Consider the following 218,655-nt stretch of genomic DNA (forward strand, 5'->3'; position numbering starts at 1 on the left):
GATGCTGTTTATACGATACCTTGTTTTCGATCTCTGTCAACCTATTTGAATTTTACATCTAATTTCTTATCAGAGGCTTCCCTTGTTTAAGAAGCAGCCCCTCCTTCAGCAGAGACAGGAATGGGATGGCTGTTTATAGGAAGGCTGCTAAACCCGTCAGCTTTGTGACTGACATGTTTAGGATTCACATTTATCTATTTTATTTTTTCTACTATTGTATTTATTTTCATTTATTTATTTTGGCCATGCCTGCAGCATGTGGAAGTTCCCAGGCCAGGGACTAAACCTAAGCCACAGCAGCAACCCGTCACTGGAGTGAAAATGCTGGATCTTAACCTTCTGTGCCACAAAGGAATACCTATTAATTAATTAATTAATTAATTACTCTATCTATCTATCTTTTTAGGGCCGTACCCCGTGGCATATGGAAGGTCCCAGGCTAAGGGTATAATCCGAGCTGCAGTTGTCAGCAGGATCCAAGCCATGTCTGCAACCTACACCACAGCTCACGGCAACGCCGGATCGTTAACCCACTGAGCAAGGGCAGGGACCGAACCTGCAACCTCATGGTTCCTAGTCGGATTCGTTAACCACTGTGCCACGACGGGAACTCCTTTTTTGTTTTTAAATCACTTGGTTTTGGATGTTTCTCTCCACTTCTGCAGGGGGAATGTCTATACTCACTAATGGATGAGGGGCACCCTGCCGGGCAGGGAGCTGAGTGGTGGAGGAGATGTGTTGACTTGACCCACAGCAGTGTGCGGAGGTCTCCTTTCACATCTCCTGCCCAGTTGTCATGGATGTTGTGTTGCTCAGCAGTTCTGGACTGATAACCCGCAAACGCATGAGTCTCCCAAGTAGCTTTGTAAACATGAAGTTAAATCAAGCTCAGAAAACATCAGTTAACAACTCAGGGGAGCCTCACATGAAGAGACAGAGAGAGGCTCTTACCACTGGGGAGTCAGCGGTGGTCCACAGTCAGGTTGGAAAGAAGAGAACCATCACCTGGTTCTTGACATTCACCTTAGTGAAAGCCCAAGAGGGAAGCAGCGCAGGGGAGAGAGGCGGATGGTTGTGGGTGGGGGGTGGGGACAGACAGACACACTGACCTGGAATCTAGCTTTGCCTGGAGCCAGATGCAACTCTTGGGCTTTTCCGTTTTGTAAGTCAGTAAATTCTCTTTTAAGTTAAGCTAGTTTGGAGTGGGTTTAACTTGCAGCTGAAGAAATCCCAACAAATCCAGGGCAGTGCCTCCAAAGTTCGTCTGGAACCTCACTGAGCATGAGCAAAGCTGCATCTGCAAGACTCCCTAGAAAGGAGAAGAATAACTTGGTAACGGCTGCAGCTTAACGCCTTTGGTGGCTTGACTGGATACCATCAGAGACCTATTTACTTCAGAAATTTTTACATATCTGCCTTTCCGTATACCTTTCATGTTGATGAGACAGAACTACTTTTTTTCAAACTACTGGAGCTAAATTGTTGCATAAATTTGGGTCAGAATTGCTTTCATCTGCAAGAGACCAACCAGTAACATTCTCACACACAGACTCCCTCTCTCTCTCTCTCTCTCTCTCTCTCCCTCTCATGCACACATGCATGTCTGGAGCTTGGTGATTCTAGGGGTCATTCAGTGCCTAGTGTAATCGAGGGGTCAGGCTCTTCCTTCTTCGCCTCCTGTTTCTCCCCCGTGGCAGCGAGATTGCTGCAGGAGAGCCAAGCATTGCACGCTCTCATCAGTCGATGAACAGGGAACAGGAGGGGGTTGGGACAAAAATCCCTTCCCCAAAGCCTCCCAGCAGCTTCCGCTGAATTCTTTAGCCAGAACCGGGTCACACATGCACTGTGACTGTGGGAGGGGCTGAGAAAGTGAGCATTCAGCAATAGAAATGAGATTACCAACAGGGATTTAAACCAATTAGGACTTTCCTCAGGAGCTGGTGGAAGGTCCTACCTTTCTTGAGATTAAAGTATCTCTTGTTGGAGTTCCCATCGTGGTGCAGTGGTTAACGAATCCGACTAGGAACCATGAGGTTGCGGGTTTGATCCCTGCCCTTGCTCAGTGGGTTAAGGATCTGTCGTTGCTGTGAGCTGTGGTGTAGGTTGTAGGCGTGGCTCGTATCCCATGTTGCTGTGGCTGTGGTGTAGGCCGGTGGCTACGGCTCCGATTGGACCCCTAGCCTGGGAACCTCCATATGCCACGGGAGTGGCCCTAGAAAAGGCAAAAAGCCTAAATAAATAAAGTATCTCTTGTCACCACCTGCAAAAAAATTGAATTCTGTTAGCAGGGAAGGGGAGTGGGTGGGAAAGGGCAGTGAGTGACAGGGGCCACTGTACAGGGCTCACAGGGCCATGTTTAGATGGGCCCTCTATCTGGGAGCCTTGGTTTTTCACCGAGTGGTTTACAGCACACTGCTGATCTGTCCAGTGAGTGTTTGTTGAGTGAATGAGGGCGGGGCTGCCGTGGTGACAACTTTGGGGCTGGCCTGGCTCTGCCACCACTTCCTGTGGGATTCCAAGCTGACCTCTCACAGCTTCTAGTTCTTTCACAATTGAGGAGGCTTGGCTAGGGGCCTTCCATTTGTTTCCCTTCCATTGCAAAAGGCTCCCGTTCAACCTGCATTTGACCTCTGTGACCTTCTATTGTTTACGGGTGGGTTAATCTCAGCAGGCAAACTTTCCAGCCAAACAAAGGGAGCGGTCAAAGCAGCAGCGCAGGACTCAGACAGACAGAGCACTACACGGCCAGGCTCTCCAGACGGACTTTTCTTCGGAGAAAAGGCCCAGAGTGCTTGGGCCACGCTGTGAGAAGGCGAAAAAGGGCCCTAGAGGGAGACTTGGTGGCTGCACAGGCCGTGGGAGCGCCCAGTTCTGCTGAGCCTCAGGCTGATTCAGTTTCCTCGCTGGCCTCAGGGACAGTGAGGGCTGAGGCTGGGTCCTGGGTCCTGGGTCCTGGGCCCCGATTCCTTGGAAGGCAGTCTGGGGGCTTTAGGAGGATGTGTCAGATGCTTTCAGGCTGGAACAGATGGGTTTCGAAGCTTAGTTAAGTCCAGCTCCCACCAGGCTCTCTTCTCTAAATCAAAAGAAACAGCCTTTAGCACCAGGAATGTGGCTGAGGAGGGAAAAGAGCAATTAAGCAAAAAGCCGGAGACGTGAGGGAGGAAGAAGCACAAGACCACAGGACACGTGGACATTAGCCCCGTGTTTAGTTGGAAGCAGGTGCAGAGCCGCGTAAGGCGGAGACCTGTCCCCACCTCCTTGGGGTGTCCTGTGAGGGATGAAGGGTGTTCGGGGTGGGGCTGGAGAGGAGCACCGCCTGTGTGTGCTGAGCAGCCGTGCAGAGGTAGCGGGCGATGAGCCTAAGCCCCCAGATCGCGAGCCCGAGGGGAGGTGGGTCCCCGCAGCACTGTAGTCAGTGGGGAGGGGTATCGGAGCTGAAGAACCTCGGATTCCTTTCTACCCCCAGGCCTTGGGATTCTAGAAATTCCATCAGTTTGGGTTTGGGAGAAACTCCAAGTATCTTCTTCACAAGAGACACAGAAAGAGGGGAACGAGGCGGAGGGGGAAAGAGCCCACACACACGTGTACTTTTATATAGAATTTGTACAATATATTTCTCTTCATCTGCATATTTTACCCACAGCTTAACATCCTTTTTACAAGCTGAACTCACTCAGCTGATATAATCAAAATTCTTTCTTTCAACCAAATAAGAAAAATTCAAAATCGAAAACCCGTAAGAAAACAAATTAAAAACGATGATGAAAATAAGTCACTCCTCATTAGGAACAGCGTCTGTCTGTACAATATACATGGTTTGGAACAGATTTCTTTAGAGATTAGGCACATGTTTCCACAACACCTTCATTCCTGCCAGTTTCATCTCATTCCAGGCAGTCCCACCTCCTGAGAAGGATCAGAGGGATGGTGGTCTTGACGGAATTCACTTGCAGAAGCTGCTGGCCCGGCTGAGGACCAGGGGAGCGGGGCCTGGTTCGGCAGCGCCACCCAGTGGCTGGAAGCAGAGGCAGGCGGGGTGCAGGGGTGCCGGGCTGGGTGGGGCCCTGCCGGGCGAGAGCTGCAGTTGTGCACGAAGGGAAAACCGAGGCTTGTTCTATGCAAACTGAATCCAGAGAGACCAGAAGAGCAAGGGCGGTGTACAGGCAGAAGCCACGAGGAATCCCGCGGTTACGTAGTTTATCCTCTGGTGGAAGAATGGGGAGCAACGCTGGTGGCCGCTGCCACGAGGGGTGTGACCCCTGTCCTGCCCGTGGGTCCCCGTTCTGCTGTCCGTCTGAGGTATGAGAGGCGAGGGGGAGCCGTCAGAGCCCCAGCTCCGTGCATCTACCTTCCGGCAGCCCAGCTCGAGCCTGTGGCCGAGGCGCGCACCTCTCCTCTCCTCCCAAGCGAGGCTCTTCTCTGGGACTTCCCTCCTCGATGGGAGACCCGCCTGGCGGCACGGAGCGCGGGGCCTTCTCTGGGATGTGGGCAGAGCCAAAGATGAGAGAGGGGTTTCTACCAAGCTGGCAGCGCCCGTCTCCTCACACCCCGACCCTCTGGGAGACGGGGCCGCCCGGGCCTTGCCGACATCCAGGCGACGGGCTTCAGTTGACCGAGTTTCAGGACCTGTCCCATTTGTTTCTGTCTCCTTTGAATTCTCCCTTCCACAACAGCTCCACAGGCAGGGTGGGGCCAGGCTCAGAATCCACTTCTAGGGCTGCAGAAGGGTGCTGCACCCTGGCCTCCCGACCCAGAAGAAAAAAGGGCTCTTGCAGGAGGAAGCTCCTGGGCCCCAAAGAGGGGGCCTCCAAGGCCGTGGCAGTGCTGGCCCGCTCAGCTTGGCCCCGGCTGTGATGCACTTGGGGTTGGCCCTCCGTGGGGGACGTGCTCAGGCCCAGACTCCCCCCTGCTTAAATGGCAGCTGCCTCAGGCAGTCTGCAAGTGACAAGTCCCACGGAGGCTTATCCACAGCCCACGGGCCAACCCAGCCTTGCACGCCACAGCGTGGCTTTGGCAAGAGAATAATCAGCACTTCAGGGTAAGACTACAACCGTAAAAAGCAACATGGAAAAGAGCATTCATTAGAACTAACGTAGTTATTGCTAAACAAGTGACAGCTAAAGAACCACGGAGAGTCCCAGAGGTGGACGTGATGGATGACCACGACCATGGAGCAGAAACAAAATCATCATGTGGTGGTTTTTGTTTTTGTTTTTGTTTTTTTGTTTTTTTTACTTCTAAAATAAGATCTCTTCTGATTACATGTCAAGTCTTTAGGTACCGAAGCTAAAGCATATTCAAGTTCTGCGACTGTCAAATGAGCCAGTTTGCCCCCCTGCACGGCTGACCGTCGGTCACCCCCCGAGGCCCTCTCAGGGGAGTCAAGGTGGTTCTTTCTAAAAACATGAGGTGGAAACTAAACAAGTTAAAACAACAACTAAAAAAATGGGCCTGTGCCGGGAGCAGTGCACAGATGGACGTGCACGGTGGCTGCTGGCTGTTCCCAAGGGCACTTTTCTCACCAAGGATTTCTCTGGGACGCTGTGGCTATGCAGGGGCTAGTGCGGCAGTGGGTCCCCGACTGAATGCTGGGGACCAGGTGGGAACCAGGAGGGGCTTCCACCCGTTAGGGTTTGGAGACCAGCCTCAAGAAGCAAAAGCAAAAGAGGAGCTCCCAGGGTGGGCCGCTGCTGCTGGAGGTTCTGCTGAGGAAGGCAGCTCTGGGCAGATCCCATCGCCCCTGAAGGGCAAGTGCAGGCAGGTCCAGCTCAACGGAGACAGCTCTTTCCCGTGCAGCTATGGCCAGGCCTTCCTGGGGCTTTGGCTTCTGCAGGGACAGACCCTGGAGGAGGCAGGTCTCTGAGCAACCTTCTCAAGGGCCTCCTGCCTGGCCTTTCTTGATGATTCTGCAGGGCTCTGCTTATTCTCACATGCTATGGTATGTGCGGGTGCCTCGCCTGTGACACGGGAAGTTCTCGGAGACATGGCTGCTTAGCATTCGAGTCGGAGGAAGAGGAGTGCACAAGGAGAGCCAGGCACCGACGCCACGGGAGTCTTCCCGAATGAGTTCAGGCATCTGCTCTAAGATCCTCGTGGACAGGTGATCTGTCTCCATGCACGCCACACCAAGGGCTAACACTCGACATTCCAGAGGCGAGTGGCCTTGTTTGGGTAGTTGATGGCCAGGCTGATGGCAGCGATGTTCTGCAGAGCCTGTGGAGGAGAAGGAGTCATCAGCAATGTCAAGAACCAGCCACGTGCTGGGTCATGAAGTGCTGACAGAACGAGGTCCTGCGCTGAGCACTTGAGGGGGGCAGGGGAGAAGCAGATGCGGGTCAGATGGGGCTCCCCTCACCCGGGGGACCACAGTCTAGAGTGAAAGACAAAGCAATTGAGACTACATGAAGAGCCCAGAGGTAAGGCAGGACCATCGCTGCTTCAAGAGAAAAGCAGGTGTGATGCTGGGGCCTCAGAGGACGCATCCGCGGGGCGGAGGTGGGGCCTGGGAACGCGCCCTAGGGAAAGGGAACAGCGGCACAGAGGTACAGAAGGGAGGAGACAGTCAGTGCGGGGACCCTGGAAGGAACGGTGGGAAGACGCTGGGAAGGCAGATGCCCCGGAGCCAGGCCAAGGGTGGTCTCCGAGCTGCGGCAGGAGGAGGAGGAGGCAGGGAGAAGAGGCGGAACGTGGGCCCAGCAGAGTGGACAGACCGTGGGGCCGGTCAGAGCGGGGGTGAGGAGACGAGACACAGGGACAGGCACGAGGGAAGAGCCTACAGGAATACGCTACTGGGGTCAAGATGGTCAAACGTCAAGACCCCAGGCCTGGTGGCAGCAGTGGCAGCAGTGCTGGCAGGCATCCGTTAGGAGGGGAGGGGGTTCTCCTCTGCCTGCAGGTCTCAGGAGAATCCACACAGACCCTTTGGCAGAGGATGAGGGGAGGAGGCAGAAGGACTGTAGGTTCACCGAGAAAACCTGCAGGAACAGAATTGGGGGGTCTGGCCAGGAGTCCCAACCGGAGCCAATCTCTCCCTTCTCTGAGCCTCGGCGCCCGATCCTGACACTGTGGACACAGCCCCCTGGCTCTGCCACATCCAAGGACTCTGTGAGCCTGGGGTTCACAAATGTACCTGGGGCCTGGGGGTTCCCCAGACCCTTTCAGGGGCTCTCTTTGCATCGTGACAACCACCTCCACAAAAACACCGAGACATTATTTTGCCTTTTTTACTTTCATCCTCTCACAAGTATACAGTGGAGTTTTCCAGAGGCTACTGTGTGGGATAATACAACAAGTGGATGCGGAAGCAGCTGTGTGAATTCAGCTGCTTCTATTAGCACAGTAATGACATTAATGAGATCTGAAAAAATGGGAAACAATGCCACCTTTTCAAACATTATTTTGTTTTGAAAAATATAGTTGTTTTTCACAACTGTAATGTTAAGATAGAATGGGTTTATTATTACTATTATTTGCTTTTTGCTTAGGGCCGCACCCGCAGCATATGGAGATGCCTAGGCTAGGGGTCAAATTGGAGCTGTAGTCGCCGGCCTACACCACAGCCACAGCAACACAGGATCCGAGCTGCGTTGAGACCTACACCACAGCTCACGGCAATGCCGGATCCCTAACACACTGAGCAAGGCCAGGGATCAAACCCACAACCTATGGTTCATAGATTTGTTTCCACTGTGCCACGATGGGAACTCCAGTTTGTTATTTTTAAAAATAAATTGAGAAATGCGTTTAACATTTTAATTTTTAATTTCTAAATTTAAAATCTAATTTAGGAGTTCTTGTCACGGCACAGCAGAAAGGAATCCGACTAGGAACCATGAGGTCGTGGATTCGATCCCTGGCCTTGCTCAGTGGGTTAAGGATCCAGCATTGCTGTGAGCTGTGCTGTAAGTCGCAGACCAGCTTGGGTCTGATGTTGCTGTGGCTGTGGTGTAGTCTGGCAGCAACAGCTCCAATTAGACCCCTAGCCTGGGAACCTCCATATGCCACGGGTGTGGCCCTAAAAAAGACAAAATAAATAAGTAAATAAAATCTAATGTAATTTTTAGTGGTATGTATCAATATATATAATGTACATAAACAAAAGCTTTTGGAGACCTTTGATAATTTCAAAGCATAAAGGGCCCCTGAGACCCAGCAGCTGTCAGGGAGGAGTTCTCCTACCAGGGAAAAAAGTTACATCCAAAAATATCTGAAATCCAACTCCATGGAAACTTCAGGGATCAGCCAAACTGTAAATTTAAGGCCCTGGTTGTTTGGTTTAAAGGACACGTATTCCTGCTAGTGTCTACTGACCCGCAGTTTAATATGAATGACACTGATAAATGGGGCTCGGCTGCTCTCTTGGACCTCAGCAGGAAGTGGCTGACTCAAAACAGAGCTCCGTGCAAACCCGGGCTGCTCGGGGTGGGGGCGGGACAGCCGCAGGGAGGGGTACCTGTGCCGCGCAGCGGAGAAGGTGGTCGTCGGTGGTCAAGGCCAGCAGGTAATCCTGCAGCAGGCCGAGCTCCTGCGGAGAGAGCAGGGTGCAGCTGTAAGGGGCCGGCTCCGAGGGGACACCCACCCACGACCCACGACCCCAGAAGCCTCAGGTGGGATCATCGCTGCTTGCTCTGCTGGACACCTCACTGCCCACCTCCCTGCCTCCGGGAGAAGGGAGCCCGTCTTCTCACTATAAAACGAGAGGATGGGCTAGAGAACTTGGAAAGGCCCTTTTACCTCCCACGTCAATGCGTCTATTGTGCTGCGGGAGGGAAAAGACGAGGGAGGAGAAAGAACCCATCAGTTTATCTGCCCAAACTCACTGCTGTCAAGGGCTGATCCAGGGCAGTTTTCCCTTTGGCGTCAGGCCTGAATAAACAAGCAACCTCGGGGCAGACCCAGCAGCTCCCCAGGGCAGGGAGAGGGGCCCACAGACTCCAGGCCACGCCTGCCTGTCCCCCGAACCCCACCCGTCCATGACACCCCAGCGTTCAAAGAAGGCCGTGATCCGAGGCCCGGCCTGGCCCTGGAACCTGAGAGGAGGCAGGGAGGCCCTCACCTGGGCGCGGTTCTCAGTGACGAAGAAGAGCTCGGTGAGGGCCCGGTGCAAGGGCAGCAGGATGCCAGGCTGGGTCACGTCCTCAAACAGGCTGTACTCCATTTGGGTGAAGAGCTGCCACAGGGGCTTCAGCAGCGTGAGGTCACAGAGGTCGCTGTTGGAGGAAGGATGCGGTTTGCTGGGACCACGCTGGTCAGACAGACAGAGGGGAGCAGCTGGGAGCTGACGCTCCCCCGACCCATCTAGTGAAGTCAGTGCACCACGGTCCCACTCACCTTCCCCTAAAACAGCCCCGCAACAGTCAAAGGAGAAAAGGGCCAGAACCTTGCCACCAAACCAGGGCTCCAGGGCAAAGGAGATCCTGAAGCACCTTCATGTAAATCAACTGCGCATCTTCAAAACCGGTTAAGAAGCACTTTCAATGACAGCGGAAAAAATCTCAAGATAAACGTTCAGTGGAAAAGGGCAAGATATGCAACATAAAATGTGAAACTTAAAAAAGCTGCATATATAGTAGATCTAATGATTTTTTTGGCTTTGAATATGAAAAGCAAAAATAAACAAGTGGAACGATATCAAACTAAAAAGCTTCCCTACAAGGGAAACAGAGTGAAAAGGCCTCCTATGGACCACGAGGAGGAATTTGCAAACCACCTATCTGATAAGGAGTTAATATTCAAAATATACAAGGGACTCACACAACTCAATAGCAAATAATCAACTCCATTAAAAAGAGCAGCAAAGGACCTAAAGAGACATCCTTTCAAAGAAGGCACATGTATGGTCCGCAGGTACACAAAAAAGTGCTCAACGTCACTCATCACTGGGCGGGGGGGGACACAAATCAAAACCACAATGAGATATCACCTCAGCTGTGCTAGGAGGGCTCCTGTCAAAAGAGAAGAGATAGCAAATGCTGGCAAGGATGTGGAGAAAAGAGAGAGCCTTTGTACACTGTTGGGTGGGAATATAAGCTGGTACAGCCACTATGCAAAACAGAACGGAGGTTCCTCAAAAAATTAAAGTCAGAACCACCAAGTGGCCCAGCAATCCTACCTCTGGGTGTATCCAAAAGAAATGAAGTCATGACCTCAAAGAGATTATCAGTGCTCCTGTGTTCACTGCAGCATTATTCCCAACAGCCAAGGTATGGAAACGACAGAAGTGTCTACCGATGGATGAATTAAGAAAGAAAATGTGGTGCACACAATGCAGTATTATGCAGCTATGACAGAGAAGGAGATCCTGCTACTTCCAACAACACAGATGAACACGGAGGCATCATGTTACGTGAAATAGGCTAGATCAACAGACACAAATACTGCATGGTATCACTTATGTGCAGAATCCAAACAAAGTCAAACCTATAGACGCAGAGTTAGAATGGTGGCTGCCGGGAGCTGGGAAGGAGGGAAAGGGTTTGGTGACTAGATGAACAGGCCGGAGGACCTACTACACAACACAGTGGCTACAGTTGACAACCGTGTACAATGCCACGACATTTAACAGAGAGTGACATTTAAGTGTTGTCACATACCCAAAAATGGTAAACACATGAGGTGACAGGTGTGTTAGCTAACTCGCTTCTGGGGATCCTTTCACAGTGTGTAATGTTTATCGTATCATTACATTCTACACTTTAAATACATGACAACCTTGTCAATTATACTTCAATAAGCCTGGGGGAAAAAATAAACTAAGTCTAAAATTTATCTGGGGGGAGTTCCCGTCGTGGCGCAGTGGTTAACGAATCCGACTAGGAACCATGAGGTTGCGGGTTCGATCCCTGGCCTTGCCCAGTGGGTTAAGGATCTGGCATTGCCGTGAGCTGTGGTGTGGGTTGCAGACGCGGCTGTGGCGTAGGCCGGCAGCTACAGCTCCAATTGGACCCCTAGCCTGGGAACCTCCATATGCCGCAGGAGCAGCCCAGGAAACGGCAAAAAGACAAAAAAATAAAATAAAAAATAATAAAAAAATAAAAGAAAATGTATCTGGGGAATTCCCATTGTGGCGCAGCAGAAACAAACCCAACTAGTAGCCATAAGGATGTGGGTTCGACCCCTGGCCTCTGTCAGTGGGTTAAGGATCCGGTGATACTATGAGCTGTGGTGTAGGTCATAGACGTGGCTTGCATCTGGCGTGGCTGGGGCTGTGGCGTAGGCCAGCAGCTACAGCTCCAATGAGACCCCTAGCCTGGGAACCTCCACATGCCGCAAGTGTGGCCCTAAGAAGCAATCAATCAATCAATCAATCAATCAAATGTATCTGGACATGTAGAGTCAAAATAGCCAAGACAACCCTGAAGGTGAAGAACCAGGCTGAAGGATTTATACCGTTAGATACATAAATGTGTTATAAAGCTACAACATACAAGACAGTGTGATCCTGGCACAAAGATAACCAGGAAGACCCACGGCACAAGAGCAACTAGAAGTGGAGCCAGGTGTGTATGGACACCTTCTCTGTGACAAAGAGGGGCACCGGAGTGTGGTGAGGGGAGCGGTGGGCTTTAGAGCCAGCTGGAGATCCATGTGAGAAAGAAACAAATCTTCAAACCACGCTCTAAAATTCTTTCTGTGTGGACTGTAGACCTCAACGTGAAAGGAAAAACAATCACGTGTCATCTTCATGACCCCGAGGTCAAGTAAGGAAACACATCCTGGACAGGACAATGAAAGCACTACCCTGAAGGAAATGAACTACGAGACATTCAAATAGAAACTTCTTTTCGGAGTTCCCGTCGTGGCGCAGTGGTTAACGAATGTGACTAGGAACCATGAGGTTGCGGGTTCGGTCCCTGCCCTTGCTCAGTGGGTTAACGATCCGGCGTTGCTGTGAGCTGTGGTGTAGGTTGCAGACGCGGCTCGGATCCCGCGTTGCTGTGGCTGTGGCGTAGGCCAGTGGCTACGGCTCTGATTCGACCCCTAGCCTGGGAACCTCCATATGCTTCGGGAGCGGCCCAAGAAATAGCAAAAAGACAAAAAAAAAAAAAAGAAACTTCTTTTCATCAATGGTTCCACTAACAGAGAGAAATGGCAAAGTGCATGGAGCCATATTCACAACATAACGCCCAGCAAAGGACCCTATCTGGAAGGCGGCTGACCTGTGGCTGCAGCATCGCACAATCCTCAGAAGTAGGTGGATGGCTTTTAACCGCTGATGACCAGTCTGGCGACAGGCCACTCCCACCAGCCATTCCCAAATCTTGGCCAACGGGAGGTGTGGCACAACTCTTTCTTCCGACAGCATCTGCTTCAGAATCTCGAATCCTGGCAACCCCCACAAAACACAGACATTTAAAAAACATAAACGACTCAAGTTCTAATAAACAGGACAAAACCATGGTGATCATTTAGATTTTGTTTGAAATTATGCCTTTTGTAAAAGCAACATAGGTTCACTTTCACTTCCTCCTTTTTGCAAAATTTCCCTGGCACTTCTAAGAGAAGGAGCATCTCTTCTAGCTCTTGACAGGTGGCTCTTCTATCTCACCATGCACGTCACAGCGAGCCAAGCCCAGCACATTCAAGAGTGCCATGCGTAGGGCTTGTGAGGCAAATTCATGGACGTCTCAGAGAAAAGCACCTGCTCTGATTTTAACAAAGACCAGTGACGTGACGGCACCTACATGCACAGAGTGTCCTGGGCAGGGAGAGCACACCAAGGGAAAGCCCGGAGCACATACCTGTCTGGAATCGCCCCAGGTGTCCAGCCGTCACAGTGAATTTGTAGCCCCACTCGGTGTTGCTCATGTCGGAGGTGAAGCGGTAATACAGAGTGTCTCCTGGCACACAAGAATCAGAAGGTCAGGCCACTGCAGCAACAGGGAAAGGGCAAGTGAGGGGGCGCCACTGAAACAGGGTAAAGCCACTGTGAAATCCTCCGACTGCTTCCCTTTTCAGTACTTAAGGTTAAGAGTCTAGAAAACTAAGTATTTACTACCTGGAAGCTCAAAATCTTTCCACTTCTGTTGAGACCCGCTGAAATTGTGTCGATCCTGCTGAAAGTCACTGCTGCTGGACATGGCCAGTTCGTCACAGCCTTCCTCCGTATTGCACTGAGGATCGAATTTGATTGAGAGGTAGATGGCACCAGGAATGTGAACTTTATCCTAGGAGGGGAAACAAGGACACTCCTGTCACTGCTGGTCCCTGGACAGTCACTGAGGGCTTCCTCCTGCCGAGTCCTGCGGGTGAAACTGGGCACATAAGAATGGTGGGCCTCAGCCCCTGCCCTCCAGGAACTCTCAGCCCACCTGGGCCGGGGAGCACGCATACCGGCTGCAAACACAGCAGGAAAGACACTAGCGCAGACTGCAGACAGGGCATGGCTTTGGGGGCGGGGACAGGAAAGAGTCCCAGGGCAGGGCTGCTCAGGTTGCTGCAAAGAGAGAGGAGGCGGAGGAAGAGGGGCCTGTCGGGGGAGGAGGCAGGTGAGAGGGGGACGTGAGCGCGTGTGGCAGCGCTTCAGGCGGAGGAAAGAGCACTGGCAGGTCCGATACGTCCAGGGAACAGGAAGGAGCTTGCTGAGTCTGAGGCAGGGTGAGCTTTACGTGCACATAGGCTTGGGAGGTGGGGACAGGGATGAGGTGACCATGGAGAGACCGGCAGGGCACATCGTGAAGGCCCTGTGTGTCGAAGGGAGGCGTGTAGACTTCGTCTGGACAGCAGGGGGAGCCCAGGGGAGGGTGTCACCAGGAGACCGCCTGGACTGGGTGCCTGCTGTGCTGAGATCACTGGGGCAGCTGGTGTGCAGCAAGGGGGGAGACCAGCTGTGGGGCGTCAGCGAGGAGCTCCTAGAGGCACCCAGAGAAGGAGAGGAGTCAGGGCAGCAGAGGAGGTGAGGGGATGCCTGGGAGGCAGAACTCTGTAGCTCACTAGATGTGTCTCCGTGGGGCCAGCGGCCGGGAACCGGGGAGAGAAGAGGCTTAGAAGGAAGAGAGAGGAGGCTTGTACTCCACCAAAAAGAATCTCAGCTGGGCGACAACCACATTCTAGATTAGTTTCTCTGTCACCCACCACTGCTGCTCTAGTGTGTCATTCACACAGAAGCTTGTGCCTTGCCAGCTCCAACGTTTTGAAAAGAGCTAAAGAAATGCAAGTGGCACCAAGTCACTGAGAATAACTGCGGCTGCCCCACTCCTGCCTCGTCCAAACGCCTACCTCTCTCTGTCCAGGTACAAAGTCAAGGATGGAAAAGATGAGGCTTTTCAGTTCAGGGTAATTAGACAAAGGGATGGGAGTCGCCATGGTGTGGCCAGGTCATTAGGAGATGGAGAGTGAGGGCTGAACCCAGATCCACACTCAGCGTCTCTGCCAGAGATGCCAAGGCCTCACTCCACGGAACTTGCTGCAGGAAAGGCAAACTCTCCTCCAGGGCCAGGTGGCCCAGTGTTTTCCATTCAAACAAAGTCAGGAGAAGAAAGGGCTTGTTTGTACAGACTCCCTGGACTGGCTTCAGGGAGGCTGACTGCTGCTTAGACAGGAAGCACTTTCTTGGCAGGGTCTGTCCGGGGCGGGGGGAAGAAGAGCTGCAGTGGGAGCTGATTACTCAGCACCCCTTGCGGGTCCTGCGAGCCGTGCCCTGAGGCTGGGGGAGTCTGGCCACCGCTGGCTCGTACCTCGAAGTTGGTGTTGTTGTTATATGGGTGTTTCGACTCCCTCACTTGCACCTCCATTCCTGGCTCCTCCATGAACTGGCAGGCAGCCAGGGCCATGGTCCCCAGCATGTTCTCTCGGCAGCCTTGGAGCACCTTCTGCAGGATCTGGTGGGACACAGGCAGGGAACATGGGAAGATGGTGACAAAACTTTCTAGGTCAGCTAGGAGCCGTGTCCAGGGCTCCCCTGAGTTCCGCTCGGTGGGTCCCCTGATTCTACCCAGCAGGAGGTGGAAGAGATGCTTCTGTCCCTGTGAAAGTTTGCTAACCTGGCACTACTTTCAAAGACCAGGTTCAAGTTTTGATTTAAAAACAAAAGACAGTCACCATTTGTCAAAATGACATCTAAAGTTAAAGCACGGGACTTAAGAGACTGTACAGACTGTGCTGTGAGATCCCACGTCTGCCACCCAGAAGCTGGGAGCCTTGATTTCTTCACCAATAAAACGCCCTCCAGTCACAACATAACACAGGTGTAAGTGCTGGCAGTGTCTGACCTGGGGTAGATATTCTAGAAAAGATGGTTTAAAACTGAAGACACAAACCCGCCTGGAAGGCTTCCTGTGCCACAGGAATAGGCTGTCAGAATCGTAATTAACGCTGTCCCTTGCATTTCACGCTATGTGACACTCTAGGGGACATGAGAAGAGATGGGCTCGCAAGGAGCATTAGACTCCTAAGTGCGAAAACAAAAAAGGAAAACGGCAAGGAAGCTTTCGTGGGGTCATTATTTCAAGGACTGCCTGAGCACCAAGCCTGCCTGGGCTGTGAGCTCAGCTCCAGGCAGTGCTTGGGCGAGCTCAACGGGGACCCACCCCTGCCTTCCTCGGGTTCACACCTGTCCGGGGTTGCGGGGAGAAGGGGGGGGGGGGGCGGGACAAACGGTCACAGAGAAACCTCACTCCAGAAAGGCACTCACTAGAGGAAGCCTGTTCAAACCCCGAGAGGGGCGAGGGGGCACACAGAGGAGGGTGAATGGGGTGAGCGCCCCGCTTGGCTGCCCAGTTACCTTCTCCCACTGGTGCTTCTCCTCCAGCTGCATGAACATATCCAGAATGTAGGTCATGTGGGCAGGGCCGCTCAGCTCCAGGATGTCCTCACTCACCGGCACGTGCCCGGGCCACTCGGCAAGCAAGGACGCGAGCACGTGGCGGGCGTACAGGACGGCGGTGGCCTCGTTCACGCGGAAGAGGTAGTCCCTGACGGCCCTCTTGCTCTTGCAGTTGAGCTCCTTGTGCAGGAGGGCGGCGCTCTTGCTGCGCCGCTGCTTGGCGTAGCTCTGCTGCAGTTCACTCTCGGTGCTGGAGATCAGCTTCTGGGTCACGGGGTTGGACTCGGCGGTGGCCTGCTCACAGCGTGCGGGCCGGGACTGCAAAGCCCAGAGACCACGGTCACGGAGGCCTGGGCTTCTCCTGACGGGCGGGGGGCGGCGGGGGCGGGGAGACCTACCAGGCACGGTAAGATAATCATGTCTGTGTCCACGGCTTTGGCGCTCTGCTCGTCCAGCCTCAGACTCCTGCTGGGCTGCCACCTCTGCGCCAGGGTCCGAATCCTTTCATCCGTGGTGAGCTCGTCTCCGTCAAACCTCAAGAGGAGGGGCACCAAGTTGGGTTCGTGAGATACAGAAAGGCAGCAGAGGGTGGCAGATGTGCGGATCAGCGTTATTTTCCTTTCTCCCGAAATTACATGCTCACTCTCCATATTTCTCAAACTAGAGTCACAGTGTCCATCTACTCAGGCAAGCAGACGGGCACATGTGAGCACAGCGACGCTGCAAAGGGTCCCTCAGGATCCAGTCTCCCTTTCCTTTAGAAACAAAGGTCTCCAGTTCTAGTCAGATACGCGATCTCGCAGCCCCGACTCCCTCGGAGCTCCTTCCTCCACATCCCCCTGCCCTGGGGCTGCAAGAGTGAGGTGGTGTGGGCAGGCTGGCTCTGACCACACGGATGACAACACCGCGGGGTGGGGCCACCTCACGAAGCAGATGCCCACCTCCCGGGCTGCCGCCTACTGCTGACTGTTCCATGAGAGAAAAACAAATTCTAACCTTCCTGACCACGGTACTTCTGCCCTAACTGATGCAATTCTGCTTCATCTCACAAAGGATTTTTTTTTTTTTGTCTTTTTGCTATTTCTTTGGGCCACTCCTGCGGCATATGGAGATTCCCAGGCTAGGGGTCGAATCGGAGCTGTAGCCGCCGGCCTACGCCAGAGCCACAGCAATGCGGGATCCAAACCACGTCTGCAACCTACACCACAGCTCACAGCAACGCCGGATCGTTAACCCACTGAGCAGGGGCAGGGATCGAACCCACAACCTCATGCATGATTCCTAGTCGGATTCGTTAACCGCTGTGCCACGACGGGAACTCCTCACAAAGGATTTGAGGCAAGAGGTAAGAAATAATATGTGGGAAAACAGAAATATGAAATAACCAAAGAAAAGAACAAATTCAATTGGAACTGGATACAAGTTAGGATAGGAAGTCAAAACTGAGACATGGGCAGTGGAGGAGGAGATCAGTTACAAATGTACGAAGTTTGACACAAATGTGAGAGCTGGGCCCAAGAACTAGTCAAGAGGAAGGTAATGTTGTTAATTTTATAGGAATCTTTGAAAAAAACATGAAAACGGAAGTGAAAAAACAAAACCAAAGACCACTTTTGACCAGAACAGAGGTGAAGGTCCTGCTCGGCACTGCTTGCTCCCTGGACTGACACGGGAGACAGCCTTTGGTGTGGGTGGCAATGTCTGCATCCCTAAGGAGTTTAGGCTAAGAGGCAGACTGCAAGTTCAAAGCTCTTCCCATAGCAGCACACAGTACAACACAAAGATGAGCCATGCAGGAGCACCCTGGTGGCTCAGCAGGTTAAGGACCTGCCATTGTCACTGCTGTGGTTAAGGTTGGATCCCTGGCCCGGGAACTTCCAAATGCCATGGGAGCAGCCCCCCAAAAAAGGGGTGGGGGGAGGGATGAGCTATGCAGTGTAGCACAGTCAGCTTTCAAGTCGCTTTATGAAGAGCTGAAAACCAGTCCCCCAGCGGCTCGCTGGCCTCTCGGAGTTTTTACCCAGCTCCCCTGGGCAGGAGGTGAAGAGAGTCCTGCCCTCGCTTGTTCCCTCGCTATGCCTTGGCTGCACTGAACTGTCCCTTACCTCTTCTGAACCTCCAGGAAGAAGGAGTCGGTCCTCTTCATCTGCAGCTCATAGATGGCCCGGAGAATGTGCAGAGGGGCATTGAGGGCGTCGTGAGCCATCTGGAGGCCCCGGGAGGAAGCAGACGAGAGACAACTGAGAGGGCGTCACCACATTACGATACCCACCAGGCCACGTTCGCTGCTGGCTTCTCTGTAGTGCTGCCTTGTACTCAAGTCTGACATTGGCACATATATCTAAGTCCTAGACTCTCCTCTGATGTTTTCAAAAACCGCACTTGCTGTTCTTACATCCACCCCATGCTCTTCGTTTGCTCTTCACAGAGACTCTTGGAAGTCCAAGCCCCTGCCCATTTTCACGTCATTCCGAGGAAGGGGGCATTATCCACGGAAAGTAAGAGCCCAGTAACTCTGAGCACAGACTGGCATTTGGGGGTTTACGGACAGGCCTGAAATCACGTGCAGAATTTTACATGAGTTTTTGCACATGTATTTTATGGGAAAAACAATCTAAAGCTTTTGGGTCTGTGACCACAAAACATTAAGAGCTACTGTTGTAAGGGAAAATTTCTACACAACTCAGGCTGAGTCTTCAGGAAGTAATTCTCAGGACATCAGCCTGAAGATTTCCATGTGGCTAAAGAGAATCCATTCCTCAGAGCCACTTTCTCAGTCCACACCATGACCCAGAACGTACCAAGAAACAGATTCTGGTGGGCTCATCCAGGCTTTCAAGAGGGTCCAGCTTTTTCTGCTCTGGCTCCCCAGGGCTGCCGACCGACCGTTCCACATCCTCCTCCTGGTCCCCGCGCTCATCCGGCTCCAGCTCCCCGTGCTCGGCCAGAGTGTTGATCTCCTTTTTTGAGGAGTACAGCATGATGGACAAAACCTACATGGAAAGAAAACCAGGCAGGGCAGGAATGTGAGTGTTTGGTGGCTGAGAAGGGCTTTAACCCTCAAAGGATAAAAAATATTTGACCTAGCTTTCTTTTTTTGGGCAGCGCCCAATGCATGTTGAAGTTCCCAGGCCAGGAGTTCCCACTGTGGCTCAGTGCCTTACCAATTGGACTAGAATCCATGAAGATGTGGGTTTGATCCCTGGCCTCGCTCAGGGGGTTAAGGATCCGGCATTGCCATGAACTGTGGTGTAGGTCGCAGATGTGGCTTGGATCCCATGTGACTGTGGCTGTGGCGCAGGTCGGCAGCTGCAGCTCCAATTCAACCTCTAGACTGGACCCTTCCATATGCCACAGGTTCAGTCTGAAAATGCACAAAGAAAAAAAGTTCCCAGGCCAGGGATTGGACCCACACCACAGCAGCAACTGGAGCCACCGTGTTCCTGTCCTACTTTCTAAAAGACATCAGAGCTCACGAAAGGAATGGAAAGTTAGTAAAGAAACAGGAAAACACGTTCGCTAGTACTGACAATCACGGAAATGCCAACTAAAACGGTTTATTAACTGTGCCACTGACAGGGTAAGCTGATATCACCTTTTTAGAAGCATTTTGGTGAAACGCACAGAGCGGTACAAACGTTCATAACCTTTGACTCCATAACTCATCTTTTAGGAGGAATGTCAAATAAAAAGGTTACAGTCTTTACGTGGTTAATGAAGCATTTCATAACGGCAAAAACTGAAATCCAGCTTTAACGGATCATGTGCGGCCTTTAAAAATGATGGTTATGAAAACTAGAAGCTTAAAAAAAATGGCCATCACATGACCTCTGTTTATTTCAATAGTGTGCTCATTGTATGATTTAAATTTCTGTATGTAATATTGACACAGGAGGAAAAAATGAGAAAAAGGAAATATACAAAATACTAATGGTAGCTGTGTCTGAGGGGGGAAATTTGGAGATTTTTTTTCTTTTCTATTTTTCAAATTCTCTGAATATAAAGAAATGCAAATTTTGAATATAAAAAAAATTTAATTTAAAAACATTTCCTAAAGAATGAGAGCTCAAATGCTCACCAGGTTATCCATTACTATGTTTTAGCATATTTTTCGAAAACCTAACCAAACCCTCTTGTGGCAACTGAGAGCTGTTTCTTGGAGTTCGGGCCTCTGAGACTAAGAACGGGGGACCGCCTCCCATACGGCAGCAACCTTTCCGGACCTGAAGCTGGCACTGGGCACAGGAACTCCACCAGGAACCACAACAATTCCAATTAAAAAAAAAACAAAAAAAAAACCCTAAGGCCTATGGGAAAGAGTAATAAAACGAAAATGATCAACTAAAATCCTACATAAAATAAACATAAGTGAGGACAAATTTAGCTCAAAGGAACTTGAAAGGGAAATAATAATTCAAGGGCACACTTTATTACCAGGATATAATGGTCAATTGTATGTTTCCATAAAATACTTCTCTTTCAATATCCTTTGAACAAACACTGAGTTCATTTTCCCTGACAGGGGAAGACAGTGTCACAATCTCTATTTCCACAGCGAGGACAAACAACAGCCCAGGAGAGCGTGCAGTGCACAGGGCCGCGCTGGCCCTGACTGGCCGGTGGTTCTACTCCCAGGCCAGTGGCTCTGCAGCAGGAAGCACCCTCGTCCCTTACCTCCAGGTCCCGGAGGAGCCACGTTTTACTGAAGCCTGTCCCTTTGCTGCACTTTTTCACCAGCAGCTTCAGCAAATCAGTCTGAAGGAAGGTAGCCTGAGTCTCTTCAAAACCGTGAGCCTGCCAGTAGAAAAGGAATGATTTGCAACTGCCTCAGAGTGAAGACAGTGAGGGTCACTCGGGGAGAAGCAGGCGTCTGTCAGAGCCCAGTCTCAGCGAGCGGCCCAAGTTTACCTTCTGGTGAAAATTCCAGAGTCAGAGGAAGGATGAAAGTCTGAAGCTGAGCCATAACCTAAGTCTGTTCACTCACTGTCTACTTCATTCACTCAACAAATATTTCTGAAGCCTCGTACATTCTACGTGCAGAGTCCTACGCTAAGAACAGAGGTTTTATGTCCCACTCCTGCTCTCTACCTTCCAGAAGCTTCCCACTGTTCCGTAAACTACAATCAAAGTGCCCATCCTGGCTGACGAGGTCCTGCAGGCCCCCTGGCTGCCTCTGTGGTCGCATCTCCTTTTTGCCACTGTCCTGAAGCCCTAGGGTGTTCCTTCTGCTCCCTGACAACCAGGCCTGCTCCTGGGCCTGGAGTTGGCTCTCTCCCAGCATGTAATGCTCTGCCCAGACTCCTTATCTATCACCTCAAATTTCGCCCCCTCAGAAAGGCTCTTTCTGCCTCAGGGTGGTCTTCCTCGCAGGCTCTTTGCTGTCTCCCTTGCACTTTAGGCTGAAAGCTCCAAGACAGCAGGGATCTTCTTTCTAGTTCAATGCAACCTACTCAGTTCCATCTGGCATCTGGTGCTCAACAAATACTTAGGGAATGAAGGTTTCAAATACAGAAATGGTTTCTGCCTTCAGGGAGTTTATTTTCTCTTTCCTACTATAATGCAAACAACTAAAGCAATCGTAGGTTGTAATAAATGCCATGAAATCAACAACCAACACACGTGTGGTCTCAATCCTAAAACTGAAAACTTTCAGGGTGGGACCAGAGCTGAAGCGCCATCCCGTCCCATCTCCCTGTGGTCCTTCCATGACCTCCTGGCCAACAGTGCCAAAGTCAAGAATTCAAGAGCGTTCCAAAGGAAATTGGCTAGTTGTGTCGGGAAGATCGTCCTCAAAGGGATCCCTTCCTCCCCATCGATGTCCCTCAGGCAGTAGAAGCATCTTGTTCCCCACACGGCGAGGCTTCCCATAGGCTTCCCATCTCACGTCAGCCATCGCCCAGCTCTTTACCCCGTCTGCCTTCTCTCACCCCAACTGCCAAACCTATGGCTCAAAGATCCCATAGATATCAGCCCCCTTTATTCTTCCTATGGTGAACCGGAAGGAGCTGTGGTTCAGAGGGCAAGTGAGAAACTGCTCAGTCCATTTTCCTTCTCATCTTCCAAGGTTATGCACCCACAAGGCAGTAGGACCTGGTTCCACGAGGCAGTGCTGAAAAATCACAGAGAACCAACTACTGGGAAAACTCTGTTTCTTCCTTAAAGTTACCCGTGGGCAAGGCCCCAGCCATTTCTAAAAACAATCAAGATCCTAGGGTTAACCATCCATTGAAATCAGACAGTATTTCCTTCTAGTTAATACCCTGCAGGTGTCAGGTCCCAGGCAGACTCATTAGCAAGTGGAAGAGGCTCTGCCTTACCTTTAGGGTTTTGTATAACCCTTTGAGGGCCAGGGACAGGACCCATGTGGCTTCCACTGCCTCAGGGCAATGGCTGTCCACGCTGGTTTGCAGAAGGTGACTGGCAATAAAGGCAAAGTGCTGGGAGTACTGGCTCAGCTGGGCCTGGGCGTCACTGCCCTCCTGTCCTCCGCCTTTCTGAATCAGCTGGTAGTCCTTCACTGGAGGGTGACGTCAGGCAGGAAAACAAAGGCACAAAAAGCACAGTTAATGCTTCCCACAGCTAAGTTTCTTTCCCAGGAATGTGACTTACTAAAGTAAAAACTGCAGACGCCAAACCACAAATCTTCCTGGCTTCAAACTTAGCCATTATACATTTAAAGCCAGCTTGTAGCTGAGGACAAAAGTGGTCTGGGGCCACCTACCCATTAAAAACTATGAGAGGCAATGCATGCTCCTACAACTCACACAAACAGCTATCTGCAAAGGTGCCGAGGGGAGTTCTTAAGGTTAGGACACATGAGAGACGCCCACTGCTGAACAAGACTAAGAGGGGTCAGATTCACTCCCCTACCTTAAACAACCAGAACACTGGAAAAAATATACGAAAACAATGTTTTGCAGACACTGGGCAAGGTAGGAGAGGACTATGACCCCTGAGAGAAGAGACATAAATCAGGTGAGCCCACCAATAGCCCTGGCTATCTGGAGACAGTTTCCAAGCTGCCCAGCATCGCGTGGAAATCCAAGTAGAGTCCAGTTCCAACGAACTGAAGAGATGGAGGTCGCAGTTCAAGGAGGTCAAGGCAGTTGGAATTTATGGGGCAGAATACCACAGAGATGGGAGATGTACAGAGAGAAGGAGGTTATGAGAGATCTCTCTAGATATTCACAGAGGGTTCCCTATGAGTCTTTGGCTGAATACTGATCTGTACAAATGTGAGAGGAAACTACCCAGTTCTAGGAAAGAACTACCAGCAAGCAGTAGGCAGAACAATTCTTGGAGCTCACATACACCTCTGGAAATATTTTATCTTCCTACCAGTGAGAGTGGAAGTGTCCTACCTGGGGGCAAAAGACTATTTGAAGACATAATGGTCAAAAAAATTCCAAATTTGATGAAAACTATAAATCCATAAATCCAGGAGCTCAACAAACCACCAAGCAGAAGAAACAGAGAGAAAATCAAGGCGCTCCTGTTGGGGTGCAGTGGAAATGAATCTGACCAGGAACCATGAGGATGCGGGTTTCATCCCTGGCCTTGCTCAGTGGGTTAAGGACCTGGTGTTGCCGTGAGCTGTGGTGTGGATTGCAGACGCGGCTCAGATCTGGCATTGCTGTGGCTGTGGCATAGGCCAGCAACTGTAGCTCTGATTAGCCTGGGAATCTCCATATGCTGCAAAAAAAAAAAAAAGAAAGATCATGACAAGGCAAAGGCACATTATAATCAAAATGCAAAAAACCAGTGATTAAGCGAAAAATCTTAAAAGTAACAAGTAACCAGAGAAGAGAGACACATTTTGAACAGTAACAGAGAATGACAACTGACTTCATGGCCGAAATTATGCAAGCCAGAAGAAAATGGATTGTTGTCTTCAAAATATGCAAAGAGGGAGTTACCATTGTGGCACAGCAGAAACAAATCTGACTAGTAACCATGAGGATGTAGGTTCGATTCCTGGACCTGCTCAGTGGGCTAAGGATCCAGCCTTGCCATGAGCTGTGGTGTAGGTCGCAGATGAGGCTTGGATCTTGCGTTGCTGTGGCTATGGTGTAAGCTGGCAGGTGTAGCTCCAATTCAACCCCTGGCCTGGGAACTTCTATATGCCTTGGGTGCGGCACTGAAAAAAAAAAAAAAGTATGCAAAGAAAAACTGCTCAACCTACATTTTTTAGCTAGCAAAATTCTCTCTCAAAGATGAAGTCAAAAATAAATATTTGGGGAGTTCCCGTCGTGGCGCAGTGGTTAACGAATCCGACTAGAAACCATGAGGTTGCGGGTTCGGTCCCTGCCCTTGCTCAGTGGGTTAACGATCCGGCGTTGCCGTGAGCTGTGGTGTAGGTTGCAGATGCGGCTCAGATCCTGCGTTGCTGTGGATCTGGCGTAGGCCGGAGGCTACAGCTCCGATTCGACCCCTAGCCTGGGAACCTCCATATGCCGCGGGAGCGGCCCAAGAAATAGCAAAAAAGACAAAAATAAATAAATAAATAAATAAATAAATAAATAAATATTTGGTTTGGTATGACAGACCAAAATAAATATTTTGTAGTAACAGATGTGCACTACAAGAAGTGTTATGGAGAGTTCCTGTCATGGCGCAGCAGAAACGAATCCGACTAGGAACCATGAGGTTACGGGTTCGACCCCTGGCCTTGCTCAGTGGGTTAAGGACCCAGCATTGATGTGAGCTGTGCTGTGGGTTTCAGGTGTGGCTCAGATCTGGCGTTGCCGTGGCTCTGGTGTAGGCCGGCAGTTACAGCTCCAATTTGACCCCTATCCTGGGAATCTCCATATGCCCTGGGTGCAGCCCTAAAAACACAAAAGACAAAAAAAAAAAAAAAAAAGAAGAAGACGTATTAAGGGATGTTTTCAGGGGAAAAAAAGATACCATGTAGCAACTTGAACTTACACAAAGGAATGAAGAGCACCGGAAATTGTAACTATGTGGCTAAACGGAAAGGATATTGTTTTCTCATTTTAAAATCTCTTTAAAAATATATGACTTTTGGAGTTCCCATTGTGGTGCAATGGAAATGAATCTGACTAGGAACTATGAGGTTGCAGGTTCGATCCCTGGCATCGCTCAATGGGTTAAGGATCTGGTGTTGCTGTGAGCTGTGGTATAGGTTGCATATGCGGCTTGGATATGGTGTTGCTGTGGCTGTGGCCTAGGCCGGTAGCTGTACCTCCAATTGGACCCCTAACCTGGGAACCTCCATATGCCATAGGTGCGGCCCTCAAAAGCCAAAAAAAGGAAAAAATATGACTTTTTAAAGCAAAATAAATAATACATTGTGAGGTTTGCATTGTGTAAAAGTAAAACGTGTGACAGTAATAGCACAGAAGATGATAAAATAAAATATATAAAACCTATACCGTTTCCTTACTATATGTAAAGCGGTATAATATTATTTGAAGGCAGACTACAATGAGTTAAAGATGTATTATAGACCCTAGTGCACCACTAAAAAATTATTTCAGGGTATATTCCTGTAAACTTTAGAACAACCACTAAAAAAATAGAGATACAGTTTAAAAGTCAAAGGTAGAGATAACACGGAATCATTAAAAAACAAAAACAAACAAAAAACCAAGGGAGTTCCCTGGTGGCCTAGTGATTAGGACTTGGCACTTTCATGGCTGTGGCCAGGGTTCAACCTCTAAAGTGGAAACCGAGATCCCACATCCTGAGAAGAGGGAAAAAGGAACAAAGAACCGATGGACAAATAAAAAACAAGACAGAAGTCGTAGAAATGAACGCAATGATCTTGATAAGGACTGAATATAAATGGTGCCAACATCTCAATTAAAAGGCGGGTATTGTCGAATTGGATTAAAAAAGAAGACTCCTTTATGTGCTATCTGCAAGAAATCCACTTGAAGTGTAAAGCAAAAGAACTGAAAAAGAGGCATCTTGCAAGGGTTAGTCATTTTTTAAAAAGCTAGAGAAGCCACAGAAATTATTAGCTTTCAGAACAAGAATATTATTAGGGATAAACAGAAACATTTCACAATGAATGAGAACACACAATTCCTTTCTCAGTAATAGTTAGAACAGCCAAAAAATCAGTAAGAATATAGAAAACTTGAACACTATCAAGTGACTTGACCTAAATGACAATGAATGTCTATAGGACACTCCACCAACAATACAGCATGTGCATTTTCTTCAAGTGCACATGGAGCCTTATGTGAAACAGGCCAAATTTCAGACCATAAAACAAGTTGCAATATCTTAAAAGGACTTAAATCATTCATAGTATGTTCTCTGACAAAAAAGTAATTAAGGAGTTCCTGTCGTGGCGCAGTGGTTAATGAATCCGACTAGGAACCATGAGGTTGTGGGTTCAATCCCTGGCCTCGCTCAGTGGGTTAAGGATCTGGCATTGCTGTGAGCTGTGGTGTAGGTCGCAGACGCCGCTTGGATCTGGCACTGCTGTGGCCCTGGTGTAGGCTGACAGCTCCAGCTCCGATTAGGCCCCTAGCCTGGGAACCTCCATGTGCTGTGGGAACGGCCCTAGAAAAGGCAAAAAGACCAAAAAAAAAAAAAAGGTAAGTAACCTTAAAATCAATAACAGATATATATCCCAAATACTTGGAAATTAAACAACAAAGACTTAATCACAGAGGGAAAAAAATCACAAGTAGAAAATATTCTGACTTGTATGAAAAGGATAATACAACATATCAAAAATTATTAATGCAGTTAAAGCCACACCTAGAGGGAACATCATAGCATTAAAATGCTTCTATCAACAAAGAAAGGTCTCGAAGCAGTGATTTAGACTTCCACCAAAAGAATCCAGAAAAAAAAAAAAGGGCAAGTTAAATTCAAAGCAAAAAGAAATAAGGAAATTAATAATGTTAAAGATAGAAATCAATGAAACAGAAAACAGAGAAAAAACAGACAAAAGCTAGTCCTTGGAAAAGATCATACAAATGGATAAATCTCTGGCTAGACAACCTAGGTAACAAAAAAAGAAATGACACCAATTACCAAAATCAGGAATAAGAGAAGGCAGCTGATAGTCTATTGCCAGGTTCAGAGAAATTAAGACCTACATTTCCTAAGACTGACGTTTATTTCCTAAGTGAATGGAGAGGTCGACCATGCTCCTGGGTGAAAAGACTCAATATTGTTAAGACGTCAGTTCTCCCCAAACGGAGCTATAGATTCACCGCAACGCCAGCCAAAACCCCAGCAGGTTCTTTATAACAGCAACTGATAAGTTGAGATTCTAAAGTTTATAGAAAAAGACAAAGGAACTAGACTAGCGAAAACAATTCTGAAAAGGAACATGAAGTTGGAAGACCTGATTTCAATACTTAGTATACTAACATGGGGCCAACTAAAACACACAGAGCCATATGTACAAACGAGTGGAGAGGGCCTTCAAGTTGATTTCGGAGTCCACTGGTGGCTCAGTGGGCTAAGGGTCAGGCATTTTCACGGCTACGGCTCAGGTTCAATCCCTAGCCCCGAATTTCTGCAGGCCACAGGTACAGCCAAAAAAAAAAAAGAAAAAAGAAAAACTATCCCAATTCAATCACATCATTTCTTTCTTTCTTTTTTCTTTTTTTTTGGTCACACTACAACACGTGGAAATTCCTGGGTCAGGCACAAACTAGCTCCACAGCAGCGACCTGGGCTGCTGCAGTTACAATGCCAGATCCTTAACCTGAGGTGCCACAAGTGAACTCTGTCAACCACATCATTTCAGAAGTGAGGAAAAAGAAGTTCAGGGAGCTATAACCTGATTTTTAAAAATATATCTGCAGGGGCAAAAACCAAGTATCTTCACTGATTTTAGGGTATACAGGGACTGGACAACATTCTCGCATTCCTAGAAAAAATAATTATGCTTGGGACCTGTTTTCCTCTTGCGGGTTTTGACATCGACGATCACAGCCCTGTTCTTCTCAGTAAAGTGCTTCAAGATGATCACATTATGTGGTTCATTGGCATTATCCACATACACACAGCGGGTCCCCACACAGAGGACCTAAACGTGACAGAGACAGAAGAGGCAACTCAACAGCGCGTCCAGCATCGTCTCTTTGGCTTGTGCCACTGACTTGAACAAGCATTCAAGGCTAGGGTTCTTCCCATCTCAGCCCAGCGCCTGGCACAGAACTGGTTTAAGTGCTTGCGGGGTGAAGTCATGTTTTCACAGTTTTCTTTGCCCCAACCAGTTGAGAGACATGAAAATTAGAAATGAGGTCAAGATGAATGTCCATGTGAAATACAACTGTACTCTGAGGCTCTCTGTAATTTAGTATATTACAGCTACCTATTATTCAGAGCCAACTACTGGCTAATAAAATGAATCAAATAGCTAAGTTGTTAAAAATGCAGGGTGAACAAACCCATCATCTTGAAACTACACCAATACTGTAAAAGCAAATTATATAACTAAAGAAAAAAAAACCCTTCCAAACGTGTAGACTTGAATGTGCCTGATGACGGCTGGAAGAAGAGGCGAGACCGTCAGTGGTGTACCTGGGGGAAGCCGACCAGCACAAGCAGGGTGAAGATGTTGGTGTGCTTCAGCTGGAAAGGCAGCTGCTTGATGCAGTGGTCTGTGAAGGTGGCAATGACGTCACGCCACAGAGGGGCGCTGTTGAGGGACCGCAGGATCTCTGCCATGGAGCACGCCCAGTCCAAGCCCACCCGGCTGGAAGGCAAGAGCTCCATTAAATAAATGGCAGTGCACAGGCTTCAAATTCAACCCATCGGAGCGCGCTACATTCCAAGGTCGACCCAGAAGCATGCCAAAGAGCCATGCGCTAATAAGTTTTGAAACTAACAGAACCATGCTTTTCATATAACGGTGGGGGCGGGGGGAGAAGCAAGATTTTGTTACTTATATACTCAGTCTACAGCTATGCTTTAAAAAAAATCTCGGTAAAGGTCACTCCCACATGTGCACTTGTGCAAACTCTCAAGCACAGGAAAAAAGCCTGGAAGGAAATATATTAAAATAGCACCAGATGCACTGATATGGTACAGGGCAAGGTGATTTCTTTTTCTTGTTTTTGTTTCTTTTTCAAATTTTTGTTTTCCAAATTTGGTATCATGATTATGCTACTTTTATAACAAAAGCATATCTATTTTCTTCCACCTCAAAGCCTACATTTATTACTCTCAGGAAAAAAACAAACCAGAACATGTGTCACCAGAGAGCTGAATCAGCAGAGAGTGCCCAGACGGCACAGCTACTTTAATGCGGGTTTTAAGCACAGCTTTACTGTCAGCTGACAGCACTGCTAGTGAAACGGACCCTATTCTCACAGAAGATTCCTAGACAACAGCACTGAAGCACACTGAAATTAATCAACAGCCAGATCAGTGATCTAAAGAACTGAACACCAAGGGGGTACGGCAAGGAGTGGCTACCTGTCCAGACAGACGGCTCCCAGGCTAAAGAGCAGGTGGGTGGTCTTCCAGCCATCAGGCACGAGGGAACTGTCCCCTGCCGCAAACAGGTTGTGTTTGGCTGAGAGGACCTTGGTCACTGCGGCATCTACCTCCGCTGGCAAAAGCCGGATGATTAACTGGCCAAGCAGACCCAGCGTGAGGTGGTAGGTTTCGTTCAGGTGGCCTGCGTTGGAGATGACGACCTGAAACATGAGCGGCAGCACGTGCTCCAGGTCTATCAGGGGCCCTGTGGGATCCTGTCAGGAGGGAGAAAAATCTGTTCAATACAAAATCTATGTAACCACATCAACTAAACGCTCTATCGCCTTCATATTTTATTTATAACTGGACTGGGGCCAAAGGAATTATGCAGCATCTCTGAGAAATGGCTTAGCTACAATCTACTGTAAAATAAACATTCTCAGGCACCATTTTACAATCCCACTTCTAACTGATAATCCCACACCCTCAGGGATACAGTGACAACTGTAATTAACAGTTAATTTCAGTATACAGTTTTCCAAAATTTTTTCCTATACATAATACCACCCCTCTTTTTTTGAATCAAAAAAAAAAAAAAAAAAGCCATTTGTCTCTTACCGAGTTTAGGGGAGGTAACATGGCTGCTAGTAACCCCAAAATCCTCTTCTGGGAACACTCAGCAAACACCTGCTCAGGACTTGGAGTAACTGCTTTTTCCTCCATGGGTTTCTGAGATGATGCTTCTGAATTTTCAGCATCTGAGTTGTAAAACACCAAACACTCAGAGTTTGCAGCCTCTATATATGTATGAAGAGGGAAGCGAACCACATGCACTGCCCCTGTGTCACGACGGAATCAAGCTGCGACTTTACAAACCTACAGCTGAACACGTCTACCTCAGCGAGGCCTGCCCTGATCACCTGGTTTTGAAGTCAAGCCTGCTCCTCTCTCTCCCGACCCCTCTGCACTCCCCATCACCCTGCTCTTTCGTGCTCACAGCATTTAATTACCCTTTAACATATTGTATCATTTGATATTGTTTATCAAATCTTTCTAGTTTTTTTTTTTTTTCAGTGACAATGTTTCTGGAGCACAGCAGGTACTCAATAAATAGATGAATGAATAAACTGTATGTGAACCAGGATGCTGGTCCTCAGCTGGAATCAGACCGGAGTGGCTTCTGATGACCAGGATTGACATGGCGTGTCAGACTGTTTTCTGGAACTTAGAATGAGATGCTCTGCAGAGATGAGCACCAGCCCCTTCTGAGAGCTGGTCCCACAGACAGGGCAGAATGCCGGGTGCTCACCTCTGCCCCCTCACAGAGTGGGTGCGTGGGAAGGATCCTGCCTCCCTGGGCTGCCCGAAGGAGGAGGCTGACATTTGCTGCCAGTCTCCTGGCCCTTCAATCTTCCTAAAACATGGCTCTGACCTTGCTGCTGCCGTCCCCAGGCAGGCCTCTGAGGGCCTCCACGACAGAGCCCCAGCACCCGTCCAGGACCGCCTTCCAGGGCTCCATTCCCTCCCTACACACCTGCCCAAAGGACTTCTCCCTGGATTCATCTGGGGTTTCCCACTCGGGGGCCTATGCTCATGTTGTTCCTTCTGCTCTGAAAGCCCTCCCCCCGCAGCAGACCTCGGCCTACTCGCGATGCCCTGCAGGTGCCTTCACGAGGCTCCGTTTGGAGGCCGCCCGATCCAGTTAGAACCAATCACTGCTAACAGCCGCTCAGGCCCCTCTCCGGGATGGATCACATTCCACCTTACCTTTCCGTTACGAACACCTTTGTCTTAAACCCTCCCAGACTGTAAGCGCCGCGAGGGCACGAGGCACATGTCTGTCTGTCTGTCGATGCAAGAAATAACTCAGGGGTAGGCATGTGTGTCTTTCAAGACGAAACAGATCTCGATCCCTGGCCTGGGAATTTCCACACTGCGGGCGCAGCCAAAAAAAAAAAACCACGAAAGAGGAGTTCCCGTCGTGGCGCAGTGGTTAACGAATCCGACTAGGAACCATGAGGTTGCGGGTTCGGTCCCTGCCCTCGCTCAGTGGGTTAAGGATCCGGCGTTGCCGTGAGCTGTGGTGTAGGTTGCAGACACGGCTCGGATCCCGCGTTGCTGTGAGCTGTGGTGTAGGTTGCAGAACGCGGCTCGGATCCCGCGTTGCTGTGGCTCTGGCGTAGGCCGGTGGCTACAGCTCCGATTCGACCCCTAGCCTGGGAACCTCCATATGCCGCGGGAGCGGCCCAAGAAATAGCAACAACAACAACAACAACAACAACAAAGACAAAAAAAAAAAAAACAACCATGAAAGAGATCAAGGTAATTGTCAGAGTCTTTACCTGGAAGTCCTGTAGGTGTGCAGGCATCTGCAGCTGCGTCTGAAGTTTGAGTGTGGCAGGAAGGCTCCTTCATTAATGAGACACCTTCATCCGCCTTACTTCTCTGCTTGGGATCCAAAGGCCTGACTTCCTTGGGTACATCTCTCTTACCCTAAAAACACAATGAGGAGTGTAAAAGAATTAAGGTATCTGTCTTAGAAGTTTACTTGCTAATATAATACAATTTCTAAAATCACTGGCCAATTGGTCTTCACAAACTAAAATACTTTTGAATTAGAAGTAGGCCCCTCACTGCTGCTGATACTCTGTACCCTAATTAAGACAGTAGTCACTGCATCACATTCCCCCAAACGTCTTCCGCATGCCGCGCTCTCAGAGCCTGCAGTCACCTCGCCAGTGGCTCTGCTACAAACCTCTACGCATTCTATTTGTCTTTCAGAAGCGCCAAAGCGGAAAGAAAAAAAAACAAAGGTGTGGATTTCCTTCCAGCACATAAACTGTCTTGCCCTTGTCAGAGTTCCATTTTGTCAAGGAGACATGTGAAAGGGGCCCTCGCTGGCGCTGGGAGGGTTTTCTGGGCTCCGGAGTCTGGCAGTGAGCTGCCCAGACCGGCAGGGGATGGTCTGCAGCCTGAATCTCCTCCGGAGTCACTCGGAGTCACCCTCAAAACCACCTGCATGCCCCAGGCCCTCAGCTTTTCCTTGTTGTCACACAGGCTAATGTGTGGAAACCCAGGCCATGCGGGATGTCTTCTGTGCGCGGTGGAGGCACCCCAGCTCCAAGGAGCCAAAGGTGGCGTGTCGTACGACGCTGAACACCCCCCAGAGACCCTGACATCTCCCGGTGGCAGCTGACTTGTCCTGCCCTCTGCTGATACTCTCCAGATGCTGTCACGTCAACATCAATCCTACCCTCAACGTCTCCCAAAGAAAAACGTGACTGTCCCAAGAGAGGACCAGGACTGGGAGAGCTACCGGCTTTGCTCAAAACATTCCCTGTGAAAAGACCTCCAGCAGCACGTTCTCTGTGCTAAGTGGCGCTGTGTGCAAACACTGTCATTCCAAAGTTCTGGCTTAGAATGTGAGTCTTGATCTTTCCTCTTATCACAGGGCTCCAAAGAGCCACTGCAGCTGCATTGCAGGGCCCTTGAAGGGTCCTCACTGCTGGTCAGAGGCTGCTGTAGACAGAATCCGCTGGATGATGCCTCTGACGGAGGTTGGTTTCTCAGTGGTTTACAACAAAAAGCATCTCTAGGCATTAGAGGGGTGGAGGGAAGATGCCTTCAACAGGGCCTAGGATTGGCTAGAAACATGCAGGAATTCAAAAACAAGGGATTTGTACTCGGGGCACCAATGGGATATGGTCCTTCAGGCCATCGTATTGGGGATATTCAGGTTGCACCGTGGGGACAGTGCTGGCAACTGCCATTTGCTAGCTAGAGGGCTAACAGACAGAGCACCCTGGGTGCACCCAGCTGCTGATGGGAAGACGACCCAAAAGGAGTGACACTCATGCTCTGCGAGTGCCTTAGAAAAAGGCTGATTCCAGTCCCTCGCCAGGGAAAGCCTAAGATAAGCCTGAACCATCTCTGTGTATCGAAAATTAGGGAAGTGCTCAAAGAATAATGGAGACCTATCAAAACGACACAAAAGCCAGTCTGAAGGAGTTTCCACTGGCCAAACGTGGGACAATATGAGCATCAAAATAAATAAGTAAAAGATTTTAATCCATTAAAAAAAAAAAAACTTGTTGAGTCCATCATGATATAAATAAATGAATAAACAGATCCACGGGTGCTGGCGTGCTGATGGGTGGCATATTATAGGATGCTAGGAGCTCACAAGAAGATACAATTATTCCGAGGCTCAAAGGTGAAGACAAGACTGCTGACTTATCCTGTCTTTGCTGATAACATTCTCTCGGCCTGGTGTAACCTGTGGGTGAGTAAAATGCTGTCTGGAGGAGGGTTTTGTAGTCAAAAAAGGCTTGAAGGTTATTATGTTACCTGTCTTGTGCTGACTCTGGCTGAATGAAGCTAAGAGAATTTTTAGGTTTTTGCCAGCAGTCTTTGCTTCTGTCTTCCTCCAAATGACAACAGAATCTTAGTGAACTATAACTGCCAACTGGGGACAATCCAGGACAGAGACAGAGAACAGAAATAAGAGGCAGCTCCAGGGGCAAAGCCAAGGACATATAGCACCAACTCAAGCTTTGGAGGCAACATCACAGAAGCTCTGCTGTGCTTTTCCACAAAACAATCTCTTTTTTTTTGGTGGGGATGGCAGGGGGGTAAGCAGGCACACCCACGGCATGCGGAAATTCTGGGGCCAGGGACCAAATCTGCACCATGGCTGCAACCTAAGCTGCTGCAGTGACAATGCCGGGTTCTTAACCTGCTGAGCCACAAGGGAACTCCCAATAATGTCACTGTCACAGGTTCCATCTAGACCCAGATTTTTCTTCTACGTATGTTAAGTATATGCAAACTACTATAAACTATATATGTAAATGACTATAAACTACATATGTAAACTACTGTAAACTATCTATATAAGCTACTGTAAACTATGTAAGTAAACTACTATAAACTACAGAAGCAAACGACTATAAACTATAAACGACTATAAACTACACGTGTAAACCACTGTAATCTACGTAAATGACTATAAACTACAGAAGCAAACGACTGTAAACAACGTGAGTAAACGACACGTGGAAGTAGCATGCAGCTGGTGGCACCTATTCGTTGGCTGCATATATGGGAGCCTCACATATACGGTGTCCACCAAGGGCCAGGGACCAATTCCCTTGGGGCATAGTCTTGACAATCCTTATGCAAACCGCAGGAGGCAGGTAACCGGAGTAGTTAATGCTAATGAGGAACTTACTATCAACACTGTTTTAAGCACTTGATAGACAATAACTCAATGTGTGTACCTACCACCTATAAGTCCTCGCAACAATGCTAGGGGATAGGTATCAATTACCACTGTCGTTCCATTTTACTGATGAGAAAACTGAGGCAAAGAGACGGGTGACCCGCCCAAGGTCTGACAGAGCAGGGATCTGCACCAGGCGAGCTGGGTCACGAGCCTGCGCCCTTAACCTCTCTGCTCCGTCCCTCGCGTGAAGGCTCTGAGCTCGCCTGTGACTGCACAGGAGAGGACCGTCACTTACGCTGCAGTGCGCGAGAGGGCCTGCGTCAGCTGGCGCTGCAGCAGCCTGCGCGGCCGCCTTCTCCCGCTGCTCCTCTGCTGTTCGGGTGGGCACGGTGACTGGCGGGGCCTGATTTTCCGGAGGAGAGTCGCCATCAGGCAAAATACCAAGAAGAGCGAGCGCCTTAAGACCTACAGGAGAAGCAAATAAGAGAGTGGTTCCAAGGTTTAAACCGAGGGTCATTTCCCGCTACATGCCACAGATCACTCTGCTACTCTCTGCAGACAGATGGCTGAGGTTCCCACAAACGAGGCCAAAGAACTCTCGATCCCAAATTGAGCGGTCCCAATCCACTCAGCTCCTGGTTTCAGGCACCAGAAGTTTCAACAGTGGGGTGTGCTTTTACCTTATTAACCACAGAGGACAAAAGATACAACAGAATCCTCTGTTTAGAAAACCACAAACATTAAAATTTTATAGTCACCCCCACACAACCAGACTCCTACAGCTCCACTGGGGCAGAGAGATAAGAAAAGAGCAGTGAAGCACTGGCACTGCCCGCCTGGTCCTTCGCCCGTCTGACCTCCCTGCCGTCCACTACCGTGGCGGGGAGTCCAGCCCTCTGAACGGAACTTAAATGTCTCTCAAGTTCATGCACAGCGTTTTTCTCCTTGGTGCCCTCAGCAAAGTCAGAGTCATCTAGATATTTTATTGGACAAACGATTTCAGTTGTAAATAGCTCTCACCTGGAACACGGCTGTATGGAAGTAGATTTGCACTCGCTCCAGGTTTTAAAAAAAGGCTGAATTCCTTTGGCAACATTACAGCTGATGGGTTCAGATACTAAATACTCCATCCACAGACATCAAGAGTTTTAATTATTAATATTTTTATATCTTTACGTAAATATTTTGGAGACACTAGATGCTATTTTGATGCCAACACTTCTCTCCAATGCATCTGGGGATTTAAAATTAAGTTCCACGCCAGGGTGAGCACCTCTTGTGGAAAATGATTTTGGCGACTGACTCTACACCGAGCACCACGTATCCCTTCTGCTGGGCTGCTCCTCAAGCAGCTGAGGGGGCTCGGTTTCGTACCTTTACCCTGGTGCGCCTTCATCAGACAGTCCCCTACGAGCTGCATGCACCGGCTCCGCAGGGCGGCGGCACTCCTGCGGGCCTGGGGAGCCAGCTTTTCGCCGTCCACATCCTCTGCGCTGGCCACGTGGGCGCTGTAGAGAGCCAGGGCGGCAAAGAGCAGCCAGGAGTAGTTGTGGATGTAGGGCTGGATGAGCCGCTGGCGGTCGCTGATCCGGATGGTCACCATCGGATGGGCAGTGATGCTGTGCGTAGGCAAGTGGCTGCAAAGGCAAGGCATTTTTAAGGCCTACCAGCCCTTTTGTGTACCACATACCACTTCAGGATTTCACAGCCCCCAGAACACTGTCTATGGAAACCAGGCAAAGTTAGAATTCCCTATTATGAACTGTTGTAGGGGTGGTAACAGCATTTTGGTGATGTGAGAAAATGCCCAGGAGTTCCCACTGTGGCTCGGCAGAAATGAATCTGACTAGTGTCCATGAGGACACAGGTTTGATCCCTGGCCTCACTTAGCAGGTTAAGGATCCGGTGTTGCCGTGAGCTGTGGTGCAGGTCTCAGATGCAGCTTGAATCCTGAGTTGCTGTGGCTCTGGCGTAGGCCAGCAACTGCGGCTCCAATTCAACCCCTAGCCTGGGAACCGAGTACAACCCTAAAAAGACAAAAAAAAAAAAAAAAAAAAAGAAAAGAAAAGAAAGAAAGAAAACGCCCATTATTTTGAGAGATGGATACAATGTAGTAAGGAAATGATTTAAGGTCTGGAATTTGCTTTAAAATGCTTTAACAAAGGAAAAGAAAAAAAAGAATAAACTAAGCACATATAGCAAAATCTTCCTGGAGTTCCCGTTGTGACGCAGCGGAAACGAATCCGACTAATAACCATGAGGTTATAGGTTGGAGACCCCTGGCCTCGCTCAGTGGGTTAAGAATCCGGCATTGCCACGAGCTGTGGTGTAGGTCGAAGACGTGGCTTGGATCCTGCATTGCTGTGGCTGTGATGTAGGCTGGCAGCTGTAGCTCTGATTCAACCCCGAGCCTGGGAACCTCCATATGGCACAAGTGTGTCCCTAAAAAGCAAAAGAAAAAGGAAAATCTTCCTGATTGCTGAGTCTGGATAATGGGTACATGAAGATTCATTGTACCATTGTACTACTCTCTTCACTCTACTCACTTCACTGAGGGGATGTTTGAAAATTTTTATCATGAAAGGTTTTATGTATCTATTTTTTTTAAAAAGCAAACAAACACCTGGAGAAAAGGTTACTGGACTAGAGGCCACTTGAGACTTACCCATAGGAATATTTCTTGGCCGCATAGCATCCATAGCAAAGGTCAAAGTCATCACACACGTTGCAATTCATCCTCCGACCTATGATCAAACCCTGACAGTGGTCACACGTAAATTCCATGTTGACCATTTCGTGGTCATCTCCGTGGCCCTCAGGCTTCACACCACCTGAAGGAAAAAGAGCAGCATGAGGTAGACTGGGCCAAAGGGCTCTTAGAAGAACCAACCCCAGAAGGACTGTTCCCAAATGATGACTCAGGATGTCGGGGGCCACAGGCATCTCCTGGAGACCGAGGTGCTCTGCCCAGTGGCTCTGAGCACATGGACAATATCCTTGGCACGGAACTTCTTAGGAATGATGCCGTGGATGGACCCTCCTTTCCAGTGCAACACAGAATCCAATCAAACAGATCACTAATTTCCCCCGCAACCTCTGCCGGGCGGTACAAGTTCACCTGCCAAGTTGTGAGCATCTCCCATGACCCCTCCTCTGACAAATATTAAGCATCAATTGGTGTATTCTTGCGGACAACCACCAAGATGTTATCAGGTGTTTCGATCTTACTTTTTCATTCTCAAATCAGGGATGAAAAGAGACCCATAACCCCAGACCCACTGAGCGAGAAAGAAGGTTAGTCGCAAAAGGGACTGATGGCTCTGGCCACGTTCTTACTCTGAGTCCAGTGGGTCTCCAAGCCCCTCACGCACCCTGCTTCGTGCTCCTTACCTCTGACCCACTTCTGTCCCCAGCCCCAGAAACCTAGTCCAGGCACCAATCCCCTTGTCTCTACTGTGACTGATTTCCTAAAGGAGCCTCTTCAACGGACAGAACCTCCTTCCTCTAGCACAGCTTGGATCATGTTAACACCCTACTTGAAAAACCTTCCCCACTGTCTGTGGACTCATTCACGTTCCTCAGCCTGGCCTCTCTGGGTCCCACCATCTGAGGCCAACCTGTTTCGATCCAACACTCAGCTGCAGACACCGGGGTGTGTCTGCCTGAACAAAGGACAGACTATGGATGGTGACACATTCGCTGCTATTTCCTTCACATCATCCAGGTCTAACTTCCTCCAAAGACCAATTCACACTCCACCTCCTCCATAAGCTCTCCTGCAACGGTAGGCTTCCCTACTTCTGAAGTTTTCCAGAATAATCTGTACTGCTCGTCTGTAACTCAGCATGGACACTTGTACTGGAACACACATTCTGCGAGCAGGTCCAGTCTCCTGCTAAGGCTCTCTATGCTTCCGGGGCAGGGGCTGTGGCTTACACGACTGGGCACTCAACTGCTCACTGCTGTCGATCTGCTTTACCTCAGCACCTGCAATCCAAGAGGATTCAAGTATTTCTGAGGTTTGCTTGTGTGTACGTACAAACACTGCATGATTCAGAAGGCCAAATAACTTCCTGAAAACTCGACTAAATGTATATCCCTTGGTGCTGAGTGTTTATCGAGGGCCTGTACCCAGCAAGACAGGAGGTGGAAGCGCCTCGGATCACAGAGCCCTGGAGCACATCACTCAGAGAGTGCCACTCGGCAGCACTGGCGCTGCAGAGGGGAGTTTAAAACAATGACAAGATCAGGGGAAAGAGAAATGCTTATTCCTCTCGGGTACGGCAGCGTCGGGCGGTGTACCTAGGAAGCAAGTCTTGCAGAGGTCCATGTCGCTGCACTGCAGACACCGGTAGCGATGCCAGGGGGCGATCTCATCGCAGCCGTCGCAGGAGATGTCCACGTTTAACAGGTCACAGTAGCGAGCAATAAACATGTGCATCTACACGACAAAACAAGGCACGATGAACCCGCAGACGTTCAGATGTGGCCGCTCTTCCTTACTCAGCCCATCCTTGCAGAGGCACTTGAGCCATTCCACACACTGTGCTAGGTGCTAGGACGAGGACGTGAAGGGGCAAACAGAGGACGCCAGACAGCACGCTAAGGGCTTGGAGGGGCAGATGCAAGAGGCCCTGGAGGGCACAGGAAGTTGTTCAAAGGAGCTCATTCCTCAGGTGAGACCTGAGGGAGGGGCGGACAAGCATTAGCTGGGCCGGGGTAAGGGAGGTGGGCAAGCCAGGTAAAAGCAATGGTAAGTGCTCCTGGAGGCACCAAAGGGTCGAGACGAGGGCTCGTGACCTTGCTAGTAAGTCCACATGTAGGACACAGTGTGAGGGGGTGATTAAAGTTAGAAAGGCAGAGGTCCCGTCGTGGCTCAGTGGTTAACGAATCCGACTAGGAACCATGGGGTCGCAGGTTCGATCCCTGGCCTTGCTCAGTGAGTTAAGGATTCGGCGTTGCTGAGCTGCAGTGTAGGTCGCAGACAAAGGCTTGGATCCCATGTTGCTGTGGCTCTGGCGTAGGCCGGTGCCTACAACTCTCATTTGACCCTGAGCCTGGGAACCTCCATATGCCACGGGAGTGGCCCTAGAAAAGATAAAAAGACAAAAAAATAATAAAGTTAGAAAGGCGAAACCGCAAAGTTCCTTGGATGCTAGTCTCAGGAGTCATGGATGTTTTTAAATGGAAGAGCAGTGGGATCCCGTCTGAGCCTTCTGAAAGCTGCTCTGGTCACAGAGAGAGTGGATGAGAGGGGGCAAGACTGGAGTCAGGGAGACTGGCCCCGACAGCAGCTGTACAGTAACCCCCCGACCAGCGGTTAGGGCTGGAACGAGCGGTAGGTGAGATGGGGCAAGGTGGGCCGATTTGAGAGGTCCAAGGTGGTGGTGGCGAGGAACCCCAGGGACTGACTGGCCATGGGGGCCCCCCAAAAAAGGAGGGTCAGGAACAACGTCCAGATTCCTGGCTGAGGACTTGGCTGGACAAGGGTGGTAGTCACAGATACAAGAAACACTGCAAAAGAATTGTTTGCCGACACTTGAAAAACTTTCTGGGGAAAGAGTAAAGGCACCGTTTCATGAGCAAATAAAATGTTCTACTGGAGAATCCCTGGAGGTTATAGCACAGGTTATCTTTGTGGCGTGGAAATAAATCACCAAGTGGCCATAGAGTAATGGATCACGGCAAATGTGCCACGCCACCCTAGAGCTACAGAACGGCTCCCAAGAGAGAAAACCTGCACAGGCCAAGTGGTGTGCTCCCTCCAAGCAGGACCGAGATGTCACATGAGCAAAGTAACTGGCACAGAGTAGGCACATAAAACTAAGAAAATCAGCGCACCCGAGGCCAGCAGATGCCTGGCAATATGTGGTGGGGACAGAAAAACCCCTAATGTGGAGACGGACGTGGCGGGCTATCTGAATCCTCTAACTCTGACGCTGCGCACATCTGCCTGCTCAGCGGGCGACCTTCTGATTGAACCTCGGCTTCCCACGTGCTTGCCTACAGGAACGTATGTACCAAGGACGCCAGAGTCCAGGGCCTTCAGCAATTCTACTTCTTGCCGTAAATTAATTCACTGGCACTTAATCTCTTACTGCAGCCTCATGAGCCAATTTCCTGTGAATCTAATTCTACGGGAGGGAGCCACTGCCTGAGTGCGGTCAAGTCAGAATTGAGGGCCCCTCAGGTTAATGCCCAGGCTCGGTGACAGCCCACTCACTAAGGTACTGACTGCCACCTGGAGCCCTCTCGGGGACAGCCTGCTGGCACCCCCCGCCCCCCGACTCTCCTCACAGATCACTTCAGATGACTCTAGTTGAGAGGTCTTACTTTCCTCTGCTTCTCTGGATCTTCCTGGGCTATTTTTTCATACCAGGCCTCAAACATGCCATCCTGACACTCATCCATCCATTCTGAATTCTGCTTGGCATCAGCAAGCTCATCTTCTTCACTCCATTGGCTGAAAGAAGGACACAAAGAGAGAAAAGCATGCCTCTCCCATAATCAAGGAAAGTGCTTGTTAGCAGACTCTGGGTCCTATGGGTCCAACACATGGGGCACTTTTACTTCTAAGAGGAAGATGCCAATTTGGTTTTCAAAGCCCAGGGATTTGCAAGATGTTAGATAAATACATACCAATGAAAAGAGAGAAGCCCCTTCCAAAGCAGACTACAACGGGCGAGGAATTAGAGCTCGAAAGGTTATACCTACCGGGCATGATGCCATTCATCAGCCACTTTTGGTGAATCTACTATGTGCCAGGCTGGAGCCAAATAAAATGTTTGAAAAAAAAAAAAAAAAGGTCCAATTTGGACACACCATAGTAGTAGCAGCATGAGAAGGGAGTCAGGAGACCCTGGGGCTTTGGCTCTCCTGCCAGCTGCGGAAAGACCTGGACACAGCACTCAGCACTGGTCCTCGGTTTCCCCGTTTCTAACAGACAGTCTTGGGGTCTCTCCTTTTAGATGTAATGTTATAGATTTCCAAAATTACACATTGCAGTTTGTTTCGGCAACCAGAATTTTAATACAAAAGTCTCTACCCGACAGCAAATGCAAAATATCTACCAACCAACAAATACACATTTGTTCATTTGTGTGTTTCAACAAACTGACTTCAGGCCTGCTCTCACTTGGCTTTGGGCCAGTGCTAAGGGGACTGGTGGGAAAGGCCCAGTCCCTGTTCCCAAGGACGAGACCGTGTAGGTGCAAGTGAAGCTTGAAATAAGGAACTGACTGGCAGCTTACATTCTGCCTCCTTTTCCCAGAGTATCTCTTCAGTGAGAGTGAAAATTGATGTTGACTCAGTTTATTTCCTCCTAATTTTCTCCTCTTTTCTCTTCCTACATCCTCTCCTTTTTCTACAGACATGAATGGTTAATGGATAAGTGAACCTCAGCAGGGTAGAGACATTCATTAAAAGTGGAAAGAAGGAGTTCCCATCGTGGCACAGCAGAAACGAATCTGACTAGGAACCATGAGGTTGCAGGTTCAATCTCTGGCATCGCCCAGTGGGTTAAGGATCCGGCATTGCTGTGAGCTGTGGTGTAGGTCACAGACTCGGCTCGGATCTGGCGTTGCTGTGGCTGTGGTGTAGGCCAGCAGTTGTAGCTCCGATTCGACCCCTAGCCTGGGAACTTCCATATGCCGTGGGTATGGCCCTAAAAGGACAAAAGACAAAAAAAAAAGTGGAAAGAAAAGAAAAAACTCTGCATACTATTTTTTCTCATACCTTAAGTCCTCATAATATGCAAGAGTTTTTTTTGGTTTTCTTTTGTTTTGTGTGGCTTTTTACGGCCACAGCAACTCAGAATCTGAGCTGCACCTTCACCCTACACCACAGCTCACGGCAACGCCGGATACTCAACCACTGAGCAAGGCCAGGAATCGAACCTGCGTCCTCGTGTATACTAGTGAGGTTCCTTACTGCTGAGCCACCATGAGAACTTCATAATGTGCAAGAGGTTAATAAAGTGGCTAAAAGCACACACATGTATAACAAAAATATGGAAAAGGATTTTCCATTTCAACTGCCGTAGGAGGATCCAAAAGTGAGGAGGATGCTCGTGCTGAGTTCACACCACCACCACCGACAACTGCGACACACCACTGTGCCCCCGACGCCATGCTGAACACTAAGAAAGAGAATGCACTTATTCTGCACGGCAATCCTATGAGGCAGGTCCTGTGACAACCCACCGTTCTAAAGATGAGGAAACTGAGGCACAAAGGAGTTTAAAAAGTTGCCCAAGGTTATCCAGCCAGTATGTGGCAAAGGCAGGGTATTGCACAGAGGGTCTCGGCCCAGGGCCAGCTCTGGGCCCCTGGAGCGCGATCCCTGTTCTGCACGGTCTACTTCAGCAACTGCGGAGCACGGGGCTGTGTTCTTACCTGATCACACTGTCGTGGACACTTATGTTTTCTTGTGACATGTTCATGAGGAGATCTGGTAACTGAATGTCCACGAAGAAGGCAAGATCACTGGGCTCCCAGCCCATGTCCAAAAGATGAAGCAGGGCCGTCTGGACACAGGACAAGGCAGGCAACAAGGACCTGAAGAAGCCACGAAGTGAAAGTTACCAAAACTGCCCATCACCAACGGAGACGACAGAAACAGTCAGAGACCTGGTATGTCTGTCAGTGGAAAGAGGAAGGGAAGGCCAGGTTCTTGTTTGAGTTTCTTTTCTTTATTTTTGTTTTTTTTTGTTGTTTTTTTTTTTGTTTTTTTGCCATTTCTTGGGCCGCTCCCTCGGCATATGGAGGTTCCCAGGCTAGGGGTCGAATCGGAGCTGTAGCCGCCGGCCTACGCCAGAGCCACAGCAACGCGGGATCCGAGCCGCGTCTGCAACCTACACCACAGCTCACGGCAACGCTGGATCCTTAACCCACTGAGCAAGGGCAGGGACTGAACCCTCAACCTCATGGTTCCTAGTCGGATTCGTTAACCACTGCGCCAGGACGGGAACTCCTCGTTTGAGTTTCTTGTAATCACCTTTCAAATTTCTCAGACTCCATACAAACCCTCTTCCAAGGACAGCTGAAGCAAAAGAGTACTGAAAGCATAAAGAAGCATGCCCCCGTCTGGACTATCACAGGGGACATTTCATGGTAAAGTAAAAATCACCTCTGATACGTAACAAGGTCAAGGCCAGCCCCTATTAACCCAGGTTATGCCGCTTAGATATAGAAAAGAACCAGTTGTGTCCAAACCACTTACCATAGAGGAGAATGGGGAATGGCTTTACATTCAAGGTCTCTAATTTGTTTTTTAGGGCTGCATCCATGGCAAATGGAGGTTCCCAGGTTAGGGGCTGAATCAGAGCTGCAGCTGCCAGCCTACACCACAGCCACAGCAATGTAGGATCCGAGCCACATCTGTGACTTACGCCACAGCTCACGGCAATGCTGGATCCTTTAACCCACTGAATGAGGCCAGGGATCGAACCTGCATCTTCATAGGTACTAGTCGGGTTCATTACTGCTGGAGCCGCAACGGGAACTCATACATTCAAGTTTTTAAAACTGCACATAATACATCAAAAACTGAAAATAACAGGTTACGGATTCTTAGATGACCCAAGACCCATCCCTCCTTTAACTGTGTATACCATATAGAGAAAAGGCTGAAATAAAATCTATTAATAAGTTAACATCTAGCAATTAGCTCTGAATGGTAAGATTAGGGGGTTATTTTTATTTTACTCTTTGTGTCTTTCTGAATTTTCAACATTGGATGAGCATTTCTTTAAAAATCAGAAGAAAAAAGAAATAATTTTTCTCTAGAAATTGTAAAATTATCCCGTACCTGTCATTTAGGCTACTGAATCCTTTAACAGCTTTGACCAAAAACAGAACAAATTGATAGTAAGTGTCTCGAATTTCTTTGTGTAGATCTGCACCACAGCCCTCCAAGTGTCCAAAATAACTAGAAGCAGAAGAAATCATTGATCACTTAATTGCCAAAACATCATTTACTTAATAATCAATTTGCCTTACATGAAAAGAGCAGAGGAGAAGCAAGCTAATGAAGTGTCACTGAAACTAAAGTAAATAAAAATCAAGTAATTTCAGAAAGTAACGGCATGTGAGCCATGTCCCTGGATTAAGAGGGCTGCTTCCCAGGAGTACGGAGGTGATGATGATTCATCCTTCCTTGTTAACAGAAAAACTACCCTTCCCACCACTACCTGAGTGCCTGGCACCGTGAAGTATTCTTCACTCATCACCCCATTGAACACTCTCTACCCGGTCACGCCCGTCCCTCTAGCTCCCATCACTGATGACTTCAGCACCAAGCTCGGTACCCTTTCTACCTTGATCCTTGTTACCTTGGCAACCCCAACACCCACGGGAACGATGCCCCGTTCCCTGTCCCTGAATTCTCTGCCATCTTCGCCTCCAGTGGGCTTCTCCTCCATCTGCTTTGCCGTCCCAGTCTGATGGTCACTTCCCTGACCTTGTCACCATAGTAACTGTATTGCCTCTGAAATCCTGACTTCAGAGCATCCCATTCCGACCATGACCTCTCATCCTGCTCACCTGCTCTGGGACTCTCACAACAGCCTCCTCAATCCCGACAAGCCCCAACCCAGGACACGCCTCACGTTCACCATCTCCTACTCCCGCTGTGCTCTCTCTTCGCCCTGTACTCAGCTTTCATTGGACGGCCCATTACCACAATCACACCTTCCCAACTTTTGCTGCTTTCTCCCTCCACATGCTTGCCTGAGAAACAGAGTGCCTACATCAAAACCACGAAACGTGGCTGCAGCAAACACCACACAACCAAGCTGACTAGTATCACTTTAAATTCACAACCATCATTCCAAATAAGCACTCAAAATTGTCAGGCAATCAGACTGGCTGTCACAATAGTCAAACCTCCCTGCCTTTCCTTAAACTGCCACTGCTTCTACCTAAACTTTCACTTAGAGCTGCTAACTATCCTCAAATTCTATATTTTAAAAACAGAAATGATCCCACAGGAATACCTCTGTCTCTGCACCACCAAATCTACCAACCAACTTGCATGCTACTGAGTCTCCTGCTACCACGGTCGCCCTGACTCTGCCAAAGGCCGACTACTCCACGTAGGCCGTTGCTACCGCCTCCGGTCCCTCTCTTCCCGCATCGAGTCTTCCTCATTACCGACTCACTCCCACCCGCACGCGGTACACTCTACCTCTTCAAAGCCCTCAGTGGAGCCCACATCCCCTGCAATCACTACCCTAATTCCTCTGCTCCCCTTCGAGGCCAAATTTCCTGAAATAACTTCTAGTCTCCCTCTTCATTTCATTACCCCCATTCTCTTCTCAACTCAGTCCAAGGGGGCTTGCAGCCCATGGCCCCAGTAAGACTACCGTCAAATCCAGTGTGTTCTTATCTTGCTTCGCCTCTCACATCAGCATCTGACACAACTGACCATTCCTATGTTTTGAGATACGGTCTTCTCCTGGCGGCAATGGCAACTCCTGCCCGCTGGTTTTTGTTCTTGATGGCCACTCCCTGATCTCCTCAGCTGCCTGCTCTTCCTCTGCTTGACTTCAACTAAACAAAGAAGTGCCCCTAAGGGTCGGTCCTGGGCCCCCTCTTGTTCATCTCTCTGCACACTTTCCAGAAGGTCTCACCCTGGTCTCATGGCTTTTATATACCATCTATATGCTGACAACATCCAAAGTCTATCCCTAGTCCTGGTTTCTTTCAAGCACTTTAGGCTCTTCTGTCAATTTTCTTGATATATTTACTTAGGTATGAAAGAAGCAGTTCAAACGTGGCCAAAACAAAACTTCTGATTATTGCCCTCATCTGTTTCTTCCATACTCTTCCCTCAGTATCACCATCCACCCAGCTGCTCAAGCCAAATCCTAGGGGTTTCTTTCCCCAGGATTCCTTGTTTCACCCTCTGCATCGAATCCATCAGTAAGTCCTGACAATTCTACCTCCAAAATATATCCAGAATCTCACCATCTCCAGTGCTATTTTTCCTGGTTCAAACCACCACAAGCTCTTGCCTGGACTTCTGCTACAGCTTCCTAACTGCTTTCTTCCTTCTGGTCTTTTTCACATAGTAGCCAAAAGTATCTTTGATAAATATATGTCACAGTGTGTTCCTCTTGGGCTTCAATTCCTCCAAAGACTTCCCATCTACAGCTCGGTACGAAATCCAAACACCTTAAATTGCATCCTACGAAGCTTTACATGATATGGGCCTACTACAGGCCTCATCTCCTCCTATCTGGCTCACTCAGGCACACTGGCTTTCTTTCTGCTCCTTGGGCCAACCCCCCACCCTAGGGTCTGTGTGCTGCTCCTCCTGCCTTTAGGGCTCCCACCCCTGAAGTCAGCTGCTCAGTCATCTCTTGGTTCTGTGTCATCTCCTCGGCCTGCCTTCCCCAACCACACAAATTAGGTTACTCTGTATGAAATCACCACACATCAACATTGCCGCTATGTGTACACACACACATAATTTTTTTCTTGGTCTGTCTCTCCGAAACAGAATATAAGCTCCACTAGAACAAGGGTCTTGTCTGCCCGTCCCCTGGGAAAACCAGACCACCTAGAACAGCGGCTGCCACAGTCAACACTCAGAAAATATTTACTGAGTGGTTGTTGAAACAATCTTGTGAGGTACTTATTAGATGTATGTCATTACTGTAGATGAGCGTCAAATTGAGCTCGCAGCTTCCAGGAACCAAATGAGGGGTATGGGTACACGGGGAACATAATCCTCACTTGACAGTAAAAGAAAGCTGATAAACTCATCCAGAAGAATAAACATGTTCCATTATTTACTTACTACAAGTCTTTTTCTAAGGAGAAATGGTGTTAGAATAAATTGTCCCAAACCGTAAATCTGCATCCTACAAGGAAAGGGTCGAGTCCTTCATCCGAGAAGACAATTAGGATTTCTTTACAATGACCTCACATGTCTTCCTTGCAGACCTGTGCTTTGGACTTACTTGGTAAAGTCCTTCTGGCAGGTCAGAAGTTCCAGCAGGAAGAGTATGTACGGCGGGTGGAAGCAGTGAGGCTGCCCGAGGGACTCGGAGCAACACTGGGCGATCCTCAGGACCTCGAGGATGCTGCAGGCTTGGGCCTTCCTCAGGGAAAGAACCTTGACAACACTGGAGACAGAACTCAAGTCAGGAACACCCAGAAACCTCTCGAGCTGGGGCAGAGAGAAAACAGACCCCCGCCCAGGTTCTGGTGCCATATCAATAAAAATACCACTGCGAAGTATTCAGGAAGGATTTCGATACCTGTTTGCTGCTTTTAGTCACTACTCAGCAGCATTCCAAATCAGTCCACTGGCCACAAGCCTCTCAACTCACATGAAACAATTAATTAATGAAAAAGGAAGTTTGTCTCTGTGGTCAACCAGGGCCAATAGGACAGGGAAGCCAAGCAGGCGAAACGTCCAGGAATGTAGGCCCTTTGACAAGTCAGAAAATATCAACTCCTAAATTTCTCAAGGGATTAATATAAGACAAACTTATTTTGGTGGCTACCAAAAGAAATAGTTCTTTTCTAGGGAGTTCTCGTCGTGGCGCAGTGATTAACGAACCCGACTAGGAACCATGAGGTTGCGGGTTCGATCCCTGGCCTTGCTCAGTGAGTTAAGGATCCGGCGCTGCTGTGAGCTGTTGGTGTAGGTCACAGATGCGGCTCGGATCCTGCATTGCTGTGGCTCTGGGGTAGGCCGGGTGGCTACAGCTTTAATGATTAGACCCCTAGGCTGGGCACCTCCATATGCCGCAGGAGCGGCCCTAGAAAAGGCAAAGAGACAAAAAAAAAGAAATAGTTCTTTTTTAGCCAATCAGTACATGACAGAGATACAATTTCCGTATCATGTACAACCCTCAAGTGAAAGAAATACTTCTTTAAAAGGGGAAAAAAAAAAAATCAAAAACTGTCTCCTGACCATTCTAAGACAGACCTTGATCTGTCCCGCAAGCATTATTTGCTCATTTCTGAGATGAACGTCAAGGCTTTGACGAGGCGGGGCACCGGGCACCTGGCGCGCGGGCTCACCTCTCGGGCGAGAGCGCCTGGTCTTTGACGAAGTCCATGACGTCCCGCAGCACCGGGTACCGCTCCTTCACTGCGGGCGCCGGCCGGGCCTCCTCCATCGAGCGGAAGGAGAGCAGCCGCAGCCGCCCGCGGGTGAAGGGAGGCCGCCGGGTCGGGGTGGAAGGGGACGAGGGCTCTTCGGCTGCGGCAGAGGACACGTCCGCCGCAGGAGGGCCACTGCTGGGCGGCGGCGGCGGCTGGACCCCCAAGCCGGGACTCCTGTCTCCCGCGGCCGGGGGCCCTGCTTCGCTGGGGGAGGCCGAGGCTTGGAAATGCTCTCCGGCCACAGAGCCCGTCCTCTGGCGCCGGTCCCGTGGCTGCAGGTGATCCGTCTCATCTGCAGTCACCAGCGTGTCGCAGCTCTCCTTTGAACTTGCACCGATGGGCAAAAATTTTAGTAACAGAAGACTCTTCTGAATACACTCCTTCGCTAAAAGCAAAAGGCAAGAAACATAATGAAAAAAAGTCAAAATTCAACCTGTTCTCCTCTGAAGAGACAATAATCTACTTAAACTCTACAAGCTGGGACAAGAAATATCTCCATTAACACAGCGATATACACACCTACCGACAGAACAGAACCGAACCTTCCCTCACATCCATCAAAATCTCCCGGGCAGTATGAGCACACTTTTAAAATGTTTTATTGTAGACATTTTCAAACATACAGAGAGAGAACAGTATAAGGACCCCCCCAAGTACCCCTCACCCAGACTTAACAGCTGTCAACCCAAGGCCAGTCTTTTCTCACCCGCACCCGCTCCCCACTCCCCGGATTATTTCCATGTGGATCCCAGGCATTACATTATTTCATCTATAAAATCTTCAGTTTATTTCCCTAAAAAGTTTTAGATAATAACATAACCATGACATTTTAAGAAGTAACAGTAATTCCTTAATTTTATTGACTATTTAGTATGAGCATACTGAAAAACATAACAAGACAGAGCTCAAAAAACACTTAATGCCTCCTAAAAAAATACTCCATTTGGATCATGTTAATAAATAATTATTCCTCTCTGGCACTTCTCTATTTGTGACATGTCCTTAGAAAATACAGTTAGTGTCAACACACGCCTAGAAACTGGGTCACTGGTTTTCTGTGAAGTGAAAACAGACGAAGCGGGGCTGGCAGCCAGAGCCGGCACTCACCCAGGCTCTCGGGGTTCGCCTCAGCAGCTTCTGACCCACGTCGGTCTTCTGCCTCGTTCCCCAGGCTCATCAGGGACTTCTGCTTCATCTCTAACTGGGGGAGGATTGGGGCCACATAATTACATTGTCCAGGCAGGAGAGCAAGGGCAGCCACAGCAAACTACTTCAAAAGCACCCTGTGCTGAGATCATGGACTTTTATAGTCCTGTGTTGAGGATATTAGGACTGAGCTGTTTTTGTTTGTCCTGGAGGTAATCCAGGCATTGAAGCTTCCTAACGGTCTATCTGCAAAACGACCTTCTTTTTAACTATGCGTTATTTGGGAGAAATTTATAACCATGACCCTATTCTTTTTAAAAAAATTCTAGAACCCTGGAGTTGGAGGGGCCCTTACCTAAAGCTGACCTAGTACAAATAAAGCAAGGAGGTCTTAGAGAAGTGAAGGGTCTGGTGAGGGTCACATACCTGGTTTGCAGGCGATGCTGGACTAAAACTTGATCTCTATTCTACCCTAAAGGAGCAAGACTCCTCTAAGTGATGCTGAGACTGCCAGGCAGCGAATGGTGCTCCTAGTACGCCGGCAGGCCATGGTCACAGCATGCACCACGGTGCTGACGGCCCAGGCAGAAGACCGGGCGTGATGTATGGAGACCAAGGTCTTGGAGAAAAGACCTTGGCATCGTGTCCAAGTGTCAGCACTCTAGCCTGTGCTACACCAGAGGTATAAACTACAATGTGCTTTGTCGGCTGCCAAATCCTTTTTTCTTGAACTGTCTGTGGTCACTGACTTTATGAGACACTCTTTAGCTTAAATGCTACCACTAGCTTGGTTTCTCTGTCAACACGCTCCCACCATTCTGATGATGTTACCTTTGCGTTTCTTCTGAGACAGCCTGTTCATTTTGGTCTCCATCTGTCTATCCAGTTTATTCTGGGCCCCAACTATGCTCTAATCACTGTGCATTTGTACCTGGATAAACTCATATATTCTTTTTTTCCTTTTTTCTTTTTAGGGCTACAACTGCGGCATATGGAGGTTCCCAGGCTAGGGGTCAAATCGGAGCTGCAGATGCTGGCCTACACCAGAGCCACAGCCACGCCAGATCCAAACCGTGTCTGAGACCTATGCCGAAGCTGTGACCTATGCTGCAACTTGCAGCAACGCCAGATCCTTCACTGAGTGAAGCCAGGGATCGAGCCCACATCCCCGTGGATACTAGTTGGGTTCTTCACCTGCTGAGCCACAAGACGAATTCCTTTTTAAAAAAAACTATGGCCAAAGATGTGAAGTTGTCCTTATCTCTGCCTTGGCATGTAGATTCTTTCACACTCACTAAATTCTACAGCTGGATGTCTCATACAACCTAGATGTCCTCATACTCATCCTGTCCCCAGCTGAACTGACCACCCCACTTCCAGATCCAAGACCATTTTTCCCATTCTGGTCAACGCTTCTACCACCCACCAAGTCACCCAAACCAGGAACCCGGAAACAGTCTTCAACTCCACCTGCCTGTTCACACGTCCATCAGTGAGTCTAATTATTTTATCTCCTAAGTAGCAGAAGTCATCCCCACCTAATAACCACAACTAGTCTCCTGCCTTCAATTTTATTATCCATCCTCTACTCACTTAAGATCTTTTCTCAACTACTATACAACTTTTAAGGTGGTTGTAAATGTATATATATAAATAAAATAATAATATACAGGTACTCATCGCCACGCCTAAGTAATAAGAACAATTCTTCTGAACCTGGTGTTTATCATTTCCATGCATTTGGTTAATTTTACTAAATATCTGTGTACATACCATACACTTTATGTACGTAACATAGACATTCGGTCTGAGTGTCAGCTTTATAGAAGGAGCATCACATCACGTGCTTTTGCGCCTCATCACACTTGTGAGCACCATCCATGCTGACAGACGTGGCTCTACTTCACTCCTTCTCATCGTGATACAGAATCACAGTAACATAACATACAATCCTCTTGCTTGCTCTACCCACGGACGTTTCGCTCTTCCAGGTGACGGCTGTCACAAACAGTGCTGCAGCACCTCTCTTCTAAACCGCAGGAAGCCCTCTCCTCGGAGAGAGGCCTCACCTCTGCCGAAAACCATCCCTGGTCGCAGAGTATCTAAAGCACTGCTTTCCCTCCTAGTCTAAACGGTTAGCGTCAACGAAACCCTGCTTCCTCTGACATTCTCAACACTCACCAAATCATGACTTCAAGGGTTCTCAAGTATTCTTTTTTATCCATTCACATCACTAAACTTTAGTTCTTAAAAAAAATTCCTGGAGTTCCTCCTGTGGCGCAGCAGAAATGAACCCAACTAGGAACCACGAGGTTGAGGGTTGGATCCCTGGCCTTGCTCAGTGGGTTAAGGATCTAGCGCTGCTGTGAGCTGTGGTGTAAGCTGCACATGTGGCTTGGATCTGGCACTGCTGTGGCTGTGGTGTAGGTCAGCAGCTATAGCTCCCATTCAGCTCCTAGCCTGGGAACCTCCATATGCTGTGGGTGCGGCCCTAAGAAGCAAAAGAAAAAGAAAAAAAATTTTTGAGGTTTTATTTTTGAGGAGACAGCTACTTATCTTAATTCCATGATATCATAGTAAAAATTCAAAAACTATAAAAATAGCATGCAAAGGAAAATCTTACCATCCATATTCGAATCCCATCTGCCAAGGAATACACCTGTGCAAACTCCTCACTCAGGGCTGTCTTGCCCCCACTATTTACTGGGGAAAGGAGAGGTGACATTCAGTTAACACAATTCACTGCTGCAACACTAAGCATAAATTCACTTCTAAATCTCCGCACAGAAAGTCTTCCCCTGACACTCACACAGTGAGGGTGGCAGGAGAGGACCCGGAGAGGGGGTGGTGGGGGGGAAATGATCAATTAAACCACAAATAGCTGAAAGGGGTTCTCTGTGTTACTTCAAACTAACTTTTTTCACATGAATATCTAAAAATGGATATACTGTTAAAGTGAGTAAAACATTAAAAGTAAAATATTGAACATATTACAAGCAAAATAAAAATTATTAAAAGTGAGTTAAAAAATAATTATAAACATGGAAAAAAGTTCATGGTACATATATAAAGTAAAAAAGGTTAGTTATGAAACAGTATTTACAGGGTGGCTGAAACAGCTCAGTCTGGGTGGGGATTAGACTGAAGCAGTATATGCAAAATTATCAAAGAGTTTACATGGTACAGACATGGTTTTACACAGTAAAAACACATATAAACATACCCAAATAAAAGGCCAGGTAGACACAAAGAAAAATGTTAACAGAGGTATTCCTGAAGTGGTGAGATGATAGCTGATAATTACTGTAAGCTTTTCTGTACTTTGTAAGCTTCTACATGAATGGGTATTATTATTATTATCTTGTCTTTTTGTCTTTTTAGGGCTGCACCCACAGCATATGGAGGTCCCAGGCGAGGCGTCAAATCACAGCTATAGCCGCCAGGCTACACCACAGCCACCGCAACACCAGATCCAAACCTCGTCTGTGACCTACACCACAGCTCACAGCAACGCCAGATCTGAGCTATGTCTGCAACCTATACCACAGCTCACGGCAACGCCGAATCCTTAACCCATTGAGTGAGACCAGGAATCAAACCTGCGACCTCATGGATACTAGCCGGTTTTGTTAACCACTGAGCCACAATGGGAATTCCCGTATTATTTTTATAATTGGAAAAGTAACAAAAACATTTTGTTTTGTTTAAAGAAAGATCTATGAGGCCGGCCCCTTTTCTTCATCTAAAAACCAAAGGCTAATATACTGGAACAGAGTGATGCTCTCTGTTGAGCCAGTGCAAATGCAATGAATTTTCTTAATACCTAGAATGTGCCAGGCTCTACACCTGGCACTGAGAAAAACAAACAGGGTCCCTCCTCGAGCGGCTTAGTCTAGTTGAAAAACTCCTTCCATACGTTTCTAACCTAAAAGAGTGACAGTTTTAGACAAAGATTGGCAAATTAGCTACACAAGGCCAGCTCCCCAAGTAGTTCAGTTCTGAAGAACCCATCAACAGCCCCTTAGTGGCAGGGACGGAAAGAACTGTGACCAACTGTGCCTCCTTCAAAGCATCAGTGGTAGGTATTCTAGAAACAACCTGTATTTGGCAAAATATTTCTAGTCGTCACATCTGATCGTGCGTTTTGCAGAGACAAAGGGGTATGTGATATGCAAACGTGATTTGCAAACACAAGGGGGGAGCTTTCCCTGAGCCAGAAACCTTCTGTTTCTCAGCTTTTAACTCATAAGTCTTGGATCCCGATCCCTTGAAAGTTCCCACAGGTAACAAAGATTGTCCAGTTCTCTTACTACAATTTGATTATGAAAACATATCGTGAATTTTTTTTTTTCCGAAACCATACAGGGCAGCTTGCCCTTCATCAGAGATACACTCTTCCATGTGACAGCTGTTTCCTTCAATCACTCACGCTTCAGTGTCGTTTTACTTATCTGAGCAGCTTCTTAAAGGAACTATTAACAGCTGAGGGAGGAATTGAGATGTTTTACATCGGGAAATAAATTCTGCAATATGAGACACAAAGGACTCAGCAATAAAGGTGGCAGTGATCATAGCATCAATAATTACAACAACAGTAACAGTCGATTAACTAGTCTAAGGAAGGAAGCACGTCCTTCATCTGCGCCGTGGAAAGAACACACACCCTGCCAGAGGGCTGGGGACAGCCCACACCTCGTCTTTACACTGCGTTTGAAATGCTTTTCTTCACGAAATGATGAGTAGGGAGAGATCGTCCCTCTTTGTGGGCCCCGTTAGGCTGCAGGCTACATTTATAGTAAATCCACAGACGTGGTATCCCTGGGGCACGTGAGGAAAAGAAATGGCAAGGAGCAGGCTCTCAACAAAGGAAGCCAGCAGCTCAGGATACAAAGAGGCTGTAAGTCTAAAGAGAAGTTCACACCTACATTTTCTTCCTCGGTTATCCGCACATTCAATTACCTAAATGTCCCAGGTTTTAACTGGAATTTCTTAGCATGTTAGAGCGAATCAACGCTGAGCTTTGCAGATAAGCTCACGGAGGTGCAGAAAGGTTATCTGATTAACCTGAAGCTGCACGACTTCTAGTGTGCGAGCTGGGAATACAACCCAAGGGAAGGTTTCCTTCCATTAAATTTCTCGGGAGTTTTCCATGAGAATTCTAGATAGAGAAAAATCACCTGCTAATTAGGAAACTCAAGGCTACTTGCTATGTATTACACTCTGCTAACTATAAATTGGTGACGAATCTTTTGACTGGCAAAGGAGAAATGACAAGATGAAGTTTACAGTTGTGGAAATGTGTTTATGGTCCAAAATACTTAGCAGTGTTCGCTTAAGATAGGCTTTCTTAAAACTTAGCAATTGGCCTTCAGATCAAAAACATTCCCTGTAATATAAGTTACCATATTTTTGCAGCTTCTCATATAAGTCTGGAGTGCGATACACCAGAGCAGCAAAGGTGGCGTTCACAGCTTGATCAATAGTGGAACCAGCAACTATATCTGTCTTTGGGGCCTGTTTTCTACATGCCTGTATGAATCCTTTGAAAAGTTCTGAATATGGCCCACAGAAGTTCTGGGCAGGATCTGACTGTGCAAAGTCAAGAAGAAATTGGTGGCAGGGATCATCGGGGATGTTCTTAACCTGCGAACAACAACAACAACAACAAACATCAACATGTTTAACACATTCATTCAAAAAATAGAGTTGACTGAACGCCTACGAGGCCAAAGCAGAAGGCTACAGCACAGTGCATCCTCTCAGGACATCTAACACTACTGGCAGGAGATCAGACAGATACAGGGGTTAAAAAAAAAAAAAAAAAAAAGGAAAGATAAATAACACGTTAAAAGCATTCAAACTACCACTACCATAAAGCAAAAGATTATCAAGTGCCAAATGCCTAGAAGGGACACCCAGTGCTGAGAGTTCACAGGAGAGGGCTACTGGCCGGTTAACGTGATTAAGGAAAGCCTCCTGGAGGGGATGGGCTTCGGATGGGACCCTGAAGACGGGGCAGGTTTGGTCCTGAGGAACACAACCATTAGCAGAGAGTCAGTGGGGAGACTGACCTGGCCTGAAGTCTCAGCTGGGGAGTGGTGGGAACTAGAGTCAGAGAGGTAAGGTGAAAGGAGACTGCGAGGGCCTTGACTGTCACACTGAGGAGTTTAGACTTCACCCTGTGGGCAACGGGGAGCCATTAATGGTGCTTGGCAGTGGAATGACAAGATAATGCAGTGATTTAAAAAAAAAAAAAAAAAAACCTTGGTAGGTAGCAATGTAATAATGCAAGTGCAAGATGAGGGCCTGGATAAAGATGGAGGCAGAGGACATGGAAAGAGATGAACATCTCAGAGAGGAATCCACAGGGCTGGCAGCTCGTGGGACAGGAAAGGTGAGAAGAAGGTGGGAATAAAGGTGACACTCGGGAGTAGTGGCTCAATGTCTGGGAAAACAATAATGACAATAATAGGAGTGAGCAGTCCGGGGAGCCACCCTGGTTTTACACTTCTGAGTTAAAGGGAGTTAGAACGTGGAAATGCGAACACCTCACGGAAAGAGGCGGATACGTGACTGGAGCCTGGGAAAAGAACCAGGACTGGAAACTGATTATTTAGGAAGCACACACACAGAGGTGACAGCAGAAGAGGGGAGACAGGATACGGTCTTGGTGGTGGCAGGAAAGGGGGGAGAGCCTGAAAGAAGCCTACTCTTCAGAAAAGGAGGAAGAAGAACGACGGAGGCAGACGGAGTGGGTAGACAGAAGAGAAGCCAGCGGACTGCGGTGGAGTAAGAGAAGGGTGGGTCTGACGGAGCAGAGACGCTGAGGAAGAGGGCCTGGACCAGCAATCAGCCACTGAAGAGCACGGGGTGGCGGGAGGTGGGAGGAAGGGAGGAAGAGCAGGAGAGCAGAGAGAAGGACGAAGAGATGACGGAGAGACAGCGGGCAAACTCATTTGGCTTTTGAGTATCATGAGCCTAAGTATCGGGCTGCTGTCCCGCGGAGAACAAAAAGTACAGCACGAGTCTCCCTCTAGAGTGTGACTCAGCGGGCACTGGAAACGGACCTGATTTGTTTTTATGACTCCCCCAAGAGAGACTGACTGAGCTCCTGCGCTATTTCACTGCGGAGCCAGTCATTCAACATGGGTGAGCACTTGCCATGCTGGCGCTTATGGCCCAAACGAACAAGGGGTAGTAGCTTCCGCCCTCAAAGGACTAACAGCTTCACAGGGGTGATGAGATATAAACACAAATGTTTATAATCTAAAGTGATAAAATACTAGTAAACATTTCCCACTCCAAATACAAAGACAAGAGAAGAGTAAATACCTCCTTATTATCCTGGTGTGGGTGAGTGGGCCAGCTTGCTTCTAATCCCAACTCTGGACGTATTTGGTGCCTGAAGACAGGTTTCCACAAGGGGGAGTTGAGGACTAATGCCATTTTTGCCTGAGGTATTGCCATGTTACTTCCTAACTCTGGAAAGAGAAACAGGCTTACAAGAGTTCCGTTCTTTCCTTAACACACTCAGAGTCTTTGCACTGATGAAGAAAGGATTAAAAAAACTTGGGCATTAAGACAGAGAGGGAAGTCATACCCATTCAGCAGAACAAAACTGTTAAACACAGAACCTGATGGACCTAAACCATCAGGCAGTCCTGAAATGCTGCCATTCTGTATGACAGCTTCAGTTCCAGGTCCCTCTGAAATGACTAACTTGTGTAGTAAGTTGAAAACAGAATGGGAATCGCCTCCAAGGCAGTAACAGGAGACCATTTAGAAATGTTTAATTATGGAGACACGGTCACAATTTGTAAACTTCAGTTTGTAAAATATAAATAAATAACATACTACAAATGATAATACTAAAATACCTGCCACAGATGTGTTTATGAAAAGCCAAAGAAAAAACACAAGGTGGAAGTAGATTAAAATGTTAATAACGGTTCTCTCTGGGGATTAGGATTAATAATGGTTTTTCTTCTTGGCTTTTTTTTCCACTATGTAACTTTTCTATGATATTTTACTTTTAAAATGAGAAAAACTTAAAAAAAAAAAAAACTATATAGGAGTTGCCGTCGTGGCTCAGTGGAAACGAATCTGACTGGTATCCATGAGGTTTCGGGTTCCACTCCTGGCCTCACTCAGTGGGGTTACAGATCCGGCGTTGCCATGAGCTGTGGTGTAGGAGGCAGATGCAGCTTGGACCTCATATTGCTGTGGCTCTGGCGTAGACCGGTGGCTACAGCTCTGATTCAACCCCTAGCCTGGGTACCTCCATATGCCGCAGGTGTGACCCTAAAAAGCCAAAAAAAAAAAAAAAAAGAAAGAAAGAAAGAAAAAATCTCTTCAAGGCAAAATCCATGTTCACTTATTTTACACGTATTCACATAATTAAAGAGTATACAAATAATTTATTCTATATTTCTGCCTTCTGGTTAGAATATACCAAAATTCACTCACAAAAAAATGGTGACAATACTGCCAAAAGCCAGCTCCCTCCCCCACCTCCTTCATAGTGTCCTTCGAAATATGTCCCCATGACTGAGTCAAGAAACTTTATGAAAACAGCATCAAGTGTATATTTGATTCTGGTTTGGTTTAAAGGAAACTGAAAGCAAATGGGTTTCTTTTCTTTTAGGGCCAAACCCACAGCACGTGGAGGTCAGGGTCGAATTGGAGCTGCAGCCGCCGGCCTACACCACAGCCACAGTGACATGGGATTCAAGCGCATCTGCGACCTACACCACAGCTCACAGCAAGACCGGATCCTTCACCTACTGAGCGAGGCCAGGGATCGAACACGTATCCTTAGGGATACTAGTCAGATGTGTTTCCGCTGAGCCACGACGGGAACTCCCGAAAGGGCGTTGTATCAATTCCCTTGCACTGCAATTATGTGAAGCGGGTCGCCCCCTTGCTCTTCAGTGTGGCTGGAGCAAGACGGGGAGGGACAGCACGTGGACTTACGATGCACAGACTTGAGGGCCATGCACTGGGAAGCGAGGCGGCCCATCAGCCGGGAAACAAGGAGTTGCAAATCCAACCCCCAAGACACAGCAACATCAGGCAGGCCGTAGGCAGTGACTGTGAATTTGTAGCCCCACTCATTGTTACTGCTGTCGGAGTGAAAGAGAAACTGCAGCCGGGGACCAGCCTTGAAGGTCACTTTCTAGAGACAAACAAAGAGGTCAAGGGGTCGAACCGACTGGAGAAGGCAGCACTCCAGAAACAAGCATGTTCTTCACGACTCGAAAAACCTACATTTAAAATTGGCCTATAGTCTCACCATTATATCTTACACCCCCACCAAAACTACTAAAGAACTGGACAGTGGAGTGACTGAAACAGAAAATTCACAACTGCACCTTATGAAGAAGTAAACTTGCAAACTGCTGGTCAGTTTTCTAAACCTCAGATGCTGCCCTGCCCACTACCTACTCAGCCAGGGACTGCGCTGCTCCTTGGCTCCCAACGGTGACGCAGCGCTTACCTTCCCAGCCAGAGCTGCACAGCCCAAACTGTGAGGGGGACCCTGGCTCTCCCCGTCGTGGGCGAGGCCGCTTGGACCCATCAGTACTTCCGTGCTAAGGATGACGATTCCCTGTCTACTCTGGACAATGTGATACAAACCAGGGTGGCGAAGAACCAGACAGTAAATTATTAGACTTTCTGGGCCACACAGTTCTCTCCGGCAACGACTCAACCCTGCCTCTGCCGTGCCCACGAAGCTACAGGTGAAACAAACAATTGGGCACGGCTGTGTCCTCCTGAAACTTTATTTATGAAACAGGTGCTGAACTCTGATATAAACCCTTCCTTTTACAAAAGTGTGATATAAATCCTTCCTTCAAAGACCACATCTCTGTCCTCCTGAGGTTATAGCAAAAGGAGAACTGATGCAGAAGTAGGCATTGCCTGGGTCTCTGGGACAACCACTCACCTTGGGCCATTTATCAGTGCCAACTTTTGTGTCATAGCGTGTCTTCCCACCTCTGGCATCAGTGAATTCCAGATAGTCATACCTGTGAAAGCATAATCTCTATCACTTTCCTTCTCTCGTTTTTGATCCATCACTGCTTGGGGAAAAAAGAATGGTGAGTCATACCTTTTTTCAGTTTCACATCTCTCATCAAATTCCACCTCAAAATAGGTTGCCCCGGGGCTAACAAAGACAGACACCTCGTGGCAATTATTTTCATAGTTGTGGGCAGACTCCTTGGTCCATGTATGCAACACCACAGGACGTTCCTGTTGCCAAGTCTCAACATCCAGCTATGCAGAAAAGGGAGTCAAGAAAGGTTTTCATCACTCTCCGTGAAGCCACCTGCAGGAAACTGTCCTCTGTGTCAGCCCAGACGGCAGCCACTGACATCCCTACACAAGCTCATCGACATAGACTGATCGACATTTGTTTATTCAGGAGAGGAGACACGGGGTCCGCACTGCACTAGCTTTTTTTTTTTTTTTTTTTTTTAGGGCCACACTTGCGGCATACAGAGGTTCCCAGGCTAGGGGTCTAATTGCAGCTGTAGCCGCCAGCCTACGCCACAGCCACAGCAACATGGAATCCGAGCCGCATCTGCGACCTACACCACAGCTCACGGGAACACCGGATCCTTAACCCCCTGAGCAAGGCCAGGGATCGAACCCTTGTCCTCATGGATGCTAGTCGGGTTTGCTAACCACTGAACTATGATGGGAACTCCCTGAATTAGCTTTTATTTTCTCACCATGACAGAACCACTTCTTACAAAACCAGTACCTACATGAATGTCCAGTGGAGTATCAAGATCTTACACCCACATTTAGGACACTGGCAGATCTGAGCTCATCCTCTCTTCTCCCTCTCTTTTTTTTTTTTCAATCTTTGCTTTTTTGTCTTTAAAATAGGCTTTTTAATGTATGCCCTTTTTACTCCCACAGCGTTGTGAGAATTAAACAAGACAGTGAAAAAACTTCGTGTCCTATAAGGCTGAGTAATGGAGAAAATGCTTTTAAATACCAAACCCCCTAATTTGCCTTTCAACACACATTTTCTCTTCTGGGCTTCAATATGGTTATTCACTTACATGGTTCTTCATATAATTTCATGTGCTATATAAAGATGAAATTAAGAGTTCCCATTGTGGCTCAGTGGGTTAAGAACCCGACTAGTCTCCATGAGGATGCAGGTTCAATCCCTGGCCTCACTCAGTGGGTTAAGGATCAGGCACTGCCGCAAGCTGCAGCATAGGTCATAGAAGTGGCTTGGATCTGGTGGGCTGTGGATGTGGCATAGGCCAGGGGCTGCAACTCCGATTCAAACCCTAGCCGGGGATCTTCCATATGCTGCAGGCGCAGCCCAAAAAAAAAAAAAAAAAAAGAGATGAACTTAATCTTCATACAGCCTCCTCCGTGTCTCCTTTCTAATGCTGACCATAGCAAATCAACTCAGACTGGCATTTATCCGTTTGCAAAACCCACACTGACAAAGTACTGATAAGACAGAGGGTCTTGCAGAGGTGAATGATCTGCGGGGCCTGCACTGAGTGCTGCGTTTCGTACGTACGGTCACAGCGCTCCTAAGAAGGGATGGAAAGCAGGTTTGAGGCCAGCGCGAGGTACCTTGTTCAGTCCTCCGTCGGGGTCACTGCAGAGCTCCTTCAACAGCTCTGTCAGGGCGCTGAACTCTCTCAGGAGTGTGCAGTGTGAAATGTCTAATGTACAAAAATCCAGCAGGAAGATCACCTAAAGGAAGATGAATGAAGCACTCAGCGTCCACCTCCGACTCTGGGGGGGCGGGGTACAGGTCCCCTACCCCCTCCTGCCCCCTACAAATGGTTGCCACTTGGTCTTACCAGTTGACGAGCTGCCATTGAAAACACCGAATTACATAATTTTTCCACTATGGTTTTCCCACTGTACTGGGACAGGAGGGATTCCAAAATCACTCTCATGCTTGCCAGAAACTGTCCCACATCTACCAAAACATAAAGACAATAATTAGTATTTTATATGGTAGTAACCTCATTGCTGGGTCATCATCAAGGGCAAAGGTGGAGAGGGCCACAGACGCCGTGGGAGGAACGCCACATCAGAGAGGCCAGAGACCAGGAAGTGTCATACAAACGTCCTCCTCTGCGAGGGAAAAGCAATGCAAACCGCAGTAAAAGACTGCTTTTAACGTGAGTGATTTTGTGGTTTCTGTTGTCTTTGCTACTTTCCAATGGGGTGGAGGTACCATTTTTATAAGTGAAGGTACATGGCTGACCAGCCCAGCTGCCTGCCTGCCTTTCCCTTTGTTTACAAAGGGCCTGTCATCAGGTGTTCCGTCCAAGTGGCCAAACATTAAGAGCCAGGACTCGATACTGTAAGCATTTGTTGTCACAGCTGCTGAGATCAAGTTTAACGGAACTGAATTTTCCACATACAAATTCTCAGAACCTGTTGAGTTTCATATAATTTTCTGTGGGTTTACGGGACATGAATCTGAGTATTTTCAGCATTAGCAAAGATCACAGCAATGCTCACATGTACCTCAGATTATAAAAGTTCAAGACTTTTTCTTTTTTGGATAACTTGCTTAAAACAGGGAAGAGAGAGTTCCCTGGTGGCCCAGAGGTTAAGGATTTGGCCTTACCACTGCTGTGGCGAGAGTTTGATCCCTGGCCCAGGAACTTCTGTGTGCCAAGGGCATGGCCAAAAAAAACCCCAAAACAAAACAAAGCAAAAAAAAAAAAAACCAAACAACAACAAAAAAAACAGGGAAGACAGACGCCACTAAAGAGTATGGTATCATCTTATCATCCGAGTTCCTGTTGTAGCATAGTGGGTTAAGAATACAACTGCAGCAGCTCGGGTCATTAAGGAGGCACGGGTTTGATTCCCAGCCCAGCACAATGAGTTAAAGGATCCAGCATGGCCTCAGTTGCAGCTTGGGTCACAGCTGCAGCTCAGATTCTATCCCTGGCCTAGGAACTTCCATATGTCATGGGTGCAGTCACTAAAAAGAATAAAAATAAAGAGTATGCTATCACCTAGAGTCTGGGGGACTGCAGAGGCAGTATTTAGGCTATGAGATGACCTGATCCTGTAATAAAAATACTTAGGCACACTACCACATTCAGACAGGAAACCGAGCAAAAAGCACACTAGAGGATTCTATTTTAAGAAGAAAAAAACAACCCAAAGATGGGTCTGATTTGCAATAACCAAATGAAAACCACACTCTACTCCAGGCAGGCGGTACTAAGAGGAGAGCACACAGAGTCAAACCCAGTGCCTATTTGTTTTCATGGATTTCGTACTGAAACTCACATTTTTCAATAAGGTCGACGGCAAGATCTTTGGCTCCAGAGTACGTGCTCTTCAGCTGCAGGTAGCACCAGGAGAGCAGGCTGCCTTGGACGGACCAGAACAGGGAGAAGAGCACAGAGCCCACCTCCCCTTGGGCCCCATCGAGCATCAACAGCTCACACTGCAAGGGAGGAGACAAATGGGAAGGGCTCACAACAAAGCCATTCACAGAACACAGCCAGGGGCACTCGCTAAAAGAGCAGCTGTCACAGGCAGAAAGATTCTAGGGAAGTGGGGAACAGTTAGGAAAGAGCCTTCAACCCGTAAGTGACCAACAGAGACGGCATGAAAGTTCCTCTCTTGCCCTCCAGCTTTTCAGAAACTTTACCGATGGTTTCTACTCCTTGTGCCATTTCCTTCCACCTCCGAGGAATCCCCTCCCACCCGAGTTCTCCCTCTCTCTCTTCAAATTCCTTTTCCTCTGGCTCCTTCTCAGAGCCTTCAATCAAATCTCTCCCACCTTAAAAAACAATCCTTCATCCCGCTATCGTCCTCTAATGGACTCTAGGAATAAATTATCGCACACACAAACCACAGCTATGTTCATATTACAACTTCCATGTAATTGCCTCAAACTGGAAACAACCCAACCATCCCTCCAAAGTAAAATGAATAAGCAAATTGTAGCAGATTCATCAAGGGAATACTGTATACCAGTGGAAAATAAAACCAAAACTATAGCACATATATCAACACTGATGAACCCCCAAAATGCCGCTGGATGAAAAAAAACTTGTCCCAGAAGATGGTACCCCACATGATTCCATTAAAGGCCAAAACCAGGCAAAACAAACGTGCTATGCAGAGATGCCTAGAAAGAAAAACAAGAGAATGATGGGTATGAACTTCAGAGTGGTGGTCACCTCCGGCAAGGAAGAAGGGTAAGCTATGGAAGGGCAGGTGGGTGGGTGGGAAGATTTTAAAAATACTGGTGATGTCCTAGTTCTTAAGGGATCGTTGTTTCTTTAAATTGCCCATCAATACATATTCTTTTGCATGTGTATTCCACTTGAAAAAGCTCTTATCCCCGCTCTGTTTTTGCCTTTCCCCCCGCGGCTGCTCTACCACTTCCATTCCCATCACTCGCTGACACCATTCCTCAAAGGCACAGTTACCAGCCAGAGAGCAACGCCCCTCCACTTAACCTTAACCTTGGTGGCTCTGCGGACCACTGTCCTTCTAGAAACTCTTCTCTCTCTCAGCTTCTGTCTCCCCTGAATTTCTTCCTGCCACTCCTCCTCATTCTCCTGGCTGCCCTTTCTATGTAGGCGTGCCTCAGGATGCCTGTAGGTGATAAGAGGACACTGATACCCATGGCTTCCACTGTCACCTGTTGGTTAATGATTGCAAATCTCCATTTCCAACACTGACTCAGCTCCTGAGGGTCCAATCAGATATCGTCACCGGAACCATAAACCCAACATGTTCAAAGTCTAACCATTACCATTCTCCCCGTCAAATACCTGCTCCTCCCCATCGTGTCCTGTTCTATCACCAGAGAGAACAGCCTTTCCTCCCGGCTTGCTCAGATTCCACTCATGGGCTCAAAAGGAGCTCCAGCACCACCTCTTCCCAAAGCCTGCTTGAGAAAGCTCTGCGACCTTCCTCCATCAGACAGGGCTAGGTGTGCTCCTCCGGACCCACACAACCTTTGCTTTTAGGCCCTTACGGTACCGTTGTACCTGATTACATGCTTGCCTGCTCTTCAGGACTGTGCTCTTCTGGCACTGTACCGCACGTCTAGCACTGGTCCTGGCACACAGCGGGCGTTCAGTCCATCTTTATGGAATTAACAGACTTAGGAGAAATTATTTAGACTAGGGACGTGTCTGACTACCTTGAAAATTAAAAAAAAAAATCTAACTCTTCCTCTTTAAATGTTTCTTATTGAAAGATACTTGAAGGAACTATTTCAATGGCTGTGTGGTCCCTGGCCTGGGGATCAATGAAGTCTCTAACTTCCTCTGTATCACAGGCAAGTGACAGGGAAGAAAGGACAAACGTGACGCCCAGTGGTAAAGATCACGAGGAACTCTCCCGGACAGACGCTGTCTCATGTCTCTAAGGACACCTTCCAGTGCGGATGGCCTGGTGGAAGGGGACAAAACTAAGAGTCGAGTCGCCTGGGCTTTAGTCCTGACTCCAGTACATATCGACTCACGCAGGAGGCAGAGTTAACACCTATGAAAACGAGTAGTCTCCTGCCCAATGGCACTGGCGATGTGACTGCAGGACTTAAATAAGACGTCAGGGCTCTGGGAAACAGGCTGGATCTAGAGGAGCTCCAGGAGAAAGGGTAAGTGCGGGGAAGGGCAGAAACAAAGACAGTGAGGAGAATGAGACACGGCTGACCGGGGCAGAGCAATGCTGATGGGCAGGAAAGGGACAGGTCTGGAAAGGAGACAGAAAGAAGAAAGTAACCAAAGGGAACATTAATGTGACGGCAGCTCACAGAGCAGTGATTAAGAACAGTTAAGGCTTATAAAGTCGATATACTACCTGAAAGAACACAGGCATCACAGCGAAATCCAAACAACCCTGAATCAAAGGAGTACTAGGTCTCAACAGTGGTCAGTCGGCCTCACGTGACCAAGCACACTACGGAGGACAACCTGCCACTCTGCACGTTCTCTAAGGTCCCGAAGAGCAAACGGGGGTGGGGGTGGGGGGTGGGAGAACACTGCTGAGCAGCCCATGGCAGCAGGTGGCTGGCACTGAACAAAATCACTGTTCTAGCAGCAACCTGAAAACTAACTAAATGTAAGAGGTTACATTTACAGGAAGAGGTTTAAAGACACCGAGTTCAGCTACGTTATTAAGCACTTCAAGGCTTGCTTTGCCCTGTCTCCCCATAACATCTAATGCCCTGGGTCCCATGTTTTAGTCCAGAGGCGGTCCTAGGTCCCCTAGCACAGGGGCTGTCGCTTCAGAGTCTCTGGGGGTACTTGATATAATGCTGAGTTTTAAGCCCTATCCCCAGAGATTCTAAATCTGTGGCTTGGGGAGGGACCTAGAAATTCAAATGCCTGTCACAGTGCATCAGGCGATTCTGATCCAGTTGACAGACCACATTTTGAGAAACAATACCCCTAGTGTTAAGAAAAAAAGCAAAAAATTTTAAATACCATTAGCACAGAAAAATTAGACCATCTTCTCAGATTTGATTAGTCTGCAGATTTGCTAAGTAATCTTAAATTAAAACAAACAATTTAGGGCAGTTTCCACAGGCTTCACACCACAAACATGACTGTGCTCTGGGCTCATCTACTGACACAAGGGCACAAGGTGAAACCCATGCCGCTTTTTCAAAGGAAGCCTTAGTGAGCACTTCCGGGTACTCATGGCTGGCTGACTACCCAGGGGCGGGAAGCGCCCCTCGCTCATCTGCAGGAGCTGCTGACTGGCTGGGATCGGAGGCAGGTGGGGGAACCTCTCAGCTCCTACGTGACAGTCCTGGGCAAAGTTACAACCATGCTGTAAGTGAGGGCTACAGGGGAGGCACGGCTGCCCTGTCCTGCCTCCTAAAGGCAAGAGGCAGAGGCCACAGGGAGCAGCCATCAGTTACCTCCCGAGCGGCAACGGAGAGCAGAGTGCGCGTGACCGCCAGCACCTCGCTGAGGTCCGTGTCCGCCAGGTCGCCTTTCTCAGGTAACAGCAGGAGGCCGCCTGGATCCTTATCACTGAAAGGACACAAATCAGTCATTATACCTTGTTTCAGGAAGGGGATTTTCACTCAAACGGTTCCAAAAGAGAATGTAGCAAGATTTCTGTATCAATTCTATGGGATACGAGGAGGAGTTTGGGTCAGGAAAAAGCTGGGGTCCCACTCTCTGTCCACATGTCTTTATGTATGTAACCTGCACAGGCGCCCCCAAACCCTCAAGTCCTTAGAAGAGATTCTGGGGAATAAATCACCTTGGCCCCAATAGGAAATACACTAAATCTCACGACTGTGAATTTGACAAAACAGGCGAAACACTCCATCTTCAAAGGTTCCTCACGACAGCCCCCAGCCCCGTCACCATCCTGGCTACTTGATTCTGAAGACATTTCATAGAGCCCTCGGGGTCTGGCATCCACACCACGCAGAGTCGCCTGCAGAGAGTAACTCAGGCTTTGAGTTCCCTCCTTCAAGAGTCTGCGCTTCCACGAATGCCACCAACAGGCCCATGAGCGTGTCTGGCAGTCATAGCAGGTAGGCCTCCCCATCACCTCCCAGCCCACTTTTTGCTAAATTACCCCTCTGTGCCTCTGCAGTTGGGTTTTAACGTACTTGTGTTTAGACTTAAGGACTAGACTCCAAACTCCTTTGGCTTCAGTTTCTGTCTTCAAATATCACGTAGCAACTCAAGTCTTCAAAAAGGTTCCCAATGGTGCCAACTCTAAACTGGCTTATAGCGACTGGGGCTTTGAGTAAGCTCTTGAAAGGACTATTATTCTACCATCATTTTAGTCACTTCTGAGACTAGTGATACCTCACCCTAGAAACTTGGCTGAGTGAGGCAGGCACTTGGTTACACCAAATGCACATGAAAGGACAGGACAGCTCAAGAAAACAACTTTGCAAAGAGCTGAAATATTGGACAATTGAAAAGAATTATAAACTTACCTAAAATATGTGCACAGTGAGCGGAAAGTGAGCTGCAGGGATTGCTTGTGTTCCTGCTCAGTGACATTCTTCTAGAAAACAAGAAAATGCACATTCAGGAACTCTATTCTGTGACACTACAGAGACCCAGGGCAGCATGAAATGCCACAGCTCACTGGTCCCAAGCAGGGGGAAAGCGGGGGCGGGGGCGACTACATCACAGGGCCCGACTCAGATGCGGCCTAGTGCTAAGAGGAGCAGAACCACCTGTCTGAACAAAAGATGGCAGGTGTACTTGTGTTCACTGCAAAAGCTAACATCGTTAAGTTTTCCTGCAGGAAAATGTTTACGAATATGACCTCCAAAAGATGTCTATTTTCATCACTGGGCATGCCATCCCAAGAGGAAGGAGCAGAGACAAGACTACATTTCTTGTGAACTTTCTGTTTGTTTTTAAACAGGACCTAAGCTTTCTCTGTATTTTCTTCTGTATCTATCAATATGTTTTTTTCCTCTCTAATTTCATTGACTGATTTTTCTTCTTCTTTTTTTGTCTTTTAGGGCCACACCCTTGGCATATGGAGGTTCCCAGGTCAGGGGTTGAATCGGAGCTACAGCTGCCAGCCTATACCACAGCCACAGCAACACAGCATCCAGGCTGCATCTGCGACCTACACCACAGCTCATAGCAATGCTGGTTCCTCAACCCACTGAGCAAGGCCAGGAATCAAACCTGTATCCTCATGGATGCCAGTCAGGCTTGTTTCCACTGAGCCACAACAGGAACTCCTTATTGACTGATTTTCTTTTCTTATTTTTTTTTTTTTTGGCTTTTTGCTATTTCTTGGACTGCTCCCCTGGCATATGGAGGTTTCCAGACTAGGGGTCTAATCGGAGCTGTAGCCACCAGCCTACACCAGAGCCACAGCAACGTGGGATCCGAGCAGCATCTGCGACCTACACCACAGCTCACGGCAACGCCGGATCGTTAACCCACTGAGCAAGAGCAGGGACCGAACCCGCAACCTCATGGTTCCTAGTCGGATTCGTTAACCACTGCGCCACGACGGGAACTCCTTGACTGATTTTCTAATGTTAAATCACCCTGGCATTCCTAGGGCAAATGCAACTCACTCACAATTTTGTTTACATCTTGTTGAAGTGGTTTACTAGTATTTTCTTAGGATTTTTAAATAGGATTTATTAAATAAGATTATTAAATAATATAATTTTGCTTTCTTATACAGTCTTAGTTTATTTATATTTCCTTGTGTTTTACCATCACTGGAACCCTAGAGACCATGAACCCCTTTTTACTTAAATGCTTTTGGTATGACTTAGTAAGAAAATGTTTTGCTTTCTTTTACATTATCATTAGTGTCTCTTTTCATGTATCACGATACATTCATTTTCATACAGAAATACTTCCTCCAGAATGAAAAACCTAGATCTTTGTATAAGGATATTCCATTTGGTAACATAATGCTTGTAAAAACTTAAAGCATTTTTCACCCCTCAGTACTAATATCTGAGTAACAAGAAGAGGCCTGTGAGGGTAAGAAAATCCATCTGAGGATTATACAACTTGGTTGTGCTTTTTTTATAGATATAAACTGAAACACTGATGTATAAAGTATGTCAGAGAGTTATGCTGAAATAATAAGAGGGTGCAGCAGAGTGGGTGAGGAATATTATAGATGATACAAATGTAGCCTGAGTTGTTTTTTTTTTAAAGGCCGCACCTGCAGCATATTTAAGTTGCCAGGCTAGGGGTGGAATTGGAGCTACAGCTGCTGGCCTACACCACAGCCACAGCAACGTGGGATCTGAGCTTTGTCTGTGACCTACACTGCAACTCACGGCAATGCCAGAGCCTTAACCCACTGAGCGGGGCCAGGGATCAAATCCATAACCTCATGGATACTCGTCAGGTTCATTATCACTGAGCCACAATGGGAACTCCTAGCCTGAGTTTACAGTTACTGAATCTAGGTGATGAGCATGTATTTGGGAAGCTGGAGAGATTAATTCATTATAATGTATTATTTAGTCTAGTTCTGGATTTAGATTTTCTCATAATAAAGTTAAAGTGTTAAAAGAACACTTGGTTGTAGGCACGTCTTGAAGATGAAGGAGACTAAACTCTCCCTTTGCGATTCAACAGGTTCTGAAACGGAAGTCGGGACTACCTGTCACCCCCAGGTTGAGCACAGTGCTACATCTTTAGATATCCGTGTCCCACACAACGTTCACGTATGTAAGAATTAAATACACGTTTGGGAAACTGAACGTGAGAGGATATTCAGAGAAAACAGACTAGTAAGTTTCACTGCAACAGATTTCAGGAATGGAATCTGTAAATTTAACATAAATAATTACCATCATGGTGAAGAGATGGTTCCGCCGGGTCTGTCGATCAGGAAAGAAGATGGCAGCCCCATTGAGAAGGGTATTCCTGACTTCTTGTTTCAGTATTTCCATGGGCACAGAGTCTCCATCTACCCTATCGACCACTGATAAAAATGAACAACCGGCCTTTAATACACACACATACACACATCTGCTTTAACTAGCCTCTAAACTCACTAAAAGAGTGAAGAAATGCTCCTGTACAGGCTAGGCAGTGTAAGGAAATCATTGTTTAATTTATTGGTTCACATTTAACAAATCACATTTATATATCAGTTTTTATTTCATTATTACTCTGTCCTTTTGCAAAGACTTACAAATAACCTCAGATGATCATATGTGTTTTATTCTCGATTAATCACTACCATCGCTCCCCCGCAATCGATCCGCTTCAACCCTGTGTCTTAGCTCAAGACTGAGTAGTGTGACAGTAATTACTTTCCGTATAATACAACTGTGTATCGGGAACCAGGAGAAAGTCCTTGAGGCAGGCCTAAAACTCTCAACTTCAAATAGCGATTCAAAAGAGGATCGAGGAAGCTCATTCTCCAAAGAAATCCCTTTCCTAGGCTTGCCTGATCACAGGACCCCTGTGCTCGACAGCAAGAGACCCTGCCGGCGACCAGCACAGGGTCACAGGGAAGAAATGCCAATCCCTACCATCGCATAAGTGTGCGTAGAGCTCCTTGGCGGCCTCCACCTGCCCAGAGCTCTGGCGTGGGGCCTTGGCATCCTCGGAGGCGGCCGGTACATCTCCTTGCAGCACGGAGAAGCAGCTCTGGAGGAGCTGCAGAAGCAGGGTTTGTGCACAGACACACTCTTCCCTTGGGCTACAGAAAGACAAAGAACATCAGAGAGCAAAAAGGCAAGTTGCTTTGACTCTCCAAGCCTAACAACTGTCTACAAAGATTTCTCCACTAGGCGTCAGGCTCAGTGAAAAGAACGCCAGCTGAGAGAAAGGTGGAAAGGAATGAACAATGGGAGAGTCTGAAAACACAGATCCTCTCTGACTCTGCCCACTTTGGGGCACAAAAATGCATTCCTGATCCTATTTCTTCATTACTAAAAGGAAGATACTATAACACTTGACCTGCTTATCCTTATAAGGCTGTAACAATAAGCGACAAACATTATGTCTGCAAAAACGCTGCCCAAATAGAGCATTACATAGAAATGCAAGGTGTTATTTTCAATAATAACAAAATCTTTCAAATCAGAACCATACAAACTAGAAGGAAGTAAAAAACCTTGGAAGAAAAAACTTGTCCATTTATTTACTTATTTATTTATTTTTATGGCCGCACCCACGGCATGTGGAAATTCCTGGGCCAGGGACTGACCCTGAGCTGCAGCTGCGACCTGAGCCACCGCAGAGGGATCCTTAACCCACTCAGCCACACTGGGAACTCAACTTGTCCATTTATTTATTTTTTTTCAACTTGTCCATTTAGAACAGCAAACTTCAGTGTTTTCTGTTGTGTTTATATTATCATCTTGTAACAAATTCTGACTTACTTTTCCTTTAATTTACTGTAAAAATTCCAGAAGATCTGCAAATCAAGACCCGTGAAGTCCAGAAAAGATTTATATTTTAAGCCACTTCCCTTCTGCTGTACCTAGACAATTATAAAGACCAGAAAAAATAAAATTAAAAAATGCATTTAGAGGAAAATTGTAATAGTTCCTTTACTTCTCACTGCTAAGGGATACGGAGGCTCTGCATGTGTAAAGGTCCATCCAACAGAACTGATGCTTACTCGTAACCACTAAAGCGTCTGTGAACAACTCTTTCTGGTGTGAAACTTTCTAAAATGTGTGCGTGTGTGTGTTGTGCATATACACATGTGAATGTATACACACACATAACATCCCCAGGAGAGCTCCGTGACCTTACAGATACCACGCCGGGAACAGCAGTCATCTCTACTGGACGATGACCACCGTCCGGGACTCCACTGTGGTGTGTGCCGACCCTTGCCTACACGTAGCCTGAAAGAGTCACTCTGCCGCTGCTACTCCTAAGCATCCCCCTCTCATCTACCACTTTCTGCTGTGAGAGGAGAGCTCGAACAACAAAGACCAAACAGTCCATATACTAATTGAGTCATCAGTCTCTGACTGTGCCCTGATGCAGAATGAAGGTCAAAGTAGACACTGCTGCACACCACGCAGGCCAGGGCTCCACTGGATTCCTGACATGAGCCACGGTACCTATGGCGATGGCCGCAACAATCTTTCCCTGAGTGGGTGGTCCATGCTTTTATGAGTGACTGTAGAAGCCACTATCAAAAACACAACGTTCATGGCAGCATTACTTACAATAGCCAAGATCAACCTAAGTGTCCATCAATAGATGAACAGATAAAGAAGATGTGGTGTGTGTGGAATATTACTCAGCCATAAACAGAATGAAATTTTGCCATTTGTGACAACACAGATGGACCTAGAAGGTATTACACTTAGTGAAATAAGTCAAAGAAATACAAATACTAAGCTTTGACTTATATGTGGAGTCTAAAAAATGAAACAACCTAACAAATAAAACAGAAGTAGACTCAGATACAGAGAACAGTTACCACAAGGAAGAGCAGTGGTGTAGTTCTCGTTGTGGCGCAGTGGAAACAAATGCAACTAGTATCCATGAGGATGCAGGTTCGATTCCTGGCCTCACTCAGTGGGTTGGGGATCTGGCATTGCCCTGATGTGAGGTGTAGGTGGCAGATGCAGCTTGGATCTTGCGTTGCTATGGCTATGGCATAGGCAATTCCAATTTGTCTTATTTATTTATTTATTTATTTAGTCTTTTTAGGGCCACACCCATGGCATCTGGAGGTTCCCAGGCCAGGGATTGAATCGGAGCTATAGCTGCTGGCCTGCACCACAGCCACAGCAACACAGGATCCAAGCTGTATCTGCAACCTACACCACAATTCATGGTAACCCTGGATCCTTAATCCACTGAGCAAGGTCAGGGATTGAACCCGCATCCTCACGGATATTGGTTGGGTTCTTAACCTGCTGAGCCATGATGGGAACTCAGTATAAAATAAATTTTAAGTTATAAGGATGTAATGTACAGCACAGGGAATATAGTCAATATTTTATAATAACTTTGTAGAGTTTTTAAAAATATCAAATTACTGGAAGTCCCTGTCATGGCTCAGTGGTTAGCGAATCTGACTAGGAACCATGAGGTTGCAGGTTCGATCCCTGGCCTTGCTCAGTGGGTTAAGTATCCAGGGTTGCCATGAGCTGTGGTGTAGGTCGCAGACACACCTTGGATCTGGCATTGCTGTGGCTCTAGCGTAGGCTGGTGGCTACAGCTCCGATTAGACCCTTAGCCTGGGAACGTCCAGATGCTGCAGGAGCGGCCATAGAAAAGGCAAAAAGACAAAAAAAAAAAATCAAATTACTATGTTGTCTATCTGAAACTAATATAATGTTGCAAGTCAATTATTTTTCAATTTTTAAAAATCCTCTTATTATTTTGGTACTTAGTAAACAAAGCGAATTCACCTACACTTCAAGAATAATTTCAGGACTTAAAAGAGACATAAATTCCATAAACTTGCTTCATCTCCCCAGTCTACCCCTGGCAACCCAGCTGGGAATCTTTTTTTTTTTTTGGTCTTTTTGCCCTTTCTAGGGCCGCTTCCCAAGGCATATGGAGGTTCCCAGGCTAGGGGTCTCATCAGAGCCACAGCTGCTGGTCTACGCCAGAGCCACAGCAACACGGGATCTGAGCCGCGTCTGTGACCCACACCACAGCTTACTGCAATTCCGGATCCTCAACCCACTGAGCAAGGCCAGGGATTGAACCCGCAACCTCATGGTTCCTAGTTGGATTCGTTAACCACTGCACCACGATGGGAACTCCCCAGCTGGGACCCTTTAAGATCTGTGTGTTGTCTGTTCCAGGAAGCTTTACAATGATGGCCACACGCCACTGAGTCTTCCACCGACTGACGCCATCAATGCCCACCATCTCCCTCCCCTTGGCCCCCCAAAGTCATCATAGCAGCATGATGCCTGCTGTCCTCATTCATCCTGCACGGCTTCGGCAGGGCCAGGTTCTTCTCAACCAACACTGTCGTTTATTTTTCCCAAAGGAATAAGGTCTAACAACTGAGGAAACACTACCAGGTCATGGGCAAGCTGCTGGATGAACTGCAGGGTCCTGAGGAGCAGTGTGGCGCCACACACGCTCTCCTCCGCGTCCTTTCTGCAGTGGGCACAGACGATGCTCTGCTCTGCTTCTGCTCTTGCAGGCCGGAGGTAGCCACTGATGCTCAAGCCCTGGACCCCCAAGCGCTCTGCCGACTCCTGGCGGGTGCAGAGGAACTTCACCATCAGGTACTGGGAAGGACAAGAGAGAGGCAGGGAGGATTCAGAAGCCCCGGATACTGAGAAAAGGGGAATAAAGGTCTTTCTGGGAAGGCCATCCCATAGCTTTAATGATTTATGAGGCACCACTCTACCTAGTACTAGAGACATGAAGCCTAAGTCCAGCATCTACGACAAACAGGAAGGCGGTGATACAAATGCTCAACAAAGTCAGGTTTTGGGAGAGATCATGATCAGAGACATGGCATTACTGCCTCTTCAAGGCAAAAACAGGATTAAGACAGGATGAGTAAGAGAAGTATGTCCTCTCTGTGGCACAGTCATTTTGAAAGAGAAAACAGCTCTACGGTGAAAACAGTCAATACCCTAAGGGATCATCTCAAAACTCCCAGTTACATGCAACTCAGGTGCTGGGACCCCAGGACACAGCCTTGCCTGCTCAAAGCTAAGCCATTTTCAAAGCCCAACTTCAATGCACCTCTCTGCTTTTTACAATGAAAGCTCCTTTGTTGAGGGCCTTTCAGAATTCACTACTCAGTTGCACAAATATTCCCTGAGCACCTATTATGTAGAATACCTATAGTTCTTTTTTCGCTTTTTTTTTTTTCCCCTTTTTTGGCCACCCCATGGAATATGCAGTTCCTGGGTCAGTGATCAGATCCAAGCCACAGTTGTGACCTACACCACAGCTGCAGCAACACCGGATCCTTTCACCCACTGTGCTAGTCTGGGGATCAAGTCTGCGTCCTGGCACTGCAGAGACACCAACTGATCCCATTGCGCCACAGTGGGAACCCCTCTTATTTCTCTTATTTAAGCTTCTTCCAAAAATTTACAATGGAGGTTAAAAAAAAAAAATCAAATAGCCAAATAATCACTGCTTCTTTCATAGCTATGGAAAGACATCTGTCTGGCATTTACACCTGTGTATTTACTGTTCTCTCAGCCTGAGCTGCCCTTCTCTACACCTCCTAGGCTGGCTAAAGATGCTGGCTTAACCAGCCTCCAACACTTGGCATCACACCACCTTTCCTGGGAAGGCTTCCCTGGTGGATTCAGGCAAGGTTAGTCTTCCTCTGAGCTGCAGTGGATGTCTCTTTACCATGACCCACATCACAGGGTCTCAGACAACTGCACCTTCCACTAGACTCTGAATTTCCCATGGGTCATAATCATGTCACATTTACCTCCAGGATTCCGGGGCTGGCACACAATAAGCACTCGATAAACACAGGACACAAGGATGGGGGCGGGGGGCAGGTACACGAAGGCCGTGACTCACTGCTGCTTACTTTGGCAACTCTGCACTGTTGTAACTTGACATCGGCTTCATCCCACTCTTCTTCCAGCTCAAACCAGCCCACAGGATCATCCTCTCCAAGGTCATCTGGCGAGCAACCAACCCTGTAAACACAAAGGTAATCACAAAACACGTTCCTCTTTCTCAGCTTCTCAAGGGTCTAACAAACAAGGCACCATCTGAATGGCATTTAACTTGTGAACATGGCTTGTCACTTAACAATCAGGACGGGGTGTGGCATCTGATGCCTCTCTGAACATATGAGGGAGTTGGTGGTGACTTCCTCCCCACTTCTCGGCCTCTGCGTCTGTGAAATGGAAATTCTTATTAATCCCAAATAGAACCTGGGAACGAAGGAGAAAGTGTGCTTCTCTAGATAACTGGCTTATCTGAAGAATGAGACATGAAGTTAAGGCATCTTGGATGAGCTCCTCAGGAACAAGGCACAATGCAACAGCTGGTGTGTGCTTCTGGGAAGACCCCAGGGAGGGCAGGTTCAGCTTTACCTCCCTAGTCTGGCCAACGTACACACAACTGGTATGAGGTTCATACTTGTGACAACGGAAGGATCTTTCAAATCCTGGAGCTCCGAAACAGGAAAACCTCAGCCTTTACAAAAGGCCTCAGGATCTTTTTTTCCTATTCCTTAAGAAGTCCTTTCAGGAAAAGCATTTCAACCCAGAGGCTGAAGAAGCACAACTGTGTGCCATTTCTTTTTAAAAACTGGACACCTGAATGGTACTTCCTTTTTAGGAATTCAATAACCGAGAAGGAGAAAATGGCAGTCTTTCAAATAACATTCCTAAAACTTGAAACTATTTAGTCTGTGATACAACTGACAAGCTAGCCAACACAGGAGTGTTCTGTATGGAAAAGCGAAATAACACAGGGATGTGCAGCAAGAGGAAGGAAAAGACAGAGGACCCAGAGGCAGCTCCCTAACAGAAAGCAGAGATGTTCTCTCCTTCCCCTCAATCCTGCAGGACGTAGTTAACCCTAGAACTCTGTCGTAGCTCAAAACCGTGTCCACGACCTTCCTCCGTATCTGAGGAGGAAGAGAAGTTGTCCATTCACTCGGGGAGCCACTAAGGAAGTCGGAGACGTAGCGAGCGAGCGGGAGAGGGGGCTCCGCTCACGCCGCCGGCCAGCAGGCAGCGTGGAGCGAAGAGAGTTGACGGTCAGTCCTCTCAAGCACGCACAGCCACCAGACGGCTGGTCCCGAGGCCTGCTGACCAAGCTCTGCCCAGAGGACAGACCAGAAGAGGGCCTGCCAGAGGCATGCCTGTTAACACTGTGTTCTCCAAACTGGACAGGCACTGACAACATGTAGGACAGAAAAATCAGGAATTCGAGTAGTTCGGGCTGGAACCAGGAGCTAAAAAGCAGCAAGCAACCAGTGAATAAGCCTCTATTTAGGTTAATAAAAAAAAAAATCATCCTGTATAAAATGTGAAGGATCTTCTTTGACAGCAGGTTTAGCGAAAAAGACCTATTTTAATATGTCCCAGGAGTGGGACACAGCGACTTTAAAACAACTATAACCTCTAGTTATTTTTAAAGAAAAGCATCTTTTTAAAAAGCACATATACATGACAGAGGTTTGTTTCAGCTCCTTTAGAGGCTGGAATTAAGACCACTGCGTTGAGTCACAAATACAGATGGCAACTGGGCATATCCTAGGTATTGAAAGGCACTGCGTCCTCCCGCATTATGGATCTTCTAGAGGCTGAAGCGGCCACTTGTCAGGGAGGTCACCAGAGGAAGTCCGGCAGAGGGAGGAGGTTATTCTAGATCCTCGCCTGTGGCAGGGCAGCATCAGAGTCACCTGCAAGCTTGTGAGAAATGAAGGTCTCAGGCCCCACCCCGAACTACTCAATCAGAATCCACATTTTAACACAATTCTCTGTGGTTCGTGTGCACATGAAAGCCTCGTGGTACAGTACTGGGTGAGAGTGAAAACCCCACACCCGATGACCTGGAAAACACGAGGGCGAAAAGAGCAAGTCGGGCTCGGCTCCAAGAGTTTTCACCTGCTGCTGCTGATAAGGGTGGCAACCCTACCCACCGGCAGCACCAAGGACCTCTGTGGCTAAATCCAACAGGCCCACTTCTAGACTTTTCTCTACTGATTATTCCTGGGTAACTTCTGACACCTGCTACCTCTTTAAACATGATATTCCCTTGGCTTCATGATGACACATCCTTGGCTTTCCTGATGCTTCTCTGGCTGTTTCTCTCCGTCTGCTTTTTCCTCTGCTGCCCCTTCAAAGCTCGTGCCTCTCAGCAGGTTGACTTAAGGTGTCTACTCTTTCAAGGCCACACACCCTTCAAGAATGACCTCTTCTGGTTCATTTTAAACAATCACTGAACTGTCTCTCAGATCTGCGCCTTCAGAACAACGTCTCCTCCAGGTTCCCGATCTGTTCACCCAACTAGCTGTGGGATATCTCCCAGACCTCCTAGAACCTCAAATCCAAAAGGACCGAATCTGAGCTCATCAACTTCCCACAAACCTGCTTCTTCAAGGTAGTTGCTATCTCACAAAAAGGCACTACTGGGGGTTTGCTCTCGTTGTGGCTCAGTGGTTAACAAACCCAACTAGGATCTCTGAGAACGTGGTTTGATCCCTGGCCTCGCTCAGTGGTTAAGGATCATCTGGCATTGCTGAGAGCCGTGGTGTAGGTGGCAGATGCAGCGTGGATCCTGCGTTGCTGTGGCTGTGGTGTAGGCTGGCAATGGTAGTGATTTGACTCCTAGCCTGGGTGCCGAGGGTGTGGCCCTTAAAAAAAAAAAAAAAAAAGGCACTACCAGGGTCTCCCCTGCCCAGGCGAACCCAGGACTCACTGATGCCTAAGCTTTCTTCCCTCTCCTGTTCTACCTTCAGTCACTGACCAACCAGGTCCTGCTGCTTCTACCTCTAGTCATCTCTTCAATCGGTCCATATCTCTCCACTGCTGCTGCTGCTGCTCTAGCTGAGGTCACCCATGCTCTGGCTTCCTATGTGACAGTGACACCACCCCCCCGTCATTTCATCCTGCCACCTTGCTCGCTCCCCCCCCAACCCATGCCTCACTCAGCAAGCTCCAGAGCAGTGCTTCCACAGCACTCATGTGATCTCCTTGTTCTTGAAACTTCTTGACAACAGATTCCACCCAACTCCCTTCCCCTGCCCTCAAGGATTTCAGGATAATGTCTAAACCCCGAAGTAGAGGCAAAGAGGCCTTCAACCCGCTTCCTAGCCCCTGAGCTTCACCCCACAGCACACCACAGCAACACGGGACTTGTCAGTCCCTTGGTGTGCCCGACTCCAGCTCTGAGTTGTCAACTCTACTCTGCTCTTTGCTCAGGACACCTGCCTGCCACTTGTTCCTGAGGGCTTTTGGGGTTTTTTTCTTTTTTCCTTAGGGTCCACCTGAGGCATATGTAAGTTCCCAGGCTAGGGGTCGAATCAGAGCTGTCACCGCTGGCCTACACCACAGCCGGAGCAACGCCAGGTCCGAGCCACGTCTGTGACCTACACCACAGCTCAGGGCAAAACCAGATCCTTAACCCACTGCGCGAGGCCAGGGACTGAACCCGCCTCCTCATGGATACTAGTGGGGTTTGTTACCGCTGAGTCACAACGGGAACTCCACGTTACTTAACTTTAGCTCATCCATATTCAACACTCCCTCCAGGAAGCCCTTCCTGATGAGGTCAGGGTCTCAGTCCTGTGCTCCTGGAACACCTCATCCCTCCCACCTACCTAGCACCCACAGCACTGGGACACTGTAGGCTTTATCGCTCATCTTCTGAGCTAAACGGTAGGCTCTACAAAGCAGGTACTGTGTCAGTTGGGTCATTACGGTATCTTCAGTGCCAAGCATCAGGCCTGGTACATAAAAGATGCTTAACAAGTATTTTCAATAAAAGCACAAAAGTAAGAGAGAAGCTGGGGCCTAGGTAGATTTCCTAGTGGCGAGGTAAGACGAAAGACCTCAGGCTGCCCACCGTTCAGGCGTGTACTGTTACCCAGCCATTTTGAAGATTTACACCTGGTCACAGAAGGGAACCAGTAAGAGTCTATGAATAACTTAAAATAGATGTTATCACATACGCTGCGAGAAAGCAATGAATACTCATGGCCACTAAAGATGGGTTAGTGGAAATTTTCCTATAAAGACAGAAAATACATTTCACCAATAAGAAAGTGTACACAACCTTAATTTTATTCTGTTCTTACCTGCTTTTTACAAATTGCCTGAATTCCTGAAGCTTCCATTTGTCATATTTTTCAAACCTTTTGAAGTGTTCTTCTGCATGAAATTTATCAGAAGGTGAGTTATAGGCAAACACCAACCCACACTGGGCACCAATGCCACCACGTCGAACCTGGAAACAAAGATCTAAATAAAGTACCTCAAAGGGGCCCAAGTTCCACAGCTGTTTTGGTTCCAAATAATATGGTCAACTTCAAATAACTCAATGCAACATCAAACCAACAAAATGAGATCTCAGAGACACCGAGTCCTGGAAAAGCAGCTTCTCCAGAAACGATTTCTTTCTCTTCTCAATCCTCATCCTCACATCATTCCCAGACTTCACAATCTACTTATCTTTATGTCTTTGCCCTGCGCAACAGGCCTGACACAGAATAAATAATCACTAAACGTACAATGATTTTGGTGGTTTTTTTTGTCTTTTTGCCTTTTCTAGGACCACTCCCGCAGCATATGGAGGTTCCCAGGCGAGGGGTCTAATCGGAGCTGTAGCTGCTGGCCTACACCACAGCCACAGCAATGTGGGCAGAGCCGCATCTGCGACCTACACCACAGCTCTCGGGAACGCCAGATCCTTAACCCACTGAGCAAGGCCAGGGATCGAACCCGCAACCTCATGGTTCCTAGTCAGATTTGCTAACCACTGCGCCACGATGGGGAACTCCATTAAACGTACAATGAAAAACCAGTGACATGGACCTCTGAAATGCAATCCTATCTCTAAAAACAGTAGTCACATTTTTTAAAGAAGGCAGCATGAGAATTACCATAATTCTGATCTGAGTAACTTGGAAGGCAGATTCAGTTCCTGTAGAAAAAATAGTACTTGCTCTGGTTTTTCCAGTCTCTGTAAGAAAACCTGCAAAAAGGAAAAACTAGAGTTAGGATGACTGACGCATCTGTAATAGCCCTAAGAACCAAGAGCAACGAAACCAAACCACATCCTTTGAGGCAGAGGTCTTCTGGTCTATCTGGTATCTCATCAAAATCAGCAAAAGATTTCCTCTCCGGGCAGATGCAACCCCACTGACAGACCCCTAGACAACATCGTGGGCCACGTATAACTTTCTCAGAGCACAATCTTTTCAACGGTACAAGCAGCCCTGCTCTGAGGTAACAATAAAGAAAAAGTCGATAAGGATTGTGACTTTAGAGGAGTTCCTGTTGTGGCTCAGAGGTAACAAACCAAGTGGTATCCACGAGGATGCGGGTTCGATCCCAGGCCTCGCTCGGTGGGTTAAAGATCCAGCCATGAGCTGTGGTGCAAGTCACAGACACAGCTGAGATCCTGTGCTCCTGTGGCTGTGGTGCAGGCTGGCAGCTGCAGCTCCAACTGGACTCCCAGCCCGAGAACTTCCATACGCTGCAGGTGTGGCCCTAAAAAGACACACACACACACACAAAGTGCTTGGTGTTCTGTTGAGCACACTCGTTGAGCTACCTCCACCTTTTACTGCCTCTGGGCTGTTTTACAACTCTGTAGACTGTAGAATAATGACAGTAACACAAATGATTCTTGTGCACAGAAATAAAAATTGTGTCTATAGGAATATAGCTGATTATTCCTTATGAAGACCGACTGATATTTAGACTGACCAACTACCTGCAGATCTGTGTCAGTATTCATACTGATCTATGTATATTAATAAGTCCTCCTCTGAACTGCTTGTAACATCTTGCTAGTTCCCTCACTAATTAATGACACTGATAAAAAGACTGACATGTTCATTTTATATTTGCATGAGAGTTATAGTTTACCTTTTGTCGTTGTTGTCAATTATCCCTTAAAGATGTACAAAAAGGAGTTCCCCTTGTGGTGCAGCAGAAACGAATCCAACTAGGAACCATGAGGTTGCGGGTTCAACCCCTGGCCTCACTCAGTGGGTTAAGGATCCAGTGTTGCCATGAGCTATGGTGTAGGTCGCAGATGTGGCTCCGATCTGGCGTCGCTGTGGCTGTGGCATAGACCGGCAGCTGTAGCTCCTATTAGACCCCTAGCCTGGGAACCTCCATATGTCACTGGTGCGGCCCTGAACAGACAAAAAAGACCAAAAAAAAAAAAAAAAGTTCAAAAAGGTTGCCTTTCTCCTTCCAAGCTCTACAAGTGATACAACTTACTCATTTGCTCCCATCGGTCTGACCACCCATTCTTCCCGGGACCACGAACTGCTTTTGACCCTTCTGCCTCATCCAGATGAGAAGACTAAAACTAGCCTCATGCTGTAACAGAATGAAATTAGAACACTCCCTAACACCATACACAAAAATAAACTCCAAATGGATTAAAGACCTAGATAAACGACCAGACACTATAAAACTCTTGGAAGAAAACACACGCCAAACACTCTGACATATACGACAGCAACATCTTCTCAGATCCACCTCTTAGAGTAATGACAGTAAAAACAAAAATAAACAAATGGGACCTAATCAAACTTAAAAGTTTCTGCACAGCAAAGGAAACCCTAAACAAAACGAAAAGACAACCCACAGAATGGGAGAAAATCTTTGCAAATGCATCAACTGACAAAAGGATTAATCTCCAAAATTTATAAACACCTTCTGCAGCTCAATACAAAGAAAACAAACAACCCCATCAAAAAATGGGCAGAAGATCTAAACAGACTTTTCCAAAGAAGACATACAGATGGCCAAAAAACACATGAAAAGATGTTCAACATCACTCACTATCAGAGAAATGCAAATCAAAACCACGATGAGGTACCACCTTACACCAGCCAGAAGGGCCATCATCAAAAAGTCTACAAACAATAGGTGCTAGAGAGGGTGTGGAGAAAAAGGAACCCCACTACACTGTTGGTGGGATTGTAAATTGGTGCAACCACTGTGGAAAACAGTATGGAGATGCCTCAGAAAACTAAAAATAGAACTACCATGTGATCCAGCAATCCCACTCCTGGGCATCTATCCAGAGAAAAGCATAACTCAAAAAGATACATGCACCCCAGTGTTCACTGCAGCACCCATACAATAGCCAAGACATGGAAACATCCTAAATGTCCATCGACAGAGGAGTGGATCAAGAAGATGTGGTACATGTACACAATGGAATATTACTCAGCCATTAAAAAAATGAAATACCAGCATTTTTAGCAACATGGATGGACCTAGAAATTATCACGCTAAGTGAAGTCAGCCATACAATGAGACACCAACATCAAATGCTTTCACTGACATGTGGAATCTGAAAAAAGGACAGAGTGAACTTCTTTGCAGAACAGATACTGAGGAGTTCCTGTTGTGGCGCAGTGGTTAACGAATCCGACTATGAACCATGAGGTTACAAGTTCGATCACTGGCCTTGCTCAGTGGGTTAAGGATCCTGCATTGCTGTGGCTCTGGTGTAGGCTGGTGGCTACAGCTCCAATTAGACCCCTAGCCTGGGAACCTCCATATGCCATGGGAGCGCCCCAGAAAAGGCAAAAAGACCCAAAAAAAAAAAAAAAGAACAGATACTGACTCACAGACTCTGAAAAACTTATATTCTCCAAAGGAGACAGTTTGAGGGGGTCGGGGGATGCGCTGGGGTTGTGGGATGGAAATCCTATAAAATTGGAGTGTGATGATCATTGTACAACTACAAATGTAATAAATTCACTGAGTAATAAAAAAAAATAAAATAAAACAAGTCTCATGCTTTCCTGAGAGCTCTGGAAGATTCAGGTCTAGCCTGGTGACTGAAGGCCTACGGCCTGGACTTCTCCTCCTGGAGAAGTGCTGTTGGAATGGCTGGGACGCCCAGGGAGTGGCTCCTGCCACTTCTACAAGGGGCTGTGACAGGAAGGGAAGAGCTACACGCCTTCCACGTGGGCACTCTGACTCTGGCTGAACAAAGGATGGCCTCCATCTGGGGCTGGACAGAGCCCAAGAACTTCACATCTTTCCTGCATTAACTCATGTCAGGAGCTGTCACCTTACTGAGGGGGGAATACAGCCTAGAAATTTGAAGGCACTTATCAACTAGGTAGGCTTTACTTCTTTACTTGGTTTTATCAAAAGGATAACAATAAAATATTTAAAAGCAAAAAATAAAACAAAATCAGAGTTCCCACAGCAGTATAGTGGGTTAAGAATCCGACTGCAGCAGCTCAGGTCGCTGCAAGGATATGGGTTTGATTCCCAGCCTGTAAAATAAATAAAATAGAATAAAACCAATTTCATACTTCTTATTTCATTTCACTGAGTTCAATAAAAAAGTCTGTGAAGCTGAATCTCCATAAGACAATATGCATGATTTATCACTAAAACCAAGAAAATTAAATCCAAAGGAATCTTTACTAATTGACAGGAGGAAGTTGTTACTGATCTAGTGCTATTTGATAGCAATTCTACAGACAATTTTAAGAAGCCATACAGCCAGAACTTCACACAGTTCCACTCACAATACTGCTAAAAACTATCCCGGTTACTGAACTGCCACTTTTCCCCAGAGGTCTGGATGACTCTAGTCAAATCTGATGTGAAGGCTGAAACACCATCTAGAAGTTAACTGATGAGTCAGCGGTCTTCATTAATCTCAAAGTAGCTGAAGCAATAATTTAAGTCAAAAGAACCCGACCCTTTTAAAATAACACTGCCACCAAGTACACATTTTTAAGGCCAAAATAAATAAATACACTAAATAAATTAAGCTTAAAAAGAAAAATAAAAGCTTTGTGCTTCCTTTTCTTGGTTAAAAAAAAAAAAAAAACAGCACATGTGTCTTATTATGATATTTTAAAGCTACGTTCGTTTGGCCACCATGCCCCTCCCGCCCAATTCATTCTCTTGGAATGACAGGAAACAAACAATACCCAATCACAAATGGAAAGAATTTAGTAACGCTATGCCCTCAGTTTTGCTGGCAGCACCTGCATTCATTTACAATGCCAGCCCCACGGCAAGACTTGCGGGAGGTCAGCCCTCCGAATGCCCACGTTTGGGTTCCCCAGGCACCCTGTGCAGCAAGTGGCAATGGCCACGGTTTCCTGGCAGTTGGGATCTTAAAAGGTAGTAGGTGAAAAGAGCTTTGCCCCCGATAAGGAAAGAAACAAATCACCCCTCAAAACCACAGTTCTGGCTGTGAGGCCCTTCCTCTGTCCCAGCTGTCTTGTCAGGCTCATTTTTTGTAGTGGCCCAAATCCAAGCCTGGGTTACAAGAAACAGACAGTAAGGGAAGCGGAGGGAGCGGCCAGGGGAGCCTGAGTCTCCTCCTCATACCCACCCACATCCCACCTCGGTGCTCATCAGAAACACAACAAAAACATCAAACCCACACTACAACTAGTTTATACAATTCATCCACCAAGGTTAAGTGGAAGGCGGGCAGGAGAGGTGGACGGACCCCACACAGGGAGAATAACACGCCATTCAAAGGAGACAAAGCAGAAGAGCTGGCAAACGCTTCAACAGCGACAGAAAAGCCTGCGGTGCTTTCAGACTTATTTAGAATAGTGGTAAAAATCCGTATACTGATTTTTAAGACAATGCAAATACTGTGCATGATATCATAATGATGGATATAGGTCATTATACCTTTGTTCAAACCCACAGAATGTTAAGACTTCAAGAGTGAACCCTAAGGTAAACTATGGACTTTGGGTGATTATGACATGTCAATATAAGTTCACCTTTGGTAAAAACATACCATTCTGGTTATGTGGATAGTGGGGGAGGTGAGCCAGCTGTGGAGCAGGAGGTATATGAGAAATCTTTGCACCTTCTTCCAGTTTTGCTGTAAACCTAAAACTGCTCTTTAAAGGAAAAGTCTTTTTTTAAAAAAAGATGATCAGAGTTCCCACTGTGGCACAGTGGATTAAGGAATTGGCACTGCCTCTGCAGCAGCTTGGGTGGCTACAGAGGCGTGGGTTTGATTCCCAGCCCGGGGCAGTGGGTTAAGGATCTGGCGTTGCCCAAGTGGTGGTGTAGGTTGCAGGTGGGGCTCAGATTTGATCCCTGGCTTGGGAGTTTCCATATGCCGCAAGTGTGGGGAAAAAAAGATTATGGAGATACAATTTGAAAGTGATTATAAAAGTTTAAAAAACAAAGACAAAGAGTTCCTGTTGTGGCTCAGGGGGTTAAGAACCTGACTACTATCCATGAGGATTGGGGTTCGATCCCTGGCCTCACTCAGTGGGTCAAGGATCTCGCCAGATCCAGTAGGCCAGCAGCTGCAGCTCTGATTCGACCCCTAGCCTGGGAACTTCCATATACCGCAGGTGTGCCCCTAAAAAATAAACAACTAAGATAAAACAAAAAGAGGCCTTTCTGTAGGTGAGAGTTTGAAAAAAATCCATACACTGGTTTCAAGAAGATTCTGCCTTATATACTACAGAGATAAAACTGTTAATTTTTCAGAGAGTAAAGGAAAAACACAGAGGGCCTTTGGCAGAGTGGTCTTGCTTTTTCTGGGTGTGGTGAGGGGGAAATGCCGCCACCTCATCCCCACCTCACTTTAGATGGCAGGTGACTGGGCAGTCTGTGGTGACCTTCCGTGTGGCAGGAGGAGGCCGGGAAGAAATCTGTCTGCAGAGGCTGAGCCGCTCAGCGAAGACTGCAGGAAGCCTGTCTTGTGTGACAGTCCATCGCTTACGAAGGCCCCCAGGAGAGGGAGGTGTGACTGGGGAAGGAATGTTTTCCCAGAGGCCTTTCTTTCACTGGTGCTAAGAATGACCACGGGAAATAGGACAGAGAGGAGGCAACCACTGAAAATGCACGAGGTCTGTTCGGAGGTGAGGAGAACCGGGGGAAACTGAGTCCCAAAGCGCTAAGGCCAGTTACTTTCACTGGGAGGTAACTGCTGGAACACGCCACGTCCTTTACTGAACAGACAACATTCAGAGCAGCACAGTGAGGAGAAAGGGTACCTGTGCAGCAGAATAACCAGCAGGCCAGCAAGATGGATGCGGAAGAGACGCGCAACTGCACCCCCCACCCCCGCCCCCAAGGAGGGAAAAAGAGCCACAGCCCTGAAGAGCACACCGGCCATCACCAGCCACGCCAGGGAAGGCGCGAGGCTTCCTTCCAGACACATCAAACACCAGATCAGCCATATGGAAGCAGAAATATCTTTCTTCTTAAGCTATGTTTTTAGCAGTACAGTGCTGTGGATCCACTGAGTTTCTCCATACTTTGAGACAACACAATAGAAAGACAATCTGAACTTAAAAAATGGTAGCTTTTTATATTCCAAGGGCAGAAGTCCTTCCTTTTCCAAATGGAAGGCACTCAAGTACTTTTAGGTTGTTACAGGTGATTGACATCTAGCAGACGGCAACACTGTAGTAAAGAAACCACAGAAGGAGTTCCCCACGTGGCGCAGCAGAAACAAAACCCACTAGGAACCATGAGGTTGTGGGTTCGATCCCTGGCTTCGCTCAGTGAGTTAAGGATCCAGGGTTGCCGTGGGCTGTGGTGTAGTCACAGACGCAGCTTGGATCTGGCGTTGCTGGCTGTGGTATAGGCTGGGGCAACAGCTCCAGTTGGACTCCTAGCCTAGGAACCTCCATGTGCTGTGGGTGCAGCCCTAAAAGGACAAAAGACCAAAAAAAAAACCACACGAATGGTTCAGGAACCACTGAAGCCACCTGACGGACACCTGCAGTGGGGGCTGCACATCCTGAAAGTTTCAAAGGTCAGAGTGCGCTTTCACAGAGACGTGGCCCTTTCCATTTGCTAAAAGCTGACAGATGCACCACTCACCATCCCTTGTCCATGGCTCAACAAGGAGGTTTTCAGGTCCTGACTTCTCTTCCTTCCCCTTGACATCACAGGCCTGAAGAGTCAACTGGAGAGGTTTACCTGATCAAAGAAAAGACAGCGAGCCTGAAGGTGGTGCTACGAAGAAACGAAAACTAGGGTGCACATCAGCGGAAATGGAGAGCCTGTGGCCACCCAGACTGCCGCCTAAAAGTTTACCCATTTAAGAGCTAGAATAGAAAAGGAGGCGTTCCCGCTGTGATGCAGTGGGTTAAGAATCCAACTGCAGTGGCTCAGGTCACTGCGGGGATGCAGGTCGCTGCAGAGATGCGGGTTAGATCCCTGGCCCAGCTGAAGCAGGTTAAAGGATCCAACCTTGCCGCAGCTATGGCTCAGATTCAATCCCTGGCCTAGGAACTTCCACATATGTGGATGTAGCCATAAAATAAAAAATAAAATATTTTTTAAAAAAGAAAACAATATTAGACAAAAGTTGATACCACCTTTTTGTGCTTTCCTGAAACAAAGTACAGCTTATGTCCTAAGTGATTCCAACTAGAATCATTCTAGAATAACCACTATTAAGAAACAAAGTGGGAGTTCCCATTGTGGCTCAGCAGTAACAAACCCGACTAGTATCTGTGAGGACAGGGGTTTGATCCTTGGCCTTGCTCAGTGGGTTAAGGATCTGGCATTACCGCAAGCTGTGGTATAGGTGGCAGATGCAACTCAGATCCTGCGTTGGTGTGGCTATGGCATAGGCTGGCCACTGTAGCTCCAATTCGACCCCTAGCCTAGGAACTACCATATGCCATGGGTGAGGCCTTAAAAGAAAAAAAAAGTGCCTTATAAGACATAGATTAATAGCATACACTCAACGTATTTGTGTGGGGGGATTCTTAAGACACTGTTTTGGAGCCAATTAATCTTATTGTAATTGCATTTAAATAAATAAATAATGTCTTAGGGTTTGGGATTTTATTTCTTTAAAACATCTCCAGGCAAATCTTTAAAGTTTTCAAAATTATAAAAGTCAATTTTTGGAGTTCCCGTCGTGGCTCAGTGGTTAGCAAATCCAACTAGGAACCAAGAGGTTGCGGGTTTGATCCCTGGCCTCGCTCAGTGGGTTAGGGATCTTGAGTTGCCGTGAGCTGTGGTATAGGTCACAGATATGGCTTGGATCTGGTGTTGCTGTGGCTGTGGTGTAGGCCGGAGGCTACAGCTCCGATTAGACTCCTAGCCTGGGAACCTCCACATGAACCGAGTGTGGCCCTAGAAAAGGCAAAAAGCCAAAAAGCCAAAAAAAAAAAAAAAAGTCAATTTTTGCTACCATGATCTGAAAACTTTTTGTTTTGTTTTAATAATATAATGTGATCCCTGTAACCCAACCCAGAACTAGAACATTATCAGTACGAAGCAGTGCCCCTATACTTTCCTCCTCTATCCCATACTCCCTCCCTAAGTAACTGCTAAAGTGAACCAAAAATCTTTCTGGAGAATATTTTTCAGATGCTACTTATCCCTCCCATCCAGTCATCCCTGCTATGGTCCGCTACCCCTCCAAAGAAAATGACCTTCCCAAAATTGGGGGCAGGGGGATGGCTGGGTTTATAAGAATATCAATTGTCTGACTCAAAAAATTAAACATAGGAGTTCCCTGTCATGTCTCAGTGGTTAATGAATCCTGACTAGGAACCATGAGGTTGTGGGTTTGATCCCTGGCCTTGCTCAGTGGGTTTGGGATCTGGCGTTGTCGTGAGCTGTGGTGTAGTCCCGTGGCTACAGCTCCAATTAGACCCCTAGCTTGGGAACCTCCACATGCCACGTGTGGGGCCCTAGAAAAGGCAAAAAGACAAAATAATAATAATAATAATAATAAATAAATAAATAAATACACATAAAATAAATTATTAACAAATTATTAAGGCAAAGGTACAAATATCATGAGGACATATTCATGAAAAGGATGAGATCCAACACTTTGCTTTGTGGACAGATACTTCAGCACTCAAAGCCAGGACAGCACATGTCAACTGCAGTCATCTGGGAGTAGCTGCGTGGACTCCCGAGTGGAGGAGGATTCGGAGATCCCATCCTGGGGTAGTAAGGTGCTAGGATGGACGCTGTTGGGCCCAGGAGGGGAAAGTGGTGGCAGGCATGTATGTACAACCATATATATATGTATATATGTATATATATACATATATATATACATACATACATATATATATATATATATATATATATATATATATATATATACACGTTGTTGCAGCATGCTACCAGCTCTCATGAGGATGCAGAGGGATGCACTCCAAGACAAGGATCCTATGCACTCGGGGTAGTCCCCTCCCTCCTCTGAATGAGGGGTGATCCAACTTCCAACCCTCTCAGCCAACACCATAACTGCTATGCTTCACCAAAGACGGCTGTGTTCAAAAGGCCACCAAGCCTAAGTGATTCGGCCAGGAAACCCTGGGAGTACAACTCAATGGACTTGCAGGTTCTCTTCTGTTACTGCTTCCATGAGTGAACCGACACCTCCCTTCTCGCTACCCAGTCAAAGAAGATATGTTTTTCCAGAAATTGTGGTGTAACTACAACGATCCAGCCTGCAAACTACCCAAAAAGATAAGAAGATGCCACCAAGTCCCACACCAATGACGATGACGGTTTATGACCTGTGCATCACGCCGAAGTCATTTACCGTATTTAAGGAGCAAGTTCTGCCTGACCGAATGCCATGGAAGAGATGAGGGATGAGGCGTCGTAGTGCGTGTCCAGGTGATCAGACACAGTACACAGAGAGCTCAGCACTTTGGCAACACTTCCTCTTGCTAGTGCAAAAGCCAGAAGCGTCAACTCCACCTCTGGAGTGGAGCAGCAGCTATAAATAAAAAGCAAACATTGCGCTTCTTAAAAACATGGGAAAACCCAGGTAGCTCATCATCTGTGTAATCTGATGGCCATAAGCAAACTCAATCCACCATATGCTTTCTGTTTATCAAGAATACTTTTTCCAAAATCCTTAAGATAACCTAAAGAAAAACTAAATCGACCCAGGAAACCAGAAAATTAAATCTTCACTTCTGAACACTTAATTCATATGTATTAATGCTATCAATTTTAACAAACCAAACTTTATAAACCAAAATTAAATAGGCTGTTGCAATAAGGTTGTGCTATGAAGAGGTCCTGGGTTGAGGCTTGGCCAGAGAAGTTAAAGGTTTGTTCCTTCAAGCACCAATAACGTATTTTAGATCTACTCCACACCCCCGCACATCTGATTTTTTAGATACATCACACTGGACCTTTTAAAACTGTCTGAATGCGGAGTTCCCATTGTGGTGCAGCAGAAACGAATCAAACCAGGAACCATGAGGTTGCTGATTCGATCCCTAGCCTCGCTCCGTGGGGTCCAGGATCTGGCGTTGCTGTGAGCTGTGGTGTAGATCACAGACAAGGCTCGGATTCAGCATTGCTGTGGCTGTGGTGTAGGCCAACAGCTGTAGCTCTGATTTGACCCCTAGCCTGGGAACCTCCATATGCCACAGGTGCAGTCCTAAAAAAGCAAAGAAAAACACAAAAAACAAAATACTGTCTGAATGGCTCAGGGCCTGGTTTTACTCCAACACAGGAACATCCTCAGGGCTTGCTGGGACAGAGCTGTGCCCAGGGTGTCCATTCCCAGGTCTGTGGACAATCAGGCTGTTTCGACAGAGCATGGGGACAAGCAGGTGCTGGGCTGGGGATGTGATGAACTGAGAGGCTTTGTGCTGTGGCCTTTGAGACCTCTGCTCTAGATGAATCAGAGGACAACTCCGCCCTCACCCTCAATTCCTGAGGTCAGGTAATACTGCTAGATAATGCAGTTTAGATGGGGGAGCCAGTACTTCCCTTTCTCTTCAGTAGCTAAGGGTGAACCATTTTTAATGTACACAAAAGACTTATTAGCAAGGACATATACCTGCTATCCCCCACCAAGCCCCTCTTAGCAACCTTGATTTTACCTAGTTATCCTTATGAGGAAGCTGTCCACTTCTTCCAGAACGTTGGGAGACAGGAAAGTTGAGAAATCTGTAGATCCTGGTGAGAGGGAAAGTGGAGGCATGTGCTGCAATGCCTTCCTAGGGGCGTAAAATGCACAATCAGAACACGTGGCAAACTATTAGTGTAATAATAAAATGTTAGACAAAAACCAAATCATGGGAAGCATATTTTGATTAATCCCTTATCAAGAAACAGACAAGTGCTCCTACAGAGAACCTGCTACACAATATAAACCAGCCTTTTTTCCCCAAGAGTCCTGGGGCTAAACTGTTTAATGTGGTTTCTTTCTTTCTTTTCTTTTCTTTTTCCTTTTAAGAGTTTGAATTCCCTTTGTAAAAGCTTACTCAGCTCTCTAGAATCAAGTGTTCATTATAAGTAGTGTGAGACAAAAAATATACATACTCTAGAGAAAAGCCCTGAGTTCCTAGGAAAGACCCTAGTGGCAGGGCAGTTTGTGACACACAAAGAAATTCACCTTCAGATCCATGGTATCTAAAGCTGCAAAATAAATTTTATTTTCTCTAAACATATCAGCACCCATGACCTCCGCTATTCCTGCGTGTTTCTTTGCCTTTTCTACCATAATATCTGCTTTAATGTTTCTCTTTTCTCATCTCCTCTTATTGACACCTTTACCTCATCTGGACCAGCAGTTACCTAATAACTTTATGCAACAACAAAAAAATCACTGAGTCTTGCTCTGGGTCAACAACTGTGCTGAGCGGTGAGTGTACCATGAACAAACTGAAGCTATGCAAAAGTAACTCAAAATTCTATACTCGAAAGTCATTTCGTGATAATAGAAGTGGGATTCCCTGAAACTACTTTATTTCTATGCTTCAAAATAGAGACAAAACAGCAAGGTTAACGCTGTGTCAGCTTCCACTCTGCTCTCACTTCTGGCCCCCCTTGAGCTGCAGCAGTAAGGCCGATACACTAACCTGCACTCCATGAGGTCTAATGTAAGCAGAATGCAAGGATTTACTGGATTCACTTCTGTTTTCGTTTCATAGTATTTTTTTTCTTACTTTTCCTAATTGATTTTTCAAAAATAATTTTTAAATTTTAGAATAGTTTTAGATCACTAATATTTAAAAGTTAGGAGTGAAGACACCACTGCAGGTTAACTGCTACAACTCTTTGGCAATATAAACTTAAATAGATCCTTTCTTCAACAACTTGACACAGCTTCATGAAGATAAGGTAGAAACTCTTCCTCCTCCCCTTCCTGGAAATTCGATCCATAAAGTAGGGCTACGCAGGCAGGCATCTGTGTGAGCTTGGGTGGACGCATGGGTGGGTGGAGGCATTGGAGGCCCAGAGTAAGGAACTGGAGTGGGGCACCAGGAGGGTGAGAAGGTATCCACACAGCCTGGCCTGGATGGTCAGCACCAAAAGGGCAAGGAGGGTGTCCAGGCGAGGGACGGGGAGGTGGGAGACTGGTTATACGGAGTGGGATTGTTTAAATGAGTAAATACATAAGGAGTGATGGAAGCCAGGTTTCTCATGATCAGAGGAGGGAAGTGCGAGTTCAGAATGAACACCATAGTGCTGGATAAGAATTACAAGTATCAGTGTGAACTCCAGAGTTCTCAGTGTTACAGATCTAGAAATAAATACAGGTGTCAGGAGGTCCCCACTGTGGCACAACAGGATCTATGGTGTCTCAGGAACCCTGGAATGCAGGTTTGATTCCTGGCCCAGCACAGTGGGTTAAGGATCCAGCGTTGCTGCAGCTGTGGCTTTAGGTCGTGACAGTGGCTTGGATCTGATCCCTGGCCTGGGAACTCTATGTGCTGTGGGATGGTCAAAAAAGAAAAAAAGAAAAATATATATGTGAGTGTGTCAATGTGTCTAAGTATATAGACACGTGTGTGTCTATTATTTATAAACATGTATTTTCCAGCTGTGTCTACTGGGAGAAGCAACAGTCCAAGAGCAATGAGTTTTTAGTTTGTTTAGTTTCTAAACACAACTCTCCACTAAAAGCCACTGTGACTCTTGAGAAAAATAGCTGATTCTAGGACTACGGCAGGGAACATTCAAAATAAGTCTAGAATATCTTGTTATATTAGAAAGTAAGGAAGTATTCCAAGATGAGGCCTTGGCAAAAGGACACACGAATCAGGCCGAGGGGGTTCCCATCAGTCAAACCTGAGCCAATCAGAGCATCAACACTGTGACGGATTATAATCCAGGGAATAAAATAGGAATCATGAGTCAGTCAATACAAAGTTTGATGACAAATGGGGTATTTACATAGTCTAAAAGCACCTCCTCACTAAATACTTATTAACTACAAATGCAGGGAGCTCCTGTCATGGCTCAGCAGAAATGAATCTGACTAGTATCCATGAGGACACAGGTTCAATCCCTGGCCTCACTCAGTGGGTGAAGGATCTGGCATTGCTGTGAGCTGTGGTATAGGTCACAGAGTCGGCTTGAATCCCATGTGGCTGTGGCTGTGGCTATGGCTGTGGCTGGCAGCTACAGCTCTGATTCAATGCCTAGCCTAGGAATTTCCATATGCCACGGTGCAGCCCTAAAAAGACAAAAAAAAAAAAATTACAAAAGCAAAAAGAAGAATTCTTTTACAGTGGAAAAGTCTGGCAGCACCACTTTCATGAAGGGATCGAAGCTAACAGCACAGCACTAGTAACAGGACAGTCTGCAGCTGTGTGCTGCCCAATTGATACAATGAGAAGCCATCTTTGCTTCTCTGGCACTCTTGCTAGAGATACAAAGCCTAAGTTTAATCATGATGAAATTTCCGATAAGCCGAAAGTGAAGGACACTCTTCAAAATATCTGACCCATAATTTCCAGAAGTGCCAAAGTCTTAGAAATCAAGGAAAGACAGCGGAATTATTCATTATGGAAGAAACTACAGAAAAATGACACTGAAATACCAAGTATGATTCTGGACTGGATCCTTTTAAAAGCTAAAAGGACATTTTTGTTTTTGTTTTTGTTTTTGTTGTTGTTGTTGCTATTTCTTGGGCCGCTCCCGCAGCATATGGAGGTTCCCAGGCTAGGGGTTGAATCAGAGCTGTAGCCACTGGCCTACGCCAGAGCCACAGCAATGAGGGATCCGAGCCGCGTCTGCAACCTACAACACAGCTCACGGCAACGCCGGATCGTTAACCCACTGAGCAAGGGCAGGGACTGAACCCGCAACCTCATGGTTCCTAGTCGGATTCGTTAACCACTGCGCCACGACAGGAACTCCATAAAAGGACATTTTTATGCTATAAAAGACAACTACAAAAATGTGAATGGGATCTTAGAATTAGACGGTAGCAATGTATATCAATGCTAATTTCCTGATACTGATAGTTGTGGCAGAATGTTCTAGTCTGCAGGAAATACATACTAAATAAAGTACTCAACAGCAATGGGGCATCAGGTTGGCAAATTACTCTCCACTGGCTCAGGAAGGAGCTGATTTTTTTTTTTTTTGTACTTGCAATATTTCTCTAAGTTTGAAAATTTTTTTTAAAATTTAAAAGCAGGCAGGAAGAAAGGAGTCTAACCAAATACGACCCATCGTTTCTAGCACTGCCCACAGTATCTGCTGAAAATTTTTATTTAACAGCAATAACAAATCTTAAAAGACATCCAGAGAACAAAATGTGCACAATCTCTATTTTTCTGATATTATGATAGCCTCCACTAATACTGACTATTACCGGCTATTAAATTTACCTATCATGCTAATACTTCATTGCTACTGAAGCTGGTTGTTTTGCCTTGTATGTTACTGAGTTTTTTTGCCCCAAGAGTTTTTTTTTTTTTTTTTGGTCTTTTTGTCTTTTGGCCATTTCTTGGGCCGCTCCCGTGGCATATGGAGGTTCCCAGGCTAGGGGTCTAATCGGAGCTGTAGCCACCAGCCTACACCAGAGCCAGAGCAACACAGGATCCGAGCCGCGTCTGCAACCTACACCACAGCTCACGGCAACGCCGGATCCTTAACCCACTGAGCAAGGCCAGGGATCAAACCCGCAACCTCATGGTTCCTAGTGGGATTTGTAATCACTGCGCCACGACGGGAACTCCTGTCCCGAGAGTTTTTAATGAAAATTTTCAAAGATGCTCTACATTTAAAAATAAATTAACTTTGTGTCCTTGAAAAGATCTCACTCATTAGTGAAAAGAGCCCTCAACGAAGGCCCTAGGTCCAAAGACCTAGATTCAGACTGACCCATCCCTGCCCGGTCGTGTACCTCGGTCACAATATCCTTGTCTACAAAGTGTTACAGGTACATTTTACAACAGTGTAAATAAGACATGACACCTGAAGGTGTTGTACCCAATATAAAGTGCTAGATAAATGTGAGCAACTGATTCCCAGTGGCTAAAGAGAAGGAAAGGCATGTATGACCCCCTGAAAGACTGGAGCTGAAGGCACAAACAGGAAACGAGAGGGCACCTGGGGCCGAGCTGCCGCCTGAGTCTCGATGATCGTAGGCTGCTGAGGGACTCGCCCTAAAGGGTCAGAGAATGAGTGCGCCGGGGCCGGCCTGGAAAGCAGAGTGACTTACTGAGTGTTGCGCAGCACTGTCTGGGCAAAGGCGGGATTTGTCTCCATGGAGGCCGTCACCAGAGATGTCAGCAGAGACCAGTACCATATTGCAGAAGCATCTGAGACTGAGACCCCAGACTTCTTAACTCTCTGAAAGCCAACAGCCCTCAGACCATGAATTCTAGTGTCACATCCATCACTAAGACAACGCTTTATGTTAATCTGGACATCTGTCAAGCGCAAACAACAAATTCAGTATTGGATTAACTTCTTCAGTTCAGCAAATGCTGGCTTTCGACTAAAAGCAAAATAGTAATTCACATTTTGAAAAGAAAATTCTGAAGATATAGTTGGATGCCAGAAATAAATGATGTGTGCAATGGAACTAGTATATAATAAACTTGTCAAAAAATGCACTGACCAATCTAAGGGGTCATAAAAATCATGTGCAAAATTAAGGGTGGCTTAAATCTATATATCACAAAACTTCTTAGGAATTTATGTGTCCTGAAAATCAACAAAGTGTATTTTAAAAATCCTGACTAAATACATAGTAAGAATTTTTCCTAGAGTTCTGAAATTTGGCTTTAGTTATAAAACTGCAGCTGGTTCATAGGAGTTGTGAAAATTTCTTTTTAATAATCAAGTCCAAATAGATGACATAGACATGACTCACTTTTAAGAGCTGTCACAATTTCTTATGAGGGTTGGAGGGGAGGAGGTAAGAAGTTAAAAAGGACCTAACTTAGAGAAAAGACCAGCACAGTATAAGACAGGAAGCTTCTACTCCACAAGCTTAACTACTTCTTTGCCTAGGGGCGAGACACAAAGACGCTACCTCCCTAGGCCTCAGTTCCTTTGAGCAAAGAACACTTCTTTTGGCCCAGGAAAGCATTAGAAGAAATGAGACAAAACATGAAGCATTCCGGCTCCCTGAATGAAATAAGCCTGGAAAGAAATCACAGAATTGTGATTATTTCCAAAATGCTATGTGTGAAGCAAGATTATAATAGTATAAAAATGGAAACAAGCTAAATGTCCAAGAATAAAAGGCTGGTTAAAACTAAGGCATAGTCTTACAATACTAAATAAAGATGTGCATGAATATATGCTATGACAACACAAAGAATGTTACAAAAGAGCATGTACAAAATATCACCATTTTTGTAAAAAGATGTCTAGAGATATATAGAAATATATATACACAAATCTATTTTTATTTTAAAAAATGTGTGTGTGTCTATATACATATGTGTGTATAGATACACACACAGGGGTATGTTGTACGCATGCACATGCACACACAGGCATACACACACACACACACACGCATGTATGCACACATGCACGCAAGAAAAGGTGTGGAAGGATCTACACAAAGGATCCACAGTGAAAAATCCCCGGGTAGTAGAATTTTGAAAAATTTTTGTTTATCTATATATTTCTAATTTTCTAATAAGAAAACATTAAGTATTTTTAATTAAAAAAGACTTTACTGCTTTTCTATAACTTTTAAAAACACTGAATAGGCGAAATAATGACCATTTTCATGTACATCATGAGAAGCAAATCAGATCTCCAAAGAAAAAGAAAGAGCTTTTTACTTGAGAGGTCTTCTTGCAAAACATTACTTCCTCCCCTCCCAATCCGCTTAGTTAGAAGGCCAAGATGCATCTTGGTTGACTCACAGAGCTGACTGATGTTAGCATTTTCCAGCAGTGTCACATAGCCAGTGACATTGCTGGGAATGTGCACGTCGCGGACTTCCTGAAGCTCGCTGGCACTCCTCCCCACGGCTACTGTCACCTGCTGCGGCATGTAGCTCTGGTCAGTGGCAGCCACTGCAATGGACAGGTGCCTAAGCACAACATCTGGCTTCATTTTTAAACTGGAAAACATGGAGAGCAGAAACTACAAATGTTTATTCAGGCTGAGAACCAGTAGGGTCCCCAAGTCCCATCTCCAAGATCTTACATGTGATATACCCAAAGACTGAGTTTCCGAAAAACAACTAACTTGAAATGCTGGCTATTAGTTCCAAAGTCCTTATGACCTTCCCAAGTTTCTAAAATTTCTTTCAGTTCAAGATCAATCTTACATTTCCTTTTAAGCTACTAATACAGGTGGGAAAGTACAATATGAACATTCTGATGAAATCCCTTAACCTGGCAAGAAGCAAATTCTAAACGTCATCCAAAGAACTGAGGGAGCTCCTGTTGTGGCTCAGCGGTTAACGAATATGACTAGCATCCATGAAGATGTAGGTTCGATCCCTGGCCTTGCTCAGTGGGTTAAGGATCCAGCATCACCGTGAGCTGTGGTGTAGGTTGCTGCTGAGGCTTGGATCCCGCATGGCTGTGGCTGTGGCACTGGCCAGCAGCTACAGCTCTAATTCGACACCTAGCCTGGGAACCTCCACATGCCGTGCGTGCGGCCCTAAAGAGCAAAAAAATCAAAAACAAACAAACAAAAACCCTCAAAGAACTGAGTATACGCCCTCATCCATAAATTAGACGGCCAAAGAACATACTCAGCGTCTATAAGAAAAAATATTTCTCTTTCCACCAACTGAAACCAGTCTATTCTCTGAAGGGACAGGTGAAATTTGAGGTAGCAGCTTCAGAACTTAGAGACATATCACAGTTTACTGTCATCAATTCCACTCCAGGATTCTTGACCACTGCACTTCCTCGTTCTCTTCTAAACTGGCTAACTTACCTGTACACAGATTTTTTTAAATATACAGAAAAGATCTTGAAGTAAAATCACATCAGATATAAGAAAAGTACTGGTCCCTTGTGATACTAATTTTCCTGAGAAACTAGTGAAAAAGATCTGAAATAATTATCATAAAATATTAGTCAAATTCTAATTTTCTCCCTTAAAATAAGTAAATAAATTATCCATATTTACAATTATATGAACCAGGTTGCATAATTTTACATTACTTTTACTTGATTCTTAAAGCAACTTTACAGGTAGTCACAAGAAGAAAAAAACTAGGCAGTTAAGAAGAAAATATTCTAATTTTTTTTTTTTGGCCACAGCAAGCAGCAGTTTGATGTGGAATCTCAGTTCCCAGAGAAGGGACTGGACCTGGGCCAAAGCAGTGAACGCATCAAGTCCTGACCCCTTGACTACAGGTAATTTTCTTAGACTTTAACTCAAGAATTGGTATCACAGCACACACCGAATCCAGTGTGAGCAAGCACTGCCGTCTGATTGCCAGTAGGATGATGTTTCTCCATTTGTCATTTTGTCAATGTCTGCAGGGTTGGAGGATGTTTCTATATAAGCGTAGCACTTTGCTACCGACTTGAGTTTGTCCATCTCTGGGCTTCTAGTCAGGTCTCCAGGGCTCTCTGCAAGAAAAACCAGACTTTATCATATGACATCTCTTTCACAATGAAAAAAAAAAAGGTCATTTAAAATATCTCACAGAAATAGGGCTTGACATTTTGACCCTAGACAAACAAACGTTCCTTAAAAGTCTCTTTCAATGGGAGAACACATACAAAGCAGAAATTGGCCGAGGACTGCTCCGTGAGCTGATTATGGTATGATAATTAAACCACTGACATAATTGCAAAATCATGCCAAGAGAAGAAAATTGTGTCTTATAGTCTAAAATTACATTTCTTTAATTATGAGTAAGACTTTTTAAGCCACTTGTTTGGAAGTACTCGTGTTTCTGAGTATGGCCTCATCCCACCCTCATCTATTTTTTACTAGGTCATAAGTCTTCTTATCAATATACGTATTTATTATCTAATGTATATAAACACACATATAATAAGCTGATGTTTATCAACTGTTGACTGTGAACTAGGCACTTTTCTACAGATTTTCTATGTATTAAATGATTTCAGAAATGAGGAAACTAAGGCAATTAAGTAATTGGCCAAGGTCAGAGTTAGTGAAAAACTAAGTCTGTCATGATGTTACAAAACATACTTTTGTTCCCTAAAATGTCACACCTTTTGATTCTGCTTATGCTGTCTTCTGCCATACAGAACTTTAAATGTGCATGCAGTCTAACTTATATTTTCTTTTGTAGTTTTTGAGTTGACATCCTCTTAGAAAGGTTTTCATTTTTATTACGTGGGGCTACTTTCTTCTAGCACTCTCACAGCTTTCTTTTTAGTTGAACTTTTTTTTCTCCTTTTTGGCCTCCCTGCAGCACATGGAATTCCTGGGCCAGGAATCAGAGCCAAGCTGTAGTTGTGACCTACACCACCGATGCAGCAATGTTAGATCCTTAACCCACTGTGCAGAGCCAGGGATCGAATCTTCGTCCCAGTGCTCCAGAGACACCACCAATCCCACTGTGCCACAGTGGGGACTCCTTTAGTTGAACTTTTTAATCCAACCTGAAATTTATTGTATTGAATACAGTGGGTTAACAATCTGGTTTTATTTTTTTCTAATGCTAATACCTACATTTGATACTCTTTTCCCAGATGTACTTGGGTCTATTTTTTGAACTCTATTATGTTCCACAGATCTGCCAACTCAACATTACCAACTTATGTTATGGTCACTAAGTGAGTCCATAGTGGTTTCTCTCATTTATTCAACAACTATTCACAGAGTATATACTACATGGCAGGCGTAGTTGTGGGTGCCAAGACTGATGAAGTAACAAGACAGAAAAAATGCAAGCAAATAATAATGCTGCAACTTCAGATGAGTGTCACTGAGACCATTAAACCTGCAAAGGTGATAGTGACCAAAAGGTAGGGAAGGGTGGGTGTGGGGGCATCAATTAGATAAAAGTACTGAAGAAAGGCCTCCCTGAAGTCATACCGGCGCAGAGACCCACGTGATGAGAAATCAGTCGTGTTAAGAAGAGAAGAGGGAGGGGAGAGAGGGACGCGGGAGAGGGAGGGGAGAAGGAAGCAGGAGAGTAGATCTTATTTTTATGTTCCAAACTGGTCACTCTTATGTTTTCAGAAATAAACGCAGGGGAGAAGTGCTGGCTCATCCTACCAATAAATACTACATTTGGAAGAAATGATGACCAAGCATTTTCAGGAACACCCAGACCCCTGCACACATACCCTTTTCTTTTTGCTACCAGTTGATCCAGAGACTCCTTCAGAACAGAAGCCCTCATAGTGGACATGTTATTGCAGTGGTCCAACATGGGGTAGGGGACGACGGTGCTCGAGAGCCGATTGCGATGCAGGAAGCGCAGAATCATTGACGAGTGAACATCCAGCCCCTCCTTGGACTCTGAAAATATGTCTATGAAACCTGAGCAGACAAAATCATTTTTGGTGTTTTTTGGGAACCCACTACAACGGTTTCCACATCCCCTGCTGGCAGCCTATCTGGATTGGCTGAATTAAAAGCAGTCATTAGGAATCTTCATTGATAGTTTCAGCTTTAATCATTCAAAAATCTAGCGAAGCTTTTAAGAAATGAACCAGTGATAATCTCAACTTAAAAATCAGGGCGTTCCCATTGTGGATCAGCGGGTTAAGAATCTGACTAGTATCCATGAGGATGTGGGTTCGATCCCTGACCTCACTCAGTGGGTTAAGGATCCAGCATTGCCACAAGCTGAGGCATAGGTCGAAGATGTGGCTTGGATCCAGTGCTGCTATGGCTGTGGCATAGGCCAGCAGCTGCAGCTAGCTCCAACTGGACCCCCAGCCTGAGAACTTCCATATGCCGCAGGTGTCGCCATAGAAAGAAAAATAATAATTTTGTTTTAGTTTAATAGAATTTTTAGAAAACTCAGAATAATGATTTGTTTAAACCCAGCTTTAAAAATTTATAAGTTTAACTTATAAGCATAAATACTAACTAGAAGTTTTGCACATAGAATATGGTCTTACGGAGTTCCCGTCACGGCTCAGTGGCTAACGAACCCGATTAGTGTCCACGAGGTTGCGGGTTCGATCCCTGGCCTTGTTCAGTGGGTTAAGGATCTGGCATTGCCGTGAGCTGTGGTGTAGGTCGCAGATGTGGCTCAGATCCCACATTGCTATGGCTATGGCTGTGGCTGTGGCCGGCAGCTGCAGCTCTGACTTGACCCCTAGCCTGGGAACCTCCATATGCCATGGGTGCGGCCCTAAAAGACCAAAAAAAAAAAAAAAAAAAGGAATATGGTCTTAGGAATATAAGTTTATCGCATTAGAGAGAAAAGGCTTAACTGTTTTTATACTAAGCTACATCAGACACAATGATGAAAATACATCCACTGCCCCGATGACAATTTCCCATGGCATTTGACAGTTTCAAGGGGACCTCCACACATCCTCTCATTCAGTCCCCGTGACTAGGTGGTGGGGTGCGGCGGGGCTGGAGGTGGGGAAGGCACTGACAGCACTGGTATCTTCCTTTCACACCTCAGGAAAATGGGCTTATGTGAGATGCCAAGATGATAAAAAAAATGGGGGTACGAAAGGGGCTGTCTCTCTTTTAAGCATTCAGCCCTCATACAATGTGATACAAAAGGAATAATGGTCTGGGCAGACAGAGGGACCAGGAAACGGAGATCCCACCAGAGAGGTGAGTGCAGCTCATCAAGGTTCAGCCTAAGACTGAGATAAAACAACTCTTTTAAGTTGGCTGTGGATACAAAATTTGAGTAGAAAGTCCTAAGTCACGACCTGCTAGGTAAGCATCCTGGGATCCGGATCCAAGATTTTTCTAACCCAATTTCCCTGCTCTCAGTGTCGCCCAGAGCGACAGTGCCCCGAGTACTGGTGGATCCCCTAGTCTCCATTCGTTTCCTCTCCTCCTAACACATCTCTTTGAGGTGTTCAAATAAAGCTCCTGATGCTATATTCCCATGCTGGAAATGCAGAGGTGAGAGTAATATGTAAATGCCAAGACATAAGTTCACTAAGCTAATTCAAAGCATAACAAACTGCCGTGAGAAGAGAAGTTATTATGTACAGGCTACCTACAATGTCCATAAAAATGACACCATTAAAGACAGTCTGAAGAAGAGTGGAAACAGGAATTCTTCACTGAGATCCTTGCCCAGATCAATATATCCTTAGTGGGAAGCCAGAAAGGTCAAGGACAATCACAGTTACATTTACTTGTATCCAACAGGTCTACCTGCCTCCCTGCTGCCCAAGCTCAGGCTCTACACTAAGTGTGATGACTCCAAGGGCAAAGAAAAGTTCTTGGACAAGATAAACTGAACTGGAGTTCCTGTCATGGCACAGTGGAAACGAATCCGACGAGTACCCATGAGGATGCAGGTTCAATTCCTGAGCTCGCTCAGTGGGTCGGCATTGCCATGAGCTGTGGTGTAGGTCACAGACATGCCTCAGATCGTACATTGCTGTGGCTGTGGTATAGCAGCAGATATAGCTCTGATTCAACCCCTATCCTGGGAACTTCCATATGCCGCAAGTGCTGCCCTAAAAAGCAAAAAAAAAAAAAAAAAAAAAGATAAACCGAACCAAAAGGATGATATGCCAAGGTTTTTTTTCCCTTTCAAGCTCAATTGTTCTCTCAGTAGAAAAAAAAATAACATAGACAAAGTTTTTTCATAGGTACAATGTAGAAGTATTGCTTAGTTTTAAGCTATTTTTATTCTTAAATTTCAGGAGTTTCCATCATGGCGCAGTGGTTAACGAATCCAACTAGGAACCATGAGGTTGCGGGTTCGATCCCTGGCCTCGCTCAGTGGGTTAAGGATCCGGCGTTGCCGTGAGCTGTGGTGTAGGTCGCAGACGTGGCTCGGATCCTGCGTTGCTGCGGCCCTGGTGTAGGCTGGTGGCTACAGCTCCAATCCAACCCCTAGCCTGGGAACCAACATATGCCGTGGAAGCGGCCCTAGAAAAGGCAAAAAGACCAAAAAAAAAAAAAAAATTTTCAGAGTGATAGCTTTCTAAAAAAAAAAAAACACATCAGGGAGCTCCCATGGTGGCTCAGCAGAAATGAATCTGACTAGTATTCATGAGGACACAGATCTGTCTGATCCCTGGCCTTGCTCAGTGGGTTAAGAATCCGGTGTTGCCATGAACTGTGGTGTAGGTCACAGACACAGCTTGGATCTGGCATTGCTGTGGTTGTGGCACATGCCAGTGGCCACAGTTCCAATTAGACAGACCCCTAGCCTGGGAACTTCCATATGCCGCAAGTGCGGCCCCAAAAAGACAGAAAAAAAAAAAAATGGGGGCTGGAGTTGTCTGGTGGCCTACCAGTTAAGGACTTGGCATTACTGCTATCACTCGGGTTTGACCCCTAGACTGGGGCCTTCTGCATCCTGCAGGTGCAGCAAAAAAAAAAAAAAGAAAACAAACAAAAACAGAAAAACCCCAACAAACATCGAGTGCCTACAATGTGCCAAAAATTGTACTAAATGTGAGGACACAGTAGAAATAAAAGAGAAGGTCCCTACCCTTGTGGAGTTTACAATATAAGAGTGACATTTAGGAGTTCCTGTCATGGTTCAATGGTTAACAAATCTCACTAGGAACCATGAGGTTGCGGGTTCGAATCTGACTAGGAACCATGAGGTTGCGGGTTCGATCCCTTAACTCAGTGGGTTAAGGATCCGGCATTACTGTGAGCTGTGGTGTAGGTCACAGACGTGGCTCGGATCCCACGTTGCAGTGGCTGTGGCGTGGGCCAGTGGCTACAGCTCCGATTTGACCCCTAGCCTGGGAACCTCCATGTGCTGCAAGAGCAGCCCTAGAAAAGGCAAAAAAGACAAAAAAAAAAAAGAGTGACATTTATAAATAAGTAATAATTAATTAATTACAATGGTAATCTGCTGCCAAAAACCAAATGCGGGATGCTAAAAGAACACACAATTGGGGCCAGGGAAGGCTTCCTGAGAAAGGGAAATAAAGAGATCCACTGAGGAAGGTGTCTCATGACAAAGTTTCATAAAAATGGCAGAACCGCTCAACCCTCCCTGAACTGGGGAACAAGAGAGAGGACTACACTGAACACTAATTCCGATCACGAGCTCAACGAGGACTATCGGAGAAGCAAGTTTACTTCATGGGGCCCACAAGCCTGCCTAACTACACTCGTATCATAGAAGAGTTTCCCGAGGCTCTAGGAGAGCTGCTTTATCATTTAGCACAACGATGAGAGCCCACCTGGAACAAGGGAACAGGCTTGCAGTTGTCTGATGATGTGGCTCAGCTCCCCCTGAAGATTAGCTCCACTGGAATTCTTGAGGGCCTCCAGCATGTTCTCAGCATCCACGGTACCATCACCCTCGGCATCAAACTGGGCGAAGGCCTATAAAGACAAGAGATTCAAGAACATCAGGTCTGTTCCAAATCTTGAATAACTTTTTGACCTATCTCAAGAGTTGTGATTTTAGTGGTTATTGTTATTGTGGGAAGACTGGATATATATCATCTGAAGAACAAAGAAATTCAGGCTAGTAACTCACTATGCTCTGCAAAATGTGTGTATCTAAGTATTGCCTCAAGATACCACTTCAGAGTTCCCATCACAGCACAGCGGAAACGAATACAACTAGGAACAATGAGGTTGCGGGTTCGAACCCTGCCCTTGCTCAGTGGGTTGAGGATCCGGCGTTGCCATGAGCTGTGGTGTAGGCTGGCAGCTGTAGCCCTGATTCGACCCCTAGCCTGGGAACCTCCATATGCCATGAGTGTGGCCCTAAAAATATAAAAAGACAAAAAAAAAAACCCAAAACAAAGATACCATTTCATTCCATCTCTTTCAAGAGAGTTACCCCCCTTCCCCAAATAATTTCAGAAGAAACTACTGCAAAAATGTTCAACTGGTTACAAAGTACAAAATTCAAAGCATTGGCTTAGAGAAGCATCTCCGGTTTAGCTGGGCTTTTTCTTCTAACCACACTTTGGACAAGTAAACTAACTTGGTTTAGCTACTTCATAGTCCTATTTTCGCTAACCTTTAACCATGATTTAATTTGCTCCCGGCTCATGCTGGGCCATCTGGGGAAGCGGGTATAGCGTGGGATTTGGCTTGAATCCTGCCCTGTCACTAACTGAACGGGCTATGTGACTTTACACACATTTCCTTGCCTCCATAAGGCTTGGCTTCTTGATCTGAACGATGGAGCAAATATTAGCAAACTCACAGACTGCTGCCTGGATTAAGTAACACTGGAACAGAGCCCAATAGAGTGAAAGCCCAGAAGCAGTGCAAAGCGTTCCTCTTCTCCTTTCTGATCTGAATGTTACCTTCTCCTGAGTCTCTGATCCCTCTCACCTCCTGCAAGACTTCCCCCACCTGGCAACTCCCCGCTCTCCCCAGCTCTCAGGCCCTCCCCTTCATCAGGGGCTTCTTTCTTCCTGCTGATACGTTCACTCTCAGAGGAGTCTCCCACCCTCTCTTCTAAGTAATCCTCTCTCCTCCTTAAAACTCCTGCTCTCTGTTTCCCTTCTTCATGAAAAATGGAAACATCCCATTGACATTTCACCACTGACACAAATACCCCTACTTCCATCAGATACCTCTGAACAATGCAGTGGTTTAATAGGAATATATCCAAATTCTTATTTGGGTCCACACCATAGACTTAAATGCAGGATGGGGTACAGAGTTTAGAAGCAGAATATGAGAGAGAGATGACAGCATTCTTGCCTCTATTCCTTTTTAGAGATTATCCAAAAAGTTAACGGGCTCTACTAATCCAAAAAGTTATCAAAGGCTACACTCAGAAGGAGGGAAGATACCATCCCGTTCTTTTCTGACCCAATCAGGAAAGTTGAGTTTAGCTTGGAAGCCACACACCCAGAGAAAGTGAAATAGAAGAGACCAGGGGAACGAGATCACGATGAAGAGATTGCAGCAAATGCCCTGTGAGAAGAGCTAGAGGACCGAGGTCCCTCAGTGTGGAGAGGAGATGACTGGGACTAATAGGCTCCTTCTCTTCAAACATCTGACGGGTTGTTATGGGAAGGACAGTTAAAATTGAGGTCATTCGGAGTTCCCTGGTGGCTCGGTAGGTTAAGGATCTGGCATTGCCACTACAGTTGCTGCTGTGGCATAGGTTCAATCCCTGGCCTGGGAACTTTCACATGTCATGGGTGTGGCAAAAAAAAAAAAAAAAAAAGTAAGGTCATTAGAAGTTAGAGGGGAAAGCTTATCATAAAGATAGGCTTTTTTTTTTTTCTTTGATCCTTTTAGGGCTGCACGGAGACATACAAAGGTTCCCAGGCTAGGGGTCAAAACAGAGCTACAGCTGCAGGCCATAGCCACAGCCATAGCCACACAGGATCCGAGCCGAGTCTACGACCTGCAGCACAGCTCATAGCAACGCCGGATCCTTAACCCACTGAGCAAGGCCAGGGACTGAACACACAACTTCATGGTTACTAGTTAGATTTGTTTCCACTGCACCACAATGGGAACTCCCCCATTTTGCTTTTTTTTTTTTTTTTTGGTCTTTTTGCCTTTTCTTGAGCCGGTCCCACGGCTTATGGAAGTTCCCAGGCTAGGGATCAAATCGGAGCTGTAGCCACCGGCCTACGCCAGGGCCACAGCAACGCGGGATCCGGGCCAAGTCTACGACCTGCAGCACAGCTCACAGCAACGCCGGATCCTTAACCCACTGAGCAAGGCCAGGGACTGAACCCACAACCTCATGGTTCCTAGTTGGATTCGTCAACCACTGTGCCACGACGGGAACTCCTCATTTTGCTATTTTTAACAGACTCTGTTGATTTCTCAATAGTTAATGGATATGATAAAAAGAATTTTCAAATAAACAAAAAAACAAAAGCCTCTGGGATGAAGAAAAAAAAAAATCAGAGCAGTGTTGCTAAGAGCTTCGCCAAACAAATATGTAATTTCCTAACACTCAGAAATTGTCCTTAAGGAAAGCACAGGTTTTAAAATCTATCACTTAACATCCAGTTGCTTTCACAGAAGCCAATTTACTCAGCACTTATTCAATGCCATCTGACCCGTGCTTGGCTCTCTGCATACAGGGGTGAACAGAGCAGAGTCCTCGCCCTCCAAAACCCTCTCCGCCTAAAAGAGAGATCTGTAAACCAACAGCGGCAATGTGGCAGGTGTGATAATTACAATAACAGAAGTAGCAGCGTAAACAACCGCGACAACTAATACTTACTATTAAGACAGAGTGCTAAGCACCTCACCTGGACCAACTCGTGTGTATTTTCCACACGCCTAAGGTAGGTACTGTCACTTTACCAGCGAGGGGAAGAGAAGTCAAGTATTTTGTTCAAGGTCCCATGGGGAGCACTGGTAAATGATGGAGCTTGGATTTGAATCCTTCTATGATTTGGGACCCTGTACTGTCAACCATGACATGGGCATGTCGCCCATGACCCTACACAGTCAGCTATGCCGTGAGCTTACAGACCCTCCAGAGGCCAGAAGCCCAGGAGGGGTAGGGATGTTTGGGGGAAATGGCCCCCAGAAAAGTGACCCCTGAACTGAGCTTTAATGAATAACTAGGAATTCCCAGGCACATGGAGCTGAGGAGGCCATCCTGGGGGGAGGGAAGACGCAGAGTGCACGGCAGATTGTGGCAACTATAACCTAGCTGGTGTGGAAAGGAGGCAGGGGCGGGAGACGGAGAGATGGACAGAGGTCGGAATACAGAGAGCCTGGCAGCCAGGCTGAGGAGCTCAGGCCTTACAGTGAGGGTGCCATGAGGGGGGAGGGGGCTGATCATCCCCCATCTAGAAAGGTTCCCCTGCTGGAACAGCCCTACACCCCCCCTCAAATAGGCTCCTCTGTATGCTGACTCCCCTTCTCCAGTGTCTCTGTGACGTGTCACTGGGGACAGGACACTCACGTCTTCTGGCCACTTCTGACAGCAACAACTCTCCTCTCTATATAATAAATGGAAACTGCCTCCCTGATGTCACCGCCCCGTGAGGCCGTTCAGCTCCTTCCACCCCAACACAGCTTGCAGATCACTGGAAGCCGTGATCAGGTCCTCCGGGTTTCCTCACACTCCCCATCCCTCAACCATTTTTCTAACTGGTATGATTTTAAGTCTCATTCCCATCCTGGCTGGTCTCTCTGGGATGCCTCCAGGTTGGCAATAAACCTCAGAGCAGTGCCTCTCAACTTTCATTAGCTGATCCACTATAAGAAATACATTTTGGGAGTTCCCACTGTGGCAGAGTAGGTTAAGAATTAGACTGCAGCAGCTTGGGTTGCTGCAGAGTTGCTGGTTCAATCACCGGCCCAGGGCTGTGGGTTAAGGATTCGGTGTTGCCAAAGCTGTGGTGTAGGCTGCAGCTTCAGCTTAGATTTGATCCCTGGCCCAGGAACTTCCAAATGCCACAGGTGAGGCCATAAAACGAAAAAGAAAAAGGAATTCCCTTTGTGGCTCAGTGATAACAAATCTGACTAGTATCCGTGAGAATGCAGGTCTGATTCTTGGCCTCGCTCAGTGGGTTAAGTATCTGGGGCTGCTGGGGCTGTGGCCTAGGCCAGCAGCCACAGCTCTGATTCCACCCCAGCCTGGAAACTTCCATATGCCACAGGTGTTGCCCTAAAAAGCAAACAACAAAAAAAAAAAAAGATCTAGGTCTGCTCCTAGTTCTGCCAGTTATTGGTTGAAAGGGCCACCTATCCACCTAAGGCCTCAGTTTACTCATCAGTAAGACTGTCTCACATCCCTGTTGAAGTGGAACACTGAAGGGCTGTCACAGAAGATGCAGTCAACAATCTTAGCACAGAGTCAGAACAATAGAGAAGAGCGACCCCGCTCAAAGCTACATTTACTGAGCATCAGGCATGTGCCAGACATCATTCCAGGTGCTTTACATGAATTAACTCATTTAATCCTCACACCAACTACGTAAGATAGACACTATTATCATGCTCATTTTATAGGTGAGGCAACTGAGACCATATCAATCGAGGTCACACAGTTCGAGGACAGTGGGACTAGGATTTGTGCACAAGTAGCCTGAGTCCAGGGCCCAATTCTCAAGCTCAATCTGAAAAAGGTACACTAACAGAGCAGCAAACTTGCTGGTACCATGACAGGCTAACTGTCTGGGATGTTACAGAAGGGATCCCTTTGTGGGTAAGGGGAGGGGGCAGGTTGCCTGCACTGGCTACTAAGGTCGCGGCCAACTCAGGCTCTAGACCAGATACCAAAGAAATACCATTCCCCACACTGCGCGTTCCCCCACCTCAATGTATCTGCACATGCTGGGCCATTCGACTGGGATATCCCTTCCTTCCTTTGCCTAGAAATTCTTCGAGCCCCTCAAGCTTTGGTTTGGTCAAGCCTTTCCCAGACTCATGCTACTATTAAATGCTTTTACGTGCTCCTTGAAAGTGGAGACGGCTTAGGAGGGAGTAAAGCTCTAAGAAGCGGGGAAGGGAGCAAAGGACAAAACTCGCCCTGACATGGGAAACAGTGAATGGACCTGGCTGGCTAAAGAGCCCTGGGAGGTAAGACCCAAATATTAGACCAACGTTTGCTTCTGAAAGCAATGGAGAGCCACGGAAGTTTAAAGCAGGACGGTACATAATGAAGTGGTACTCTGGAAATCAGAATCAAAACAGAGCTGTGACCTTCCCTCCATAGTTCTCAGTGGTCGTGAAGTTCTCCAAAAGAAGCCAACAGTGTCGTTCCCCCAGAGCAAAGCACATGTGACCAGAAGAACCTCGAGTTCACCCAGGACCTTCCTCTTCTGCACTATGTCATCACCAGCAACAGCCACGCTTACTGAAGGCTTCCTGCGTGCTGTGGCAGTGCAGTGCAAAGAGGTGGCAGGGGACCTCAGAGCATCTTGAGACAGCAAGATCACACAGTGTGCTTTAAGAGCCAAATGACCTATACCAAACAGGAGACAAGAGCCTCAAGGGTAATAATGAAGGAGCTCCCTGGTGGTCTAGCGGTTAAGGACCCAGCGTAGTCACTGCTGCGGCATAGGTTTGATCCCTTCCGCAGGCTGTGGGCATGGACAAAAAACAAAACAAAAAAAATTTTTAAAGGGTAGGACTAAAAACATGATTATAAAGAAGCCACCGGAATCATGCCACAAGAAAGGTTTGGTGCTGTTCGGGTGATAGTGCCAAGGCAGGGAATCTTGAAGAACTCATAGAAGCAAGGTCCACACACAGGACAAGGCAGGTGTCCCACAGAGGACACAGGTAGATAGGGTCAGACAGGAAGAGAGGCCAGCCTGGGGACTCCAGCTCATTCAGAGGAATATGTACTTGAGCCCTCAGGCAGTGGGAAGCCCCTACAGGCTCCAAGGATCAAACCTGCACCCCGGCAGGGACTCAAGCCAAAGCTGTGACAACACTGGATCCTTTAACTGCTAGGCCACCAGGGAACTCCGAATCTACATAATTCTACCTGCATAGTTCTTGGGCTCAGAGCCATTCAAAATTAACTGATCAATACTTTTGACATGATAATGCCGAGATGGTATTTTTCTCCAAATTTCCTCCAAATTCAAAAGTGATTAAGGACCTTTTTAAGTTTTCACTAAAACTGTATTTAACTATTTCCTCCAAAGGCAAGAAATATCCTAATAAAAGGTTACAGATTGAGCATAAAATACGAGGTTGGAGAATGAGAACTGTACCATATTCAATCCATCAAATCAAACTGGGGGCTTCATGGGGAAAACACCTACCGAATGCTGGCTAGGAGCCGGGACAATAAATAAATGAGTAAAAATTGTCCTTCCCTCTGACCTTACAACCCAAACAATTTCACAAAGTAGGCACCAGAGCACTACATTCCCACCGGGAAGCCCTCTGCTATCATCCTGCGCTTGGTAGTTTTTTCTTGTCCTAGAGCCTACAGGATTTTCTGGAAGCACGTTCTATTAAGAGCACAACATCTAATCTTTAATCTCTGATGTCAAGTAAGAATTTAATTTTAACTCTATTCCTCTTCTACATAAGAGTCGATTAAATTCAATATTGTACCCTGTGAGCAAATCAGAGTCCTTCTCCGTGGACCACACCCACCAAGAGAAAAGGTGGTTGTACCATAAAATGATAACGTTTCAGACTTTGGTCCTTGGTACAACTCCAACAAGTCCTTTAGGACATCACCTCCAGCAACTAAGGTCACGGGAACGTGAAGGCAAGACGGCGGAGTGGACACGATGGCGACGGGAGCCCAGAGAACCAACGCGTCCAACTTGGACACTTGTACGAATTTATAAATTCATTCTACTAATGCATAATATATACTGATGATCATCTGCTCCACTGTCCTGGCTCTCATAAAATGAATGAAGGGAAAGGACTCATCATTTTTGTGGCTACTATAATAAAGACATTTATTACTACTTCACAAAACACTAAAGCTTGTATTAAAATATCATAATACATTTTCAGAAGTTTAGATGTAGAACTAAGATACAGAAATGCATACTTATCTAAGTCAAAGGGCAGACTTTTTTTTTTTTTTTTTTGGTCTTCTTAGGGCCACATCCGGGGCATATGGAAGTTCCCAGGCTAGGGGGTCACATCTGAGCTACAGCTGCTGGCCTACGTCATAGCCACAGCCACAGCCACGACAGATCCAAGCCAGGTCTGCTACCCACACCACAGCTCACAGCAATGCCAGATTCTCAACCCACTGAGTGGGGCCAGGGATTGAACCAGCATCCTCATGGATACTAGTCAGGTTCGTTACCACTGAGCCACAACAGGAACTCCACAACAGACTTATTTTTAAAGCACATCAAATGCATAGCTAATCTTTATATTCTTGACATTACAAATATAATTACCCCTCAGTAATAGAAAAGACAACCACTGTGAGATTATCCCAATTAGGTTTTTAAGCCTTAGCTAAGCCTTCACTTTGAGTCAGAACTGTTCTCTTCAACTAACCAGTGCTAACCAGTGGGGATCAGTAAATTTAGTACCAAACCAAGCTCCACCTCTCCCTGCCCCAAATCTAATAAAGATAAAGAGGGTTCAAGAAAAAGTCATGATGATTTTCCTCCAATTTGGATTACTCATGCTAGGCTTCCCTTAGCATGAAGGGAAAAATTAAAGAAGTAATAAGGTAGTCCAGAGACTAAAGAAGAATAACCACAGAGAACCAGTTCTACGAAGAAAACAGGGCACAGGATCTGGAGTCAGCAGGCCCACACTTGATTGTTGTGCCAAAACTTAACTTCCAATCTTACTTAGGTGAGTCCCTGAACCCTGCAGAGTCCTCAGCTTCCTCCTGGGTTTGGTAGCGGTTCTCCCCCACCCGGCTCATGGGGCCGGTCTAAGACATCGGACCCCATGTATCTGAACACGTTGCAGAGAGCGAGGTAAGATAATAGGAATGTGAAAGAAAACTTCCAAGCACACTTTTTGTGAATTCTGTGTATGGATCCTTAATACCCTGTGACAACTCCAGACTGTGCCAGGGATTTTTGGGGTTTTTTTTTAAGTAAAATAAGAACTCACAACATTCCACACATCCCCAGATCTTATGGCTCTGCTTATGATTCCTTAATGTTTATGTCAGCTTCGTATGTGACTACGATGATTTTGTGTTTCATAACAGGAGGATACAACCATTCACACATTTTTCTTCCCATCTGTTTCGGTTACAGTGGCTGAATGATCTTTGGAGTTCACTAGCCTAAACAGTCCATGGGCCACCTCTAAGGGATTTAGGCTCTCACAGAGCACAATCTTTGCACTCTTGATCACTGAAAGAAAAACAAAAACCAAAACACCCTCATGAGAATGAGAGGAAATAAACATGACTCTGTCTCAGGCAGTCTTCCCTCCTAAGCTCCAGGCTCATACACCCAACGGTCTAAGATATGCTTCCACGGAGCTGTCTCATGGACACATGAGACTCCACTTGGCCAACTGGAACGCACCTTCCCCTCCAGATCCTCCCTTCCCCAAAATGGCACTGTCATCTTTCCCACTGCTCAATGCCAGAAGCACCCTTGATTCCTTTCTTGTTTTAATCCTCCTCCCACCCCTAAATCTCAAGAACGGCTTATTCTACTTCCTAAATAGCTCTCAAAATTGTGCACATCATACTATCTTAGCTACCACTACCAGCCCAAGCCACCCAGTCTCTTACTTGGACTGTTGTAATAGCCCCCTAACGGGATCTGCCTGGATCCATCTGACCCTCTACCAACTGGTTCTCCACAAGGCAGCCACAACCATCACGGCACTTTGCTTAAAACTTCATTATTTCCAAACTCCTGTTTAACAGATGCTGCAAAGGACTCCCCCAACCTGGTCCCCACCTGCTTCCTAGTCTGGTTCTCCTGCTGCATCCCACCACCTAGCCATGTGAGTCAAAGACTGCTAAACTGTAATCCAATGTCTGTTCTCCTCTTCTTCCATAATTCAATCTTGACTTTTAGCTTAATAAATGGTCATGGAATAAGGATCTTTCCCAGCCTCCCTTGGAGTTAATGTGGTCATGTGACTGGGTTTGGGCCATTGGGATGAGCCATGCCCTTAGGAGAGGTGTTGGCTCCCTTCTTCCTTTTCCCTTTCCTGCCGGATAGACTGTGGAAAGTGAAAGCAAAGGAGTCATTTGGGTCTTTAAGTGGAGGGTGACAGCACAACAAGATGGACGGAGCCAGGCCCTTGATAACTGTGAAACTGCCAGAGCACTCCGGGACCGCCTACCTGAACTTTTACATCAAAATCTCCTTTATTGCTTCAAGCACTGATGCACTAGGTTTTCTGTCCCTTGAAGCAGTTCTGTAACCCTAACACATCGTACCATTTTTTCAGATGCTCCACCCTCTAGACTTGGGACTTGGGCATGCAACGCCCTCCGCCTGAAACACTGCTAATGCTTTCTGCTCCTTGTCTGCTTTCAGTCCTCAAATCTGAGCTGAAAAGTCTTCCTTGACACCCTAGATGAGGTTAAATACTCCTGTTACTTTTTGTCTTTACTCATCTCCTTGGATAACACTCGCCACACCTATTATTGCTGGGTGATGTGCATCTCTTTCAGTACTGGATACTCTTTGAGAGCAAGCATCTGCTTTGCCCACTGTCATCCAAGCGCTTGGCACTCAGCTCATGCCCAACAAATATTTGCTCAGTGAATGAATGGGTAATGTCATGGCCCTTGAGTGATTTCTGGACCACACCTCTAGGACTTCTTGGCCTTACATCACAGGACTCTTTTAGCTCTACTTCTGTCAGACACCCTCACCACGTAAACACTTTCTCTCCATTCTCTTTTGGACAACTGTGAAATGCGCCAACTCCTTCAAGATATCTGCACAGCTCTTCTGACACCACTTCATTTTCTCACAATACACCTAGGACTAGAATGGAAATTATTATGTGTGCTCCTGGAATTGAAAAAAAAAAAAAAGGAGAAGGAAAACGAAAACCTTCACTGTGTCACATGACCAACACCAACATTTTCAAGAGACAGGATGAGTTACAGGTATTTTAAAAGGAAAATAGAAGAAACAAACCACATTACCTGAAGTCTGGCAATGAGGAGGAAAACATTCTTAAAGTATTTTAAAAAACCTCTGTTTGAAAGTGTACATCACTTTTGAATGGCATCTTGAGAACCTGTCAGTTTACTGCTTTACATGTTCACCTTTCATTGACACTGAATATACTACATAGTTTACCCATTCTGATAAATTAAGCACCTTTTTGCTAGAACACTGTAGAAAGAGGGCCCAGGGGAGTTCCCGTCGTGGCGCGGTGGAAACAAATCCGACTAGGAACCATGAAGGTGTGGGTTCGATCTCTGGCTTCGCTCAGTGGGTTAAGGATCCAGCATTGCCATGAGCTGTGGTGTAAGTTGCAGACGTGCCTCGGATCTGTCCTTGCTGTGGCTATGGTGTAGGCTGGCAGCTGTAGCTCCGATTACCCCTAGGAAACCTCCATATGCTGTGGGTATGGCCATAAAAAAGACAAAAGACAAAAAAAAGAGAGAGAGAGAAAGAAAGAAATAGGGCCCAGGAAGGAGGTAGCAGGACATAAAACAAATAAACAAACCAAAAAACTCCCCAAGAAATCTGAGTGACAGTTTCAGTTTTGTCATCTGATTCACAGGGCAAGCCTGGATCAGTTCTCTTCTTAACTCTGAAATCAAGTGTTTGGGGGAGTTCCCATCGTGGCACAGCAGAAAAACCTGACTAGTATCCATGAGGATGCGGGTTTGATCCCTAGCCTCGCTCAGTGGGGTCCGAGACCTGGCGTTGCTGTGAGCTGTGGTGTAGACCACAGCCAAGGCTCGGATTCAACATTGCTCTGGCTGTGGTGTAGGCTGGCAACTGAAGCTTCGATTCCACCCCTAGCCTGGGAACTTCCACATGACGAAGATACGGCCCTAAAAAAATAAAATGAAGTGTTTGGTATAGATAATTGCCAAGATCTCTTCTAAGGAAAACATTTTCTTGCCGAATCAATTCACTGTTCATCACTTAGCAGAGATGACGTTGATGATTATGCCCCAAACTGTACAATTACAAGTAGTCACATGAAACCTGGTATTTGCCTATCAGTTTTAGGTTCGAGGGACATTTAAGTGAGTCTAAAATATGGTTCTTCAAAAACCTAAAAGCTAACATGTGCTTTGGAAAAGCCAGTTTTTGTGGTGAGAGTGCCTTTCAGAATGTGAATTTTTCCAGTAAATGTTACTCTCCTCCCACATTTGCTGGGCCCCCACACTGGATTTGGAAGGTGTGGGCCAAAAACCCACGAGCCTATGAAACAGAATGGTTCTCATGGCCACTCCCTTGATCCCTGCACCACATCTTAAACCATTCTGGATCACCATCACTAAGCTCCAGGGGGCAGCTTGAACCAGTGTCAGGGGACAGCGCAAAGGTCTGTACTACAGCAACATGCAGACACATCTAGGCTTGGACAGTACTTCTGAGTAAGAACGACCTAGCCTAGGCTTTCTACATGCCCAGTAAAGGTTAAAGAGATTCACAGTCGACCCGCTCGAGCAGGCTGGAAGCGCCAGTATAGGTCCCGGCACACCCTTGCTCCTAGTTTCAGAGCCTGCAGACCCTATGGATTCCCGCCTAGGCTCTCCAAAGCCACCGGCCACCTCTTCACGCCCTTGGGGACGACTGCCCCTGCCCCCGCCCCACAATCTCCAGTCAGCCCTGACCTCCTCGAACTGCTCGCCCGAGCAGCCGGCGCCACGAGCCTCCAGCACCTCCCGGAACTGCTCCAGGGTGACGGACTCCTCGCCGCGGCCCAGCCTCTCTTCCAGCCAGCGCAACAGCGCGCCGTGGTGCCTAGACACCAGAGACTCGCAGGGTGGAGTGGGCCGCAGAGCAGCCGCCGCCTCTCGCAGCCGAGCCGGCTCCAGCAGAGCCGCGGCAGGGGGCAGCGCCGGGGCCGCAGGGCCCGGGCCGGGGGTCGTGCCGGAGTCCGCGGCCCAGTCTTGGTGCGGGCTCCAGCCTTCGCCCCCGGCGGCTCCCGCCTCGTCTTCACTGCTGTGACTCGGAGCGTTCCCCATGGGGTTTCCGCCTCGGGCGCCCGGCTCGGCCGCCGCCGCCGCCTCCCCGCCACGACCTGTCAACCTCCGACGGCACCCGGCGGGCGGGGACGGGGAGGGGACGACGGCGGCGGCTGCGACTTCCGGCTTCCTCGCCCACAAGCGAGGACTACTGTCGCAACGACGCCGTCAGGCAGACTCCACCGGCTGTCGTGAAACAGCTAACCGAGGACAGCCGGATTTCCAGGAGGGTGCGTCTCCAGTTATGTCTACGTCATCCCCCAGCCTCCTTTTGCCACCATCTTTGTTGGGGGCGACAATTTGAGGGCCCAGAAAGCTTGTCGCTGCTCACTTTCTCGGTATCGTTCCACATTCACTACCTATGCTGGTAAAGTACGAGAAAGAGTTGGAGCCAAGTAGTGACGCTTTTGCCAAAGACTTCCCTTTCCGTAGTCCCCTTAACGACAGGAGGACACGGGAGAGCGCGCGTCGCGCGGATGACGTTGCGGCCGCTCCTCCACCATCTTGGTTGTGGACGGAGGTGGCAACTTCGGAGCAGCGGAGGGGTACAGCTGTCTAAATGCCGAGGCTCGGCGGGCGTGGGCTCTGGCTGGGCCTGGCCGCGGCGGCGGTGGCGGCGATGATCGCTCGGCTAACAGGCTGGTGGAGTCCCCGCGCTGACTTCCGCCTTTTCATACCCGAGGAGCTGGCCCGCTATCGCGGCCGCCCTGGGGACCCGGGCCTCTACTTGGCCTTGCTCGGCCGCGTCTACGATGTGTCCTCTGGCCGGAGGCACTACGAACCTGGGGCCCCGTATAGCGGCTTCGCAGGTATTAGCCGGGCGGCTCCCGCCCTTTCCTGCTACGACGCGGGCGGGTTGCCGACTGCGTTTCATTCATTCACTCATTCATTCGTTCCTTCGTTTATTCATCTGCTTTTTTCTCCCTACCCACATTTGTCAGACCAGTTTGGGGGCCGTCCTCAGATACATCATCGTTCTGGTCTGTTTTGACTCTGGCAGGACTGTGGGCACCTGTTACCTGCCTCTGTCCTGTCTCCCCACCGCTCTTCCTGACTTAGGTTGAACAAATACATCTCTTGCCTCTTGTTCACTCTTTACCCGCCAGTAGAATACCTACTTTGTGCCACATTGCCTAGCTCTCAAGGCAGAGATGAGTGAGGCCCTGGCCCTGCCCTCAGAGTTGCCCTGCTGATTAATCATTTCTATAGTGTGTTCCAACCCAAAGTGACTTTTCTTTCACCCCACTCCAAATTTTCCCTAAGAAGCTTGAATCGTTCTTGCTTCTAGTATAGATGTACTTGTCTGCCTTCCTTGAAAAAGTTTATCAGAGTTCCCTGGTGGCCTGGTGGTTGAAGATCCCACTTTGCTACTGCTGTGGCTGGGGTCACTGCTGTGGTGCAGGTTCATTCCCTGGCCCAGGAACGTCTCAATGCGGTGAGCATGGTCAATAAATAAGTAAAATCCATCCTTTTTAAGAGAGTACCATTCAGTGTGTTTTTGTTTTCATTTTGGCTGCCTGGTGGCATATGTAGTCCCCAGAGCAAGGATCAGCTCCAGCTGCGTCAATGGCCAAATACTTTAACCCACTGTGCCCAGAGGGGGATAGATCCTTTGTCCTGGTACTGCAGGAACACCGCTGATCCCACTGCACCACTGTGGGAGCTCCATCAGTGGTTTTTAACATAGAAAGTTGTGCAAACACCACCACTAACTAATTCCAGAGCATTTTTATCATCCCCCAAAGATACTCCTTATCTGTTAGGAGTCATTTCCCATTTCCTCCTACTATGCCCCTGGCAACAAATAATCTACTTTTTTTCTTTTTTAGGGCCACACCCACAGCATATGGAAGTTCCCAGGCTAGGGGTAGAATCAGCTGCAGCTGCCAGCCTTTGCCACAGCCATGTCGAATCTGAGCCACATTCGTGATCTATGCTGCAGCTTGTGGCAATACTGAATCCTTAACCCACTGATCAAGGTCAGGGATTGAACCTGCATCCTCATGGGTACTAGTCGGGTTCTTAACCTGCTGAGACATAACGGGATCTCCTGTTTGTTTTCGTTTTGATAATTGACAGGGGTGAGGCGATATCTCCTGATTTTGATTTTCATTCCCCTAATGATTAGTGATGCTGAGTATCCTTTGGGAAAAATGTCTCTTCATGTCCTCTGCCTTTTTCTTTTTCTTTTTGGCCACACCTAGAGCATGCAGAAGTTCCCAGGCCAGGGATCCACGGCAATAACTAGAGCCATGACAAAGCTTAACATGCAAGGTTTTTTTTTTTTTTGGGTGGGGGGGTTGATGTTGAGTTAGTTATATGAGTTCTTTGTATATTTTAGATACTAACCCTTTTTCAGATGTATTACTTGCAAATATCTTCTCCCATTCAGTAGGCTGCCTTTTCATCTTGTTGATAGTTTCCTTTGCTGTGCAAAAGTTTGATGTCGTTGCCTTTGTTTAGTTTTGCTTTTGTTTCCCTTGCCTGAGGGGACATATTCCCCAAAATAACGCTAAGACCAATGCCAAAGAGCATACTGCCTATGTTTTCTCATGGGAGTTTTATGGTTTTTGGCCTTCACTCTTGCAGTATCCTTTAATGCACAAAATATAAAATTTTTCACCAAATCCAGTTTATCTTACCTGCGATTGCTTGTGTTTTTGGTGTCCTACCTAAGAAACCATTGCCTCATCCAAGGTCACAAAGATTTACGCCTATGTTTTCTTGTAAGAGATAGTTTTAACTCATATTGATTTGAGACAGTTTTATATATGGTGTGTGGTAATTTCATTCTTTGGCATGTTGCTCTTCAGTTATCCAAGCCCCATTAGCTGTGAAGACTATTCTTTTCCTCATTGAATTGATACTCGTATTGAAAACCAAGTGATTCTAAATGAGCGGCTTTCGTTCAGTCAGTATTTTATTGAAAATTTACCAAAAATCAGGCACAATGGTGTTCCCTTCATGGCTCTGCAGTTAATGAACCCAGCTAGGACCCATGAGGACATGGGTTCGATCCCTGGCCTCGCTCAGTGGGTTAAGGATCTGACGTTGCTGTGAGCTGTGGTGTAGGTTGCAGACAAGGCTTGGATCTGGCGTGGCTGTGGCGTCGGCTGGCAGCTGTAGCTCTGATTTGACCTCTAGCCTGGGAACTTCCATGTGCCTCAGCTGTGGTCCTAAAAAAAACCTCGAAAACAACAACAGGCACTACCGCATACTGGGGAATTGATTGTAAAGGAGTTTGGTGTGTTCCTTTCCCTGCTAAAACATGCAGACTAGTGGAAAATACAGACACTAAATAGTTACATAAGCAACGAATGAATGATTTTTGTGACGAGTGTTAAAAGGAAAGCATCCTGGTGTTAGCAGAGGCCCGATCTAGTGGGGGAGGGGAGAAAGGGAGCGCGGTGGCAAGGCGAGGTGGGTGGCAGCTGGCGTAGGGCCCTGAGTGGCATGTTAAGGGACATGTATGTTGTCATAGGGCAAGAGGAAGCCAGGGAGGATCTTTAAGCAAGAGAATAACACAATCAGTTTGTTTAAAATATCAGTCTAGGAGTTCCCGTCGTGGCACAGCAGCGAAAACAAATCCAATAAGGAACCACGAGGGTGTGGTTTCGATCCCTAGCCTCGCTCAGTGGGTTAAGGATCCGGCGTTGCCGTGAGCTGTGGTGTAGGTTGCAGACGCGGCTCGGATCCCGCGTTGCTGTGGCTCTGGCGTAGGCCGGGGGCTACAGCTCCAATTAGACCCCTAGCCTGGGAACCTCCATATGCCGAGGGAGCGGCCCAAAAAATGGCAAAAAGACAAAAAAAAAAAAAGTCAATCTGCTGGAAGCATGTCTCCTACAGGCCGAGATGCATCCAGAGCGTTTGTGACCGGGGACTACTCTGAAACAGGCCTTGTGGATGATGTATCTGACCTGTCATTTTCTGAGATGCTGACGCTCCAAAACTGGCTTTCATTCTACGAGAAGAATTATGAATTCATTGGTGGGTATTCTCCAGGCCATTTCCATGGCATTCATTTATGTGTCCCGCAGTTTTTTTAAGGGGTGGAATTCTTTGGGGATTGGACTCCAGGTTAAAATCTGAAAAACACCCATGGCTTTTTCACCTTAAACTCTGGTTGTTAGTGTGGCGCTATGTCCCAGAAGGACGAGACCGGGGCACCTTGTTCCTTCACTCATGGCATCTTGGGAGAGGCTTGCCCAACCTGTGGCTTTGGCCTGTTGCCTCAGAACCTGTTGAACAAGCAGCCCGGGTGGGGGAAGCTTCCCTGTCTCACTGCGTTCCAAGCATGTGGCTTCAGCACACAGGCAGGAAGGCTCAAGGCCTCTTTGCGTGTGGTCTTGACAAACACCCACAACAGGAACTCCCAAGACCGTCTTTAGGACACTGTTAGGTAGCTTCTCATTTAAGAAGCAAGCGCAGTGCCCTACACAACTGACGTGAACAAATATTTGACTAGCATTACCTTCCATCTGGGAAACAATTCATGTAGGATGGACAGAGGCTAATATTTGCCTCCTTAGAGGACAAAATCAGAGGTTGCGGGTTTGATCCCTGGCCTTGCTCCGTGGCTTAAGGATCGATCCGGTGTTGCTGTGAGCTGTGGTGTAGGTCTCAGATGCGGCTCGGATCCTGTGTTGCTGTGGCTCTGGTGTAGGCCAGCGGCTACAGCTCTGATTCAACCCCTAGCCTGGGAACCTCCATATGCTCCGGGAAGTGGCCCTAGAAAAGGCAAAAAGACAAAAAAAAAAATCGAATCAGAAAAGTCAAGAGAGGGAGTTGGACTCGAGAGGATGATCTTATTCATCCTGGGTTCATGAACTCACCCTGGAATCTCAGTTCTCAGGGACTGAAGAGGTTGGGCAGACACAGCTGGGGCAGGTGTGACTGCTACCTCCTCCTTGGTCAACCCTTCAAGTGCTTTCTGCTGCTTCTCTTGCCCTGTGACAGGTGCTGCTTGAGAAGGCCACTTGCACTTCAGGACTTGGAGCTGAAAGTCCCTGCACCTAAGGAGAACTGCCTCCGGCTTGGCTCTGGCCTACAGGCTCACTGACCACTTGGCTGGCCACTGCCATAGCTCAGATCTTAGACATTCTCTCAGGGATGGAGATTTTAAACTCCATCCCTGGTGGCTCAGTGGGTTAAGGATCCAGCGTATCACTGCTGTGCTCAGGTTCCATCCCTGGCCCTAGAACTTCCGCATGCCGTGGGCACGACCCAAAAAGATCCCCCTAAAACTAAAACCTGTTTCCTCTCAGTGTGGCCGTTGAAGGACGGAGCCACAAAAGAATGGTGAGAGAAGAGAATGAGCCTGGGGCCAGAGCCACTGACCAGCTCGGAGACTTGCAGCTCTTCACCCTCCCAGTCTCTCCCGGGACCATGGGAGCACCCATTCCTCTCCAGAGGGGTCACGAGGATTACACAACATTGGTAAAATGCTAGCACAGCTCCTGACACTGAGCGAGCGCTCAATGAACGACTTATCATTTATGTTCTGTAAGACAAAATAATTCAGTGTGGGGAAGCACTGAGCCACAAAACCTTAGAAGGTAAGCCATTCATTCGTCAAACCCCTGAACACCTACTGTGAGCCTCCAGCACTGGGGAACATTGAAAAGTGAGTTCCAAGAGGTTCTGCCCTCGGGGAACTCAGAAGGGAGACAGGGTTCATAATTTCTGCACTGGAGGACTCTACGCCTAGCACAGGGAGGCGTCTGTCTGGAGTCGTGGGAGATGCGGAGAGGCACCAGGATGGGAGGCAGCACGAGTCCCTCCGGTCGGCTCGTCCTCAGTCAGCAGCCAGCGGGCTGCGGCAGAGCCTGAGGCACAGATGCTGGGACTCGGCCCTACTGGGACCGCTGCAGACGCCCAGGCTCCCTCCGCTGTACTGACGTCAGCTCTCCTGTTACCACAGGAAGGGTGAGCGGACGCTTCTATGGCCAGGATGGGCTGCCCACCCCAGAACTGACCCGGACAGAAGCCATGATCGCCCGAGGCGTGCAGGCAAATAAGCAGGACCTGGAAGAGAAGCAGAGGTTCCCCCCATGCAATGCCGAGTGGAGCTCCGCCCGGGGCAGCCGCCTCTGGTGTTCCCAGAAGAGGTACGTGGCTTCCTTCCGCTCCTCCTGCCCCGCGCCCGCATCCCACCACCTGGTCACCCTGTCTGCCTTGCTGAGTGAGGCCATGAGCTGGCTGTTCATCTAGGGGAACTTTGTCAAAATACCTGTGCTCTGGGATAGGGATTCCCAACTTCAGCTGCAGGCTAAGATCCCTAGGGACTTTGGGAGTTCCCATCGTGGCGCAGTGGTTAACAATCCGACTAAGAACCATGAGGTTGCGGGTTCGATCCCTGTCCTTGCTCAGTGGGTTAACGATCCGGCGTTGCCGTGAGCTGTGGTGTAGGTTGCAGACGCGGCTCGGATCCTGCGTTGCTGTGGCTCTGGCGTAGGCCGGTGGCTACAGCTCCGATTCAACCCCTAGCCTGGGAACCTCCATATGCCACGGGAGCGGCCCTGGAAAAGGCAAAAAGACAAGAATGGGGCCTCACTCTAGACAACTGGATGAGAATATGAGGGTTGAGACCTGGGCAACTGCTTTCTCTATTTTTTTTTTTTAATTCCCCAAAGGCCCTGCTGAAGAGCCCTTGGCCTGGGAACGAGAAGGCGTGGGTGCTGTTTCTTGCTGGCTGTGGCCTGTTCCTCCATCCAGGGGGCTTCGTCTCCTCTTTGTCAGCACAAATCCTTCCTGCCGACAGGAGACGGGGGGGGGGGGGGGGGGCAGTGATGCCCTGAGGAGCTGTCCTAAAAGCCCTGCAAATTCTACATAATTCCAGGAAGTACAGGCCAAATGGAGGCATCCGTTCCCGTAAGAAGAAAGTGGGTGAGCAGATTAGGATAGGTGCCTTGGGGATGATTCCAGGTTGGTTTGTGGAGGCTGGAGAAAACATGTTTTTCCTCCTTTACTCATGAGGCCAGCCTAGGCTCAAATGCAGTTCATGTCCCCACACCTCCTCTACCTCCTGGGGCGGGGGCAGGGGGTGGCGTGGGGGGGAAGATGTGGAAACTAGATGGCCGCCCTCCCCGGCCCAGGCTCCAGAGCCTCACAGTCAGAGCCCCGCTCTGTCAGGAGGGGCAGGGAGGCTGCAGGGTAAGGAGACGGCTCCCCTCCGTGCTCACCTGGGCAGAACCCCCCTCTTCTGCGGGAAGAGGCCATGGCTTTTGGCGCTCCTTGAGGTACTTGCTTGTGTGGACGAGGACAAGCAGCCAAAGCCACCAGCTTTCTCTAGGCCCAGTCACTGTACCCATCCATCACACACGTCCTCTGCCTTCACTCAGGGGAGCGGGAGTAAAGGTAGCAGGAAGGAAAAGAGGAAAAGCCCCTTCTCTCCTGGCCAGTCTTCAGGAAACCAGGCTTCTCCAGGGTTAGCATGTTTCCAGAAGGAGGGAGCAGGTAGGACCTGGCCTGCACACTTCAAGGGCAGGAGCTAGGGCCGAAGATGGTCCTTGCTGGGATGCAAGCCTGAAGCAGGAAGGCACCCAGAGGCCTGTGTGCATTTAGATGCTGTCCTTGCTCCCTCGAAGGGCCTGCTCCCTCCCCCTTCCCCAGAGCCCTCATCTCTGTCTCTGTAACCTCGTCCCGCTTTCTTGACTGAGTTGCTTAGGCTCTGCCTTCCCCACAAAGCTCTTCCAGACCCACCCCAAAGAGTCTGGCCCGTCCCAATCCCTCAGCCCAATGCACGGCTGTCTGCTCCCTTTAGACTGGGAGAAACGAGCCCCCAGAGCAGGGACTGGGGCGGGGGGTGGTGGGATGGATGGCCGCAAGGAGGGAAGAGGGACCGAGAAGGGAGACAGTTCTGCGCCCCAACGCTGAGGTGGGGTGTTTCTCAAACAGCGCGTGATCTGGTCCAGGCACTGGAACCTTTCCGGGTACTGGTTCCAAGAAGCTCATTTTCCATTTCCAAGGCTTGTGGGCCCACTGGAGACCGAACTCATTGCCCTAGGATGAGTTAGGGCCCTCTGCCCGTGATAGGAGGCTGCTCCGCTGTGCTGGGCCAGAGCTTGATCCTCCAGCTCTGAAGTCCGGGGACGTCAAGGACCAGGCCTGCGCAAGGGGCAGGAAAGCCTGCACGTGCGCCCGGGCCTCCCAGAGACGGCTGACCCATCGGGCCTTGGCTCTTCCACCCTCACCCAAGTGCCCCAGACGCTAAGGGCCAGACACGGCCCCACACTGGGATGTGGCGGGGAAGGGAGAAGAGAGTCAGAGCCAGACACTGCTTCGGAGAAGCTCCCAGGCCAGGGGCGGAAAGCCTTTCACAGGCGTTGCCAGCAATGCAGGGAAGCCGTGCTGCCTCCTAGGAAGGCATGGAGCACAGGCGAGGGCCACAGCGAAAGGACCGTGGCCCTGCCCTCAGAGCATGAAGGCCTGGTGACCACGGCAGACCGCCGCCCCAGGAAGCCCCCAAGATGGGAAGTGGGCTGGCTTCTGCCTTTCACAAGCCCTGCCTCACGGCGTCCTCTCCCCTTCCCAGAGAAACGCAGGAGTGCCTGCTTTTAAGAAGTTCTCTTTCATTCTCTCCCTAGTGGAGGTGTGAGCAGAGACTGGACTGGTGTCCCCAGGAAGCTGTTTAAGCCAGGTGCCAAGGAGCCCCACTGCGTGTGCGTGAAAACAACCGGCCCCCCTAGCGACCAGACGCCGGACAGCCCCACACACAGGAATCGTGGGGACTTGGACCACCCCAGCTTGGCCGAGTACCCAGGCTGCCCACCCCTGGCCATCACGTGCTCCCTCCCCCTCTAAAGCGGTTCCCTGTATGCTGCCCACCCACCGAGAGCCCTGCCTGGAAGCCTAGTGGCTCCTGACCTGAACCAAGAGGGCCTGGAAGGAGAGGAGCGTGGCTGTGCTCCGCAAACGTGACTGATGCCACCTCACCGTGACTCACCATTCTGGTGCCTGAGGCCACAGCTTGGCAACCTGCCGCGTACCGTCAGCCTGCTTCTGCCACTGCACCCTTCATCTCCTCGCCCACCCGCTTTGGAGTCCGCAGGTGTGAGTGAGCACACACAAGACCAACTCAAAACTAGCGGGCTGGACACACAAAGAGGCCGGGAGCCCCGGGAGCTTCCTCCCAAGACTTTGGGACCGCCTAGATCAGCTGTGCCCTGTCTCTAACTCCCAACCTGGTTGGGGGATCGGGGGCACTGGCAAGAGAGACCGCGTCTTTCCCTTACACCTCCGAAACAAGCAGACACGTCCAGAAAAGTCGTGTAAATTAACGGTGTCGCCTAAACAAGGTCCTACTCCCCATACAGCACGGGGAACGATCCTTCATCGGCATCTTGTGATGAACCACAGCGGAAAGAACGGGCAGAGGCGTGGCGAGCTACAGACAGCTGCATGACTGAGCCACTCTCTCGCACACTGCAAGTCGACTAAACTAAAATGGGGAGGAAAGGTGTTAACCCTGTTCCGGTCACTGCTGGGACCCCCGACTTTGACAGCCTTTCTGTATGTAAGCGCTCTCTCACCCGAAGGCTTTGGTTGAATTTACAACCGAAAGCCACACTGAGTGACTCTGAGCTAGACCAATACAGCAAGAGGTGAAAACAGGATAGGCTAATTCGAGAAATGGAAAAGCCTTTGCTTGTATGGATGCAGCAAATCCAGCTGCCTCGGAACAAAGCAACAATTTAAAAGCAAGGGTGTTGTTTCTCTTTTAAACATTTAAGAATAGGGGTGGTGTGGCTTTGTTTTTGGGGTTTTTTTGTCGTCTTTTTTTGTCTTTCTAGGGCCACACCTGCAGCATATGGAGGTTCCCAGGCTAGGGGTCCAATCGGAGCTGTAGCTGCCGGCCTACACCACAGCCACAGCAACACCAGATCCGAGCCGTGTCTGCGACCTACACCACGGCTCAGGGCAATGCTGGATCCTTAACCCACTGAGCAAGGCCAGGGATCAAACCTGCAACCTTATGGTTCCTAGTCGGATTCATTAACCACTGAGCCATGACGGGAACTTCCAGGGTGGTGTGTTTTCAAAAGAAGTCTGCATTCTAAGTAAAAGGTTTCACTGCTTCGACACAAACACTGGTTAGCACCACAAAATTTGGGCAAGGCTGCCAAGTGCAAAGCAAGCAGCCTCAACAGTCCAAGGTCACCTGTCATCTACACCGGACAGCGTTTATGCCCATCACCCCCTGGTTTCTAGTGAAGCAGCCGGGGGCAAGGAGTGTTCCTACCTTAGCGATAAGGAAACGGGTGCAATTTCAGGTGCACCGTCTCCTCATCTGCGCCGTCACCTCACTTCCCAGTCCCTGCGGCTGTTCATTGGAACTTTCTCTCCCCCTCCTTTTTCTTTTTTCCTCTCCTTTGTCATTAATCCCACTCGGTGGCACTCCAGCTTGGCTGACCAGACAGGGGAGGGGCCCCCCGCCCTCTGCCCACAGCCGTTGCTCAGGCCTGGACTCTGCTCGGCCCCTTGGCTGCCCGGCGCCTTCCTCACCTGCCCTTCCTGCACCTCCTACCTCTTCAGGCCCCGCTCCCCCTCTCAGGACACGTTCAACAGCTCCCCTCCTTCACTCCCTCAGGCCACATTTCTCAGAAGCACCTTGTCGACTTCCTGCCCCAGCTGAGCCTTTTGGAAACGCTGCCCGTGCTCAGGGTCTCTGCCCCTCAGCCCCCATTCACTGCGCAGCACGGTCGCCTGGTCTCTGCCCTTCCCTGCTTGACAGCGGCCTGAACTGGCCAACCCACAGCCACCTGCCCTGATCACCCGCCTGACCTGTCATATCTGAGGGTCCCCCGGCTTTTTCCTGACTTCCCTTATCTCCCCGGGTGTCCCCCTCAGCCTCCCTGAGACCCCTCTCCTCCACGAGTCCTTCCCGCCAGCTCTTACTCCACCTTCTGCAGCCACTCAGACTGCCGGACCTGGTATCTCGTCCAGGCGGCCCCCGGACGCCACGGTTTTGGCATTCGATCTGCACCTTCTCCCTCAGCACTCCACTCGTTCCGTGGCACAGTCGCACCATCACCACCTCTAAGTACCAGTCACACCAAGTGAGAAGCCTGGCAGTCATCCCCGAGCCGCTGCTCCCAGCGGGTCTCCAGGGCCTGGCAGCCCCACATCCGGAGTTCTCCCCTTCGCACCCCCTCATCTAGGCCCAGTTCTCCCCTCAAGGCAGTCCTTTCTCACCTGGATCCCTACAGGGGTCTAAACGCGCCCCTCCAGCCCATCGTCCCCACTGCCCAGTCATCCTGAAGGGTGGGCATTCTCCACAGAAACCTCTTCCCTGGCTGCCGTACCCGCAGGGATCAGGCGCTAGCTCTGCAGCAGAACACGAGGCCCTTCGATGGTCCTCTCCTCTCAGCACCTGGCCCACCACCCCTGGCCCCCATGCACCGCTGCCTCGGGCCTTCATCTCACTGCATCATGCCTGAGACTCCCTCACCCAGGCTGTCCTTCTGCCTAGAATGACACTTCTTTTTTTTTTTTTTTTGGTCTTTTTGCCTTTTCTAGGGCCACTCCCATGGCATATGGAGGTTCCCAGGTTAGGGGGTCTAACTGGAGCTGCAGCCACCAGCCTACACCACAGCCACAGCAATGCAGAATCCAAGCCTCATCTGCAGCCTACACCACAGTTCACAGTAACGCCGGATCCTTAACCCACCGAGTGAGGCCAGGGATCGAACCCGCAACCTCATGGTTCCTAGTCGGATTTGTTAACCACTGTGCCACAACGGGAACTCCCAAAGAACTTAATAAAGAAAGACACAAAGCAATGAAGCTGAGCCTAGAACTCAAGGTTCTTGTCCTGATTCAGTGCTGTCTTCATGCTTCCAGTTTGGTATGTCTCTGCCCACGCTGGAGCAGGAGCAAACAGCTGGTCCAAACTAGGGGTGAGCACAATGGAAGACAGGTAAAGGAAAGGAAAACAGTAGTTCAAGAAAGTGTGAGGGCCAGGCACGCTGCTAGATGTGTGCAATTTGCACGGAGGGCTTATGGATCAATAGATTTTAACTTGCGAAATTCTAAACTTCCTTAGTTTTCTCCGAAACTCACAGTGCTGGTCCTCCCTTCAGATCACAACCAGCAGAAACCTCACCAAGGGCGGATCCTCTGGAGTTGCTCCCAGATAATGGAGTCAGAGAGAGAATTTCCAGAGCCCCTCGAGAGAGCCGTGTGGGGTCGGTGACAGAGACTGGGTAGCTAGGATCAGACACGTCACCATCAGCCGAAGTCTGGGCCAAGAGCACAGTACATGCGGGCAGCTGGTCGTTATGCCTAAAATAGCTACTTGCTTTTCTTTTTCTGGCCACATCTGCGACATATGGAAGTTCCCAGGCTAGGGGTCAAATCGGAGCTGCAGCTGCAGCCTAAGCCATAGCCATAGTCTGCGCCACATCCCCAGCAATGCTGGATCCAAGCCGCATCTACAACCTACACCACAGCTTACAGCAAAGCTGGATCTGTAACCCACTGACCAAGGCCAGGGATTGAACCCCCATCCTCACAGAGACAACGTCGGGTCCTTAACCTGTTGAGCCTCAATGGAAACTCCTAAAATAGCTACTTTTTGACTGCTGTCAATGACGTGTTTCTGAAAAGCACTGGAAATCCAAATTTTCCAAGAGAGTAGTGGTTTAAAAAATGTATTCACATGTCAAGAGTTTAAAGTTTGTTTGTTTTTAATGCTTATTGGTACTTTTTGCATTAAAAAGAACTACAAATGTGTTATTAAGATTTCCAATTTAAATGCACAATTTTACCTCATTTTATTTATAAGGAATTGTTACAGAAAATGCAAATATCAGTATTTGAAAAATACATTCCATTACACAGACTCCAAAGAAACGATGCTGATACGCGCCATGGTCCTCTTAAGATGCCCTTGCCCCACACCGAGCGCCACCCGGATGGCTTGGAAGCCAAGGTGATCAACCCGAATGTGTGCCTGCTGTTTCTGCCCAGCCCCTCCCCTTGGTATAGCACACAGGTTGTCATGGTAACAGCCAGCTCCACACATCTGCCAAAAAGGACATTGAGCCATTAAGTCGAGCAGGCTGCCAACTCAAGACTCCTTAGCTACAAGAAAACCAACGTTGTCAGTTGTAACAGGTTATTTATGCCACACACAAAAAGTAACTGTACAGGCAATGATCTTCCAAAGAAAGTCTTTAAGGCATCTATGATAACTTCTGGAAACGTAACAAGTGTTTAGTTTATATCTTGTCAAATAATCAGCTCTTCTCTAAATTACTTGCACAAAAAAGGGGAATGTGGCTTCCAAACCCCTTTAGAAAGCTGTTTCCCCTCTGCTCCCTCCCCTCCACAGCACAGGCTGGGGAGCTCTGGTGCTTCAGATCTGCAAGGGCTGGGTTTGCCAGCCTCCGGCACGGTTCTCCCAGGGCTGGTCCTGAGGGAAGCAATCCTAGGTCCTGGAAGAAAGCTTGTTTCAGAAGCTCCATCACGGTCTCAACCTGCAAGCTCTAAGGGGGGCTGTCACCGAAGCCGTGCATTTACCTGCTCATGTCACCATCGCCTGGGGGGTGGGGCTTAGTCTGCCTCTCACACCTAAGCATTATATAGGTCAATAGAGTTTTTTCTCCAGATTAGAAAAAAACAAAACAAAACCAAAAAGCTGGATGGAGATCAAGGCTCTCCCCTGCCCCAAGGCTCTTCTTCCACTTCACGCCTGCGGACAAGATGAGCACACTGTTCCCTACAAGGTGGGAGACACAATGGGGAGGGATGGGGAACCCACATGCATGCCGAGTTCCACGCAGGGACCCCATTCAGGGAGAAGAGTGAGACGCTGAACAGGGCGGTCACAAACAACCCAGGGCTCTGAGGTAGAGGACTGACAGTCACGGGGACCCCACTCCTGGAGAGAATATGGCAGGTGAACTGAGCAATCTCGTCTGGCCTCGACGAAATTGTAACCGGGGTGGACAACGCACAGCAACAAGCTCCAAACAGAACACACACGCTAATACATCCTTCAGTGAGACACCACTAAAAAGACAGCTGCAAGTCAAGAAGTCCTAAGGGGAGGCACTTAAATTTGTGGAAAATTCCTGTGTTAGAGGGTCACTGCGAGATCGTTCTAGCCATTCCATTTATACATAGCACAGGGTCTGTACCCTCCTCTTGAAAAGAAAAGAAAGGGCTGTTAAGAACACACTGTAGCATAAATCTGGGGCTGAGCAAGAGGCAGTTAAAAGCTAAGTGAGGGTCACATGTTGACTGATGCGGCACGTCAGAGGTCCGCAGAGTTCATTCTTCCTGCTCTACTCATTTACAGTTGGCAACTTTCTGGATAAATAAAATTGAGATGTTGCTATTAGTAGTATTTAAGCTATGGGTTCAAACTTCACAAGAACAGCTAGGCAGTTGTAGGATCAAGTGTGACAGCCTGGAGAGCACAGAGAACATGCACAGGCCCCCCCCAGGCAGCCACCACTCGAGGACCCTGCAGCACGCAGCCCCGTGCACGTCGGCACCTCAGGGAGATCCGAAGACTCTGGAAAGGTGCTCTTTCTAGAGCTCCAAGAATGCACCCCCAAGCCAATGTGGATGGAACTCACGCCATGTTCCCCCCACCCCATGGCGGCTAAGTACCATTGCTATCCCTGGACTCCACGAAGAAAAAGGAAGTTTGACTCAACATATTTTAAACATGATTTGAAGTGCAATTAGAGGCAAGACTGTTACTGGAACTGGTAATGGTGGGGCAGGGGCAGGAGCAAGACGATCAGCCTCATCCCTGACTGAATTCCTGCCCTCCTCTCTCCACCACGAATGTTAAAAGAACAGCTATAAAAGTACCGACCACCTCCATGCCTATCTGAAGCATAATTATCTTTCCAGTTAAAGAACCAAGCCACCTAACTAAGGCCTACTTCCTCGGGCCCTGTTTAGGCAACAGAAAATGGAAACTGACCACATGTTTCATATGGTCAGGTGTTTGCCAAGACTAGTTGTTTTTCTATAAAAATTCTATATGAAATATGTCACAGACTTTAGGGGACAAGGAAACCCCTCTAATTAATTTTTTCCTTGAAACACTGTGCACAAGCTCATATTAACATAGAAAGCATATATATATCTTATAAATCACAGAAATATTAAAAAAAAAAGTAGCACTCTGGTTTATCAGCTCATTTTACACACATTTTTAGGCAACAGGATATATAAATCTCCAGCAACCCGGAGGACATCCCGCTATCCAAACAAAAAACCAGCCTGTTGCAAAAAAACATTTAGTCCCTGTTACACATGTATCCATACTTCATGAATGCAAAAAAAAAAAAAAATGTAGTGGTTATTAAATATCTGAAAAAAACAGTATGTATGGCTGAGACTGTTAATCTCTGAGTGTAACTACAACACGTATGGTTCATCTCAGAGTTTTGTTTTTATCTTTTTTTAAAGCAGTGGTAGAAGTTTCTCTTCAAATGTGCATATTTAAAGAACTGGCCAAACGTTCAAAAGAAATCAAGTGGGTTAATGGGTTAATGTACATACCAGCAGCCGCTAAGGCCTGATAAGCTCTGGGGCCTCACTCAGCACACGCTGGGCCAGGGCCTTCGGCTGCCGGCTCTCAGGGGCGGGACAAGCGACACAGAACTGGGACCTGGGACCGACAGCACGCACGGCACGACCGGGAAGCGTTCAGCAAGAAGCCCTCGGGCGAGGAGATGGGACCTGTCGGCCCGAGGTCAGAGAGTCCCCCTTCTCCTCGCTTGGCCCGTGAGACTCTCTTGCTCTACACAACACTCGGCAGGAGTTTTCCCTTTAAGACTCAGTGTGAGCTGAGGTCCGGTCAAGGCTGATCCTTGATATCGCCGGGGCACAGATGCAGGAGGGGTCTGTTGAATATGGATTTTTAAATTGGAATCGGCAATAACGCAGCTATATAAAAAGTGCAGTACACTCTGGGTGCATCTCCTCCAGCGGCGCCCAGCGGGAGATGAGAGGACTCCGGGGACAGGACACAGCGAGATGACAGGAGGAGACGGCTGCTCGGAGGTGGCGCGGCCAAAGCGCAATCCTGACACCCGAGCAACATGAATACTGGTAAAGCTTTCAGTTGTTAAGGCCACAAGTTTTTCAGCTCTCATCTTTGAACCCTGTTTAGAAAGATTTCACCTTTTTTTAAAGGGGTAGCTCACTAAAAATACGGCTTAGCTTTTTCCAAAAAAAAAAAAAGAGAGAGAGAGAGAGACTTCAGGGCAAGAGGATCCTATGATCTTTATGAAAACATTGTGCAGAAAAGTCCGCAGCCACTTACCCTGGAGTAAAGCCAGCTCTCGTCGAGCCGCTGGGCGCGCCAGCTGCCATACGGACGGTCAGGCTCTGCCTAAAAAGTCCGTCCAGGCAGGAAGACTTCACGAACGCTCTGAGACAGACACCGGGCTACTGGAAGGGAAATGGTTTCCGAAGTGGCCTTGGATGTTGCTAGCAAAATGGGGACTAATTCCTATCACACTGACCACCTAGGCTACATGGCCTGGTCCAATTAATGAGACAACTCGTGACCTCGATCACAGTCCGACACACAACAATCACACAGAATCATTTGAAGAGATCGATCACGCCATTTGGTCCTTAACTGTTCCAGTCTGTTGCCGCGGGAGGACGACTGCCAGCTCCTGCTTTGGGCGGGTCAGGCTGGTGGGCAGAGCAGCTGCTGGGGAGGCGACCGAGGACGTGGCCTGGACCTTCCTGAGGGCTCACTAAGAGACCCCGCCCAAAGTTAGCACATCAAAGCAGATGTTGCAAACTCGCACGGGCTTGTTCAGATCAAACTTTATAATAGGAATCTCCTTGGTCGAGCATTTATGGCACAGAAGGCGTCCGCAGTGACGACTGTGGAAGCAAAGAAAGGCCGTGAGAGCGGCTGCCCAGGAGCCGCCCACGGCCGCGGCCAGCCCCGCCCCTTCCAGCCTCGTCAGACCCACGAACGCACAGCCCGCAGTCCCTGAAAACAAAATTCCTGCCAATAACTAGGCAAAGTGATCCTGAGGAGCCTCTTTCTTTGCAGCCCAAGAGAGGCTCCGCGAGAGCCAAAGGAGAGCCTCACAGCAAGGGGAGTGGTGCCTCGGTTCTCGGCGGAGCGGCCCGAGCCCGGGCCGGAGGCACCCTTCCCACCAGGGAGCAGCCCAGCCCCGCTTCGCTGCGGGCAGGGAGCCTGGGGAGGCCTGACAGGCTGCGCGGACCGGGAACCCGGCCCTCAGCACACAGTCACCAGTGTGGGTGCCTGCTGGCCTCCCCACGTCACTGGCAGTGTGCGCAGTGCTGTCAGCTCGTCCCTCCATTTGGCCGAGTTTTGCCCAGGAGAGTGCAGGGCCCTGGTGAGGCCACGGTTTATCACAGAAAAAGGCAGAAGCAATGGTACCAGCAGAAACCCCCCGACTCCTCTGGCAGGTGACGTTGGAGGTGGGGTCTTACCAGTGATGTTTGCGAGTTGTGACTCCAAACTTGGCCGTGCACTCGTAGCAATTGGAGCCGTCGCACCACGGAGGCTCCTTGGACAGCATATCTGTGAACAGGCAGAAGGCTAGTTCTTGTCAGAGAGTGACTGTGCCCAGCAGGAGCCGAGCGTAGGGGGAGCAGGAAAACAGACCCATAAATAAAGCCCCGCACTGCAGAGGCACTTGAGGGGTACGAGAGCAACTTAGAGGCCCGTCTCCTCTGACTGCACTTCGCAGAGACCGTGTTTTGTACGAGTTGAGGTCTGGGGCAACCCTGCACTGAGCAAGTCTCTCGGGGCCATCTTCCCAACAGCATTTTCTTACTTTGTGTCTCTGCGTCACATTTTGGTACTTCTTCAAGTATTTCAAACTTTTTCATTATTACTATGTTTGTTATGGTGATCTGGGATCGGGAATCTTTGATGTCACTATTCTAATTGCTTCGGCATTTTTTAGCAATAAATTAATTTTTTAAAACTTTCTTGGCTGCCCCACAGTACATGGAGTTCCCAGACCAGGGATCAGATCTGACCTACGCCAGGGCTGGGCAACGATGGATCCTTTAACCCACTGCGCCAGGCTGAAGACTGAACCTGCTTCCCGGCACTGCAGAGACACCACTGATCCCACTGTGCCATGGCAGGCCACACTCGCGGCATATGGAGGTTCCCAGGCTAGGGGGTCTAATCGGAGCTGTGGCTGCCAGCCTACGCCACAGCCATAGCAACACCGGATCCGAGCGGCATCTGCGACCTACACCACAGCTCACAGCAGCACTGGCTCCTTAATCTGCTGACCAAAGCCAGGGATTGAACCTGCAACCTCATGGTTCCTAGTCGGATTCGTTTCTGCTGCACCACAACGAGAACTCACCAAAAAGTACCTTAAATTAAGGCGTGCACATTTCTCTCCTTAGCCATGATGCTACTGCATGCTCATATAATGAAAATGTAATTCTATAGGCACTGGGAAGCCAAAAAATTCATGTGATTCACTTTACTGCAACATTCGCTTTACTACGGTGGTGGGGACGGGACCGAGGTCTGCCTACACGCTAATGGGGGCTGGAAAATACGGGGGCTGAGCATTGGCGAGGCAGACCAGGGGCAAGGGAGACACAGGGAAGGCGGGGAAGCAGTCAGGCTCGGCGGAGTGTGAGCAGGGCAGGGAGGGGACAGGCCAGCAGCGGGCCCCAGGGGCAGGACCCAAACGCTGGGGGAGCAGGGAGGAGGGAGCAGCAGGAGAAATGAAGGAGGCAGAACTGTAAGATTTGCTGAGGGAACCGAAGTCAAGGCGAGAGGGAGGCGGGGGCAGGAAGGAGACCGAGGGGGTTCCCGGGTTGCTGGACAGGGTGGCCGAGGCTGAGGTGGGACCAGCAGCAGAGGAGAGACAGGAGAGGCAGCCCGGGCAGCAGAGGGGCTCGGTGTCAAGCCTGTGGCAGCCGTGGGGCATTCAGGCTGGGCGTTACTGGTGCTGGGGGACCACGTGCCGGCACCGTGGCAAGGCGAGCGCCGTGTGCACAGGAGACGGGGCTCACAGGGAGGGATCGGTTGTCACCCAGCACCACCCACACGCCAGCAGACAGGTTACTGCGGCCGGCCAGGCTCCTGTTCTGAGTTCCTACGAGGCTGACCAAGTGCTCGGCAAACAGCAGGCTAGAGACACAAGCACTGGGCGGGGGAGTTGGTTTGTTTTTGTTTCTTTTGGCTGCTTCCCCAGCACATGAAAAGTTCCTGGGCCAGGGATCAAACCTGTGCCACAGCAGTGACCCAAGCCGCTGCAGTGACAACACTGGATTCTTAACCTGATGCACCCCAGGGGAACTCCAGAAACGCCGCACCTCAGCGCTGGCTCTGCTACAAACCAACTCTGTGACCTTGTGCGAGCCACCTATGTCAAGCTCACGCAGCTACTACGGACGTCTGAGCTCGTCTCTCGGCGCATGCCCTGTTCCGTCTCACTGTGGCTGCTGACAGTACAGTGACCCGTGGGCAGGGAGGCACTCGGATTCTTTCTGCCACCGCCACGGGGATGAGATCATCAAGCACGAAGCTCTCCTCACCACAGAAGGCGCATGGGGAGGAAAGGTAAGTGGGGCTGAGCCGAAAGCCCACCCTGAAGGATGCCGGGACTCAGCATGGGCCGAAGGAAGAAGGGTGTGCAGTCACGCGGCCAGGAGCCCTGGGAGGGGGCCTGCCCGGAGCCGACGGATTTCGGCAGGATGATGGGAAATGGGGAACGGACAAGGGCCCCAAACGGAGCGCTCTGAAAGGCGACGGCTCACAATGACCCTGCCACCCTGCCCAAGGCCTCCATGGCATTCACAGAGTCCTACGCCGCATGGTGCCTGGAAAGCTACTGGCTCAGCCTGTAGAGCAGGTCCCTATGAGGTATCTGGAGCACCAGGACTTGCAGATAATCAACACCGCCAACCGTGCTCTCGCTGAAAGAGCGGGACGCGGCCACTCACCTAAGAGTCTAAAGAGCAGCTGCTTGGTGGCAACCTGGTAGTTGAAGATGTTGACTCCTTGGTTATTGGTGACCCCCAGGCGAGCCCCGGACCGGACAATGGCGCGGCACAAGTTGGCGTTCCCTTTCATGTACGCTAAGAGCAGCACTGGAAGACAAAACCACACACGGGGCTCGTTCCCGCCCGGCCCCGCCGGCCCAGCCTCAGACAGCCGAGGGCGGGACTGATGCTGGCCGGACATTTGCTAGCAAAGTCCCCACTGACACGGGGGCCTGTGGCTCTGGGGAGAACTCAGGAGGACCTGCAGTGTCGTGCCGTCGAGACCTGGCCCCGAACCAGGGCTCCAGAGCAGCGCCGGCTCTTGGCCACGCAGAGCTCTGGCCACAAGAGAGCTGGGGGGTGGGGGGCGGTGTCCGCACAGACGGGAAATACAGCAGGTCTCAGCTGCCTCCCGTCCTCTGCAACACGGGGCAGGGGGGACACAGCCCTTTTCACACAGTAGCTTATTCTAAAGACTTGTGAGAGGTGCACACATGGAGAAAAGAATACAGCAGCAGGCAGGACCTGCTCCAGAAAGCTCTCGAGTCCACGGAGCCGTCTTCTGTGCGGGTACAGGCGCAGCGGTTCGGAACAGCTCTGGCTAGGGCATCCTGCTGGCCCTCCCTACTGACAGCTACAGCTCATCAGCCCCTTTTCGCTTCCTTTTACAGGACACTGTAAATCCTTCCATTAATTCTCTAAACGATCCAGGAGGATCGGGGTGATTTCAAATGAGCAAACAGGCAGACAGGTTACGAAGCTTACCGAGTCACCCTGCTGGAACATGACTGAGCTCGGTATTGAAACCCCATCTGTGTAACTCAGAAGCCTGCCTGCCTATCTGCTCCTGGGCAGTGGTGCTCACTGGAGTGGGTGTTGGCTCCAGGCTCTCACTCCCAGGGCTGACGCCTCTGAAGCCAGGCTCATCACTGCTGGCTTAGAAAACATGTCCTTGCAGACCTGTGGTTGCCAAGGGGGAGGGAGAGGGAGTGGGGTGACCTGATTTTAGGCACAAGCGCATCTGAAGCACATCCATGTAGGGATCCAAAGCCAAAAGCCACGTCCAGATGGGCGCCCGCCTGTTTCTATGGCCCTCATCCACCTCCTGTCCCTTCAGGAGTTTGGGGTTAGCAGATGCAAAACTTTTCCACTTAGAACGGATGAGCCATGAGGTCCTACTGTACAGCACAGGGAACTATATCCAGTCTTACGGGACAGCCCATGATGGAAGATAATACGAGAAAAGGAACGTATACAGACAGGTATGACTGGGTCCCTTTGCTGTACAGCAGAAATTGGCACAACACTATAAATCAACTACACTTTTTCTGTGTGTGTCTTTTTATTTTTTAGGGTGGCACCCGCAGCGTACGGAGGTTCCCATGCTAGGGAATCCAATCAGATCTGTAGCCACTGGCCTATGCCACAGCCACAGCAACGTCAGATCCAAGCCCCATCTGCGACCTACACCACAGCTCACGGTGACGTTGGATCCTTAACCCACTGAGCCAGGCCAGGGATCAAACCTGCGCCCTCATGGATGCTAGTCAGATTGTTTCCACTGAGCCATGACAGGAACTCCAGTCAACTATACATGAGTAAAAAAGATAAATTTAAAAAAAGGAAAAATGGGAGCTCAGGAAAAACCAAAAAAAAATTTCATGAATCAAGACCAAGAATGGATAACAAAATATTTGGACCCAGGCTAAGGCTTGGGACACCCGTTGGTGAATGCAGTGCTGCCAAAGGCCACAGAGGCTCTGTCTGGCACGACGGGGAGTGAACAGCAACACAGCACAGCAGCAGCAGCAGAGCACGCAGAGCTCCTGGGCCGAGAAGAAGGAGACTTGGATTTCCTGTATGTACTGCTTACCTTGTACGGTTGTTGTCACCAAAAAAAGGAAAGCAAAGTACACCACAAAAACTATGAAAGCTACAGAAATTAACACAAGTGGGAAGCTAGGGCACCACCCCGAGAGAGGCCCGCTGATTAAGCCCCTCAGTTAGACGCCAGCCCGCACCTGTCCACAACGTGGCACTCTTTCAAAGCGCGTCAATACGCACTGAAGCGCATGTCCTCCTTCTGCAGCATCTGTGAGGTGGCTGTATTTTCTCTCTCTGGAGATTTGGAAGCTTGGAGAGGGACCGTGCTGAATGGACAGGAGGTGGATGAGGCACTAGAAACAGGTGGGCGGGCCGTTTGGACGTGGCTTTGGCTTTGGATCCCTAGATGGATGTGCTTCAGATGCGCTTGTGCCTAAAACCAGACCCTGCCAAACTGCACCTCAGGAACCTGCGAAAGATGCTCACGGAGCCCAGCTGAAATGCACTGGGCTGAATGTCCTTAAGTGATTGTGACACGTGTGCCTGGGCTCTTATTTTTCTAGGAAGCAAGGAATATCAGCGAGACAGGACAGACAAAAACCTCAGTACATACCGGTGTTCCCGTCTGCATCTGGTTTATCTAGAGGATACTCAGGCATGCACTCGAGGAAGAGCTCAAAGACGGCTGCCGCATTCTCCTTGCCATACTGTCCCAAAATGTGCAGTGGTGACTGGCCTCTGATAAGACAAGGTGGAAGAGGCAGGTGTGTAACTGCCACGGCCATCATGCACAAACGCAACGGGATTTTCTGACCTCTGTGATTTTGAATAAATCTCAAGGACACAAAGATCAGAAAAGTCCTTATTAGAAGTATTTTCAAAAAGCAGAATTCCCGGGCACCACAGGCTGGCCAAGCGCCCTAGTGGCCGGTTCTGCAGCTCGCACCCGGGCCTCCCAGAAGGTGCCGGTGACCGCCGCCCGGAGGGGCAGGTAGGGGACGTGGAGCCCCGGCCTCCGCTCAGAACCACACACTCACCTGAGATTAAAGGCTTCGGCGTCCACGGTGCACTCTGTCAAGAGGACGCGGATGTTGCTGAGCCGGCCGTGCATAACCGCGAGATGCAGAGCTGGGGAGGAAGCCCTCTTCAGTGCGAGCCCACAAGCAACGCAGAAGATCTCGGCGTTTCCTCACCTCACCAACCTCCCTCTCAGTGGGAGCAGCCGAGCCACCCCCATCCCCTCAGAGAGCAGCCTTTTCAGCCCACCCACCCCAAGAGGGCGTCATAAAGGCCACCTCCTAAAACTCTGCTTTCTGCCTCTGCAGTTACTCGAAGACGAGATTTAATGGTTTCACAAGAAGCCACTTCAGGCCTCTAGGGTTACCATTCACTTCGGGAGGCTGCCCAGGCCCTGGTCAGGAGCGGGCTGGATGCCCGGCTCAGAGCATTTCCTGTCCCAGCCCTGCTCCTGTGAGAGCCAAGCTCCGCAAAGGGGGACAGACAAAAGGGAGCAGCACCTGCACCCCTAGAAGGGAGGGGCTGCTTCAGGCACTGAGCACTGCACACAGGGAGGGACTGGCAATTACCATTGTTTCCATTCTCATCCACAGCAGCAAAGTCCACTCCATTCTCCAAGAGGACTGAGCAGATGGTGGGCAGGTCCTGCTGGGCAGCGAGATGGAGGGCAGTCTGGCGGTGCTTGGTTAATTCATTCACTTTGGCTCCTGCAAGAAGCTGGTGAGGTTGATTACATGAGCAGCCACTCTGCCACAACCAACCAAGGTCCCATGTAAGGGGGCCAAGCCTGCCTACCTTCTGGCATCCACGGATCTGCCACGCTGGCAAAGCCGGGAGCGCAGGGCCGCACACACACTCCCAGTGAGACACAGGCCAGCGAAACCCGTCCCAAGGGCAAACTGGCCATTATCAAGGTATCAAAAAAGCCAATCCTCAGGACACAGAAAATCTAAGACTGCAGTCTACACACCTACACGGAATCAGTACTAGTGTATAAAGCTACACAGGACTGCAGTGACTATATAAGGATGTCCAGTGCTTAAAACCAAATAGCAGAAAGTATTTAATTATGAAAATTATAATATATACAAATAGAATAATGACTAAGATGATAAAAATTTATGATTTAACATGAAAGGATGTCTATGATAGGGAGTTCCCGTTGTGGCTCAGTGGTTAATGAATCATGGAACCATGAGGTTGCAGGTTCGATCCGTGACCTTGCTCAGTGGGTTAAGGATCCGGCATTGCCGTGAGCTGTGGTGTAGGTTACAGACGTGGCTCGGATCCCGTGTTGCTGTGGCTCTGGTGTAGGCCGGCGGCTATGGCTCCGATTCGACCCCTAGCCTGGGAATCTCCGTATGCCGAGGGAGTGGCCCTAGAAAAGGCGAAAAGACACACACACACACACACACACAAAAGATGTCTATGATATAGTAAGTTTACAAACTCGATCCCTGGCCTCACTCGGTGGGTTAAGGATCCGGCGTCGCAAATGAATGTGTGTCCTAAGGACAGTGTTTTTGCTTTTTAGGGCCACACCCGTGGCATGTGGAGATTCCCAGGCTAGGGGTGGAACTGGAGCTACAGCTGCCAGCCTACGCCACACCCACAGCAACAAGGGATCCAAGCCACTTCTGTGACCTACACCACAGCTCACAGCAACACCGGATTCTTAACACTGAGTGAGGCCAGGGATCGAACCCGAGTCCTCATGGATACTAGTCGGGTTCGTTACCACTGAGCCATAACAGGAACTCCGAAAAAAGTTTTATAACGACATGAGGTGACAGATTTTAACTAGATTTATTGTGATTGTTTTGCAAAAATACAGACACTGAATCAATATGTTGTGTCCTGATGCTAATTTAATACTGTCTATCAATTAGACCTCAAAAAAATAAATTAAAAAGATGAATGCAAAAAAGTGAGAGACAGAGAGACAGCTCACTCAACAGCGCAGCTGAGGCCTGACAGAGCAGCAGAAGCACAGACGGGGATCTCTCGTCCAGTGATGCCTGCGCCCTGCCTCTGCCGCCCACATCCTGCCCTCCCTCAAAGCCTCATCCAGCATCCGCCTGCCCACGCCACCCCTGGGCGCTCAGGACACGCTGCCCACTGCACACCGGCTTTCCCCAGGATCCTGCCTCACTCCCCGGATCCCCGCTGGCCTCGCACAGTCCCCGATAAAACACCTGTGTGGGATGAGAGCGTCCATGCACGCGCTGCAACACGCGTAGTCCACACGTTACAGGCAGCAATGCTGCAGTGACACTTACCAAATTGCGGACAATAATCTCTGAGCCTGCTTGGACGGCAAGGTGCAAAGGGGTCAACTTGGACGCATCCTGGACTCTGGAATTCACGTTAGCCTGGACACTGATGAGGAACAGGACGCTTTCAATATCAGAGCTCTGAACTGCCACGTGAAGAAAATTCCGGCCCTTGTTATCCACCTAAGGCAACAAGGAGGAACCAAAGCATTAGTGGGCCCTCCTGCAAGAGTGCCTCTGGAGCACGGCGAGCTGCACCGACCACTGGAGAGGCCGTGGTGTCGCCCTCCCTCGGTTCCAGGAGCTCCCTCCCAAGCGCTAACACCAAATGCCTGCCCGTCCCTCCCCCAACGCCGCGGACCCACGCTGTGTATTTGTGCACGTGACCACACGGGCATGGTCCCGTCCACGTGGTCAGAAAAAGAGAGCGGATCCCAGCTGCCCTGGCATCCTCCCGCAGCAGGAGTGGACTTGGAACCTCAAGGACAGGGAACGGAAGGCACCAAAACGCGGGGATGCACAGAGGAGGCAACGAGGGACCCAGGCCACAGGCGTCGCAGCCAGCAGTCTAACGTCACAGCTGCAAAGCCAGCCTGAGCCCTGAGCAGTCAGAAACACCTTTAGAAATTTCCAGAAAGTCTTTTGTTTAGGCCACCAACAGTATATTCCAGATTTTGCTCCACTGACATAAAGCAGAAAAAAAGCTCCCTCAAATCAAACCACAGAGGACCTGCAGCTACCAGAGCTGTCACGTCAGCATGAGGGCTCCGTAGGAAGGGAGGGAGGCACACACACCCCATTCCCTCACGCACCGTATCCTCTCACACACACACACACACACACCCCAGCTTCATACTTGATGGGAGGAAACGTGAGCAATCTCCATTCATGAACATTAACCCCAGGTAGAAAACAAAAAAGAAAGACAACTGTCTTCACGCAGAGGAGACCTGTTTCGTCGCTGACACATGTTCAGTCTCCACCTAACAGGCTCCGCTGTGCCCGGGCACCGTGGAGAACGCCGGGCACCGGCCGCTCACCTGCTCGGCGGCCCCGGACTCCCGCTTCAGGATGGCCTCGGCCGCCTTGTTGTTCTTGTAGGTCATGGCGCAGGCAAAGGGGGTCAGGCCCTGCCTGTCTCGCACGTTCAGGTGGATGTCGGGGTGAGAGATCAGCAGCTGAATGATGACGCCGTGTTGGTTGCTGATGGCCACGTGGATGGGCGTTCTTCCTTCTGCATCCTATGGGGACAGCGCACAGATTTCAACGTCCGAATGAAGATAAAACCCAGGAAAATCTGAAGGGGAACAACTTTCACAACAAATTTGGTTCTGAGAATCAACACAGCTACTCTGTATTTGAAAGCAGCTTTCCAGGAGGCTCAACAGAGTAGACAGAGCCACCCCCTATTACTCCACCAGATGCACCAAGACGTCTGGCTTAGAACAGCTGCAACCAACCTCACCTCCAAGTTAAACCCTACTTATCTGGCTGCAGGGCAGCAGGTGCACATCTCCACTGAGCTACTGGAACATTCTCCTAAACACAGTACTCACTTGGGACTAGAACAAATTTGCAATGGAAATCTGTAACCAGTGGGGACAGGAAGCAAAGGAAAGCTAATGGAACGAATCTTCCTTTGTTGGAAGGACAAAGGCACAAAAAAGTCTTAACCTGAAATGACTAAAATTACTACGCAGGCTGTGTGACCCCGGGACGGTCACGTCATCTGTCCGTACCTCGGGCCCACGCACAGTAAAGCAGAGGCCTAGGACTGGAGAGTCTGCGAGGTCCCTGGCCGTGGAAGGAGAGCTCCCTGATCCTGGTGTCCCATCCATCTCCCTGGACAACAGACACTCTCCATACCTGTGCATTGACATTGGCACCGAACTCCAGAAGGCACTGTATCGTCTCCTCCAGGCCCCAGGAGGCTGCCAAATGCAAGGGGGTCTGCCCGTCTCTGGCCTCCTCCTCTCCTTCTCCATTAGCACCAGGCTGTCTGGGACTATTCACGTCGCAGCCACTGAAAGGAAGAGGAAGTACAAGGCTTCAGAAGCCACGCTCGCACCCGGCCTGTGGGCACGCCGACAGCGCAGAGCAGCAGCGCAGCCCACCCAGTGGAAGGCCCCCGCCGCCGCCACTGCCGCCACCGCCGGGGACTGCAGCCCTTGGTCCTCGGCCTCACCGGGGTCTGGGGCCCACTCCCCTAGATTCTTTGGCAACTGGTCATGGGGGCAACCTGGGACTCAGAACTCTTCTAGCTCCCCAGGCGATGTGCGTGTATTTAAAGTTTGAGAATCATTCTAAAGCTTTCCTCAGGGACCTCGCCTCCCACACATCCGGCCCTCTGAGGCCGAGGAGCCTGACGAGGCTCAGGCATCTTGGTGGAGTCCTGCAGAAGCCACTCGGTTTCCTCCACCCCAGCCTCTTGGTCTCACTGCGTAAACCAGGCTGATTTGACTACAAGAGCCTTTGAGGTTCCCAAAGCAGGAAGCTGGGAGCCTTTAGTTTCTTTGATCCCAAGCATGAGAGCCCCTCTCCTCAAAAGCAAGTCAAGGCCATGGCTGACGTGACAGAACAGTGACCCTCTGGGAGCCTCCATTATGAAGGTCAAACCAGCTACAGGTATGTCAAGGCTGCAGCTGGAGTAAATAAGAAAAGAGCCAGTTCGCAATAAGCTAAGAGTTGAGGGGATACTTAGGCTTCTTGCACCTTCGAATAAGAAAGCAGGCGATGGCCTCGTTGTTTTCGTCAATGGCTCTGTGCAGCAGTGTCTGAAGGCACCCGCTAGGTCCTGGACCCCAGCACGTGGCATCACAACCATGTCTGACCTGCAGGAAAACACAGGTCACTCACAAACACCGCCTAGCAAAGGTGACCGTGCTGGAGTTCCCGCTGTGGGGCAACAGGATCGGCGGCCTCTTGGGAGAGCTGGGTTGCAGGTTTGATCCCCAGTCTGGCACAGCGGGTTAAGGATCCATCATTATGTGCAGCTGTGGCTTAGGTCGTGACCGTGGCTTGGATCCGATTCCAGGCCCGGGAGCTCCACAGGCCATGCGGCAGCCAAAAAAGCAAGAAAGAGGCAGAGCTTCCATGCCTGCCCGCTTGCATCTCTCACAAGCATCCTATCTTAATAAATCTAGTTTTTGCCTATCAAAAAAAAGCAAAAAAGCAAAAAAAAGGCAACTGTATTTATTACCATCTCTGAGCCCTGTAGACTTTATTAGATCCATTTTTCAGGCAAGATACAGTTGATGATTAACTGACAATTATTTTAAACTGTATCAGTCATTAGCTTTATAAACACTGATTAAAATCTGCTCAGGGCCAGTTTTTTTTTTTTTTTTTTTTTACTAATAATAGCTTTATTTTGTTCAGAAAATGCAATGTATAAGTATACTTTAAGGTAAATTTTAACTGAATATATTTGTTCAGTATTTTTTGTTCAGTATTTTTTTTTATTTTAATTTTTTTTCTGCTGTATAGCATGGGAACTAAGTTACTCTTACATGTATACATTTTTTTCCCCATCCTTTGTTCTGTTGCAATATAAGTATCTAGACATAGTTCTCAATGCTACTCAGCAGGATCTCCCAAGTTTTTGCACTAGGTTCCATGGGACGGGTTTGAGAAATAAAACAAAGATCTGTTTGATAAGCGCCCTCTAGAGCCAGGTCCTGGAAGGGACAGAAAATGCACACGAGGCCCTGCACATACACACTCATAAGGCCTCAGGCACAAACACCTGTAATCACCAGAGACTCTCAAGAACAACTAGGTACCCCCCACCCCCGCCCCCGGTGCAAAACGCCTTAATGTCACAATTCAGACCCTTCAGAAAACTAAATGAGCTTCCAGGGTTAGCTCCACTTCTGGAGGCTGTCTTCTGAAAAAGGGGGGCAATCCTGAGATGTGAGAACTTATCTCTATGGAGATAGCAAGGGCAGCCCACATTCAGTTAAAGGCCTCGGCTCGCTCGCTTCTTGGTAGTTTTCTCCAAAAGACAACCTAAGAAAAGGTGTTGGCCAAGACTACGCTGAACTGCAAGCTTCCTTAACATGACTTTCAATGGCTCGTCCTTGACCCAACTTGTCACCCTGCAGACCTCTCCCTCCTTATGACTGCTACGGAGGCACCAAATCCACCTCTGACACAAAACATCCCCAGGTGTAAACGGTGCTGAGGCTGAGCTTGTCTCACCAGAGTGGACGCGATGTCCTCCAGATTATTTGCCAGGGCGAGCCACAGGGGAGGGTTCCCCTTCTCGTCTGGCACGGACATGTCGGCTCCTCGGGTGCAGATGGCATCCACCACGAGCGGAAGCTGATTCCTGATGGCCAGCTGAAGAGCCGTCTCCCCATCCTGAGTCCTGTGGGCAATGCGCACCAAAACCAGTGTTTGCGGCTGGAGCCAAATGACAGGGGGCACCCTTCCAGGCATCCAGAGGCCAGGGCTTGCTGTTTCCCTTAAACACGCTTCACTCAGAAACTGAACCTGTCGACAGCATCTGTCCCTCCTGCCTTTGTAAAAACTACAACTACGCTACCTTATACCCATAACATAACATCCCAGCATGCTCAACTCGCACAGCTGCTTTTAACAGTATCTGAATAAAATGCCGCCTTAGAGGTCCCGCCGTGGCTCAACAGTTAATGAACCCAACTAGCATCCATGAGGATTCGGGTTCGATCCCTAGCCTCATTCAATGGGTTAAGGATCCAGCATTGCCGTGAGCTGTGGTGCAGGTTGCAGACATAGCTTGGATCCCACATTGCTGTGGCCATGGCAAAGGCCAGCAGCTACAGCTCTGACTCCACCCCTAACCTGGGAACCTCCCTATGCCACAGGTGCAGCCCTAAAAAGACCAAAAAAAAAAAAAGAAAAAAAAAGAAAGAAAAATGCCACCTCAACTACCCACTTGAGAAAACACTTTTTTCACCCACTCAGTCATTCCAGGTCACTTGACATTAGAAACAAAAGACAAATTTCTTTGAAAAAACAAAAATAATAAAAACTTAAGGAGTTCCCATCATGGCTCAGTGTTAACAAACCCCACTAGCATCCATGAGGATGCAAGTTCAATTCCTGGCCTCTCTCAGTGGGTTAAGGATCCGGCGTTGCCATGAACTGAGGGGGAAGGCTGTGGATGTAGCTCTGATTTGACCCCGACCTGCGAACTTCCATATGCCACCAGTGAAGCCCTAAAATAAAAGACCAAAAAAAAAAAAAACATTTAACTGTGTATTTCCCCCCTCAAGACTTTTGATAGTTCATTTGTGAGGTACTTCATTACAGCTGAAGTTTATACTTAAAAAAAAATTGATTCTGGATTGTCCATTTTAATGAGATTTATACAATATTGTGCCCTATTTTTGCTGCGAGCTGCACGGGAAGTCCAATTGTGCCCTCTTCTTGAAAGGGTCGAACAAGTGCAATTCCCCTTCTGTGTCTATGATCACATTTAGTTTTAACATAACATTGGTACATTTGCATTGTTTCCCTCCTGTATTTAACAAGGAACAAGAAAAACTTCTGTCTTTTCTTTTTTGGCCACCCCTCAGCCTATGGAGCTCCCATGCCAGGGATTAGATCTGAGCCACACTTGCAACCTATGCTGCAGCAATGCTGGATCCTTAAACCCACTGTCCTGGGCCAAGGATCGAACCTGCAGCCTGGCACTGCAGGGGCACTGTCTCTCCCACTGTGTCACAGTGGGAACTCCCAAAAATATTTTCTACAAGCAAGGCTCCGCTCCTGAACCATCTCAATTAACCGTGAGCTGGCGTGTGGCGGAGTGCTGCCCCAGCCCACCTGATGTTTATGTCCGCCTGGTGCTCCAGGAGGAAGAGCGCGCTCTTGCTGTCCTGCCGCTGCATGGCCATGTGCAGCAAGGTCTGCCCGTCCGACATGGTGTCGTTGATGCAAGCCCCAGAGCCCAGCAGCTGGGCCGCGATTGTGTGCATGCCTGCGAAATAAACGAGCCCCGATGATCGCGCGCTCAGCCTCCCCCGCTCCCTCAACCTCTTACCACACACACACCGGCTCCACTTCCCAAGGCCAGCAGCTTCCCACTGGCTGTTACGGGCTTAACCCAAGCAGAAAGTAATTTTACAACCAATGACTGGCTCCAACCCTTCCACCTCCCTCCCACACCCGCCCTCTGTCTGCCGATGTCAACAAGCCTCACCAGTCCACAAGGCCAGGCCCAGCACAGTTTGGTCCCGGGAATCCTTGAGGCTGAAGTCCGGAATAATTTGCAAGTTGTTGGTGGCATGAAGAGCATTAGCTGAAATTTTTCAAAGGAGAGAGCACTGGATTTCACCATCCCACGATCGTGTTTTAAGTAGTCGGGAGAACAGGAGCTCTGTCTCAAGTTGACTGACCGTTTCTATACAAGGGGAACTGGTAAATCCTGTGGGGAGTGGGAGCCCAGACGTTTGAGGGTCTGGAGCAAAGCTTATGAGGAGATGAATGTTGGGAAAGGTCACAACACCGAATGTTCCCAAAAGGGAAACAGATTCTTCGATGGAAACACGGGAGAATCACCTGATCACCGAGGAGGGTGAGAACAAAGTGCCGGTGATGCTTTCCTAACACCGAGGTCCTCCCCGCTTACAGCCCCCGGGGGCTAAGAAGAGGCACATCCTACCCGACGCCCCACTTCCTGCCACAGGCACAATGCTAACGAATGCCGGCCTTTACAAGGACGCAGGCAAGAGCAAAACAAATTTCAGGGCAGAAGAGCGAAAAACTGGAAGATGGCTTTCTGAGGGCAATGGGCCTTCTGCGTGGCAGGGGCCTCCCGTGGCCCCTCTTTCCAGCTCCTGTCGGGGTCCACCCGCCCGGGGCGGGGGGCTCATGGGCAGATGAGAGGACTGACCGGCTGCAGGAAGACCAGCAGAGTTCTCAATCTCAAAGGCAGTGCTCAGGCCAAGGCAAAGCTCTGCCTGACCTGCACGGAAGTGGCCCGGGAAAGACACCCCCAAATAAGAGAGGAGTCAGAGGGTCTCACACCTTCACCCAACCAGGGAGACGGGCAGGCCCCATCCTGAAAATGTACGCACGGAAACCCAGGGGCCGGGGCGCAGCTTGTCTGGTTTGACCTCAAAGGATCTTGGGGGGTGAACTACTCGCGACCACTGTGCCAAGGTCACAGTGATGGCAGTAATTCCCAGCCACCTACCTTTCTGCTCCAGAATGATGGACACCACATCGGGGTGATTGTAGGCGATGGCCATGTGCAGCGGCGTCTGCTGGGAGACGCTGCTGTCCGCTGAGCCGGACAGGGAGGCAGCCTCCTTCGGCGAAGGCAGGGCCTCCTCCGTCTGCAGGTTTGGGTTGGCCCCCTGCTGCAGGAGCTCTGCGGTGAGGTTGGCCAGGCCGTGCCGACAGGCCGTGTGCAACGGCGTTTCTCCCTGAACAGAAACAGACGGCCCCGTCAGCGCGCTCTGAGGCTGGGCGCTCCCTTCACCAAGCGAGGAGGCCAGCCCACGTGCTGAGACGCGGGTCCCCGGCGCCAGGCACAGCCCTTGGCTCATCCCGTCCCAGCTGCATGACTTGTGTCCCCCTCCTCAGTGTCCTCTCCTCCCCCTCGTTCCTCCAACGTCCTCCCAGGCGCCCTCCAAACGCCCTGGCTCCTCATCTGCGTTTCCACTCTTCTCGTTGTTTTTATCATTATTTTGCTTATTATAAAATAATATAGGGGAGTTCCTGCTGTGGAGTGATGGGTTATGAATCTGGCTGCAGGGACAAGGGTTCCTGTGGAGGTGAAGGGTCACATCCTGGGCCAGACGAAGAGGGTTAAAGGACCTGGGAATTTTGGAGTTCCCATCGTGGCACATCAGAAACGAATCCGACTAGGAACCCTGAGGTTGCGGGTTCAATCCCTGGCCTTGCTCAGTCGGTTAAGGATGCAGTGTTGCCATGAGCTGTGGTGTAGGTCACAGATGCGGCTTGGAACTGGCGTTGCTGTGGCTGTGGTGTAGGCCGGCAGCTACAGCTCTGATTGGACCCCCAGCCTGGGAACCTCCATATGCCCCGGGTATGGCCCTAAGGAGACAAAAGACCAAAAAAAAAAAAAAAAAAAGAACCTGGAATTTTCACATGCTGTGGATGTGGCCGTGAAAAAGTAAAAAGCGAATAATTAAAAAAAAAATATATATATATATATGACTATAATTAAGCAACAACAGATGACCTCCAAGTATCACTAAGATAAACACTGTGGAAACCCAGAGGCCTCCCACTCACAGCCCCTGAGACAAGCAGTACTCTAAGTCACCCTCACCGGCACACCTCTGACCACCAGCATCAACCTCGTCCTGAACTCTGATCAAGGTCTCCTTCCCCTGGTTTTTAAAATTAAAAACCTTTTAAATTGGTGATATATTAGAGTTCCCATTGCGGCTCAGTGGAAACGAATCTGACCAGCAACCATGAGGATGCAGGTTAGATTCCTGGCCTTGCTCAGGGGGTTAAGGATCCGGTGCTGCCGTGAGCTGCGGTGTAGGTCTCAGATGAGGCTTGGATCCTGAGCTGCTGTGGCTGTGGTGTAGGCTGGAGCCCTAGCCTGGGAACCTCCATATGCCATAAAAAGCCAAAAAAAAAAAAAAAATTGGTGATATACGTACTTCACTCAATATTCAAAGGTACCAGAATATACAGTGAGAAGGCAGTTTCTCTCTTGCGTTGCCCCCACCCCCAGTTATCCTCTCCTGAAGGAACCATTATTACCAGTTTCATGTTTCTTTCCAGCGACAGAACATTCACAGAAAAACATATACATATATGTACATATGTGTTAATCCATTTTCTGTACACACACACACACACACACACACACACACACACACACACACAAAGGAATGCTTTCACCTAAACAACCTGAACCCGCGGCTTTGCGTCGGCTCCTACAGAAGCTACATATCCTCATTGTTTAAAGAGTCCAAGGACGCTACCCACAAGGCTTGCTGTGAAAAATAGCCAGATCCTACCTCCTTTTCCCCCAAAATTCTCCTCTCCCAGGGGAACCACTTTGAACTTGCTGAGCTGGGTTTTGTGATCTACACACGTCTAACTTGTTTTTAAGGCCGCCTCTTGATTCTCTGGGTCCAGGGGTCCCTGCAGCTTCACCGTGTGATAAGGATTTGGCTCTTTCACTCCCTTTCCCCCGTACCTCCCTCCCACCCCTCCGCTCCCCACCGAGGCGGGGGAGCCTGCTCCGGGGGGCTGCCTTCTGCTGCAGCCCTTCTCCCCCACAGCCTGCCTGGGTGTGCGCACCTACCCCCGTGACCTCTACCAGGATCTACAAGCAGGGGCTCTCAGATGCCCAGCCCTGCTTTGACATCCAACTTTCCCATTAACTCAGGAAATCCCTGCCTGAGGGTTTACAAAGGAGTTCAACAATGGAAATGGGATGCCCTCTCTGCCAGCAGTCCCCCGCCTCCCCGCCACCCCGCTGCACCCCCGGCCGGTTCTCTCCTCTTCTCAGTCTAACACACCCGTCTGAGCATCTCTCCTGCCCTTGCTTCCAAGAGAGCCACAGAGACATGTCCCACTGACTGTAATTCTTCAATTCTTCTGAAAAGCCAGCCCCCTGGGTCCAAATCCAGGATCAGAAGTCAGGACAAGTCATTGCCTGTCTACACAATCGCTACCTGGCTCCAGCCTATGCCGCAATGGCACAGCTACGTCGCCGGCTATTCCAGAAAGCTTTCACACCTCTGACATGATCACACTGCTTGTCTGTTTCTCTTGCCACAGGATAAAGTCCAAACACCTCAAAGCAGCAGGCCAGACCCCTCTCTAGTGTCATTCTCATCTGCTTTCGAGTCTCCTCTGCGCCTCCACACCGTTAGGTCTGCACCCAGTCTTGCTCTGAAGGGTATCAGAGCAGGAACAGCAGGTAACCCATGTGGGCTCTAGTGTGTCCCACCCATCCACCGCTGCCACTCCTTCCGAAGACCCAAACCACTTCGCCTGGCTGCCCGGTCACACTTACCCATTTGTTTCTGTGGTTAACGTGGGCACCACTGGTTGCCAGGAAAAGAGCTGCTGCCTCATTTCCTGCTTCAGCCGCCCGCTGGAGTAGGCAATTTCCTACGAGAAAGTGGGCATATTCACTCTGCCATTGGCACTGAAACGAGGTCAAATTTCACACTGTGCACACCCGGCTCCCCTTCCCCGCCGCCTTTCGTGCTGGCGAGCCCACACCAGAAGCGGGGAGGCAGGATCTGGGCCCACACAGGCACTCTGTGTGTGTGGACGTGGAGACGAGGCGAGGCCGAGCCGGGGCCTGGCAGTCAGGAGACATTCCCTCCTGCCTGGGGCTGCCACCAGCCACCGCCCAGGCCCAGAGGGAAGTCCTGTCTCCGCTCTGGGGTTGGTCAGAAAGCGACTTCTCAGCAGCAGGGCTACTGACATTCGGGGCCAGACAATTCTCTGCTGTAAGCTCCTTGTCCTGCACACGGTACCGTATTTGCCAGCATCCCTGGCTTCTGCCCACTAGACGCCAGCGGCACCGTCAGCCTTACGATGACAATCAAAAATGTCCACCGACGTGGCCAAATGTTGGGGGGTGAGGGCTGGACAGCCCACTCTGAGAATCTCTGGGCTAGATGACCATTTGGAAGACGTTATGAGCTAAAGTTCTACCAGAAAAATGCCCCTCATGTTTCAGTTTTACTCCTAGGGCTTTAAACATGTTTGTTCTTGGCTTAGAAATGTGCTTTGTTTAGCACTGTCGCTCTTTTAAAAATAAAAATCTTAGAAGGAGGAAAAAAAAAATTTTTTTTTCTCTTCTTGAAAGGGTGTTACCCCAGAGCAGTGTTTTCTATTTCTAATAAACACAAAATCCCATGTTCTACCGCTATGCCGTTTGAAAATTCAAATTAAATTAAATCACAGGACTAAAAAGCAAAGTAAAGCAATGGGACAAAGCACTGTTTGTTTCCACGCCGTTCTTTACCTTTTCCCTCAGAGAAAGCAATTCCATGCCGAGGTGAGAGTCATTCGAACTCAGAGACTCCTATTAAGAGTTCTATTTTGGGGGAGTTCCCATCGTGGCTCAATGGCAATGAACCTGACTAGTATCCATGAAGATGCGGGTCTGATTCCCTGACCTAGCAGGAGAACTCCCATATGCCATAAGCGTGGCCCTAAAAAGCCAAAAAAAAAAGGAGTTCTATTTTGGTGTAGTCATCCTGGTGTACGAAAGACCTAAGTCATGTACCTTCCCACAGAACAAAGAAAACCTCCAAGTGCTAAAACATTACTGCCATGTTGAAAACAGAGGACTAAGGTTATTTTACATGTTACTTGAAAACTGGTACAAGGAAAATAACCCTGAACTCGCGTTAAAACTCAATATATAGGAGTTCCTGTCATGGCTTGGTGGTTAACGAATCCGACTAGAAACCACGAGGTTGCGGGTTCGGTCCCTGCCCTTGCTCAGCAGGTTAACCATCCGGTGTTGCCGTGAGCTGCATGCAGTGTAGGTTGCAGAAGGGGCTCGGATCCCGCGTTGCTGCGGTTCTGGCGTAGGCCGATGGCCACAGCTCCGACTGGACCCCTAGCCTGGGAACCTCCATATGCCACGGGAGCAGCCCAAGAAATAGCAAAAAGACAAAAAAAAAAAAACCCTCAAAATATAGGAGTTCCCGTTGTGGCTCAGCAGAAATGAATCTGACTAGTATCCATGAGGATGCAGGTTCGATCCCTGGCTTCAATCTCTGGGTTAAGGATCCATCGCTGCCTTGAGCTGTGGTGTAGGTTGCAGACACAGCTTGGATCCCATGTTGGTGTGGCTGTGGTGTAGGCCGGCAACTACAGCTCTGATTCCACCCCTGGGCTGGGAACTTCCATGCACTGCAGGTGTGGCCCTAAAAAGACAAAAAACAAAACAAACAAAACACTCAAAATATAGGAGTTCCCTGATGGCCTAGAGGTTAAGGATCTGGCGTTGTTACCACTGTGGCTTGGGTCACTGTTGTGGCATTCAGTCCTTGGCCTGGAAACTTCTGTATGCTCCCAAGTGCAGCCAAAAAAAAAAAAAAAACTAAGTCAAAATACATAATGTAAAACTGACAAAACTGGTAAGAAAAATGGACAAACAAATCCATGATCGCCGTGAACCTTATCAATACACCTCCCAGAAACTGATATATTAAGGAATCCAAAGGTTAATGAATAAGATTTGAACAGCATAATGAACAGAGAATGCTACATGCATCCCACAGTTAAAGTACGGCCAAAAAACAACATACATTTATGAATTAAAAACAATTTAGTAACAACCTCATTTCCAGAGATCTTTAGTCTAAAACACAGTTTTCCCTACACTTCCTGTCTTGTAGCAGTGCTGCCTTTAGCTTTTATGTCACCCAAAAGGTGATTACATTTGACCTTTATTTAAAGTTAATTATTGAAAGTTCCCTGGGGGTATAGTGGTTAGGATTCGGCACTTGCACCGCAGCCACAGCAACGTGGGATCTGAGCCATGTCTGCGACCTATACCACAGCTCACAGCAAGGCCCCATCCTTAACCCACTGCACAAGGCCAGGGATCGAACCTGCGTCCACATGCATACTAGTCGGGCTCGTTACTATGACGGGAACTCCAGACAATGAATTTTAGTAACAGAACACAAAAAGTTCACTGAGGAGTTCCCGTCGTGGCGCGGTGGTTAACGAATCCGACTAGGAACCATGAGGTTGTGGGTTCGATCCCTGGCCTTGCTCAGTGGGTTCACGATCCGGCGTTGCCGTGAGCTGTGTTGTAGGTTGCAGACGCGGCTCGGATCCCGCGTTGCTGTGGCTCTGGCCTAGGCCGGTGGCTACAGCTCCGATTCGACCCCTAGCCTGGGAACCTCCATATGCCGTGGGAGTGGCCCAAAAAATGGCAAAAAGACAAAAAAAAAAAAGTTCATTGAAATACTTTCAGCTTCCACACTGCAACTAATCTTAAAGAAATTATCCCTTGATAAATTTTGCTAGTTATAGCATCAAAGAAACATAACCACAATTATGTGAAAAGGCTCTTAAAAGACGCCTCCTGGAGTGGAGGTCCAGTTGTCACTCAGCGGTAACGAACCTGACTAGTGTGGACGAGGATGTGGGTTCAACTGACCCCTGGCCTCGCTAAGTGGGTTAAGGATGCTGCATTGCCATGAGCTGTGGTGTAGGTCGCTCGGATCCTGCATTGTGGTTGTGATGCAGGCAGGCGCTGCAGTTCCAATTCGACCCCTAGCCTGGGAACTTCCATGTGCTGAACATGCAGCTCTAAAAAGCTAAAATGAAATGAAATGAAATGAAATACACCTCCCTCCTCCTCCCTTTTCCTTCCACGCATCTGTGTGAGGTGTGTTTTCTTTAACCAAAACAACACATCTCTAAAGACGGAATATAATGCATGTATCAGAAACCAGTCACTCTGCCAACTAAATTATGTTTTTTGGTTTTTTTTTTGGTCTTTTTTGCTATTTCTTGGGCTGCTCCTGCGGCATATGGAGCTTCCCAGGCTAGGGGTCGAATCGGAGCTGCAGCCCCCGGCCTGCGCCAGAGCCACAGCAACGCGGAATCCAAGCCGCGTCTGCAACCTACACCACAGCTCACGGCAACGCCGGAACGTTAACCCACTGAGCAAGGGCAGGGACCGAACCCGAGACCTCATGGTTCCTAGTCGGATTCGTTAACCACTGCGCCACGACGGGAACTCCCTAAATTATGTTTTCAAAATTAATCTTCATAAGGAGTTCCCATTGTGGCTAAGCGGTAATGAATCTGACTAGTAACCAAGAGGATGTGGGTTCAATCCCTGGCCTCACTCAGTGGATTAAGGACCGAGCTGCGTGAACTGTGGTGTAAATTGCAGACATGACTTGGATCTGGTGTTGCTGTGGCTGAGGTGTAGACCAGCAGCTACGGCCCCAATTTGACCCCTAGCCTGGGAACCTCCATGTGCTGTGGGTACAGCCCTAAAAAGACAAAAAGAAAAGAAAAGAAAAATGTTTTATGTGAACCTAAAGTGGTTTGTTGTCATTATACATCTTATTCTCAGTTTTAATTTCTAATATGATAAATATCAAAGATACTCACTGAAACAAAAGCTTGTTGACATATAGTTTTTAAGAGTGCAAAAGAGGTCTGAGTCCAACAAGACCAAAACTCACTGCATTAAATAAATAGAAGTATTTATACTTAAAGAACTTAACTTAGAGTCTGGCTAATTTTTTTTTTTTTTTTTTTTAAGGCTACACCCACAGCATCTGGAAATTCCCAGGTTAGGGGTCAATCAGAGCTGTAGCTGCTGGACTACACCAGAGCCACAGCAACACTGGATCCGAGCTGCATCTGCGACCCACGTCACAACTTGCCACAAGGCCAGACCCTTAACCCACTGAGTGAGGCCAGGGATCGAACCCACATCCTCATGGATACTATGGCAGGTTCTCAACCTGCTGAGCCACAACAGAAACTCCACTGGCTAAGTTTTTGAAGCACAAGAGCAGCCCTTTTACTATGGTTGCAATTAAGTTCATAGTAATTCTCATAATAGCATGCCATTCAGTTTCTAAATTTTTGGTAAAAACGCTGACACACTATTTCGCAGAGTCTCTGGACGTGAGCATTAGCTCTCAGGGGTCTGCGCTTTACCTGTTACCGTATCAGGCGCATTGGTGTTGCTGCCACGCTGAATGAGTCTGGCGGCAAAGCTGTTTTCATCAAATGAGGTCCCGTTGACCACAGGGAGGTCTTCGAAGGGGTTTACGGACTGGTCGGAAGACACCGTGATGTACTGCAGCGCGAGCCACAGAGCTGTGCTGCCCTCATGATCTTTCAGCTCCAAATCCAGTCTGAAATGAGGAAGCGATGAACCGCTACACCATCATCTCTAGACACTCTGTACCGTCAACGGCTCATTCTTTCGCTTTATACTTTTTGAATGTTACATTTTTGGGGGGCCGCCCCTGAGGCATATGGAGTTCCCAGGCCAGGGATCAGATCCAAGCCGCAATTGTGACTTATGCCGCAGCTGTGGCAACACTAGATCCTTAACCCACTGATCGAACCTGCGTCCCAGTGCTCCAGAGATGCTGCTACACCACAGTGGGAACTCCGAAAACAGTGTACTTTTACTTTTACTTCTTAAAATTGATAGTGCTAAAAGAAGGTTTAAGAGCATTATTTTTCACTCACAATCCCACCCTCACAACTGGCTTTCCATTTCTCCATGTCTCCCTACGTACTGTTTACACTGCAGCAACTGATTGAAGACATGTTCATTCCTGGCCATGATGGACAAGTGTAAGGGAGTCCTGCAGGACGAAGAAGAAGAGGTGTCAGCTCAGGGTGGGCCCAGCAGGAAGCGACTAGAATCCACAAGAAATTCTACATTTCTGCCACAAAGTCTTTCACCCCGGTAAACAGTTTTCCAACGCCATGACCAAGTTTCAAAGAATAAAACTGGATTTGACTTTTTTTTTTTTTTTTGGTCTTTTTAGGGCCACACCTGCAGCATATGGAGGTTCCCAGGCCAGGGGTCTAATGTGAGCTGTAGCCGCCGGCCTACACCCGCCACAGCAACGTGGGATCCAAGCTGCATCTGCGACCTACACCACAGCTCACGGCAATGGCGGCTCCTTAACGCACCGATGGAGGCCAGGAATCGGACCTGTGTCCTCACGGATGCTAGTCAGGTTCGTTAACTGCTGAGCTACAACGGAAACTCCTGGCTTTGATTGATTTTTATTTTTTCCATTAGGATTTGATTACATGTTACAATTTATTCAGCAGCCAAAAGAACAAAAATCATTAAAAGGAAGAGATCTAAAATACTCTCCAATGAAATACTGACCTTCACTCGTGTTTTTAAAACAGTAGTTTCTGCCGCAGGTATGCCTGTTTTTCGCTATCTAGCCTGCATAATTCTGAAAATACTTTTTTTCTTTCCATAATTCTGGTATATTCTGAGTGGCAACAGGTGCGAAGTGATCACAAAGCCATTTCGCGGCTCTGCAGCGCTCTCGCCTAGCCCTCACGTGCCCCGAGAAGACTGCCCCGCAGAGCACAGGGACTCCCAGGCTGGCAGCGGTCTCAGCAGTAGAGAACACTGGCGATGGTTACAGTTGGGGGAAAAAATTACCATCACCAGAAGAGAAAAGAGGATGCAGTTATTTTGAAAAATAAGGCAATTATCACATCACATTGAGATCACGGAGATCCGCCTTATTGAGGTCCTTCACCCGTCGTACAAATCTATGTTTCCATTCTTTCTTATTTCTCCTTCTTGTTTGGTTTCTTTGGCTGCACCCAGGGCATATGGAAGTTCCCTGGCCAGGGAATGAATCAGAGCCATGGCTGCAGCAATTCTTAACCCACTGCATGCCACGGCGGGAACTTCGAGAGGCATGTATTATTAAAGGTAGGAAATACTGAGTGGACATGACAAAAGTGGGTCCGGCCTGTGTTGATGATTCAGGTGGCTTAACTCCCTTCCATGCCTCCCATGCTGTTGTCCTAAAGAGAAGCAGCCCTTTCTTACATTCTAAACCACGAGGAATCCTCAACCAAATATTTCTAGGAAGGGGCAAAAGGAACACAACAACTGCAGTCAAATACACAAAGGGATGTGCTGTGGAATCTGCAAGCTGTGAGAGTTGGGTTTAATCCAGAGAATCTCCCAACAATGAGACCTCACTGCTCAGCGTGCAATAAAGCAAATCGCTCTGCGATGGCGTGCTCCTCTTCAACGTATCCACGTAACCCTAACAAGGATGCTGGAAGAAGGAACCCCTGGAGGAGCTGGACTTGATGACCACTCTGGAAATGACAGAAACTGCTTAAAACCAAGGACCTCAGTTACCCAGGATGCAAATGGTTGGAATGGTTCCCCCAAGGGCCTCTGGCCTTAGTCCTCTCTCTCATTTGCAAAATACATGTTTATAAAAACAAACAACCACCCACATGTTTGTGACTTCAATAAAATTCAGACTGAATAACCCCAAACTGACCAGTCCTCATCTACCGGCCATGTGCCACCATCAAACAACATTCTGGGACTAGGGCTCAGAGCAGCTGATCTGCTCCCCCGCTTACCTGCCCTTGCTGTCCTGCATGTTGGGGTTGGCGCCAGCCTGCAGGAGAGCCTCCGCAATCTGTGCCATCTCGGACATCACACCTGCAGAGTGTTTCTCTGAGCTGTACGAAGCTACAAGGTGCAACGGGGTCTCCTGGGCACCCAATGTAGCAGCATTGACAAGGGCCCCATTCTTAATGAGGAAAGTGGCAGCGAAGAGATCTCCTTGAAAAGAAACAGGAGAAGCAATGGTCACATCTGACAACGCCCAGGACAAGCTATTCTGGCCAATGCGTCAAAAAGGTACCAGTCTGGAGTGCCCGTTGTGGCTCAGCAGAAAGGCATCCAACTAGGATCCATGATGGGTCCTAACATATGGGTCCGATCCCTGACCTTGCTCAGTGAGTCGGGGATCCGGCATTGCTGCGGGCTGTGGTGTAGGTCGCAGACACGGCTCAGATCTGGCCTTGTGGCTGTGACAGAGGCCAGCAGCTGTAGCTCTGATTGGACCCCTAGCCTGGGAACTTCCATATGCAGTGGGTGTGGACTAAAAAAAAAAAAAGCAACCCCCACCCCCCAAAAGTGACTGCAGACAGAGTATATCTCATCATTGCAATCCTGCACTTAAATACTTGAATTCAATTTCTGATGACTTGCTGTCATCTGCCGTGACCCTCCACTTCTGCATCACCTCACAATTCTGAGTACACCAGGCTTCTACCCTTCAAAGGCCTCTTCCAGTCATCAGCTCTCAGAAAGGGTTCCAAGACTCCTCCCAACACAATTTACCTGCCTCTCTCACTCTGGACCACAGTCTGTACCTAAGACCTACTCCCAACCTGCTGTATTTGTCACCAGGTTCCTGTTCAGGGTAAGACCATATGGCGGATTTATTATTATCACAAAGATGCCTTTTACTTTCTCAGCCTCACTGCATACTAACATAACAAGAGGTTTTCAACTGACTCTTTTAACAAAGAATCTGCACGTTACTATTTACTTTGTTGTAAAAACAAAGCTTCTAAGTCCCTTCAATTGCCTTAACTCTTGCAGTATTACAAGTAGAAAAATCTACCTAGAATTATTTACAAATACTAAATTAAGACAATAACTGGAGCTCCTGCTGTAGCTCAGTGGCAACGAAACCGACTAGTATTCATGGGGAGTTGGGACTGATCCCTGGCCCAGCTCAGTGGGTTAAGGATTCAGCATTGCCATGAGCTGTGGTGCAGGTTGCAGAGGCAACTCGGATCCTGAGTTGGTTGCTGTGGCTGTGGTATACACTGGCAGCTGCAGCTCCAATTCTACTCTTAGCCTGGAAACCTCCATATGCCGCAGGTGAGGTTCTAAAAAGACAAAACACACACACACACACACACACACACAAAACCTGTGGAAAGCAGTTAGAATATGCTTGATCAAGTTAATTTGGAAGATGATAGGGACTAAGAAAATAAGTTTGTTGTAAGATTACTTAAAATTCAATTTTCCTTGGATTTAGTTCTATTTATTTTTTGTCCTTTGGCTTTGCCCACAGCATGTGGAAGTTCCTAGGCCAGGGACTGAAACCACACCACAGCAGCCAGCAAGCCACAGCAGGGACAAACACCAGATCCTTAACCAGCTGAGCCACCAGGGAACTCCAGGTTTGGTTCCATTTATAATTTAAAACATACGAAAACACTCACTTCACCTAAAATTTAATCTTGCCTAAGAAAATGAGGCAAGAGTAACAAGAACATCATAAGATAATGAGCTTAACAGAAAAACCATCACTTCTAAGTGCACACTGCATGCTTTGAGGCATTCCGCCTAACTGGGTGGAAGAAAGTGTTTCTCTCAGGGGCCTCCAGGTGCACCGATCAGCTCACAGATGGGCATCTCAAAGCAAACTGGATGGTCTGGCTTTGGTGGCTGTGCCAAAGTCCGTATGTTAAGTCATCCCAAGAGCTTTGCTGGGATTCAGAGGTACTTTCTGCAGACCTCTATTCCACCCAGGTCTACTGGATGAATTTTTTTGCAAATCACATCCTTCTTCAGCTAAAAGTTCCCTAAAACACAGAGCAACCTCCCAGGTTGATTTGCTGGTCCTACGACCATCAAGTCTTGGGGTGAATGCAAGGTTGCTGAAGGTCCTTGAACTTCTTCCCTGTGCTGATCATCAGCAATGGTGCTCCTGCCAGAGCTGTCCTGTCCTTTGCTTGGCATCAGGACACTACCATCGGTTCCTCATTTTTTTTTTTCTTTTTTTTTTTTTGTCTTTCCAGGGCCGCACCCTCGGCATATGGAGGTTCCCAGGCTAGAGGTCGAGTTATCTTACGATGCTCTTGTTAGTCTTGCCTCATTTTCTTAGGAAAGACTAAATTTTATGTGTAGCTGCCGGCCTACACCAAAAACCACAGCAACACCAGATCTGAGCTGTGTCTGCAACCCACACTGCAGCTCTTGGGAATGCCAGATCCTTAACCATTGAGTGAGGCCAGGGATCGAGCCTGCGTCCTCATGGACGCAAGTCAGATTCGTTTCCGCTGAGGCACCAGGGGAACTCCAGTTCCTCATTCTTTTAGTGCTGTGGACCCACACTCCTTTGAATCACAACTTCCAGATGAGATTTTCTGTTACACAGTCACTTATAAGTTGCTTTTATGCCTTGCAATATTATTTCATCTGCTTCAAACACCCTTCTGCTGTCTGAACATCCAGGATGGGACTTGGGATTTCAGGAGTGGCAAAGCTCTCACGTCTGTTGTCTGTATTCCTGGGCTCATTTTCATCTGAATAATATGAGTTTCATCTGATCTTCGGTGGAGATGGAATTTCAAAATATCTAGTTTTGACATCTCCCATCTGCTCTCTTCTTCCTTCCAAGGAACCATCTTGCTGGGGAATGTGAGCTTTGGCATTGAGGTGGCAAGGCCACTAAGCAGATTGGTCCATGTCTGATTTATGTTTGTATCCACACTGTCTTATACAAAACAAGCACCAAGGAAATGTTTGGGAAGAAAATGAATTGGCTAGTCCAGACTATTAGATTCTATTTTAAAAGACTGGCTCTAATTCCAATCAATTATGACTTTGGTAACTTAAGGCTTCTCTAACCAGCTCCTTCTGAAATGCTTTCATTCTTCTGTCCCTGTTTTTTTTTTCCTTGGGGGAGGGGGTTAAGGGAAGGCGCCGTCTTTACCAACATCATCGTAAAGGACCAAAGCTTAGATTTCTTTACAAAAGATGTTCGTAGAGGAGGTCCCATCATGGCTCAGCAGTAATGAACCTGACTAGTATCCATGAGGACGTGGGTTCGATCCCTGGCCTCGCTAAGTGGGTTAAGGATCCAGTGTTGCTGTGGCTGTAGTGTAGGCCAGCGGCTACAGCTCTGATTCAACCCCTAGCCTGGGAATTTCCATATGCTGCAAGTGCCGCCCTTAAAAAACAAAAACAAAAACAAAAACAAAAACAAAAAAAAACGTTGATACAGCTCTGAAAGCAACAGGTAACATGCATATCAGAGGGTTAGGCTGGGTCAGGCCTCTGCTCTCCATCCATACATAAACATATCCAGATTCTCAGTAGGGCCCTAAGATGTAACATGAACAAACCCCAGAGAGATTCAGTCTAAGAGAAAATATGTAAAAACAACACATTAGCAATAGAACAAACCATCCTAGAGAAGCTACTGGAAGTGGAAAGGAAATTTACAATTATCAGGACAGAGAGCCTTAAAATGACAAATCTGATATACAGCATACTGGGGGGAGAGATGGAATGTGGTTTTGTTAACTTGAAGCCTGGCATATATTCCAAACTAAGTAATAAACAGATCGTAAAGCTAAAATAAGATAGGCCAATGAAAACTTATCATATGGTGTATATACTGTACAAAGAAATAAGGGTACAGGGAAATCTATCAATAGCTAGATTCAGATGAATGGCATAATGAGAAAATTTTTTACATCTTCAGCCCTCTTAAAAATAATCATACATACATACAATATATGCATCCCACACAAATTAGGAATTATTGGAAACTGAATATTGATGATGTTTTACATTAAAAGAAGAAAGTCCATTACGTTAAAAGAAAGCCCATGGATATACAACCTAGTGGAAACAGACAACAGACATCAAAAAAGTAGAATGAGGGAACAGAAAATGCCAAAAGCATCACCTAGAAAGTTTCTGTAGGCATTCCCATCGTGGCTCAGTGGTTAACGAATCAGACTAGGAACCATGAGGTTTCGGGTTCGATCCCTGGCCTTGCTCAGTGGGTGTACGTGTGGTGTAGGTCGAAGACATGGCTTGGATCCCAAGTTGCTGTGGCTGTGGTGTAGGCCGGCATCTACATCTCCGATTAGACCCCTAGCCTGGGAACCTCCATATGCCACGGGAGCAGCCCTAGAAAAGACAAAAAAAAAAAAGAGTTTCTGTAAATAAGAAAAGCTCTAGTACTTTTTTTTTTTTTTTTTGGTCTTTTTGCCATTTCTAGGGCCGCTTCTGCGGCATATGGAGGTTCCCAGGCTAGGGGTCCAATCGGAGCTGTAGCCACCGGGCCAACGCAACACGTGGGATCCAAGCCACATCTGCAGCCTACACCACAGCTCATGGCAATGCCGGATCCTTAACCCACTGAGCAAGGCTAGGGATCGAACCCACAACCTCATGGTTCCTAGTCAGATTCGTTAACCACTGAGCCACAACAGGAACTCCTCTAGTACATTTTAGAAAGAGTTCCATCAAAAAACTATTTGGTGCTTATAGTTCCAGTTACTCCATCATCTCATTCACTGGTGCTGCATTACTATACTGACTTGTCCACATAAAAATATTTCTACTGAGACTTCCCATTGTGGCACAGAGGAAATGATCCAACCAGGATCCACAAGGATGTGGGTCTGACCCCTGGCCTTGCTCAGTGGGTCAGGGATCCAGCGTTGCCATGAGCTGTGGTACAGGGCACAGACGCAGCTTAGATCCCATGTTGTTGTGGCTGTGGCGTAGGCCGGTGGCTATAGCTCCAATTTGGTGCTATAGCTCAGATGCGGTGTCTACAGTTCTCAGCCTAGGAACTTCCATGTGCCATAGGTGTGGCCCTAAAGAACGCACACACACACACACACACACACACAAAATTCTAATAACTCAGCTAACGTTTTTTAAAAATTCACACACAACCTTTTTTTCAATGAAGCTTCCTGACAGATGTTTCATTCAAGGAATAGGCAGTGATTTCCATTACTCAATAAAAACTGTATCTCATGCCACTCCCGCCGGTGGCATCTGCAGGCTTACTACAAATAATTAGACAGGAGCATGCTGCTTGAGAAACCCACTGATTGAAGGAGTTCCCTGGTGGTCTGGTGTTAGGATTCAGTGCTGTCACTGCTGTGGCCAGGGCTCAACCTCCGGTCTGGGAACTGAGAACACACATCAACTGCTGTGTGCTGCGGCCAAAAAGAGACCCACTGAATGTTGCTGATCATCAAGAAAAACAAGCACAAGATGGACCAGAGGTGGACATTCACCAGCCAGGGATCACACTCCCGCCACAGCAGTGACAACGCCAGATCCTTAACCCACTGTGCCACCAGGAAACTCTAGAACTAGTTTTGTTTTGTTTTTTTAAAGCAAGGTTTCATCTTCCTGCCCAGACCTAGCTAGTAAGACAAGACAGCCTTGCTCGGGCCACATATACACGTCCTGTAGACTCAGTCACGGACACTGGCTGCCTTCTTTGTCTTTCATAGAAACTGATCGGTACACTCAGTTGTTAGGATGACCACTAACTATTCTGGTTATAGATTCCAAAGTGTGTTCAGAACCAGACCTAAATCTCGTAGATTAAAAACCTTCACACGGAAGGAACTTAAAGTGAGGTTAACAGCTCAATGTTAAGGATATTACTCAATTTAATCATTTGAGCAGGTCAATAGATTGACAGCTCAAGGTGAAGACGACAAAGTGAAAAATTCCTACAGAAATCAAAGATGGTCACAGAAATCCAATACAGGACAAGGTCAGAGCCGGAGGCTGCCCCTGCCACATGGCGGTCCCTGGGCTGGGTGCCAGCACTGTCCCTCATTCTCCCCACAACCAGCAGCGCAGAAATGATTCCCGCTTTACAGGTGAGAAAAATGAGACTCAAGAACGCTTCCGTCACTTGTCCAAGGCCACCGGATACAGGGATGAGCCAGGACTCAAACCCTGGTACAGCCAGGCTCCAACGCCAGTGCTCTGTCTTCCACCCCATGCCACACTCCCTCAAGTTAGCAGCAATCAAGTCTTTCATGCCCACCCCGCAACCCACACACTTTCAGCAGCTGAGAAATTTAGAGTGGAAGATTAAATCATCTGAAAATAAGCATCAAAAAGGCATCACCAATTCTTGACAATTCTCGTAACTAAGCAATCACCAAAATATTTAGCAACTCGTCAAAGATGTTTCTTCATCATACATGAGAATTTAAGTCCCTAAGAGGAAAGAGACACAATCCTGAGATTGTTTTTTTCAGTAACAAGTGTTCTTGTTTCCAAAATAAACATCTCAGACACTAAGCAGTATGGGAAAGAATAATTCCTGATGTGCTGGAAACTCTCCACCCTGAACGCACACCCAGGGCTCGGCACCCAGCGGCTTTGCACAGTGTGGCGAGGCACTTGGGAAAAATGCATCTGCTCTTGACACTGACGCACTCTAGATTTCCTTCCCAGTGATGAACAAAATTTTCCTCTCCAGCAGCCAGCACAAGCATAACACTTTAACACATGGCTTGCAGGGATATTTATATTAACAGCTTGACCCAAAAAGGGCAAAGCCACAGCTGCAGGAGGACCATATTTGAAGTAACTACATTCTACCAACTAGGAGCCACCTGCGAATGGTCAAAGTGTGGCAGAGATGATAACAGTATAATAAGACACAGCCAGACGATGATACATGATTAAGATGTGGGGAGGAGTTCCCGTCGTGACCCAGCGGACATGAATCTGACTAGGAACCATGAGGTTGCAGGTTTAATCCCTGGCCTCACTCAGTGGGTTAAGGATCCGGCGTGGCTGTGAGCTGTGGTATAGGTTGCAGATGAGGCTCGGATCTGGTCTTGCTGTGGCTGTGGTGTAGGCCAGAGGCTACAGATCCACTTTGACCCGTAGCTTGGGAACCTCCATATGCCGAGGGTGCGGCACTAAAAGGAGAAAAGACCAAAAAAAAAAAGATGTGGGAAAACCAGTATATTTTGGTTTTGATGTCCACATGTAAACAAAAAAATGGCCAAGGCAAGTATTTTAATCAAGTCATTACCTCTACATAGTGAAGGCTTTGAGACATTTGAAAGCTTTCATTCCAAACTGGAACTCTACCTTTACAGACGTCCATGGGAAAAACAAAAAAAAGACTAGTACTTTTTTTCCCTTGGAACATGAATTCATTAAGATGAAAATGCTTTGATTTTAATTCTATCACCTCCCTCTTCCCACTACTAATGACAATGTACTCAAAATATAGCTACAATGTCAAATCACTTTTCTAGAACAAAAACGAAACTTCATCACTTGCCATGACAGATAAGAAGTCTAGTCTTCTAAAAGTGAAAACTCTGAATCCAAGAATAGGGTTTTTTGTTTGTCTATTCTTTTTCTTTTCTTTTTTTTTAGGGCCACACCACAGCACATGGAGGTTCCCAGGCTAGGGGTGGAATTGGAGCTGTTGCCACCGGCCTACACCACAGCCACAGCAGCTCAGAATCCAAGCCTCATCTGCAACCTACACCACAGCGCAAGAGCACAAGGCAACACCGGATCCTTAGCCCACTGAGTGAGGCCAGGAACTGAACCTGTGTCCTCATGGACACTAGTCAGATTCGTTTCTGCTGAGCCATGACGGGTACTGCAAGAATATATCTAAATATTGTGGTGTTGAAACTTTCCCTCTCGTAAAGTCACAGATGTAAGTAAAGTCTTCCTAACACAATTCCTGGAGAAAGCGACACATCTGAATGAGCCAACACCCACTTCAACTGCTCACAAGTAAAAGCCGCTTCCTTTGAAAGCACCATCTTTCGAGCCTTCCTCAGAGGTCCTGGTGACCCGCTAAGGAGCCCACCTCTTCGAGGCGTAAGGCAGGAGTGCTTCGGCCTCTCCTCTGACTCCCTAAGCACAAATGTGCGATCATGGGGCCTGCGAGTGCAGACCCAAGAAGCCTTTGGCAATTTGTGGAACGGAGTCAGAGCGTCTTCAAAAGTTACTTGGATAAGTAAAACTGCCCCCAGAGAAAAACAGAAACTATGCTTCCTCCTACCTCTTTGGATTCCTTTATGTAACAAGCTCCAGCCGTTCTTGTCCACCATGTCCACATCAGCTTTGTGACTAACCAGCGTGCTGGCGATACTCTCCAGGCGTCGTGAAAGGGCTAGATCTAAAGCAAGATCTCCGTTCTGATCCAGTTCATTCAGTTTCCCGGGCAGCTGCACAGAGAAGTTTGCACATGAGCACCCGGCCAGGAGAGAATACAACTGAATCTCTCCAACCTCGACTCTTAGACACCATCTCATACAAATGTCAACTTTTAGTCCTGTAACACTGCTTCCTCCCCACGCTGGACTGAACTCACAAACTTCCCTCAGGCCTCCTCAGCATGCACGCCTTTCAGGGAGCCCAGAACTAAGAGGGGTCACAGAGCAGGTGCAAATACCATGCGGGGGAAATGCAGACAATGCCGCAGAACACGCGTGCCAGGGCAGAGGTTCAGGTGGGAAACAGCGGACAGCTGCGGCTTAACCACCCAACTCCTCCCCACAGTTGTAATGTCTCCCCTGCACCCTGCACACCCAGCATAAAAGCACATGACGCATCCATCTCTCGAGAGCAACCGCATGTCTTCAGAGGCAGCGTGGTGAGCAGAATGAGAGCCCCTGAAGATGTCCACATCCTAGTCCCCGGGATCGGTAAATACGTTGCCTCGCATGAAGAAAGGCACTCTGTAGCAGTGATTGAGGTTGCTGGTTCTCTAATCACAAGGAACTGAATTCTGCCAACAACCCAAATGTGCAGGCCTCCCTTGAGTCTCCAGAAAGGAACCCAGTGGGCCAACACCTCAATTTTTAGAAAGGTGACACCTCTACTGGACTTCCATTCTACAAAACCATAGGATAATAAATTTGCGTTGTCTACCACTACATTTGCGGTGGTTTCTTATAGTTTGAAAAGAAAAACTCAGAGAGATTTTTAGTACCTAAAAGTTGTATACTGCTGTAACAACTACCGACAAATGCGGAACTGTCCTTAGAAGCAGGCAATGTGCAGAGGCAGAAGAATTTGGAGAAGCAAGACAGGAAAAGCTCAGATTGCCTTGAACAAACTGCCAGCAGTCATCTGTGGACATTCACGACATTAAAGGTAGAATTCCCGTCCCAGCGGGAAAACAAATCCGACCAGGAACCGTGAGGTTGCGGGTTCGATCCCTGACCTCGCTCAGTAGGTTAAGGATCCAGCATTGCCGTGAGCTGTGGTGTAGGTCGCAGATGCAGCTCAGATCTGGTATTGCTGCGGCTGTGGGGTAGGCCGGCAGCTACAGCTCCGATTAGACCCCTAGCCTGGGAACCTCCACATGCCGCAGGTAGGGCCCTAAAAAGACCAAAAATAATGATAATAAAAATTTAAAGACATTAAAGGAAATGAGGAGCATTAGAGAGAAAAACAAATGAAATACAGATCGGGGAAAAGGTACAGTACCTGCGAATCCATTTCAATTAGATAAAGGAAGACCACGTCTTCCCGCTCCACCTTGATAGCTTTATGTAACGGGTACTCAGTCTTAGACTTGATCATTTTGTATAATAACTGAGCACCCATGCTGCTGAAGTCCTCCTTTCGTAAGTCATCCTAGGGATGAGAGCAATCGTGAAAGACACGACGATGCAGCATGTCAACAACAACAACTGACATTTATTTAGAAGCCCTTGGAACGTGGCAGGCCCTACTTCAAAAGGCTTATTAACATTTGCCAACTCAGGCGATTCTCACGAAAACCCCGTGAGGTGGGTACTATCATTATCCCCATTTGCGGATGAAGAAAGTAACGCATAAAGCGAACATCTGCCCAAGTCCACACGGTGAGCGAACGGCCCAGCCACGCGGCCCGCCTCCCGGGCATGGAGCCTTTGGTGAGGACGGTAAAGCACAACCAACACTGACACCCCACGGGGACGCAGTCCCGAGGGCCCCCCTCCCATGCGAGAACAGGGTCCGCCCCTCAGCCCTACAAAGAGGGCCATCACAGAATTCACTGGAACGTCCACAAACAAATCCCTCCACCGAGCCGGTCTCTGCCGCTGCAGCTCTCTAAACATCTACCCGTTTCAGCAGGAAGGTTGCTGTGCCTGTTTCGGTCCTTTAAAACCCAGTTCCTTAAGGTACGTTTTTCACATGATGTTGTTGAATACCAAACAACTTGCAGAAACTAGGCTATAAAGCACGGCACTAGCCACGATTTTTTTTTAATGCAAACAACAACCACAACAACAACAACAACAACAAAGAAAGGCAGTATCAGTTCTTTCTGATGAGAGCTACCTAAGAAGGGCAGACGTAAACATAACCACCCTCTCGGGGAGAGCTGGGAAGGGCCGGCTGGCCCCACAGCAGCCCCCGCGCCCGTGGCTCCGCTGCAGCGCCTGCAGAGGAAGGTGACGCGGGTGTGTCCCTTCGTTCCAAGCCTGCTTCCCGACCTAAGCCACCTTCTGCCCCTCTACCCCGAAATCAGAACTACAGGACTTTGAGAGCCAAAAACAAAACAACAAAAACCTCCCAGCTCACCTAATGCAACTACTGAGCCTTCCATTTCATTCCAAGAGGACACTAGGGACCGGAGAGGTATCTTTCTATGGAACCAGGTCCCAAGCCCCAGCCTTCCTACTTCCACATCCCTCGGGCTTGCACTCACCCAGTGACTTGCAATAATTTCCGCACAGTAGTTCACGAGCGTGCTGGCGTTCAGCTCCTCTGCTGTCTGATAGAAGCGGATGCAGTTCCTGACGTTCACCAGAGACATCACACCCTTCTCACATCTACGAGAGGACAGGGACGAGGAACAGTATTAGGACCAAGAGATGCGCAAGTGAGAAACCCAAAGCAATCATCTGTGTACTGGCCGGCCATGTCCAAGAGCACCGAGGTGTAAGGTCTATGCAAAGCAGTTATGAATATACGATGGCTGAGTTACTGTATTTTAAAAGTCCTGGAATTTCAGTATTATACTACTCATTCTGGTCAGAATCAAAATAATCTGTAAGTAAACAGGTTAAGCATAACCCCCAACGCCCTTGAAAGTAATCACGTGCAGATGATCATACACACAGGTAGGTGTAATATCAACACACGATGGGTCAAGCTCAGTCCTCTGGGATGTGCTGCACGGGACAGCGGGCAGTCCCCAGGAGCACAACGCGAGCACGCAACCCGTGTGGCTTAGAAGTAGCTTCAGCTATGAGGCTCCATGCCTCAGCATATGAACCCCTCCTTATACAAGTCTTCCCAAATGGTGACCTATATGGTAAGTGAATTACAGCTCAATAAAGCTTAGAAAGCCCACTTTAAAAATCTGTCATGTATAAAAACAACGGAGCTGGGAGGCAAACTGCAGTACACCAAGACAGAGAAGAGCTGGCTACAGCGGACGTGCGTGAGGCCTGGTAACAAGCACAACAACAGTAACGACAATGAGACTCTCACAATCACTCGTAAGGGGGCCCCCTCCCCAGCGGGGAAGAGAGGACTGCACACAGGCAGGTAGGCAGGCCTCTGGCAGCACAAAGCAGGGGCACATCCCAGCTTACAAGATGCAGAGCTGAGACGCCCCAGATTTTTGCTACCCCAGAATTCCTGGAAATCCCAGTGAGCTGCCACAGAAACGGGCAGGGGGGAAGGAGGCGGGCAGCATGGTCCTTCCATCTCCCTTGCCTTGTACATCTCTCTACAAAGCTGGTTCACATCCAAGGGCAGCGGAGAGAGGCCTAGTATGGTGTCAGTGTCCCCTGACACCCCACCATCGCTGTCCCACAGCCCCACAGAAACCCTTTCCTGATCACGAGGGCAGAATGCTGTGATGAGAGCAAAATGGACCATGAGGTGAGAAAGACCTGAGATGAGGTCCACTGCGTTTCAAACGCCAAGCTACACAGGCGCTCTGCGCCCCATCTCCTCTGTGACATAAGAATACTCTACTTTAGAGGTTTAGAGGATCGCTGTTTTGCAAAATCAAGGAAAACTATATAAACTTGGCACAGTCTGAGGTATGTGAAAGGTACACTCACTCACAAAATTTAATAACCAATCAAAGGGTTTCCAAACTACCGCAAGTAGCACTGACTGGTGAGCAGGTAACTCCCAATTTTGGTTTGGATAACGAGTGGTGAGCAGGAGATGGGGGAAAGAAGGAGAAAATTATGAGCAAGACCTGGGGAGGAGGAGGAACAAGCCTTCCATAGCTCACAAGTGAGGCCTTAGGCTAGAGGCAAGAATAATCTCGGAGCTGATTCTCCACCTGGCTGTAAATGGAGGCACCGATTTTATTCCAAGACCTGGGCTTAAGTGCCTTGTTTTTAAGCGATACAGCTGATGTGGTGTAAAGAAGCATCTCCCCAGGGCACCTTCAAACCCAATTATCACAATATCCAAATAAGTTACTATCACACTAAGTGACCGCGTTCTTTGTCTGAGCCCCTGCTGTTGGAACCACTGCTGTCCCTCAGCTGGTGTCCCTAGCATCTAGCACACCACAGCACTGTCTGACCAAGTCATCGGACCCCTGCTATGACATCAGAGCTTTTCATCAGAAAAAGGTCTCCTTTTCAGATACGGGAAACTTCTACCGCTTTCACGATGACGAACATCCTAGCATCCCCAAACGCGGCATGATCTCGGGGATCACATCGGACACATCTGTACAGCACTTTACAAAGAATTTTTACAGACAAGTGTTGAGAGTCTGAAAATTCCGTTCTCTTCCTTACTCCTGCCGAAGACAACACACCAAGATACTCGACTCTGCTTCAGGAGGACAGATGTTTTGTGACACATGGCAGATACTTGAGTTTCACGAAACTCTGGAACCCCTGGAGTGCCATTCACTGGCTGGACAGCCTATAAATAGTAACTGAGGTGATTTACACACCTGAAGAACATGTGATCATTTTTAAAAATTCAGATTCTCAGGTCATGTCTTTTCTCTGGAAAGTAGCAAGGCAGACTGGCTTCCTCAGAAGTGATTTTGTTGTTAACACCTTTTTAATTTAATTTTAAATTTACTTATTCACTTACTTTCAAGGCTGCACCTGCAGCATATGGAAGTTCCCAGGTGAGGGGCTGAACCGGAGCTGCAGCTGCCAGCCTACGCCACAGCTGCCAGCCTATGCCACAGCCACAACACGGGATCCGAGCCGCGTCTGCGACCTGCACCACAGCTCACGGCAGTGCTGGATCCTTAACCCACTGAGTGAGGCCAGGGGTTGAATCCACATCCTTATGGATACTAGTCGGATTCTTAACCCCTGAGCCTCAAGAACTCCGTGTTTTTAATTTTAGAGTTCAAAAAGGAGATGGATGCACGAAAACGACAAAACTAACTTTGAAAGTACAAAATCAAGCAAATACTGAAGGTCCCACAAACTCCTGTCTAGTTTTGTATCAATCCCATATGTATGACTCTAAGACAGGAAAATTACTAAAAGGGTAAACAAGAGAAGGTGAACAGTGGTTGAATTACAGTTGATTTACTTTTTTTCTTTACATTATTCTATACTTTCCAAACACCATACACTGAACATGTAGTTAATAATCAGGAAATAATTATTATATTAACTGTCAATCAATAGCAAACACTATTAATTCTTTTTTAAAAAGAGTATTTTCCTGATATTGCTTACCCAAAACACTTGCCTTTCATCAAGCTGGTGACAGCACTCCCAACCCACCACAATCCCTGACTACAAAAACGAGCAATACGTGCCTCACATTTAACAGCACACATTTATTTGTGGCCGAGCCCTTTCGCGCACTCTTTCAAATGTGTAATTTCTCCTCCAGACGGCAGGGGGCACTCTGTAATCTTTTAAAAGCCAACATTTGACTCCAGGAGGGAGTCTCCTCCACCCTAGCTCTTAACAGAACCGCGGCAGATAAACTTAATGCCCTCATTCAACAATACAAAACTGAGCATCTGGTAATGTTGATAGTTATGAAGCCTCACCAGTCAATAAATAACAAACATTTTAATTAAAGACTCCATTACACAAATTACAATTATCTAAACTACTCCAATCCCAGGGCACTTTTATTGAAGCAATTTAATTTATAAGCAACAGGAGAAAGCTCAGGAAATCTGGAGGGAAAAAGAAGATATAAATCACACTCAATCTAGTTAAAATCATTCTCATTTCACTCTCAGATAATTCAAAAACTCACCCAAAGAAAGGCCTTTACAGTAATCTTTGGTAAACCTAATATTACAGTGCCTACAAATCTTAGACCTTCTTTTTGCTGTTGTTGTTGTTTTTTTTTAATTCTTAGATTTAGGTATTAAAATGCCCTCGAGCCCACATGCATCACAGATAGTTAGGAGTAACCCGGGTGCTGATGCGTGTGGGGCACGCGGGCGCCTCATGGGAAACATCGGCCCCACGATGAAAACAGAACAAGCAGCTCTAGGCAGCAAGGTCTCTCTCACTCCCTGAGGGCAACACAACAACAGGCGGCAGGCCTCCTGATGGCTGAAACCATCCCTTGACCCACCCAGGAGAAAAGAAAAGCCACTCCTTCACGCACACAGAATACAGAAGATCACCGACATTCCACCGACCAGGCCGACTACCAAGGGCCACACCTCCGACAAAGCAAAGGGCATTCTGCCCAGGATCCTCGGGTTTTGCTTTCTGCTGTTCTAAAAGGCCAACTTGGGAGAGCAACGGAGAAAATGCAGTATGTAAAATAGAGCAGGCCATCTCCTTGGGAACCTAAAAAGTAGTAACAAATGAAGCGAGATCTCAGAAACACTGACTACGAAACTCTCAGGGATTAATTCAGGCATCTAGTGTGTTTCTAACAAGAGATTATCCTACAACTTCATCCAGGTAGACATATCAGAAAGTAGGATGAAATGTCAAAGGAAAAGGCATAGGAAGGAAAGGGGAGGGGTTGACACTGGATATATTATTTCATATTCAGTTCATCAGTTCACAAAACTATATGATCTCAGGTAATAAACCAGGGAGAGCTTCGGCCAAAGCTTAGCTTACAAGATAACGCAAAGGAAGGGAGATAAAATTCTCCCCCCACTATTGCCTTTAAAAGAACACCTTGCAAAGGTTATTTACATTAGCAGAAGCAGCTGTTTTCCCAGAGCTTGCCATAATTAAAGCTCAGCCACCACCATCTGAGGTGCTTGAATATATCTGCTGTGACTTGCCTCTCCCTAAGGAGCTGTAGCTGAAACCGATTAGCTAGTTTCATCAACTCAGTCAGGAACACATCATCTTCTCTGAACTCCAACTCATCCGTATAGATCCAGCGAAGCATTGTCATTGTCACCTCGGGGTTGGCATCTGGGGAAAGAAAGAAAGTGGAGGCACTGAAAACAAGGCACAGATGACATACTCAGGCCTTCCTGAGGACCCCCAAAAGGTGAGGCTAAGGAAGGAAATTCTAGTATACGCAACTCAAAGATATACCACACAGCCATTAAAATTGGCGCTTAAGCATTCTGAGTCCCATCTGACTCCAGAGACGTGTTACGTTTTGCAAGGGGCAGTGGGTAGGGGAAATGAACCTATTCAAAGATGTAAGTCAAACAAGGGAAATTTTTGCTGTTGTTGTTGCACCTGTGGCATGTGGCAGTTCCCAGGACACGGACCAAACAGCTGCAGTAACAACGATGGAGCATTAACCTGCTAGGCCAGAGAGACCTCCAAATATATTTTATATGAAAAATAGCTTACATTTATCACTGAGCCACCAGGGAACTTCACTAATAAAAAGATCGTACAAACAAAAATGAAAAGATGATCACCCAATGGAAACGTGGGCAATAGATATAAATAGGTAACTCACAGAGATAAATGACCAATAAGCCTTACCAACAACGAAATACAAATTTCAGCTAGAATATATTTTTTGTCTCAGACTAGCAAAGATCCTTTAAAATGCATAACCTTTTACACAGAAATTATACATGTACATTATTATCCTATGAATATAACTCAACAAATATAGAGAAATATGAGTCAATTCACTATTATTTTTAATAACAAAAAACTGAAGCAAAAATCTTAAAAGTCCAATAATAGAGAATTAATTAAATATATACTAGAAAATTGTGCATCAATTAAAATTATTTAGATCCATATTCAACATAAAAAAAATTCACTATATAGCAGGTTAAAAAACCAAGTAGTTAAAAATACATGTATTAAACAATTTCATTTGTGTTAGATATATTTGCATGTGTACATGGGTGCACATACACACACACCCTACATATATATAGTTTTGCGTCTGCCTCCCATCCAAGTATTAACCAGGTCCAACCCTACTTACCTTCCAAGATCAATCCAAGAGAGAAGACATTCAGGGTTGTACGGCCATACATAGATTGACTATCTACCTATCTACTGAGAGACTGGAAGGTCATACACTAAAATTATCAACCCTACTAGAATTTGTAACTAATTTTTTTTAGATTATCGTCTCCCTGATTTTTATTTAATGAACATACATACACACCAGTGTAATTTTTTTTTTTTTTTTAAGGGCCACACCCCAGGCATGTGGAAGTTCCCAGGCTAGGGTAGGAATTGGAGCTACAGCTGCCGACCTATATACTGCTGCACCACGATGGGAACTCAAACTTTTTTTTTAATGGCCACACACACAGCATATGGAGGTTCCTGGGGCCAAGGACTGAATCCAAGCCACAGCTGGAGTGTGAACTCTGAGGAAACATTTTAAAATCAGAAGACCATCTAATTAGATTTATAGAAATAATCTAGTTGAAGGAGTATTTCAACTATAACAGAACAGATCTTAGAATAAAGTGAAATTCTAAGCTGGCTTTGTAAACTGGGTTTAATGTCTCTTAATGTAAGAGAAAATAGGTAGACCATGTGATTTGTCCAGAGTCACCAAAAAGTGCCAAAACTATGTACAGACATAACTCATTTTATTGCAATTCACTTTACGGCACTTTACAGATACTGTGGGGTTTGGTTTTGTTTGCTTGTTTTACAAACTGAAGGTTTATGGTGACCCTGTGTTGTCAGATGATGATTAGAAAATTTTAACAATAAAGATCTTTTTTTTTTTTTTTTTTAGGGCCGCACCCGGTGCATATGGAGGTTCCCAGGCTAGGGGTCGAATGGGAGCTACAGCTGCCAACCTAGACCACAGCCACAGCAATGCAGGATCCAAGACATGTCTGCAACCTAGACCACAGCCCACAGCCACGCCGGATCCTTAACCCGCCAAGCAAGGCCAGAGATCGAACCCATGTCCTCATGGATACTAGTTGGGTTCATTACCACTGAGCCACAACGGGAACTCCTGAAAGCAGGATCTAAAAGAAAGATTTGTACACCAATATTCACTGCAGCCTTATTTACAATAGTCGAAAGGTAGAAGCAACCCAAGTGTCCTTTCAGTGGACAGATGGGTAATATGGTATATACACAGAATACTATTCAGCCTTAAAAAGCAAGGAAATTTCGACACATACAAAAAAAATGAATGAACTTTGAGAACACTGTAAATAAATAAAATAAGCTAGTCACAAAAAGACAAATACTTTATGATTCTACTTACATGAGATAATTAAAGTGATAAAGAAACAGAGTAGAAGGGCAGTTGCCACAGGGTAGAAGCAGGGAAAATGAGGAGGTATATTTAACGGGCACAGATTTTCAGTTTTACAAAATGAAAAAATTATGGAGATTGGCTGCACATCAATGAAGATTCACAACAGTTGATATACTTAACAATGCTGAACTGAAAACTTAAAAATGTTTAAAACGGTGGAGTTCCCGCTGTGGTGCAGTGGAAACGAATCCAACTAGGAACCAAGAGGTTTTGTGTTGGATCCCTGGCCTTGTTCAGTGGGTTAAGGATTCGGTGTTGCCGTGAGCTGTGCTGTAGGTTGCAGACAAGGCTCAGATCCCGAGTTGCTGTGGCTGTGGCTGCTGTAGCTCTGATTAGACCCCTAGCCTGAGAACCTCCATATGCCCTGAAAGGCAAAAAAAAAAAAAAAAAAAGGTAAGTTTTACATTATATGCATTTTAACACAATTAAAAATAAAAATTATTCTATAAAAAAAAGAAAAAGTCTTAAAAGCAACTACAGAAAAATGACCACTACATACAGAGGAAAGAGTCCAATGACTACAGATTTCTTATCAGAAATCAGAGGCCAGAATACAGTGGAAAAATATCTTTAATGTGCTAGAAAAGGGGGGGGGGGGTGCTGTCAACTCAAGTTTCCATATCTAGCAAAAATATCCTTTAGAAATGAAGGCAAAAAAAGGAGTTCCTGCTGTGGCACAGTGGGTTAAGAACCTGACTGCAGCAGCTCAGGTCTCTGCAGAGGCACAGGTTCAATCCCTAGCCTGGCACAGTGGGTTAAAGGATCCCAAAAAACAAAACAAAACAAAACAAAAAAAAATCCAGCACTGCCATGAGCTGTGGTGTAGATCACAGATGTGGCTCGAATCCCGCATTGCTGTGGCTCTGGCGTAGGCCAGCAGCTACATCTCCGATTGGACCCCTAGCCTGGGAACCTCCATATGCCGCAGGTGCAGCCCTAAAAAGACAAAAAGACAAAAAAAAAAAAAGAAAGAGAGAGAGAAAAGCAAGACCTCACTATATGCTGCTTAAGGAACACAAAATAAAAAGATACAGATAAGTTGAAAGTAAACAGAAAAAGATTTATCATGCAAATAATAAGCATAAGAAGGCTGCAGTGACTAATATCAGATAAAACAGACTTCAAGACAAAGAGTGTTGCTAGTTATAAAAATTATCATTTCAAAATGATAAAGCCACTATTTATCAGAAATAAAAATTACAAATGTACATGAGGATAACGACAAAGAAAGGAAATTCATGAAGCAAACACTGACAGAATTCAAGAAAGAACTTGAGAGTTCTAAAATTACAGACATTAATACCCACATTTAAGGAACATACAGAACTAGACATACAAAGAAAACATACAGAAGGTCTGAAAAATATTATCAGGAGTTTCCGTCGTGGCACAGTGGTTAACGAATCTGACTAGGAACCATGAGGTTGCGGGTTCGATCCCTGCCCTTGCTCAGTGGGTTAAGGATCCGGCGTTGCCGTGAGCTGTGGTGTAGGTTGCAGACGCGCCTCGGATCCCGAGTTGCTGTGGCTCTGGTGTAGGCTGGTGGCTACAGCTCTGCTTAGACCCCTAGCCTGGGAACCTCCATATGCCGAGGGAGCGGCCCAAGAAAAGGCAAAAAGACAAAGAAAAAAAAATGAAAAATATTATCAAACACTTTGATCTGACATTTAAAGAGCACTACATCCAACAATTGCAGAATATACTTTCTTTTCAAGTGTGCCTGCAATCACCAGGACAGGCCACGTGCGGAGCCATAAAAAAAGTCTCAATAAATTTAAAAGGATCGAAACATAAAGTATGTTCTTGGACAATAACAACTAAATTGGAAACCAATAACAACAAAATATCTAGGAAAATCCCAAATATCTAGAAATTAAGCAACACACGTGTAAATAATTCAAGGGTCAAAGAAGAACCCACAAGGAAAAACAGAATATATCCTGAACTAAATGACAATGAAAATACAACATATGAAAATTTGCAGGGATGCAGCTAGAACAATACTTAGAAACTTAGAGCTTTAAGTCCTTACATTAGAAAAGAAGGTGGGGATGGAGTTCCCGTCGTGGCACAGTGGTTAACGAATCTGACTAGGAACCATGAGGTTGCGGGTTCGGTCCCTGCCCTTGCTCAGTGGGTTAACGATCCGGCGTTGCCGTGAGCTTTGGTGTAGGTTGCAGACGCGGCTCGGATCCCGCGTTGCTGTGGCTCTGGCGTAGGCCGGTGGCTGCAGCTCCGATTCAACCCCTAGCCTGGGAACCTCCATATGCCTCGGGAGCGGCCCAAGAAATAGCAAAAAGACAAAAAAAAAAAGAAAGAAAGAAAAAAAAAAGAAAAGAAGGTGGAGTTCCCATCATGGCTCAGTGGATAACGAACCCGACTACTGTCCATGAGGATGCGGGTTCGATCCCTGCCCTTGCTCAGTGGGTTAAGGATGTGACCTTGCCATGAGCTGTGGTGTAGGTCTCTGACACGGCTTGGATCTGACGTTGCTGTGGCTGTGGCGTAGGCCGTTAGCAAGAGCTCTGATTAGACCCCTAGCCTGGAACCTCCACATGCCTTGGGTACTGCCCTAGAAAAAGACAAAAAAAAAATACATATATATATATAAAAGAATGGCTCAGATAACATACACGAGGAGCTACCATTGTGGCTCAGTGGAAACAAATCTGACTGATATCCACGAGGACACAAGTTCGATCCCTGGCCTTACTCAGTGGGTTAAGGATCCGGCATTGCCATGAGCTGTGGTGTAGGTCGCAGACATGGCTCAGATCCTGAGTTGCTGTGGCTCTGGCATAGGCTGGCAGCTACAGCTCCAATTCGACCCCTAGCCTGGGAACCTCCATATGCCGTAGGCGCAGCCCTAAAAAGCAAAAACAAAATAAAGAAAATGTTTGTTATTCCATGTGGTGACGCCTTCACAGTTACGTCAAAACTAATCAAACTGTACACTTTTACTGTGGGCAATTTATTTTACTTCCTTCATATCTCAATAAAGTCAGAAGAAAAAGAAACCAAAAGTGAGAGCCAGCACAGCCTTGTGGTTAATGACATGGATTCTGCAGCTCAAATAACTGGGGTCAAACCCCAGCTTGGACCATTACTATTGTGTGACCTTGAGGGAGTTATTTAATATCACTTCACAATTTCCTCATCTATAAGAGTATTATTCTAAAAGCATTAAAGATAATACTCCTCAAAGCATTATTCTAAAGATATATGCATTAATACCTGGTTAGCTGCACCAAATAGTAATTGCTGTATAAAAATTTGCTATGATTATTTTTTTTCCTTTTTCTTTGTTTTTTCTAGGGCTGCACCCACGACATACTGAAGTTTCCAGGCTAAGGGCTGAAATGGAGCTGCAGCTGCCAGCCTACACCACAACTCACAGCAATGCCAGATCCTTAACCCACTAAGCAAGAGCAAGGATCAAACCCACAACCTCATGGATACTAGTCAGGTTCCTTACCACTGAGCCACAATGAGAATTCCTACGATTATTATTAAGGCAGACTATTTTATTTATTTATTTTTTAGTTTTAGTTTTAGTTTGTTTTTTTGCCTTTTCTAGGGCTGTTCCCTCGGCATATGGAGGTTCCCAGGCTAGGGGTCGAATTGGAGCTACAGCTGCCGGCCTACACCACAGCCACAGCAATGCAGGATCCAGGCCGCGTCTGCAACCTGCACCACAGCTCACAGCAACACTGGATCCTTAACCCACTGATCGAGGCCAGGGATCAAACTTGCAACCTCATGGTTCCTAGTCGGATTCGGTAACCATTGAGCCACGATGGGAACTCCAAGGCAGACTATTTTAACCAACACACAGACAATTCAAGAATAACCAAAGATTAGAGAAAAACACAAAAGTCATGTTAGGATCGAGTAAGGAGACATGACCACAGATAAAATAGATTTCGTAAAGCTCTAAGAGAATCTCTGGGAGAGGGTCTCAGCTGTTAGCAAGAGGCCGCAAAGGCTGTTTGAGAGTCCTCATGACACAGCAGCCAACTTCTTCCAAAGCAAGCAATCCGAAACACAGCCAGGAAGAAGGCACACGCCTAAGAAAGAACCTCTCTGAAGTATCACTTCTACCACCAGCTCAGTCCGCCTACACTCCAGAGAAGAATTCCCCACCTTTTGAAGGGAAGAATAGCAAATAATTTAGGGATACATTTAAAACTACCATGGATATCATCAAAATACTGAAAATGAACAATCTTGAGCTAGTAGTTCACATGGTATCCAACAGATATCGCCTTGTTTCTCTTGAAAATGTAAAATATCACTGGCCTTGAGGGTTTGCGGTAGCACCTTAGGGTGCCTGAGCCCGCAGTCTGAGCACCTGCTCCTTCCACTGCACAGTGCCACCTCCCAGGTCTGTGCGTTCATGAGCAGTTTCCCCACCTGGACGGCAAAGAGCAAAGCAGGATGCTGCCCGTTCCTCGGAACGGCTCGACAGGACCCAGAACACATTCCAGGAAAGCTGAATGACTCACCATAAGCTCTTATGCCAGGGAACCATAAGACCTTTGCTGGAGAAAGCATGCAAGAAACTCTAGCTTCAAAACAGCCTTCTACCGCCCTGGAACCTCGCACAGGGTCAGCTGCTGGGCTCAAGTGCTACAGAGGCTATAAACCAATCACTGAGCCTGAAGCAAACTGCTTTACTTCACTGAGACTGAAATATCGTGCTTTCCTCCAAAGCTCAAGATTTGTTATACTGTGTTGAGCTAACAGTTACAGTCTTCTCTTCCCGAGGGAACAGTCAGTATCTTTATAAACATATCTTTATATGTAAAATAATCAATAAAAAGCAAATTTATATCTTTTTTTCCCCTCTCTTTGGTCATTTTTTAGGGCCACACCCACAGCATATGGAAGTTCCCAGGCTAGGGGTCCATTTGGAGCTGTAGCTGCCAGCCTACGCCAGAGTCACAGCAACACGGGATCCGAGCCCCATCTGCGACCTACACCACAGCTCATGGCAACACCGGATCCTTAGCCCACTGAGCAAGGCCTGGGATCGAACCTGTGTACTCATGGATGCTAGTCAGATTCACTTCCACCAAGTCACAGCAGGAACTTCAAATTTATCTTTTTATCTTTCTTGAAACAATTTCAGATTTACAGAGCAGGTGTAGACAAGAGTTCCCATACATCCTTTACCCACCTTCCCCTAATATTAGCACAATCATAGTACGATTATTAAAACCAGGTGATTAGGAGCTCCATTGTGGCTCACTTAATCTGTGGAATGTTCCTCAATTTGGGTTAGACTGATGCTTTCTTATAATTAGACTAAGGTTATGCATTTACGGCAAGAATCCTAGAGAAGTGACTGTGTTTTTGTCATTGCATCAGGCACAAAACTTTTTTTTTTTTTTTTAATAGGGCTGCACCCGTAGCATACTCAGGTTCCCAAACTAGGGGTAGAATCGGAGCTGCAGCTGCTGGCCTATGCCACAGCCACAGCAACACCAGATCCTTAACCCAGGGAGCAGGGCCAGGGGTGGAACCCAAGTCCTCATAGATACCAGCTGGGTTTCGTTACCACTGAGCCACAACAGGAACTCCAAAACATTTTACCTTTTTGAACAAGGTATGATTTAAGAAAACTTTCCATGTTCAAATACACTTTAAACACTTGCTATATAATACCATCATTGACATGTGCTAAAATTCTTATAATTAACAGAATTAAAGGTTTGCTTGTTTTGAATTTTAAGCAAGGTCAATTACACAAGATCTTCAAAAGAAAGTGTGAAGCTTAGGCTGTCACTCTCTCCTAGGAATTTAGTTTTGTTCACTACTATCCCCCTAGTACCTTGAAAAGTGTCTGGCACTCAGCACCTGTGATACTAATGGAGTAATTCTGAAGAAACAAAACACCAAATAAATTCACAAAATGGCTTTATCCCCAAGCCCATTAGTGTGGAAAAGGTTCAACCACTTAAAACATAGCTTTTTACACATGCTATTTATACACTTGTTTACAAGCACCTATTTCTATTCTCCCTCAACGCCTGGCCGGCCACGAGCGGTAGTGTTTCCAGCTATCGCATAACACGCAGGCTTCGGAGGCAGTTTCAGCTGCTACAACCCCAGATTTAGGGCAATCGCACTCATGCCCACACGGGCTGGGCAGCAGGACTGCTGGACAAAGCACACAAACATGAAGAAGTCCCCAGAGGCCACCACCTCGGTGGAACCCTCTCCCATGACACCCTCCAAAGATAAACTTCATAAAGCCAAGCACAGATGCCATAGGCTCTACCACAGCTACTCCAGTAGGTGCCTGATCTACCAAAACCACAAAAAATGCTGGCTCTGCAGTGCTCACTCCTAAAAGCAAACCTCACTGCAGGATCAAACCATGTTGATCACTGACAACAGCAGGGCATCCAGGGACATTTAAAGGCATTAACATGATACCTTCCTAAACTCTAGAAAAACCTGATTTCCAGTGACACAATATTATGGGTCAGATGGTTACTTGTTAAAGCAGCTCTTAAATGTTGTGATGTAATAAAAAAATAAAAAAAAAGGAAAAGCAAGATTTTCAGTTCAATGTTTAAATTTAGCTTTTTATATACTGATGCAATTTTCTGTGTTCTTATGTAATTTTGTTTGTTCTGGGGAGCAGTCATATTTCATTTTTTCCCCACTTTTACTCAATTTGGTTACATTCAGTATTTCGCAGTTACACATAAACCATGATAAACATCTATGCTGTCTGAATCACCTAGAAGTCAGATGATGAGGTTAAAAAAAAAAAAAAAGACAATTTTATAGCTCAGCTGCCTAACAGTTTTCTAAAACCATCACACCCATTATCACGTGACTGGCAATGTTCACGAACGCAAACTTCACAAGCCTCACGACTACTGGGATCATCAAGTTTTTTCGTGTTTTAGGTATGAAAAGATGGTAACTTATCCTAAATTTTTCTTCTAACAAAGTTGAATTTTCAGCATTTTATTATCTATACTAGTCTTTGAAAACTATCTGTTCATGTAATTCTATCAAGTATTCTGTGAAAAACATCTCATGATCTAAAGGGTTTTTTGCTATCCATAGCTCTGCTACATGGGGTCAAAGATAATATGGCTTCAAAAGATTATTTATTTATTTATTTATTTATTTTTGCTTTTTAGGGCCCTACCTGTAGCATATGGAGGTTCCCAGGCTAGGGGTCAAATCAGAGCTACAGCTGCCGGCCCACACCATAGTCACAGCCACGCCAGATCTGAGCCGCATCTTCGACCTACCCCACAGCTCACAGCAATGGCAGATCCTTAACCCACTGATCGAGGCCAGGGATCAAACTTGCATCCTCCTGGATACTAGTGAGATTAATTTCCATTGTGCCACAACAGGAACTCCAAAAGATTATATTGCAATTTTTTAATTTTTTTTTTTTTTTTTGTCTTTCAGGGCCACACCCATGGCATATGGAGGTTCCCAGGCTCAGGGTCCAATTGGAGCTGTAGCCATCAGCCTGCACCATAGCCACAGCAACTCAGAATCTGAGCTGTGTCTGCGACCTACGCCACAGCTTGCAGAAACACCGGATCCTTAACCTACTGAGCAAGGCCAGGGATCCAACTCTCATTCTCATGGATACTAGTCAGGGTTCGCTAACTGCTGAGCCATGATGGGAACTCCCAAAAGATTCTATTTTTAAAAAAGAAAAACTCTGTTCAGAGATTTCAATCATGGAGACTGGTGCCCTTCCAATAAAAGCTGTTACCCAAGTAGATGTTTTAGTTCAGGGACGGATGCAGACACACATGTACAGACATGTACGTATGTTGTGTGTTTACAGTTGTAAATTACGCCCCTAGGGTTAAACCCTAGAAATGAACATAATGAGACAGAGTTCACTCACAGTAGCAAAGCAGCAGACATCTACTCCCCCACGTCCTTGACATAAATGCCTACTGAACCTGCGCAACACTGCCCAGGCGTTAGCCACCTCTGCCATCTTCCTCTCCAGCCCAAGTTAATCTCTTCTGTACCTCAGACATAAAGCAACTACACTACTGAGTATACAGCCCTGGCCTGAAATGATTTATTAACCCTTTTCCTCCAACAGAGTATGAACTGTATATGGCAAGGAGAGTGTTACAACCCTCTCAGGGTTCCTAGCACTGCTCGTGGAAAACAGCACCTTCTGAATTGGCAAACTTTTTTTTTTTTTTTTGGCCACACGCATGGCATGAGGAGTTCCCAGGCCAGGGATCAAACCTGTGCCACAGCAGTGGTAACGCCAGATCCTTTACCTGCTAGGCCACCAGAGAATTCCTGAACTGGCAAACCTTTTGAACAAAGACATAATTCAGCAGACTTTGCACACAGCCAATCACTTCTACAAGTAAATCGTATCTTAATGCCTGGGTACGCTCCTTATGTGGTAATCTCTCGACTATTAATTGCAAAATTAAATTGGAAATTTGCTCTTTTTATTTCTTTTAGCAGCAGTTAGGCAAGTACTAAAAAAAATACGATTTGAAATCAACTTCTGAAAGATGTTTTTAAGTCTCCTTAATCACCATATTAACCCAAATTCTATACAACATATTGTGGCATAAAACAAATAACATTAGTGGGGGAAAAAATGTAATTGTAATGTATACATGTAAGGATAACCTGACCCCCTTGCTGTACAGTGGGAAAATAAAAAAATATATATTAAAAAAAAATAAATAAATAACATTAAACAGCTCAATGTGCTATTCATTTTCCTTTTTTTTTTTTTCAATGCACCTATTCAAATTCTTTAGACTGATGGTCATTCTTTGATGTTGAAGAAAGAATATACTAAACCAGCTTTAATGGAAAAAATTAAAAATCACTATAAAAAAAGAAAGAAGAAAGAATATTCTTATTTTTGGAGCAACTGTTACTTCTGAATTCAGTTCTTACAGATGAGGAAAATTACTTTGGCAGTTATGATTAAATTTTAAGCAACTAAACAGCAGCAGGATTTTTTCCTTGGAGTGGAAGAAAAATTTCTTTGTCTACACAGGCTCCCATATTTATAGCATACTATTATATATGATAAGAGTTTCTGAACAGATAGTCTTATTTTATAAATTATAACAATACTGTAGACCCTCAAATATTTATGATCTGTCAGCCAGATATTAAACAGAAGTATCCGCAAAGTACCATCTACTGAGCCACTAATAATTTAACTAGTTTATGATTGCCATCAATTGATAAGAAAAGTATTCTACTTTCATTAAACCACAAACACTTCAAGATGTCAAACCATAACCTCCTGCCAAGTGCTCTTGTGCTGGGATTTTTGAGTCCCCAGCCAGTCAGAGGCTCACCTGACAGGTCCAGCTCCTCGGTGGAAGACAAACTGGCCAGACTCCAGCTATCGCTGCGGGCTGCCAGGACAAACTTGTGAGCATTGATGTGCCTGCCCCCAACCTTTATCTTCAGATCACTGGTGAGGAAAAATATCCACAGATAGAGAAAGAAAATGTCATCATAACAGACAGAGCTAGATTCACAGCTGACAAATACATGAGTACTGGCAGATCGACATACATCTGCAAAAGAAAACAGGTGACAGGAAAATTACTTCTCTACCCAAGCACCGAATTCTGATGGGTTATATTTATAATATGTTGCTAGACATGTTTTCTATTTTGAACTTCCAGCTTTAGTTCACATGGGATGTCCTGCTTTCAATGACATTCCTTCATGGCACATACTGATGGTGAACCTACGAGTTACACGGGATGATTAATATCCATATAAAAAGTAGAAGACATTTTATATGCAGAAAAAATATCAAAATAAAACATCAGGGAGAGAAAGACAGAAAGCTTATGATGACAGCTCTGAGACTACAGTGCTGCAAAGCTCTATACTATATTAACGGTCAAGTAAGGTTAGACAAAAAGCTATGAACAAATCAGCTTTTTTTTTTTTTTTGTCGTTTTGCCATTTCTTGGGCTGCTCCTGCGGCATATGGAGGTGCCCAGGCTAGGGGTCGAATCGGAGCTGTAGCCGCCAGCCTACGCCAGAGCCACAGCAACGCCAGATCCGAGCGGCGTCTGCGACCCACACCACAGCTCATGGCAACGCCAGATCCTTAATCCACTGAGCAAGGCCAGGGATCAAACCCACAACCTCATGGTTCCTAGTCATATTCACTAACCACTGAGCCACGACAGGAACTCCTGAACAAATTAGCTTCGACAAAGCAGTCAAGATTAAGAAACCCACTATCTAGACTCCTGTTCTCACCAGAAATATTCAGATCTATTACTGGCCATTTCTTACTCAACAATTTATAGAGAAATGAGGTGAGAAGAATCTTTTTTTCAAACATGTTTCCTTATCTATGAGATACCACTATACAAAAACAGCTTTCCAAATAGTTATTTATATTTAACTCTAAAATGCCAAATGCCAAGGCAGGAAATCATGTGAGCAGTTAACAAAAACCTAAGGATGACCCACTGGGCTGACACAAGCACGTGCCATATGGCTATGTTGGCAGCAGTCCACAATCATCACCATGCTGCTTGTACCTGTATGTTTTTTTAAACTTTCATATTCCCCTTTAAAATAATTTGTCAGGTTGGAAAGCCTTTAGAAACTAAATCACAATAACTATTACATGAAAAAAGAAAGAAAAAAGTTATTACATGAATTAATTCATTTACTTAAAAGAAGACCCAAACAGAATATTGTTTCTATATAATCCCCAAAGCAGACATATTTTACCCCACAAAAGCACCATCCAGAACATACTTTAGGAGTTCCCGTTGTGGTGCAGCAGAAATGAATCTATTATCCACGAGGATGTGGGTTCAATCCCTGACCTCGCTCAGTGGGTCAGGGATCCAGTGTTGCCATGAGCTGTGGTGTATGTTGCAGTAGTGGCTCAGATCCTGCGTTGCTGTGGCTGTGATGTAGGCTGGCAGCTGTAGCTCTGATTGGACCCCTAGCCTGGGAACCTCCATATGCCACGGGAGGGGCCCAAGAAATGGCAAAAAGACAAAAAAAAAAAAAAAAAACTATTAAAGAACTAAACAAGCTGCAACTAGTTATGTTAGCTGAAAAGAGTAATAGTGTACTTATTATTTCAAATTACTAGAAAATACTACTAACATAGAATACTATTAATAAATAAAGAAGAAAGAGAATTGATACTCTATTTAAAACGGAACATAAAACTCTGTCTCAGATTATACCCTATGATAAGATTTTAAAAAAAAACTGAAAACATGCAGCTCTTTACAAAGCACAAATAATTTTTAAACTCTAAATTTGTTTATAAAGTATTAAATTCTTTTCTTTTTTCTATATAAAGAAATGTTTAATTTCTTGATTGCTATGGTGTATTCGGGTGTAAAGCACTGAAGGTCAGTAAACTATTCATCTTATAAAATATTAAATTCTAATAACATAAACGAATATTAACTTTACTGTTTCTGCCACAAATCTGACCTTGGCCACAAAATCATAAAAAATCAATGTTTCTAAGCAAATTAAGTCAGAAAGAGAAAGACAAATACCGTATCACTTACAAGGAATCTAAAATACAACACGAAGCAATGTATTTACAAAACAAAAACAGACACACAGATATAGAGAATAGACTTGAGGTTGCCAAGGCGGGTTTGGGGGGTAGGGGAGAGAAGAACTTGGAGTTTGGGATTAGCAGATGCAAACAAGTATATATAATATGGATAAAGAGTAAGGTTCTACTGTATAGCACAAGGAATTATATGTCCTATCCTACAGTAAACCATAATGGAAAAGAATATGAAAAAGAACAGATAAATGAATTGAGTCACTTTGCTGTACAGTAGAAATTAACACATTATAAATCAACTATATATGTCAAGACAAATTTGTAAATAAACGTGTCTATAAAATTCCTACTACTATTCATTAATGTCAAGTCAAACTTTTTTCTTTTGTAGTCTAACATCCCAAAGGGAAATAAAGAGAAGGATTTCACTAGTAGTCTCTAATAATAATTTTTTAAAAATACAGTTCAAAAATGGAAAATTGGACAGCTCAGGTCCATGAAGACTCTACGCAGAAACAATTACGAAGCTAGTAATTTTTTTTTTTTTTTTCACTTTTGGCCACCTTGCGGCACATGGAGTTCCCAGGCCAGGGATCACACTCGTGCCTCAGTCACGACCAAAGCCACAGCTGCAGCAACAAGCAACGTGGCTCCTCAACCTACTGTGCCAGGCATGGGGATCAAACCCGCATCCCAGCGCTTCCAAGACGCCGGTAATCCTGCTACACCACAGCAGGAACTCCAGGACTAGTAACTGTTTTTATTAAATTTCATTCTAGACAATTAAAGGCATTTCCTTTTAAAATATGGATACTAGGATGCTGTTATTGGAGAGGAAGGATACAGAGTTCCTTACTAGAGTGTCTCGAACACGTTAATAGGAAAAATTATGTTTGACTGCTAAAAGAATTAATACAATAAATAACTACATATAACCATCGTTTACTATCTTATGGGACAAAAGCCCTCTCCTGAACTTAAGTAAAAATAAAGGAAGTGAACCAATTTCTTCCACAACGTTCAATTTAAAATTTTTATTGTATTTATTTATTTGTCTTTTTAGGGCCACACCTGCGGCAAAGGGAGGTTCCCAGGCTAGGAGTCTAATCCCAGCTACAGCTGCCGGCCTAGACCACAGCCACAGCAATGCCAGATCTGAGCCGTGTCTGAGGTGACAGCAACGCCAGATCCTCAACCCACTGAGCAAGGCCAGGGATTGAACCCACAACCTCATGGTTCCTAGTGGGATTCGTTAACCACTGAGCCACAACAACAACTCCTCAATTTAAAATTTTTAAGGCGCTCCTGTCATGGCCCAGGGTAACGAACCCAAGTATTATCCATGAGGACCCTGGTTCAATCTCTGGCCCCGCTCAGTGGGTTAAGGATCCAGCATTGCCGTGAGCTGTGGTGTAGGTGGAAGACATGGCTTGGATCTGGCATTGCTGTGGCTGTGGTGTTGGCCAGTAGCTACTAGACCCCTAGCCTGGGAACTTCCATATGCAGTGGGTGCGGCCCTAGAGAAACAAAAAATACTAATAATTTTTTAAAAAGAAAGAAAAATTTTAACACTTGACTCGTTATTCTGATTGCTGAAATGCACATAAAAACACTATTTAAATTCTTCAACAAGGAGTTCCTGTCGTGGCTCAGTGGTTAACAAATCCAACTGGGAGCCATGAGGTTGTGGGTTCGATCTCTGGCCTTGTTCAGTGGGTTAAGGATCCGGCATTGCCGTGAGCTGTGGTGTAGGTCGCAGATACGGCTCGGATCCCAAGTTGATATGGCTGTGGTGTAGGCTTGCAGCTACAGCTAGGATTTGACCCCTAGCCTGGGAACCTCCATATGCCGCAGGAATGGCCCTAGAAAAGGCAAAAAAGATAAAAAAAAAAAATTTTCAACAAAATGCACATTCATGGTAGAGTTCCCATGTGGCTAATCGAGTTAAGCATCCAGCATTGTTACTGCAATGGCTCAGGTCACTGCTGTGGGGCAGGTTCAATCCCTGGCTCAGGAACTTCTGCATGCATGGGTACAACCAAAAAGCAGGAAAAAAAATAAGCATGTTCATGGGACAAAGGCATTTTTTTCCTATCTTGGTAAAAGAGTATTTGCTTCAGGAGTTCCCGTCGTGGCGCAGTGGTTAACGAATCCGACTAGGAACCATGAGGTTGTAGGTTCGGTCCCTGCCCTTGCTCAGTGGGTTAAGGATCCTGCATTTCTTTTTCTTTTTTTTAATTAATTAATTAATTAATTAGGTCTTTTTGCCATTTCTTGGGCCGCTCCCGTGGCATATGGAGGTTCCCAGGCTAGGGGTCGAATCAGAGCTGTAGCCACCGGCCTACGCCAGAGCCACAGCGATGCGGGATCCGAGCCGCGTCTGCGACCTACACCATAGCTCATGGCAACGCCGGATCGTTAACCCACTGAGCAAGGCCAGGGACCGAACCCGCAACCTCATGGTTCCTAGTCGGATTCATTAACCACTGTGCCACGATGGGAACTCCAGGATCCTGCATTTCTGTGAGCTGTGGTGTAGGTTGCAGACACGGTTCAGATCCCATATTGCTGTGGCTGTGGTGTAGATTGTCAGCTGCAGCTCCAATTTGACCCCTAGTCTGGGAATCTCCATATACTTCAGGTACAGCCCTAAAAAGGCAGAAGAAAAAGGAAAAGGAAAAGGAAAAGCAAAGAAAGAAAGAAAGAAAAGAAAGAAATTGATATTCCAATTTCAGTTATTCCATCTCAAAAGCGAGGTCCTCTCTCAAGTCTCCATTCCCCATCGGATTATCAGTTGTAGATAACAAAGGTATTTAGCCTTTTCTAGCTAAAGGACAGGTTTTAGAAGCCGAAGAGAGACCTACCAGAACCACAGAGGAAAAAAAAAAAATTACGTCAGGCTTCCCTGGGGCCAATGGAAATGAAGTTTTCACTTATCCATGGAAAAGAGAGGAGGGAAAAAAATGACAGTGAACGATATTTTACAAGTAGCTACATCCATTAGATTTTTAAGGGCTGTCCTTCACTCAGATATGTACATACTGTTTTTTGTTTTTTTGTCTTTTCAGGGCCCCACCCATGGCATATGGAGGTTACCAGGCTAGGAGTTGAATTGGCCACAGCCACAGCAACTCAAGATCCAAGCCGAAACTGTGACCTACACCACAGCTCATGGCAATGCCGGATCCCCAACCCACCGAGGGAGGCCAGGGATCAAACCTGCATCCTCAGTGGATACTAGTTGGGTTCGATACCACTGAGCCACGATGGGAACGCCTACAGACTGTTTTTTTGATACTAAACTTTTCTTTCAGGAATGATTAAGATGGTAGATGGCAGTTCTGGAATTTGAACTATTTTAAATGCCATAATTTATTTTGGGAGTTCCTGTCATGACCCAGTGGTTAACAAATCCGACTAAGAACCATGAGGTTTCGGGTTCGATCCCTGGCCTTGCTCAGTGGGTTAAGGATCCGGCATTGATGTGAGCTGTGGTGTAGGTCGCAGATGCAGCTCGGATCCCGTGTTGCTGTGGCTCTGGTGTAGGCTGGGGTCTGCAAGCTCCGATTAGACCCCTAGCCTGGGAACTTCCATATGCTGTGGGAAGTGGCCCTAGAAAAGGCAAAAAAAAAAGAAGAAGAAAGAAAGAAAGAAAAAGACTAAATAAATAAATAAATAAATGTCATAATTTATTTTGGAACTTTGCTACGTCTTATTTAGTGCAATCATCCTTCTCCCCGTCAGCCAAACCCTCCTTTCTGGGCACACTCACATCCATGTTTCTCTTCCACATCTACGGCCAGGATCCTAGGTCAAGCCCTCATCGCTTCTGGTCTGGACTATTCACAACCTCACAGCTGCTCTCTTCTCTTTAAGATTTCGTCCATATGATGTTAGCGGGTTCATCTCCCTAAATCACCGCTTTGATGACGACAGTCCTGTAACTCAAAAACCCTCTGCGGCACACTTCCTAGAGGATCAAGTCCACCGGGGCATCTCAGTGCAACTCACCCCACTTTCCCACCTCCCCCAGCGCTCCCCTACATGGACCCATGCCCTCACTGTCCTCTGCATCCTCCCCATGTTCCCCTGCCTGAGCCTGTTCTCAGCCACTCCCTCTACTAGTAATATCACTGTCTTTATTAAATCCCACTTAGCCTTTAACACTGACCTCCAAACTCAAAAACAACAGCTAAAACCTGAAAACTCACTATATGGCAGACCCTGCTGCTCTAAGTGCTTAAATAAACGAAGCATTTATTAATTTAAGCCACACACCAACCTAAGGTACACAGCAGTATTATGATCCCCATTTTACAGACTGGGGACCTGAGGCCTATCATATAACTCAAGGTCACACAGCCAGTAAGTGGCCAGACTGTGTGGCTGCAGAGTGCACCCTGAACCATCATGCTGCACTACCCACTGGTTCTAAGACTCCTTTTTTGACCGGCCCAAGTGACCTCTCCCCTCTGAATTCCTGGACCTGTGAGCTAATTCCTATTCGTACCAGTGATGCTATCACCATGATTCCCATACTCTGTGCTGAAGATAAGTAGCAAACAAAAGAGACAAAATCTGGCCTCCAGGGCCTTACATTCTAGAGACTAAATGCTTCTCAGTATTAATAAAATAAACTTGGGAAAAAAGTCAGTAAGAGAGGAGACACTGCAAGGTGGCCTGGGAATAAAGCAAAAGGGCTTGCTTCCCCGAACTAGCCCGGTGGCAAGAGCGCACCTGTATTGCTCCTGCTCGTACAGGTCGGCCACAATCGTCAGCAGGCGGCTGATGAAGGATTCACTGCTGCTTTCCTTGTTTGCTTGTGCAGCCAAAAGGGTGCATCTCTTCTCTGTCTCTGCCAGTTTCTTCTGTAGCTTGACATACTCTTGTCGGAGAAGCATCAAGTGCTTCTCCAACTTGGCCACCTCCTCTGCAAGGAAACAAAGACTCACGTTTACCACGGTACAGCATTCCGTCCTCCCTCCTCCCACAGCTAGGACGGCAACCCCAACAACTACAGCTGACCCTGAACACGGGTCTGAACCGCGCGGCTCTTCTTATACATACATGGTGTTTTCCAATGGTAAATACGATACGGTACTACACGACTCGCAGCTGGTTGAATCCACAGGTAACAGAGGAACTGGGGTCACACAGGACCAACTCTAAGCCACAGATTGTCAGCTGTGCAGGAAGGTTAGCCCCTAGCGTTGCTCAAGGGTCCAATGCAGTCCCAGGACATTTCGGCCATTTCTTACTGCTAGGCCTACAAGACTAACAATGATTTTGATTCGGGCGCTTGCCATGGCCCAGGGACTTCTTCTCAGTTTCCCTCAAGATCAGTATTCAATATACGACAAGGAACAGATGCACGTAAGACGCAAATAGGTACCTGCCCCGAAAATCCTTCACCACAAAGCCAGAAGTCTCAAGGACAGATTACCAAAATCACCAAGGAGACTTCTGCCGAACCACTAGGAGCAGGAACTAAACTTCTACGTGCCACATGCCGTTTTACAGACTTTCTGTGCATTCTCATGCAAGCTTCATGACAACGTCATGGGGTAGGTACTATTACTAGCCACACTTTAGAGATGACGACACTGGAGCAGAGAGAGATTAAGAATTTGCCCCAAGTCATGCAGCTGGTGAGAGGCGAGGCTGGGTTGTGAGCCCAGGCATTTTCACTTCAGGGCCTGTGCTCTATTAACTACTACCCCACACCACCTGACACCTGGTCTCCTTCAGGAAGGCCCCGGGCAGTCAATAATGGTTCAGGTGGAAGCAAGTCATATTTCACAGATGAGCTAGGGCAGATCAGAAAAGGTGAGAACCACTGTATTCAGTGCATTAAATTCAACACACGGAGGTCCTGTTGCGGCTCAGTGAGTTATGAACTCCACTAGTATCCGTGAGGATGCAAGTTTAATCCCTGGCCTTGCTCAGTGGGTTAAGGATTTCACGTTGCTGTGGCTGTGGTGTAGGCCGGCAGCTGCAGCTCCGATTTGACCCCTAGCCTAGGAACTTCCATATGCCACAGGTGCAGCCCTAAATAAAAAAGACTCCCCCCCCCAAAAAAAAAAATTTAAGAAACATTTACCAAGTATCTACAAGGTGCCAGACCTTGTATAGTGATAAGCAAAATCAGACCTAACTTTCCTCAGAGCTTTTAGTTACTGGGGAAAGTAAACTTCTATCATCGCAACAACAACTGCAACAACCAAATGCAAAACTACAAGTCTAATGAGTACTAGAAAGAAAGAACAGAGCTATGAGAGCCTACAAGAAAGAAATGTAACTTAGGACCTCAGGGAAGGCTTTCCTGGGGAAGCAAATACTCAAGAAACTTCTCTCCTCCTTTACCTGGAATTTTGGAAGGGACTCATGCAACCATGCAAAAGTCATGGTCTCTAACTAGGGAACCACAGTGCTGCTGCATCACCCTCTGGGCCTCAGTCCCTTCATCTCTCTACTCGCCAACCACAGGCATTCCAAAACGTGACACTGCCTTCAAGCCCATCTCCCACCCAGTTTGCCTCATGCTTGGCCAGTATCTTGAGAATACTGCCAACAACTCCCACCATACCATCAACCACTGCCATCTGTCCCATGCTTTCTCAAAGAAACCATTTCCCTCCTCTCCAAACCCCTCCACCCCTGCTCCAAACCCATCACCTCCTCAGGTTCTCTGCCTTATCAACCACCACCCCTTCTCCAGCAACTCAATGTCTTTCAGCTGGGTTCTTCTCATCAACACATAAACCTGTCCAGGTCTCTACCTAGTAAAACTCTCCTTCCACACGTGCTGCCCCCTCCACCCTGAGCTACCAGGCGCATTTCCCCACCCACTATTCCCCCACCCGCCATTCCCTCTTTCTGTCCCTACCACTCCCCTGAAACTCCTCTCACTGATGACCTTCTAATTGCCAAACCCAACAGACACTTGCCAGTGGTCCTCTTCGCAGACCTATACGACACGGCAGAGGACACGACTGTTCATCCCTCTTTCCTTCTCTTCTTTCAGCCACCACAATGCCACCTTCTCTTCCATTCCGTCTGTCTCTTATTTTTTTTTGTATTTTTTTTTTGTCTTTTTGCTATTTCTTGGGCCGCTCCCACGGCTTATGGAGGTTCCCAGGCTAGGGGTTGAATCGAAGCTGTAGCCACTAGCCTACACCAGAGCTACAGCAACGCGGGATCCGAGCCACGTCTGCAACCTACACCACAGCTCACGGCAACGCCGGATCATTAACCCACTGAGCAAGGGCAGGGACCGAACCCGCAACCTCATGGTTCCTAGTCGGATTCGTTAACCACTGCGCCATGACGGGAACTCCCCGTCTGTCTCTTGACGTGCTTCTCTGCATTCCTCCCAACCTCTGACCACCAACACTCCCCCACGAGGTCTATCCATGGCCTTCTTCTCAACTGGATGTTCTCCCAAGGCAATTACACCAGATCTTTGATCTTGTGGCTGATACCAAAACCTAGTGCCGATGATCCATGGATCCATCTCTCTAGTAGAGAGCCCTCTTCTTAGCTTCATCTATCCATCTGCCCAACGGATATTTCTCCCTAGCGGCCCACAGACACACTAAATTCTCTATATCCAAAACAAAACTTCAGGAGTTCCCATTGTGGCTCAGGGGAAATGAATCTGACTAGTTCCCATGAGGATGCAGGTTCAATCCCTGGCCTCGCTCAATGGGTTAAGGATCCAGCATTGCTGTGAGCTGTGGTGTAGGTCACAGATGTGGCTTGGGTCCTGAGTTGTGGCTGTGGTGTAGGTTGGCGGCTACAGTTCCAATTTGACCCCTAGCCTGGGAACCTCCATATGCTACAGGTGCAGCCCTATAAAGACAAAAAAAAACAACAAAAAAACAAAAAACAAAAAACTTCAGGCATAATTGCTCTTCCTTTGTATGGCCCATAAATTAATAAATTAATAAGTGACACTACCCCAACTCAAAATCTGACTTAACATTCTCCAGAATTTTTCCTACCTTCTGTATCCCATCTCCAGCATGACTTTAATCAGGCCCTTACTCATCATATCTGCTCACCAAAGTGGAAGGATGCAGATCAAACCTGCATCTCAGAGCCTAGCACAGGGCCTAAACTAAGTGGTACATGAGCTTGAAGTTGTTATGCCACTATTAATGTTTTCAAATAAATACATAATACTAAATATGCATACTGAGAGAATAAATATTATTAACAGAAAAAAGCAGGCTGTGAAACTAAGTATAATTTATAATTCCAATTTTATTATAAATATTCACATATATGAGTAGTAAAAGGACAAATACCACAAAATAAAGTAGATCTCACTGAAAGGGGGGGATTATGAGAGACTTTTTTTCTTCCTTGTGCTTTCCTGCACATTTCAAGTACTCTATAACAAATGTGTTTCATAATTATAAAAAAAATATTTAAAGAGAAATTTGTTTAAATACTAAACAAATTTCCATACATACAGTAAGGAACTTTTTTCCCTTATCTAGAGTATCCATATTACATAAACACCTGGAGTTAAACAAAACAAAACAAAACAAAACCCCTGGATATTTCAGGTGTAAATCAGTATTCCTGGGAAAATCAAGTAGAAGGCACTTAGATGATGAAAGTTTGCTTATAGCTGCTAAACTGCACTGTGCTCATGAGTTACATATCAGATGAGAATTCCTATAACATATTTTAAAAATACTGCAATTATTTGGCCTACTAATATATAAACCAAATACTGCTTTAAAAACACTAGCGAGGAGCTTCCATTGCGGCTCTGTGCATTATGAACCCAACGAGTATCCATGAGGACACAGGTCAGATCCCTGGTCCCACTCAGTGGGTTAAGGATCTGGTGTTGCCATGAGCTGTGGTGTAGGTTGCAGATGCAGCTCAGATCTGGCATTGCTGTGGCTGTGGTGTAGGCCAGCAGGTGCAGCACCAATTCAACCCCTAACCTGGAAACTTCCACATGCCGTGTGTGCAGCCCTAAAAAGACAAAAACAGCAAACAAACAAACAAAAAACTAAAGGAAAACAGTACTTACAACAACCCTATTATTATACTTTAAAAATCTCAGCAAAGCGCTGTTACTCAGGTCTACACTTGTAGTCTACGAATTTATACATCACTGGTTTTGAAGAGTTCTTCATAGCTACTTGCACTAAAGAGGCAAGAAATTGCAACTATTTACGCAAAATGGGGATGCATCTAACACAAAGCAGTAAATAAGTTCATGTGACTGTACAAAATTTACACTTTTTTCCGAAGAGAAAGCAATGGTGTTGACGGGCATCTTTAAAGAAAAGCCAGCATCAATTTTCTAGATGTTTTAACAGAAAATGTAAAAGGACATACAAATGAGGAGTAAGATTAAATTTTGTTCGAGAACTGCTATCACTTGCGGCAAGATCAATCGAGGGTGTCACGATAACGCGTACCCTCATTTGGAGGATTGGCAGGGGCGTGGTAGCGGAGGGCACATGAGGGGTACCCTCTAGGGTGCTGGTAACCTCCTTTTTGTTGTTGTGTAGTGGTTACACTCATGTTTCACTTTGGTAATTCATTGAGGGTTTTTTGGTAAGGTTTTTATTTTTTCTATTATGGTTGATTTACAATGTTGAGTTCTATACTAATGATTTGCTCTTTTCTGCACATATCTTATGCTTCAATTAAAGTTTTTAAAAACTGTAGTGGAGTCTGGCGTCCAAATCCTTTTAGTAACTAGCTAAAGGGACCATGGGCAGTTAATCTTTCTGAGCTTCGGTTTCTCTACATGTAAAATTGAGGGGAGAGGGAGATACACTTTTTGGTGTTGTGAAAATGAGAAACGACCGCAACTGGCACATGCACTCAGAACTGTCAGAATTTCCCCCACCCTCTTCTCTGCATTCCACAACTACAGAATCACCGAATAGTTCAAACTACAACTGTTTATACAACATTTTTTTTTGAGTTATGAAAAGCTTCATGAGTTTCAAATGTTTTATCGACATGGGAATTAAGATTGATCAATTAAAAGTCATGGTAAATCAGCAGGACGTTATCAGAAGTATGAGGTGATGAACAAAAGTAAAAACAGAAATGGAAACACTGCTAAACACTGAATAAGCTACTTTAAACACTCCATCACCTCATAGAGTAAGTCTACACTAACAAATCCCAAACCAAAAAGCAAAGCCTAACATGCTTGAAACTCATCGCTATTATTCATTTGGAAAAGGTGCAAATTAAGCTGTACCTATTGTGTGTTTTTTTGTCTTTTTAGGCTGCACCTTCAGCATAGGGAGGTTCCCAGGCTAGGGGTCAAATCGAAACAACAGCTGCCAGCCTACACCACAGCCACAGCCACACCCACACCAGATTCAAGCTACGTCTGCAACCTATACCACAGCTCTCAGCAACGTCGGATCCTTAACCCACTGAGCGAGGCCAGGGATTGAACCTGCGACCTCATGGATATCAGTCAGATTTGTTCCCACTGAGCCACGACAGGAATTCCAGAAATCAAAATTTTCTAATACCCAAGTGTAAGGGCTTTATATATATATCACAAAACTTCAGGAAGGGAAGGAACCTAAGGATCACCTCTTTTGGTTCAATTCCCAGACAATGAACTGAGGAGCAGAAAGGGGACAGACCCATGACCAGGAGCTAACTACCTACTGGCTCAGATCATGCTTGATGACATTATTCCTAAGCTGGCTGCATAAGAATCATTTAGTTTGAACTAAACAGAGAAAGTATCCAAACTCAGCAGTTTTGGGGTGGGGTCAAGAAATGTGAGCACTTCCTTTTTCTTGGCTATGCCCATGGCATATTGAAATGCCCATGCCAGGGACTAAACCCCACCACAGCAGCTGCAGTGACAACACCAGATCTGTAACCCACTACACCAAAAGAGAAGCCCAAAACGGGAGTCCTTCTAAGACAACCCTCGGTATCAGGATGAGTAGCCTGGAGGAAAAAGTTCGGCTCCCAGCACGTACTTCCCCAAGTCACACACAGTCTGGGAATGTTCTGTTTATAATGAAGACCGACTGAGCTGCAACTTTTTGTTCATTTTTTGATTTATCCAAAGACTTTCATCTAAGAAGACAATTATATAACCTAATGGTTCATTAAAAATTTAATAAGCACCTATGCAGTGCCAGTGTCAAAGTAAAGAAAACTATCTTGGTACATGATTTTTACAAAGTGACAGGGCAAATGGAAAAGACAGGCAATTAAACAAGTCAGGAAAGTGCCTGTTGTGGCTCAGAGGTCACAAACCCAAATGGTATCCATAGGAGGCGAGTTCAATCCCTGGCCTTACTCAATGGGTTAAGGATCCAACAGTGAGTAAGCAGTGGTGTAGGTCACAGACATGGCTCAGATGCTGCGCTGTCATGGCTGTGGCATAGGCAGGCAGCTGTAGCTCCGATTCAGCCCCTAGCCTGGGAACTTCCATATGCCACAGGCGTGGCCCTTTAAAAAAAAAAAAGTGAAATAATAAATAAACAAGTCAGGAGTTCCCTGGTGGCCTAGCGGTTAAGGAGTCAATGTTGTCCCTGAAATGTTTCAGGTCCACTGCTGTGATAGAGGTTCAGTCTGTGGCCCAGAAACTCATGTATGCTGTAGGCACAGTCAAAAACAGAAAAATAAAATGTAAAAACAAAATGACAGCATCTGACAGAGCCTGGAGCAAGACCGCCTGGCTTAGGTCAGCCGAAGGAAAGACATCCCAGAGGGTTTTGCTGCCAGAGATTTAAATAAAGACTGTGTTTGTAGCATACTGGATCCAGAAAATGCATGCAAAGGGTTTCAGTCTTTTATTCTCTTAGATTTTCCTCCTAAACTATATCAGTCAATAGGTCTGTGGAACAGGCATAATACTAGGCTCCATGAGAAAAATAAATGATCAGAAGCCAAGACCTAGCCTTGCCCTCCATAGAAGGCACTGGCAAGAATGACTGTCACTCACCGGCCTCTGCATAAGTCAAATAATGGACAGCCAGGGGACACCTTATCTTGCTAGTTCATACTGATGGCTACAGTGGCATCTCATTTGCCCAAGAGACAGGTGTCAAGTTTTCACAGGGGTAGCCTAAGGCTCTAGATAGCAGATTTTTCTTTCCTGAAGCAAATTGAATCCTTTAACCTTGGTTTTAATCACATTATACTCTAGGGAACATTGTGCCCAAGAGCTCCAATCCATCAAGACTACAGCATCAGTAAATACTCCACATTTCCATTTCACTTGCTGGTCCTATCATTCTGCAAGTACTTGTGAAGCACCTACTGTGCCTTAAAATCAGGAGTTGCCTCTTTGAGAGGTTTTTGTTGTTGTTGTTGTTATTGACTTTTTTGGGTTTTTTAGGGCCACACCTGAGGCATATGGAGGTTCCCAGGCTAGGGGTTGAATCAGAGCTGTAGCCACCAGCCTATGTCAGAGATAGAGTAACGTGGGATCCGAGCCTCATCTGTGACCTACACCACAGCTCAGGCAACGCCAGATCCCCAACCCACTGAGCGAGGCCAGGGACCAAACCCACGTCCTCATGGATCCTAGTCAGGTTAACCATTGACCCATGACGAGAACTCTTGAGGGTTTTCTGTTTAAGTGAGAATTGCAACGATTTTTAATATTTATTTATTTTGCTTTTTAGGGCTGCGCCCACAGCACATGAAAGTTCCCAGGCTAGGGGTCCAATTGGAGCTATAGCTGCCAGCCTATGCCATAGTCACGGCAATGCAGGATCCCAGCTGTGTCTGCAACCTATACCATAGCTCATGTCAACACCGGATCCTTAACCCGCTGAGCGAGACCAGGGATGGAACCTGCAACCTCATGGTTCCTAGTCGGATTTGCTTCTGCTGCGCCATGACAGGAACTCCTGAGTTTTTTTAAAAGAGCAGTCTAATTTGCACCTCTTCCAAACAATGTAGCACCAAAGTAGTGTCAAATTACTTTGTTTTTCATTTTTTATTTTTTGGCTGCCCTGTAGCATGTGGAGTTCCCAGGCCAGGGATCAAATCCAAACCACAGTAGTGACCTGAGCCATAGCAGTGACAATATCACATTCTTAACCACTAGACCATGAGTGAACTCTGCCACCCAGCATCTTTTGTAGGAGGAAACCCTGATCTCAAGTGCATCTACCACTGCTATAGCAACGGCCATACGATTTCATAGCGTAATGGAGGGAGCACCCATGGCTGAGATGTTATTTTGTGGGAAACGTGTCTGCTTGAAGTACCACCAAGCGGTAGACTGTTTCCAGGAAAAAATACACAATGACCATGCTGAGTAATAAATAATGCAGAGAGAATCTACAGCACAGCGCAGAGGTGAAAAGGCACAGGCTCTGGAGCTAGACGGACTGGGATCCAATCCCAGCCCCACCACTTTCTGGTTTGACACATCAGGCAAATGTCTCCTCATATATCAAGTATGTTGTAAACATTAAATGTGCTCATACATGTAAGAGTACCTGGCCTGCTCAAAAAATGGTGGCTGCTATTACAATTCTTAGAAAGGCAGCACAATGTAGTCCTTAAGAGAATGTACCCTGGAGCCTCACCTGACTGGGTGGGAACCCAGCCTGCCCACAGACTCGCTCTGTGACCCCGGCAAGTCGCTTACTCCTCTCGGTGCTTCGGTTTTACAGGGAAAAGTGGGAATAAAGAGCACCTCAGAGGGCTGTGAGGGGTAACTACGATTAAAGTATTTAGAACAGTCTCTAGTTTAAAGGTTTACTGCTAGGTCTTCAAGTGACTAGTTTTTCGGCTGTGGCTTCTTTCTCTTCCTCCAACTTTCCTTTTGAAAATTTAGCCTATAGATTTAAATAAGAGATAAAACCTACAGTTTCTCCAAAAGAGCTATGCTAAGTATCAGTGAAGAATGTAAGCACTTGCACTGTAATTAAATCAAGTTTCTTTCCAAGTAATACCCACTTGCTCTTCACCAATGCAACTGGAGGCCATTCTGATGAGCTTTCTGGGTAATTCATCAGGCTTGACCATACCAAAGATGCTTGAGACAAAAAAAATCTACAGTCCCTAGGAATACCTTAAAAAAAGACAGACCAATATCGACAGCAATATAAATATTGCCATGTAAATATACATACATACATATATATATATATATATATATACACATATATTTAATCAGCAAGTAAGGAGACATTCAGAAAAGGAATCAACAATGATTCTAAAAGACTCTTCCTTCAATGTCAGCAGTTGGCAAACTTTTTCTGTGAAGGGCCAGATAGTAAATATTTTAGGCTTTGTGTAGAAAGCAGATTAGCAGTTGCCAGAGGTCCGGCAAATGGGGTCAAATGCAAAGAAGTTTGAGGAAATTTTTTAAGATTATAAAAATGTTCTATATCATGATTTAAGATCTTAAGCCAAAGTCCATGCTCATCCCATGTACTATGCTACTTACTTTCAGCTCCAGTGTTAGGATATCAAACAAATATTTACTAATTAATTGATTTAGGAACTAGATGTTCTTCCCATTCCCTGCCTCAAATGCAACTTCTACTCCCCTCAGCCTCCTCCTGTCTAACCCACTGAATTCATTCAGTGTTTTTGATCAACAAAACCCTGATATTTCCTTTCTCTACACTTCTATAGTTCTTACTTTCTAGTCCCAATTTTAGCAATGAATTAGTGTTCTTTGTAGAATTCTTTAATTATTAAATGACTTTGTCCCTACTCTACATCCATTAGATAAAAGAAAAATGATTGCAAAAGCTATGATAACATCTATTTTGAGAACTACATGGATTTTTTTTTTGTCTTTTTTGCCTTTTCTAGGGCCGCTCCCTCGGCATACGGAAGTTTCCAGGCTAGGGGTCTAAATCAGAGCTGTTGCCTCCGGCCTCCGCCAGAGCCACAGCAACACGAGATCCGAGATCCGAGCCACACCTGCAACCTACACCACAGCTCACAGCAAGGCTGGATCCTTAACCTATGAGCAAGGCCAGGGATCAAACCCACAACCTCATGGATCCTAGTCGGATTTGTTAACCACTGAGCCACCATGGGAACTCCAGAACTACAGGAACAATTTTTGTTTCAGATATACAGAAGAGTCTTTCATGTATCTCTATTTCACTAAAGAATGTACAACCTTCCCAGAAAATACTATCTTCCTTATTGGCAACAGAAAAGATAAGCTCCTTACAAAAAACAAGAGAGAGAGACAGGGAGAGAGGAAGGACGGAAGGGGGGGGAGGGGGATAAGCTCCTCACTGGTGATGAATTCCTACCACTACGATTTTCCTAACCCTGTCACATGGCAGAGGAAATTTTTCTTTCACTGGATTACTGAATATTCACTAATCAAGAGTGCTAAACATAGCAAAGTTGTTTAGTGAAAAATGAGAACTAAGTGGTATGTTTACTATTGAGAACTCAAGTTCACAAAATACCCTAAAGAAAAGAGGAAGGGAAGGGGAAAGAAGACAGCAATACCATCTGGAAGAGAGTATAAGGGAATAGTAAGACCCCTGCCAGCCTGCACTCTCCCAGTTCTCACACACACACACACACACACACACACACACACAAAGTTTGTATGAATCATTAAGAACATATTGGTGGAGTTCCCGTCACGGCACAGCAGAAACAATCCGACTAGGAACCACGATGTTGAGGGTTTGATCCCTGGCCTCGCTCAGTGGGTTAGGGATCCAGCGTTGCCATGAGCTGTGGTGTGGGTCCCAGATGCAGCTCGGAGTTGGCATTGCTGTGTCTCTGGCATAAGCGGCAGCTACAGCTCCGATTAGACCCCTAGCCTGGGAACCTCCATATGCCACGGGTGCGGCCCTAGAAAAGACAAAATAATAAAAAATAAAATAAAAACATAACAGTGCTAAAAGGGGTTCCTGCTGTGGCACAGTGAGTTAAGAATCCAACTGCAGGAGTTCCCGTCATGTCTCAGCTCAGTGGTTAATGAATCCGACTAGGAACCATGAGGTTGCGGGTTCGATCCCTGGCCTTGCTCAGCGGGTTAAGGATCCGGCGTTGCCGTGAGCTGTGGTGTAGGTTGCAGATGAGGTTTGGATCCCACATTGCTGTGGCTCTGGTGTAGGCCGGTGGCTACAGCTCCGATTAGACTCCTAGCCTGGGAACCTCTATATGCCGCGGGAGGGGCCCAAGAAATGGCAAAAAGACAAAAAAAAAAAAAAAAAAGAATCCAACTGCAGCAGCTCAAGTCACTGTGGAAGTTGGGTTTTGATCCCTGGCCCAGCACAGTGGGTTAAAGGATACAGCATTGCTGCAGCTGAGGCACAGATTGCAGCTATAGCTCGGATTCAATCCCTGGCCCGGACACTTCCATATGCCACGGGATAGGCCATAAAAATGAAAAAAAGAAAAAATTAAAAATAAAATTGTGCTAAGAGAAATTTCATATTTTGACTTTTCACCCTTTGTAAAGTCTAGCAATTCTGTCATAACCTGGATGCTTTCACAAAGCCAAAAGCCATTATTTAACACAAGTTTGCTTTAAAAAATCCATTTACTACAGTTACAAATAAAACTCACTATTCAGGACTTCTTTGGAAAGATGATCTTATTTTATTTATGTATATGTGTACAAACCACGCACACATAAAATTATATTTAATGAAAAATGATTAAGTAAGACACTCTTTTATTCAAGTTTGAAAAAAGTATCTTGTGGGATATACTGAACTTTGCTGAAGCTGGGTGATGCATCAATCTGGGTTTTTAAAAGCTCCGCAGGTGATTCTAACATGCAGGGTTCTCCAGGTTGAGAACCGCTAGTCAGAACGACTAGAATGAGCCCAGAGAGGAGAGCACATGAAAGAGCTTTAACGGATCCAGGAATTAGTGACCAAATACAGAGTTGGGGGAAGTCGGGGATTACTCAGTTGCAGACTGGATGGTGAAACTAATCCTCGATGGAAAAGAGATGAGAAAACGCAGTCAACTATAAAGGACTGTGTGCTGCTGCTCTGAGAAACTGCCTTCCTCTCTCAGCTTCCCAAGTTCCGCTAAGACTGAGACCGTGTGCTGCTCCCTTCATTGTCTCCAGCAGAGCTGCTTGCACTGAATAGAAATGAAATGCATTTTTCCCGATTGAGATTCAACTCTTAATAAGAGTTGTCTGCAAGTCAATGGCATGACTTAGACATCCTTCGAAATCTCACACTCTATAGACAGGACTGGCTGCACAGGAGACACTCAACAAATATTAGCTCACTGGCTAATTTTCCAAACACCAGTCCGACTGGAAATGCTTCCAACGCCTGCTAAGACCTAACTACCTAAAGGTACACAGACTTCATGCAAAAATCTGTCCCTGACTGAGGTCAAGACATTTGTTCTCAAATCAGTCCCTCCTCTTCCCGTTAAGAACCCAGTCATTTTCTGAGTCACCCAGACCTAGAAGCCTTGAGTCATCTTTGATATCCCCTCTTGCCAACATACGAGCAGGTTTCAAGAGTCCTGTCTCGTTCACCTTCTAGAGCGAGTCTCTCTCACATCAGCCCGCAGTAACTGCAACGCCCCTCAGCAAAGGGCTCATCATCAACGCTACAGCCTCTGCTCCAGCCTCCCTCCCCACCAAATCCATTCCCTACATGGCAGCCCTTTTAACAGGCCGCAGAAATTCTAGTCACTGCCTCAGCTGTTACCTTTCAGTAGCCTCACTTGACGGCCCACAGAGTAAGATCCAAACGCTTAAACAATCCCTTCTTTTTTTTTTTTTGTCTTTTTTTGTCTTTTGTTGTTGTTGCTATTTCTTGGGCCGCTCCCGCAGCATATGGAGGTTCCCAGGCTAGGGTTGAAGCTGTAGCCACTAGCCTACGCCAGAGCCACAGCAACGTGGGACCCGAGCCGCGTCTGCAAACTACACCACAGCTCACGGCAACGCCAGATCGTTAACCCACTGAGCAAGGGCAGTGACCGAACCCGCAACCTCATGGTTCCTAGTCGGATTCGTTAACCACTGCGCCATGACGGGAACTCCCTAAACAATCCCTTCATAATCTGGCCCTTCACATACTCTTCCAACCTCATATCCCACTATTTCTTCCACTGTGAAAGTGACCTCTCACTACTCCCGTTTCCACATGTCCTAAGGAGGCTTATTTTCCAAAGCCCAGCCCAGATAAGCCCAGCTTATCTCCTGCAGCAAAGGCCTCCCCTGACACCCAAAACATACTCCCCACCCCTTCCCTAAACAGCTCGTCCTACTCTGAATTTTCTTTTTTTTTTTTTGGTCTTTTTAGGGCCGCACCCACAGCATATGGAGGTTCCCAGGCTAGGGGTCCAATCGGAGCTACAGCTGCCAGCATATGCCAGGGCCACAGCAACGCCAGATCCGAGCCGAGTCTGCGACCTACACCACAGCTCACGGCAATGCCGAATCCTTCACCCACTGAGCGAGGCCAGGGATCAAACCCTCAACCTCATGGTTCCTAGTCAGATTTGTTTCCGCTGCACTACGACGGGAACTCCTACTCTGAGTTTTCAAAGTAACTCCTAAGCCTGTTTTGCCTTCTAGGCTCCAGTGCAGTTTCTTGTACACCTGCCTTCTGTCTCCCCTCCTGGACTGCGGAGCTCGCCGTGAAGAGGCTCTCGGTGTGGCTCCTCCTTTTTAACTACCCACTACTTCTCTCTCCTCGACTCCATGCTCATCCTATCCTCCACTGCACAGGGCCTTACACGGCAGGCCCTTGGCCTACTCAGACTTCACAGCAATTTCTCATTTTGTTGGGCATGACTGTAAATCATGATAATGTCTAACTACAGCGACTCGCCTTGCCAGTGACTAAAGCCTGCGTATCTCAGCATGACTCAGTAGCTCTACTCTGGCACATCCACAGACACTGCAGTGACTGGAGACTTTGTTTTAAAAAAAAGAAAAGGAAAAGAAAGGAATGGCAAAGAGAGGGATAGTGCTTGAGGGGGTCTTCAGACTAAAATACGTAACTATCAACCACCTGGGGCAGCTGATGAATGAGCAAAATAAAAATTAAGAGATAAATTACAAAATTGGAAAGAGCAAACGTTCTCCTTTCCCTGTTTCTACCAGCCTATACTGACTGGTATATTTTCTAGAACACCGCTGTCCAACAGCACCTTCAGGAATGATGCGGGTGTTCTATGCATCTGTTCTGTCTGCTAGTGTGGGAGCCACTAACCACGTGGTTACTAAACACCCGGAATGAGGCCAGTGTGACTAAGGAACTGAATTTTAAACTTTATTTAACTTTAATTAAATTTAAGTAGCCCTACGTATGTATCTAGTAGCGACCGTACCAGCCAGTGATTTTCCAGAATATGGAATGTCTTCACTTTGTTACTTAAACAATTGTCAAAGGTATTTTTATGACCCAATTCCAGTAAGCTAATAAAAGTCTATGATCATTTTTCTGCTTAACAAATTATTTACATTTTTTCCAATTCTCACTTTTTTTTAAGATTTTATTTATTTATTTTTTATCTTTTTGCTATTTCTTGGGCCGCTCCCGCGGCATATGGAGGTTCCCAGGCTAGGGGTCCAATCGGAGCTGTAGCCACCGGCCTACGCCAGAGCCACAGCAACGCAGGATCGTTAACCCACTGAGCAAGGGCAGGGACCGAACCCGCAACCTCATGGTTCCTAGTCGGATTCGTTAACCACTGTGCCACGACGGGAACTCCCCAATTCTCACTTTTATTTTACTGGGGGAGGAAAGAGAGTGGTTTAAGAGGAGACCAAGTGAAAGACTGCACGGCAGAGGAAAGACGTCAGGCACTGTGATATAAGGGCTCTTGATACACTATTTCCTACAAGATGGTGATATCCCCCTTTTAAAGTTAAGGAAGGAGTTCCCACTTCGGCGCAGCGGAAACGAATCCGACTAGGACCCATGAGGTTGTGGGTTTGATCCCTGGCCTCACTCAGTGGGTTAAGGATCCGCGTTGCCTTGAGTTGTGGTGTAGGTCGCAGACGCGGCTCAGATCTGGCGTTGCCACAGCTGTGGTGTAGGAAAGCGGCTGTAGCTCCGATTGGACCCCTAGCCTGGGAACCTCCATATGCTGCAGGTACGGCCCTAAAAAAATTTTTTTAAATAATAAAGGTAAGGCAACTTGAAGTTCTAGTTGTGGCTCAGTGGTAACGAACCCGACTAGTATCTATGAGGACACAAGTTCAATCCCTGGTCTCACTCGGTGGGTTAAGGATCAGGTTCAGCCCTAAAAAGGCCAAAAATAAATAAATAAATAAAGTTGAGGAAACTGGAAAAAATTAAATAAAGCTGAGGAAACTGAGACTGAAAGCAATTAACTGGCTTGTCTACAATCACAGCTTAGTAAAACTCAGATTCCAACCCACGTTCGTCTGCAGAGACTGCACTCTTAAGCATCACACTTTAACTGCTAAGACTAAACTGGCCTGGATCAAAACTTAGGCAGCTCCCAGTTATTCAGAGCACATTAAAAACTGGACCAGCCAGCTTATTGAACAAGAGAGGAAAGATGTATCCAGGCAACTTTTTCTTCAATGTCTGGTCAATGATGCTCAATAACTCACCCGTTCCTTCAACCACAGGGACACTTCTAAATTGAGAGACACGGGGCAGCGAACAAAAAAAGCCCTCATGGGGATTTATAATCCAGTGAGGGAATTAAGAAAAACAAACAAACTAGGGATAATCTCTCCCATCCAAGTACTAACCAGGCCCGATCCTGCTTAGCTTCTGAGATCAGACATGTTCAGGGTGGTATGGCTGTAGACAAACTAGGGATAATCTCTAAAGAGGTGAGAACTGAACAGACACCTGAGTGAATAAAAATCAATCAGCTGGAGTTCCCGTTGTGGCTCAGTGGTTAACGAATCCGACTAAGAACCATGAGGTTGAGGGTTCGATCCCTGCCCTTGCTCAGTGGGCTAGGGATCCAGCATTGCCGTGAGCTGTGGTGTAGGTTGCAGATGCGGCTTGGATCCCCGTGTTGCTGTGGCTCTGGTGTAGGCCGGTGGCTACAGCTCCGATTAGACCCCTAGCCTGGGAACCTCCATATGCCACGAGAGCGGCCCAAGAAATGGCAAAAAGACCAAAAAAAAAAAAAATCAATCAGCCAAGTGGAGAAACTGGGGAAGACTGTCTGAGGCCAAGGAAACTGCAGAACAAAGACAGAGAAATGGGGGAAGCACATTGGGAATGTACAAAGAACAGCAAGGAAGTTAGTGGGGCAAGAGGCAGGGCAATGAGCAGTAAGAAATAAGGTATCAATGTAAACCAGCGGTCAGACGCTTCCTTCAGGTCATTGCAGGGCTTCAGAATATATTTCAAGATCATGGTGACCCATGGGAGTGGGGAGGGCACGTGGAAGGGGAGGTGTATTGCAAGGGTGGGGGAGACATGATTTCATTTATGTTTTAAAGGGAAGCTGGAAACATAAAAATAGGCTGTGGGGAAGCAAAATCAAGGAGAAAAAGTAAAAGCAGGAAGACCATTTAGGAGGAACTTTTTTTTTTTTTTTTTTTGCCCATGCCTATGGCTGGCGAAAGTTCCTGGACCAGGGATCGAACCCAAGCCACAGCAGTAAAGGAGGGACTTTCCTGAGTGATGAAGGATGCTTAGATTAGCAGAATAGCTGCTGCAGAGAGGTAGGGCAGAAATGGAAAACTAATTTTAGGGCAGACTAGCTAAATATACATGGTCAAACCCATACCCATGGATGGATGGAAGGAAATGAGCTCGGTTTCTATGCAGGTCACATTAAGAAGTCACTGTATAACTCTGCCTCTGCAGGTTCTATTTACTATTCCTAAACGCAATTTCCCACCTGCTCACACACTCACAGCACCAAACAAAATCCATCATCAGGAAAGTTCCCAGAGAATGTGTTTATAGATAATCCAATTGTAACATGACAGATTTTTGCTATTTGTTTATATTTAAATGTGTATTTCTGAACAAGCATAGGTGGCTCCAACAGATTCTGACTAAAGTACAAGCAGCATTAAACAAGTAACACTTGGGCAAAACATGTTCAAGCTAATCTTGCCTTCCTCTGCATAATTTCTCAGTTTAATGAGGTAACTGGACTGGAGCTCAACTCAATTCTTCCCAAAGTCTGTGACATTGTTTCCAAAAAACTTTTATCAGAATGCAGACCAGGAAAATGGAACACACACAAAAAACTGTGATACAAACTGTCAAGTCAGACCCTCCTGACTCTGCTTACCTATCTGTACTCCCTTGCCAATTTAACCCTGAAAGGATCTTTTGTTTAGGGTGTGTACTCTGCTGGCTGGATGTCTCTGGAGGTTACCCCAACACATGTCTCAAAAGCACTTGCAGGATAACCATCAGTAAGAACATTCAACCAGTGTGAGCTCCTCAGGCTGGAATTGGACGGCAAGGCACAGCAGATGCTCGGTAAAATTACTGAATGAAAAACCAGCTGCTCTCTCAATTTCAAACTCAGTAATGTATTCTCAAAACATTCCTCAACTTCCCTAACTGGTGCAAGAGCGCTGGACTACCTGTCACCTCCCACAAAACCTTCCCAAACCTTTCTACCCCACCTCTCTGCTCTGGGCAACAAGCTCCATTTCGCTGGCTGCCCGTTGTGTTAAACAACGTTCTGTGATTTATCCAAAAACCAGCTGCAGGGGACGCCTTAGCTTTCTTTCTGTTCCTTTTAGTCTTCCTCTGCTTTCATACAATATTTTTCTGATGTTTCCTCCTTCAGGGGGTCTAACATGGTAGAAAGAACAGACAAAAAGTGGGTGTCAGTCCCAGGTATCTCTAGAACTCTGGCCTCAATTCCTTTATCTACAAAGGGCAAGGGGAGCTCGTGCTGTGGTGCAGTGGGTCAAGGAGATGACTGCAGTGGCCCAGACGGCTGCAGAGGCTGGGGTTCCATTCCAGTGGAATGGAATGGATGCAAGGATGGACTGCCCAGCTCAGTGGATGCAAGGATGTGCCGTTGCTGCGGCTGTGACACAGGTCACAGCTGCTGCTCAGATTCAATCCCTGGCCTGGGAACTTCCATATGCCATGGGTGCAGACATAAAAAAATAAATAAAAGAAAGTACAAGTAACACACCACACCAGGCCTCCTTCACAAGGTTGCTGCCAAGTTTAATCCAAGTAAGAAAAGCCTGCAGAGTGTCAGATGCCCCTAAAATCTAAGATCCAAGTAAAGATGGGTTCAGACAAAGCTTAGCTCAAAACCAATAGGACAGGTGGTGGAACAGTACCATACAGTCACTCAGTAAACATTTAGTCAAATAAGGAGTATTTTCCTCCAGTCATGGGGTGAAAAGGAGAAGCAAGTTAGCCTGGTTCGACCCGTCGCTTTAGGGTCCCTGGCAGCTTACCCCCATCTTTGGGCCTCTTCTCCTCCAACCTGTACAAGGCTTTCATGATAAAGGATTCCAATATTGCTAAGTTAAGGGAGACAGAACCTGAGAAGCCGAACTGCCTTTACCTGCAGTGTCATAAAGAGAATGCCTGAAAAGCGGGTAAGGAAAGGACTGAGAGGCAAAGGAGCCGGGGGCTGATATAGCACATCTCTTAAAAGCAGTGTGACCTTGTTCAATTCCTATACCAAGCAAACCCCCGCCTCCCGTCCACATCTGTAAATCTGTAAGCCTGGGGAGAGAATCCCGGCCGGCCCGAATCCCCGGGCTGCTGGGACATCCACAGTCTACAGCGCGTGCCCGCTGGGCGCGTTGGGCAGTGACAGCCCCGGCTCACCCCCACACTCCACCCCGATTAGAGTCCCAAGCTCTTCCGCAGGAGAGGGATGTACCCCTTCCGGATGCGGGACCTGCCAGGACAGCAGTTTCGATTTCCTAAGGAGAAGGGTCACTTCCCCCGCAGTCCCAAGCACCGCCCGTAATCAAAGGACTCTCCCCGGCGGCCCTCCTCAGGATCTCCGCAGCTGCACGCATTCCCTGCAAGGGGCCTCGCGAACTGCGCCGCACTTCGCCGCGGTCCCGTGGGGTCCGGGACGCCAGGAGGGGCGTTGCCATAGGAATAGCGCTCAAGACCCCAGCCCCAGGCGCCCGGCAGAGGCTGGAGAGGAAGGCTCGCGAGACCCGCTGTGCCCAAGCGACCACGCCCGGCCGTTCCTTCCCAGGGCTGCTTCTCCCAACCAGCAGCGCCCCCACAGCTCCGCGCCTTCCCGCGCTCCTCCACAAAAACCCTACCTTCCGCCATGTCGGGCCCGGCCCTGCCTCAGCCTCGCGAGAAGTGCGCTGCTCAGGCGGGGCGGTGCGTAACGGAGGCCCCAGGTCTCGCGAGAGTCCTGAAGCCCAGGCTGAGGGCGGGATCGAGATTAGGAAAGAGCAGTGAATGAAAGTGGAGGGCGTATCTGGACACAGGAAGAAGAACCCAAAGCCAGTCTCCCCTCACCTAGTACTTTCGAGCCTCCGGACCTATCAAGCATTGGCTGGGTTCTGTCCTTTTCCAGACCATAGGCAGGGCACTGAAAAGTTTGGACGCAGCGAGCACAGACTATTCTTTGGGAAAACTTGGCCGTGAGAGGATCGAGAAAGGGATTTTCTTGATTTTTAGGTTTATTTGTCAAGCTGTGAGAGGCTGAGAGAAAAGAGCCAAAGAATAGGGAAAGGCTTTTAATGAAGGTTCAAGGTCCCTGCGGAGGCGGGATGCCCTGCAGGCGAAGGCAGAAGGAATTTAGGGGAAGGAACTGTAAATTACAGGCAAATCACCGTTTTCTACTAAAACGTTAGGAAACAAGAACATGCATGCAGATAGATGTGAAGGAGGGAAGACTCTCTGGACGATCGCTTGATGACATCAATTTTGTGGTTGAAGTTCATGGGCAAGGGGATCAAAAGAGAGTGAAGAAAATTTGGGAGAGGAATCAGAAGAAGGCCTTCCAAAGGCCTGGGTTCAAGTGTCTCCTGTGTATATGGATGGTTCACGTTTTTTCTAGCAGAACTCAGCCACCTGGCTGCAGAAGCAGAGAATATGGTTTGTAGCTTTTGCCCAGGGCTTGGGATTTATTGCCAAAAGGAAATCGAGAGTAACTGTGAGAATACAGCTCCAGTGCAGACTGGATAGAGTCATAAAATTGCAGGTCTCTATACTATTGAAGACTAGGGCAGTGTAAACAAGGTTATGAGAGCCTTGTGTCAGGGCAGTAAAATGAAGTTCCTAAGTTAAATAGTATTAGGAGACAAAAAAAGTAGTCTAGTACAGAGCCATGGAATACAGTAGTAGAAGTGAAAGTGAGAAGCAAGAATTAAATAATGGAATTTATTATTACCAGGTGCTAAAATCTTTAGTGAATGCGGGGATGACTTTAACCAAAAAGAGGGCTAAATGTAACTGAATAGCATGAAACCTTTCAAAACAGATTTTTACTCAAAGGAGAATCAAAAGAATGCTGGTTGTACCCACTCCTAGAAGCATCAGCAGTTAAGGAGTGCAGGGGAAGCGGTGGCCTTAGAGAAGAGCCAAGAGCAAGAGATGGTATGTTGAAGGAAGGATCTGAGAACAGGATGAGGGTGTCAGAACAGAAAAGGCAGAGGATTTGAAGTTGGAAAATTGTTAGGTGCTGCCGAGATTAAGTATTACTGAGTAGCAAGGTGAAATGGAGAGGGAATTTGGGGTTAGATCATGGAAATGGGGGGTCATAGGGTTAAAATTTTGAGCAAGAGGGAGGGATTCTGGCTGAGACACACCTCGGAAGTAGAAGGGGAGGGAGTATTGAAATGACTAAGAACAATGGTGTGCTCAGGAAAATAGTGCCTGGAGTTCCTTCATGGTGTGATGGAAACGAATCCAACTAGAAACCATGAGGTTGCAGGTTCGATCCCTGGCCTCGCTCAGTGGGTTAAGGATCAAGGCTTGGATCCTGCATTGCTGTGGCTGTGGTGTAGACCAGCAGCTGTAGCTCCGATTGGACCTCTAGCCTGGGAACCTCCATATGCCGTGGGTGCAGCCCTAAAAAGCAAAAAAAAAAAAAAAAAAAATAGGGAGGGGCTGGGAGGTGTTTAGAGGAGCTGCATTGAGCAAGCAAAACTTAGGTTAAGGAGGGTGCATGAGGACTCACCTGGCTGGATGGAGGTGCCCTAGCTCAAAGCTTCCCTGCCCATCAAGAATGGTTTATAGGCATGCTGGATGGTGAGTCTTTGGGGAAATCAGTGTAGCCAAGCAAGATAGTCTTCTCTGGCTACAAGCAGTCTCATCTGTTTTATATTTTAAGAGTGCCCTACAAATTTCCTGGATCATAACGTAAAATGGTTGGGAAGTTCTGATGTCTGGTTTGGCATCATATGACATCTTCGCCTCACCAGCACCAGTCTAGCATCTGGCATATAGTAAGTGCTCAAAGTGTTTGATGAGCTGTTGCTGTGAGCTATACCAGGAGTCAGGAGAACTGAATTCAGATTTGGTTGTGGAGCTGATTTTTTTGTTGATCATGGTCAAGTCCCTAAAAGATCTATGCTGCCGTCTCAGATTCTCCATAAATTTCAAGAGGGAGTTGGACCAGGACCAATGGTTCTTAATGATTTGGAGGATCATGACCTCCTTCAAGAATCCGATGAAAACCAGGGAGCTTCTTCCTTATAGGAGCCACATGTAAGAATTGACAGATCTGTGCCCTTCAGTGTGCTTGGACTAGATGCTCATGAGAACTCCTCTTGAGGGAGTTAATCAACTCAAGGGCTTCACTACCTCCCCCTCACAACTTCACTTTCCAGAAGCCCTCTAGGAGTTCCCATCATGGCTCAGTGAGTTTGGAACCCAACTAGTATCCATGAAGACGCAGGTTGGATCTCTGGCCTTGCTCAGTGGGTTAAGGATCCAGTGTTGCTGTGAGCTGTGGTGTAGGTCACAGATGTGGCTCGGATCCCAGATCCCGTGTAGGCCAGCAGCTCCATTCAACCCCTAGCCTGGGAACTAGCCTGTGTGTGGCCCTAAATAGGGGGGGAGAAAAAAGCCCTCTGGCAGAGATGAAGGCAGTCTTCTTAGCAACGCCTGTCCCATGTCTAGGCCCTTGTCTTCTAAGTTGACCGTTACTGGCTTGAAATCCCTGAGTTAGAGGTCCTCTTAATCCATCCTGTAAAATAAAGCATCTGTAGTAATCAGGGAACTACAACACCCACAGGGTTGGATGGAGTTACATTAGTTATGTTTTGAGAAATCTGAGCACTAAAGCATGGACCCAATTCCTGTTTTGTAGTCTGATTTAGAGGAACTTTGTGTGGAGTTGTCTCAGACAGGGAGCATGAAGAGCAGGAAGGGATAAACGCTACCTGCCTTAAGAGCATAGGGGAACAGACTCTGTGGGGAAGCAGTGTCACATCATGGTAATGGGGAAAGCGAGGGAACCACTAAACTTGTAGCCAGTGAATTGGGTTCACTTACCAGTCTTCACTCTCTATAACCCTGGAAAAAATATTCCTGAGCGGAATAGCTGTCATGGCTCAGTGGTTAGTGAATCCGATTAGGAACCATGAAGTTGCAGGTTCGATCCCTGGCCTCACTCAGCGTGTCAAGGATCCGGCTTTGCCGTGAGCTGTGGTGTAAGTCCCAGATGTGGCTCAGATCTGGTGTTGCTGTGGCTCTGGCGTAGGCCGGCAGCTACAGCTCCGATTGGACCCCTAGCCTGGGAACCTCCATATGCCGTGGGTGTGGCCCTAGAAAAAAGACCAAAAAAAAAAAAAAAAATTCCTGAGGTTACAGGTAATGGCACTCGGTATGTAAGGGCGGTCATGAAACCGGATCCTAACCCTGCAATTTACTTGCTTTCCAGTCAGTCTTCAGAAATTAACTTGAACCTGTTTCTGCATGAGAACCTATTATTTGGAAGATCCCTTTAAGAATTTGACTAAATCCTTTATGAAACACATCTAGCACAAGCCTGCCACAAAGATGCTCATTAAGAATAAAGGAGATGTCCGAGTTCCTGAGGTGGCGCAGTGGTTAAGGAACCTGACTAGTATCCATGAGGATGCAGGTTCGATCCCTGACCTCAATCAGTGGGTTAAAGATCCAGCATTGGGAGTTCCCGTCGTGGCGCAGTGGTTAACGAATCCGACTAGGAACCATGAGGTTGCGGGTTCGGTCCCTGCCCTTGCTCAGTGGGTCACGGTTTCGGCACTGCCGTGAGCTGTGGTGTAGGTCACAGACGCGGCTCGGATCTGGTGTTGCTGTGGCTCTGGCGTAGGCCAGTGGCTACAGCTCCGATTCAACCCCTAGCCCGGGAACCTCCAAATGCCGCGAGAGCGGCCCAAGAAATGGCAAAAAGACAAAAAAAAAAAAAAAAAAGATCCAGCATTGCTGTGAGCAGTGGTGCAGGTCTCAGACATGACTTGGATCCCTTGTTGCTGACACACAGTACTACTTTATTTGTTCCTGATGGAGACTACTAGTAAGGGAAAACCAAGTACCTTAGCTCTATCGCTTTCTGGGCAGCTTCTTTGTCTAAGATGTGTCCGGCTGCCTTTTCTCCTTCGGTTTATTCCACCTCTGTGAATAGGGTTCAGACTTTTTCAGTTTCAGGGCAGCTCAGTGCAGCTCAGTGGGGTGTGCAGACTTGAGACAAGAAGCCTAGAACTACCTTGGCAGGCAGGTTATACCATCCGAAACTGAACAACCAAAAATACCTTATCCTGGAAATAACTTGCTCGGCAAACTGAGTCCTGTTTGTGTTTGCAGTCCTCCAGAAAAAGGAAAGAAGTTTAACGTGGTGAGGTGTTACCAACCCTATTTTTATGAAGGAAGAAAATCAACCAGTTCCTTCAAAGCCTAGCAAACAGTAGACACAGTTAAAAACTGTTCATTTGCATTGGAAAAGGCACGCAAATTACTTTGCTCCACACCTTGAGTAGGTGATTATGCTTAAAACCATTTCAAGTTGAGGGACATCATTTAGACCATTCTAGAATTGTTTTATTTCAAATATATTTATCAGGAAAGTTACACTCTGAAAATAGGCCCCCATTTTCCCCAAACTGCTCTGAAGGAGGATTTTCTTCTAGTGATTGAGAGGTCTTACTCCATGTTCTTTTCTCAAATTTTTGTTGTCTTTCTGCCATTTCTTGGGCCACTCCCTCGGCATATGGAGGTTCCCAGGCTAGGGGTCGAATTGGAGCTGTAGCTGCCGGCCTACACCACAGCCACAGCAACACCAGATCCGAGCCGTGTCTGCGACCTACACCACAGCTCATGGCAACGCCGGATCCTTAACCCACTGAGCAAGGCCAGGGATAGAACCTGCAACCTCATGGTTCCTAGTCGGATTCGTTAACCACTGCGCCACGACGGGAACTCCCTTTTCTCAAGTTTTAAGGAAGAAAGCCTTCAAACCATTGGCAACTGCTATCAAGACTGACGAGCTTTCAACACCTAACACTAAATCCGTATACAACATACGTAAGGATGCAGGGTGAAAAGCTGAATATTGACATCCTGAATCCTGCTGGGGTTTGCAGTCCTCTATAAAAAAGGATT

The 218,655-nt window shown here is 47.3% G+C and overlaps 3 protein-coding genes across 6 annotated transcripts; 1 reads left to right on the forward strand and 2 right to left on the reverse strand.

Annotated features, from left to right (window-relative positions):
- Positions 1-3,540: 3,540 nt before the first annotated feature.
- On the reverse strand, positions 3,541-117,708 carry ZZEF1 (zinc finger ZZ-type and EF-hand domain containing 1). Its single transcript, XM_047758051.1, is given in 56 exon segments — positions 3,541-6,213; positions 8,453-8,524; positions 9,056-9,209; positions 12,159-12,324; positions 12,741-12,839; positions 12,998-13,166; positions 14,676-14,819; positions 15,722-16,081; positions 16,162-16,297; positions 17,869-17,969; positions 18,565-18,756; positions 20,438-20,557; positions 22,081-22,280; positions 27,650-27,782; positions 28,280-28,454; positions 29,177-29,454; positions 29,798-29,937; positions 31,522-31,672; positions 34,699-34,868; positions 35,778-36,040; positions 37,069-37,234; positions 38,706-38,844; positions 40,737-40,866; positions 42,797-42,958; positions 44,211-44,330; positions 47,368-47,532; positions 48,440-48,908; positions 49,631-49,724; positions 52,293-52,372; positions 55,072-55,312; positions 57,002-57,150; positions 58,643-58,844; positions 59,616-59,697; positions 59,781-59,947; positions 61,280-61,402; positions 61,513-61,634; positions 62,972-63,131; positions 66,576-66,690; positions 67,620-67,687; positions 69,978-70,111; positions 70,668-70,837; positions 71,523-71,623; positions 74,148-74,363; positions 75,644-75,755; positions 79,874-80,022; positions 80,678-80,769; positions 87,612-87,710; positions 90,316-90,346; positions 90,348-90,495; positions 91,619-91,735; positions 96,199-96,409; positions 97,868-98,067; positions 99,370-99,541; positions 101,226-101,435; positions 105,260-105,404; positions 117,214-117,708. Coding segments are annotated over 56 exon segments (8,919 nt in total). The 5' UTR covers positions 117,568-117,708; the 3' UTR covers positions 3,541-6,132.
- Positions 117,709-117,820: 112 nt separating this feature from the next.
- On the forward strand, positions 117,821-127,269 carry LOC125114652 (neuferricin). Its single transcript, XM_047758050.1, has 4 exons — positions 117,821-118,376; positions 121,414-121,554; positions 123,488-123,674; positions 126,153-127,269. Exons 1-4 carry the CDS (start codon positions 118,127-118,129, stop codon positions 126,367-126,369), a joined length of 795 nt encoding a protein of 264 aa, XP_047614006.1. The 5' UTR covers positions 117,821-118,126; the 3' UTR covers positions 126,370-127,269.
- Positions 127,270-130,235: 2,966 nt separating this feature from the next.
- Positions 130,236-213,416, reverse strand: ANKFY1 (ankyrin repeat and FYVE domain containing 1). 4 transcript variants are annotated; one of them, XR_007131612.1, is made up of 26 exons: positions 213,378-213,416; positions 193,940-194,132; positions 186,978-187,096; positions 175,190-175,325; positions 170,672-170,795; positions 169,462-169,611; positions 168,029-168,194; positions 159,759-159,963; positions 157,910-157,978; positions 157,317-157,516; positions 152,665-152,762; positions 149,848-150,079; positions 148,852-148,950; positions 148,476-148,629; positions 146,865-147,033; positions 145,377-145,495; positions 144,531-144,687; positions 143,705-143,905; positions 142,671-142,847; positions 140,961-141,108; positions 140,412-140,502; positions 139,988-140,112; positions 137,512-137,658; positions 135,019-135,109; positions 133,859-134,436; positions 130,236-133,697 (listed from the first exon to the last, which is right to left on the reverse strand). XR_007131612.1 is itself a non-coding variant. In XM_047756775.1 (25 exons), exons 1-25 carry the CDS (start codon positions 213,385-213,387, stop codon positions 134,304-134,306), a joined length of 3,513 nt encoding a protein of 1,170 aa, XP_047612731.1. In that variant the 5' UTR covers positions 213,388-213,416; the 3' UTR covers positions 130,236-134,303. The 4 variants fall into 4 exon arrangements, 3 of the variants coding, with proteins under 3 accessions (XP_047612731.1, XP_047612732.1, XP_047612733.1); XM_047756775.1 differs by having other exon boundaries at positions 130,236-134,436; XM_047756776.1 differs by lacking the exon at positions 213,378-213,416 and having other exon boundaries at positions 130,236-134,436; positions 186,978-187,202; positions 193,940-194,073.
- Between the last annotated feature and the right edge of the window lie 5,239 nt (positions 213,417-218,655).

Source organism: Phacochoerus africanus, chromosome 14 (assembly GCF_016906955.1).
Source record: "Phacochoerus africanus isolate WHEZ1 chromosome 14, ROS_Pafr_v1, whole genome shotgun sequence".
Classification (NCBI taxonomy): Eukaryota; Metazoa; Chordata; class Mammalia; order Artiodactyla; family Suidae; genus Phacochoerus; species Phacochoerus africanus.

Bases quoted from the DNA above. Each gene is read 5' to 3' on its own strand.
- LOC125114652 (XM_047758050.1), top strand. From the start codon at position 118,127: ATGCCGAGGCTCGGCGGGCGTGGGCTCTGGCTGGGCCTGGCCGCGGCG. The intron at 118,377-121,413 runs GTATTAGCCGGG...TGTCTCCTACAG, and splicing joins CCCGTATAGCGGCTTCGCAG to GCCGAGATGCATCCAGAGCG. The intron at 123,675-126,152 runs GTACGTGGCTTC...TTCTCTCCCTAG, and splicing joins CTCTGGTGTTCCCAGAAGAG to TGGAGGTGTGAGCAGAGACT.
- ANKFY1 (XM_047756775.1), bottom strand. The intron at 137,659-139,987 runs GTATGTACTGAG...TTTGTCTTCCAG, and splicing joins AGATGCAGACGGGAACACCG to TGCTGCTCTTAGCGTACATG. The intron at 134,437-135,018 runs GTAAGACCCCAC...TTGCTTCCACAG, and splicing joins ACAACTCGCAAACATCACTG to TCGTCACTGCGGACGCCTTC.